Below are 253,356 nucleotides of genomic sequence, written 5' to 3'. Positions count from 1 at the left end.
CTCGGACTGCCCTTCTTTCCCTTCTTCGGACCCATTTGCTGCCCGCTGCCGTCCTTATCAGGAAGCGCCTCCTCTTGGGACGCTGCTAGCCTGTCGGGAGGTAGAGAAAAGCAAGCAAAGCTCTCTTTAATAGATGGTTAACTGTAATGTTATACTATAAAACATTAGCTATTTAACACGCAAAGATAAAGTGTAGTTAGAAGAGAAAAGAGAATTTGTTTTATGTTATCTTATTAAAGAATTTATTGTTTAATGTGTGCATTGCATGCTTCTTGCCGAAACTCTATGCAGAGCTTTAATGGCATTGACTTAACGGAAGATTGACAGTTCATCGCAAAGAGCTATGCTACCAAATAGTAAAAGGAAACGATTCTTCCTCGAGGCACTTTCTTGCACATTCTTATCTCTTCTGCTGTCTCGCAATGTCAATGTTACGCCGTGTTGTAATCGTTATGCGTTACGTCTTGAAATACGATTTGTAAAAACAAATCAAGACGACTTTAGTCTGGATAACGTGATGATGTCTTCCGCAGTGTTTTTTTGTATTGAAAGCCTTGCTCTTGCCTTTCGGGGTTTAAATTAAAGGCTAGCTAGCATAGCATATGATAAAGATATCAATTTCTGATTCGTCCATTAATTACATTAATTGTCACCTTGTATATCACTTTTGGAACATCATTTAAATTCAAACACTTTTCAGTCGCCATATAATTACAATACCAAAGCAGCTGTATAAACTGGAATCTCAAACACCAGCTCAATTTAACATCACTAATTCAAAGCATATAACTGTAAAACTTCAAATATTGAAATTCTCCACATATCCCCGAGGTTAAAACCGTTAGCCATTAAACGAAATGAGGTTATTTGCAAGCGTAGAGAACAATTCAAAAAGCATGTAGAGTAAGCACACACTAGCACAAACACACGCGCTCATTGTAGCCGAAGGACGCATATTGCTCATTCCACTCATGTTCCAGGGAAACGTTGCCAACATTCCGGATGATCTCATCTCATCCAACCGAGGCCAGTTGAGTTTGGCCAGCGTCAAAAGTAAAGCTGAAATCACATCTATCTTCCTAGTGGGCTTTAATCTAGTAAGGGCGCTGCATGACGTTCGCCTTTGACGCACCGAAACGTGAATGAATTATACTGATTGTGAAGAGAACAATAAACTTGGCCGTAGACTTTTTTGTTTGTTTGTTAGAAACAAAGATGATGAGTTATAATATGGATGATGTTGGCAAAAAAACTAGAGTACTCGTGTTACATGCTCTACTTGCCATACTGCGTGTATATCCATAGTTGAGCACTAATAAAAACGGACACAGTTTGTTGTTTTAACCGAAAAACCCAATAATAATTAACCGGCTCTGTCCACTAATCATCGACACCACACAATCACACGTAGCGACACTCTTTGGACGGGAATTAATGAATTCGTTGTTTGATTGGAACGTCCAGTAACGTCCAGTAACGAGCAGCAGCCACTCGTGGCTAGACATCCAAGCTTAACGCCACTGCTTGCACACAACTGTCCTGGCCGATTGCTGGCGGCCGACTTGCCCGACGTTCGCAAAGATACTGTGGATGCTGGATGCTAATATCTAAAATCGTAAACGGTGCTTTCGCTACGCATATCGGTCGTTACCGATTGGGTTACGGCAGGGCGAAAACGGGTAAGGGGCAAAACGGTGTCAAAGGGACATCCTGTGGCGACGGGATTTTGTACCACCCAACAAAAAAAAGCAGAAATATCGCACACAACGGCCAGTGGCACAGCATGCGGTCGGGTCCGGGGGTAATCGGTAGATCCTCAAAGCGTTCACCACCAAGATATGGCCACTGGTTTGCCTTTGGTGACTTTCGCATGGAATGCTTAATGTCTTGAGCTAGCCACGAGATGCCGTGTCCGGAATAGAGTGAGACAGAGAGAAAGAAAGAGAGAGCTCTATAAAATGAAAGAGCGCAATCCTTATTGATCAACGGTTCGAAGAAAATGGTATACGCATTTACGACCGGTGGTATGGGCGACAAGCGGCCGACAAACTGCACATCACGCGTCATTGGCGGAGCGTTATCGGGTTTAGCGGTAGGGCGGAAGTATAAAAGATGTTATATTAATCTTCCGCTTGAAATATATTCTTAACGATTGGCCAATGATAGTGAGCATTCCTGCGGCTGCAGCATGATGCTAATGAGAGCGAGTGTCTGGTTTTATCGAAGGTTGGGCAAAGTAAGCGCACTACTTACTCATAAATCAACGTGGTAAGGATGTTTCGAGCATATCTAGCCTCAGAGTATGGAGAAAAGGAAAAAGAATGAGTGTATGCTTATTAAAGGAATATTGCCGATGGGGGAAATATTTGATAAAGTTGAAGCACATTTTAGTGCTGTTAAAATTACAGGGTTTGCTAGCACCGATATGCAAAGTGCAATGTAATGCTTTTTTACTTTGTTTTTAAAATATCTATAGTAAATCAGTTTAAAAATAATAAATATTGATTATGTGATACATCTACAAAAAAAAAAAGATAAATCTTTCAGCAGAATCATAACCAATATAAGTTTGTCATTAACCAAGCTACAAACAGTTGTTGTACTGCTGTTTACATCACTTTCTCTTTTCGTCATACGTTTCAACCAGTACCATTTTGCTATCATAATTCATTTCGTCACACACTGAACCCAAGTCCCCCTCGACCATATGTATGACCGTCGTCGAACGTTATGGGACATTTAGCTTCCAAAGCATGCGGCCACTCAGCAAAATGCTAAACAAATAGACCGAGATTCGAGTCGAGCGGTCTCGCGAGCTTTCCACAAACTTCCACATCAATTTGCCTCGCTTTCCATCCACCACAGGAAAAAAAAACAAAACTGCCCCTGATTAATGATTCATCAATCTTCTGTCAATTCGTCAATCTGTTGTTCGGCTGAATCAATGCGTCTCGCGCATGTACCGGGTGGGCAGGCCGCTGCCGAGGCAGTGAAACTGGGCCGCACCGAGATGGTGTAAACAAACCGAAAAACCAGTCGGGCACCATTCATCGGCGACGGCTGCAAAATGATAGTGAGCTGGCAGAACGGTAGAAGCCGTTTGGTAGCCGTTTGGTTTATGAATCGAGCTGGTGGTGCTACGGCACAGTGCCACTTGCTTGCTTCCTTGCTAGGCGTTTTCTATGTTATTTCCATGGTATAGTTTTGTCTTTTGGTGTGTATGTGTGTGTGTGTATGTATTGTTTTCACTTGTTATTTCTATAGGCGACACAGTGCAGACTAGATAAAGATAGTGTTCCAAGGGTAGGAACGAGAAAGACGGTGCCAACGGAGGCAAGATCAATAATGAAATGCGAGAGGCGCTGGCACGATGTGTAAACAGGTTTTGTTTGATTGTCTAGAGCCCGACTGATTGTTTAGTTTAGGAGTTTCAATTGTCGAGCGATCCCAATGCATGGGATGGTTGAATGTCTGAGAATAGGCGAATTGATTTAAATTTCAAGGATTTGTTTAAGAAATGTCCTATTAACAATAATTTCAAGGCAGTGAAACGCAAGTTTACTGTAGCGAAATGTTATTTCTTTTCGGAGCTGACGAGCAAAACACTTTGCAAAAGGTCATTTTCATGTTCGCCATACCGCTATTGTCCGAAAAATTAGGCACAGCGAGCGAGCGAGCGAGCGAGCGAACGGTCCCATGGGATGACCCACTTCACCCGGGCCCTATTCATTCGGTTCGCGTATTAAAAATTCATTTTACATTGCATCATTCCAATCGCATGCTGAAGAGCCGTACTGTATCACCGGCGGGACCAGTTACAGAACACTTGCCACACGGCGTAAGCATTCCAACAAGACTCGGGGTAGCAGGTGGGAGGGGTGGTCTTGGGGTGAGAGAAGGTACAAGCGTGTTTTTCTTTTTTCGGTTCAGGCACTCATGAAAGGACTCTCTTTCAACCGTTTCAAGGACAGGATGCTTCGGGCAGACAAGGGTTGTACTGCTGCGGCGGCTATGGTGGGGTTCCTTTTTGTAATTTAACAGGAGCACACACACACACAGAGTGTGCCACTACCTCGGGTCATGACGTCAGTGATGACGAAAGGGCAATACGGCATCATGTTGCTTCTGTTGGGTGGATTTGTTTTTGCTGTTGTCGTTGCGTCCCACTTTAGCATCGCTTCCCATGAGAAGCGTGCGACAGTGAGCGAATGAAATGGTAAATAGATCGAACAACGGAACAGAACAAGGAAAGATTCACACGGTACACTCACGCCGTACCGAGAGCTGCTGGAACTGTGCTCGTGGTCGAAGATGCCGTAGCTCTTCCGCTCATCGGATCCGCACCGCGGAGCAGCGGTTAAACGCGGCGGTCTGTCAGATGGTTGGCAAAGGGTGGAAGGACCGGAGACATAAAGTCGCCAACTAGAAAAGCGAAGAGAAACACATCGCCCGTGTCACCCACACCGGATGGCAGTGCGAGGCAGCTTCGCGGAGATGAAATCGACCCGCCGATGGGTGAAAAGTTCGTCCCAGCCCCGTCCATCTGAAAGCGGGGTCGGCGTGGCTGAGGGCAGAGCTTTTACAAATTACAAACCACACGTTCGGCACGTTTTCCTTCGTTGCCCGCGGGGTGTTTCAGCGTGCGAAGCATTTTCGGGGCCTGCTGTAAGCTGTGAGAGCTGTGCTGTTAACTTGCCAGCGCGAAACGCGCCCAACAAAATCAACAGCGGGAGCAATTTCACGCATCGTGCGAGCAGGCATAACAAACCGTGTTATTAACACACACAGATACAAACGCCCAAACCGTACTACCGCACGTTCGCGGGGCTCTCTTTTCGCTCACGGTCGCGTTGCGGTCGCTTTGATGTGAAGGCTTGCCGCCGCTCACCACCACCACCACGCTGCTGGTTTTACTGTGAATATTTGTGTATCGATCGGTCGTGACTTTTGCTGCTGGCATTTGACATGTTTTCGCGCACGGCGGAGGTGGAGGGGCTCGGCAGCCGAAAACAAATAGGCGAGCGTAAATAAAATTAGTTTCCGAAAGTCCATAGACCCGTCGGTGGATGTAAAGGAAACACATTCACATACATAGAAACATTATATTAAACAGACACAAACACATACACTCTTAAGATGGACAGATATTGGAAAATGGATAAAGTTTGCTGCCCGTAATGACCATGGGCAAGAATCCCTTAAGGAGCCAACTTGACCCCTCGAATCGAGGGCAAATGTGAGTGGTTTGTAGCTCCCCCGAGACGCGAGTGTAAGCTGCCTGGCACTATGAGCCGCCAGTGTAGCAGCCAAAGAAAGTAAGTTTTAAAAGTGAATCATCATTCGGGTAATTTCAGCAATGGAGGCGCCTAGTGATGGAGACGCCTGGTGACGCATGGGATTTTTTACTTTTTCTTTCTTTTGCTGACAGGAAACGTTGATGCCCGAGAGAAAAAGCAGCCAAATGGGAGGGGGGAAACTATTAACATTCGATGACAGTCACTTTTCTGTATGCGAGATGCGTCAGTTTTACACCCCTTAAGCGATGGCCACGTTTACATAGAATCGTTTCGCTTATACTCACGCACTGTACATCGTTGGGCCGTTGTGTGTCTGATGGGAGATCAGTGTCTCCCTGCACGTTTCACCCCGAGTAAAGCATCAGCCAAAGCAAGCCAACAATGAGTCAGTAGCACAACACAATACGGCCACGGTTTTCAGCACGGTTTCAGCGGACGGCCACCAAACACTGTGGGGAATATGGGGAGCACGCACCACGAGAACGCGAACGACGCTTCGGACGACTGACACTGGTTCGCTTTGGGGCAGGCGTTTCGGTGTAAGTTTTCGGTCACTCAGGACACTGTGTGTGGCTGCTCAATGTTTCGCCATGTTTTTTTTGTTTTTTGTTTTTTGCAGTCAATCTTCCTCCGCCCGCAGGGATCTCACGAAAGTTTTGTGGGACACCAGGCGTCTCCATATCAAAACAACAGCGCTTCCTGCAGGAATAATTCTACCCAGAATCGAACCACGCATCGTTTGCATGCGTGTGTGTATGTGTTGGTGAGTGGCCGATAAAAACAAGAGCGCGAGAGAGGCAACTCGGGTGGAATTGTAAACGATGACGTGTATTTACAACTGCTCTCTGAGTGGCACGTCGCGGTGAGTGACCCGTACAGGCACGCGGTAAGCGAACGTGTTGTCAAACGGGGAAAAACGGGGCAAAACAACTCCAAGGGCTGAGGGTCTGGTAAGATGGATACAATAAATAAAACAGGCAAAGCGAACCCGTTTTGCAGGCCCACGGTACGGCGGCACGTTCGGTGGCTGTACGATAAAGCGTTTCCATTTCGTCACTTGCAAGACGTTCGAAGCGAGAGCGAGGCTAGAAGGAGCGAAAGACATCGGCATGGGCCAGCATCCCGAGCAAAAAGGTGACCGATTACAGCAAGCACTTTTCAAGGCTCTCGAGCCCAGTGTGTACCGTCGGGGTAAAGGTGGAAGGAATACATTAACATTCATTATGCTTGATACGATGGTAAATGACGTGAGTGGTAGGGCGCTAGCTGAGCTTAAAGGTGTTCGGTGCGCTTCCAGCACGGTTCGGGGTTGAGCGATTGTTTATTTAAGAAAGTTTCAGCATGGGCAAGAAAAGTTTGTAATTTTAAATACAAAATTCATTGACCATGGTTTTGCAAGGTAATTTAAAACCCCCGGTCGGATGGCAAATCACACTAAACTATCGATTCTTTTGGATCTGCCTTCACAGGTTTGCTGCACAGCCCTCAGTGGTTGCTGTCGCGTGACGGCAGCAAAAAAAGGCAATCGTATTACATTGCAGTTCCGGGAAATTTTGTTAACAGTTTCAGCGAAGAGTGAAACATTATTCCGACGCGTCACGTGGTAGCATGAACATGCAAATAAGCATGCAAATTGATTGCGGGAAGCCACTGTTTCGAGTGTATTTTCACACAGCTGCAGCTCGTGCACTTTCTGCAGTGGCCTTCACTGTTATTTTGCTGCTATTTGCTGTGACTTTACAGGTTTTTGGATAAACGGAATTAATTACAATGCCTTATACATTGTTTTAGTATCGCAATACAAACTCAACAGAATTCAAATGCTCATGTATCTCTTGTAACGTTCAAAAAGCCTCTTTAGACGTTCATTTTATGTTTCGTTATATATACTGTACTTGGCAGGGAATGCATACATATATGCACTGTTTTCCGGGTCAGTTAGTAATGTGAATGGCATTCAACAATTGCACGAGTTTCGTTAAACAACACAGCTGTCACAAACTGTTGACAGCTGTTGAAAAACATCTTGCAAGTTTCTAATAATGCTGTTCACATATAATACTGAACCGCAAAAACAATGAAAGTTACGCTAATCGCTGACCCAGTAACATCTATTCAGCCAGCCAGACTCTTCCATACAAATAGGGACCAGAATTGACACACACTCACATAACTTTGTGTAAGTCCAAAAGAATATGTAATTCGAAATATGAACCTTTCCTGCTCACTTTTTTCTACCAAATGACGTTAATAATAGTGTTGTTAAACCCTTTTCCATTTAAACTCATCGTCCGATGTACGACTTGTAAACAAATCACAATTCCTGCTACTAATACTATGCAGCTATCGGTGAGTGTGTGGCAAAAGTATTCCCCCATAGCTAGCCGACAGCCATGGCTGTGTATGCGTGCGATAGAAGAATGTTTAGAATTGCTCCTTTTTTCCATCCGTTCTCACGAAACGCGAAACAAACGAGCCTTTTCTCACGCACAGACATACACACAGATACATTTGAATGGAAGAAGGGAAGTAACGCTGTTTTTATCCGCAGAGTTTGGCTCGGTTTGCTGGTAAAATAAGGAGCAACTTTTCCGCAAAGTGTCACCAATACATTAACAACACAAGGGATTCGCTTTTGTGGCTGGGCTTTTGTTCCCGCCGGGGGTTCGGCTGTGTTTATAAAAAGTTAATTAGGGTTCGCTGCCTTGCGGTTGTTCTTTTTTGGTAGTTTTTTCTTTTGTTTCTTGTTAAAATTAGTTCTTTATATTAAAAAAAGAGGAAATTAAACAAGAAGGTTGAGAGAAAAGGTACTCTAAAATGTTCTTTATTTTCCTTTGGTGACAAGATAAGATTCGGATGTCCCAAGCGGTCCCATCTCGACAGTACAAACGCGGATGACGAACGTATCGATCAAACGCGGGTGTGTCATAATGTATCACCGGCGTTCACGCTCGCCACCGTTTTTTGGGTGGCGTGAAAAGGCACAAACCCCTGCAAGGACATACACTCTGGACTGGAGCGTCGAGCAGCACCGAGAAAGATGGTAAATGCATTAAAGCAAGCGACTAACCTCAACCAGTTTAGATACATGGAAATGCCCATGCGTATGTAGTGATGCAGCACTTAAAAAAGGAGATAGCAACGAGTGACTGTCAGCTTGGCACAGGAGGATTGCAATCATTTGCAAACCTCATTCACCCCTTGCCGTGTCGTAAAAAGGTACCAGCAGAGCAAAATATAATAAAGCCGAACTTTCACTCTCTTCTTCACTTCTTTTCTTTCCCCTCCCGGTCCCGGTCTTATGCTGGTTACCACTACTACCAACCGCACTGGCTGTGCATGTGCATCACCGTGCAGAGAACGGCAGCGAGATAGAGACGATCGCACTGCTTACACCGTTGTCATGTGGTTGCCACTAAAGCGCTGCCACAGACACACAGACAAAACGGCAGTCTCGTGACGCGACTGCATTGAGCTGCAATGGGTCGCTATTTTCGTTTCTTGGAACGCTTCCAAACGGGAACGGTGTCAGTCTGGTGCGTTGACCAGAGGATTCTGCCACAACGGCAACAAAATGGCAACAAAAGGTGACAGATTTATTCGCTTGCCGTGCGCGCAGGACTACATGGAGCGATGGTGAGGTACAGCTACTGCTGCTGGTACGGCATTACGTGGCAGCTGTAAAATGTCAAAACAACAGCCACAGCAACGGAAAAACACAAAAAAAACAACGATGAATGCAAGGTGACAGTTGTTCTTTCACCTAGATTCAGGACGGACGCGTTTGGGTCAGTGCTGGGAAATGCAGGCCACAACATGCAATCGGGTGGCTTTCTTCGGCTTTGTCCCCGAAGCGCTTCGAAGCTTCATGGTTCGTAGAGCAAGCGGTGCAACTGCACGACAACACTGCCACTACGAGCCAGCGTTCTTTTCTTCGGCGTCCACACCTGTGACACTGTTTGTCCTGCTCGCCCTTTCAGGGAGTTTGGTTGTTGGTTGTTTGCTTTGTTTCGGGTTTCTCTTTTGTGTGTTTTAAGAAGGAAGAAAGAAGGAAATTTTCGTCCCCAGAAACACGTTGGGGCTAAAATGTGTCGCCCAGTTTCACTTACCTTACAGTTTATATACATCCACACAGCGGCACATTATCCACTTCGCACTAGCGATAAAACGCTTGACCGTGGAACCATTGGCATCGTCACACTTGTTACTTGTTATCGTTGCAAGGCCTCAAAGACGCTGGAGAATAGTGCTAGCCTTTCGATCCTAATCTCAAATTCACTTGGCGCAATATTTTCCGTGCCCGTTTTCTGTAGCAGATTCCACTTGCTTGCATGAACGGAGGCAACGGATCCGTGCCTATGTTGTTAGCGTATTATTATTTGTAGCTGAAATTAACGCTCACCCTTAGCTTGGCCTACTTTTCTGTACTCTTTGCACTTCACAACACTACAGCACAACCGGAATGATCATCACTTGTATCGCTTTTCGAGTGGACATGTATTTTTGCACATATTTTTTCACCTTTCTGCTTTGCCTGCAATCACTGAAAATTGCGAAGAAGTGGAGGAATTCGAGAATAAAAAAGAAGAAAAAAAACACACAAACACACAAATTAGAAAGCAACATTTGATCAGCAATCCTACTTGTCGTGGATTGAATCAATGCGCTTTACACATAATTAAATCCAATCGTTCGCTTCCACTTGAGCTTAACTCACACACACACACACACACACACAAATACTTGCATGCCCACACTTATTGCACTGGCATCGTTCCAGCGGAAATTAATTTTTAATCCTTCGCTATCCCTTCCCTGCCAATGGCGATTGGAACTGGTCCGAAACGCTCTACCAGGCGTCTCCATCTGCCATTTTCACACCAGAACAGCTCACGTGGCCAGCAGGATGAGCAAACCAATAAAGAAAAGAAAAACAGGGCGCACAATTTTCTGTGACCCAAAACCGGGATTCTATTAGCTGTCACTGTATGTGTGAGTGTGTGAGTAGTTGAAAAAGCGTAAGAATTTCCCAGGATAGACACACAAATACAGGAGAAGAGTCCCTTAAACGGTCACCAGAACGATAAACATTATCCTTTTTAACGCTCGGTCGATCAACACTTTAACGAAGAAAGAGAGCGCGAGAGAGAGAGAGAGAGAGAGAGAAAAAAAGCGAGTGAGAAAGAGAGGAAGGAGCCTGAGAGGGTGGAGGAGATGAAAGATTGGGGATCAGTTCGATTGGTTCTATTTTTATCCTTATCTTCATTCCGGGGGTTTCTCTTTCCTCCACCCAACCCGTCTGCATGTGTGTCGTGTGCCACTGTGTCATCTGTGTGGTGCGCATTTCCGCTTACACTTGCTGATTGTCACACACACACACACACGTACACCGCCGAACGCTTTCCCAGCTTCGTTCGCTAGTGTCTCAGTGGAGCGCATCCGTTTACAGCGTCGGTTTGGAGGATTCCTCCGAACGCTGGTGCTGTAGAACCTTTTGTTCTGTGCCTTGTTAGGGAGGGCAACCGTGTTTTACCCCCTTTCTTTCAGGCTTCTAATACGTCCACCCCGCACCACCACTAGCTCGTTTATTTTCTCTCTTTCTCTCACACTTACTTACGTTATCTCCGCATGACGTGTGTCCGTTTGTATCTCGTTCCATGCTCACTGCCTCTCTCTCTCTCTCTCTCTCTCTCTCTCTCTCTCTCTCTCTTTTTCTTTTTTATTCTCGCTCTCTTTCTCTTTCGATTGTTTTTTTTGTGTTGGTCTTGGGGTCAGATTTTCGTGCCCCGGTTCGGAAAGATGTACGGTCGGGGGTAAATGTGGTGGGAAAATCCCATCCCAAAGGAATGGCTGAGCAGTGAGAGAGGGAGCGCAAGCAGGGTAGAAGTTTGTGCTGGATTGCAGTTGCGGAGGTTTTCTTTGCGCTCCCTGCTTCCTCGCTTGTTGCCGAACGAAACCGAAGCACTTTCTTCAACGATGTTCAAAGGATATGAGCAAACACTCACGCACACATACCCATACATATAAACGAACGAACACATACACACACACACACACACGCTTATAAAATTATTAGGGCAAACGAACCGTTGCCGTACTTGGGAAAGGATATTTTCGGCCCAAAGCAAACGAATGGGTCTATTTTTCTTCGCATCCAACCTTTTCGCCCCTCCCGTTTCCTTACGTTTTCTTGCTTCCAAGACTGCACCAACACATACACACACACAGACTCTTTAACAGAAACAGGAAGAGCAAACGATGGTCTTTGCTGGCAGGTTTGATGAACACTTGCTTCACGAAAAGAATCCTCGGTGGAATATATTTTTCGAATCACTGACGCACACTATTTTAACGCATGCCAACACACACACATACGCATGCAGAACAGTGCGTCACCGTGTAACCATTGGCTCGGAACGACCCCGGAGCTGCAGGTAAGGAAAAATTCTCCTGCGCTTATCTGCCCTCGCGCGAGGAGTGCGAGGACAATTGCACAACGTACCCCGTGCTCCTTGGCGAGCGGATTTTTCACCCTTCCGGTTGGAGCGATTCTGGATTGTCGCACTGTATACACCACGCAAGATTAAAGCAAAACCCTGCAACGGGGCAGACTTTCGAGTTTAGCACAGTTTAGCACATCATCCCCATTTACTCCCCAGCCTCACCTTATCACACAGCACACCGCCGCTCGAACCACCCAGCATTACCCGCCGTTCACTTGCTTTTGCACCACCACGCTTACACACGTACATACAGACATACATATACGCAAACACACACGACACACACACACAAGGAGCAGTGGAGCAAACCGAACAGAAAAAAACCCCACGCGACTGGGCCGGGACAACACCGTGGACGAGGTCTCGGCACGATGCCTGCCTGCACTGTTCTGCGCTCGGTCGCGAGCGAACGGTTTACCTTAACCTGCAGCGTGCGAAAGGTGACCGAGAGCGCACGGTTGTTCGGGTGGGCTTTTGGGTCGTCTTTCGGTACGCCCTCCCACCGTCCCTGCTTGGCGGGCTCGTTGCTTGCGTACGGTGAGAGTGAGAATGCGCCAGTGGTGGGAAAATGCCGGTAGCCCTGCCGCTCGGCACAGTGAGCTGCGAGACAGTGCGATCCGTTTGTGTGTGTGTGTGTGTGTGTGTGTGTGTGTGTGTTCGAGTGAGCGGACGATATACCACCCGCATCCTTGCTAGTGCTGCTGCTGGAGGTTGTGTTCGGATTCACCTGCTCATCGTTTGCCCGTGTGAGGTCCGGAACAGTCACACTATGGGCTGGGGGTTATTTGCTTTTGCGATGGCGACGAAAGAATAGTAAAAGTTCGTACAAAAACAAACTGTTTCACGGCAAATATTTTCACGCCATGTGTGGGCGCGCAAGAAATTTGGCTTTTCATCGAATGTCATCGCACCATACAGTCTGACATGTTCCAGCCGTGATGACTTTGGCAACTTTTCCACGCTTCGCGGCGTGCAATTTTCTCGGTATTTCTAAACGCACGGTAAGATATTGTGGGCAAAATTGAAATACATAACCCAAATGCTTCTTCACGACAAAAAGGTACTCCTCATCACTATCATCTATCCAGTGGCTAATAAAGAAGGCTGAAACAAACATTGAAGCACCCTATGAAACGAGCCCCAATCCTTTATCTCCAAGCTGTCACTTAGCAAGTGGTGAGAACGGAAAATGAGTTCACTGATAGAGCAAAACACATACATCTAAAAGCTCTGAAAATAAACACAGAAACGAAAGGAAAGGCTTTAGACAGCAGAATGAAAGCTCCTTGCGTGAAATGTTTCATTTTGAAATTCGCTGAAGTCGATTTTGCCCACAGAGAAAGCGAAAGTAGGGTTTCGAATCACATAATAGAATTGTTTAATCATTATGTACTGTGGAGCGGTTATTAGACTTTGGGTGCCGCTGTAAACATCATTTTTTTCCGCGGCAGGATTTATTTAGTTTTTCTAACATGCAGATAGATGCTACAGAAAAGCAGGATGGACTCAAAACATAGCATCGGTATCACTGAAAAGCTGTTTATACCGGCTGCCAAAGTCTAATGACTGGTCCATTGATTGTATTGTATGATTGCAAATTTCCACAGTATGTTTGCAGTATTCCACAGCCAATTTGCTACATTATTCCAAGTCAGAGGTCTTTAAACTACGGCTTGCGAGCTGCATGCGGGCCTCAGTAGCGCAATATTTGCTCCTCAAGAGCGTGTCTTAGTAAAGGTTAAAGAAATAATTTATTTGTGAATAAATAATCCAAATCAAAATATTTACTTTTTTAAGGACCGAAATTAAGATTCAATGAAAGAAAGCTGTAGAATTTTGATGTATTTAGTTATTAAAACCACATTTAGAAAGCAACCTGCAAGACCATTCTCGGTTTGTTGTGCTCATTGCATACCTGTAGGCGAAAAATCAACAGAAAAGACGTTACGTACATAGTGGAGAAACATTTTGCAATTTCAGCTGATAAAAAAAACAATCACGAAATACACTACAGAAAAAACACTCTATTTTGATTCATTTGAAATGTTATGCTATCGGTTTTTGTTCATTTATTTCCATTCTCGTTTTTCTGGGTGTTTTTTTTTGCTATTCGGTTCATCTATAATTTTTTTTGGTATAGCGTTTGTAACATGTATCGCAAATTGTACATATACAACGAAAACAAAAAACAACCTCGAATGAGAGCCAAGAAATACAAACAGAGTATAAGACCGCGGGCGTTACAACGGTGCATAGGTGTTGTCTTATTTACCCTTCCCCATTGCGATTCATTTGGTCTCGACACCAAATACCCACCACTCAGCGTGCCGATACTAGAGTACCAACGTTTTGGCCGCTGCCCACCAAATAGTAAAATCGGATCAGTAGATACTTTAGGCTAGTACTACTAACAACCATGTTCGGTACAAGCACATGGGTTTGGTAAAGAAAACAAGAAAGAAAGAAAGAAAAAAACACGACAAAGCGAACACAAAAGCACAAACGTACCGGGTTTCGTACTAAGCGCGGCACTGTCTGTCACCATCTGGGTCAGGCGGCACAAAGATAGCACGGTACAGAGTGGTTAAAGGGTGTATCCGTACAGCCGCGGAGCTGCGGCCGGGTACGGCCATCCACCCGTACAGCTAGACACACACGCACACAGACACGCGAGCGAACGAACACAAGCACTGCACTGCAGCATCATCGCGTATGCGGCCATCGGTTTCGAGTTTGTAATTTGGGGCCAATCGCATTTAATATAGGCTGTGTGGGTGGTAGTTAAGTAGTCGCGTTGAATAGATACCTTCGTATGAATTTTCTACATAATTGGTCGCAGCCATCGGCGCACGAGCTGCTTGTGGCCGACGCGTCCGGTTTGAATGCGTAAACAACATAAAGGAAGCGGTAGAAGGACTGCAGAAAAGTCATCACACGCACGTGTGGCGTCTGTTTACGTCATCGGTGTTACGTGTTCCGTTCATTTTGGTTGCTAGTTTCTTCTTCTTTCTTCTTTGTTTCTTCTTCTTCGTTCTCTGCCTCTTTTTGGGTTAGCTTCTGTCTCTTCTGTCTTATCCTTTTTTTATGGGTTTCCATTACTACACGGCTTTAAACGTTGGCGTATCACAGAAAAAATGTATGTACAACATTGGATTCAAAGTTGCTTCCCTTCACTGGCGCTTGCGGAACATTATTTGTATCGATGCGTTCATAAACTTGCATTAAGGAAAACGGGAAGGGAAGGGGAACAGGGGATCGGGAGAATTTGTTTGAATTACGATTCCATTCGACTAACGACAGCTATTGTAAGTGGTATCCGAAAGGGAAGATGAATAAACACACACACATACATACACGTGTTGCTATTGCACTTGAGTTCGGCTTGTTGGAAATGAATGTGTCCCTTAAATATTTGCTACCTTCCACTAGTCATTCTCTCTCTTTCTTATTCCGCATTTTTTTCTATTCGCTGAGCTATGCTGTCGAGTTGGTTAATGCAGCAGATGATGCTTGGCTTGGTTGGTACATGCGGAATACAACTTTTTTTTTACATACAACGATCAAGAAAACTGGTATGTGTCGCTCGATATCGATACCTTTGTTGCCATCACTCAACCGCCATGCCGTAATAGTACTCACGATGCACGATCGCTTTTTTTCTCGCGTCTATTTCCTTTCCTTTGTCTTTTTGTTTCTCCCTGTTTTTTTAAGTTATCTCTTTTTTTTACAGTGGCATCGTACCAGAACCAGCTATCGGGATCGGGGCAGCAGCAAACATTAAACTTGGTTAGATTCATTCAATACACTAATATCTCAACAGGCATTTGTCGTTCAACGAAACTGCTACAACAACGCTATGGCGAAAGAGCAAAAAACGGAGAATAAAAGCTTTGGTAAGAGAAAACGAGAACGAGAAAAAGTACGCATATTCCTATATGTATATATGTATATGCTTGATCGCTAGCTAGCGCGGAGATAAAAAACAAACCCCTATCCATTCTGCGATAAAGGTAACATGGCTTTGTTCGCTTTAAGTTAGTGGTCGTAGATATTGGCAATCGTATTATGGTTTTGTTTGTTTTGTGTTGGTTTTGCTATGTTACGCACTCGCAAACATCGGCCATTTAGAAATGGGCCATAAGAAGATGAAGAAAATGGCAGTTTAACATGCACGTACTTGCGCCGCTGCACACCACACAAAGTATTGCAGCAGTGATTTTTGGTTTCGTTTTGTTTTTACATAACATTCCGGGGTTTCGTACTTACTGCCAGATCGGCAGATCTTGTTTGCTAATGTTTACTATGTACAAGCCAGTACGGCCAGTTTCGCGGGTGGCTAGAGATCAACGTTTGGCAACATCTGGTATCTGGACTGGTTGAATGGCGTGGAAACGCTTGAAAAAAAAAAGCAAACACTCGTTTTACTGCTTACCGCCTACCGTACCGAAAGGTTTGAAGTAGTATTTAGTGTTAAAGCTAAGTGTAATCAATGTACGGTATATTTTCGAGTGCTTCCCCGTCCGCTTGGACGTTCGCAGCCTTGCACTCTATTGTGGGCCCATTTTTATGATAATTCTTTTTGTTTTTGCCTTTTACTGCTGCTTCAATCACGCTAAAGGCCGAACCGTCAGGATGTTCAAGATTTGCAGACGCACTGCCTATATCGACGCTCAGTTTTGGGCGAGCTTGAATCGATTTTGGTTTTGCACAGTGTCTACTTACATCTATGCAAAAGGGGATGGGAGATGGGATGGTTAGGGGACATTTTGTTACGATTGAAAATTCGGTGACACAAGGTGACACATTGTTCGGGGCGATCACAATCAAAAGAAGATGAACTAGTAGAACCTGCATCTGCATTGTGCAATCCCTGTATATCACTAGATACAGCACTACCTAATTTGGTGATTTATCTCTCTATATATCTCTCTCTTTTCACTTCTTTTTCTCTTTTTTGCAAATCTCGAAAATGTCTTTACCTTCTTGGCAGCAAACTAGTTCGCTAGTCTTGGTTGGTGACTATCTAAACCTTTTGCATAAAAAACGATCTCTTTGCACGATCACGAGTCTTGGTTTCGATGATGGTTGCAGCAATGCTAATGCTGCTAAAACTACGCGACTGTTGGGTCGAAAGCCGCGTCCTTCTACGCACGATCACTACTCATTCTACACTGCTGGTACGCTGCTCTATCTGCCCCCTCACCGTACCACTGGATATGAATTTCCGCGTTCTGGTCGAGGTAAAACTGATGAAAAAAAACAAAAACGGATACTAGGTGGGTTATTAGTGCCTTTTGCTAAATATTTGCTTTCGCTTCACTGATCTACGTCACGTTCGCCCGCTCGTGCTACGTAAAAATTCCCTGCATTATATTTTTTTCCGCTCGCTTGTGACTGGTTGCGTGTGACTGTGTGTGTGGTATCACCTCACGATAGCCGAACGCGGGGGCCATCAAAAACCTTTTACCCAACTGGTGGTCAATTTCATCCTAACTAGTGGTTTCTAGCCGTATACAACGCACTACCGCACTACCAGACCGAACGCTATTTTCCGCTTGTGATCCGTCGTTATCCGTCTTAATGTTTGTGTTCAGTTTACTGTAAAAGTTATACACCTTGCACAGGTTTGTGTGTGGCGCTCGTTTAGCGCGCTTGGTTTTCACTGTCACTGTCTCAGTCTTTTACTTTTTTTGTTGTTTTGTTTCTTATGTTTTGCTCCGTATCAGTTTGTTTGAGTGCAACTACTAATCCACCATCGGCAGCAGTTTCGTGCCGGACGAGCTAATCTGTTTGATATCTATCATCGTTTGCGCCTAAAGGTAGGCAAGGTTGGCAGCAAAAAGAGAGTTTGGTGTGTACTATTGATGCTATCAAATCAAAACAACATTTAAATCATATTGTGATTTTTTTAAAATAAATTTAGGTCATTTTGCTTGTAGAATCAAATTGCAATGTTAAGTTACTTTATAAGGAGCTTTGATTTCTATTTTTGAGAATAGCCATACGATCAATTTGCCTACCTTTAGGCGCAAATAGTACATATGATGAACACTTGTTTACTGTTTGCCGAATGATTTTTTTTCTAGACAACGAAAGAAAATCGATCGATCATATGAAAAGCCCACAGTAGGATGGTCACCTTGTGCCGACAAGTTGGGAACGTTTCTCTCTAAAAAAAAACCCATAGAAAAACGCTAGGGAAAGGGTTTGTCAAGGATTGAGGGGAGGAAACCTAGTACTGGTCAGTTTTTACCGCGTCTCCGGCTAAATGGAGTAAGAGTATTTTGCTACCATGTATTAGCTACACACGTTTATAATTCTATACGGCCCTAGTTTCGTAGATGTGATCGTGCACGCACTAAAGACTCCCCTCGGTTGAGGGTTCTATCGATCACTTAAAGCCATCGATCAAACATCGACGCTCACCGCGAGCGCAAGTGGCACGTTGAATGCTGTTTGCTGAGAGCTGCAACATCACGTGTCAGCGCGGCTTGAGTTCCGGTTGGCAGGGATGGCCTTGCCTTGGCCTAGACCCAAATCTGTTCGCGCCGCTTGCGTTCGCCCTGCCGCCTTCGCACCCTATGCTAGCACCAGTCCTCGTCGTCCGAATCGGAGTGTCTCGAGTGAAGGGCGCCCTTTGGTTTGTAGCCGTTTAAAATGGGCGACGGCAGTACGCGGCCACCGGTGCGGCCCATCGCCAGTGCCTGCTCGTACGACAGCGGGACGGAGTGTTCCATCCTGTTTTGGAAGGGAAAGAGCAAAAAGGAAAACCAATCATTCATCATGCAGGAGAGTCTTAGGATAGGGGAATCCATCCGCGTACCTTTCGAACTCGCGCTCAAACTCGCGCTCGATCTCACGCTCGCGCTCGTACAGCTCCCGCTCGCGATCCCGGAACTCGTACCGGACGCTGTAGTCTTCGTGGCTGCGTTCGCGGCTGTTCCGGAAGCGTTCCCGGTCCCGCTCGCGGTCCCGTTCGCGATAGTACAGATCCCGGTCATGGTCGCGCTCCCTCGGCTCGCGGAGAAACTCGCGCGACTGGGGCAGCGAATGCACGCTGTGCGGTGTGTTGTGAGAGGAATGGCCAGTCTGAAAAGTTGGAATGTGCGGTTAGTAAGTGGCCGTGCGCTGCCGTGACCGAAGCCGCGTCTTACGTGGGTCGGGCTAGCGTTCAGCTTGGGGAAGTTGATGTTCGTTTGCTTCAGCTGTAGCGTCGACGGCTTGCACGGTGTGGGCGGCAACCGACGTCCATGGCCTTGGCGACGGGTCACCAACACCGGATAGCTGTGCTGCACATGAGACCCTGAGGAACCTTTTCCATCGGTACATCAGTATTATGTGTGAACAACCAGAAAAAACCATCGGAAGAGAGAGAAAGAGAGAGAATGGCGAAGTGTCTTATGCATGATGGTTCTCGAAACAGTGAGTCACAGTAACAGATAAGCGACAAACACAGGTATGGTGACAGTACAAATAAATACACGATCAGCGAAAGATGTATGTATGATGACGATGAGAAATAGAAACACGTGATACAGGGAGGAAAACGATACAAAGGAAGACATGAAACCCTCTTTCCTTCACGACTTGTGCTTTCTCCACCAAGTGGTACTAATGCCCGGAAGCAGGAAAACGATCCCAACCAAAGGTAACCTCATGCTGGTAGGAAAGTTGCGAAACAGAGAAATGGAGAACACAAGATGACCGTTTGGTGCGTTTGATTACATTGGGTGTGCAAGGGATTCTACTACACTGAAGACAACTTGACAGCTGACATTGAAAACAGATGGGAAGACAGGACGAATGAAGGACGAGGCGCATCACATATACTAGCATGATTGGGCTGGATTTTGGGAAGAAACGATTAACGAACGGGAACGAACAGGTTGCTAAGCATGACAGACAAAGAGAAAGAGAGGCGATACGGGGATACAGAGAGTTAAAGAGAGAGAGAAAGATACAAAGGCGAAGGAACACAGTATGATGGAAGGTAGGGTGAGTAAGCATTTGGTTTCCTGTACCCATTCCGTTGCGGTACTTCCGCCGGGCTTGGTCCCGGTCGCGCAGCTCTTGCAGCAGCTGGGCCGGGCTGGGCGAACGCGACCGTTCGCAGAGGATCGTCGTATCGTACGGTTGATGGACAAGGTGGTTTTTGGAACGGTCTTTACTACTGCGATGCTGGGCACTACTATGTACACCGAAACGACTGGGCGACGGCGAACGGGCGGGGCTGGTTGAGGCCGACCAGGAACCTGGAATCGAATCGGAGTAGAAACAACAACCGAAAAGAAAGAAAGAAGGGGTATAACATTGGAACAAAACCGTTCAAACAGGGCGAGGGTGGGGGAGGAGAAACCAACTGTTTGGTCGTAGGGACGGGCGGGAGGTGTGGCCTAATGCATTGAGCTAATTGGAAAATGCCAACATCTCCGTCCCGCGAGAGTTAGAACGAGGTACTACCATTGCTAGTGAGGCTAAGAGCGCGTTAAGAAAGGGTAACTCCGAAGGTTGGCAACTCAACTAGAACGGTGGCTAGGTGACGAACAGATAGACCACTAAGCTAAAACACGCACAGAAGAAGGGAAGGATGATGGTTGGACGCGGTTCGAATGATCCGGTCTGATGGTGGCTTTGTACAATATCATCTATCTTAGGGCTACTAATGTGCAGCTACACCGGTACGAGTACGAGTAGTTATATATATACAGACGAAGTTACACCAAGCTGAAACGTTGTACCAAACTATACTACACTAATACACGATAGTGAGAACGAGGTGTAGAAGAAATGAACAACGAAGTAGGATGCGTTTAACTACTGCGATTTACAGTTTAAAATGCTCATTTGCTCAAAATGCTCATTTAGCTTGATGAGGTGACGGGAGTGTGACTGAACGTATGCAAAAATAAATAAATCGCTCTAAAAAGACTAGACTAGAAATGCTCTGCTGTTATGTGGATTGCATGTATTGAGGCTGATTCAAAAATGCGCCGTAAGGTATGCAGTACGCCTATCAAACGATTCTTCTGTGACACTGTTAACTGCTTGCATGGTGTTTGCGATACGTATGCTAGCTGGAATAATGATGAATGATATTTAATTTTTTCAAAATAAAAAAGGAGAACTAATCATTTACTTCCAACCTAAGCATTCGTTAGGCAAAAGATGTGTTTTTCCTATTTCTGTTATAATCTAGACTAGCCGGGCCGGAATTGCGCGCACTTTGCTCTATGTGTGTGACGAGCTATTCTATGAACGTAGCGGTGTTACCCGTTCTCGCTAAGTTTTCGCTATAAGGCTGGTGAAAGTATACTCATAAAAATTCATAAACAGTTTGCTTCCCCGCACGCACGCAGGTGTCCGGTTGATGTTGAGTTGGATGTGTGTCGGTTGACTTTCGGGAGCAAAATTTTGATTCAGTAAAAATCTGTTAGAACAAATCAACGCTACGAATTGCGAAAAAAAGCAACAACTAAAGAGCTTAAAACCAGTTTTTCAAAATCAGTGCTAATTTTTGTTCATGTTGCAAAATAAAAGTCCAAATTAAGCAGAATGCAAATCATCGCCAAAAAGCAGCTTTTTTTGCAAACAAAACCCTTCGATTGGCCTATGCGCCATTTTGTAACGCCGTTTGTTCAGTACGAATTTTACTTCACTTAATGTAATTTAAAATAGAAAGCAAAAACTAATCATATTCAGCCTGTACGGCTGTAGAAAGAGAGAAAGAAAGATACAGATATAGGCAGGACAGCTGTACGACACCCAACATCAATATAAGGGAAGTGTTATGAGTTTTTATGTTACCTCGGTTGTGCCTGTGCGCATAGCCGAAATGATGCCTACCACGTCTGTGTTCCTCCTTTTGTATTTCCACCACGTTCGACACGGTGTCGGAGAAACCGATCTCGTGCTGTTGATGTCGCTTCCGCGGGCTCGGCGTACGCACCAGCGGAGACTCCCGTCTTGCCGGTGGATGTAGAAAGGGATAAAAGATATTACATTAGAGTTGTTCAACTGGCATCGAACAGGTAAGGTCGACCGCAGTACCTACCTCAAGCTCGGTGATCGACGATGCCCGTTGTGGTAAGCGTGTCCCGGATGCAGATGCCCATCTGCCGGAGTCAGCGACTCGAGGGACGGTTGTCTCGAAACATCCTGCAGCTCCTGTGTGTGTGTCCCGAAGAGGCGATCCGATGAGCAAGCAATAGAAAGAATAGTTGCCATTAACACTCCACAATCGGACCGAACGTTTTTGTACGCGGTCGACTTCTGGTTGGATGTGGGCGATAACGTTCGCTCACTCTGTTGAGCTACATTTCCCCAAATGCCACGGCGAAGCCGGGCCTCAGGGCAACGTCTCGAGTGGGTTGCAAAGTTGGTTCGTACAAATACCATTACGCATTACGCTGTGGGTTGCTGTTCAAACGCTAGTTTCACTACAGATAAACGCATCGCTAGTTATGAAAGAATCGGCTAAAGTATTGTTTCATAAGTCTGGGGGTTTTTTTGGCAACAGGGTACACAAAGATAACACCACGCTAGACACCACTAGGTGTTGCTGTTGTTGACAATACTGCATGTGTGTGTGTGTGTGTGTGGGTTTGTGAGTGCGAGGATGAGGAAAGGTATGCACGTTTTGGAAGCTTGATAACTTTAATGCTAATTCCATTACGGATCGATTCTACCAGCTAACTCAAAAACAGTTTGCAATAAATTCGGGACAACATGGTTGCATTGGTTGTGTACGGTTCGTTGCTGTACAAAATCAATCAGCTACACAATCTCCCAGCAACGAACCTTTGGAGCACATGGAAACACCCACACACACACACACACGCGCGCGCTCGCGCACAGATTTGCACACCAAACAGGAAACAAATCTTAATCGAATGGAGCAGGTGTGAGCAGCAAATAATTGAAATTCGATTAAGGTCCTCTCTCTCTCTCATTTTTTTTATCTGCTTACAAGTGAAATTAACAGTGCGAAAAGGATGAGACAATGGAAGCACCTGAAATAGTTCTAACACACCTGTACACAGTCGAGGCACACTCCATCGAAAGCCAACTCAAGGAACAGTGCCGCCTGTGCACAGTGTAAATTGTGTGTGTGTGCGTGTTTGGTGTTGTAATGTGTGTAGAGATGTATTTGTTTCAGATTGTTTCTATTGCTACAGCTACGAATTGCTACAGATCCCTTACTAATGTGTGAAAGAGAGAAAAGTTCATGCATTGGCAAGCATACCCTAAACTAAAACGAAAACATCAAGAACAACAGCGATAAATTGTGAAAATATTTAGCAAACGCTTCTCTACTACCTCTACGATTGAAAGTGGCTTGCTAGTGTGTGCGATAAATAATGCAACACAGGCTTACTTACCTCTACCCGATTTTACACAACATCAATGCTAATGGAACCACTTTAAACTAAGGCCTAAAAACAACCAAGTGCCATTACAGCACACTTGTATGTGGAGGATAGCGTCGAAGGAATTGTATATTGTTACTTAAACATTTGTATGATGATAGAATGAATCGCGTGAATGACAATGGGAAAACACTAACTCTAGCTCAAGTATCAGCGATTAGAAGGTAAAGGACGGTTTCGAGGGAACATTTATATTGTTATGCTTTCGTACCGTTATCATATCTAGTTCTAATTATTTTGCGAAAAGTACTAAAAGAACGCTAATACCCATCACCGACTGTGATGGCTTCAACAAGAGATCGCAATCGAACCACCAGAGAGAGGGTAACGGTCACACCAAAAACATGGAACTCGATAGAACACACACACACACACAGAGGTACACACTTACACACTCAGACAAACCTAGAAACCTAGTTACTGGTGAAACGAAACAACACATAGACAAACGGCTTAGAAATAGATAGAGAAGGAAACAAAGTACCAGAGTACAGAGCTAGAAAGGTGCAATAGGAAGTCGTATTCTTTGGAAAAGTTATAAAAGATGAACTAAGTAAAGGGGATAGACGAAACTAGTAAAAGGATTGGAGTGATAAACCGAATACTCATTAGAACAGGCAAGCTAAATGAGACAAATAAACCAATTGGACACGAATTTAAGACAAAGCTTGTAGATATGCAGATTGCATACTGTGAGGCGTTTTTGGTTGTGATTATTTTATTTAAAACTGTAATTAAGAATCGAATTTATTTGTCACATTTAAAACAACTGTCCATGAGAAGAGAAGAAGAGGAGGTACGTAGTATAGAAAGAATCGGAGAGATAGAGAACAGTGGAAGGAAATAGAACAAATGAAAACAGTGCATTAAAACAGTACAGAAATGGAAGGTACGAGTACAGGGTTAGTTACGGACATAGAAAAAACGCAAGAAACTTTTTGTTTTGTTTTCACATGTTACCATCGCTAGGGGAGGGCTTTTGTGGGCATTTTGTGTTTGTAAGACAGAGCGAAACAAGACATCACCTTTCTGTTCCTAGAAATGGAGAATGGAAACAGATGTCAGTGATCATTGCGTTCGATCCATTCGCGTTCAGCGACTTGAATGATGGGGTAGCGGCGAGCAGGGCGCAGGGACGGTGAACAGTATGAAGGGGCAATGAAAGGGTGAGCGGAAGGTGATCGTGATGGTTCGCGGCAACGGGTGTGTTTGAAAATCTCGAACCTACCTGAAGGACCGCTTGCGCATCGTGGTGCGGCGTGCCAGACTGGCCAAACTACTGCCATGCAGGTCCAGTGTGCTGTCGTGACCGCTTCCCAGGCCGGCACCAAGCCCGCCGACACCAGCAACGCCGCCAACACCGGCACCGCCAGCACCGCCACCACTGCCATCGCCGGCCGTACCGTTCCCGTTGGCACCGTGGCCGTAGAGCAGGTGGGTCTGCGAGCTGACCCCCTCGCCGTTCTCTAGGCTCAGCGAGCCGGTGCGCGAACCGCCCGTCTTTTCCATTACGGCCATATCGAGGATCGCGCTGAACAGGGACGGTTTCTGCAACACCGTAACCGTGCCGGCGAGCGTGGATGGCGCGTGCGGTGGTGTCAGGTGGAAGTGGTCAGGTGTGCAGCGTGTGAAGCGGCAATCAATGCATGTGAACGGCATTCGATGCAGTGGTGATGATATTTGCAGTCGTAGTTGTGGTAGTAGTAGTAGAAGTAGTAGTAGTAGTAGCAGTGGTAGAAGTAGTAGCAGAGGTAGCAGAGGTAGTAGTAGAAGATGTGATTCGAAGGAATGCGGTTGCATAGGGTGATGAGGTTGTATGATTTTTTTAATCATTCGGTTCGTTTTGTTTGGACGATGTGATGAATGTTACAATACAAGGTGATGCACACGTGCAAGTGCGAGTTAAAATTCAGCCAGTACAATGGAGTTTGAAGAAATTGTTCAAAAATGCAATTGTAAGTTAAATGGAATTCGTAAAAGTTTGGAAAGATTTTTTTTACAATTTTAACAAAGCAATGTTAAAGTAAAGGGGTAAAAAGGTAAAGCGTTAAGTGGTCATTTTTGTTATCAATTTTTGTTTGTTTTTAAATATTTACACGTACCACCCACATCCCCCGTGCGTATGGAGATGGGAGGTTTAGCATAAACATACGTTGTTTTAATTGTTCCGTTGCATTAAATGTTTTTCGGTACGGGTTTACGCGTTATCATGGACGGATTTAATTGATTTATCGTGGAGTTTAGCGGGAGCAGTTTGTTGAAGGGGAAGAACGGTTTGAAGCGAAAGAAAACAAACAAAAACAGATAGAATTTATTTAATAGAACTGTTAATGCTTCAATATTGTTTGGTGTTAATAGAAATGGAAAATTTCATTGAAATACACATTTGAATTCGGAAGCTAACGCTTGAAGAACAGTTTGATTGAATTTAAAAAGAGCAAACGCAAACGCAAAGTGTATAGCAATGCAATCGTGTGCCTAAAGTGTCTGAGCCTATAGTTATGAACGGAAAAGCGTTGAACAAACGAAATGTGCACCATTTTTTTTCTGCGAACGATTTTTGTTGTTTCTCACTGTACAAACATTCGACAAGAATCGTTTCCAGAATCGACAAGCACGTTGTGAGTGTTGTTCCTTCTATTTGAAGAATAACCTCAAACATGATCATTTCATTCGGTGCAAAATAATATTTACATTTTGCGTGTGTAAAAAAAATTTTGTACAGAAAAGATGAGAAAAACTGTATCAACCTAAACCGAAACCACAAACGTGTGCGTTTCTTTGCATAAGAGAAACAGAAAAAATCAAACAAATGGAAAACAACACAAAACCGGAACCGATAACAAAGAGTATCGGTAAAAACGAAACAAAACCGAAAACTGCAAAAAAAACTGAATCGTAAACACAATCACACACACACACTCAGAGATCGTTCCCATGCAAATGAAAATAAGACTTCACTTCATCTATTCTAGTACAGTAGAGCTAGTGGAAAACTACGGCAAGATTCGAAAAAGAGTGTAGTAGAAAAAAATGTAACAGCTTGAGCATTAAACTCTTTAAGTCAAAAAGGGTAAATCTTACGCATTCTCATTACTCATAGAAGCAATCAAAACGACATGCTACAAAAGCAATAGAATAGTTTTTGTGTTTTCTTTTTTTTTTTTTTTTTGCTACAACCTGTGCAGGGGATGTGGCAAAAGGGGTTCGAAAAAATGTACAAATAGAAAAGGTTGATTTACATTGTTGTCTGATTGTTTGTTTGCTAGCGCAGGTGCGCGTGATTAAGTGTGCTTCAGTGTTTTGGTTTGTGTAGATGCGCCGCATAGTTTGCGTGTGTTTTGTGTGTTAATGTTTTGTTACGCTAATAAAACAAATTACGCCGGAATAATGTTACCTACTGTGGTGTATGGTAAATGCGCACTAAAAAAATGATGCGTACTAGTGTGAAAAGTTCTAGATCTACGCCTGCGAGAGAGGATCTAGATGAGATGGTTTGGATTTTTTTGTCGCTATTTGTGATTTGTATCCTAAGGAATGGAAATCGCTCAACACCAAGTTTATCAGCGAATTAGCTTATCTATAGTGAAATCGTCTTCTTGTATCAAGACCAACAACAGCTAACCCAGCCAACAGAATCGCGCAACGTTACGCACCGTTACGAACAGACGCGCGCGGATGAGTACGCGCAGTACGTGTGCAGGTGGAACTGTGTGCATAAAGAGTAAGAGATCAAGTCAACGCACCAAAAATAAGAAAAAACGGAAACAAAATACTTCAAAGATCGAGAATAGATATTCAACCACAAATACAACACGACACACTGTACAGTATGGCACACAAGTGTGGCAAGTAGTGGTAGTAGTAGTAGTAGTAGTAGTAGTAGTAGTAGTACACCAGTCACAGAGACTGGTCATCAAACCGACGTAATGGTCGATGTTCTACGCTACGGAAAGCCAATGTACAGGGTTTGCTTGCTTTGCGTTACATGGCGAGCTGCACGCGGTTTTGCTGTACAGGTACGATTTTGGTACAATCATAACACAACTATACGCGTGACAGTGTGTTTTTGTATGTGTATGAGTGTGTGTGTGTGTATTTTGAAGAATGTGTTATTGTGAGTTTGAGTAAACACACCTATGGTAATAGGCGAAGGTGTATCGGTACAGAAGAAGACGTGGTGGTGGAAGTGCGCTATATGTATAAATGGTTGCCGATATCAACAACATTCTACTGAGCCGACGGACGTATGGTAAGTACAACGGGTGAGCTTCAAATATAGTATGTTCAGGTGACATCAACTCTACTAGATCAAACATTGTTGTAGTTGGTTGCACAAATACATATGAGTTGCTTGTTTGCGCTTCAAATACGATTTGAGCAGCGAATTGTAAAGTATAAACGGTGAATGATTCCATTCGGTACTGTTGTTTTTTTGTTGTTGTTTGTTTGCAGTTACATTCGCCTAGTAGCTGGTTAGTATTTGTATTGGTATAAGGGTATGAGTTGATTGAGAGCAAACTAAAACTTGCGTACAAGTACAAGAATGAAAGAAGTACAGGAAGGAAAAAAATAACAATAGAATACGACCGGAACGCTTGTTGCGAACCTGTTCGAGGTACTTATCTTGCATTTACCTAGAACTCTTCCTATGCCAACTTCTTCTCTCCCACTCTCTTTCTCTTTCGCTTTCGCTTTACGCTTCCAGAGCCTCCGAGCCGAACGGATGCTGTTTCCAAAAGGGCGAAGGGAACGCCTATCACAACGTCCCAGCCAACCACCACGGCAATCGGGTTGGGGTTTAGTTTTCGTGATAAAAATCGCTCAAATGCCACCTTCGTTCCGCTCGTGCTATTGGCCATAAACAGATGCACTGAACATACTTTCCGAGCAATGATCGCTCCGCTCCGCCCTCAGGTGTTGTGGTTTCATGTGTCATGATTGTCGACTTTCTACAACATATTGCTTGTCATTATAAATCTTTCTCACATACATACACACGCACACACCATTTCATTCCACGCACTCTCTGTATGGTTCACTTCTGTTTGGGCTTTGGCTTGTTTCATTTTTCTTGTTTTTTTGTTTGTTTTGTTTTGTTCGTAATGGATTACTGCACAAGCCCCCAAACGTGGGGCAACTGATAAGGTGCTCAGTACTTTTCGTCGGGGCAACAGGGTTTAACATTCACGAAACGTATCGAAAGTGTTTTCTGCAAAATAATTGTTCAAAAGGTCATTAGGATGATAGGTGGTTTCAAGGTGCGATTAGGTTTGGGAGAGAGGCGAGGGGAAATTGGATAGACGGGGAAGGGCGTGGTGTGGTGATGAACAGGGAAAGGGCAATACATCGCTTTAGTAAGAATTACTCTGAAACGTTCACGATCCACCTTACTGTCCATATTGTGTTTTCTTTTTTGGTTTAGCTGTAGCTATGATAGATCAATCTAATGATCGATTACTGAAATGATCTGGGACAGGATATGGTATTTGCTACTGGTATTTACTGATGCATTTTACATACTTTGCTAGTGATTTTGCTTTAAAAGTTTCCTAAAAGAATGCAACAAGCAAATGAAAACGCCGTAATGTATGCAATCCAAATGACATTATTGGCTTTAGATGAATAGGCTATCAAAAAATACAACTATCTAATGGTTTTACAATCCTACCAAGACAAAATTACTTTTGGTATGGCTTATTGCATCTGGATGATACGCTACATGATACCATGTTTAAAATCGGATCAACGAGCACCACTAAGTACAATCTACGATTATATCCAAATGCTCTGGAATGGTAAATTCATCCAAGACGGGACATGAAAACAAAAAGTAATGTTTAAATGTTTCATTTAACTACATACAAACATGATGGCGTTACAATTTATGTTGAGCAATAGTAAATTGTTGTTGTCTATATTATGAAAATGTACTATTGTTCGGCCTCTAGTGCTGCGGGCATTTGTTTTATTTTTTTTATTTTGTTGTAGTGTAGAAGTGTGCTGAATTAAGTAAGTCTGAGAGATACCAAGGTACCGTGTGGCTTACTGAAGTGTTTGTTATAAAATCTATCAGTTTCAGTACGTGTGCAGTTACGATGTCTAGTCTATTACCAAAAGTTCCAAACAAAACCAACTCCAAACAAAATCAATCGCTTTCGAGTAGAAAGCCTTGTCGAACAGCTAGTTTCTTGCAAGCAATTTGTACGCTTTGCAGCGAGCATCACATATTTCTTGGGTTAGTTTTTAATGTTATTTACAGACCTCTACACTGACAAAAGAGCTGCAAACGTGCTACAACTGGAGCAATCAACACGCTCAATCTCAGGCTAGTGGATCGCATCAAACTTTAAAAATAAAACCATAGGGCTAGAGAAAGGAAAAGAAAAACCAAAAGCAAAACGGAACAGTGGCTCGAAAACGAAACCAACACGGCCCTAACTATGAAAAGAGCACAAAGGAAAGCAAAACAATGTAAGGAAAGATAACACGAGTTTGGTAGAGAAAAATGGTTGAATAATACCGGCTGTCGGGCCGTTGGGCTATTAATGCTTGCTTCAATTCCCTGAAAAATAATAGCCAGGACAATAGTATAGGTTCGTTTAATTAATTGCTCATCTGCGTATGTTGTTGCATCGTTGTTCATTGATATGCATAGGATGGTGCAATGTAGTTATTTTGTATTCGATTTGTTTTGTTGTCTATTGCTACTTGGCCACAATGATACTCTACTGCCTATAGTTGTACACTATTGGACAAGAGGTGCGGATAGGGCAGTAGATAATCGTAATCAAAACTGTATCCATCGTACTAACGCAAAAAGATGAACTACTTGAAACTCTTCTGCAAGAAGAAAACCAAAATGTGGGAAACTGAACGTCGGTTCAAGTAGTGCTGAGGGAGAAAAAAACACTACAGATTTGGAAGGGTTTGGTATACATTTCAAACAATTCGAAGGCAAAAAATATGCGCTATTGAGATATAGTAGAAAGGGAACAGAACAAAAAAACTCTTTCATGGCATTGATTTTGCTACATCGAACGGGGTTTTGGGGTACATTAGTGACAACAAAGAATTATATATAAGATTTTGAGACAAAAAAAAAGCCTGAATTTGACAGGTGACCTAAAGCCTTAACGCGGCCGTATTGCCAAATAAGAAGGAACAACGAAAGGAGAAACCAAACGAAAAACCATACGCAACATCAAAACCAATATCTACAACTCAGGATACACACACAAACATTGTACGCGGTGGACGAGTGGTTTCACGATACAATATTCACTGACGACACAAAACGATAAGTGTGACAAACAGCGAGGGAAAGTAAAACCGAAACAAATGGAAACCAACAAAGTAGCAAAACAAAACGCCAAAGTACGTTGAAAACGAAAACAGTACACGTGAGAAAACAAAACAACAACACAAAAACGGCAAGATAGTTTCTGCGGTCTCACTACTTGAAACCGGTTTAGTAAATAACGAGGAGTTTAAGTAAACGTACTCTTCTGCTTAAGTAAGTTAAGCTTAACAATTGACTTTGAAGAGATGGCATGATAGACAGAAAGAGAGTACTATAACGTGTTTATAATACCGCCTATGAATTACTTTACAATAATTTTAACCAAATAGGCAACCGAAGGAAAAGAATCGATAACAAAATGTAAAATAAGGTATTCATACGTATGCAAAATTTTAAACAAAATAACAGAAAAAACAAGATAGTCAAACGATTTGAATTAAAATTCCTTGATCTGTTTTAAATGTAAGGAATGTGCAGAATAAAGATATAATAAGAATTTGGTTTTCCAATTGACAAACAAAAACTAAGACCCAAATCGCGCAAACAAAAATTTTGTTTCCCAATGAACGCGATTGGTATGTGTGCTAATAGAAACACACCGCTTGTTAGTAAAACTCGTAAAAAGCCAATAGATTATCTATAAAAGTTTCCGCCGCCAATAGTATCTCGACTGAAATAGGATCGTTGTGGAGCGTTCCAAATGCAAACAAAAGACTTTCGTTGAAAACGATAAGCACAAACTCAGTGTCTGAGTAATGGTAATTCTTTCGTGCAAGTACCTCGCAACAGTACTTGGGGCTTGCACGAGGCGTACAGTAAAATAAAAAGAAAACATATACAAAAAGGAAAGGACACCATGTGTGGGTGTGGGTGTGAGCAGTAGTTGGTCACTATTCAAAACGTGATGGAGAGAGTTTTGCTTTTACTGCTGCTGGCACCACTCGAACCATTGAACACTTACCGGCAGATCTGATTCGACCTGGCCAAACTTGGTGTTGCGCCAGGACTCTAAAATCAGCAATCCGGCATAGATCTTCCCGACGGTAAGCTTGCCCGCGTTCAGCTCCTCGTTTAGGGGGACGAGCAGGTCGAGCATCTTCTTCGCCTGCAAGGGCCAAATGTGGCTAATAGTGTGCCGCAATTCCGCGTCGGCTTGATCCATCTCCTCCGCTGCGGATGATAAAATGGGGGCATATGAGCAAAGCAAGCTGTTGTATGTCAGTAGGACGCCTCTTACCAGTTCGCATTTTGATGTTGAGGTTTTCGCGTATCAACGCAAACAGTGTCGTCGTGAAGGCGACCTTTCCCTCTGCATCGAGCGGCATGTTCATGCGGATGAGCTTTTTGTAGGCGAGTCGGTTGGGACATTTGTTACCAAATCCCAAGGGAGGATCCATGTTTTTCAACATATCATACATTTCAGTGTAGTGAATTTTACCCCTGAAAGAAAGAAGTTATAAAAAAACATAAACACACTGCACACACATTTCAGACGTAATGTTGCCCACATATGCGCCTGCAAGTTTGCAACTTGCAGTGCAAAGGCATGAAATATGCTCCTATCAACAGCTTCCTGTTGCCTTTAGCCTACATCTGTCTATACTTACGTAGCATTAGGATCATATTCCGCCCATATCCGAACGAACTCGTCCAGATGATGTGCGCCAAGAATACTGGAATCACGCGTTAGATAGTCAAAGTTGTCCATAATGACGGCAACGAACAGATTCAACATCTGGAAGGGAAAGTCAAAAAGGGTAAACGATGTTTTTCAGGCAGCACCAGTGGCTGCTGTGAGCCGCCAATACTACACTTACAAGAAACGAACAGAAAAAGATAAACGACACGAAATATGCGTAGGCCAGTGTTGAGCCGCACGTTTCGTTCGGCTTGTTAGCTCTCGGGTCACACGGTCTCCCTTTGAGACATGCCAGCATAATGTTCGGCCACGACTCGCCCGTAGCACATCTGAGCATGCAATGTTCACATATGCAGCAGGGAAATTGCGTCCAGACAGGGTCCAGATGTCCGAAAAAAACACAGACAGAGGATACGAAGAGAAAAAAGAGTACCGTTAGTGTTATCGGGGGTGCGAATGCGACGCACGGCCGGATGGAGGGAAAGGCTTCTAGCGAATATGTATATTTATAATATAGTATGCCTAAAGACTAGAAGAATTGTTAAGGGCATATCTAGCAGGATGTAAAAATATTAGCTTGAACAAGAAAATGTGGCAATCTGTTCATGGAAATGTTTAGTTGTTTCTTTTTCATGTTGGGCTGTGTGTGTTTTTTAAGGTGAGTGTTTGGTGGAGTGATGGTTTGAGCAAAAGATGGCGTATAGGGTATTATAAACAGTATTATCAGGCATTAAACGAAAAGCGGGAATGGTTGGCAGTTAGTTAAAATTTGTTACAGCTGCAGGTTAATTAGTGGATCGCATTTCAGAAGCGTTTTCTTTTATGTGTCGGATATTATGAGAGTAGAAGTAACAGTCTTTGCAAAGCGGAAGCAAACGTTGCACTCGTAACTGCAGCATTCAAGTACAACGCAGTCTTCCAAATTACGTTAAATCATTAAGTCAATGGGAGCGAATTATTCTTGTTTAACAATGTTTTCAATTATAGTACAAGTAAAAAGGGACACAAGAATGCGTGAAATCACGCCGAATAATTGTTGCATTCTCATGTGAGGAAGTAACACAACTCGTAACGATTCTACAGCACTATCAGCAAAGCATTCCAGAAAAAAAATATGTCAAAGACTCTATATCCTATGGTTAAATCTAAAGTTAGAAAAAACGCTATCTAAAATGTAGCAAGTTAAATGTAGCTACGTAAACGTACTAAAGCAATCAGCTAGTTTCTGAGAAAAAAACGAAGGTGCTCTAGCAGTAATATGCAGCAACAAGGAGAACGGATGTGAAACTATGAAAACAAATAGCTGTCGAAAGAGTTAAACAATAAGCTAGGGAAAGTAACAGGAATTCGAAACTAAGAAACAAGAGCTAACGAAACTAATGTATGTAGTAACTTTGCTATGCAGACTGTACATGGATTTTGCACACGAATCCTTCACGCTGAGGGCAGAAGTACACTAGCGGTAAACAATTCCTATACATTCTGAATCGTGTTACGGTGACACTTCTTTGCGTACTACAGAGCGCCTAGTACTAGAAACAAATAAATACGATTAATAGTGTGAACGTAAGTGGTAGAGTAGGTATAAGAAATGAACGATTTGCTAGATGCTGTCTGTCCTACGGAAGTACAACGATGTTGTAAACATACTTTAATAAGAAGACCATATTCTAGCTATAGCTTTCTCAAATAAGACTAGTTTTTTGATGCTCCGAAATATTTTAACCGTTTTTGTACTCTCTTGTGATATTTCATGTACTAAAGAAGATTAGAAAACGGACATCTAGCTAGTCGAGTTTTGATGAGGAAGGCTTCTCTGTCGATACACCTCAAAGAACTGAACTGTGATGATGAAGATGTCTACTAGTGCATTTTGGTGTTTTAAACCATTTCACGGTCATAACTGTTGTTTACTATTTTTTCGGTACTAAACTAATAACGAATGTGTTCCCTATTTTCGGTTTTGTAAACGTATATCCTAGAATACAGTTGAAATGCTAGTACTATTGACATTCAGTAATAGTTTTGGCGACAGTGTTAGTAGTAGTAGTAGTAGTAGAAACAGTTTTAGTAGTTATAATAGTAGAAGGTAGTTGATAGTTCGTTGTATATTGTTTTAGATAGGGTAACAGTAGTAGAGATGGTATACGTCTGGGAAGAAACTGTAGTAAATGAAGTCTTATTCTAGTTGTGAGCGTGATATGCAGCAGCAACGGACACCTACCTGAACAGTAGCATCAGCCCTTGGACAAATGAGCGGAAGTTGTTGTGTCTAGTGATAGATGATTCAGGATCTAGCTCAATATTCCCAAATACCTAAGTTCAGGCGGAAATTGTTGTATAGTTTTTGGTTTTTTTTTTTTTTTGGAACGCGGTTTGAACACGCATTTGTGCGCATTCACGAGATGAAGTCACAAAACAATATTTACAGCAATAAAAAAAATATAGAACGTTCAACAGAAAAGACTTTATACTGTACATAATAACCAAATGCAATGTTTTCAAACATATAAAAAAAATAAAACAAACTGGTTAAAATCAGGACATTAACAGGGTCGCTCTAGCACTAGTAACCTTTTTTGCTATTGAAATATGGCCATATTTGAATGGTAGTGTGCAATATGGCCGAAACTGCAAAATGCTATAAACTACACGCTAACATAACGCTAAGTTTGCACTTGAACTTGACTACCAGAAAGGTTTGCAATGTAAACAAAAACAACGAAACTAAACATATGTACAACATGCCCAGTAACGTGAGTTGTCGAAACTTTAGAAAAGTATTGAAATTTATCAACGTTTTTTAAGTGTTTTTTGAAACAAATCAAAGCAATCTTGTCAGGCATGTCGTACATCAATTTCGGTACCAAAACTTCAATACTTTTGTTTAATGCATGGTTGTGGTAAGTTGCTAGTGGCGTAGCTTTAATGGATGAAGATTTTTCAAAAATATCAACTGTAACTTGGAACTTATTGGGAACTAGGAACTCACTTACTGCTGCGGCGCACTTAGTGCCATGATTGTTACGGAAACATTACTGAACCACAGACCGTATTCAAACTGTACACGAACGAACTTTATACGAGCTATATATGGTTTAGCAGTCGCCAGCATCTAAACGACTACCGGAATACACTCACACACACATATACAGGTACGTTAAAAAAGAAACATTTACAAACGGGAAGATGGAGGATGTACAACCAACGTGTGTTCAACAAGTGTGTAGCAGCCATCTTGCCCTGATTGTGTTAGCATTTGCAACTATATCAAGGAAGTTTGGTAAGGGAGTTGTTTAGATCGTCTTCTTGTTTGTGTGTGTGTGTGTGTGTGTCTATTTTTTGTATCATTCGCTATATTGTAACTGAATGTATGTGTGAAGGGTGGTATCTCTAAGAGCTAAACATTTTGCCAATGCACTGCTTAAGGTTAAGAAGCGGTTGGAACATGACGTAATACGCCACATTTATACCAACCGGTCGCTAGAGTGTATCATCACTACAGGCTACAGGTATGTGTGTGGGTGTGTCTGTCTGATCGATCAGTAGTAAAGTAGGCTGGGGTTGTGGGTATGTGGATTATTACCGAAAAAGCAGCAGTAGAGCTCCGAAAAACGTTTGAAAATTATTGTGACGATTCAGAGCTGTGTCAGGATCAAACTTCATATTGCCAAAAACCTGCAGCAGACCCGTGATGGGGTTGGAGATACGTTACGTTACGTTTTCGGCCGACGGGTGAGAATATGGCATGTATGGATGGTGGTTCATTTGATGTGTCGGCCGATCATCCGTCGCATAAAGCATGGCAGTCAGACGGTGTCGGTGATGCATTTCGGGATGGTAGTTGATTCATAAGTATAAACGTGTTCGCAATGGGCATGGGTTCCGGGGTTTGGGAATGCAGGAGTAAAATAAAACAAAAACGTCCTACCCGCTAAGCCCTTGAAGCAGATTTTTCACAGTCACTGAAGAACATAGAAAAATGGCTTTACGCTTTCATTGTTTGAATTCCAGAATTTTTAAAGTGTGAGCCGATGACAACGCTTACCAAACTGATCTATTTGCAACAGTCAAAGGCGCTACTAATCTCAACGTGTGTACGGTGGTAATGCGTGTGTGACTAGTTTAAACGTTTCTGCTATGAAGAAATAGTTAAAATTGTGAAAGCACTAAGTGCCTTTCATGGACTATTTTTTCAACGATATTGCGAATGAAGTCGTTTAAAAGAGTATGTTTAAACCTATTTTTTCTATTCTAAAGAAACTGGAAAGAACAAAAACCCAGAGAACAAACATTCTAACCACTAAACGGACCCATTCTGTTCGCAGCTGATATTTGATTGAAAATTTGGATTTCATTTTGATAAACGAAAGGATAATAACACAGACTGATAAAATCATATACTGGTCAATGGCCTGGTTGCGAATCAAATTCTGGCGAAGAAAAGGAAACACAAAACTCTGGCACTAAACATTGGTTTTGTTTTTTGCCATTATGCAATAAAATTAAAACATAAAACAGGAAACAAAACTGAACTAAAGAGAAATAGTTGAGGTTATTTGAGCGGTAATTAAATGCATTTAAAACTGGAAAAATACCTGCATGCCAATAATTGCGTAGATAAAAAATAGCATGGCAATCAGCAAACAGACATATGGCAGTGCTTTGAATGATTGAACAAATGTCCAAAGTAATATACGTATTGTATAACCTTGTCGCAGTAGTTTGATTAATCGTGCAGCACGAAACAGTCTTAGGAATCCAACGTTGAAGGAATTTTCCTACAGTGTCGATGGAAGTGTTGGAAGGTGTGGAAAAGAGAGAAAGAGAACACGTGTTGAAAGGGAAGAAAGAAGAGAAGAGTTGATTATTCGTTTAGTGGAGAACGATTGCTTAGGGCGTTTGCGGTTACATCTACCACACTACCAGAATGGTAAATGAGATACACCAAAGACAGAAATGCATACGTCAAGATGTACATTACTTACCCCTAATTCTAGAACTAAAGCGTCGATAATACTTCCAATTACTGTTATAAAATCGAATATGTTCCAAGGGTCCTTGAAAAAATTCTGCTCAACAGGGTAAAAAATTTAGCATGTGCATATGGGAATTGTTTGTTTTAAAAAATTTGGAGAAAGGAAGAAGAAAAAAAACATACAAGAAAGTCAGTATTCGAGAAGATGTTTAGAATAAATACAATTTAATCTGCGACTATGAGCTTGATGAATGATATTTTTGTTGTTGTTAGTTTATGATTGATGGAAGTGATGTTTGATGAAATAGAAATCAATATTAAAAAAACATATTCAATTGTCTAGTGATAGCTTTCACGATATCTAAATCAGTCTACTGAAACGTAAAGGTGATGTACACGGTTCGACATAGTAGAAAGTAAATGTGAAAATAGAAACAAGCAAAGTATGCTAATAAAACTCAAAAACAAACAGAGAGTTGATATTAATTTTAAGGAAATTAAACGAGCAGCGTCTGTATACATCACGAAGAAAGAAAACAAAATCGAACAAGGCTTCGTTTGATGAGCTTTGCGTCTAAACTAAAACCTAAACCGCCCGTTATTGGCGGATCTAGCCGACGAGCTAACATATCAGAAAACGGTAGGAAAATGTACAAAGAAATGAAAACACAACTCATAGGAAACGAAATTGAAAGATATTAGATGTAAAACGAACGGCTCGAGAGAAGTTTCGTTGATAAATCTATGAACATCAATTGATAATTTCATCGCTTACACTACCGAGAAATGCTAACGTTACATGAGGGTGAGAATAAAAAGACAAAGCGAATGAAACAAAAATACCAAAAATAAAATGCTATACTGTATGCCATGAAAGGGGTACCATGAGCAAATGGATGAACTACGAGCAACAGCGTTCCGAGGGGAGGTGGAGAAAACTAAAACATAAACCAAAGCCTTCGCAGGTCTGCTCTGCGGGGTTAGTAAAAGTTGTTGAAAAAATATCCATTACTAGCTTGTTTACACATTACTTGTTAAAAAACTTAACCGAAACATGATATTGGCAAACCAAGATTTATATGTTTTCCAAGCAAAACCAAAACAAAACGAAACATCAAAACATGTCTTTACCATCTGTTGTAATACGTTATCGTTACGCTTAAGGAAATGTTTGTTACGTACAGTGTGTGAGAAAAAATAAGTTTGACAGATTAAGCAAAAGACAACCAAAGATCAAACGCAAATGGTACGATGGTGCAAATTGTCCATCTTTTTTCTGAGACGATTTTGGGGTTTTTCTTTTCTGTATCGGCTCGGTTCGGTTTTAAGCGTTTTGTTTGTTAGATGATGCACGGAAACGGCGACACGAACGAACGATGAACGGCCAGTACCAACCTTACATCCATAAGCGATTAGTTTCATAATAGTTTCCAGCAAAAAGAAGAAGGTGAATACCAAATTCATGAAGCTCAGAATATCAATCAGTGTCGTTGGCGCGTCGTGAAACTGCAGAAAGGAACAGGGGTGGCAAATCAGCACATCTTGTAGTTACGGTTGAATTGTATTGCAGTTGTAGAGATTTTTGGAGCAAAATTTTCGCTGGCTACAATTACCGAGAGCCGGAGAGGTACGAGAGCCGAAGAACTTTTTAACCAAACTTTTGATTTGCGTTGCAAACACACGCTTGGGACGAGTACTGCTGAGTGCTTCTTTTCTGTTTTTAACTTTAGCTTCTCATTCTCAAGAAATCATCCGTTGAGTACCCATAATTTTAGAATGAAATAAAGCGAAAAGGGGAAAACAAAAGCAATACAATCACTTACAACATGCAGCATTTGCATCATCATGTTTACTCACAGTGAAACGAACGAAAAAGCAAGAGTTAACAAAAAAATGTAAAACAAACATAAACAGTTTAAATGTGACATAGAAAAGTTAACGGACTCAAGGCTGATTCGAACATAAGTGCATTTTTCGGGCAGACTTTAAGACAGTGAAGCTAGAAATTGACCAAATCAAAAGACTTCAATGCCGTTACATGCGGGAACATGCCAAGATGCTGGAGGTTTGTTTTTGCAGATGAATATTTCATATGAAACATGCACAAACAATCAAGCAAGGAGTGTATGGAATGAAATATTTCACAGCCAGGAAAGGAATCGGGCTTGTTGTATCATATTTGATATTTTAATCTTTTCCATTGCCGTATCGATTTTGTTTATAAAATCGCTTTATAATGAATACAAAACTGCTTATAATATTGAAGCCACCAGAATCCTTTCTCAGCGTTAATTGAACATGCAAGATACGGAGCAATGGGTGAATCATGCAACGGTACAGTGACTTCTATGCCGAATGGAATAAGCGACAAACGTAACATTGTTTTTAGAAGTAATCATTACATGCTTAAGTCATATGTCAAGCATGTTCATGCGAATCTATCGATATTTTAAAAGCAGACATGCAATGAAACTATGATAATGAGTTGTGAAGAAAACAAACAACTGAACAGTGAGTAAAAACAAAATCTGGAGCAACGAAATAATGGAAATAATATCGAGAATAGCCACGAAAAAAGCAACGCAAAGTACACTAAATCAGATAATAATCTAGTATCTTAAAATGTTTAAAGTAGAAAGACTTGATATCATAATTTTGAAGTGAAATATTTTAGTGTAGCCTTAAATAACACAAAAGGTACATGAAATCTTTCACTTGCTTTTGTTAACTGAACCATAAAATTGGCATTTTAATAATAAAACTTAACACAACTAAACTCAAAATTAAACAGATAAAATAGAACACAATTGCAAAGATTTGATAAGCTTCGTCATGGCTTGAAACGATATCATAAATGCAACAAACAACTAAATTAAATTGGCTGAAGCTGACACTTACCTGACATATTGTATGGTCATCGTGGAACATATGCTATTTAAATTGATTTAAGTAGAAATATATGTTCAATCCACATACCTGAGGTGAGATGAGTTCCTGGATATTAGCTCTAGCCCCATTTGATTTGCTTTCCTGTGCGTTAGGTTACGAAGCAAAATGCATGCATTACCTACCTTCCTCTATGGGGCGGTTCAAGCAAATCCGAAGCTTATCAAACCTTTGCTGTGCAAATGAACGTTTGCTGTTCAAGAGTTAAAAATGGTACGAACTTGCAGCAACAAAAACATGAGCGATGAATGGTGAGTTATAATGAAACGAAACATAAATGAAGTTTGGCTGAATGCAGATTACTTATTTTTTTCTTTTCACGATATCATCATTATGAGCTCATTCACATTTGCAGCCAACTATGTATCGCAGTTATCACAGCAGTGATTGTGCAGTGATCATCCGTTGCCGAATATACCCACCTTTACGCCAAATCCTATTATTTTCAGTATAGTTTCAACACTAAACATCCCGGTAAATCCCATGTTGAGATATTTTAACGATTTCTCAAACTCTTTTCCTTGATTGTGATACTGCGCAAATAAGGTAAGTCGTATATAAGGGATGTGTGTTAATTGAGAAAAATAAATAAGAGAAAGAGAGAGAAAAAAAACATTCAAGTAGACACAAAAATAGGACAAACAATTGATGTAGTTTCGACGGGACAAGAAGGAAGATCGGGGTCGAGCATTATTTTGTGAAGTAGTGGGTTGTGAAAAAGCTGGCGCTCTAAATAAAACCCCACAATGGATATGGTTCAAAGGTAGTTCACTTAAAACAGGCCACATCACAGGAAACATAGGTCCCGCGAAATACGATACGATCTTATGTTATGTTTTCACTCAGACTTACATACAATTTAACTGACGCTTCAGTGACACGTAAGGGTAAGGGTGCGCTTTCGAAATGAAGTTTAGCATTCTGAATACTTTCTGTAACAATTAGAGCAACGTCAGGCACATCGGGTGAACCGCGCATTCCCAAACAGGGTAGGATAAAAAACGGTTTAAACATGTTCATTATGCAGATCGAAGGATCGTATTATTTTTGTGTATGACGCACGTGAATGGAGTGACGCGGAATGACGCAAAATGAAATGGATGGTCGTGTAAAATAGTATGTTACATGTTGGAACCAAACACAATGACGCACGCTTACAACAGCAGTACAGCAGTAACATTTAACAGTACACAAAGGTGATGAAGGGATTGATCACGAGATACCAATGTCTCGTTGAAAGCATTCGTAGCTGTGCCATTCTTTGCGTGCAGGTCAAATGCAGATGTGTTTGTGATGGTTGTGTCGATGTGTGTCTGTATGTGTATATATGGGTTCATATGGGGTTCATGCTTGTGCAAGTGAATGACGCAGGTGCACGGATGCAAATGATGTGATGAGCTCTGTGTGACGAACTGGTGGATGCAAAGATTCATCACAACGGCAATTGCGCATTCGGACAAACACATACCGGTAGGAAACAGCGGTGCAACAGTGTGTATCTGTGTGTGTATGTGTGTGTGTGTGTTCGTTAGGGAGATGAAGACAGAAGTGCAGCTTACAGTTATCATGCCAATAAGGAAAGACAGTTTGTGAAACCATAAAGCAACAGCAAACGAGCCGGAGCTATAACCGTTGACCCGTTCGGTGCATTCAAACACGGCAAACGGACACCATAAACAATAAGGGAATAACGCATACATACATACTCATGCGACGCACATTCACGGCACAAAACATTCAACAGTCACTACACGGGCACTAGCAGGCATGCTCTTTATGGTGAGGATGTTTTGGGGGTATAGGAATAGATTAATCGAGCATAGACACCTCACACCAAACAATAACCAAAAATTAAAAAGTGCATCGGATTGTATCGAACTTAAAAATCATCAGTCACAAGACATGCTGAAACAAAAGGAAAACAAAACCATACAATCGGAACAATCAACAATGCATCAAGAGTTATCTTTGGATGATATTTCAATATTTGTTCAATATTTGATGATATATTATATCAATATTTGTCTTTTAACAGCTGTTTTGTTATATTGCTGATGTTAGATTAAATGTTTAATGCATGCATTAATTTATTTTGATAGGCGGTTTCCTCATCTTTTCAATCTTGTTTCTGCATTGTTCCGGTTAAAACGGTCAGATTTTATTGTTGATGTTTAGTGTGTTATTGATTGTTTGAGATGCAAAAAAATAACGCAAAAACGTAGTGTAACAACACACAGATAAGCATGTTTTTTTAGTTAGTAAAAGTGAAAAATGCAAAAAAATAATAAGAAAAACACCAAACAACGTGCAAAAAAACATCATGCAAGACAAAACATCATGCCAGACAAAACCAAGAACAGTAAACGTACAAAAAAAAAAAAAAACTACACAAAAGACGTGCACCAACGAAGAAACAGTTCAACTATGGTTAAAAACTAGTAAACTGAGATTGAAACTGAAACTGAATGATTGAACGTAACAAAACAAAAAACCATAGCTACACTTCAACGGAGATATCAAACTGTGAAACTTGTTTTCCCTACCATCACAATACTCTGACTCTGACTTCACTCAGATCGGGGAGAGGGAAAATGCAGGACAGTTCCTATTATTTACATTTATATATCATGTGTGTATATGTTTGTTTGGTCCTTTTTTTTGCATTGAGCAGTGTGTGTCTTTTTCTCTTCGTTTTTGTTCAGCTGACTTTGAGAAATTGTTAAACATTGCTGCATTCAAGCTAGGCGTCTTGATCGAGGGTGTGAACCTGCCTGGATGTAGCTTACACACACGCACTGACATCTCCAAGATGTGTTGCGTACATCCGCAAACAACATGTGCACGGTATGACGATAAGAGATTAAGCTGTTTGTCAGATTGTTACTGTTTTTGACTGCATTAAACTGTGATTAGTTGCACCGTAGGTGGAATACATCGGAAGAGCTCCGTAAGACAAACGAGGGGTGGGGGTAGGGTAGGTTCATTAAATGTTAGAGAGGAGGTAACGAAAATCAACATCAGGGAAGCAACATGCAACCATACGCACCTTCATCATCAGCAGTAACGTGTTGAACACGATCAGCATCATTATGAAGTACTCGAACGGTGTCGAGACGACGATGCGCCACACCTTGTACTTAAAACTATTCCGCTTGTTTGGCATGTAACGCTCCAGAGGCCTAGCACCTATCGTAAAGTCTATGCACGATTTCTGAAAAGAAAGAAGCGCAAAAGGATGGACGTGTGTGGATAGGGTTGATATTCGGGTTTGATTGTACCAGCATTACAACCCAGTAATGCTCTCGCTTGAGTACGCCTGGGCTTCCGCTCGTTTTTTTTACCTGATTTTTATCTATCTCACCGTCCTGCAGTTCCGCTTCACCTTGCTCTTGGAATGTAATGATAATCAAGGCCACGAATATGTTAACAAAGAAGAATGGAAACACGATGAAGTACACTATGTAGAATATGGACATCTCTATGCGAAAGTTTTGGATTGGACCCTTGTCTTCGTAGGTAGCGGCCATCGAGTTCTGGAGCACTCTACAAGCAAAAGAGAAGGAACCCGTTAACGACACGGTGCCTCAAAGTGGTGCATTCAGGTGGCATAGTCATAAAGTGGTAAAAGTGGGAGAGCATACTGAGGCCAGCCTTCGCCGGTTTGCACGGCGAACAGTGTTAGCATGGCAGTCGCCACGTTGTCATAGTGGAAACTTTGCGTCTTCCACTCTCTCGGCTCTCTTCGTGGCAGTTGATCGGCACCGTCGTACACGAAAAAGTGTCCCCTGCAGGTAGAAAGATACGCAAAAGCGTTAGCTCAACGGTTTTGGGTTCAAGCCCATCCACGGAACACTTACTTGCATTCCTCGCTCGTGTGCTTGCTGTCGTCGGTGCAGTAGAAAAACTTCCCGTTGAACAGCTGCACCGCAATGACGGCAAAGATGAACTGGAACAGTATGTACACGATCAGGATGTTGATCACGTTCTTGAGCGAGTTGACGACACAATCAAACACCGCCTTCAGCTTCGGCACCCGTTTGATTGTTTTCAGCGGGCGCAGCACGCGCAGCACCCGGAGCGATTTGATTGTGGAAAGGTTCTGGCCGGCACTGCTGCCGGTCATGTCGAAGCCGAAGCTGACGGCCGCACAGATCACGACCACCGCGTCCATGACGTTCCAGAACTCGCGCAGATAGCTGCCCGGGTGCAGTATCACGCCGAGATCGACGATCTTCAGCAGCATCTCGATCGTGAACACGCCAGTGAAGGCGTAATCGAAAAAGTTAAGAATTTTATTCCGCGGCGAGTCCTCCTCGACCGGGTCCTCCGCGGCGAGCGCGATCGAGGACAGCGAGATGACGACCATGATGAAGAAGTCAAAGTACCGCAGGTTCACCACCCAATGTGCGCCACAGCGTATCCTAAAATGGGAATTTATTTTGAAGATAAGTTACAAACAACTTTGTAGGAGAAGCTGACACTGGCACTTACGGATTCGTTGGTGACAGTACAAACATCGACGAGTACGGCAGCATCGGCTTCGGCCCGTCCGGTATCTCGTCGTCGTCCTCCTCCTTCTCTTCGTCCTTTTTCTTGCTCTTTGTGCTGCCACTGCTCCCGTTGCCTCGCGTCGGCGACGGGCTGGACACTTCGACGCGAGGCGGCGAACCATCGTTCTGCATGTGCAGCGCCTCCATCTCCTTGTCCAGCTCCATCTGCTGCTTCTCCTTGTTCTCCTCGAGCTGCTCCTCCTCGGCGGCGGTGAGCTCCTGTGCGTTGGCCAAATTGTCGACCGCGATAGCCAAGAACACGTTCAGCAGCGTGTAGTTACCGAACAGCACCAGAATGATGAAGTACAGCGAGTAGATCATGCCCTTCTTGTGGCCTCCCTGCGACTCGATGCCCTGGTACATGACCTCGTTCCAATCCTCGCCGGTCAGGATCTGGAACACGGTCAGCAGCGCGATCGGGAACGTGTTGAAGTTGGTCGGCGGGGTGCCGTCGGGCAGATTGAACTGACCGCCGAACAGCTGCATGCCGAGCAGGGCGAAGATCAGTATGAACAGGAAGAGCAAGAACAGCAGCGAAATGATGGAGCGCATCGAGTTGAGCAGCGAGATGACGAGATTGCGCAGCGAGGACCAGTACTTGGTGACCTACAAGGAGACGTATGGCGTAACGTTGGTTCAACTACTGCTGGCAATGAATGCTTCACCGATAGCTACCTTAAATATCCTCAGCAATCGCAACGCACGCAGCACGGACAACCCGAACGATCCGCCCTTCACCTCGGACCAGACGACCTCGAAAATGGAACCGCTAATAACGACACAATCGAACCGGTTGAACGATGACTCAAAGTAGATCCGAGGCCCCAGGGCGTACATCTTGATCCACATCTCCATCATGAACAGCCCGAGAAACACGTACTCGGCGTAGTCTACAAAAACCCAAAAAAAAAAAAAGAATATTAGTAAAACAGCTCAACTGCGCCTCGTAGCGAATACTTACACAAAAACTGTGTCAGCCAGTTCGGTTGTCCATAGTGTTCAACCGCAACGCAGACGGTGTTGAAGAACACCAGCACTATGACGAACCAGTAGAACCATTGCGTCTTGACCGTGTGTCTTATCCAGAAGCGGAATCGCTTCTCCGCTCGCCAGAAGCCTTTACACTTTCCTTGCGTTTTCACTTTGGCTTTTAGGTAACCTGCAAAGGAACAGGGGAAACCGGGTCCAATTAGATTGCTGTAGATGCACCGCCAGCTCTACTCGACTACTCGGCAGAGGTAAGGTCTACAAATCACTACTTTCGCTAACGTTTTAGCGTGATCAAATCGGAACAGTATGAATGCAAATGAAATGTTATGGTTCACAATCTATACAAAATGAATGGATTGAAGCTTGTTGGTCACAACTCTAGCGTGTTGTTTCAATTTATTATACTATTTATAAAAGAAGCACCTGTTGCAATGCGCTTTCTCGCACATGTTCTTTACTTTACTACTTTATTTTACATTCAATTTACCTGCTTTGTTGCATAGCCTAATTGTAACTTCTACAAACATTAGCCTACGTTACGAACTTCCTTATCCGATCACCTTTCAGTGAGTGAAATTTTAACCTTTTAAGCCCTTCACCAACATTACCGTACTGGCTAGATTGCCGTTTGAAGTTACTTCAATAATACAAGATACAGCCCAAAATACAACCCTCTAGCGCCTACAGAGAAGCTTGCTAATCGTGTAAAAAAAAAACAATAGATAAATAATTGACTTATGCCGTACCTTTACCTTTCTTGCGCTTCGGAACAAAGACTGTCACGCGCGTCACGGAGATTGGGTTTGTTTGTTTGTTCAAAAATATGTTTTGTTTTTCATTTAAGTTTTTTTTTTCGACATTCAAAAAAAATTAATGCACATCGTTGTGAGGACAGATCGCGGTGGCGATGTATGGGAAGATACAGTGCATGCAACATGAAATAGAAAATAGACAGATGAAGAAAACCCAACAAACGAACAAACACGGACGGGAAATGTTCAAACGGATATGGCCAAACACAAACATAAAGACAGAGAAACACAGAGCAGTAGTGGAAGTATTAGTGGTGGTAGTAGTAGTAGTAGTGGTAGTGGTAGTAGTAGTAGTAATAGTAGTAGTAGTAGTAGTAGTTGTTGTTGTAGAGGTAAGGTAAGGTATCAACTTAACGTATTTAAACAAAAAATAACACTTCAAAACGTTTAAACGCAACACCATCACAGATAGATCACGGATAGAACACGTTTGCAGTTCGGTCGCTGTGGGTGTGTTTGTATGTGTGCATGTGTTTCTATGTTTGTTTACGTTTTGTATTTTTCGTATCTGTGTAAATGTGTATGTGTGTGTTGGAGTAGAAGCCGTAGCAAAACTGTGAATAGGGTTACAAACAACACCACAACTTGTTCCCCGATTGCATACTTTAAGGCGCTTCGAACGACGCGCCTTAAATCGTGTAATCTGTATGACACAAGACTCATGTTATGCGTTTGTTAGTCGTTCTTAAGAAGACTTCAACTGGTAGAGGCTAGTGTGTGATGTTGATTTTGATTTTTTTTTTGAGTTTTAAGATTGTGTTGGTCGTGTTTGGTACTTGTTTCGGTCTAAAGAGAAGAGATAAAAATCAAAAGCTCAATTTACCGTCATCACCACAATCTTCGTCCGGGTCGTCCTCCTCGGTGTCGGTGGATTTGGATTTGCCGAGATTTTTCAGCTTTTTCCGCTTGGCCGCTGCACGCCGGCGAGCTGTTGTCGTTGCAGCATGAAAAGAGTACGCACAAAAAAAAGTTTGAATAAAAACCGAATCGCACGGCAGCGAGAAAACATAAACAGACGTCATGGGCAGAACAACAGTTGATGTAACTTTGCCATGTGAAATGCTCTCGCTCTCTCTCTCTCTTTCGAAGCGTCATACTCTCACTCTCTGGGAGTTTTTCCCGCGCACTAAATAACAACACGCACACACGCGCGCACCCGGAACCGTCACCTGGGTTCCACGAGCACACGCTCACGTGATAAGCGTGAACCCTCCGGTCGGTTCGCGCGTGTTCACCCGACAGCCTGCGTTCATTTCGTGCGGTGTAGTTCATCGGTAGTCGTGCTGGTGTTTGAGGGTTGGTGTTGCACTCGTGGGAAGTAAACCGTCTCGCCCTTACACCACTCGCCCTACGTGGCGGTGTGTTGGTTCTCGGCTCGAAGCACTGCGGCCGGCGCATGCGAAGTATGCTGGGAAATGGTTGGTGTATGTTGTTTGTGCAATAGCGAGCGAGCATACGGCACACGTGTCGTCCCCGGTGGCAGGTGTCCAATTTCCCCGATTGAGACAGAGAGAAGATGGGAACGTTCGGAGAGCGAGGGGTCGGGTGTACAGGGTGAGAGATCCGTGGTGCGGTTTGCAGGGCAAGGAAACCCTGGGAAGGGGGCATAGGGTTTGTTCTATTTATTCCTTGCATTGTTCCATGTGTGTCGCTGCGGTGAACCAAGTATGTAACGCGATGTCATAATTTATGGCGTTCCAATTTCCTACCGCACGGGAGGCACCGGGGGTGTTGGTGCGCATTCAATATACACACACACACACTCACACAGAGAGCATGTATCGGATGGGGATTGTTGTGCGGTGCATAGAGAGCAGGAGGATGATATTAAATCTGCATTTCCGTTCGATACACTACCACCAACTGCCATGACACAACGGTTACAACAAATGCTGTACTACGAACCTTCCATAATGTGCAACCGTTCCTCCTCGGTAGTGCGCTCCTCGGCCAGGATCACTTCCTCTGTGGGTGCGTTTGTGTGTTTTTGGGGGTGTGTGTGCGTGCAAATGTCACCGTATAGGTGTAGAAGGTGCGAGTTGACGCGGTTCCGGTTCCAATTTCCAGATGGTAGCCGTCCAGTTCGATGGGGATGGGCAGCACACAACAGCACAGGGAGTACGTACGTGTGGTTGTGTGTTTGTTGTATGGGTGTGTGTGTATATGTTTGTGTATCGAGAGTTGCGATGGGTGGTTTCGGTTGAAATGGGAGAATAAAATGACGAGAGTAATTAGTAAGCCAATTAGTAGGCGCGCTCCGCAGTCGCTCAGCGCATGGGGACGTGAGGATTGTGGTTTGCTGAGGGATGAAGGGTACGGGCCGAGCCAAAATGGTACGGGAATTCGTGCAAGATTTGCCGTAGCCGGATGATAGCGTGCAGATAGGGATCATTGGAGCATCCAGAAATCCCCCCGGGTTGGCAATAGCTCCGCCGCCCTCGGGCGTGTTTTGTGCCCCCAAACAGGGCCTGCCTTCCCGGAGGGAGGGGTTCAGAAGAGCGGAGGTAGGTGTCGTGTGCAGTGTGGGGGATGCCGAAAACGGAATGTGTTGGTTCGTACACAGGCAGGGGAGGGGGGGGGGTATGCACATGCACAAGCCAAAACAATAGCAATACTCTACCCGCTTTACAAATCCACTCGACGTAGCCGTTTAGCTCTTTTTCTAGCTGCTGTTGCCTACGTAGCTTCAGAAACTCTTGGCGGTTTTCTACCTTTTCCCTCTCCTTCGCAAACTCTCTACGGGGAGGAAAGGGAAAATAGGGTGATAAATGGTTTTTGAAGAGAATCGTAGGTTAAAACCAAAAACAATGGGAGCCATACAACAAGCGAAACGGAAAAGAAAAACAGAAAAACAAACAGAAAGTTCGACCGTACGTAGCGCGTTTGCCTAGCGCGAGGGTTGCTTATCTTTGCTGCTTTGCGTTTGCTGATTTTTTTTTTTGTCTGAAAGCTCGGCGCACAAAAGAACGGAAGTGGTTACAGAACGAAATAGATACATTGTTTTGCGTGTAAATGCTTGCCGCTGTAAGAGCTGGCTGAATAGTACGGGGCAGGGCAGGGCAGGGTTGGGAAAAACTAGGTCGGGGAGGAGGGGGATTGAGCTGAAAAGAAAATCGTTCAAAAAGGGAACTAAAACCGGGAATGGCCTGGCGAGCATTGCGGCAGTAAGAGCATAAAGGGGAAGTTTATTACAAAGGTTGTGTGGGTGGGACGGGGTGGACCTATGGGAGCAGATCGTTCGAGCGTGCTAGGCGAAGCCGATCGGATCTGGTTTAATGGGGGCTTTTTTTTTAAATCTGTTACGGAGGGTTCGGAAGAGAGCAAAACAAATCAATTTTAAAACCTGCTTGAGTAATCCAGTCGAGATAGGATGTCATTGCTTCGACAAACATTTGCCTGGAGCGACACTTGTGAAATTGAGCCTGTCGCTCAACGCGTCCCCTTTCGTTGGAAAACTCTCTGCGCGACGTGGCGGGACGTGAAGGAAGGATGTAGGTGTGTGTGTGTGTGTGGCACAGACACGGACACAGTTTTTTTTTTGGTTTGGTTTTTTGGGCACAAATTACATATCAAAACAAACACAAGAGGTACGTTAATTGTTGTGTGAGTTAATATCGGACGAAAACAAAAATCCTTGAAGAACGAAACGCAATGAGTGGCAGCCTGCTAAAAGGCAGCATTAAGTGCTGCCTCTTGGCCAACAAATAAATCAGTTTTGTTTTTGGTACGTGTGACGAAAAATCATCGATGGCCGGTCCGGCCGGTCCAGTGTGAAACCACGTATACCTACCCGCTGAGCACACCGAGAACTAGATTAAGCATGAAAAAGGATCCCAGCACGATGAGCGGCACGAAGTAGATCCAATTAAACGTTGACCCGAGCGCATCGTTGGTCTGGAAGTACAGCGCAAAGAAGCATGCAGAATGAAGTATGTGTGAACGCAGGGTGCCCACCCAAAGCGGTGGCCAAACCTACCCAGTACAGGATTGCCGTCCAGCCCTCCATCGTGATGCACTGAAAGACGGTCAGCATGGCGAACCCAATATTATCGAAGCTGGTAATACCGAAGTTGGGCCCTTCCCACTGCTCGATGCACGTGCTGTCACTGCTGTTGCAGACGTACGCACCGGTCGGTGCTATCGTGTCGTTATCTGCATTGCAAGGCGTCGGGAATTCGCCCTCCTTCACGATTTGAGCTGCACGGAGCGGAGTGGAGTGCGAAAATCGGTTACTGGAGCTGGTGCAAACGCTTTGCGCGCCATTGCAGCGCTATCGCGCGCGTACTTACAGATATCCTCTAAGCTATAACAGCTCCTGTGTAGCGCACCGGAGTAAAACTCTAAGCCTATGATTGCAAAGATAACAATTGCAAACAAGACCAACAATCCTATCTGCAGCAAGGGCGCCATGGCTTTGATGATTGATTTTAAGACTACTTGTAAACCTGGACAAAGTTGGCAAGTTAGTCCGCACGAGTGACAAAAGAAAGGAATGGTCGGAGAGCGTGTGTTAGTGGGTCATGAACAAATCATAAATTAACTTCAGCTTCATTCAACTACAGGTGTAAGCAGTACTAGAAACGACAAAAAAGCTGCTTACGAAGTAAAACGAGTTGTGCACGCTGCATAAAATCGGGCGTTTTGCTATGAAAATTGCATACATTTAGGAGAGTGTTAGATTGAATGGATGCATTTTTGCATGAAATAATGCTCTTAGAAGCTTGTTCGTCGTTTCAGTATAATTACAGGTGCTAAACAAGTGTACAACAATGATACTATGAAAACGATAACACAAATACTTTTACTGCAACCTTAAATTATTTAGTGGAGATCTAAAACATTGTTTTTTTCTTAGTCTACAAAACAACTTGAATTAAATTTTAAAAATGAAATAAACAACTAGAACCTTACATAATTAAGAAAAAAGTGAAATTTTGAAATTATTACTTTATAACTAATTAATATTAATTATTACTACGAAAAATATAAATAAATAAATAAATACGCTACATGTACTACTGCTAGTTTTGCCAGTCGGCGTCTAGGATTGACTACTCACTAGGAATTCCAGAAACTAATTTTAAGGGCCTTAACACACGGATCGCCCTTAGTGTTCTCAGATCTACTTCCGGTCCCTTTTGGGGGAACAATGTGATGAATCTAGCAAACAGAGGAGTGATTCCGAGGGTAAAAAAGTGTTCAGTTTAGACGTTGTTAGTAATAAAAAAACTAAAATTACTTAGCACTAGCACTAGGGGCATGGGAAGGACAAAAATAAAGCGACTCAAATTGGGCTGTCAGCGGTCGAAGATTTATGCGAAACGTCGTATTATAAATTGCTGCCTAGATTTAGTCCATTACGATGCAACCTTCGGGGTGCCCACTTCACGCGGTCATCAGCGACTTGATGCTGGTGACAATGGACGATGGTATGGAAATTTTTACGACACTCAGAACTACAGAACCGAATCAGAACAGTCAAGCTTTCTCCTCATTTATACCACACTTGACCTCGTGACGAGTCGGGTTGATCCTATTAAGGTCAATTTCACCAGCAGGTACCCTGCCGCGTCCCGCTGGGACCGTAAGTAACCTTGTCCTGGCTTACGGTTTACGATGGATTTTGCATATCACTCTCACCCAGGGTCTTGACATACTTAGGCCACGAAGTTTGGAAACACGGTGGACGAATCGTTAGCGTTGAGTGGACCGTTAAGTAACTAAAGAAGAAGACAAACCCCTCTACATCCTAGATACTATTCCTAGCGTATAACGAAACGACAAATCGCTGTGTAACAGTAAGGTAGGAACGAAAAAGAAAAGAATACAACTAGTAGCAATTAACTGCTGGCAGCAGTTCCCATTCAACCAAAGCCGGCCGACGGGAAGCCACCGCCACCGAACACACGCGCAAACGGTTAGTAGAACGATCGGTCGAAACACCGTACTTGTCTAGCACTAGCAACTGGCCACTATGGAGGAAAAAAAAACACGCTATGGTTTCGCTAGCATTAATTGACAGTGACGAACGCTGCCGACACCGGCATCTTCGCTTACTTGGAATCCTTGAAACAAGCTTAAGCGGCCGCAAAACACGAAATGATCGAAGCATTCGCAAATCAACGTCAACGTTGGCCTCAGCGAAAATAGTCATTGAACTGTGCGCGAATGAATAAAGGGGTACGGTTAGTGGTTGGGGCTGTATTTGCAGGTGGATAGATTGTTAACTTCACGGCGCGATGCCGTTAGAAGTGTTTATGTTGCAGAAGAATAGCAAAACAACAACAAAAAAACAATGAAACCGTGCTGTAGGCTGCTTAAAAGTCCGAAAGGTTTCCGCTGTAAAATAGAGTGAAATATTCCTCTTCCGCCGCACAAAAAAGGGACGCTTTCACCTGTGACCTTACACTGTGGCCTACGACTTACCCCGTAACTACGACGAAAAAATCCATTATGTTCCATATGTTCCTGAGGTAGGAGTGTTTGTGCATAACAAACCCTAAGGCGAGGATCTTCAGTGATGCTTCGACGCAGAAGATGCCCAAAAAATATGCTTCCGTTTTTTCCAGCTTCTGAGCAAGTATCGTCTTGTCTCCATGAGGTAAGTGCTCCTCCAGAGCCAATACCACGCAATTGGCAATGATTGTCAGCAGCACAGCGTACTCGAACGGAGGCCATTCAATGATGAACCGTGTGTATCTACACAGTGGGAGAGAGGGGGAAGAGGGGGTGGACGGGGCAAGAGGAGATTTTGTTAATGCTTGGAACTTTTCGGCAAGAACTTTTGGCGTGTGATGGCAGGATCCACCACCTACGTACTTCCTAATGATGTTGTCCTCTGATAAAATAAAGAGCGAGGTGGGTCCGCCTCCAGCCAGAGACTGACCCCCTTGACTGCTGGGGCCACCCATTCTATCAGCTAAATAGTGGCCTCCTTTGCGTCCGAACTGAGTCCCGTTCGAGGTCTGACCTGCGAGCGCCGCTTCTTGAGCTGCAGCCAACCTGGAAAAAAATGAATCGTTAGAGGGTGTTAGTTTACGAATGAAATAGTGTTTAAAATATTATATTATAACTTTTTAACATACAAAAGATACATTTAGTTTAGTTGTCCCATAAGTTAGGATGAGATGAGTTTCTTTACAATCAGTGCTTATAGTTTTTCTTCCACGTCGATTAATCCCATAAGCTACCAATCAGCCAAAAGTTATGCAATCTACCGAACAAAGCTAGCTATCCAACCGAATGTGGCTGATTTATTCGTTCAGATAAGAATATTGGATTTTTTGTTGCGTAATATGACTTAACATTGGCTCACATACTTTACAAATCACAAGAGACGTATTATGTGTCAACGTTGAAAAAAGGAATCAAAACTTAATTCTATCGACGTTACTGCAGTCCACCATCTCTGCTCAACGTTGCAGACCTTCAGAGCTACGCTCTTCTGCGGCATATCATCTCCTGCGTTCAAGCCCACAGTGACTGATTACTATTTTTTCACCCTCCGTCACTACCAGCACCAAGAGCTCGTTCACAATTGCGCAACTACCATCAAATCAGGTCGAACGCTCCCAGCACTGGTCCTGCAGGTATGCATGCACGCCCATCGCTCGAATGATGATGTTGGCGATGGACTACAGTCAGCCGCCCCTTGATAAAAGGATGAGGAACTCCCTCATCAGCATTAGCAAAAGCACCGAGGGGAAGAGCGAAAGCACCATAATCAGACTGTTACGCTGTTGCTGATGCGACGTCCGTACTTCGTTAGTCGATGGCACAGTATTCTACGGTGTGCTACCGGATCGACCTGTGCATAGATAAATTTAGACCTGGATGCAGCTTCGTGAACAATGCTGCCATGATATGTTGCATGCATGCTGCTTTCGGTGAGTGGCAGCAGGATCTTCATCCTGGGATGAAAAGAATGCTTGCGCTATACATTTCTGGCCTCCCTTCCTCGGTTGCAGCTTATCGTCCCATAATAAAGTTCATCAACCGCCAGCTGGGCAGACGGAAACGGAACTGGGTCACAGATGGCCCCTGGGATGCAGAAAAGTTACACGTTCAATTCCTATTGCTGCGACGGTGCAGCGTTCTAGAGTGCGAGAGACGCCTGATGTGCTACCGTTTAGCTTACGTGCTCTGCTTTTAATCGACTCGTAACGCGCTTCGCCTATTAAACTCACGCGAGTTTCACGCCCGAGGCTACGCCGCGTCATTTGTTTCGGATTCAAACAAGTAGCAAATTGTGAATCGTGCTCTGCCAAACAACTTTTACTACCAATGCCTTCATTCGCTGTACAAATCACAACACTTATTGCTCGCTGGCCTCATACTAGTGGGAAGTAAGGTGACGCGAGGCAAACAAGTAGGGTAAGAGATGTAGCACAAGCCGAGAGATATGGCTTTCAGTCACGAAATCGGAACTGTACCGTGCCTACGGTCTGCGGTTATGATAGAACCGATTTGTTGTACGAGGTTATGGCATGCAGAGTCGACGCTGCGAGTGGAGCAAGTGACGCTGTGGTTAGATAGATATCGCACTTGAAGCTCGGCAATGATTTATGATTAATTTTTATCGATTTTTGTACACCGTCTATATGCGAGTGTGAGTTTCCAAAATAAGATTAATGGAAAACGTAACTAAAAAGTCTTTCTAGTGCTTTTTAAACACATTCAATGATACATTTCAGAAGTACTTTAGATCGGTATGAGCGCCTAAATGTATGCAGAAAAAAAGCCAATAATTATTCTACTCGTTCCACTTTCATGAATTCCTTCTTGCAATACATATGGTATACACCGAACATAAATTTGTCATAATTATTAAGCAATTGTAGCACTCTCCTCTCAATGTTTGCACTCTGACATCGGAGCAATATTTGGTCCTTCGAACCGGATAGCCGCTTCGATCTGCTCTGTTTATTCTCCTGTCAGCCCATATTTCTTCACATTGCTCGTTATTTTATTGCACATAGTTCAATTTAACAGCAGTGGCATCCGGGTGCTCACTTTCGCGGAATGAAGCTATGGAATATCTAATTGGCTGTTTCCTGTCCCCATTGAATGGCCTTTTGCCGTTCGTTACCATTGCTTCCGCTGTTCGAAAGCTCTTTTTTTCTACCGAGCGACAGTGCACGGGGCCGTCTGCTAATCGCAGACCGTTTATGCTGCGTGACATCGTTCGCCCTCGAACGATGATTGATGTCGGTGGATGGATTCTACATCGCTGCCCCGCGTATCAACTGTTGCGCGCCCAAAACCGTCGGGAAATGGGCTCGGATCGAAACAGCGGGCCAGAAAGCCGTATTGCGTGACACTGTTCGAGTCGCAAGTTGACTGTCGCTAAAAATTACGATTGGCGACGAGAAAGTGAGTAAATTATATCCTCCACGATGAGTCCCGCGAGAACGGGCATGGGGGACAACGCCAACGCACCGCTCGGAAGGGCAGAGGCATGCTTGTTTATCATTTCCGGCATCGTTTAGGGAACGGCTCGGGGCGGCGTAACGATCGCATATCATGAAATCACCATAAATTCAGCTGAACACACCATTCCAAACCTGCTTCTTTATCGGCAACTCTGTCTCGGTGTGTTTGTACCGACCAATCCGAATCTTGCCATAAATTGTTATGTCCTTCAGGTTTACTGCTTTCGTTTATGACACCACGCAGCACGTGCCAGCCAGCTCCCCCGCTTGCCCTCGACGTCTGTCAAAATGCTTAGCTTTGGCGAGCACTTAATACACCTGCAGATTTGGCCCTACGTTTGTTGGCTCTGGACACCGGCACATGTCTTTGCTTCTGCTTTTATTTGGTATCGTTTACCACCACCCTGCCCGAAAGGATAATACCACACGCGGAGAACACGCGCCCAACCGTCGCTGTATCTCGTAGCGCATAAAACATTCAAACGGTAATGCATTCCCGGCCCCGGCCCCGGCTATCTTGGCACCTAGCACACCCCGTCGCCTATCGCCTATCAATAAAAACGGATACGAAATCATGTAAAGCGACATAAAACCGTCAAGCGTGACATAAACTTCGAACCACAGGATACTACGGCCGCCACATGTCACACACATGCGGCTGCTAGTAAAACAATCGAACACTCAGCCCACAACCGGAACGTTCCGACCGGACCCGGAATGAAACACGAACAGCAACGGGGGTTAGACAAAGCTGTCTCTCTAAATTATGTATACACACGATTACGTCACACTCAACGATACACACACACACACACACAAACAAACACACGTACAAAGCACGATACCAGGACGGTACAGAACAACAGTTGCACCCGCAACGGGCGAGACCTTCACGCGAGTTGCTCGAGTGTTGGGCGCTCGAAAGGCGAAGTGCACACGGTATGGTTGGCTTACTAAAAGCGCCAAGGATCAATCCAGTGGGCCTGTGTGGGCAGGAATCGAAGTGGAAATATTAATGTGAACTCTATGGGGATGGGGGAGAGGGGAAGGAAAAAAACGAAGGTGCACCCTGCCCCCAACCAACCAACCAACCAAACGTAAATATAGAATGCACGGCGATGATAATGGTGAGCTAACCAAACCTTTCCTACACGAACATGGCTCTAACCTCCCATACCCCTGCGCACCCCCACACACCCGCACCATGTGCAATAATCGATAAGTCAACACATAAACAAGTCTGACGCTGTACCGCTCGCTCGGCTCAAGTGTGCCAGACCGTATTAACCGTCCGCTCGGCAAATGGCGATGGCGATGGCTGAAGCGCGAGACACGACCGATCGGGCGAACCCGCTGAAGCAACATGCGCTACACACCCGTCCGTCCGTCCGTGGTGGTTGTTCCGACACGTGGTGGTTTTTGGAAAATAATTTCCCTCGCACACATAAGAAAAAAGCGAGTGCTACCCAACCGCCCCCGAAGGAGTTCCCTATGCCAACCGTCTGCGTCATTGTGATGGAACGGAAACTCTGCCGTGGGGCCGTTCTATTTTTAGCCTGCCGGGTGAGGCATCCCTATGATGCTACGACGTGTGTGTGTGACGAGTGCGCTTCCTGCTCCCCGGAATGGATCGACTCTTTCGATGTGCAGTGATCATCATTAGAGCGAATACGATTGATGGACGCCCATTCGTTATTACTGCCCGCCGCGCGTAATGATTACGATGAGCCCGCGTTTTATGTTACGCTGGGCACAATTTGTGCGAACCTGTGTGTCCTTTTGCCCGAGGAATCGTGGCTGCTTGTACGGAGCAAGTATCGTGGCGGAATTATCAAATTACCGCACCCAAGACCGCACCGGCTGGTGGGGGTTTAGGCGGCCGGATAATGCTCCACCGCGCACCACTAGATTGAAAGATATCGGCCACACATCGGGTTCATTACGTCGTGCTGGACCGCCCTGCTGGTGGTATGGAACACTCCAACCACGCTTAAAACCCCGGTGGCGACCATCCTCGAGACTACGTGGGACATCAGGAAAATGCGACCAAGATCAATAGAGCGCGTGTCCTTGAACGTGCTCTAACAATGTTACCACGTAGCGGTTGCCGCCACGATGCATAGGCTTGCCCTCGCTTGCTCTCTCTCTCCGCACGGCAAAACCACGAGCCGTATCGATTTTGCACTGGAAGCTGGATGAGTTATTGTGTGCGTTTTTGTGTATGTGTGTGTGTGTGTGTGGTGTGTTTATTGTTTCATTTTTTCCTTTCTGTTCACCTGCCACTTTGCTCCATTGCTTTCAAGTAGTTTCAGGCACGGGTAGAGAATGATGAGCGACCCCGGAGCTTCCACACCCTTGCAAGGTCAGCCGTCGTAAGCGTCCGCCCGATTCTCGGCCCAGCCAGGCAATGGCATAACCCCCGGTGAGCAGCAAAACCGGTATGTCTTTTCGCTTCGACCCTTGAAGCAGCGGAATGGATTTTGGATTTTTTCTGTCCCTAAGCCCCGGGACGGGAATGTCCGAAGCCCACCGAAGCCACCCCCCAAAAACCCGCTGCCTGATTGACGTCGTGGGTCTGACAATGACAGTGAATTGGTAAGCCCCATTTTGAAATGGGGGAAGAGTTTTCAAGCCTCATCGATGCTAATGGAGGCCGAGAGTAGCCCGACACACAAATTTGCAACTCGACCAGCCTTTTCACACGATTGAATAAAGTGGCGTTAGGCGGGGAAGGACTGTGATGTTCCGTACCGAACGGTTGCTCAAGCGTAGTAAATGGTTTTTTTGCTCAGCTGAACGCCAATCGCTTGAATCGTTTGACCTTTGGGCCGGAAAACGACCGATGGCACAACAAAGGGTGGATCACGTAATTGTCAGTATGTACGGTGTTGTACTTCGTGTGATTAATGCAGCTTTTCCTTTTATTTGTTTGCCGGGGAACGGAATGTGGGTAGGATTAGCAGGCGGATCGCATATATCATAGTTGGCTTATTAGTTTGACCCAGTTTTTAGAGAAAAATGGCAGGCCAGTGGCAGTGCTTTATGTAGGTCACACAGTTTCGTGTTTCATCCCGCATATATGTATCATTATTCTAGCACCAGGCTGCTCCTGTTTAAGCAATGCCATGAAGCTTTCAGCAGTTATGGGATCATGTTCAGTTGTTAATGATTATCGGTACGGTAGTAGATGTGTCACTGTTGTAAACTTCTTTTAAGTAAGCAAAATACCCAAAAGAGCAGTATTGTCGCAAAAATTGCATACCTTTAGGCGTTTAGAGTAAAGCTCACAGCTGGTGAAGCAAAAACAAATCAATTGATTAATCCTCTAGCCATGAAAGCTGATGCTGTTCAAACACATATGCTCACACAAAAAAACCTCCCCTGCTCCTAAGAAGTTGCTTACAGTGGCACCGTAATTAACTCAAGCTGGTTTGAAATTCGATCGATGCTTGTTTTTTTTTCGTGCCTAATTCCATCTCATCGGTTCATTAGAGTGTGTCAGCAGAAAAGAACAAAGAAAAATCCCTCCCGGCTGTCGGGGCCCGAAAGAAGCTGCCAAAATTCGCAACACATGCACCAGTGGAGCAGATCAAAGCGAACTCATCACCAGCGGCATCTCGGTCGGATAAGTTTGGACGGAAACGGGAAACGCTAATTCATACAATTTTCCAACCGATCAGTCATGGTTTGTGGGACACCACGAGACGCACAATGTGCGTAGTGCCTAGTTACAACATTTGTTGCCTGAAAGCGAGAAGCACTCTGATCTTTTGTAGCTTTTTTATCAACAGAAAACATCACTTTCATTTCGCATGTTGTGTACGATCAATATCAGTATACGATTTTATCATTATTTTGGTGTTGCTGATGTGCCCTGCCCACAGTGATGAATGGGCCAACCATTCTCGACTCGAACGCCTCCACATTGAAACCGGCGACATTGGACGGGGAGTAAGCAAAGCACCGATACCTTCAAGGCAAGGTGACAAACAGGTTCGATAAATAGAACGAAATGCATTGATTTTCCTTGCCCTCCAAAGGTTTCTTTCCGCTTCCCTCGTATCCACCGGTTTCTGCTTCCCGCACTGTCGGGCGCTGCACAATGCTATGCGAGCACTTTGCGTTTGCATTCGACGCCGCGACAAGAAAGCAGGCGAAGCACAGAGTGCGCCCGTCGAAGGACACCAGTGCTCGGAACGGCAAAGCTTGTGTAGAACATAGAGGGGAGGCCTGCTTATTATTATTATCAGTATTATTTTTTGCTATGCCTTTGTACTTTCATCTGCTTGATTAATGCTTTCGTGTTTTTCTACCCTACCGTCTCCAATCAGTAACACCTCACCAGTACACCCACCGTCAGTTTTTCCCAGTGTGCAGTACCAGCGCTGGACGACCACAGGGCCATATTGGGTTACACCGAGCCACCGACGTAATACATTTGTGCAGCCGCTGGGTTTGCTTAGCGTGGATCCAGACAGGCGGCCAAACACACAATACCCTTTGGGCGAGCGGAGAGCCCTTCCAGCAGACGCAGCCGATCCGAAAACGATCAGCTTCCAGCTGCCGTTTGCTTTGTTTCACCGATTTGCACCGTACCACTTCACCAAAACATACACACACATACACTTCCTTAGGATGCTGTGTCACACGTGATTTTGTGAACGATTTTAAATGATTTTGTTAGCAGCTTGCTCTGCCTTCGGTATTATTCACCCGAAAAGAGGGAAGAAAAAAAGAAAGAAACACACACGCACACACGCGGATTGTAGCGATTTAGTAGCGCCGCAACACGAAGGAAAACACTCCACCAGACTAGGCGAGCTTCCGGGCGAACGGCACCAGATGGCGCCCCATGCACGAAACACGCTGCTCCGACACCTAGCTACTCGCTTTCTCTCTGTGGCTGTGTCATCTCACGTGCTGCGTTAGGTTGCGGGTTGGAGAGGGTTTTTTCAAACCCTCTCGTAAGCTACTTCGCTCGCCACGCACACACACACACACACACAACACTCTCTTCTTTTGCTCTTTTTCTCTCGCTTTAGCACTCCCCAATCAAGTCCCCTATCAAGCACATACGTGAAACGTGCGAAGCAGGCTTTGCTGCTGAACGGTGACCGAGCGTCAAAGCCTTTTCCAGTAAACACACACACACATACACACAAACAGACATAAACGAGCAGAGACACAACAGGGAACTTGTTTTCCACCCCCGCACGAAGGCATAATTTTGCTGCCCCTGAGCTCGCTTTGTTGGCGCACGCACACACACAAAAACAGGACACATTTATTCTACGCGAAAGGGAGAGGGAAATCAAGCGCGCTCGCTTGCTCGTTCACAGTTTGCTTCCTTCTCGTCGCACCACCACCACCACCACGGCGAGCGTACCATGGCGGTTGCTCCGTTTCCGCTGCTCGAAAGGATCGCACGAACACATTAAAACATACGGGAGAGCTTCCGATACGAGGGCGAATAGAAGGGCCTTTCTTTGCCTTGGACAATGCCACCACCGCCACCAACACCATCACGTACAAACCCAATTGGGTGCTCCCGTTTTCTCAGCTTTTTCCTGCTGCTGCTGCTGTTTCTACTTCTTTTTTACCACCACCTTCACGGTTACATTGGTGGGAGGGGGGGAGGGGGGAAGAGCGTAGGGGTTGAATGATGGGAGAGAGTCACTTGTGCTAAAGGAAAAATGGGCCATTTGGGGGTTGTGTGTTTTTTTTTGTCGTTTGAAAGTGAACATAAAACAAAGAAGAGATAAAAGTGGAGGACGATTTGTGTGAGAGTTCGTTTTTTTCGGGAGCATTAATTAGAGAAAGAATAAAAGTCAGGAAGAGAACCAGTGTGTGCGTGTGTGTGTGTGGGGAAAGATTATTTGATGGCACCACAGTGAGGTGTTGGTTTTACCAACTTCAATTAGTTTCAACTTTCCCGGCGGACACTCCCCATTATTGTTTCACTGTGAATGCTATCAGTAGCCACTTGCATTAACCAATTGAGGGGTAGGGATAGGAGGCGGTTTGTAGGTAGCAGCAAGGTGGAGCCTTGCATCACTCAAATCGAATTAAGGTAATTAAATTTTAAAAAGCACTCCGGCAGCAGCCCCGCATTCAGCGCAGATGGCAGGTCCTGATACGAACGAATGAGGCAGGAAAATCCCTGGGCTTGGTGATAACTCTCCCCCATTTTTCAGTGGTGCTGGCGGACGGACGGTTCACGGGCTTGAGTGGGTGGGGCGTTGTGCGATTCGCTTTGGAGCCCGTATTTTTTTTTTCTTTTCACTTTCCCTGCTGACGATGCAACTCCACATTTCCATTGTTGCGCAAACGGAACGCAACGTCACAAGGGGGGGTTTCTTTTTCACATTCAACTATTGCCACATCCCATGCGGGCTGTACGTTTTTTCACCTCCCAGTATACACACATACGCACGCACGCACACACACACACAAACACTGATTTCAAGAGGGCAGCTTTTCGGTTCGGTATTTCGATCTACCGTTCGAGCACACAAAACCATTATTCCAAACCTTTTGGTGCCGCGCTGGCAAGAATGAGAATGCACCGAATGACACCACCTTCCTGCCGCGCCACCTCCTGTACGACCCTTTTGCGGGGTGGAATTTTCTTCACTGTGTTACTTTTTTTCCTCTATCAAACGCGAGCACAAACACGTTCGAACGGCTTGGCTTCTGGAAAACGAATGAATGCACCGTTCCGTTTTTCGGATGGAAATGACTTTTCCATCCGAGCTATTTTACCACGCACACACACACACACATATATCCGGGGGGTTCATTCGTCACCCGTCTGGAAAGCTACACGTAAACACACAAATTTGAATTGCCTATCGAACACGCGCGCACACACACACACCCACCCAGCACTGCACTGATAGCACGTGTAGCGACTCGCACTGGTCTGAGCCGCCCCCACCTGAAGGGCTTTTTGTTTGGGTCGTGTGACGGCGCTGCGGGAAAACTCAACCGGCCACTGTAAACGCACGCTGTCAAACCGGGAGCTACATGGGCCGGGGATGAGAGGGGCGCATGCGGTCAATGGGTCGGGCGAGGCCACTGGTACGCAGGACGGTCGGTTTGTAAACAGTGCACACTCACCAGCGCGGGAAAATGAGTGACGGTCGGTGAGCAACTGCCGGGCGAGCTTTGAAACATTAGGCGTCTCCATTGAAATATTTCATGGATCTGTTGTTTTCCTTATTTTAATCATATTTCCCCAATATTGGTTTTGTAACAAATCAAACCGTCTTAAACGAAGCAGATACTTCTCAAACCCCCGATGGAGATTCAAAAGCGTCGTTAAACATGTATTTGGTGTACATAGAAACTAATTCTTCTCATTGAAATATTTCAACCAAGCTTTCGAAAGCTCTTTCTTTCTCGTTTAGCGTTTTGAAAACGCTTTCCTTTAGAATTTCCACCCGCTGTCCGTTTGGTGTACTTACATGATGTCTCCTAGTTTCAGTCTTGTTTGAATTAATGCACAGCTTTTGTGGTCACTGGTCGTAACGGCTCGCCTTCGCCTCGGCGAGACACGCGGTGTGTTCGGCCCATCGGGTGGCTCGAGCTGCAGGTTGAGATTGTTCCCTAGGCGCACCATCGGGGACGAGCCCCGGCGGCGCGTCGACATGTGTCGACCTCCGACGCTTCCAATCATCTGTGGAAAGGGAAGAAACGAAGCCAAGTTTAAACAATTATTTGATTTTATCTTATTTAATTTTATTTTAATTATTTATTTATTTATTTTTTGTCGAATTACTCAACAAGAATGATGAGGCACTCGAAATTATGAAATTAAAATTCAACATAAAAAGGTAAACATTGCACCACGCAACTGGTATTGCTATAATTAATTGAGTTAGCTACGAACACCAACCGATGCTGAGGTGAGGGAGCGTTACGTCTTTTTTAATGAGGTTGCAAAAATTGCAGAACGATCGTTTTCTCGGTGCCAGCAATGCTGCATGCGACGCTTGCATACACGCTGAAGTGGATGGTGGAATAAAAGTGTAATGCAAAACTTTCAACACTTCCTTCCCACCAATTCTATGGTTTTCTATGGGCGTTGATGGCGGTATGCTGTAAAGAAAACGCACCGCCAAGAATGGAGCAACGAACTTTCTATAAAGTACAAGACTGGTAGCCGTCACGGCGTCAACGAAAAAAAAGGAACCTATTGAGCGATGGCAAGAAACATTCGCCGGCAAGCAACGATGATACACACTTTAGAACGTTTCTGGTGCGCTCCTTTGCTTTGTCCATACCATCTTCTACCTGTACTACGGTATCGGTGGGCGAAAAAGGATAGGAAACTAAAAGCCAGTTGATCCCTTGCAGCATTTTTCATCAACGCTCGCGATGTACACGAGCGACGTGCTAAAGGGAAAGCGAATCCTTCTACCGGCTCGGTATGATTTTTATGATAAGGGAGTAAGAGAGGCACAGTGGGATGCATGGGTCGTAAATGGTACAAAAGCATTCAGCTACCAGCAGGTACGCTTCGCTACGGGAAAGCCACCTGCCGGGTGCATTTTATTTTTTGTGGAAACGGAGGAAGAGTGTATCTTTTCTTTCGGCGTGAAAAATAGTTCATTTCACCCATCACTGGGGCCCGGAGAAAACCGTCTGTGTAGCGCCATTCTTTCCTAGCATTCACCGGCAGCGATACGCCTTTCCTTCCGCTTTCCGCTGTGCTTTTGCTTCCTTTGCCCCTCTACCTTGCACGGTAGCAAACACATTATGCGCTTCGGAAATGGGAAACAACGCGTTCGAGCACCGTTGCGGGAGGAAACCGCGCTCCATAAGCGGCGGAAAAACTTGATCCAATAAGTTGGGGCAAAAACCTGTTGGATGGTACTGCCTTGCCCGAATACTGTCGTATCGCACGTCATCGCATTGCTTCATAAATCTATCAACGGGTGCATTTTCCCGCCCTGTTATACAGTTTGCTTGATGCACTTGGCACTCCATCCTGCAGGGGAGCCGGAAAACCTCTTCCTTTTGATGGAGAAATGTATTTTTTTGCAAAAAGAAAAGACCATAGCATCGGCTACAAACCATCGCACTAAAACACCCGGATGTAACACTAATTGTCGGTAATGGGAAAGTTTTACGACCTTCCGTCGCTAGTCCCCGAACCAGTTCGCCGTTCCATTGCGTTGCTTCTTTGCCCCGGGTCAACACGGAAGCGATCCACGGGCACACGGGAACGCTGTTACTGTAACGTCTCGTGCAGCTCGTAAAAATGGTAATCGATGATCGGCACCAAACGCGAGCTGAATCGCTGAAAGCGCAACCGTTTGCGAACCCGATGCGGGAATGCAATCGAGTGCAGTTTGATAGCATTTTACACCACCTTCCTCAATTTCCCACCAATTGCATTGTGCATGTTTGTGTGTGTGTGAGTGTATGCACTTGTGGTTTGGTGTGAATAAAGCTGTCGCGCTTGGGATGGGATTACGTGAGCAGCACGCTTGGCGATGTTCGATTGGATGGTAAGCATCATTGAGAATCAATTGAGCAAAATTTCGGATTTGAAAGCAGTAACAGCTGTTTTACCTTTCTCTTTAACAATGCTTTTATAATAATAATTCATACAAAGGCATCAGTTTTGTGTCGAATGGAGCATTAGGAGAGATTTAAAAAAAACGCCTGAATGTAGGCTTTTTGTGATCGTGAACTTCCCTTTTTATTTCCTAACAATAAAAAAAAATATACAGCTACATGATTTCTTATTGTTGTTAATATTGTTTTTCGAATTTTTAGATTCGTCTAACAATGTATTGATACTTTCTCGCATATTTTTGTATCGTTCTCATGATTTATTGGCATTTATTGGCAACACATTGTGGGAAACACACAATAATTAAAATTTATTATTATTATTAAATTTACGTATAGAAAAAAATAAAATACCCAGCAATGTTGATAATATTGAATAACTGTGGACTGTTAACTCGAATATCAACAAATTAAAGCATTACATACTACTAAAGCAAAACAACTTTTTGTGTTGTTAATGACAAATGTTTATGAATTATGTTTCTGTTTTCACTGTGCTGACATGTTGCAGTACTCTAAACAGTGGTTCAATGAACATTCAAAGAAAAAATTAAAGCGTTTCATGTAAAAAATAGTCGCGAGCGGCAACAGCACCGTTCAGAGCGAACGGGAATCCTGCTCGTAGGACCTTTGCTATTTGTCGAGAACGAACGGAAAAGCGTTTCCAAAAAAAAAACGGTTCGTTAAAAAACGTTCCTATCAGTTGCATGCATAAAAGTGCCAACAAATAATTAAAAAAGCACCACACGAACATACTCATCAAGCTTTACATGCAAACACAATGCTTCAAAATTCTCCGCTAACCATTTTAATAAATCACTAGCAGCAGGCGACTTCGTCAACGCTTCAATCACAGCGCCTCGTTCGGTCCCTCGCATCCGCGCCACATTCGCCCCACACAAGCTTGCTCTTATCTCTAAATCCAAACCCCTAACAGGCACTTCAAACACCCTACACCACCAGCGAAGGTCGAGAGGGCTATTACGCTGTCTTAACCATAATACAATAACAGCGAAAGAAAAGAAAAGAGAAAAAAACTGTTAATCCTTTTCCAGGAAACTGGGCGAATTTGGCGAAAACATCAACACTCTTTATACCTTTTCCCGTCAAGCAAAGGAGAAGTTGCGTTGCGCTGCCAAAGCACGATGGCTGGGCAGCCGCTTCATGCATTCGATGCTTTTAAATTCGCACAACACGCTCCCGCACCACAAGCGCGGCAGTAGTCAAGCATGGTTTTTGTTGTTGTAAAGTACTTCGATAAGCATCAAAAGAATTCTCCTTCCATTACGGGACAATATTGGAACAGACTCACAAACACACACACACACATAACTCGTCATGGTTGAAACTTCTTACTCTATTCCGGTGCTGGTGCTGCACTGGTACGTTATGAATGGTACCGGTACGAGTGGTACGATGTTTTCCCATCGCTGGCAACAGTCTCAATGTGCGCCATACGGCATTTTCCCCGAACTAATATTCCATTCGCAGCCTGGGTGTGCAGCCCTTGTGTCAGCGTGACGGTGAATGACAGGTGTTTACGGGTAAGCAGCACGGGCTGTCGTTTATTTCTGCCACTCTCTCCCTCTTGTCCCACTCTCGAAGGATGAAATGCGCTTTTGCATCCGTCGAGTCTCCACCGAGACTCGCCTTGGGAAATGCACCGATGCGATGGAAATGTTGTGTACGCTCGGGCGTAAGTTCTCGAACTTGCCGCTGCACCGCCGACCGAAGCATACAATGTCGCACATGCATTCTTGGAATGCAATTGCGCAACTTGCATGCGAAGAAAGGGAGAGAGAAAACTTTCCCATCATCATCAACAGCGTCCCGTAATAAGCTGCGTCCTGGGGGCTGTATGGGTATCAAATGTACAGCCATCAACGCCACGCGGCGAATAGGAAAAAAAAAACATGCAAAATACTTTCTGCCACGGCACCAAATATCAATTAAAAGCGAGGGATTGAAGTTTTTCTCCTCTTATTGCGAAGCCTTCCTTCCCTGCAGCGATGCTGACTGTCGCGAGAAAACAGTCATTCCCTGTTTGATGTTATCGCAGGGCATAAAGCATCACCCTTTTCATCTCACCCATTTCAGGCACTCATTTTAGTGTGTGCTTGGCCCTTGGTGCGGTACGTTGTTATGTTTCATCTCCCTCTCTCTCTCTCCACTTTGTCCACATTTCCACACTTTCCCATCAGTGTCATTCCTTCTTTAATCTACTCCATGTATAATTTAACAAGCACACGGTCAGCGAACCAAGCCGAAAAAACACTAACTGCCACAGCCACACACACGCGCGGCACCCTTTTGGACGCGGATACAGTTTCCCCAAAGCTGTAGAAATTCAATTGTCTACGGCCAGGGGAGTTAAAATAAACGAGCTCTGGGACGGGCACAAAGTGTGGCAAACCGCTGACAGGACAGGTTCGAGGCTCACCTTAAGGGGGCGAGGAAAGCCTCTTTTAATGCACGGTAAAGAGAGGGGGCAGAAGAGAAACAACCTGAAAAGGGGAAGCAAGAAAACCGGACCGAAGCCGGCGCTGTACTCACCTTTACCTAGTGCCGTGCGTGCTTCGTAAGTTGCTCAAACAGTGTCAACTGATCCCCTGGTAGTCGAACATAATTTCAGTCTGAAAAGGAAAAACGTCACGTAACAGAGATTAATGGGCAGGAATACATTTTGGTTCTATTCGTTTTGTAAAGGAAACGGCAACGGATTCACGGCGAAACGGGACGATGAGATACGGCGCTCTCTCTCCGGCAGGCACGTTCCTTAGGAACAGCTTTGCCCCATTATAATAGTGGAGCGTTTTATGTTGACGAACGGTGGAACGTTCTTTCGTAGAATCATATTCAACCAACAAGAAAAATGCACCGCACAGAATCATATTTTACTACACCTTCAAAGTTCACCGTACATTTCTGCTTTATTTTTACCAGACGTTCGCGTAATGTCTCATTACCAGACGTTATTTTGTTATTTTTACCAGACGTTCGCTGGGAAGGTAAAACGCTCGCTTCCGTTGCTACCTCGCGTTTTTTTCCCCGATTGTGTCCTTTAATTGTATCGCACAGAACAAACGCAACAACAACAAAAACACAACAACTTTGCTAAAACTCTACCCAGATGGAAAACAACGCACCGCACAGACAGAAAATGGGAAATGGAAAAGCAGACACAACAAAAGGCTTCATTTTTGCATCTGTTCTTATCGCTTTATCAGCACGTCTGGACGAATTTATTCTAGCTTTCTTTTTTAACATCATGTTGAGCTGTTTGAGGAAACTGTTTGAGAAAATTAAAATCTCATTTAAATGATAATTTTCCTGTTTAGAAATAACACTGGATTTAAAACATTTTTGTTTACTGAAACCCATTTGATGATTTGTATTAAACTTTTAAATGAGTTTAAAAACTCTCTTTATAATGTAGTGCAGCTATTATTGCATAGATGGCGCCACAGATACAAGTATGCTCGCCGTAAACTAAGGGCGCTTTGTTCCCGTTTTTATATGCCGGTCAATAATTAAAGGTGCTTTGAGGCATGTAATCAAACTTGTAATTGTAACTTTTCAAAAACAAACCATTTTTCCCCGTACGGCTGATGAGCAAAGTATTGCAAACGTGTATTACACTGTGCGATGAAAAACACCTCGAGCGAAATGCCAATTTCAATTTTAAAGTTGCAGCTTTATTGCTCTTGCAATTGCCTGTGTCTGCTGAACTGCTCTTTCCAATTGCAAACAATTATGGTTCCTGCCTTTCTTCCACCATCCGGCACCCATTTCCAGTTCTAGCTACGTATACACACTCAATCTACCCGTATACTTGAGCGGTGCTGCTCCCTCCGCGCATGATACAACTGTAGCACGATCGAGCATCCTTTACTGCAGCACTGTGTGCGTGCGTAGCTACATGTTGTACCGTTTTTCGGAAACCCCCATAACAACGGGCATACGCATCCCGCAACCATACCGGGACGATGCAGATGCACAGGAAAGCCAAGGTAGCTAAACACGTCGGTGTCATATATCGATGGTTGCTGTTGCCCGACTGCACCGTGGCTCGCAAGCTAGCCTCTCCAGAGCATTGCGAGCACAGGCTAGGGGCCGGTGTGGTTGCCAGGGTGATACCGACCCGCGCCAACTACGTGTTGCAGGTTGCAATTACAGCACACTAGGATGCACACGAAGGACGAGGAGGGTGTTCAGGGCAGGGATTATCCAGGTTACAGGACTTTTGCACAGCTCAATCCCTTGGAGATAAATTAACCGGCCAGAGGATGGATGGATGGTGCACGAAAAGGGTGGCAAAGAACTTTATTACGGTGTAATTGAAATGTTATAGACGAAACGCCAAACTCAAACCACCTCCCCTTGTTGGTAGCAAACTGCACCCAACCCAACGCCCCTCACGTCCCAGTGTAATCAGTTGCACCAAACCGGTGTCGGTGTAATTCAAAATTGTGCACCGAAGCGCACTGTGTTGGTTGCGGGTAAAGGGGTTTAAGCTTTGCAGTCCTGTTGCAGTGTACGGTGTGGTTGCGCATTTGTTTATGCGTTACCTAAGGGAGGGCAGAAAGGTTTGAGCGACCGCAAATGAAAATCTGTGCTAATTTGTCGATTGTAATTATGCCCGCCACATTTCAGGCGGAAGTGAATGTATGCAAAGCGCTGTGGCTGTGAAATGGTTGGAAAAAGCATCCATGGGTTTAAGCTTTTAAATTGAGCGTTCTGTGGAAAACAGTCATGAAATAAATAATTTTAAAGTGTTTTTGGATCATTTTTAATCAATCACACAAATGGTAGAATACATTTTTTTTCTTCTTATCAAAAGACGTCCGACACTACGGCTGGTCTATATGGTTCGTTGGCTTCATTTTTTTGCACAAAATTCTGCCCGAAGCAAAGAAAACCGAAAACCCCGTTTCGCAAGCATTCACCGTTCGCAAATTCAATTAGGCAAGAATTAAAAGCACCGGCTCCCATTCCCCGGAGCACACTTTATCTTGCCGTGCACGAAATCGATTGACCACTTCCGTCTATTTCTTTTGCCGTTTTCGTCCCAAACATTTATTCCCTTTTTGGTGTTTTTGTTTTGCTTTCAGGAAGAAGAAAGGGTTCGTTTTCATCCCTTCTTTCGAGCGCTCTTGCAATTCTTCAGTATTCTTCAGTACCAGAGACGCAACACAAAGTGATACACAGTCAACGCAATGGCATTCCAAAGTCGACCACGCGCCACAAACCCCGCTGGGGTGGAAGAATCCGTCCCGACATAAGGTTCATCTTCGCACGTTCGCCATCTGCCATACACAAGGGGTTGAGATTGATTGAGGGAAGAAGGGAGACGGGATGAATCTTCCTTACAGTGCCCTGCCTTCCGGGCACGTTTGTCTATCCCGGAAGGTCCCGGTAGGAAAATGTTGCCCCTAAGCTGGGCGATTAATTTCCGTACAGCGTGTAGTAAATAAAATGTCACATAAAACAAAGGGCAAAGAGTAAAGCGTGCTGCAGGCAAAGTGGAGCAGGGTTGAGAAACACGTTAAAGTATGGTAGCTTTTTTGGGAAAATCTTGAATTTGTGTTCCAATGATAAGTAAGGAAAAACACGTTTAGATTCAAAATAAAATGTTTCTCAAGAAAGAATAAGAAAATAACATTGTTAAACGGCATAGCACCGTCCAGCTATCTAAAACACATATTTCAAAGCATTCATGTTGATTGAAGTCTCTCTCTCTCTCTTTCTCTCTCTCTCTCTCTCTCTCTCTCTCTGCAAAATTATAAAATTTGTTTCTTGAAAGTTCTCAAGCAAAATATTTCGACACTGTGGCTCTTGCTATCTTTAACACATAATTTACAACTCTCCCTGTACGGGAAGCATCCCACAAACCACAGGTGATGGTGGTTTTTACAACGCCCCCACACGCACAAAGTTTTACAATCACCAAATAAATAATTCCAGCCGACAGACAACCGCTTCACCACTTTCGATTTTTGAACCGAACGAGCGCGCACGTCTGAAGCTTGCTAACTGGGAAAGGCAACGAGCTTCACACGACATATGTTTCGAGCGGGCGGGAGATCCCTGGTCTCCGTTTCCGCTTTCGTTTGGTCGTCCCCTTTAAAACCGTTGCGGCAACCAAGTAATGGTGAGTAATGACATAAATTACTGTTTACCGCATGCAAACAACATTATTATTATTTTCCTCGCCGGATTGATTTAAACATGTCATCATGAAACGATTGATGACGTTCGGTGTCGTTACTAGCGTGGGACACACAAACACACAGGCGCGCGCGGCGCTTTCTCGCCATTTTCTCTTGGATGTCAATATACATCCGGGCACCGGAAGATGACACCGGACCGGCCTGGGAGCGTGTAATATATATTCAACCCGATCCCGAACGGTGTCGGAACGTGTGCGCCGCAACGTGTTCGTCGTTAGCGAGATGTTGACGTGAAATGACAGAATCAATTCCCGCTCACTTCATTTGCTGATGCTGATGGCCACGCCATTGTTTAACTTGCCGAAGAACCGATAAAACGAAGATAAATTGCGATACCTTTCCTAGCGCCTTACCTTTGAGAACGGTAACGCATTCCGTTCCGGAGCTTATTTTGAACCCTGCCTGTCCACAAATTCGTCCCGTCCAGGCGCGCGCGAAACAAACGCGACCGAAATCCTAAAGCCTTCAGGAACTTCCAACAAATCACAAAAGATCACAATACACACAGCCCGAAGACGCACGGAACGACGGCGATAAATTATGCCAATCTAAGCATTCTCCACTGCCCAGTGTCTGTCGGCCTCTGTCCCCAAGCAAACGAAAGCATACGAGCAACAATCTAACAGCATATCCGGTTGGTCTTTGCAAAGCGAAGGAAATAGTTTTCCCTCTCCACTCGGAAGGATACGCACGTCACTCGTCCGCCAACCCACCCGTGAAAGATTTTAATTAGTGTGCGTGTGTAGCGTACACTATCCGTGTGTCTGAAAGGGACAATATCTTAAGACGATTCCCCACTCAATTAGGATCCGTTCCGTCTTGGTGTTGAAATCCATCCCAAAACTACGAGAGTCGCTTCTTTTTGAAGCGCCGGAACGGTAGGACGTGTTTATGGGGAAGGAGAGATAAGTCATTCCGGTTGGATGGACCGATGCATGCAAAGCGAGCGTTTGGCACCGTTCGTCCCCTTTTAAGAGACTTTTGAGACTTGTTCGGGTGTGTGTTGAAATGAAGGAGGGACAGTTGTGGCATCAAGTGTTAATAGCATTTAGCAAAAGTTTGGACTTGTTGTCAGCTAACACGCCACACCACCAGGGTTTGGGGGTTGTGTGGCTAAAACCGGAACTAATTACCGAACCCTGACAGATCGAAGCGGATGCCCGACGCTGGAGTTAGGATTTAATTTAGATTTTTCTGTTCTTTTTTCGCTTGTAAAAAACTACCATCACATCCGTTACGAGGTTTGGGACGATGTCCATGGTGGATAGTAGTCTAATGAGATGCCAGTTAGTTGAGGGCGAGCTGGTGAGTAAGCTTTTAGTGGGAACTACTCATGCGATTGAAAAATGGGATTGCGACTCATTGCGATGCAAGACAGTACCACGAATCGGTGGTCCACATCCATTACAGTTCACATAAAAGCAACGGGTAATTATGTTAACTTCACCGATTCCTAGTACCAACTCCCCCCGTGTCAGTGTGTCAGCTCCATCGTAAGAAGCAGCTCCATTCAGCAGCCGAAGTGGCTAAGTGCATTCCATGTATTACCATAATCCGATGATCCGTCCATCCATCTGGGGCACGGGTCTGCCCATCCAACACGTTGGCTTAACATTTCAAGAAAAGAAAATAATCAAAAATGGACCCACAATACGGCACGCTGATGGCCATTGCATTGCAAAATGCTTGCTCAGTAACACTTGTACCGGTGGTATTGTGACCGTTTCTGACAGCGAGTTTCTAGAATTGAGTGACGGTTTGCCAATTCCAGGTATCCAATATGTGTGGACGTAAAATTGAAATGCAGTCACGTCACGTTCGGGAAGCCACCGGAGAGTCGATACAGCATTGGAGAGACACACGGCGGATACAAAGCAAATGCAGGCACAGCTAGTGTGTGAGGAGGGATTAATGTTTTCAGATTGGCAATGTGTATGCTTCACGGACCGTCCGGGTAGAACACGAAGCACCCTTCTATACTTTGGGGCATTCGTTTTGGGTTCCTCTGTCTGTCGAGGTGGTGAAATGATTGAATGAAATGGCTTTCAGCCTGTAACTGGTTAGAGCTCTGCACTGTTATACTGTTATATTCTCTCCTGCCCTGCATTTGCAACCGGCAGAAGCTTTAGCAGGTGTTAAACACAGATAGTGTGGGCTTCCACTGCGAAAAGGATTAAACGGATCGATTCGCAAACTCCAATCGGCAAAAGAAGCGAACCGGTTACTCCGGTCCTCTTCGGTTTTGCAACTTTACCATACACGATAAAGTGACTAAATCCTTTACAACGAAGCTTACTTTTGCTGCTGAAAATGGTTCTGGTCAAGCAACGGCACACTGACCCTGCCCGCCCGTTCACCTTTGGTGGCTCCCGTGCGAAACTCTACACTTCCGTACGATACAAAGAAATCGGATTGTTGACTTGGCCGCACTGAAAAGAGGGTTTAATTAGTGTAACTTTTGCATTAGCATGCTAACCACCGTCGAGTTATACGGGAATTCAACTGCACGAGAAGGGAAGGCAAAAACAGCAACAAAGTCAGCCCCAGAACATGCCACTTGCATTGGCAAGTTTTCAATTAGCTTTAGTAAGCGCAAAGCTGTTTAATGTGCTCTCTTTAGCTCGCTCTCTGCACGCTACACACCCGGATGCGGTTTGATGCTGCTGCAACTGGGCAAACATTGAACTTTCTTCTTTTTCATCCCCGCTTTCGAAGCCAATGAAACAATTCAATTGGAAGTGAAACAAAATACTCTCACGACACATTAGCATGGTGGCGTAGCGTTAGTTTGGCTCTTTTGGGTTCACTTGTTTTGCCTTACTTTGTCCTGCCACAGTTCCATTTTGCTACGAGCACAAACAAATGCAGCAATTTATTCCGTCAATGTTGGCACAAATACCTTGCCACAAAACGGCAAAGTACTTCAAGTACCATACGCTCTGCTGCTTACCCGCACGAGCGAGATTCACGACGGATGGGTCGGGACCGAGCGAGTGGAAACTTTTCATATTAAACTTATTCAATTTCGGCTATCAAAATCTCTCCGGCAATCACCGATCTGTGTGATTCCGCAAATCGGGCCCGGCAAGCCGCAGAACTCAGGAGAAGTCTGGAGCACTCCGGAACTCAAAAGGGGTTGTTTCGCATTGGCTCTCCGTGCGCCGTACGCAATAAGTCGAGCCAGAAGTCTCGTGCCGTATGGTTTGAAATACTTTTATCCGGTCGTTTTCCTTTCATTTTTTAACCCGCGCCGCTAGTTGTGATGTTTACCGTTTGTGTTTGTAGTGAAAATCAATAAAAGAGATTCTCCTACCCCAACCAAGGCATTTCGATAGCAGAGCTGTTTTCGTGTTACATAAAATGAATTCATTAAAAGAAACACACAACACGTCTCGTTCGATCCATTCCACCTAGTAGCTGTTCCGATTACATTTTATTTTCGTACACACTGTAATCACCGTTCCCTTTTTTCCCATCTGCGCACCAATGCTGTGTGCTGTCAAACAGTGAACGGTTTCTTCTTTCCTGGCTTCCCGCCACTTACCAGCGGTTGCCATGGCACTGATAAAATTAAACACGCTACCCAAACACGTTTAATTAAAGGCCCTCCGTTCGCGCGCCAAATGTTTGTCATTCGAGACATCGAGGCTTTCGACGCGGGAAAACGAGGGCAGAGTGCAGCGTTCATAGATCAAATGATTTCCAAATGCTAGCCGATCCTTTGAGTGTGTGGCTCTGTGTGTGTGTGTGATACTAAAAAAAATAACATTTTCACACCTTCTCCTACCACCATTTACATCGCACTAAAACGAATTCCTGCTAAATTTGCCTATAACGGTCTTGCATGTCCAGCGAGGCAAAATAAATTGAGGCAGCATCTACTGCCAAGCGATCATGGTGTGTGTGTGCGCAATTTGTTACACAAAACAGATGCCCGCTGAGTGATGGCTTGATGAGCTCAGCATGTTTTTCTTCCCGCCCCGGCGAAGCTGATGTATTTTCTTTTGCCAAAGCGACACAAGGGACGGCTTACAGCCGACTAAAAATACACCTACACGGTCGATCAAATTTGCACAGCGCCATCAGTAGAGAGAGAGAGCTTTAAGATGTCGAACATGTCCAGTCCCGGCTCGGCAGTGCATGAAATATTTAGTGCCGAGCAGATTTAGTGGACCGAAACAAAGGAAGAAGCATAGTAAAAGTATGAACGTTGTGTACGCTTAAGTAGCATAAGCTGATGATTTTCCCACCAGAGGGAGCTACTAGCGGGAGCTACTGAGGAGAGAAATATAGTAACAATTTGACAGATGTCAATTGGATTTTATGTTTTCGACAGATTATTTAAGTATTTTTTGTTGTCAATTGAATGAATAATAAAAAAAAATACAATAATCTAATCTGATACTCTGTAAAAGTGTCTCACTTTTTTAGATGTTGTATTTTACACTGATGTATTTTAGAATCTTTTCTACGTATTTTTACGTATGAAAAACTATTAACACAAATTCAACAAAATCACATTATAAGGGGTAAAGTCAGCAAACACTCCATAATAATTTATTTGTCTAATGTCTACGTGATATTCATGCGAATAGGGCCATGGTTCATAAACAGTCTTTCCGTAGGCTTCATTTTAGGGACGTTAATTATTCATCCTTGAAATATTAATCGTACGCTTTATTCTCGATAAAACAAATTTTGTAAGGCTTCATTTCAATAAAAGCCTATCTACTTTTATTGTTCTGTCTTGTAAATCTCAATTCATTTGAAAGCGCTTCTCCACATGGATACCCATTTACCTGCAAATTGTTATCCATCATTTATCAACACCCCCATCCGCAGCTGCGAAGCGACCGACCACAATGGCAGTGGCAAAAATCGAGTAGCACATAAGTGAACGAATAAATCAAAGCTTCTTAATTTTCAGCACCCAGATGCCAACACAACAGTGCTCACCAACCGTGCTCGCTCGTTTGTTGCCGTGTAGCAGCAGTGTTGAAGTCCTCCGCCAAACTTCACACCGTACACAATTTTCTGTCGAGCCCCATCACAGGTACAAAGGGAGAAAAAGGGGAGAGCTAGTGCTGCGGAGGAGTTCTCCAAAGCACGGGAATAAAAAATTGGGGCGCCATTTTGTCGCCCCACTGTGCTGGAGTTGGCCAGGGGAATGTTGAGCCCGGCTGATGCTCTCCATCTCCAACTTCTTCGTTCACAACCAAACAGCTCGCACCACACAGGCAGCTGGCAGGAGAGTTCAGGAACGCGAACAGGTGGTTCATTTGCCACCCACTGAGCTGGAAAAGTGCTGCGGATTATGATGACAAATAAATATTATATGGAACCTTCGACAACCTCAACGGCACGGAACGGACCCCGTAGCAAAGGAGGGGAGTGGTTGGTGGAGGGCTTGGAGTGGAAATCGGGTTTCATCGGGGTATCGGCGTTTTGTCGCCATTAGCCTTCGTTATCGCTTTCAAAAAATGATTCCCCGTTCGTACGCTTTCTCGCCCACTTCAGACTGTGCCTTGCCTTCGCCCCTTCGGCAGCACCAAAATACCCCTTTGGCGATACTTAAATAGGATAGGATAACAAGGAAATGATAAAAACAGCAACAGAGACGAGGGGCTTTGGATTGGAGGTGGATGGACTACAAAAAATGTACATTCGCCCCATCATAAAGCCATCCTCTCCTGTCATATTGACGGGCTAAATGTGATTTTCGTGTTTCGTCACCCCGTCAGCGGCCACAGCCCGCCTAACGCCCTCCTCGCTCGATGAAACCTTAAATCAATTCCAGCACCACTGTGCGCTGTGGATCAGTGTGGCAGTGGATTTGTCGGAGGAGATTGGTACCCCCCCCTCCCCCCCACCCCTGACGGCAATGATCTTTTGATAAATTAACCTCACCGGGCGCTCACCGGGGATGACATCCTTTTTCTGACGAATCATCATCAGCCACCCGCCCGTCGTCGTGGTCGTCGTCGATGGCAGACCGCGCGATAACACGCCAACGGTGCAGTTGAAAGTTGAGGTGAAAACTTTTTAATAGCAATCTCGCTTCGAAAGTTTTCTTAATTTGTTGACTTTATCGAGCGGTGGAGGGAGCGGATGCATGAGCGGTTGCGCTGTTTGTTTGGGTGGATTTTACGCCCACTGCTTTCCTACGCCCTGAGAAGGCAGCGGAATGAAAAGCTTCGCAGAAAGGTTTATTAAAAATATTGATTTTTCATTTGCCTGTGACTTTCCCCCCGCCTTTTCTCGGCACTCTAATCGTGCTGTTGCCATTGCGCTGAGCACATTTGCAACTGTCGCTGCTGCAACTTTCGATTGCATAGCGACGGGCGACTTGGACAGATGGGACCGATCTAGTGGGGGGTGGGGCAAAAATGATGATAACGATAACGATGGTTTAATTACGTGACCACCGAGGTGAGAGCGTTGGGTGAGTGTTGCCGTGCAGTTTCGCCACCCAGACACTTTGCCTCGCTGCACCTGTGGGTATGTTGTATGTGTGTGTGTGCGCGCTTATAACACGAGAGGTCAGGTCAATTACTGTGGAGCTAATTGTTTCCTTCAGTGTGGAGCGATTATTACATTTTGCTCCACAAATACGCAATTCAGTGGTTTTATCGTTTTAACTGCTTCGTTTTGTCTTTGCAACATTGAAAAAAAAACCACTGCAAATTAACTCATTTCAAACAGTAGAACATATCTACATAAAAAAACGACACATTAACCTTATTTGCAACACTCCCGCCGGGTTGCGACTAATTGTTTACGCTCAATGCCACGCGCAATATCACTTAACCCATCGCTTATCGTTCGTCCTCTGCGGGGTTCACCGCTCACCGGTGAAATGTTAATCGAGATTGCTCGTGACAGTTACACATATTTTATTTCGTCCCCATTCACCCCCAGGTGGAGGCGGAAAGTAAAATGAAGAGAAACGAAACGAATGTCGCTGTGTCATAACGCTGCCCGGACGATTAAATCACTGCCCCTGGTGCCGTCTCGGGGTTTCGCTGTGATAAAGCATGCCAAATGATGGTAACGTTTGACATTTAAGCGAAGATTTACTGTAAAGTATACGCATGCACTAGTACAGACACACACCTGCAGCCGTTTGGTTGAGCATGCTAATTTAAAGGTGCACTCACTGCGGTGCATTATGCAAATGCGTTTTTAGCTATCAGATGGCGTTGTTTGCCTATAAGGAATATGCGATACAGTAAGCTAAACATTACAGTGGTTTCCCAAGTTTGACAGATATTGGCACTGTGTGTACCGAATCGGCACATGCAGTGTGAAAAGCAAATTAAATTGTTTTTTTGGTGAATGTTTTAAATTAGTAAATTGAAAAAGAGTTTGATGATTTTCGAATGATGTTAAAAAATTCAAATCAAAATTCAAAAATTCAGTTTAAATTACAACATTTGACACCTTTATCAATTTGACGGAACTGTTACGCGCGATCAAAAAACTGCATCCCGTATCGTGGGACAGTCTATGGTCGTCGTATAAGCCTGTTGCAGCATCTACAACATATTGACATTATTAGACAAAGTAGCGAAAAAAGGTCCGGTATCGCATTGGCGACGACCCTGAGCGACTTGAGGTTCCAAAGGAAGCTGAAAATGAAGACAGAGATAGCGTAGTGGCTACATTGCTGCGTTAGCTTGGCCGGGAGCTCGTTAGCTGCAATCAATGACGGCAAAACTCAGTTCGACCATTCCGATATAACCGAATTTCGACCGAATTTCGATATAACATCCTAGTACGCGACCTGGTCCAACAGCCCCCAGCTGCGTCCCAACATTTCTAGGCCTGGAATTTTCTGGAGCAACAAAACCTCTACTCCAACCATTTTGTCGCGAAAACTATCCTCTTCAGTTAACTGTTAAAAATCGAGAAATATCTTCAAAACATGCCTTCGTCCACCAAGGTGAAAATTCCGGAAAACAGACGATAGGCAGCTCGTATGGTCGTAGATTTATTTTTGCAAGAAAGCTTAAATAACCTTGCAAAGGATGTCCATGGAAAGAAATTGTCTATCTTAGTTTTTCTTTCTATATCCAGCTTAAAAAAGCCCATTTTTTATGCAAACGTTCAACAAAATTGATGAAAATCTTCTATATTGATATGCTGTAAATATTCGAGTAACGTTCATATTTTCAGAACGCATGAACCGAAAAGCTCGGGAGCAGACTATAAACATCGACTGGTAAATTAATTACAATGCAGTTCATTTCACATGCCGCAACCGCTTCATTGATCTTGATAAAATGGATTAATAATTTATTCATGTATCATACAAATGTGTTCATAATTAATACCCATGTCCAACTCCATTGAATTTATTCAAATCAAAATCCATAATCAATCAGGTTATGATTTCCACAACGACCAACACACTAAAACGCAGCAAATGTAACTGGGTGAGGATTATATTCAAATGAAACGACATTGCTCAAAATATAACATAAAATGTACGCTTTTCACTGTGTCGGTAGCTTTCCCCGCGTGAAAAATGTGTGCAAAACTGGTGTACAGCTTGTGCACACTTTCTACATCGGGCGAATTTGCAGCAGTTCCCGTTTGATGCTCCACCATTTCAATAATAAATGCAAAACGCAAAATAGGAAATTTAAAAATACCCTTCCATTAATAATGATGATTGAAAAAGCAGCCATGCCAGCCCGGGCGATAAGCCCGCCTGCAATGATAAACGAACGAAAAACAACAATGCTGCATCCAGCCATCCGCGCGTTCGCCGCGTAATTGCCAAGCCAAGCAAACCCCGTGCACACCGCACTTGGAATGGTGCGAAGCAGCATGGAAATCAAAATAATAGAAAAGTAATTCAATTATCGATGGCGGGTGATGGCGTTCCGGACTACTATTCAAACACACACACACGCGCGTGCATGTGCGCGCCTGGACTTGCATCAAACAAATCTGTTGGCCATCGGGGTCGATTTTTCACGCTCGCTCACGCAATCGCCCCGGTACACACGCGCGTACGATTGAGCGCGACGGTGAAATTAAGCGTTCGCTCGCTTCCGTTCAGAGCAGTACAGCGGGTAGTACTGGGTGCATCACGATGCTTTTACCTTTGCATGCCGCAAAACAGCAGGCGCCTCAACCGCAGCACAGCGGCATAGTGTGGCGCGTGCTTCTTCGCTAAGGGCACGGGAGACAATATTAAATTGAATTTCCAACTTATTTAATAGCATCAATTTGGCTGGATCGTGGGCCGATGCCGCTCTAGATGCAGGGCTCTATTTTTCGCTCCTGTTTTTTTGCTTTATTTTTCTTCATACCCATACATCCCATGTTCAAACCGCGAATTCATCAAACGCCCCACACGCTTGGAGCACAATCGCGGCGAACCTTTGGCATGCTATTTTCTGCTCAATTTCCATCCATAAATCAATTGTGAACGCGTGGTGCAGCGTCACTATTAGCAGCGGGTTTTGGTAAAGATAGGGTAAACTATTTTTCTTTGGTGGCTTTTGGTTTGCCCTGCGCAAAATAATGCGCACAACTAGAGTGCTGTAGCCACATGAAGGAGCCCACAGGATGTGCAACGTTCCATTTAAAGGCAGATAATTATTAGCTTCCACTAATATTTAAACATAGCTCTCGTTTAATAATAATTATTCTTCCCCTTCCAAGGTCGGTTTGGCTTGCCTGCAACAGTTTGCACAACCATAAACTTACGCACAATTAAAGGAACGCTTCTCTCCCCCGGAGTTAAGCCCATGTCCAATTTGATTGCCGTCATTAGGAATTAACAACTTCCAATGATTAACACTCATTATGCTTGCACCACTTGACGCCACTCATCACACTGGGCGGGAAGGCAAACGGGCTGGGCAAATCCTCCACCATGCAAACCATAACATTCAGCTAAAAACAGTCAACCGTTTGCCTTAAATTGGGTTCACTTCATCATTATCACGACCGACCAACCGGCCGGCCGGCCGGGTCGACCTTCCTGCTCGCTGCGCTGCGAGCTTGTGAGGATTAAAAAGCGGATAAACTTTTCTCATTTCATAAACACGACGACACCGATGTGTCCGGCCGTACCAACCTCCTTCCCCGGTTTGGACCTTCCTGTCCCACTGGGTGCGTGGGTGTGTGTGTGTGTTTTTACTCGCCACCCGTGGTGGACCCTCCACCGAACGGGTACAAACGATGCCGCCGCCTCTCCGCCTTGGGATTTGCTTAATTACAATTTTATTACATTTTCCGTTTCCATTTATTTGCTCTCCACTCGACTGACCTCGTGCAGTAGCACACACCGAAGCTGACAAACACCAACAGCTCCAATTGCACCAATGCAACCAGCAGGCTAACGAACCTGCACAGTGTGCAACACTGGTGCAAGCCGTTTAATTAGTTGCGTTTTGCTAAAACAAGCAGAAAGAATATAATTATGGTTTTAATAATCATTTAAAGCCACTTTAATTAAAGTGTTTGGCGATTTACGTCGAAACTGATGCTTGCTTGCCTCCAGGCACCGAATGTGTAAGCTGAGAACGTTGTGTTCCTTAACATTCCAACTCTCCACCCACTTTTCCTCGAGATGTTTATGTTCCATTGGGTTTCCCTCTGTACCGAAGCCGATACGCAGCCAAGCGTCACACTTCTGTCACTTGACGTGTAAAACCACTTGCGTCAAACGACGTAAAGCACCATCGCTATGGTTACAATATGCGTGTGTGTGTGTGCGATCGCAAAGCTCTCGATTTGTAGTGAACGGTGTCACCTAATCCTTCGCCTGCCACCGTAAACGCGCGTCATGTTCGCACCCGCACGTTCGGGAAATAAACAGCGTAATCCTCTTGTCGGCAAGGGAAAACAATTCAACATTCTCCCACTCTCCCCAGCTGTGCGTTCGAGCACTCTTGGACATGCTCAATTTGAAGTGTGTTTGAAGTTTAGAAGACACACTACCCCACCCGTCACAGTAGTACGGCATTGTGTTCGATTTAATATTAAGGACAAATGAAGCACCCCACTGTGAAACATAATTCTAGGGCTAATAAATACTAATCACAGTGCACCCGCTTCACGGCACCCCCCCTGGGCGCACTGACGCTGACGCATTCCACTTTTCCGTAAGTGAAATGAATGTGCCTCTAATTGGTGGAATTATGCAGCACCGAGGGCAGCCACTACCATCACCCACCAACAAGCTTTCAGGCAAGCACGCTATGCCACTATGCCTCATATCTTCATTCATTGAAATTCCGCGCACGATAATATCCCTCTCTCCCAGGCAAGGAAAGAAGGAAAGTAGTGGGAGGAGAAAGCAAATGGAGAGAGAAAAAAAATCCGCAACCGAAACGAAGTCACCGAACGCAAGCGAATGAAAATTAGACCAACGGACTTTGGGTATGGTACCATGAAGGGGATGATAGGATGGGTTTTGCATTCCCTTAAAACTCCCCTCCCGTACGCCCGCAGGGTACCATGGGAGCTAATTAATAATGGAGCAAAGCCATGAACCTTTGCCCGCATCCTGTAAAGTTTACACTCACAAAACTACCGTCGTCAGCATCGTACGCTGCGCGTCAAGATGATTTTTTTATTCTTTCTTCTTTTGCTCATCCCATCCTTCCAATGTCGACTTTATGATGTGCTGGATGAGCTTGCTTGGTGGCAGTTTCTTGTACCTTCATGGGTACAGTGTTCGGAAAAGATTGGAAAGACAAACACGCAGCATTTCTGAGCGGAGTTTTCCAATTACATTGGCTAGGCGGTCAAACGAAGTACGACATGATCAGATGCCATGGTTAAATTTTTGGCGTGCATAAACTTTAATAGAGTTGTTTGATTTATTTCCCCATCACTCCTTGACTTCTTGGTGAACTCGTTTGACTTCGTAGTGTAGTGAACTTATCAGAATTTATCACTGCTTAGATTAATTTTCTTTTCGCCAGCAACCGAATTTAAGTGTCTAAACAAAGCTAATGAAGTCATACCGGTTGCCTAGATACAGGCGGAGCAAAAATGTTAAAAAGGAAACCATTGAATTAGCATTACCGTGAATTTATTCTGAATATTCAAAGTGTGAGAAAGGCACCTAAATATGAGCTATTTCAAATGCAATCCTAATAAGTAGTGTAATGCGATGATCTCGAGTACCGTCGCGGTAGGTCAGTGTTTCGCTGACATGTACCGATGTAGAATCATACTTTGTTCGAAGCGGACTTTTCAACACTTGATCGTCCAGGCGATCATAGAAACCCAGAAGGGTTGTTTCACCTGACAGAAACTTGCCACGGTTGGAATTGGTTTTATTTATACTTGAATGAAGTAAGGGTTTTCATTTTTAGTTACGTTTGTCTTGTGTTGCCATATGGTATGATCTGATTTACTGAATGTGTTCTAATGAATGTGTTACAATGTGTATTACATTATGTTCTGTATAGCAGATATGCTACAGTAGTTTCAATTGCAATCGTCATCGACAGGCTTGGGATAGTTCTAATTCGTAATTTGTATTATTTTTGCGTCGAATCGACTAATTTTCCAATACTAAACATGATTTAAATGTGTCTCATTGTTGTAATTGATACCCTGAGGGAAAGCGAATCATTTGCAGTATTAATTCACACCAGCTGAATTGTAAACTGAAAGCGCCTAAATGTTTGCAACTCGCATTGCAATTTGTCCCTTCCATTTCTTTATTTAAATTCGCTTCCGTCTATGTGTAATTTCAAAGAGTGCAATTTTGTTCAATTCATTATTCAATGCTTTGATTTAAGGATTGATTTCCGCTGCACCACTTAATATTTTATTATTTCGCGTCACAATCGAAATCCTTTTTCCAAAAGCTTTAAAGTCATTACTCAATGTGTGTCACCCTGAGAAGCTAATAAAAGCTACTTGATCATGCTCGGCAACATTGTAGTCCATCAATCAAATTTCCCGCAAACCACTATTCAACCCCCCCCCCCCCCACGAGTAGTACGTACGAACTACTGCACTGCCGTGTGCATTATCAATTCACGAGCCAACCCCGTGTCAACCAGCGCGAAACATTAATTTACCAAATATATTTCCCATATCATCATCCCGGTGCCCGGCAAGTACGTTCTCGCGATTCAGTACTCCTTAACATATTCAAACCGCTCAACACCAATCGATTCTGGCGGCAGCAGCAGCAGCAGCAGTAGCTCACATCAGCCAAAACATTCGGCAAACGTCAGCAGAACAGCAAATTTCGTGTCAGCATGCTGACTAGACACGGTGCAAAACATGACACCAGCAATAGCCGGTGGCATTCTCATCATCATCATCATCCGCAGCAGCAGCACCATCAGTGCCATCATATACTCTCGGTACGCTTGTCGCATGTCAACAAACGCTGGTTGGCACCTCCTTCTAACACCCAAAATGGAAACACCCCTCGGAGCGGTGAACATGGTTGCTTCGCGTAGAGAGTAGTGCCACTACCAACCATTCGCCATTCGCTTTCCGCAAGCCCCTCCGTGTTCCCGTTCCGATGATGCACGCGTTCGACTTTGTACGGTTAAGTACCCGCGCGCTCGCTCGGCAAACTACCGGCGAGAGAATGGATGATTTTCTTTCTTTTTCGGTGCTACTGCTGCTACCATTAGTTATACGAACTGGACTACCGAACAGATCGTGGACATCGCATGATGCTGACGAGCACTGACGCCGACCGTCACGACTGGGCTGCTGGGCTTTGTGCCCAGCCAAGCGCGCCACGGTTTACAGTTGAAGTTGTCACTACGGTGACAGGGATTTCGCGTGCCCGTAGCCTGTCAGATGCTAGTGCCAGCTTTGTGACCGAAAACATCCGCATCGTTACCGTCCTCGCTGCGCTTCCCTCACTGCCTTTCTAAAGGTGTACGTACCGCACTAAATACACCCTCCGAAGGCAGACACATGCAAATGGACTTTCATTCGATTTGCCGCCAGCGACCGTCCTGCACCCAACGGTTCACAGCGGGAAACAAACATCCTCCCCGAGCAAATGCTCCTTGTCCTACAAAATATGTGTAAAGTTGCTTCCTTTCATGTTTACGCCTGTATTCATCCGGAAATGCTTGCACTAAAGACTCTGACCTTCGCCACCGTTAAGCGCACCATTATCCGCTCCACAAAATCAACATGATTCGGGGCGGATTACGAAGCTGCCGAGATAGGGAGAGCGATTTTCGTGGCCATCGGTTTGAATGGTACCATTTAAGGAGATTATTTGTGTTCCATTGTGAACGGGCAGTCAGTGCTTTATCGGCTGCTCTGGTGGTTGTGGGACTGTTCGCAGCGCCGTTGCATTAATTTTTCATTCCATCCAGCTGGACCATGCTGACTTGTTAAGCTGCTGATACAAAAAAAAAATGCTCTCTATGCCGACCGTTTCCCCCCAGCCCATGGCACAAATGGTAGGAGTTTCCAACTGTACTGACAGGCGCCCCCACGTGAAAGCAATATGCAAACACAATATTGCTGGAATAAATTAAACCTCATTATCAGTCACGAAGCTCACCCCTCCAACCCCGAATGCCGACTGGTCAAACATTGGCTCGAAAGTCAGCTCTGTGCGAAAGTTTTCCGCAATCGATTACTGACGAACGTAATCGGCTACGGTGAAGCTTATGTTTCAATGAATTTCGATCCAGTCTTTCCAACGCGCATTTGAAAACGTTTCGGTGGAAGAGTTATTAGAATTTTACCAAATCTCATTATGCATTCGCCGTTTGGGGAGGGCATTGGGTGGGCAAAAGTTTCAAGCCGTACCGTAACGGGTGCTCCGTTTTATGGTAATAGCATTAAACTTTGCACAATGCTACAGAGTAATTCTTTTGTAGGCTTTTTTCCCCGAGCCAGCACGCCACTCTCTGTCGATTGTGAATGAAATGGTGGTTTGCATGTTTCCGCACCAAGCGGTTGAAAAGTTGTTTTGTACAGCCGTATAAATTACGCGGCGAAACTGAAAGCCACCACGAAATTCTGCGTGCTGAGCAAAAGGCTTCCGCGCACACAGGACAGGTGTTTGCGTTGCCTACGTACGCACTGTTGTTAACCACTTGTGACAACACAATACATCCTTTCGTGACTGTGTATTGTAATTGTATGTATTGGCCCTTCTTGTAGCCATCCCACCAGTAACGAAGCACTTCAACTCCGACAGCCGACATCGATGACTACTTCCACTTCACTTGTAGCGTTGTAGCGATAATATAAAACACTCACACTCACTCTCCAGTATACGCACTCACCTAGCCCAGTTCCAGGTGCCGAACGCCGATAAAAGGAGGGATAAATTGATTCTAATTTCAGACACATACACTCTCTGACACACACACACAATGTCAGCTGTATCGAGGTGCCGTGGGTTTCCGCACACCTCCGTGTAACCATCGGTCGCACATTCCCGGACACCCGGAACAGCCGAGGAAAATTTACGACGGTAATTTATGTCTCCGGTGCTTCCTTTTTTCCTTGTGTTACATTTTGAGGCAGCTCTGTCGCCTGCCGCCGACGAACGGACGGATGCTGCCCCCGGGAGGTTCACCTTTTACGCTTCCGTGCGAGCGGAAACTAATTGCGACCACTTCGGCATTGCCTAATGTAACGCATCTTCGATCGTTTGGGCCGCCGTCGTGTGGCAAGGTTTCCAAAACAGGTCGGATGTTAAAGGGCAAAAAGGGAGGTTAGCGAGCGAGTGAGCAACTGAACTTGTTGCTGAAAGTACGATCAGCAACACCCTGAGGTTGCGGGAGACGCTGCTACGTTGGGTACCGGTCGGGGCTGCTCGGCGTTTGGAACGAGGCTAATGAAAAATGCTGTCAATTAATGGTCACTTATCATGGTGCACATATAATCATTCGAGCGAAATCTTAAGCCATCTATTTGCTGCCGTTGTGAAGGGAGCGTCCGTTGTTGTTAGCTTTAAAAGCGGGATTAACTCTGCTTTCGCTGTTCGAAGATTTCATATGCTAAAACGCCTAAAGGTATGCACAGTTATGGTATTTTCGTATATCTGCGATCTGTTTATGTAAAGCTCTCACGTATTGTATGCCTTTTAGTACCATTTGTACAAATTTATTGACGGTTATAGGAAATTCAAATAATAATAGCTAGCTGTAATAAGACGGATTTCAACTAAATGAAGGACTAGTTATGCTCCCGTGGGTAACTATAAGCAGCTACTTGGATGCAGGTCGAATTAGAGTTGATAAGCGTTGATAAAAAATATGTGAAGAAAATAGTATTTAAATACAAATTAAATCAAAACGCTTAAAGAAAGTATTTCACATGCCATTTTGATTCCAATTTCAAGTAATTTTACAAAAAAAAATTAATTATAACAAGTTGAGTGCTATTGAAATTTATTAACGTGATAAGTCAAAAGCAAAATTAGTTAACATTTTGCTACCTTTTCTTTGTAACAATAATTATACTTCTTTACGCTCCGAACTCGTCCGCTATAGTTTCCTGCATAACATAACCTTTACTGCAACATTTCTCCAAACATCCCCAATACGTGCTAATCAATGTTTGTGCACATTACTTCACCGCTGGGAGCAACATTGATTACCAGTCGCTCTCCTATCCAAGCTGGTTGTCGATAGCTCGGAGACTCGATACATCCAAATCCCACAGCAAAGCAGCAATTTTGTGTTCGAAAAAAAAACACACACACACACACTCACACCAATCACTTCCACCGCGTCGTGAACGAAACGAACAGAATCGGAAACGGAAGCTCCGCCAGCGAGGTACCTACCGCCCATTTCTTGCGCTGAAATCCAAATTTTCTTCATCATTCAAGCCACATTCCTTTGTACAAACAGAGATCGCATTCCTAGTGACGTGCCAGTACCGGAAAACGGTCGGTGGAAGCGAACGGTCGGAATCGGTACGCCCGACAATACGATCTAGTTAGCTATACGATGGCGGCGCCCTTTTGTGTTCATTTGCCCGCGTGCGTGCGCTATAATAAGCTTGCAATTTTCCCCACATTAGGAGACTGCTCAGTTCTCTGTGTTTGAAAGTGTGTATGTGTGTGTGTGTGCTTACATATATTGTCCATTATTCACAAAAATGTAAACCACTTACGGTGCCTTCTAGGAAAAATTGCCAAACATTTGCTGCAGCCTGCTGGCGGTATTTATTGTGCCGAACCGAATAAAACATTTGCGTCAACCAAATCAAACGTACCACTGCATGAAAAGGAATTTCGAACCTCGCTGTTGAGTGGAGAGGAATTGCAAAGTGACTGAAAACAAAACATCACAACCACAACAAAAAGGCACATCCCGTCGTCCACTGCGACAACAACATCGTGACAAGCAAACAAATCCATCTGATTAAACGTCACCCGGGAACGATGCCGAAGGCGAACGATACGGTGGGTACGAGAACGAGAAATTTAATCCCCCACATTGAATTTAGTGCTTTGATGGTGAAATCGATGCACTGAGTGTTTTTTTCAATGAACTGAATAGAGCAAACTCTCGGCGGTTTCTTCGTCCATGTTTTGACTCGATTGAATTGCCCTGAAAGGGACGGTAACAAAACACACACTGCAAACCAAAAATTAAGTAATTAAATACATAGCAACATCCTGGCAGCATGTCAGCATGCGCTCTTGATTTGCTGATGTTTTTTCATTCACTTTTTTGTTGAGAAGAAAGGGAAGGAGAGATTTTTTTTTTATTATAATCTTGTCAATCATGTTTTGCTGTGGTTGAAACCCAATTTATCTGGTCGTTTGTCTAAAAAGTTAATTTTGATGTGGTATTGCATACCTTTCAGGGAGTTTTTTTTCGATCAGATTTAATAAATTGCTTACTTGGCAATGTGTGTTGATGTACAAGCTTTTTGTTTTTTTGTTTTTGGTTGTGAATATTTATCAAAATAATAGTTAAATTATATTTAGTGTAACATAATTCCTTCTACTGCGCCAAAGTTTTTCTTTCCCTTGTGAGATTCAGCTCCGAAGCAACTGAAAGTTTTCGCTTTACAGTGCCTTTACAGTGCCATCACATTCCGGTTCCGGCATTCTGTACCGAAACCTGTCATTTCAGTTTTGTCCCAGCTCGTTCCTTATACCATTGGGAATGCTTTGACAACAACCAGACTCCATCACTTTAAAACCGTTTGCACGGAATCGATTGCCAGCGCGATTGGTCCCGATAAAACCACAGGGATTGCGAATGCTTCATTGGACAGGATTATGGTTTTATAAATGGCACTTTTTCCCATTAGCAGCGAAGCAATAAGCTGCATTAAGCTTAATCATTTACCATGCTAAACAATGGGCGATTAGGCAAGCAGGTGAGGGATGATTGATTTGTACTTTAATCAGGAGAGTAGTTTTAATGGCAAATAATAGTGGGCAAATACGAACAAACAAAACGGGCGATTCAAAATGCCGGCGGTTATCGGCACATTTAGGTGGTCAATTGAGCGATTGCAGCCAGTATTAATCAACCGGAGGGTAAGCTTTTGTCTGTGGATGATTGTTTTCCCATTGGAGCTAATATTTAAATTCTTTGCTCTTATTTTCTCTTGCCCATATTCCATTGTACCATTTTTCCAACACAGCTTATAGATTGTTTTTTTTTTTGGTATTTGCCTTTTCCTATCAATGACTGTTTTTGCATACCCCTTTGAATCTTGATGCAGAACCCAATGTCCGATACTGCACAACCTCAGCACAAATCCCACAGCTTCAACCGAAACCGTGTTTCAGTAATTGAAGTCTAGCCAGAAACGCAACTCCATGTTGATTGCGGCTCACTGGAAATTGGAAATGAAAGGTTCAAAGGAAACGTTTTTTTTTTACGCGCAATTTTTTGTCCGTTTCCATAAGTCACACACAAAGACATACGTTCGTATTGGAGAAACCGGGTGCGTTTTGCAATGGTGCGCAATGTGCACTTTCCACACTGCGCGTTTCGGTATCGATAGGAACGGCACCAATCTGTGGCGATGGAAACGCATACAGTACGAGGGATAAGTTATTAGCCTCACTACCATCGTCATCGATAGATATTGCGTCAATCTGCCGCAATCCAGGGCGCAGTATTAGCCGAGGGATACTTCCGATTCCGACCGTTAGTAACCCGTGTGCGTGAATCGTTACGAAATGATCGAACCAGCAGTAAATGTAATTGTCAGCGCACTGAGGTGAAGCAAACCCGGTGGGCTATTCATTGCTTTTAATGAATCAGGTTCATGTCGCGTACGTTCGACACCGTTCCAGGGTGCACAGCTCGTTATCGCTATCGATCGATTCTCTTGCACGCGTGTTATGATAATGAAATATTACTTGCTGATGGGTGCGCGACACGTACTTAATGGATGGGTCCGCCTGAATGTATGATGAAATGTGGCAACATGATACGGCACTGCTTGATAGTTTTTCTTATGTAGAATCGATGTTGACAGATTGCGGATGGAAATGTTTTGAGCTGTCACGATTTTTTTTTTATGTTTGTATAGTTACAGTTACAAGTTGCAAGTTACAGAAGTACTCAAAATATCGCATATTAAGATTTGTTTTTATTTGCATTTGCAAATGACGTAACTCCAATCGTTAGAGTCTCGTCAGTCTCGCCACTCACATTTAATGAAACGCCTAAAAGTATGCACTAGTTGTAGCACTCTATTCATATTCATCAACAAAATACGTCATGCGCATCTTTACTTTTATCTAGAAAGGCCGTTAACGATGCAATTTCAATACTCGTATGAGATAGACAACGCTTCATAGAATATCGCAAAAAGTAATTCCCAGAAATTAAAAGCACTATAGAAATAAATAAAGATTACTTCTTTTCGCATTAAAAGTTCAGGCGATTTTCCACGCAGTGAAAACTCTACATTGTTTGTTTGCTCTGGTAGTATTGTCTAAGCGGATACAAATTCGCATACATCCACTGCCATGTCGAGAGACCATGAAACAAAGCCCAAATCAAAATATAAACTCACAACTTTTCATAGAAAATCATCGTTGTTAGGTGAAAAACTAAAAACCTACACAGTGCAGCAATGCATTTACAGAAAAAAAAACACATGAAAAAAACATTCGGACTCCATGTACGGGCAAATCCTACGTTTTGTTCTCTCCCTGAACATGTTCGGTACACTACGGTATGAAACAAAAACCAATCATTGCTAACTCGCATCGGAATGGACGCTGTTATAGCCCCACAGACAAGATAAATGATCACAAATCTGAACCAATTTTTACATTACATTGCCGTGCAACCCGACGGTACACCGGCAGCTGCTTTGTTCTCTTTCACTCTCTACCGCTGTTCTGATGAAATTGCATATCGAGACACGGGCGAGTGCAACCCAAAAAAAAAAACAGTGCACCGTATACTATCCAATCAGAAACCTGATATTTACTGTGCGATGGTTCACTCTTTGCACTGCACTTTTCATCAAAGCTAACAGACGCGGTTGGGGTTTCGGTGCCACACTACTCGTACCCGACGAAAGCACTTTTTTTTCTTGGTATAATTCTTCTGTAACATAAAACTAAACCATCGTCGTGCTTTCCCATCTGTTTCGATTGCTGTTACGCGTCCGAAAGCGCTGTTTGATTTTGAGAAGAAATTTAATTACGTTCACGCAGGCCATGCGCCAAAGCTCTGCGGGCGACCATTTTTTGTCGCACATTTTTTTACCTCGCCCATAATCTCGTTCAATACCACAGACACATCACAGCGCACACCGTGCTTGGCTCGTGCTACTGCTCGTCATACAAAGTACAGCCGGAATGATGGGTAGAAATAATCATCCCGGCGTGCCAGCGTCCCGTCCATCGGTCGCAGCGTCGAGCCAGCGACGGCTGAAGTTCTTTTCCGTTTCCGGTGCTTGAGGCAATTGCCTGAGACTGACTGCCATCGTTTCGATGCTCCCGCATCCCTGCGCACTCTGCACGAGCTCCGCATTCACGCTGAATGCATTCGATGAATACTTAAGGAAGGGTTAGAAACAAAGCACAAAACACACATGTGTATCCAACACACGACCGCACTGTGCAAACTGAAGAGCCATTCGCTGTGGCCATTAGATTCTGTTTGCACACGGTCGGCTTCTTCGACCGTACAGCTGGCTGAGCTTCATCCTTCCCTACCTGCCATGGAAAACCAGCAGCAGCAGCAGCAGCCTTAAAATTCCTACCATCTACCGGGATGGGGATTAACCGGCACAATCTTACCAGCCTTTCTTACTGCTGCTGCCTGCTCGGGAAAACTTTTCGATCAACTTTAATAATCACACTGCGAACCCTTCAAGCAGGCGAGCGATGCCCTTCCCTCACACTCCAGCGATGGGAAACTGCTTCGCACCGCTCGAAAAGTGTGCTAAATAATAAAGCGACTTTACAATCAATAACAGCATTGTGACTGAGCCGGCGTTTCATACACCGAACGCCATATGTCAAAGCGAGGGCGCTTTCCATCCGGGCGGTGTCGCGTGAATTGAGATGAATAGACATAGGCAGGGAGTAGGGGCGTGCGAGGGAGCGAAGATCGACGGAGAAGTAGAAAGAACTACTACTCGCTTTACGATCCCAGCGGTGAAAAAAACTTGCGCTTTACCCGCCCGCCATTCGTTTGATATTTCTTCGTGTCTACGGTTGAGGAGGTCAACACAGTATGGCTGCACGGAGCGAAGGATTTAGCCCGGGTGGATGGTCACAAAGCGCAAACAGGAATCCGTCTAACGCAGTCCTAGCCGACTAGTTTCCGGTTCAGTGAAAATTTAATATCCTTTCACCCCGTTTTTGCCTTCGGATCGGGGTGAAGCTTGGGCATGGAGGGGATGCATTTTTTTTTTTACTTCTTGTTTTGCCCATGATACGATCGTTCTTTGAAAAGTGATTAAAGGTATATGAGAGATCATAGGGGACAAAAGGAGTGGCGAATACGGGACGTGATGCAATTGAAGCAAGTTGATGCTTATGGCGAGAATTTCCCACAATAAACAGGCTAGAAAATGGACACGACTTTAGGAAATGTAAATAAAATAAATTGCTTACCCTTAATGTGGCTTTTTGCCTTAAAGTATGCAATATGAACAAATACGCCGAAATGTATGCTATTGGTTTGACACAAGCTCTTATTTAATCCTATTTTATTTGTATTCTCGAAAACAAGAACATATAGCTTAAAGGTTGTTTCAGGCCTATAAAACGTATTTAAAAATAGAGTTTCCTGTAAATCTGCTCATTTCTTTTCAAGAATCCTACAAATTCAACCATTCCTTTACAATTCCAAAAGTTATACTGAACCTTTCCTCTTAAATTTCCTTTTCTCAAGCAACAAAAGCAACGAAAAACATTTAACTGGAATGACACAACTTCATTCCAAATACGCCTTACCGCGTAAAAACACTCGAAATGCTCAAAACAAAATTCTCCTCGAAATGTGTCAAAACCGTAACAGCGCAATCGCCCGGCAACCGTCGTGCTATTCGTGATTCCGTCCCGAAATCTGGCCCTAGAATTGTTAATTCGTAATTGTATTACCTACAGCATTCATTGAGCCATAAAGCAGCAAAACAATTCCTGCTAATCACAGCGCCATCCTTCGGTTAAGCAGTTTGCTTCACCAAATCGCGAAAAATCAGTCAAATCAACTCAACCGAACCCTTTTTTTTTGTTCTCTCCCGAACGACTTCTCGGAGTCGGAAAACCGTTCGCGTCTGTCCGTATCCGTCCGTCCTGTCCTATTTGTCTTTTTTATGCTTCACCGCCACACAGTCAAAAATGGCAGCAACTGTGGTGCTATTTTCCCCCATTTCCCTAAATTTTGTACCGTTTCCATAACGACGCTAAAGATCTGCTGATAGCTCGATAGCTCGAAATCGAGCGTCTTTTTATTGTGTATTTTACTTCCTCGCTGTGCTACTTTGTCCATGTTTTATCTCGAACGCACGATGGTGCTTTTCTGCTCCCTGTCTACCATCAATTCACCTTTTTGATTGGCTGCGGGATAGGAAGGATCATATTTCCGGTTAGACGGGAAAACATAAAAGCCTCACCGTACAGCACTCAGAACAAAACCGGCGTAAGCTTCAAAACTCACCACACTCGTCGTCGCAGCGAGCAACGAGCAGAAACATTTCATTAGTTTAAAAGCTAATTTTGAAGGCACGCGACTGAAAAACTGCGTGTAAGACGCATCCCACCCGACCCACTGAAGAGCGGGGATTGACATTGTTACTTCGAAATTATTTGGCGGGCGAGTTTTGAGCATCGAAACCCCTCACTGACTGATTGTCCATCAATCAAACCGGATTCGGCGGTACCATTTGCTCGTATTTCACCCACACAACTCCGTCCCGAAATGCTCAACAGATGTATAAATAATTTGAGATTCTCTTCAGTGGTAAATGCAACCCCACTGCTACCTACCCGCTAGCAACAATCCATGTCCGGGTCGGTGCGTCGGTACACCGGCAGCCCGGTAATCCATCTGCGCCGGGGCCAACTTCCTTCCAGCCACGAGCGGGCCCGCCGTTTGCGAAGATACGTTTGCTCACGTGTCGACGTGTGAGTGTGTGCTAAAAATGAACGTGGCTTTACGTGGTGCAAAAAGGTTAAATTTGCGAATCCTTTCACTCTTCGCTTTTATTTTTCTTCCGGGGCACGGTTCGCTTCTTCACACCTTTCACGCAGGATTTACTACAGAGGGGGAAACAGGGTAGCGTTCGTGATTGCTCCTTTGCACCTGGACTCTTTCTGAAGTGTTTGGCGTGTGGTGCTTACAATCCTATCCACTCACTGACGGCGTTCGAATATTCGACCAGATTCTAGGCTCTTTCGATTTTACACTTTTTTTTCTTTCGTCTATCTATCACTTCCACGTTTCCCACTTTCCATCTCGAACGCCTTTCCACATGGAGCCAGGCGGGCCTTTCCAATTATGGCAACGCAAGACCCGCAAGAGGGTGGGATTGGGGTTGTGCCAAAACTTGGTCCCCCTTTCTAGATCGAAGAATTACCCGCACGGGACCGGCACGCACGACCCGGGATAAATCACGGCACTGATAATATTTTCCACCCGGCCCGGTTTGCATCCATAATGTTCGAATAATCCGCCCTCGATCCGATCGTGCACGCTTCACTGGCAATCACCGGATGAAGAAAAAACTCTTTCTCACACACACACACACACAAGCTCGGACCAGTGAAAGCCAAAACCCCGTGGAATAGAGTTTTGCCGAAAAATTCTTCCACCTCCAATGTCCAAAAAATGTAAATTATCAAACGGTTCCCCTAAGTTCCGTGAGCTCACTTTCCTTTCTCTCTCTTTTTTCCCTTGAACACGGTACACGATCTAGGTTTTGTAATTTGTCAATCGAAAAGGGATCCTTTCTTTTAGAGTTTTTTTCACTTCTTTCTCAACACGAGTTTGTGGTTCAACCGTCATCAAACGGACGGCGGCAGCAACAGCAGCAGTAGTAGCAACATTCAATTTCTGTTGGCGTTGTTGGAGGGAAAAGCTCATAAGAAAACCCGTTCTTTGATTGGCGTTACGTTTTTGGGCGCACACACTTGCATACTTTATTTATAGTTCGTGTCACGTACGACGAGTTGATTTATGGGGCGTAGGGACAGGAAGGCGTACTCGTAGCAAAGGTAGCGCAGCACACGCCTTCAATTACTCGATAATCTAGACATTCAACAGGAGGATAGAAGACGATCCCTTAATGCCACCTGTACTCCCTCCTTAAAGACGAGCGTTAGTTTGTGTATATTTGTTACAAAAAAGGGAACCAGTAGCGCATAAGCTTTTTATACGCGGATGTAGCAATGCTCTCCTTCACATAAACACACACACATTTACACATGAATGTAGAAATAAAAGAAGATTTATCACAGACATCCAGAGTTCCACCAAGTGCGAAATTCGAGGCTCGCACACAAGGTTGAAGAAGTAGGATTCGAACCCTCACTGAAACACTTTTCATAAACACGCAAAAGCTTCCTTTATCACATTGAGATACAATCACACATTTACATCAAGCACACACACACACACAATTTACTAATAGAACACAAGTATGCTTATTTTAGACGACGAACCGCACAGATGCAACGATGCCACAGCAAATATTGCATCGGAAAACTTCTTGCCTAACACACAGCACCATTAGCACAAGCACACGCACACATACACCAATCACTACTGGCACGTTATCAAACTTCAATCATGGCCCACTTTGAATGCACTTGCACATCATCTTCGACAGCGAGCAACTGAATGCACACTGCCCCTGCGATGCCGGAGCTCTCGGAGTAAGCGTTTCGACTAAAAAAGTGGACCCCTGCAGCTCGATAGAAAAATAATTCCCGCTTTTCCCGAACAACCAGCGTACGAAAGTGTCGTTTGCCACACTGCTCCACCACGAGTACGGCCTTCAGGCATTCGGCCCAGCACCCACAGGTCGCCGGGGAAACCGTTGGTCCGGGAGCGTTTACGTTTCGCTAACAAACTATTTTTGGACCCCTACCGACCTGACCCTGTGTCGCGGGAAACGTCGCCGATCGATGGCTTCCAGCGCGCGCCGTACTACCAGCCACGACCACCGGTTGCAACACGCGGAACTAGGATGCAACAGCCCCCTTCCGGAAGGACGCCGTAACGGTTGCAGATCTGTAACGGTGCTGCTGCTGCTTTTGCCCACCTGCAACTTTGGTCTGTACACGGCGCACGCAACACACGACTATCACGCGCGCTTCCGGCACGACGGTAAACGCACGACTGGCACGCTGAATGCAGCGTGCCTCGGTGAGCCTTCGGTCCATCTGCGAGCTGCCCGAAGCGGGCGAGACCGAGCCCGCACCCGATGGCCTGATAAGACGCCGAACTGGGTCCGGAGCTTCGGCTGTGGGGATTCAACAACAACGAAGGGGAAAAAACCCCAGCCTGTTGCATCCAGGCGAAAGCTTCCGCCGGTGGGGGAAAGCTTTTTGGCGTAACCATGAAAACGATACGCTACAAAATGGATGGATTTAAAAACAGGGCGAATGAGAGAGGCAGAGCGATACAGCGTGCGAGCGCGAGGGAAGATGCACACCGTTGGTCGATTCGCACGCAATCGATGAATCCGGATTTATAGGGCACGCGTATCCTTAAAGCCCGAAATTAAACAGGAAGCGAGCGAGAGAGAGAGAGGCAGCACAGGTTCGTCCCATTTCGGCATCAGGCATACTGGCACGCCGGGTTGGCATTGCGTGTGAGATTTAATATTGCGAACGAGCCCCCTCGGGCAGTACGAGCAAGCAATGGCCGGTTGATGAGGTTCCCGGCTCCCGGCGGGTGGATGGGTGCACCCCGGTGTATTAGATTCGTTTGTTGAATCAACCGACCCAACACCGACTGGCCCGGTTTGCCCGCTGCGTAGAGCAATTGCGAGCGGGCCGTGCCGATGTCGATAAGGTATGGCTAAAAATAGACACCATGTCGGCTGCAGCCTTTGCTGAACGGGAGTGGCGTCTGCCAAACGTTCGAGGGACGCTTCGCACCGTACATGTTTTGGAAAATTAAATCGACTTGATTTTGTACGAGATTTCCGAGCACGCACGCCCCTCCGTTCTTGTAGCAAAGAATCGATAATGTGCGTCCTGGACCTGTGAAGACCTGTGTACTGTTTCAAGGAGGCCTCCCTAAATGCTCTCGCACCTTGAACAGCATCATAAGCTACTTGCCAGGAGCACACACTTGCCTTTGCACACTTCATTTCTATTGTTGTAAACGCGTGCGATATGTGCAAAATTGGGAAGTGTTCATTCCGCTGTGCATTTGCGCGTTCATGTGATTTGTTGCCAAATTGGCTTCAAATGTCAGAATGCTGCTTCGTTACCGGCCCTGTCGCTTCGAATCACACGCACAAGCTATCAATTATGACAGTCTGCTTTTGGCTGCGCTGTTCCGTGTTGCGATGGCGTTCGTTTGACACGCCTGGCAATTGGGTTGCTTCCCACCGAATAAAAAAAAAACGCTACAACACACCTGAAACACACCTTTACCACATACGCCAGCAACGTCGACCACACGTACGGTCCGTGCCCGGGGGCCAGGGCAATTTGTCATCCGTTTTGCTACGTTTAACCCGCTGCGTTTGGTCGTATCAACCGTACGCCAGATGCTGAGGATGCGTAACACGTATAAGCACACACACACACACACACACACACACACACATACGATTTCTTTTCCCCATGGAGACAATGGTGTGGCACGTTTGTTTTCCACCAAGCACTAAGCCGGCTCAACAGGTTGCTGCGATACAATCGCGCGCGCCGGGGCCCCCGTTCGTCGCTTTTCTTCCACCCTGGTAAGCTTTCCAACTGGTGGCGGTGGCACACGCTCGAGACAGTAGATCCGTGCTGGTTGGAGGGGGTAAAAATATATAGAAAATTCCCTCATCGGTTGCTTTTTTTTGCTCGTTTTTGTTTTCTTTTTCTTCTCATTTTCCCTTGAGGACATTCAGAAGAAGATTACTCCGGTGCCCGAAATTGTACCAGCAGGACGGCCGTCTACACTAAGCGCATGGAGCTGTGTTTGTGTGTGTGTCTGTTCCCTGAAAGCATCACCAGATCTTATGCTTTCCTTTTCGGCGGAAGATAAGGCAAGATGAAGAGTAAATACTCTTAACAGCCTGCACCGTTTACCCGCACCACCCAGCTTGCTTAATCGCGGACCGAAGCGCGACGTGAGTTATGCCTCTACCGAAAGCAAACACCAAAGCACGACGTAGTAAATTTACTTCCTCTGCTGTGCGTTTTTTTCCTTTCACCGTATGACTAAACGTACTGCTGGGTTCAATGTTGCAGAATCTGGCTGAGGTAAATCATCATAGCCGGAGCTTGTAGGCAACCACAAATGCCTCGTAAACGGTTTCCCACCTTTTATTCGGCAATCGACGGGCAGACGAGCTTTTTGCATAAGCACACGGATATGGGAGAACGTGAGATTTGCAACAGGTTGTATTTACCGTTGGAAATGGGTATGAAATTCCAAGAAATGAGTCAGCCCGGACAACATCGAAACATGACGCGTGCAAGGATTGTGCAAGGATCGATTTGCAAGATGCCATACAGGCATGTTTCGCATTGTTTGATGGCGTGCTTTGCAGATGTGATTTGAAATTGCCTTCAACGTAATGAGCTGCAGCTGGACGGGCTGTCATGACTTGTGGAAGGGTTGTATTTAATGTTACCTTAACATGAGTCAATCTGCTTACAGATGGATCTATTCAAATGAAACCACGTCAAATACGAATGCATGGTAATTTACTCGAAGAATTCGAAAATAACAAGGAGAAACTATTGCGCAATGTAGTATGGGTATGGGTGAACAATACCGTTGATGAGCTTTTGGAAAGGTTTTATTCCACTTAGCTGCACATGTTAAACTCTACGAACTCTATTTTCCGCCTAAAGGTAGGCAATTTAATGCTTCAATGTACACTATACTCGCTTTTTTCCAGTTTCCCAATGGCTTTAGTTTTTTTTATTAGTTCCTTTTAGACACACATAGGGATGATTTTTGGGTACCATAAAGTTTGTTAAAACTTAAATTTAAACACTTTAAGGCACTATGCATTAACTCAATGATTCAACGTATGAGAGAAAACTACTGTTTAACAAGCTAATCCTTTTGGTACGATTGCATACCTTTAGGCGACGTAATAAATACAGTGGGCAAGGAAAAAATGCAATCAAACTGCTCAGAAATGCAATATCTTTATGCTCTAAAACCAATTTACACTTTATGAAATGTGTTTGGATAGCACAGGTGTAAAGTTACCAGTCCTAGCCTACATCTGTCGTCGGTGTTGCAATCATAGCCCCCGGTATAACGGTATAACCCCCTCTCCAATATCACACTCTACCACCGACACTCAAACATGCAGAGTTTTGCCTTTGACAATTGTTTACCAATGGATATGGGTCTTACAGGCAAAAGATAGAGTACAAACCTTTATTCCACCTCCTACACGCACCTCACACGGAAGCGATTTCCTGCAGGGGAGGTTACAACACATTTGCCGTCCCATATTTTTCTTCCACTTTTCAAGATGAATCGTGACGCATTTATTTGTCCCTCGGGTGAGGTTCTGTTTGTGTTTGTTGTTGTTTTTTTTTCTGCAAACCATGCACACCACCCCCCTGAGAACGACCCGAGTACGGCAGCTGTACAATGCGTTTATTGGAAAAGTTTTCTCCAGTGTATGCCCAAAGGTCAGCACGGTGAAGTGAAACGTTACGTGGTTGCACTTTCTTGCCACGGAGCAAACAGCCAAGAGGCGCAAGGGAGGTTAGCTTCAAGTGAAGGTGGTATTAACTCTGTCCCGTGGGCAATTTCACGGACGGTGGATGAACTTTAACAACTTCTTGCGTCCCTCATCAAAGGATCGGTTCAGTCATCAACTGTCGTTCGTGACAGTTAGCCCGGGAAGTGAATGGAATTTTTTTTTTTGAACGCACTTTGAATGATCCGGTTGCGTAGATTGAGGCGCTGGCGGGAAACATGTCTGAAAATGCTTTGTGAATCTATATTACACTTCCAGAATAAGATAAAACAATTTCTTATGCAGATCCTTTAGGCTATGAAATGTATAAGTGGAACACATTTCTCCCTTTCTCTGGTACTTTCAGATGCTGATTCACAAACACTGGCGTACTTCGTATTTTGAAACAGCAGTTTTACCTCTTCTGACAAACAACAGTGACCTGCTATCAGGAAAATATTTTTCTACGGAACACACCATGGTTACATTACCCATTAGAGCCAATCCAGCACCGATGCACGAGAAGCAGCGCTGGGAAGAGTGGTTCTGATTCTTGCTATTCATTCAACCCTATTGTTAAGCCAGCATCATATGCAGCCGCTTCTTGCTACCGAAGATATCGCAACACCCACCCACGTATCGCCATCATGCACCCACGTGTCCACGGCGATGCTTGTGCTTTAAGGAAATGAGATACCTCCCCTTTTCTACAGCCCCCGTTCGGGAAGCGTGCGAATGGGCGAAGAGTTTAAGCTTAAGTGCGTTACCAAACAAAAGGAAAGCTTCTTTGTTCGATACTGTTTCGCTGGAACACCAAGTGGGCGAATGCCATCGGGTTTGGCGTTTGCATTTGCATACAGTGCATCTAGCAGGAACCAGAAAGCGCCCATGTCAGACGCAACGACTGTGGGGGCTGCAAGTGCATTCGCTGTACTGTATTCGCAACATTCGAGCGGACAATGGGAGCGATGTTTCTGAGAAGTGTTTATATAGCGCAGGGAGCATGTTTTTGTTGTCTTGTTTCTTGAGCATAATTATCTCGAACATACTATTGGTGCTGGTAGCTTATTACACTAGCTAGAATTGTTTTTTTTACTGTTGTGAATAAATGGAATCCTTATCGAAACCAACATGCGCATTCACAACACAACATTAGATTCCAAATGAAGTTTACAATCCTCTCAGAAGCGAATTAAGCAATCCCATCCAGACTTGTACAGGTTTCGCTTGCTAATGAAGGTCCACAAATCATGATGGACTTTTATGAATAGCAAGATTACCTTCAAATAATTACTCCAAAGAAGCTTCAAACACCCCAACAGTCGGTATTGAAACTAAACAAAATTGCCTGCCTGAGTACGACCGAATTTCGAATGCGCTTTCTACCCTGATACCAAGATAATTAGGAGCATTTATTGTGTTGTTAGATACAAAACCACAACGGCAGACGTATCCTACATTCATCTCCTAATTAATATCACCTATATGGCGCATTGTTCATACACATCGCCTCAATCACTGTCCATTTCCTAACAACCCACGACACCACTCATTGGTTCCGCCATTCATTTCGCCAGTCTTGCCTGCCTACTCCTGCCTTCAGTCCACCCAGCAGCGGTGCTGACAAAAGGGTTATTATGTTACACTTATTAGCCGGCTAATAACCGTCCAACACGTCAATGTTGCGATCTTGCACGATGCCCAGCGGTGGCGTATTGTTTGAGATAACCCAAACACACAAAACCCATCCAACATGATCCCTTACGGATCCCCGTCTTTGTGCGGTCGTTCTCGTGAGCAGCAGACGATGCATGTCGGACAGCTGACGCACTGGGACCTGTGTAGGGCTGTACCGGAACGAGTGAAAGCTTCACCCCGTCGCGGACGACGTTCTTACGTGCGCTCATGTACGTTCCAGGGCGCGCTACTAACAGCTAGGCGTTGATGTAACAAAAACCTCCCGCGCTAACTTTTGCGCAACCGTCCCACCACGCTGTGGTAGAGGCTGGTAGGAAAGCAAAATGCAATTTATTAAATCTTAAGTGGCTTCTCTTTCCGGCCTGTAGTACGACTGAAGCAACGCTGGCCGTTGTAACACACATGCTGCCGGGTGTTTTTGACTTTTTTTCTACTTTTTAGTCTCTGTTTACTTCAACTTGTAACACCAACAGGCTGCTGTACCATCTCGGAAAAGGATATTAAAGGCCGGTACATGTGCAGTACAAGGGACGACACCACACAAACATACTCCAACATTTCTCTTTCGTTTTTTTTTTTTTTTTGTACAGAAAAACCACCGCAAGCCTTTCTAACAGGCAGTGGGGAGAGCAAATAATTCTTGCTCAAACTTTGTACCATACATTGCACCGATGCACACCACAAACCGGCTGGTGGTCGTTGCTGGCACGAGCGACGGGAAGGGCACAACTTTAACCAAAGTGGTAACTCAACCACTCCAAACAGGCTGTCGGTTAAAGGCGTACACAAGGCGCCACAACCCGGTCATGACGCCCGGTTCGGAGTTGGCGGGCCGATTATAAACCGCAGCTCAGGCGCCTTCCGGTCCGGGCCTCGGCGAGGAAGTTAATTTGTTACGGAAAAGCTCGTGAAAGTTACCTGGCGGCAACAAATTAGCCACAACTTGCACCATAGCTTACGATGCCGGTGTCGGTTGGAGAGGGAATGTAACAAACACATTAACGCTTTTTCATGAAGTAAAAGGTAATTGTTTTGATGTTGAAGCAACGAATGGACTAGTAGGTTGATGGTTGCTGTAAATAGTTCACTTCATTGTTTTTTTTCAGCAGTAGAGGGGGTAGAATCATACAGGTGGAGCAAAACATTACTCTTTTATTCCATCTATTCCAGAACGAAAGCTGGGCACCGGCTGCATTAAAGTAATTTAATTGCATGCAACTATGCAACGTCACAAGAAGTATAAAAAAAGGTAAAAAAATATAGTCTTTAAAATTATTGCTAAGCAAAGCAAGTGCAAATGGTTGCTGTGAAGCTCAGAAAGAATATAAAGTAGAATTGTAATCTTCCACCATTTATTACAAACTGAAGTCTGACTTTCGTTCGGAAACGCCTAAATATACGCAATATGCGTGACTGTCCTGGAAAACAGCTTGCATACATTCAGGCGACACATTCCTTTGTAGCAATTTGTTTGCCATACAGCAGCATTTTGAATCTCCGTTACCACCAAAGTCCATACAGGATACAGGTCGATGTATATCTAATGTATTGCCAAATGAAGGTTGAAGTAGAAGAATTCGAGGTTTCACAGTTACCTCGTCCAGATCCAATTGGTGCGTGGATCAGTGAGTTTGGTGTGAATTTTCACTGGGAGAACACATTTGACACAATTTAATTTAATTTAAAAAAACCTAGAAAAGTACCGAAATAACTAAAAATGATAGCTTAATTAACAACCCATTCACATTGCGCTTGTATGCGAAATAATGCAAAAAAGAGCTATGCATCGACTGGTTACCACCTAACAGTAACTTGTACACTTGTCAAAGTACTTTGCCCCTAAATGTATGCCATTAATATACTTTTTTACGATTTTGAAGTACAGAATTTCGCATGCCACAATGATACAGGGTTTACCAAGTCACTTTGCGATGTGAGCTGCACAATTCATCTCAGTTGAGACGTATTTCTATTCTGACGTGCTACTTCAGTTGGCCCGAAATAATTTTCTATTCCGCCGCATTCATTTTCATTCATTATATGGAGTCTTTTCACAGCCGTCCGCGATGTATACATTTTTTCAAAACTTAATTTTAGCACTTGTAGTGCTGATTTGTGATACAATTATGTATCACTGTATTCCGCGGCGGAATAGAAAATTATTTCGGGCCAACGGAAGTAGCACGTCAGAATAGAAATACGTCTCAACTGAGATGAATTGTGCAGCTCACATCGCAAAGTGACTTGGTAAACCCTGTATCTTGTGCTCACTATTGTGAAATCTTGTGTTTTAGTTCGTAAGAAGAAATTAAGAATGTTGTTGTGAAGGTTTGCAATTATATAAAATAAATCGTGTCTTAAAATTTGTTAAAAACAGTTATGGATTTATGTAACCAGCTATGAAACGGTCACATAGAGCGCCGCAACAAATTGAGATTAAAATATAAAGAACCTACTTTCCGACTTGCTGGTCAACCATCAAAGCAACGTTACAAATTCTATATTCTAAAGCAATAAACATGTTACTTTAATATTGTCACGCACTGTTGTTAGAAATTTTCTCCATCGACCGACAGCGCCATCTATGAGATTTGACGGAACTATCACGCCCAAAGCTTTGTTTTATGCTCGCACTCTCAGCGTACGATGCAACAGGTCCCACATGCTGCAATGTGCAACATATTTATGCTCTTTTTTTCTTACCCTCTCTATACACTCTATTTCGCTTTCTGTCCGCTCTCTTTCTCCCTCTTTCTCGCTACGGTTTCATTCCCTTCCGCCATACATCCCATCCCGCAAATAATAGCCCATCATTGCCCGTCTCGTTCGCACCACGCCAAATGGAATCAAAACCGGTTCCGGCACGAGCCACCCCACCCGCACCGCACCAGCAATTTGACGCAACAACACAACAACCCCCGTCACACGCATTAAACGCGAACCGCTTGAAGCGTTTTGGGACCGTGTGGCCGCCGCCGCCGCGGTGGAAAAAGCTCGCCAGATGAGATTTGATCGCCGTTCGCGTCGGACGTGTGACGATCGTTGCGCGCGTACCTCGTGCTATTTAAGCCGTCCCGTGTGCGTTAGAGACGATCTGTGTGTGATTTCTTTTTCTTCTTTCTTCTGTTGAATACTGTCGCTAATTGGTGCTTCGTGTCTCTCTGTCTAGCTTACAATAAAGAGAGAGAGAGTGTGTGTGTGTGCGTGAGTCACTGAGTGTCTGGGTGTGTGTGTGTTTGTGCGTGTGCTCAGTGTAGATCCTTAACTGAACCGTCTGCAATTTTCTGCCCCAATGCACCACGTGTCTTAAGGGGTGGATGTTTCCTCCCTACTGCTCCTTCTTCCGTATGCTGCCGCTACCCTTCGTGCCACGACGAAAGAAAGAGAAACCAGAAAGAAAGCATTAGAACGGAGCGAAAGCGGCCACACGACACACGCCAGTTAAGCGATCCGGCCCAGCATCGGTGGAAAAAAAAGGAAAGAAACAAAAAAGGTAAGGACCGACTGTTGCCACACCAAGCTTTTGTGTGCGAAGAAAGCGCCAATGCCTTTACCGGTTCGGTTTGGAGCTTGCGTGTGTAAGTCTGTGTGTGTTGTGTGTATGTGTGTATGTGTTTCAGTTAAAAAATGGCACGGGGATTAAAGCCAAAGCCGTTCAAACGTTACGAGCTTTTCGCATCCCCAGCGTCGATTTGTTGTAACCTTTTCGAAGGTAAACACAGTGGGGCGAGTCTTAAGATCGGAACGGTTTACAGCCTGCCGGTGCTTTCTTTGGGAGCGATTGCTCGTGCTCGTGGTACGTGTTTTGTGCATAGATAGTCTTCCTCTTGGTGCTTGGAGGCAAGCGTCAACCAGCAGCATGAAAAAGCCAGTGAATGAGTGTGAGAAATTGGACATTAAATCATCGTCTTGTTAAGCCAGGGAAGGTCGCAAACCTGCACTCTGAGGTGGCTGGCATAGCGAAATAAAAAAAACACTCCAAAAGCACCATCGATGTGGTGAGTGCTGGTGGTGAATGGTGGTGGTGGTGACGCGTCTATTCACTTTCTTCCACCCGGCCGATCAACCGCGGTACAGTGTTCAATTTCACCTGAAACCCCCGACAGCGACAAGCCATTTTGAAAACGTTTTTTCCACCTATCTCCTCCTCTCTCCCACTCGTTGTCCGTTTTCTCGCTGTCCGGGCTGAGTGTTTTCCCTCCCAAACGGGGCAGCGGGTTTCACTTGCTTGACCATTAGACCGATCGGTTTTCTCATTGGCAGCGCGTTTTCTCTTATCACGATCACGACCAAGAGCGGTACCAGTTTAACACCCTTCTTCCCGTTTTGTTTGCCCATGCCAACAGTCTGTGTGTGTGTGTGTGTGTGAAGATGAGCTTAAGCTCCGTGGTTGAGAGAGGAAAAAAAGCCAATGTAAGAAAAACACCTGGGAGCGGTTTTCCCTTCGGCACGCTTGACAAGGCCACGGGGCGACGGTAGCGATCACTTTTCTCCACCCCTCATAAACTGGTCACACGGGCTGCCGACCAGTGGAGCGCATATTTATTGATGGTTTTAATGTTTTCATCGCCGCCCAATAGCCCCCCCGGCCTCCGGCACCGAGCAACAGTGTGCCACTTAATGAGACGCGCACAGCACGACACTTTCCCCCATCGGTTTTCACCACTGCGAAGTCTGTTTTTTGAAAACTGAACATTTTAATTCGAAACCATTTTTCCCTCAAACAGACTGCTTATCTAATATTGTTTAACACAAAGCTTATCCCGCTACACACTAACAAAGGAAAACTGCATTTTTTGTTGCACTAAAAGGAACCATTTTGCCCCACTCCGCCCAACACGTGCCAGCAAATCGAAAGCAAAGACGGGGCCGGTAATGGTTGCCGGCTAATGAACGGCGCAATTCATGTAACCGGGCCGGCCGTTGTCGTGTTGTCGGGGGCAGTTACGCGCCTACTACTAATTTGCTGCTTTTGGCACGGCGTTTGGTACGCATGAGTTACGCCGACGAGCGGCTTGGCTGTGGCTTGGATTTGTTTGGCGGTCCCGCAAATGTTTGGTAGACCAATTGATTAGCCGTTTTGCGGGCCTCGACCCCCCTCCTGCCAGCCGGGGGGGCACAGACGGTCAGACAGTGTTTGCCGAGCTGAAGCACTCTCTCGGCCGTGCTGCAACGGTCATGATAATACGGTCCTATTGAAGCACAAAATCCACTCCACTTCTAAACGACGATTGAGATGATCCAACGCGCTTCTTAGCACTGCCCGGATGTGAGTCAGACCGAGCCAGTACCGGAGTGGAGCCGGTCACAAGCACGCTAATAATAATAAAAAAATACACACACACACACACACACACACACTCACAGAACGCGACAAATCAACGCCGGAAACGCGTCAACGGGAATGCTGGAAATGCCCGACCCGACTGGACAGCGACAGCGAATACAAAATCCGCGTCACGTCAGCTTCGCGTCACGGGCCGGGGCATCAAATTGAATAAAATTATTTAAGACTGCGCGCCACCACAGAACAAAACGTGTGACATTTCTCTCTCTCTCCCATACTACCTCTCTTTAGCTCTTCATTCGTTGAGCGGCGGACGTTTTGTTTAAAGTGGTCAAATGATGCGGATGCTGAAGATCGGAGCAGATGGGCGATAAACAATTGCCTAAATTAATTAATTGATGCGCTTTTCGCGTTCGGGCTGCTTCGGAAGTGATGGAAAATGGCGGTTCCGCTTTGGTCACCGTGCTTTGTGTGCCGGCACTTCCGCATTTGCTGATTTGTTAGTGTGCGCGCGTGTGCAAGGGACAAAGGGCGCGATCATGGACGCAACCCGGTCAGTCAGGCTTTCTTATGGGGGTCAGGGTTTAGTTTCGGTGGATGATGACGCACCATCGGCTTTGTGACCTCAGCTCGCAAAAGATTCGAATGAAACATGCCAACTGAGCCTGAGAGAAACTAAAACTCCGTCCCGAGAAGATTGAATGGATTTTGTTTTTTTGGTGAGGTGAAATTCTAGACCTGCTCCTCACAGAGCTGGTGGAAAGGGCAACTCATCATCAACATTCCATCGTTCCCATGTAGAGGCGTTTGTTAACACAACTCCGTGCATCATTTGTTACCCCACGCTGCTTAATAATGCTTTGCCACGGAGATAATCATATGATAGATAAAGTTTTGGAAAACAACACAGATATGGTCAGAAAATATATGATTCAGCTCGTTCACCAACGGAGGAATGAGCAACGGGGCGAGCAAACAAAACAAACATGCAGCCAATCCTGCCAGCCACAGACACCTTGGCCAGCGAGCGATGAAAACGTGCAGCTAGAAAAAGGGCCTTCCCTTTTCGTGGCCTGCCGCACGCTCAAGTCTCTCGCACGGAGCAACGCGGCGGCTGCGCTTAGAACCACCCGAACCAACCCCTGACCCGGCTGTGTTGACCGATTTCCTTCGGCCCTCAAGAAGCCTCAAGATCGCTCCAGCGCTCGGTCATAAAATGCCCATGCCCAAAGGCTCAGATGCCCGGACCTTTTGCCCGGTTTCAAAACCGGTTTTGCGCGTCGCGAGCAAGGAAAAGGGGAAGCAAAAAGGGATGCTGCGGCAGAAGCAGGGGAAGGGGAGCGGCATTTCGCTTTAATTTCCAGCGTGTGCTGTGCTGTTTGTTTGTCAGAGACCGGAGACCAGAATCTGTGCTTTCTTTCCTTCTTTTAGTGCGCTTTCTATCCTCCTCTTATTCGATTGCGTGATGTGTTTTTTTTACGTGTTCCTTTTGCGTTCGGTTCATCCCTTTTGAGCAAGTGACCCTGCTGTTGCTGCTGTTGCTTCATTCTCGTGCTTTCCTGCTCTTTCTGACGCATGACGTTCGCGTGCTTTCGGCTCGTCTGGCGGCCATTCAGCGTCCCAGTGGTGGAAGAATCCGGGGCGCGGGCAGCGAGGAGGGTGAGATTTTCTTGGTGCCTTCACCTGCCTGGGTGCGAGAATGTAAACCCCAGGGCCAAGGGCCGATTCGGTGCTGGGTGTTGATGAGACGACGGGAAGGTGCGAACGTTAAATTTTCAAAAAGAAACACCCCAATCGGCACGGGATGGAATGTGTGTGTGTATGTTTGAGTGACCATCCCGCCAGGGCAGGGGTACCTTCCATCTCATCCCCATTTGTCACGGGCACAGGGTGGACGCACACACACACACACACCGGCGACCGTGATGCATTATGCATCATCTTCGTTCGAGTTAAGAATGCGCCCGCGTGGAGTACAATGTGGAAGTGATGTCACTGTTGGCCACTCTACGTTAAGAAGGGGGAAAATCCCAACACACCGCACTTGAGTCGAGTGTTTGTGTGCGTCTGCGTAGGAATGTGTAGGAATGTTAATGAAATTTGCACCTCCCAGCGTGGCAGCCCCAAGCGAAAGACATCTGTTTGCGAAAGCATAAATCAAATCTGTTGCGCCGGCTAGTTTTTTTTGTGTAAGATGAAACGATAATGTCATTCGTTTGCTCACCCAGACCGGAACTTTCGATGAGAAAAAGAGACATGGTGAGAGAAAGCGAGAGAGAGGAAGGGCAACAGACACAGAGGTAATACAATCATTTTTATACCCGCCGGAGTGTACACCGGAGGGAGAAATTCCAAAAGGCCTAACCCCTGGCACCGGAAACGGAAGGCAAACGCACACACACACACACACAGTGACAGAGAAGACTCACTTTCTCTTTCGTCACCAAGCGAGCAGGCTGCGTCAGCCCAAACATTTGACCAACTGTCCAACAGTACCCTGTTGTCTGTGGTGAAGCAATACAGGCTGAGTAAGATTGTGTGCGATGTTAATTTGCATACAAACAAGCAATAGCCGCAGAAGCAGCTCAAGGCTGGCAGCACATTTGAAGTGATTTGTTCACTCACACACACACACAGACACAGAACTCGTCCCGGACAAATACGGATGTTGAGGCAAACGGCCCTCGGGAGCTGGATTTGGGTGCTCGCGCGGGCCAAATAAAGCGAACCGCATTGATGATTCAACCTTTTCCGGCGGGGATGGGCGCATGAAGGTTTAGTCCGAGGCCAGTCATAACCATTCCGTCATATGTAGAGCTTGGATGTGGATAATTGCACGGGCAGGATATATAGATAGGTACGTGAGCGTGCGGCTGGCCATAAATCAATTACGTTCGTCCGTTGTGATTGATGCAGATTAGGTGGGCAATGAAAAAATAGGATGTTATAAAGCGATCAAAAAGAGACTGTAATGTCTGGAATATATTAATGTCTACAGCTTTGAATTATGTAGAATATTCACTAATTAAGAGAAGAGATGATGGTACAAGAAACGAACCCCTAGTGAGCTTTCAATTAAGAATAATTTGCTCAAAAATACACTCTTTTTTTGAACCAGCTTTAAAGCGAGTTAAAGAAGACTTCAAAGCCCATTTCGGTACGTAACAATGTTACCCATTAGCACGCCATTAGCAGCGCACGCCAAAACGTTCTCCTATTACACCATTGGCCGGTCGAGTTGGTTAAAAATCTACATCCCACCTCAATTGACCAAAAAACGAAACAAAAAATAACACATAATGCCCTCTGCAACACACTGCCGCCACACATTACATGCGACTTACATGAACCGGATCGGACCATGAGCCACAAGACTGTCCGTGCAACCGGTGCAACCGTTGCGGTGTTGCGTTAGATAACGACATGCATCGCCATCGGCCCGGCATCGGCTCCATTCGATGCAAAGTATACCTGGGGGTGGCTGGAAAAACCATTCTTCCCTTTCCTCGACCCTTCCCACCAACAGGCGGAAAAGTCGGCGGAACATTTGCTGCCACCGAAAAAAAAAACAACAAACGTCCAGCACACGCAAGTCACAAGGCTGGAACATGGTTCACTTTTCACTTTTCTTTTTCTCGCCTCTCTCACTCTCGGTGTACGTACGTGTGAGTGTCGGAGAGTGTCCAATTCCGGGGGCAGCTTTCGTAACGACTCGCCAACCCCGTTCGGGTGGGTTTTGTGGACCAATTTTTGCCTGCCTGCCTGCCCCGCCGTCGTTAATCCACTTTCCATTGCTGTGTGGTAATATGTTCGCCTTTCCTTTTGCCGGCAATCGCACTGCGCTCGCATTGATACCGCAGTACCGGGAGCCCGAGATCAAGTTTCTAACCCTCAAGAGTGCGTGGTTGCATTTGGAGAAAACACCAGATCACTCTCACAATCACGGCACAAAATCGTTTTTATTGTGATCGATTTCAATCACGGCAGGCAAATGGGAGCTAAATTTCATTCCAGCTGCACCTTTCAATTGGTTTGCGCGGACATTTTGCTTTCCCCCGAACCGAAAGGGAAGCGCACAGTTGATAAATGTGTAATGCTTTTTTCCACACTCCTTTAATGAACGGTTACGGGTTTTTTCTGATCCCTCCCCAATGCTGACACCACGGGCTGAAAAGTGCACTAATTATAGCGGAAACACTTGGAAGGAAACGATCATTTCCCCGGGCTCGAAATTCCCCCGAAAACAATAATGCCTAGCGGACAAACCGAAAAGCAATCGCACGATGCTGTTTACGCTTTTGTGCCATCGTTAACAACGTCCCTGTGAAACGATCGCGACCGACGCTGATCGTGAGTTTTCCCATCGACGCTCGGCTGCGTTTTGGAAAATCGACATCCATAATAGTGAAGCGGGCTTGGTAATTTATGATTCTAACGGTCCTGGCTAACCTTCAGCGACGCTAATGCCCGTCACTGCATGCTTGTCATCGAAAGCAGGAAAAAACCCGTTCCAGCACAACCACCACGTAATGATGGCCGACCAGAGACACTAATTTCCCTGTCCGGTTTTGCTCATCCCCGGGGCCCGGGACGACAATCTATCGCTCGGTGTGCAGTACCGATGATGCCAGTGCAAGTGTATGGATGGCTTTTGTCGACATTTGCAACCGCGCTAAATGTCAGCATCGAGCACCTGAGACTGGACTGAACACAAAACCCCGCGCGATGCACTTTCCGCCGTTTGTGCGCTGTTATGCTTCAAGGGTAGAAATACTTTCGAGGCATATCGATCGTTCTGATGCTGGAGCCTTCACGTGCCGTCGTGGGTTTCTACAATTCTATGCACGAGTTATTGGGTCATTGTCAGCCGATTGAGGATTGCCTTTATAATGTCAACGAGAGTGCGATAATGAGTGTGTGTGTGTGTTTCTGTCGAGGGTGGCCAACAAATAGCAAACAAAAAAGGTCCCAACTAGATGAATTTTCTTTCTTGTGCAGTTGTTTTGCCCCCAAATGGCCACATTATCTCTTTGCAAATTGCGATAAAACGGTGCGCGGTGAAAATGATATGGAAATGGAACCAAATTAAACCAAACACAGCAAAACACTTCGCCCGACCTTCGGCACCGTAACAAAAGACTTCAATGCGCAAGAATGAGACGAACCTGGCCCCGTCTGGTAAAAGGCATTGCCAGTGCATAGCTAAACATGATTTCTTCACCACTTACCGCAGTCTTCTGTATTCTTGTCTATTCCCCACCCCTCCCCCCCCCTGTCCACTGTACCGGTTCTTCTTCTTGCCCAGGCACAAGAGTAAAGGGGTATTATGTGCAAATGAGCGATAAATCAATGACGCTTCAATCAGCCCCCGCGCAAGCGGGGGGATAGGATTGCTTTGCCGTTTTGCTATTTCCTTTTGCTCTCCGGCTAGGCGCATCATCCATCCGCCTGACCTGAATACATTGTTTACCGTATTGCGTGGGCGTCCAGCTCCCCTCACACTCCCCTTCCCTTTCCCTTTGTAGACGAAGAAGAGAAGGGTAAAAAAACACCCGAAACGCCACCCAGCCAAGTAGCGCGCAAATGGCATGCAAATAATTGCAACCGAACACCGATTGCGCAACCACCGATCGCGGCTAGGCGCCGTCTACCGCGTAACCGATCGCATACAAACACACAGAAACACGTACACACATGAGCACAGTGATTGATAGTGCATTACTCATCGAATTCTCTCATAAATCTCGCATTTCGCACTATTGGAGCTTCGTCGTCCAAGCAAGATTGGCCCCAACAGTTGCCTCATCGGCGGTGTGTTTTTATTTCCGCACTGTACCTCACCCGGGGTTTCCCAAACCTTGCCGTGCCGTGTGACGCGTGCGTGTTGACGATGATGACCCTGGCGCAGGAGCAGGCCCCAGTGACGCATCGACACTTATATCCTGCGTTACACCGTTAAGGGGGAGGGATGAGCTATTGCTTTTAATTTTTACACCTCTCCACGCTGTGTCAGTTATGGTTCATCGACGAGACGCACAACACAACTCGAGACTCGGTTCGGTTCGAGCCCAAAAGGTAGGCTCGAGGTTTGGTTTTTTGTTGTGCCGTGCAAATTGTAGTGTGACGTGGCAAACGGCTTTTTGGTTGTTTTTTTTTACCTTTTTGCTTGCAATGCTCCTTCCGGAATCGTGCAAAATCATCTTACCTTGGGCGTGAAAGTGAAACTGCGAACTTTATGACGCTGCGTTGAGTCAGTGGGGGATTTGAGGTTTAAGTTTACTTCCGTTTTCCCGTGCTCCAATGTTTATCGCCTCGAGCCAGAGCGAGCCTTTCGATCACGTAAATCTCTGACAAGCTTGTCAACCGAACGGATTTGAAGGCAATTTGAAACCAAAAATTTAAATTGGCATTCACCAAAAAAAAAAAGCATAAAAATGAAAACAATCAACTCATGAGACAGCTTTGAAAGGGAAAACAATATCCCAGCAGCAGCAGTAGCAGCAGTAGAAGAATAATGGCCCGCAAGTCATTACGACAGCATTCATTACGCGCCGGTTTTTTTTTTCCTATTCCGAAGCAAAGTGTGCTTTTATGTTTCATGAAGCTGTCGGGGAAAAATACTTTTCTTAATTTAAAATGTTTCTTTCTTTCTTTCTTTTTATGATCACCCACAGGACCACAAAAGCTGACGAACACTGCAGCAGTTGAAAGTGTGTTTAACCCGAAGGGCGACTCATCCAGTGAGCTCATCCACAATGGAAGAAATGACAATCGTGTGTCCCAACGGTAGCCTGTGAAAAATTAATCAGTGTGAGTGGCGGTGGAGGTGTGAGAAAATCTGGTGCGTCGAGTGGCCGGCGAGTGCGTGAGAAAAGGGAAATTAGTGGCCCAGGTGTGTGGCCTGAATGTGTCTGACCGCTCAAGGCGCCGTCCAGTCGGGTCCAGTGCAATCGATCGAATGATCGAACCCGTGAACCAGTGATTCGTTATCGTGGATCGTTACAACAGTGTTTGAAGTGTGTGTGCCCAGTGAACTAGAAATATTCTCCCCTTCCCCCTCTCGTTCCCTTCAATGCTAGTGCGAAGAAGCCTCAATAGCAGTGATTATTCAAACCGTGTAAAGTCGTGACAAAGTGTGCATTGGTTAGTGGTGCAAGGCGCCGAGCTTAAAATGGTTCGAAAGAAGACGTCCAAAATGGACACAGCCAAGGGTCGACTGGTGCTACTAGCAGCAGCAGCAGTATGCTTGATGTTCTGCTGGCCAGCCCTGGCACAGGACGCGGAAGGTAGGTGTTGATGGAGGATAGTAAGGAAGTTCTACGTCCCCGCAAAGCATTCATCAGGAAACGCACATTAAACAACGAACAAACTTCAAAACTCAATCAAACAGGGGATGGAACGCAAATAAACCGACACATTCAAATCATTAACACTGCGGGAAATTAACGAACAGAAGAAACAAAACAACAACAGCAAACCCAGGGCCCCTTCCCTTTCCCTTTAACGGTTTCGGGGAGGCAGGGTACGGTTCAATCTAATGATCAATCAAATCAAATTACATCCCTCATCGATGTGTTTGTGCGTTTGTTTTTTTCTCTTCATCTTCTTTAATACACATCCTACCCTGTTACTCCTTTGCCTCTTTACGCGCTCCATCGTTCACGCATGGGGCAACAAACCCCACCAAGAATCCCTTGCCACGCGGCCAAACATTTTCGTTTGTCTTGATTTGTGTTTGTGTGTGATCCAAATTTAAACTGAATTGCGGCATTGCAGGGCACACACACAGCGGGCAGTCACAGTACCCAGGTAACCCTGGGAAATGATGTCTCTTTTCCTTTTTACCCTTTTGTTGCCTATAAAGCAGTAGAAGAAGAAGCAGCTAATTACCATTCCAGTTCGTGATTCGAGGGGCAAAATTGGTATGAAACGATTGAAGATCGCTGTTGACTCATGTGGACGGATGGATGGTTGTGTAAATATGTTGCCCTTTTTTATTGGTGATTTTTGTAAATAAGTTTCTTGTTGTTTGCTTCCAAGCCACCACAAACGTCCTTCAATCTTTTGGCTGGTAAACAAGTGAAGCAGCTCAAGATCAAGCACGCGAAGTAAACAAACGCTTAGGTTGGTGTTGTTGGTTAGGCTTGCAATCCTAAATTGGAAGCCAATTCCAATAGTTGTTGCACGGTTTAATGAAGCCATCATGCACCGACAGCCACTAGAAAGCGGGCCAATATCAAAGGGAAAGTCCAGCCTGTATCGAATATGGTTTGGGCTGCAGGTTAGGGAGAGGCGCTGGTGACGTACCATCATAGCGCATTCTTCGCGCACGACGACTTAGCGTTAGTGTTGGCGATACCGCCTTTACCCTTGCTGCACCGGACGCATAGCCTGCAATGACAGATTAGGTAAACTGTATCGAAACCTGCCACCAGCGTGTGTGTGCAAACGGGAATGTAGGACAGCACACCAGCACATCTTCCGTGCCGATCATTCCCGTGTCTAATGAAGGGTTTTGTGTGTTTCGCTTTCCACAGCTCCAACCACGACGTCAGCAGGCAGTGACGAGCTCGCCCCGGCTGCTACCAGCACGATCGCCAACACGATAGAGCCCTCCGAACCGACGACGGCCGGATCGCCGCTCGAGGTACTGCCACTAGCGACGAACCCGCCGACTGCCGATAGTGGCGAATCCATCGCGACCGATCAACCGGCACAAGCGGATGGCACAACAACCACGCAGCAAGCGCCCATCGACACGTCAGCCCCGTCTACCGAAGGTACAACGGCGCAGCCGGACACGAGCACATCGCCCGAGGTCAAGACCGAGCAACAAAACCCGGATAGGACCACCACAACAACAACAACAACAATCGCACCCACGACGGTGTCAGATGTTTCCACCGCACCACCGACAGCGGCCGCCCCGAAACCGGTTATTCTGCACGTGAAATCGCCCGAGGAGGAGGCGAACGATCGGGCGGGCGACCGGCCGCCCTCGATTCTGAACCACTTCCTGCCGAGCGGCGAAAGCTCGTCCGAGGAGCTGCTCAAGATGAGCGATGTCCGCGCGTCGGCGGAGGTGCGCGGCCGGGCGATCAGCTTCGGGCCGGCCGAACCGATCAATTTCGTTACCGCACCGAATCTGGTCACCACGGTGCCGCCGCCGGGACGGGCACCGGCAGCCGACCAGAGCACGAAACCGCCCGCGTTCGATGACCTCAGCGATGTGAGCATGGAGTCGACGGATGGGACGGAACCGGGGCTGGAGCCGGCCGACGGAAAGTCGATGGAAATGGCGATGATGACACCGGGAGAGTGTATATTCAATGGCATCGAGTACAAGGTAGGCGGGAAAGGGAAGTGCTAGATGGAGGCGATCACGGCTGGGTGGCTTTCTAATGGCCAGCCAGTTTGATCGTTTGTTTGCTCGGGTGGAGGTGTAATGCCCCGATGCTTAACTAAGCGTTGAAAGTGGCTCACCGGGGAGGGGCTGGTGATCGTTGTTTGGATAGAACCAAACACACACACACGCACAACCAGCAGTGACGCAGTGCAGAGGACGGATGTTATGAAAGTTCGGCACGACAGACAGCAACAGCAAGATTTAATGAGTTCCTTTCTGGCAATGCGCGTGACATTTCAAATCGATTGCTTAACACGCCGATTTAAATAAAGTGCTCAGACACGCATTGCAACACTGCAGCGCACTCCAATGCACCCTTTGACCTCAAATAAAACGGGAGCACCTTGAAGCACTGCTGCAGCTGCGTACGTAGGTGCGCGAAACCTTCACCCATTCGCGCGGTGACACATATTTGAAGGAATGCACGCAATCAGTGTCAGCCCTATCCGGCCTGCTCGGCTAAGCTGCACCAACATGAGCTGCCAGCATAGTTACGGTGTTGTGGCGTGCGTGCTTGCCGTGCTTTAGTTTAATGCTTCGCCACGCATACGCTTGCCATTGCATCTGAAGCTGCACAGTAGGCGCTACCTTACGCAACGCTAGAGACGATGGTTTGAGGGTGCGCACATCCGCGAACAATCTTGCGAATAAATGGAACGCAAACGCGGCGATCCCAAGGCGGGGGTACATTGGAGCAATTGTGCGCTTACACACACAAAGTGGGTCACATTAGCGCCGGGGCATAATCTGTGGCCTACTGGTGCGCGTACCTTCGCCGCCACAAACCAGAGCACCAAAGGGCGCGATGAGTACGCGATGAATGTGTGCGCAGGTGGCTGTCCTTGAACTCGTCTAATCGTAGTGTGCGCCGTAGAGGCGTCTGTCGCTGTCTTGAACTTAGTGTGCGGGACCCGCAAGAGTCGTAGTTCAGCAACGGTTTGTAGAAGGTAGACCCGAGGGTTTTGGTTTTTAGTTAATACCGCTTCGGACGTCAACTTTCGTCATGGAACGGTGCGCCGAAACAATCGAAATTCGAAACACAACCTGATTTAGCAGCCAGGTGTTGGGTAGATTAGTTGCCTGTTCTAACCTCGGGCCAGGGAGCTATCAATTTCAACGTAGCTTCATTCCCCAACGAGGGCATTAAAAGGCTTAGCACAGCTAGGAACAAAACCAGCTAGAGAAGTTCAGGGTGTTATGTAAAGCAAATGAGTTGGTAGTTCGCAATGCCTATAGGAATTACAGGAAATAACGCTTGAACATCGTGCACACAAAGTCCCAACGGATGAGTCTTTGCTACGAAAATCTTGCTTTCAAAACATCACTTTTAACCTTAGACCATGCCCTGGAGAGCCTGGAATTTCGTGCGCTTCTCCAAGAGTCTGCAAATGTTGCTCAATTTCGTCATGCTTCGTCTGGCTGGCTGTACCCTTAACCTTACGCTGTCCACCACCGCCACGCTGAGGTACATACCGTGAGAATGCAAACGGATCGATTTTTCATTACCTTTTTGACTGGTGGACTTACCTCTCCGTCATTAGATTAGTATTGCACCACGTTCCCATGCCGAGTGGACTTTAAACGGGTTTGATGTCATCATTCCAGCTCGAGTTTGAGGGCAATGGGAACTCCAGAGACCGCAAGATCGCAGAACAAATATTCAAAGTTGGCCCCCCGAGGCAACCATTAGATGCGCCGTGGTTTTTTCCAAAAAAAACCCCAACCAATTGGTTGCCGTTCTATACACTGGCACTGGTTCGTTCAGTTCAGTGCGGCTGCTCACAAACGCTCACCTGCAAACCACGGCACGACCAAGCATGAAGAAGCACTTAACCTACATTCGATCGCTTTTCGTCGTCGCTTTTTTTGTTTGTCGATCGCACTGAATGGTGATCGCTTTTTGTCAACGCGTGGGACTACTTGGCTTTCGGTGTGCCCCCTTTTGCCGATCGCTCCCAGCAGAAACGTCCTCCCCATCTTTGTTTGTCCCAACTGTCCCAACGTTGTCCAATCCGCTCTCATGCAGCGGGCGATCTCGCTCTCTTCTCGCCTAAAGACTCTAAATGTTCGAAAACTCCACAAACAACTATCACTTTCTGGTCGGCGATCGAACGCGATCGCTCCGTGGTTTGGTGGGTTTTTACTCGAGAGCGGTTGTAAGATCTTGCTACGTTTCTTTCACTTCACAGACGAACGCCACCGTGGACAAGGATTGTGACGAGCGGTGCCACTGCGAGGAGGACGGCAAATGGCGATGCGAGCCGCGCTGCGGCCGGCCATTCATCAAGCGGGGCAAGACGGCACTCGGCGCCGGCTGCTACGAGAATCCGTCCAAGACGGACGACTGCTGCGCCACGCTGATCTGCCCGTCCGAGCGGCTCACCGATGGACGTGTCGGTAAGTTATCGTTGGGCGCATCGATGTAATTACATCGGCTTGAATTGTAGTTCATGTAGCAAGGGAGAGAGAGAGCGAAAGAAGCCACCCCAGGTACGATGGCGCAACCGGTCTCAAAGGTGTTGGCCACGTACACGGAAATCGAAGATCAGATGCGATCCGATCGAGTCGCAAGTCGCGCGTGCTGCACCACGAACGCGATTATGCGACCGACGGAGATGGTGGTTTTGCAGCACGCAAAAAGCGAAATGCGAGCTTACGTCACTCGGGCGCCGGTGTGGCTTTCCCGCACTTCCTGGTCAAGCAAGCTGGACGAGAAACTGGGTCTTCACTGGCGAACGTTTTGCATATTGCGCGATTGCGCGATTCCACACGCACGTTGGTTCGGACTCCCATTCGGACTGAAGTTGGACAAAATTGATAGCAAAGCGAAACTGGGTCCGAAGGGTTCCTGTACATTTTGGAACTTGTTCCAGTGGGTTGGATCAACCAGAATCGTCCGGAATCGTCCAGACCCCGAAATCATCGAGTAGAAATTAAAAAAAAACACAGAATGTATCTAAACATTGCGACTTGGTACAATCCAGAATTTCCAGATGATTCCGGAAGATTCGGATGGTTCTCGACCATCGACGACTTTGGACGGTTCCGGACGATTCCAGACGATTCCTACGGTTTCAGATGACACCCACGGTTGCGGATGATTCTGTAAGATTCCGAGCAATACGAATAATTCCCACGGTTCCAGACAGTTCCAGATGGTTCCGGACGATTGCAGACGATTTCGAACGGTTCCAACGGTTTCGAATGATTCCAGACGATTTCCACTGTTCCGGACGATTCCAGACGGTTCCGCCGGTCCCGACGATTCCGAACGATTTTCACTAATACTAAAAATACCGTTGGTTTCGGATGATTCCGAACGGTTTTAAGCGGTTTTGGACGATTCCGACGATACCGACGGTTCCGAACGAACTCATCTCTAATGTCAAACTCACCTCGTAACTTACATCTTCTCTTTTTTCCTCTTTTCCTCACCACACGCACAAAGAACCAACGCCCGTATCGGAGGAACCGACCACAACCATCCCCACCACCACCACGGCTCGGGCGATCGTGACGAGCTGCATCTACAAGAACCGTTCGTACGGCATCAACGAGCGGATGGAGGTGGGCTGCGAGCAGATCTGCACCTGCACCAGCGACGGCGAGATGGAATGTGCGCCACGGTGCGCCCCGCTCAATGCGACCCGCTCGGAACAGTGCGTGGTGCTGCCGGATCCGCACGATCCGTGCTGCAAGCGCGAGTTCTGCGACGTCACGCTGGACGATCACGAGCAGAACAGTGGCGTCATGATGATGATGGCACCGGCCTCCTCCTCCTCCTCGCCGTCCACGACGGCCGCCGGTCCGGCGGAGCAGGCCGACAACTCGGCCCAACCGGCGGGCTGCGAGTTCAAGGGACGCCCGTACCGGCTGCACGACCAGTTCCACGACGAATGTAACGCGCTCTGCCTGTGCACCGAGGCCGGCGTCCACTGTGCCAAGATCGAGTGCCCGTCCGAGTTCGGGCTGGACGTGCTCGATCCGCACTGCCTCAAGTGGGGCCCGGAACCGGCCACCTTCCGCGCGATCGCACCCCGCTGCTGCCCGGAGCGGATGCGCTGCATCGACAACGGGACGTGCGAGTACAAGGGCCAGTTCTTCGACAACTGGTCGGACATACCGAGCAATCTGACGGGGTGCGAGCAGCACTGCTACTGCGACACGGGTATCGTCGAGTGCCGGCCGGCCTGCCCGCCCGTACCGGCCGCCCCACCCTCCCATCTGCCCTGTGGCTCGCGGAACGCCCGGCTGATGCCGATCCCGGGCGAAGAGTGCTGCAAGCACTGGGCCTGCACCCCGCACGCGGACAATAATGGCATCGCAAGCGGTAAGTTAAACACGACAACAGGGTCAAGCGGTTTGTTTGTGGAGTGCTTCTATCCTCTATTCCACTGTCTTTACACCCCGGAATGTGTGTACGTGTGTCTGTGTGTGTGTTTGTGTCCTCTCTACACACTTTCACTCCCTCCCGACACGATTGTGATCATGCCACACACCGCACCATTGCGCTCATTGTACCACTGCACCCTTTGCGCTGCATTCATTCGCCAACCCATCAACCAACACCATCGTTTGCATTTGCAGGGAACGACGTGCTGAAGCCATTGCTGATGCCGGGAACGATCATCAATCAGTTCCTGCCGACGAAACCGCCCAAGGACAAGGAGCAGCCGGCGGCCGCACCGTTCTACCCGACGCTCGACGGCAAACCGCCCAAGGTGCCGCAGGAGAAACCGCACAAAAAGTACACCAAAGAGGACGGTCCCGCCACCACCACGCCCAGCAAGAAGGACCACTTTAACAACATCTTTGCCGGCACGCGCCCGGTCGACGAGCCGGCGGACGACGGGAAGTACGATTACGGCAGCTACGAGGAAGGCATGAAGCCGGCCACGCTCGGCGTACAGCGGCCCGGGCCGCCCGGTTACTACGGCCCCGAGCTAAAGCCCCACTACGGCGGTGAGTTTAACCCGTACCTGCACCCTGCACTGGCCGGCGCTAGTGGCAACGTACCGCAGCCGGGCGGACAACCACCCCAGGGCCCGCAGCTCGATAAGCAGCTGCTAAGCGTGCTCGGCCCGAACGGTCCCGGCAGCCTTCCGCCGAACATACGCATCGAGCAGCTGCTGCAGCACATACACTCGCAAGATCCGAACCAGCTGGCGGCACCCGCCGGGCATGGTCTACTGCACGGCCAGAACGTGCCACCGTACCAGCCACAGCTTCCGGCACCGCCCGCCACCACCGGCAATGGCATCAACTACAACCAGTACGGTACGGATCCGCACGCACCACCGCACGTGGAGCTTGGTATTGCACCGCACGAACACTCACCACCATTACTACCACCATCCGCACCGGCACCAGGTTCATACGCATATTTACTTTACCCATCCAACGCACCCGTTCTGTCGCTAACCCGCCCGTTTTATCACTTCCTTCTACTAACTGCGCTTTTTCGGGTTTTTGGGACGCTCTTCTTCCCAACTCTCTTGTTCCTACTCCAGACACTCCTTTTCCGTGGCACACTAACTCACACCAACCGATTCGTTTCCTTCTCATGCAGGTCCAGGTGGACACGCCGGTGGGTTAGCTTTCTCCGGGCTGCAGGTTGACCTGAAGGTGCTCGCGCTGGACGCGATCGATCCCAACACGGTGCGCGTCATCTTTCTCGTGCCGCAGGTGTACGTCGGGCTGCACGGGCGGGTCGAGCTGCGGTACACGCGCACCCGCAACAACGACACCAGCACCTGGCAGTCACAGGTGTTCGCCCCGCCGGACGATCTTATTGCGACGCCCCAGCTCGAGTTCGAGCTGCCCGGCCTGAACGCCAACACGGAGTATCGCGTCAAGATCACGCTCATCCTGCGCGACGTCAACTCGCAACCGTCTAGTCAGGTGTACACGGTCCGCACACCGTCGGATCGTGTCATTACGCCACCGTCGATCGGTATCGGTACCGGCCACTTCCCGCACATGAGCCATCCGACCAACTTCCTGAAGGAGATCATACAGGATCCGGAGCTGCGGGCGGCGGAGGTGAACTCGACCTGGGCGAAGATCGCCTGGCGCAAGCTGGACGACGAAGAGCTGGACTACGTGGACGGGATACAGCTGCGGTACCGGGAGATCGACAGTATCGTGTACCACGCGACGCCGCTCATCCATCGGGCGCTGAGCGAGTACACGGTGGAGGGTTTGCAGCCGCAGACGCGCTACGAGGTGGGCATCTTCTTCATTCCCTTCCCGGGGCATGGGGAGGAGGTGCGGGCCGGAGAGATGCTGCCGATCACGACGGCCGAGCGGGTGGACGTGTACGGGTTCGAGGTGGTGGTGAACGCGAGCAAGATAAAGGCGACCAGCGTGGAGGTTAGCTGGTCCGGTGTGCCCTACCCGGAGGACAAGTACATCAACATCTACCGGGCGATCTACCAGAGTGACAGTGGGAAGGAAGATTCAAGGTATGGAGGGAGAGGGGGCAGAGAGGTTGAACTTTGACTTTTGGGAACTGGCGGAGTTGCTCACTCTTCTTTCCCCGTTCCATTTTGCAGTGTATTTAAGGTCGCCAAACACGACTCCACGACGGGGACGCTCATTGCGGACCTGAAGCCGGGCACCCGGTATCGGCTGTGGCTTGAGATGTACCTCACGAACGGTAGCATTAAGAAGAGCAACGTAGTCAATTTCATCACCAAACCCGGCGGTCCTGCCGTGCCCGGAAAGACAGGTTCGTAGGTTCGCACAGTGAAGTTTTTTTCGGAATCGATTGGAGCTAGCTCCAAAGTTTTCTAGAATCGATTCCGGCATCAGTTTTCGAAATCGGCTGCGGAATCGGCCTCGAAATTGGCTTCGGAATCGGATCCGAAATAGATTCTGGAATAGGCTCCGCAATTGGTTTCGGAATCAGTTCCGGATTCAAAATCGCTTACTGAAACGAATTCTTCTCGTATTTCGCAGATAAACTGGCAGCTGCCGGTGCGGCCGGTGCCGTGAATGGAGACTACTACGGGCCACTGGTGGTCGTCGCCGTCATTGCAGCGCTGGCCGTAATGTCCACGCTAATACTGCTGCTGATACTGACGAGGCGTCGGGTGCAGAGTGCTACGATAACGCCACCGAGGAAGAACGATGCGGCGTACGACAATCCCAGCTACAAGGTCGAAATTCAACAGGAAACGATGAGTAAGTGCACCTTGCCGGGATGAGGTCGAATTTTCAATCGATCTAATGGGCTTTCTCTCCCCCTCTCTCTCTCTCTCTCTCATGCAGATCTATGATTCGAACGTGTCTTGCTTTGATGGTCACTCTAGCAGCCGGCTGCCATCCCGGAAGAGGCTGTTCGTTAAACCACATCCGTACCAGCGAACTGCTGCCAAGCGCTATCGCGAATCGGGTTTCTTTATTTATTACACTGTCCATCGATGTGAGACAAACGACGAAATTATCCGCTTTCCCGCTTCCGCAGCCCCGATCGTCCCGTGTGTACATAGTAGAAAGATAATCCGTCCCTCAAGCTCAGCTGCGGGAACAACAACTGTCTCACGAAACGCCTTCCGCCTTTAGCACAATTACGATCCCATCGTCTTCACCTTCCTCCTACTATGTGTAGCCATAGCCTGTATAGAGATAAGTATCGTGTAGTGTGTATTGAAATCGATGAAAACGAATCCCGCAATGAAGAAGAATCGTTCGAACGCGAAAGATTGTAAATAGAGATGTTAATCGAACCGGGTCCATCTGTAGCCCCCTCGAATCGATCACACCTACGACTGTTTGAGGAACAATCAACTATGCTCTCCAAGCGCAACTGGGGGGGAGTGTACTCTGTACAGAAATAAAGTTTACTCGTCATTTTAACAAAAGCACTGGTTGCTCCTCATTCGATGATAAACTTGTAACAATCGCGTCCCTTCTTTAGTAGAAAGCCCTGAATGTTCATCGTGTCGATCAGCTCGTTACAGTTGGCCACAATGCCACCGGCCGCCATCGCTTGCCGCAGCTCGGCCATCGTGTACAGCGTCGTGCCGGTCACGGCCGAGCGGGACGCAAGCACACGGGCAAACTTGCGCACCATCGACGTTTTGCTGGTGCCGCTACCGTTCGTCAGGCGGGTAAACTGTAGATCACCCTCGTCCGTGCTGAACACGTCCAGCATGCTCTGCCGCAGGATGGCCAACACATCGCGCACGTGGGCCACCGTTGCTTCCGGCGAGAGGTCAATCTTTGCGCGGGCCTGCGTTAGCCGTATCAAACCCTCCAGCTGCCGGGTGGTGACCGGTATCATGTCCATATGGTTGTGGGCCCGCCGCAGCTCGACGAAGAACTCGCGCAGTTCCTCGGCCGCCTTAGCCGTCAGCTTTGGTTGCACGTTTTTGCGGGCGTATCCTGTGCAAAAAGGGGGCAGAAGGTCATTATTTCTCTCACAGATATTTACCTTATACAGTAATTCAGCTCACCGATGTACTTTTGAACGATTTCCGGTGGCAACAGGTCCATCTGTTCGCCCGGCGCTAACCGTAACCGCTCTTCCAGCGGCGGCTCCCCTTCCTCCTCGTACGAGCAGTGGCCCGACGCGTCAAAGAACGGATGGGACGGCTGCGGTTGCAGGTGGGACGAGCCGGCCTTGGCCAAACCGTGCACCTTCTGGATGTGGGCGGTAAGCAGATTGTCCGTCCGCTCGTTCGACCGATCGAGCAGAATGAACACCAGATCGAACCGCGAAAGCAGGGCCGGATGTAGCTTCAAGTTTTCCGACACCGTTTTCGCCTTGTTGTAGTGGCCACCGGCTGGGTTGGCCGCGGCCAGTACCGTCGTCCGGGCCGGCACGGTGCAGATGACGCCCGCCTTGGCCACGCTGACCGACCGCTGCTCCATCACCTCCAGCAGCCCGCTGTGGCCGGACATCTTGTCGAACTCGTCGATGCAGCAGACGCCCTGGTCGGCCAGCACCAGCGCACCCGCCTCGAGCGACGCCCCGACACCCTTCTCCGTGCGCACCGTCACGGTGAGGCCCACGTTGGAGGAGTTCGTGCCGCACACGAAAATCCCGCGCGGTGACACATTGGCACAGCTTTGCAGTATTTGACTTTTCCCAATGCCCGGATCGCCCACCACGAGCACGTGTATCTCGGCACGGGTACGCGCGGTATTGGCCATCCCACCGAACAGCCCGAGCAGCAGACCCGCCTTCACGATCTCATGCCCATAGATCGTGGGACAGAGCGATTGGACCAGCAGCCGGAAGGGCGACGGTTCCGCCTTGATCAGCCGTATCGCTTCCATGTCCAGCTCGGTAAACTCCGCCAGCCGGTTCCAGTTGGCCAGCACGTTCTTGTTGCTGCGCACGTACACCGCCTGCAGGTACGCTTTGAACATACTGGCCTTTCCCGCGCCGTCCGATCCGTCCTGCGACCGGGCCTTCAGTATGCCGGTCACGGTGACATCGTCCCCCGGGCACACACTGTCCACCAGTTCGTGCGTGAGCTCGATCTCGATGTTCTTGGCCGCACTGCCCGCCACGGTCCGCGAGCCCTGGGTTGTTTCCTGTAGCCGTAGCGTCTGGTACGCCTCCATGCGGGTGAAGGCGGACTGCTGCAGCAGCACGAAATGGCCGCGCGCTTTGCACCCACTGTGGCACGAGGTGGGCGTGGTGTAGATTCCATCCTTCTGCTGAACCGCCTGCTCGCTGCCACACTGCGCACAGCGGAAGGCACACCAGGTGTTCATGATTTGGGTCGCGCCGGCACGAATGATCGTACCGCGGACGGATACCAGCTTGCCCATGCTGCTCACTTTGATCGACGAAATGGATACCTCCGGGCCGTAACCGACGATCCGGGGCCGAATCGTTTGCAGACACAGCTTTGCGTCGCTCTGCGTACTGCCGGTTGGCTGCTGGCTCATTAGCGTGTGGTGCATTGCCAGCCCGATGCAGGCAAGCGTGTGCTCCGGGCTGTCCGTCAGATCCTGTCGCAGCGTGGACCATTGCGTGCGGAGCTGCTGATCGTTGTCGCATGCATCTAGCTTTAGCTCGAACCAGCAGGTTGCTTTCACCTGCGGAAGATCGTACAGGTCGGCAAAGTCGCCGTAATGCTTCTGCATGGCGCGCACACGATGGACCGTCTTCGAACTGGATGAATAATCTGTAACAAAAACGGGAAAAGGAAGGTGAGCACCGTACGTTGCCGGGAAAGGAACCCATAACCATTCCCCCTCCCACGTACCTTCATTGGGAAAGTATATCTTCCATGCAACGTATTCACAGCCGCTGTTTCGTAAGCTCGTCGAAAAGCAGGTGGCTTGGGTGGGTGGTCCCGATCCGGAAGAACTATCGGCCGACGACGATGGCAGTGCAAAACCTACCGGCTTTTCTCTGGGCACATAGGCCTGGTGCCGGTAGCCACGATAGTTGCCTCTCCAATTGCCACGCCAGCCTCCTCGAGCACCGCGAGAAGAGCCACCGCGACGATTCGATGAGCCTGCATTGTTCGTTGTATTTTGTGTCGGATTACCACCGGTCGGATTTTCCGCCATCGGAGAGCGCGCGATTTGTTTCAAATGCGACCAAACAACAACAACAACAAACGGCCGTCAACACGTATCCAGTGTGGCCAGATTTTTCTGGCGGTTTTCGGTAGGAGCGTCAATATTTTATCGGTAGTTTTCGGTAGGAGTTTCAATTTGTATCGAAAGTTTTCGGTATACAACAATTATCCGCAGTACGCGATACTCGATATACGCGAATTTGCAGTACGCGATTCCTCTAAATTTTACAGCTCCATGTGTTTTTTGCAAATATTTTAATTTTTTTAAATATTTTTGCTCTTTTTGAATTTCCTTAATGTTCTTAATGCATTTTGCATCAAAATTGTGCAAAAGATACCTATTTTATAACAAAAAACTTTAATGCAAAACTCTGTGGCGATATTTTTCAACCCTCGAACCGGTAGTGTAAACTATTTTTCCATAGGAATCCGCTATACGCGAAAACTCGAGATACGCTATTGCGCTCGGTCCCGTACGATAGCGTATATCGGATAATGACTGTATTTGATGTGTTAAGCGGAGGAGGAGGGGGGGGGGGAATAGCTTATCTGCGCTAGAAAATACACCATTTTTTATTTAAAGAAGATGCATCAGATGAGGTCCATATCGGTCACACGAATGAAGCTTTAGGGGCGCCACAAAAGTGGTCCCTAATTTTTTAAAGAGATACGCAACACGCTTTGCGAACTACGTTTTGGTAGAATTCGATTTATTTTTTTCTTTTAAGCCGCGGAACGGTGAGTTCGGGAGAGACGCAAAAATTAGTGTTGTTTGTTCGAGAGTTGCCGGAGAAGAATTGTTGGGTAAGCCGGACGGATATGCGCGTGTCGGTGTGGAAACGTTTAGGACGAGAGAGCGTGTATGGAGCAAGCCACCGTTTTTATAGCTGCGGTGCAGCATGCTACCACTGTTTGTCCTGCTCTAGCTTTGTGTGCAGTCCCTGCCTAACTAGCCCGTTAAACATTTTCTGTCGGTAGTTCTAGGTGTGCGCACCAGATGGCGTTCTGGTCGCTACAAAGCATTTCTGAATTGTCGATCTGAAAACTGTACTAGGGATTCTCAGCCAACGAAGGATTGAGATGCACATTTCCTTTGGAGCGGTGGTGATTCCCTTTTCTCGGGGTTCCACGCGACCTTTCCGGACCTGCCGCAGTGGCAGTTCTTGTTCCTCTGGTTCTTGTCTCTAGTAATTTCCACATTTCATATGGAGTTCACTGCATTAAATCATTTAGGAAATGGCTTTTAGACTTTTCGGTCAGTATTCTGAAAAAATCTGTGATTTTCGGTAGGATAAATGAAGAATCGATAGTTTTAGGTGTCGTAATCGTCACACATTTTAATTATTTATTCGGCTTTTTTTATTCAATTTCTTTTTTTTTTTATTGTATCACGCTCAATCGATCTCTTTGCGATCAACCACAAGACTGACCCAAGGCTCCTTTATTTCTCCCTGTCGCCTGACTTGTCTTCTCTCCCTGATCTCACGATCTGTCCCTCTCTCACACTGTTGTGTTCGGATGTCCGTTCACTTATTTGAATAAACCACTGAACTAAGCACAACTAAAAGGTTACAAACAAAACATGCAAACTTTATTCCTAACACATTAAATATTTGTTGGAACGTAAAAACCTCGGCGCAGCCACGTAACGGTTACCGCACTCGTTGATCACCCGAGACCCGAATGCCCCGGGTGAACGGCCGTCGTGCCCTAGCCGCGATGGCGCGGCCCTTTCGCTCCGTCACACGGTCGCCCTCGACGGACAGCTCGGGTGACGTCCAGGGCTGTCGCACTCTGCGAACAACCCAGAGCCACAATGTTGCGCGACGCTGTCCGTCTCCACAACACACACTCTCTCTCTCGATTCACTCTCGGAGTTCACTCTCTCTTGATCCCAGCTACCGCTAGCTACCGGTAGACGTCCGTCTCCTTTTCCGCGCGCCTTCTCCATCTCTATCTCTCGTCTATCGTCCAATCTCTCCTCTCTCATCCTCATTTTTGCATGTTTCAATTTTTCGCTCTCTCTGATTTCACTAAACTTCTCTCTCTCTCACTCTTGATCCCTACATTAGGGTGGTCATCTGCTAATCGGTAGGCTTATCAAAAATCGGTAGGAATACAGATAAATCGGTATTTCTGGTCACTCTGCACGTATCTGTCAATTTCAGCGTCAGCGCCACCTGTTGGGAAAATGATGCTTTGACAGCTGAATTTGAATTGCAACATTGCGACCGTTGGAGTTTAGAATTCATAACAAAAAAAAAAGTTCTTTATTTGGGTTATTGTTTTGTGAGATTGTCAGAGTGAGAGTCAGTTTAGCCTAAATGGCTAAAAACATTAGAACAGTCAAATCAACCATTTTCAAACGAGCAATCGGTAGCATCCTGCACTTTTCTTCAACAAATAACCCTGAATGTTAAGCTTTTCGATAATTTCATCTTCAAAGCCCGGCATTCCCTCTTCTTCAATCAATGCGCGAAGCTCTTTCAGGCTAAATGATTTTGTTTTGTGCTCCACCGATCGGGCTCTTAACACTTCCAAAATCTGGCGAATACTGGCTGCCTTCACTCCTCCCTTTTTAGCGGGCAATTGCACCGTTGGGGCACGATCGTCCGTATCGTACCTATCGTACCAGCTGCGACTTACAATCCTGACGGTGTCCATCACATGCTCTGTTGTAATAGCCGGTGAAAGATCGATCCGTGCCCTGGCGAGAGCCATGTTCTTGATTTGAGCCATTTTCACCCCATTCGCTATGTTTAGCCAGTGGGGCATGGAATACATTTCTGAGAAGAAGCGCTCCAGCAATGCCATTGACTCCTCAGTAAACTCGGGATTACAGTGCGAACGTGCATAATCTACAAAAAGGGAGAAACATACATTACAATTTGATGTACATGCACAAAACCAAATTCAAATTAGCCCACCTATGTACTTCTGCAACAACTCAATCGGCAAACGATCGCAATGTTCGCCAGGCTTTAGCCTAAGCTGTCGTACTAAAGGTATTTCAACGCTACATTTACTTGCGGAAGGGGTTTCGGGATGCGTCCGAACGCCGTCGGAGCAAACGAGTTCCTCTGGCGGAATGATTACATCTTCCATTAGAAATACCAACGCAAACTTTTCCATCAAATTCCTTGGTAGAATGAAATTATCCAAGAACGGTTTCCTGGTATCCAGAACGCCCCTGTTGGGCATTACGGTTACCAGCAAGGTAGTCTGAGGTGGTGTGTCGGTCAGCATCTTTTCCAACATTTCTAGCTTATCCATTTTATCGATTCGTTCGATACAACAAACTCCCTGCCCGGGTGGTGCTGGTGATTTAGCCATCAAATATTGCACACGAACCTCATCTCGGTATGGATCGTTTTCCACAAATCCTTTCGGCGATGCTGCCATACAGCTGTCCAGTAGCTTTTGCGATTTACCGCTATCTATGTCAGCCAGCAGGACGTGCACATCGCCTGTAGTACTGAATAAAGCAAGCAGTAAACCAGCTTTGACCGTTTCCAATCCAACAACTGCTGGGCAGAGAGATTGTACCAGCAGCTTAAATAGGCACGCCTCAGATCGAATTGCATTGATCACTTCTACGTCCGTGGAATTTACATTCCTTTCAATCGTACCATTGTCGAGATCCTTTCTTATGCAGATTGCTGCAACGAACTTGCTCGAATCGATTTTCAACACACCAGTTATGGTGACATTATCTCCTGCTTGCAAACCATCTACCAGAGCGCAACGCACCTTCACTTCAATGGTTTGGCAACGGGTTTTAGATACTCTAGCATCTTGAACGATAATGAGTTGATGTGCTTCATCCCGATTCAACACGGACGCACTACAATACTCAATTCCTCCGCCAGCATTGCATTGCTCACAGATCCACTGGCGCGTAGTGTGACGGTTATGGTGCCGCTCTAAAACGATCGTATCGTGGCAGTATCTGCATTTGTACGCCCTCAAGGTGCTGGTAACAATCGGTTCGCTAACATGTACGATCGTCCCACCAATCGTTACCAATTTGTCTGTGTAGCTAGCATCAATTGTACTGATCGATTGTTCGGGTCCAAATAGGTGCAAGCGTGCAGTGATCTTTGGTATTTCGAGTGTTTCTGGTGAAAAGGGATCAGCTTGATGGGTTGCTGCAACGGTGCGATACATGGCCAGTCCCATACAGGCTATAGTGTACTCAGGGAATGCTTCAATATCAGCTTGCAAAGTTGGCCATGCATCTTTAAGGCAAATATCAGTGCGGGCAAGATTCAGCTTGAATTCAAAGCTGCCGGAACTTTCCGCTTCTAATGGTGAATATTCACACCGATAATCGTGGTAGTGTTTCACCAAACAGCGAATGTGTTTGTTTGTTGTTCGGCAAGTTTGTACATCTAGGAGGAAGAGAACAGTATGAGTGACTTCAATTATCCTTCGTTTATAGTTCACTTACCTTTGTTCGGAAAGTAAAGCTGCCAACCGATGCGATCCAATGCGTCCGAACAACTTCGACTATCGATGCCGAATTCGTCAAACAGTGCACTAGCTTGTGATGGGTATTGTTCATCCTGAAAGTTGCTGGCAAATTCTGCACCATCACCAAACTCCCAATCACACGGTGTTGTTCCAAACAGATCCCATTCGTCCATGGTAACGAGTCGTTACAAACGCCATCTACAACGACCGAAGTATGCCAACAACTGGCAAATTCTGCACCATCACCAAACTCCCAATCACACGGTGTTGTTCCAAACAGATCCCATTCGTCCATGGTAACGAGTCGTTACAAACGCCATCTACAACGACCGAAGTATGCCAACAACTACAAAAACACACTGCCTGCTTTGTGAGCGATGAGAGCAAATGTGAAGAGAGTCGCCTCAATCACACACTCAAACACACACACACATAAACGTGCATTGTGCACGCAAAGGAATAATCCGTATTATTGGTATTGGTATTGATGTGCTATTTTAAAAATCGACCGTTGATAAGATAACGCGACTTTGGACAAAGCGGAGTATCACCCAAAATCTGCGCTGTTTAATCCACTTCAACAATCAATTTATTTCCCCCAGGGTTAAGGTCTGATGCCTTTTACGACTACGGAACGGTAAGATGGAGTTAAAATGTAAAGTGTTTCTACGATACTGTACCTGTTTCGCCGTGATAGGAGCGCTTCTCGTTTGGCCGGCTCCCGTTCACAGTGCCGTAGTTGGTAAGCTGTTTAAAAATAATCCCTAATGTGCCCATATGTGTCTCTTATCGACCGTACGAATTTACTGCTCTCTATGCTATGATAGTGATTGGTGCACGTCCGTACCTAGAACGAGTTGCAAAACGCGTGGTGGAAATATTGGAAGGGAGATACATTTCTGGAAACTCGCTGCCAATTGCGGACTACGTAGCTCCTATACAGTAAGTGTACCGGTAGTATCAGCTTGCCAAACGCGCTCTAATAGTGATGACAGAGCAAGGTTAGCCGATGAATCACTCCCTGTTTATCACTATTGGTAGCTATTGGGGTGATAACACTAATTAGTGTACCGTAAAACTACTTCCCCTATGGTGGCTGTTAACACTATCAAGGTTTATTGGATGGAGCTGTTTACAAAAAAATCTGTTCAGATTCTGCAGACGTTTTGCTTTCTCTCATTACTCCACAGACTAACCGACAAGGGCCTTTCCATTACTGGCAATGTATCGTTTCATTCGGCCTTTCTCGCCAAGATCGATTCGATCGAGTTCGACGCACAGAAGTTTACGGAAATCTTTCTCAACACGGAGGTAACCGTACAAGGAGCACTGAAGTGGCACGGCATTGGCGTGGTGCTGGACTTTGCCGCCAATCTGGAAGAGTACAACGGGACGGGCACACTGTACGTCACGTACAATCAGTTCGATTTCCCGTTAAAGGTGACGAAACCTTTCAATTCCACCGAACCGACCGGCTCGCTCCAGTTCATGTCGATAGACAATTCGAACAAGATCGTCACGGTGGGCTATCCAAACAACAAGTACGTGCAGCTAATTTCACGTGCGGTAAGAATATCTTAGCATTAGTCTTCATTTTTAAGCTGTACTCATACTGCTTGTGCAACCTTCCTGTCCTTGCAGATAATGACAAACTTCGATTTTCGCGATTACATGATAGCTTCGTTCCGGAATTGGAACTTTCAAAACTTGCTGAAAGCGGTCATCGACGAAGTACCGTTCCCAGAAGTTTGCTACAATTGCTGATTGTCGTTCGGAGAAGGTTTAGCTTTATCTGCTGCCTACCGTTAGAAAGACGTTGAATAAAGTGTTTGGATAATGTTTTGCGACATCATGCGTCCGATATCTTTTTTTATTTTTTTTATTCTGACATGTTTTCACCGATAAACGGCTTAAGCTTAAGCCAACGCAGTATCCTAAAACGCAGTGGCTAGACGTAAGTAGTGGACCTAATCCGCCGAACTGGAACTTTACCTTGACAAGCGCAACTACACACAAGCAAAACACTATACTGATAGCAAGGGATCCATGTGACAATTACTGAAAAAATATCTCTGAACAATCAATTCGTCGTTGACTGAGGTTGAAACTCTTTGGCAGAAAAAAATAAACAAAACAAAAATCTATTCTTATAGCATCACATTCTGCTAAATATGTGCTGGGCTAAAGCATAAGAAAGACTGACACCGAAGCCATGCGGAAAATTTGCCAAATTTTGCTGCTGTACACGTATCAGCTAGCTCGCAAGATAAAGAAACGATATCTTCTAGTATAAGTCTGCCCCTCGTCCACCCTGCCAAGCCGAAAACCGATAACAACAATCTAACCAGCGCGGAGCTGTTACCCATTATTGAGGTAGAAGTCAGTTCTCCACCAGACGTGTATCATCTCGTAGGTCCACCGCAGGTTGGCTCCTATGTTGGTCACCTGTTGATAAACTTCTCAAAGGTAGGTAGGGCTGTTATAACTGTAGCTGCTCTATATGTTTTCAGATACATAAATTCACAATGGCTCAACAGACAACAGATCTAGTCTATTCAGAATGTGTCCTATTAGCTTAGAAAGCTTTTTAGTTCCACCTGTCCAGCAAAAGTTGGGCATCACCGTTCTCTGCAGACGCCCGTTTGCTTAGAAAGATAAGAAAGTGCGAAAGACCATCGTTAGTGATATCAGTAAGGTGACATTTTTGACCGGTGAATAGACGCGTGTGTCAAAGCCATATGATGTATTGACTGCCGGTAATCGGCAACCATGGCGTAATTGATCGCACGAGACTGAATGATTAATTGTGATTGAAAAATTGAATTCAAACTAATAGGCGGCAAAGAAAACTGACACTGTTTCCCACACCGCATGTGGATTGTCTCATCAACTTGTTTTTCCGTTGTATTTTCCTTTCATTGCAGATGAATCTTATAGCAATAGTGGCAGTGTTGGCATGTCTAGCAAGCTGCTTGCACGCTGCACCCACGCCGTGCGAAACCTCAACCCTGGAGGATACCGTGTGTGAACAAACCGAATATGAAGCCTATCGTGACTGCGTCGAAGAGCTAAAGGCAGCTCGTCAGAAGCGGCAGACGCTACCCTGTCCACCGGTGGTCGTGGAGCCCGTGATTCAAACGGCGAAACCATTCGTAGCATTCGTGCCCGTCAAACCGCTGCCCGTTCTCCAGCGGCCGGTGTTGAAGAGCCTAGATCGCACGGTGATCGTACGTCCCGACACGAACCAGATCGACGATGGCGGTGCAGCAGACGATGAGGACGGCGAGAACAGTGTGCACTATCGCGTACCGGTCAATGTGACCACCGTTATACGGCTCACGAACATAGTGAACAACACCAACCACATCCACATGCCGACCACGCTGAACAACACCAACGTGAACAATATCCACGTGTACACGAATCTAACGGAGCTGGCCCCGGACGATGGTAGCAGCGGGTCGGAACCGGAGCGCTGCTGTACGGCGGTGCGCCCCAAGAGTTGCCACACGTCGACGCAGGGAGTGCGCTGCAAGCATCACAAGTACCAAACCTGCGGCCCACAGTGTACGGCCGACGTAATACACGTTCAGCAGCGCAAGCGCTGCAACCGAACCACGGGCGAATGTAAGGAAAAGATCGCTTACGTGCCGCAGCCGGAAAAGCCAACCTGCGTGTACGTCGACGAGTGGCCGTACGTGGTGTGCGGCAAGCCGGCCAACATGAGTGTGATATGTGCGGGCTGCTACGACCATTACGGGCACGGGTACGAGGCGTTCAATGGGCACGCGCGGGTACAGGACCACTGCCGTGGCTGCTATGACGATGCGTTTGACGTTGGTCCACGGTATAGGCGCGGTCCGGTGCTTCGTCCGTTCTACTACCATCAGGCACCCTGCTTCCTCACCGGCAACTGTCCGGAGGGGTACGGCGACTGTGGCTACGGTTGCTACGGGCATGATCGTATTGATCCGGCCTGGGGTGCAGCACCGTCGGCGGTCGAAACGTTCGATCCCGCCCTGGATCAATCGAACGTGATCTACTACGATGGGGACGATTTCGCGGTGTCGAACGAGGTGTCGGATGATTGGGGCGTACCGACGGCCAAGTGTGCCGTCGTCACGGATGGTTCAACCATCACGGTTAAGAACTGTACGCAGGGTGTGGATAATCCTTACATGGCCGCACCGGCTACCCATCCGCAGTACGGGCAGAAGTGGCAGGAAAAGAAAGGAGAAGAAACGACCAAACTCCCTGCCAGTGGGCCCGGTGTGGACGAGGAGGACCAGGACGAGGAGGACGGTTCGGGTGCTGGTGCCATGAACAATGAGGTGTACTTCGTGGAGGAGTACGATGAGGAGGAAAATCTTTAAACGCCTCCTGTGCAGTGTAGCGAGCGTAAAGCCTGCAAGAAATGTTGTTCAAAATAGGAAGTAAATGGCAATAAAAGTCACGCACGCGAGAAGAAGCTCGACCAGTTTATTGTGCGTCCATAGTTTAACCTACTTCTAGTATGTGCTAGTTTATTTGGGTGGTAGCATATCTTTAACGAAATATTATTTAATAGGTAGCATGTAAGGTTGGGGTCTCACCCAACTAGAGTTCGATTTGCTTCGGGTTGCTCCAGTAGGTCTATAATTTTTTCCTCGGTCATCACGCACACCTGTCCAGGGGAATCCTTGCAGAACGCGTCCTGATCGACAAAGTGACAGCTCGCATTCTTCGCACAGTCGTACGTGTAGCACATCGGGTGGCATCGGCTTCTTCCCCGGAGGCACCCAGAACAATCTGGAACGATAGACACTACACTGCTGGACAACTGTCTCCTCAACGCAACCGCTAGCTTATACCTGGTCTTGGGCACTGTCCCATACGACAGTGAGCATTGTACGACGGGTAGGTCGTCATCGGTGGCATAATCAACCATGGATGCTGATAGCGAGGCTTTCTCGGTCGCAGGTACATCACCTTTGCCGTGCACACTCGGGCACACACGTACTGCTTCCGATGGAAGCAAACCCATTCGTCCTCCTGCTTTCGGCACACCCTTGGCGACACGATCATACAGCAGGGAGGATCCGAGTCCGGTGCTTTCGTTGTCGCAGGTTTGTCCGTGCTGTCGGCTGGCGGCGGAGGTTCCGTTTTACTCGGCGGCTTGGTCTCGTTTGGGCCTTCCTCGTGCACGGTGGTTTCGTTGTTTCTTATCACGACCATTCGCAAAGCTCCGTTCGCTTTCCGGCGCATGATCTGCACTATGACGTTGTTGACCGTGTTCGTGTTGAATGTGGTTTCGTTATTGATCACATTATGGTTGTTAACGATCTTCTCGTAGCTTACGGTGAGATGGTGATCACGCGTCGGCACCATACCGACCTGTTCCGCGTCGTCATCATCCTCATCCTCCGCCTGCTCTTCCTCCACATTGTTCGGATCGAGCGGATCCGGCACCGGGAGCTTGATATGCAACGGTGGCACAACTATGAAGCTTTCCTTCGCTGGAACAACCTCCAGTATCGGGGGCAAGACCTGTGGGTGGCAACTTCCATTCCACAGCACGGATCCCGCTGGGCAGCCGGCCGGTACCTGGGTAAGGTAACAGTTGCCTTTGTACTCACTGTAGCCGGGATTGCACACACACTTGCCTGCCACCTTCGCTCCGTTTAGGCAGATAGGCGGAATTGATACACTCTTCGGCACAGTTTCGGCCGGGAAGGCTAACGGGAGCAGGGCCAGCACGGTGGCAAAGCACCACAGTCTACAGGATCCGCGAAACATTCCCCTCCTATGGCTTAAACGTCTGCCCGAAAGTCAGTCTTAGTTGGAACTGAAAATATCATTTCCCGGATTCCAGCTAACGACCCACCGTGGTTGATAACCTCATTGGGTTAACCTTCACATTCCGAGTTTCGGCTTAGAGCATAGAACATGCAAAACAATTCTTTGGCGCTCTTGGTTGATTCTACGAATTAAATATACGGGCCGGTGCTGGAATTAGAATTCCACCGAAATTGATTAAAACAGAACCCAAACATGAATGGAGAGGTTGGGCCAACATTGTTGGCGTACACAAAAAATGACCTCCTCCTCTCGATGTTCTAGAGGGAGCAGGGAGCCACTTGCGGTTACCTCACTGATAAGAAGTTGTCAAATTGTTGCAATGAACTCCCATGTGGGAAGAATTTAGCTGGAAATGCTGACGCGATTGGGGAGCACAAACTTCTTCTTACAATCTGGGTTTGACCTTCGAGGTGAGATAATTGGGCGGATGGTAGAATAATATTTAAATCAACAGCAAGGCCACACCACACATCCAGTGTTAATCCGATTGCCATACGGCGAGTATCGCCGGATTGGAGTGAAGTTACAAGTGTACGCGATGGAATTACGTGAAACAAAGGTAATCCGGTGCTGTGGGGCAACTGTGCAAAGTGGTTAACATATAAGTCTGTACTATTTCTCTACGGTCTCTTAAGTCTAACGTGCTTACAGTGTGTCCAAGTATATTTGGAATCGATTATATAGTTTTTCCGCTTGAGCTAAAGTGCAACAATTATAACAAATATAACTGTGAAGTAGATTCGGAATGAGTTCATGCTAGAATAATGGGATAAGTGCCAGGAAACAAGTGGAGATCATTGAATCCTTTCACTCGTTGAAATGAGATAAATCGCTCCAATAAGTTCGTATCGGTGGTCTACTCATTGGAAGTGCCAGTAAATGATCACGACGTACATTACTACTGTACAAACGAAGTAGACCATGTGAAATGAGAAGAGATCAGAACGAAGGAGGTCTAATCACTAGACAGGTACCGTGAAAGTGAAAATGAAATTGAGAGTTTTTGACACACACTGAAATCTCGCTGTGTTGTAGTCACTTGAAGATGCATTTCGTCTTACGGATACGTCTCTCAGCTGTATTAGTACATATAAATGTTTTATTTAGCGGTGAAATGAGGTCAAATTTCAACGGTTCAATATTTTGGATGCTCCGGATACTTGATACCTTGTAAATCTTTCTAAGCTTTAGATGCCTTGAAGATTTAGCTTCACGAGTCTTGACTGTATCTACTAAAAACAAGCTAAAATATGATGTTTGATGTATTGAAGATGGAGTATTCGAACTCTCGAACGAATACAAATGATTTCTAGTCAAAGTAAACTATTTCATCATTTTTCTGACATTTTTCTAAAGTTGTTTGAGTGCAATTATTAAGATATTTCATTGACGAAGGCATTCAAAATGTAAAAAATTGATAACCATCAGTCGGGAAATTCGGGTTTGTTTAACTTGGTATAGAATTCGTAATGTCTTCGCATGTTTTCGATAACTGAACATCTAAATCTTTATTTTCACGTTCCGGTTATCCTGGCTCACAATTAAAATTATCTTATGAAACTTAATGTAATTGTAGCTGAAGGCCTTAATATGAATCTTTTTATACTGGAGCTTAGAACATCCTGTGAACGATTTGTGTAAAGTCGTCAGAAGGAACAATTTTAAAAGCGATTTTTCACAGATAATCTTCCGAAATTTTTATCTTTAATACAAGTGTCCCTACACAAAAATTGGTTTAGCTAAATTTTTTCTAAGCATTGAGGGCTAACATTTTGACAGCAACTGTTTACTCTATCATCGGTTTTCGGGTGTTTTTTTTTGTCGAAAAATTTGCAACGCCTAATCTCACTCAGATTTCCATTGCATTATCAGTCGATTCCCGATGTGTGGCTATTCCTCTGTCGAAATACACTGATAATGACGAAAAAGCATGTTCGCTCACCGACCGCTCTTCTCGGCGTTCTTTGCTCCTTCTTTGCAGAGTGTAATATGCTGCCTGCTGCTAGCCGGGCTGCTTCACGCAGCGTTCGTCGCTAGCGCGGCCACAAACAGTACCGTTCCGGCTGTCGGGAACGTCACGGTTACGAATGAAACATACCCGGTGCCGCACGTCCGCAACGGGACGGTTGGAAATCGAACGCGAACAAACCGCCAAATCATGTACCCGTACGGTGGTGGCGGCCTGCTGCAAACCGGTGGCATAATGCCGATCGGCGGCATCATGACGGCTGGTGTCGGCTCCACCATCAACTGTCCCGCCGGCACCCAGCTACAGAATGGGCAGTGCGTGCAGCGCGTATCGTACTGCGGCGCGGGCTACAATCTGGTCGGCAACACGTGCGTCGGCCAAGCAACCTGCCAGGCCGGCTACACGCTCCTCAATGGCCAGTGCCATCTGCAGGCCCCTTGCGCTACGGCAACCTGCGGACAGGTGGCGGTTGCACCGCCTGTCATTGTCCATCAGCCACCGCCGACAGTGGTACAACCTCCGCTACCGCCACCACCGCCCCCGGTCGTGACGTGTACGTGCGAGTCCGGCTACACGCAGGTGGGCGACCAGTGCGTCAAGTACGAGACGAAACAGGTCGACATGCAGACGGAGGAAGGCAGCCAGCTGGAGGCACTGACCTGCCCGGCCGGGTACGAGCTGAACTACGAGGAGTGCATCCAGCACAGCAACCAGGAGGCACGCTGTACGCGGGGAATGCGGCGCGACGACGTGTGCGTCGTGCCGGCCGAATGCCGCTACCCGTACGCGATCGACGAGTACGGGCGGTGCGTGCGGAACATGAGTGCGCCGGCCAGCTGCCCGCCCGACACCCGGCTCGTCGGCGGCGTCTGCCTGTACAGTACGCCCCAGTGTCCGGCCGGCTACCGGCAGGAGGGCGGCATCTGCGTCCAGCGCGAACAGGTCCCGATCAGCTGCGAGGAGGGCGGCTCGCTCCAGGGCGGGCTGTGCGTCGTGTCCAGCCCGGAATGTCCGCCCGAGTACCGGCTGTCCGGGGGCCAGTGTGTGCTGGAGCGCCGCACAACGCCCCGCTGTCCGCCGGGCACGCGGCCCCAGAACGGCGTGTGCGTGGTGCAGGAGCTGAACTGTCCGCCCGGCTTCCAGAGCCGCCCCGGGGGCGTTTGCGTGAAGAAGGAGAACCGTCCGGCGACCTGCCCGTCCGGTGCCCGGCTGGTGGGGGACGTGTGCGAGTCCGAGCAGGACGTGTGCCCCCGCGACTACAAGCTCGAGTACATGCAGTGCGTCCGGTACAGCCAGCGGCCCGCCACCTGCCCGCGGGAGATGCGCATGCAGGCGGGCGAGTGCATCTCCTCGTCGGTCAGCTGCGAGACGGGCTTTACGCTGCGCAATGGTGAGTGCGTGCGGGAGCTGACCGCCCGCCGGACCTGCCCGCCGGGCAGCGTGATGCGCGACGACCAGTGTGTGGTGGGGGAGCCGCGCTGCGAGACCGGATTCACGCTGCGCGATGGCGTCTGCGTGCAGCACCTCCGGGAGGAGCCACGCTGCCCGGCCGGCGCGCAGTACCGCAACGGGAAGTGTGTGCTGCGCGTGGACGACTGTCCGGCTGGGGCAACGCGCCGCGACGGGGACTGTGTGCGGGGCGAGCAGGTGTCGCCGAGCTGCGAGGCCGGGTTTGCGTACGTGCGCGAGCGCTGCCTGGCGAAGGTGCAGTGCGAGTACGGCTACAACTACAACGCGAAGGAGGCGATGTGCGTGCGCATGTCGCGCACGACTATGACCTGCCCGGCCGGTACCGTGCTGGAGGGCGAGCGGTGCGTTACGCGCGACATGATCTGCATGGACGGGTACACGCTGCAGGAGGGACAGTGCGTGATGCGCATGACGACGGCGCCGGTCTGTCCGCCCGGCACGACGCTCAGGGGGAGCCGGTGCCAGAGCAGCGTCGCGGCCCAGTGCCGCGTCGGCACGGTGCCAGTGAACGGGGCGTGCGAGACGCAGGAGACGGCCTACCCGAGCTGCCCGGCCGGCTACCAGTACTCGGCGGGCCAGTGCCACGGCACGACCGTCACTGCCGTCGCCAGCCCGGCCGTGGCCCCGAGCCCGTGCGCGTACGGCATATGCGCCAATCCGTGCATGACGGGCGCGTGCGGCATCCCGTGCGCTACCGGCTGTGCGGCGGCGGCCCAGACCCAAACGCAAACGCAAATGACGGCCTCGGTCCAGGCGGCGGCCTGCCCGGCCGGCTTCACCATGCAGAATGGTGTCTGCTCGCGCCGGTCGCTCCTCGCGATGGAGTGTCCGCCCGGCTACACGATGGACGGCGGACAGTGCATCGTCTACCACACGATGACGTGCGCGGCGGGCAGCTTCCTGCAAGGGGACCGGTGCGTGCGGCTGCAGACCCGGCCGGCCGTGTGCCGGGACGGCTACCAGCAGGCGGGCGACCGGTGCATCCACACGCGGCCTACCTGCCCGCCCGGCTACCGCAACATGGAGGGCGCGTGCGTGACGCTGACCGAGCGGCCGGCAACCTGCCCGCCCGGCAGCACCAAGCGCAACGGGTTCTGCGTCGGCACGCTCAGCTGCCCGCCCGGGTACTACCTGCACCGTGGGACGTGCCAGCGCGAGGAGCATACGGCCATCACCTGCCCGCCCGGGTTCGTGTACGCGGACGGGGAGTGCATTGCGCACTTCAGCTGCTCGGCGGGCTTCCGCCTCGAGGGCAACATGTGCGTGCGGACGGAGCAGCGCACCGTTTCGTGCCCGATGGCGGCCCGGCTCGTGCGCGACATGTGCGTGGTGGGCATACCGAGCTGCGAGCACGGCTACGACTACGTGGGCGACCGGTGCGTGAAGGTGGAGTACCGCAGCCCGATCTGTCCGCCCGGCACGCGGCTAAGCAATGGGGTGTGCGTGCTGGTGCGGCCACCGCAGTGTGAGACGGGCTACACGTTCTCGGCCGGCCAGTGCACGATGCTGGACCGGCGGCCGATCAACTGCCCGTACGAGTTCCAGATCGTGGGCAACCGGTGCGTCTCCCAGCGGCTGCTCTGCCCGGCCGGGTTCGAGCTGAAGGGGCGCGAGTGTGTGCGCGAGGTGCGCGAAACGGTCCGCTGCCCGCACGGCAGCATGCTGCGGGACAATCTGTGCATCGGCGATGGGCCGGCCTGCGAGCCGGACTACAGCATGGTGCGGGGCGAGTGCGTCCGCACGAGCTACGGGTCGCCCGAGTGCCCGCCCGGCACGGTCATTACCGAGGGGCGGTGCGTGCGCAGTGCTACGTGCGCGCCGGGCTACCAGCTCCGCGGCGGACAGTGCGTGAAGCAGCGCGTGGTGAAGCTGGCGTGCGCGAGAGGTTCGATGATGGATGGGCGGTGCGTGGCGCCCGGACCGAACTGTCCGCCCGAGTACGAGCTGCGCCGGGAGGGCTGTGTGCGGCGCGAAACGCGGGAACCGACCTGTCCGTCCGGTGCGACCCTGCAGCAGAACTACTGCGTCATCGATCGGCCCCAGTGCCCGGAGGGGTACCGGTACGCGCACGGCACCTGCACGAAGCTGGTCAAGATGGCGGCCGAGTGTCGCAATGGCGCTGTGCTGCGGGACGGTATGTGCGTGACGAAGGTGACCAGCTCGAAGGCGACCTGTTCGGCGGGCTACATGCTGCAGGGTTCGTCGTGCGTGCGAACGCTCTATGCGCAGCGCACCTGCACGACCTCGGCGCCGGCCGTACCGTACACGCCGAGCGTCAGCGTCGGCAGCAGCAGCAGCATCATCAGCAGCGGTAGCATCCTGTCCAGCGCACCGACCATCATCCAGCAAGCGTCCTACCCGTCGTACGTCTCGGTCGGTTCCCTGGTGGTCCCGGAAGTGCAGAGCAACTACACTACCGACTTTGGGTCGGCACGGCCCAGTGACAGCAGCAGCTTCGATGACTACTTCACCGGGGAGCAGGCTGGAGGCGGCTTCGAGGACTTCCCGAGCTACTCGAGCGGCAGTACACTGGAGGACACGAGGGAGCCCGGCCTGGCGTCGAGCGTCGCTGGAGGAAGCTTCGATGACTTCCCGAGCTACTCGAGTGGGGACACGTACGTGCCGCCGGGCTCGGACTACGAGATGAGGGAGTCCGGGCCGGCGTCGAGCGTCGCGGTCGAGGCCGAAGCGACCGATGCGAGCGTGGCGCGTGTGAAGCGCTGCACCGTGATTGGGCCGCGGGTTTGCGTGCGGGACGAGGAGGAACAGTGGTCGTGCGAGCAGACGCACTATCGCAACATTGCGTCCAGCTTCTGTGAAAGCGAAAGCACGACGGTGCAGCTGACCGTGGGACAGCATTTGTCGTACAACGAGACGTTCATCGTGATGGCACCGCCGGAACAGGAGGAGGAAGGATACGGCTACGAGGAGGAGGACGCGGATGATGAAGAAGGTAGTGGTCGAAGCTGGAAAATGGGAGTGTGTATGAAACTTATAATTTTTTCTCTCTTTATCTCTCGCTCTTTCTCTTCGATACAGCTGCCATGGATTGTGGTGATTGTGCCGATCAGAGCTACAGCTGTGTGAAGAAGTGCTACACGTATGAGGAGTGCACCGGTTGCAGCACGGTCGAGCTGAGTAGCTTCTGCGAAACCCTATCGTACAGAGCGGCTGGTAGCGAACAAGCACTGTCGCGGGTGTGTGAATACTTAAAAATTGATGCTTGAGCCACACACACACCACCACCACCTCATCTGCATCCGATGTTATTCATAATAGCAAAACTAACCTAATCCATGTTATACACTAGCCGGGTAGGCAAATAAAATTATACATGTAATCAAATGTAGATGGCAATAGTTATTTTTTTGTTTGTTATGTACTTTCTGGAAGAATGTCTAGAATAGTGTCCACTAAAACTAAGGGTATATTGCGGCATCTGACGACTCCTCCGTCCACAGCAACATCCATTAGTCTCTCCAAGCAGTGTTGAGAAAACCGAATTCTACTTCCGATTAAAACGTCTGAGCGAGTATAGAGGTTAACTTCCAGAAGCAGTCAGAATTCACTATCATTTCCAGGATGAGTGTGAGTTCGGGATCAGTTTAAGGATCGGTATGTGTTGAGGATCAGCTCCCGGGCAAGTGTGAGTAAGTCCCTGAAAAGGTTTGGATCTGTGTGAGATTCAATTCCAACAACGGTGTGACTTCAGCGGTAGTTTTAGGATGCGTATGGAGTCTGGATCAGTCACAAGACTGATATACGTTCAGAAATAATTTCAGGACCGGTATGGGTTCAATATCAGTACCAAGGTATGGGTTGGGGCATCAGTTCCAGCAATGGTATAGATCAAAGATAAAAATCAGATATCCGAGGCATTCGGAAACAGGACAGGTATGGGTTTAGGATCATTTCCAGGGACAAGAGATGAGATCTAAGAACCAATATTGGTACAAGATCAGGTTCAAGAATCAATTTGGGGTAAGGATAAGTTCCAGGATCGTTGTGGATTAGGGTTCAGTTTCGTGATCACGACCAAAATAGGTATGAGTTTAGGATCAGTTTCATTTCCGATCAGTCTCTATTGATGTTCAGAATCATTCTCTTGATGGAATCGATGTATGACACAACAGCCTCAGCTAAGTTCCCCATATCCCGAGCAAAACTGTTTTAGTGTTACTTGAACGTGCATAGGTCTGCTTGGTATTGCTTGTAATAAGATGTACGGTACTGGATGTAGGATTCAACAAAGCATCAACTAAGTTAGCGGAACATTTCGTACAGGGGGTGGTTTTATTGCTAAAAGTGCAAACACGTTTGCAACACAACGGTTCCGCTGGATGTTTCCTTTCTTAAATACAGCTTAGGACTTAGGGGAGTAAGTGAGTGAACACAATCTCTTGTTTGGCTAGTGCAGCCGACGCGGTACGTAGTACGTAGTGCTGAGTTACCCGAGGACAACAAATACACACTCATACAGAAACACTGAAACGACAGGCAGGCAAGACTGGACAGCGAATATTTCCAGTAGAATCTTTCTGGTCAACATCGGATAAAATATCATCCTTCTAGTAAGTGATGCAGCTTGCAAGAGTCCCGCACGCTCTCTTTCTCTTCTCTCTCCCGCTCTATTAATCTACAGGATCCTGCTTCAGGGGATTAGGAGGATTGGTTAGCTGGCCCAGTTTGTGCGATCTAATGGTGTGAGTTTAGCTCCTGTAGCTCCTCCTCAGAGTCGACGGAATCCTGCTCATCGTCTGAACCGTGCAGGGACGGTGCCGGCGTTGTATGTCCTACGAGAAGTTTGAGCAGAGAGTTAGTGGTTGGGGAAGAAAGACTTTATAATGAAGCATTATTTGCACTTACTGGACGAACTAGGACTTGGTGGGGCACTGATCGGGCGTGGATATGTGAAGTCTGTCGCTCGCTTCAGGTATTCCGTAGACTCGTCCACATAATCCGGATACACACGCTGCAGTGCCTTAACCCTCGCCTGGCGGTAATACTGTCGGGCGAAACAAATCAATATTACCAGTAAGATTGATGTCAACAAGTACGCTCCGAGCCGCTCCGAACTTACAATTCCCAGATTTCTCCAGTCGAGCAGATCGCTCAACCGCTCCGTTCGATTACGCTGAATGATGCGCTGGCGGCGGTTGAGCTTCGAAAACTCGAACATATACTTGGACAGCTGCTGGACGCTCTCCTCCACCGCAACGTGCCGCCGGTCGACGATGTAGATACCGTACGACTTCGGATCGGCCACGTGCTCGTGCATGAAGCACCCGAACCCGGACAGGTTCGTCGTGATGCTCGGTATACCCATCACCGTACACTCGGCCGGCGTGTAGCCCCACGGTTCGTAGTACGACGGGAACACACCGAGATGGCAGCCGCGCACAAACTCCTCGTAGTCCAGCCCGAACAGCGGATTGGTAGAGTTCAGGAACTCCGGATGAAACACCACCTTCACGCGATCGTACTTCGTGTTGAAGAGATGGCACCGGCGGATCGACTCTAGCACCGGATCGTTCCAATCGTCTACCACGTTGTGCGTCGTTACGGGCGGATTGCCATCGCGCTGCAGCGCGTACAGACAGCGCTTAATCTTCACAATGTCCTCCTTCGTCAGTATCTCCGCGCCCTCGGGCAGCTGGCCCTGCAGGCACGTCTCGTACATCCGCTTCCCGATGTCCTGCTGGATGCTGTTGATCGTATCGCGCAGCTGCTTGGTGACGGCATGGCCCCGCAGCGACTCCACGTTGAAGTTGTTCGTCTTGGCCGGGAAGATCAAAAATGCCACCACCGTCACGTCCGAGTTGCTCGACTTCAGCATGTGGTTGAGGCGGGCCAGTGCCTCGATAAAGATGTCCGCCCCCTTGTTGCTGAACTCGTACCGCCCGGCAATGAACATGTACAGCGTCTTCTCGATGTTAAAGTTAAAGTGACCGTAAAAGTGGCCGCGCGTAAACTCGTGTATCTTCTCCTTCGCCATCGCGTGCATGTTCTGGAACTCGTGGATCGCCGCGAACTTCTTCACGTTCAGCCCGTTCGGGGTGATAATGTCCGGCTTGCGCTTCAGCAGATGCTCCGCCTCGTACCCGGTAATCTCGGACACGGTGGTAAACACGTGCGACAGGTGGGTGGCCGCCCGCTCCAAGCAGTACCGGTGGTAGATTTGCCGCTTGCCCGCCTCCTCGTCCACCGGGAACTTGTCGAGGTTGTTGTAGAAATCGGTGTTGCCCGCGCACAGGTACCGCCCGAGCAGGGTGGCGTGCGTGGTGAAGACGGTCGCCACATCGACCTGGCGCGTCCGGAGCGCAATCAGCCCGACGCCCGCCTGCCACTCGTGAAAGTGGGCCACAATCCGTGGCGGACCGTATTCGTTCTCGTGCGAGTACACCTCAGCGCAGCGCTTGAACTGGAAACGATTGGGTAGTTGCAAAATGGTACCTTAAATCGAGTCTGCGCGACAACTGTTGACAACCCCGTTTTGGGGGGGAGCTTACCTCATCGATGAAGGTCGCCACCGTGTAGCCGAGAATGATGGCATCGTTACACTCAATGTCCAGGTGCGGAATGCCAACGTTGGACGAGTCCCAGAGCTCCTGTTTGTAGCCGTCCATCTTCCACGCCGCCGACCCGATGTCGAACAGTATGATCTGTGGATTGCCATCGACCAGCCAGCGGCCACAGTGCACCTTGAAGCCCTGGTTGCGCATGGCCGTGACCGCGCGGTAGAACGGCCCATTGCTGGGAAACTCGCACGCCTCAACCTCGGTACGGGCGGACGCTTCCTTGTACGGGCCGATCAGACAGTACTGGTCGCCCAGCTCCTCGGTCGACACGAACGCTTTCGATCGGATCACCGTGTATATGCCACCGACTGTAAGTAACGAAGTAACCGGAACAGGATTAATAAAACTGAGAAAGTGTACCGGAGGTTTTGCTCCACTTCCATTACCTTTGTTGGCCACCTCCCACGCTATCTCGAACGTCCATCGGTTTTCCGTGTTTGCCGAGTGGCCACGGTCCAGGAACTGCATCAGGTCCGAGCTGGACTCGACGCGCGAATATCGGCGGCTCATGTTGTATTAAGTGTTGCTGCAAGGATAGCAAATACAAGACGAACCAAAATCAACATCATGCAACACTCTACAGCGAAACAGACGCCGTCTCTTTTTGCGTCATGAGGCGGCCATAACATCTAGCAAGTAGTACACAAACACACACATAAACCGTCTATTAATAGTGGCGACAGAGACATTGGCGAATTTCGCCGCTCATTCTAACCAGGGCTGTCGGGGCGAATCTAACATGCGTTCGCGCCAACGCCAAGCGCGTCTTGAGGCCACCAACGGCTTCAAGGTTATCAAACGACCTTGACCACTGCGCGTTTGACATCGGCACAATGTCAACGCTGGAAAGGATGCCTGCCTGCTCTTCCATCATTATTACTGCATCGTTCGTACGGACGGCGCCACATTGCTCATCGGTACGGTCGCCACGGTTATGTAAACACGCCCTGGCCGTCCCTATCAACTGCACTGGTTCGATGATCAGCATAATATAAACTAAAAAAAGGGGTTTTTGTTATTCTTGCTTTTCAAAAACAACAAAACTAAGTGGCTCTGTTATTGTTGTTCTTTACTCCCGAAGGCTTCATTTCATTGTTGATGCGATCACACACACGCACACGATCATCTCACAACAGCGCCAAGTAGAGGTCACTCCCATAGCCATAGTCCTTATGCAATGCATCACGGGGGGAGAAAGAGTGGCAATGGCTGGAGCGATGCATTCCACTCCAGAAAAACCAGTTCTACCACTTCAGTGTGTAAGCGGGATTTTTAACCGGCAGGCCGGTTCTAGAAACTTTTTCAACCGATCCGTCCAATTCGTTTTCGTGGGTTCCGTTGGTACATGTTGTGTGTATGTGTGTTGGTGTGGTAACAAGCGCAATACCGGGGCCGGGGCACCTTATTTCGGCGTGCCGATAAGGCACAACGCTGTATCTTATCGGCGTCGCTGACCTCGATGCTGCCCGGCGGTCAGGGTTAGGGCTGTTTTTGGGGCTGCGTTTTTCACTCCAACGTCATTAGGCGACACGGCAGCCACGGCACATTAGAGCTCGCGATCGGTCTGTACAGGTGGTACAGGATGCGGAAGGGAATAAGAGGGAAGCAGGCAGTTTGGGTCCGCAGGTAATTAAGAAACAGCTGAGGCTGAGGGCAACATCACGCCGTTTGGGTAAATAGATCCGAAATAGAGCACCGCGCGAAGGAGCGGAGAGCGAGCGAGCGAGCGAGAGAGCAAACTAGACCGCTCCCGAGCGTACGCGCCCGATTGGATTGTATCGACGGCGGGACGGATTTGGCCGTCGGAAAGCACCGCCAGCGGAGAGCCGTGCCGTTTAAATGTCAAATAAAGGTCAATGGCTAGGGCACCGGTACCGCAGCAGACAGCAGCGAGATGGCAGCAGCGGGATGATTTGTCCCGAAGAACGCAGGTTCGGGAGATTGGTATGGTGTGTGGGGACGGGGATGGAACAAAGATGGTCACGCACTGGACACCGGGCTCGGGTTTCCGATTATCCGGCGACTGGTTACGGTGTCCAATTACTTACACACGGGACACGCAGAAATCTATCTATGCTCACTGGCCGGGTTCAGCCAATTGATGGGACGACAGAAAGGTAATCAATCCACGGCACTGATCTGCCGAGCACACATGCATGGACACAGACACACAGAGACGCACACACACACTCTGACACAGAGACACACGTACACGGTTCACACGCGCGCGAACACTCCCGGTGGTGGCGGCAATAATAGGTTATGGGTGATCAGCGTGGCCCGACCCGCGAGATTGCGTCCGACTCCGGCAATCGACTCGAAGGAACTGTTTTGTTGTCTCTCACATTGCTTTACCGATGCTCGTTGAGTGCGGGTGATTCTAGAAACAGGGAGATTACAGGGGTGGACAGATTGCATTACGATTCGCCGGTCTTTTACCTAGTGCTGGGAATAGTGCGTGCTCTCGATTATAAGGGACAATTGAATTACGAATTAGTTGATAAGTCAATTTAAATAACATAGGAAAATCTAATATGAAAAATGTGACCTATAGAGAGCATGATAATAGATAAATGGGAAGTTTTAAGAATATTTTTACCAATAAATTCTTATTTTATTAATATAAATCAATCTACTCAATTCCAGTAGTGTTAATAAAAGATATATGTATTGTACATTCAAGCAATATTATTCAGTAAATAATGAACTTTTGAACTTTTCATTGCAACGTAAACTAGTTATTTCAAAATCCCGTTCGGTATCCCTGTACTTGCTTTTCGTTGGTTCGATGGCGGAGAAATGGGAACCACCTAAAACGCATGCCTGCTCGCGAGAAAGAAAGTGTGTGCATCTCACGCGTCGGCTACGCGGAGCGTGGCAGCACCGGAGAGAAGTGCCGGGCGGACCACACAGTTTGGTCGCGCAGTGTCACCTTTAAAAGCCGGCATGCCCGAGGAGAGCCCCCTACTAGCAATGAGAATGTAATAGTGTGCGTTTTTCAGGCGAGGGGTATGTAGAAGCAGGGGGAGGCGGTTGGAAATACGCGGAATTACGCGTCGGCGAGAGCGTGTTTTGCTTTCTACACAGTTTTCGCACTCACACAATCACACATGTGTGAATGTGTGCGTTCACTTTCAGCCAGCGCGCTCAGTTTGGTTTTCTCGCAGCGACTTGCTGGTGTCGGTGTCTCGCTCGCACTAGTGCAGCGAGTGTTCCTCGTGCGTTCCCTTTCTTGCTACCACACAAAATCGTCAGTACAGTTCAAGCCTTCGCAGTGTGAGGCCGCGCGCGTTTTAGCCTAAGTCCCGGGCGCTCGATGTAATTTGAAGTGAAGTGTTGAAGTGTTGTTTATTTCAATTCACATTATTACGGCCTCGGTCGTATTTTCTATTGATAAAGTGTTGTGCGCATTGAAATAAAGCAGCGTTAATCTTTCGTAATTCAACATGAATATGTAAATTATGCTGCTTTATTTCAATGCTTTTTTTACAGTATTCAACATACACAACATACAGGCAGTAAGGTGGGTGCTTGAAGTGACGATTTTTTTAATTATTTATAATAAAAAATATGTGTGGTTTTGTGGCAAGATTGTGGTTAGCGATGTGTGGAACTGTGCCTTAAGTTTCAATAAAGTGTAAAAATATCAAACGAGTTTGATGTGTTTAAGTTTTATTTCGATGCATGCGATTTTATTACGCTGCAAATCAAAGTGAACGAAAGCGCACAGCGCACAACGCGCAACGAAAGAAACGAGGGGGAGGGGGTGTCCAGCGCTACGCGCAAAGTGCGGCAACAGCGCAGCGCAAACCGAAAAGAACGCGCGGGAGGGGATGTTCAGCGCAGCGCGCAAGTGCGGCAACAGCGCAGCGCAAACCGAAAGAAACGCGAGAGAGCAAGAACAGCTGATCCGCGCATCCAGCGCAGCGCGAGATGAAAAAATCGGGAGGGAGGGGTATCAGCTGATCAGCTGTTTTGTATCGCGAGAGCGCCCCGTGTAATTTGAAGGCAAGCGAGAGAGCGCTGCCCGCACTCACTCTCAATTCAGAAAAAAATCACTGCGGCTCGACTATGGCGGCCAATACAAAATCGACCGAGCCCCTTCCGCCTGTTTCTACATGCCCCTCGCCTGTAAATTTCGCTCTCTTTGTCTGTAGGGCCAAGAACTGGCTGAAAACATAACAACAAATCTGTTTGAAGAGAGCGCAAGAGAGGGCTGAGAAAATAAAAGAGAATGTGGAATCATAGCGAGGCATACACTGAAGTTGTAGGTATGCGGGCCGATGGTAAGCTCAGGTGGTTGCAATACGCGTACATAACGTGCGTAGGAGTAAGGTTTTAGAGGAACAAAATTGTGTTAAATAATAATAACTTGTGTTATAATAGGTCCACCGAATTGGTGATTGTGGAACTTTAGTGAAATGATATCTAAACTGTTATATTAACAATTCCGAGGCAGCAATTTCTAGAATGGTTCTAGTATTAAATCAATGTAAAAAGATTATTTTAAGAGCTACGTAGTCTATGGAAACTCTTGACAGTTCGAGTTATCAATTTAAAAGCGTATAAAGTAAAATCGTGCAAGTGTAGGTACTTTTATACCATTTTTTATTTTCAATATTAAAAATTACAAATACAAAAAGTGTTTGTATTGAAATAGTGAAAACTTTTCATAACAGTATTGTCACTCCATAATTTATCTCTTAATCGGCTGGTTTGGCATTCATAGTTTAGCACTGCCAGCTACAAAAAAATACAAATTTTGACTACCAGCTGCCTAAGTAACTTGGAATTTTGAACATTTGAGGAATGCATGCATTGCACGAAAACCATTCTAAATCTTTACCATTGTGCACCCCAGGCATACAATCTTGCATGCAGTCGAAAACCCAGACGACAAAGCATGCAAGATAGCACCTTGATTAACTTCTTCAGCTTTTTCTAGCCAGTACAGTAGGTGACCCAGCCCGTAAAGTCTTTTAGGCCGTCCACAAGGACAGAGGAGGCGTGGTAGGCCCAAACTGAGGTGGCAAGATGGCGTGGAGGCGTCCGCCATTAAGGCCGGGATAACGGGGACTGGCAGACGAAGGCGCGAGACCGTGAGCGGTTTCGGACACTCCTGAGGCAGGCCAAGACCGCAAAGCGGTTGAAGCGCCGGATAAGTAAGTAAAGTACAGTAGGTGACCGCTAACTCGGAGTTTAAATTTGTGGAAAAAAATGCACATTTGCAACATAGACATAGACTGAATTTCCCTTCGTGAGATTGCGGATGTTTCATATTTTGACCTTTATGTGTTTTCTAACTGAGAATCAATCCAGTTAACGAATTTACACTTAAAAAAACTCCAGTAAAACACATCCAGTGAGCGGTCACCTACTGTATTAAGCCATGTTTGCGTGCAATTCTGCTAACGAGATAAACAAAAACTTGCATACAAACCATTGTCAGTGAAACATTTCACCGTTTCAAATTCACCCAAAGACGTGGGAATTAATTTTTAAAAAGGATGTTAATGTGATATTTTTCAACACATTTCATACAAAAACATGGAAAAAACAAACATGGAATGGGTTCAACGTACGATTATATCTTATGTCCTAAAAAGACGTATTAAAGTACAATGTAATATCACTAAATCGTTGTGAGTGACCATTCGCACGACTAGAACACATGTACATTTTGCATCACAACCGAGAAGACCTTTACCCAGTACAGTAAGAAAGAAAGCCAAGCCACTACTGCTCCCCTACGCCTTCGTTTCCTGTATCATCGGTATCGTCACGTGGCCGAGCTCCGGTGTGCGTGCCTTGCGCTTCAGCCGAATGTAGCAGATTTCGAAGAACCACGGTATCACGCACAGTGCCATCACGAGCGTTAGTACGTGGAACGACACGTTGTAGCTTCCGGTGACGTCACGGATGTAGCCCACTATCGGGCCGATCGCAAACGTAATGTTTCCCTGCAGAAACATAAACAAACCGTAGCCGGAAGGAAACCTGCTCGTGCGGGAAACGGGAGAGGAAGAAAAGAGACCGGAAAGAAACCAGCAACGATAAAGTGTGAACTTGCAGCAAATCGAACCTTCCCGACCCGGCTGCTTACCTTTCTTGGGGCAGATACTCGGAAAACACCAGCGGAAGCGGCACGTGGATCCAGGTCCGTAGAAAGCCCATAATGGCCGTTACGATGGCCATGCCGTAGAAATCGAACACGCACAAAAATGCTGCAAAATCGATTCGGAAAGAGCGATTGCGATTAGCGTTGGTGTTGGCTGAATTGGAAGATGCTCAGGCTGCACCATAGCCTACGGGGGGTAAGGTCAGGCCAATTTCCCGGACATGTTTGCCTCCAGGATGGATTACGGTGGATTTTGTGATGCAGCACCCTCCCCGGATGGTGGATGGATTTTAAATAATTACCGAAACGTGCCACAATGGTAAAGAGCGCCCCGGCCAGATAGACGTAGCGGGCCTTAATGTTCAGACATGTGCTCGAAATGGCCAGGAAGATGCGCGATATTAGATCCGCTCCGGCACCGATGGCGATGATTAGCGAAACGTCCGTCTGCAGGAGGAGAATAAGAGCGGCAAGAGTAAGATGACCCAATAGAAAAGCAACCCAGAAACAGGCCATAGATTAGGCACGAGATGCAAAACACACACTCTCTCACACACACACACAAACACCCAAATGAATGTCCGATCAGCGGCCAATTCGGAATACTGGAAGGACAACAGTGATGGTAGAGGTGCGAGTGAACGAATGAACGCCATTAGTATTCACGGCCATGCGTCAACCACCGGCTGCGGTTCGGGTAGGAAATTTAAATTGCATTCTGCCACGCCACGGCACACGCCAGCGAAGGGGCAGCGTGCGCTTGCAATATGCCGACGTGACCTACCTTGCTAAATGCCAGCATGAAGAGGTACATCGGCTGCAAGGTGAAGAAGGCCAGATCGGAGTAGAGAGCGAACGAGATGCCGAGTACGATGTTGACGTAAATTGGATCCTTCAGCAGCGTCAGGTCAAGGAAGTCGACCAGAATTTGCCACTTGGTCGCCGGCTTGGTGTCACGTTCCGTGCTGTCACTAACGACCACCGGGCCGGACCAGTTGCCCAGCCCGGGTATTGATGACGCCCGCCGGGAGGCGCGCAGTTTGGCGTTCCGCTGGCTCAGGCCCTGGCCGGCCGGCAGCTCCTGGAAGTCGTCCTCCGTCTTGGGCGACTTTTCGTCCGCCACCGCCACCGCCACGGGTGCGCTGGTGGGAACGGGATCGTACTCCAGGGGCACCCGCCGCATATGCCACTGGACCGGGTGCATCACGAGCATCGCCAGCAGGGTGTGGCTGTTGATTGCCGCCAGTACCGCCATGCAGCCCCGGAAGCCGAACGCGTCCATCGAGCGCTGGATGAAGATGGGATAGAACATCGTGCCGAGCCCGATGAGGGTCTGGGCGACGCTCATCATCACCACCCGCTTCTCCACGAAGTACGCGTTGAACGTCGTGTACGACACCGGAATCATCAGCCCGAACCCGGCGCCTATCGAAAGACAACAAACAACAAACCGGAACCGGAATAATTGAACCTGGCGGGCTACCGTTCCGCTCCACCGCTGCCCACCTACCTTGAAAGACGGCGAACGAAATCAGCAGCTCGTTGGTGCTGCGCACAAAGATCGTCATCATGCTGCCAATGATGTAGGACACCGCACCGATCAGCCCGACCGTCCGGCAGGACGTTTTCTTCATCAGCGTGTTCGTGAACAGACCGGCGAAGCTGAGCGCACTGAAGAAGCAGCTCGTGATGAGCGCAATCGCGCTCGTTTCCTCGCCCAGGTCCGTCAGGAAGTCGCCAAACATCAGCCCAAACGAGGGCAGCGAACCGAGCGTCACCACGAACATCATGGCCATGCCGACACCGACCAGCAGGCCCCAGCCACCCTCGGGCGGTACCCGCCGGTACCGCCCAGTATGCACTTCACCAGCGGCCATCGTTTCCGGGTTTCCGTTTCGCCGTTTGCTTGCTATACGTCACCAACTCACCGTAACGGATGACACTATGCGTCTCGGACACGAGTGCACCATAGCGCTCGCTTTTTAACAACTCACCGACGGGACGCGGGGCGATGACGATCGGTGCAATCAGCCGCACTCTGGCGTCTCGCGATTGTCGTCAACCTCCAGATGATCCTAAAAATAACACAGGTGTTGCCGGATGCCTTGCAGCTTGGTGGACACGCGGGCAAACAGTAGCGTTTGTCGGGTGGATTAGCCACCGTAGGCGTAGTTGCGGGACGGTATGTACGACCTTCCCGGGCCGTGGGGGAGTCTATTTTCAACAACACTACTATTTTCCCTTGAACTAGCGAAGAACTCAAACGCAGTAGCAAGCGGAGTGAAGAATAGAAAGTTGCTGCAGTTGATGATAAGATGATAAGAAGGCTTTCGATTTGTTGTCAAAGATATGCATTGCGACAAAGGTGCGATATGTTCGTCGATTGTTGGGACGGCTGAATGCACAGGCTGGTTGCTACGCAATGAAGATAACAGACATTGAGCTAATTTGACTAAAATGTTGGAGTTAAAAGGCATCCAATCAGCTTTTTATCGAGGGTTAATCCTTTTATTCGTAATTACGTCATTACTGCATAGACTCAACAGCGCCGCCATCTGACGGCAATACGATGTAACTAGTCTTCCTAGTCTTTATTTCTGCTGTATTGTATAACTACTCCCGCTGGATGGTTATGCGTTAGAAGTAGATAAAATCATACTCAAACAACCCAGGCTGAACAACTCGTGGCCTTTGCTTGGCACTACGAAACCGTGGCCTAGCGATGGGCCGCTGCCTGATTGTCGGTTTGGTACGGGCCATGTTACGGAACCGACGCTGCTTCGTTGGTCGCCGCCGACGAGTCGTCCGTGTGCGGCGCAACTGCCGGAACTGCTTACGGCTCGGCGTTACTACCTTCGAACGGAAGCCTTTCTTCGCTGTAGTTGAACTGCTGCGAACGCGAGACGCCGTCCCAATTGGACGCCGCTGTACTGCCGCCCGGAACCGCTTCGTACCGCTCGCGGTGGTGGTGCTTCTAGTGGCCGTTGTCAGCCTTCCACGCCGTGTAGTCAACGTTCTTTTCTCAGTGGAGCTTGACGACTTCTTGGTAGCTTTCGGTTTCGTGGTCGTTCGCTTTGTAGACACTGTTGTAGTGCTCTCCGTGTTTGGTACGGCCATGAGTGGTGGACTGCGCATTCTAGGCTGTATGCCGTTGGCCACACCCGATAACGTTGAGTAGGGTCGATTTATGCTTGTGTTTGTTGAATTTCCCTCTTCTGTTCGAACACTACTCGCAGGAGATCGATTGGACAGTGGTATTACGGGGAAGTTGTGGTTTACTGGACTGTATGCAAAAGGCTGTGCTCCTTGCATTAACGAAAAATTGACGGGAGCGATGTGATCCGTAATGGGTGGAATGCGTGGGTTGGATGCTGAAACGCAAGGTAAACAGAGCAGTTCAAAAAGTTACTGCAGCACATCATTATGCTTACCAGTGCTGTTTTTTGCTGCAGCTATCAGCTGCTCATAATAGTCATCGGTGGGAGGAGAGGGCTTTGGATAGTCAAGCTCATTGAATGAGTAATAGTCAGCGGGGATAGAAGGGTCTGGGCCCGGTTTGATGCGCAATCTGGGTGTGTCATTAAACGCACTAAACTCGGGAAAAGTAGTAGTAGTAGTAGTAGTGTTGACATGCCCAAAGCTATTCGTAGATGAGCTGGAATTTAGCTCCTGCGTGACGTTTAAGTCAATTCCCAGATCGATTGAATTATGGTACGGTACCGGTAGTTCGTAAAGAGACATGCTACTGTTGGTCTCCTTTTCATGACCAACTGATTCATTTCCAACGTTCATAGGCTCCGTAACATTGAACGGTTCAGATTGGGCCTACAAATAGTGAAAGGAAAGAAATGTTCAATAATATCCAGCAGATGTTAACATTTCAGCACCAACACTAACGGTTATGAATGACAGCAGCCATCCAAGCACTATTGCACAAAAACATACGTATTTACACGAACGCATCACTTCACCATCTAACCTCGTTACAATTCAATGGACATGTTTAATATCGTTACAGTGTTGGGATTTACCCGATCCATACGGCTAATGAGTCTTTAACAAGGGGAAAATTAAATAATTGACCTAAATTGGATCATTTTGTTTCGTCTGTCAAGCACTTGTTTGGTTCAAACGTGTTTTTCAGCACACTTTTCGTTTAAAAACGAGTAAAATATAACATGGGCTGGATCGAAACATTTACTCGGAACAAAACGTGCCTCCTGTGGGATGGCTTTAATGACAAAAATAAAGAAACTTGATTTTATAAATAAGCTTTTCTATCCAAAATGCTCTTAAAATGTACAACACACATTTATCTGTGGTTATAGAGATGCTGTTGACTCCCTTGGTTTTCAGCAGTAATCCAAATACTTTTTTTCGGAAGTCTTTTTGAAAGTATGATGTTTTTTAGTTGAAACGATTTTTCATTAGACGGATTGTAAAGTTTTTAGAATAATCTATAATTTAAATTTTCTTGTTTCTCAACAGATGGTAATATTTCATTTTTTAAACATTTCAGCAGATTTAATGTTTAATTTTACCATATAATTTTAGTCATTTGACCATCCAATCATTAAAATCATCAATGTATTGCCTAACTGAAGCAAAACTAGATTTGAAATGAGTAAATTTCTAACAAATCGAAAAGCAAATCAGAGAATCTGATTGGATCAATTTGACACCTCTGAGCAAAAAGGCCTTTTCATCGAAAGCGCCGAATGTATGCAATGCGCATTGCACGAGTCTTGTGCAAACGAATCGTAAAACGATTTTCGCGAATGCAACGAAGCCACCAGCAAACATTGCTTTATTACGGTGCATGCGGGAAGTTTTGGCAATAATGAATGCGCCCGTACATTAATCCCACACTTCACCGTTAATATCTTACCAATGCAAATAAAAGCAACAGATTAATCGGTTCATGTCAAGCCAAAAGCCTGTGCCGGGCAACAAGAGCGGCACTGCAATATCGCTTCTCCGTATCGCCTGTTTCGCATTTTCGCGATCAATTTTCACGGTTGGTGGTGGTATTTTTATTGCATTTGGTGTAAAAGCAGCGCTCCAAGATTGTGTTTGAGTTTTATTCCATTCTGCAGTCTTGCGCTGCACTGTGCGGTATTTAAAACCGTACACCGTACAACAGTGGACTCGGAAGCGAGGAGAAAAATGATGTAGTGTAACACAGCGAGGGCAAGTCGAAAAGTATCCCACCGTTCATTCCCATCCGCGAGCGCATAATTATTTTTCGGAAGAAGTACGCGTTGCATACTCTTGCCACAATCGAATGCTGTATTTACACGAACAAATTGGTACAAGGCACCATAAATATTCCGTTCGCCATACCCAACACCCGGGGTAACTGTTCGCACCGCACAGGTTCTTTACCAGACCAAGCCCATCCGAGCGACACGGGGAAACCAGTCGCCGCGAACAGTCGTCCCGGCCCAGGGAGCTCATTATCAGGCGTAATCCGACTTTAATTTACTCTGAGCTCATTCATGATGACCTAGGAAAAAGGATGACCGCGGTAGCCCGACCGACCACGCCGTATCACCCGGCCACGGGCGCTCGATGCAAACACTTGGTGCCCGGGCCGTAGCGAAAGCGGAGCGTGGGCACGCGGCGCAGTGTTTATGACAAATAAAGTTACAGTTTTCGCGAGCAGTGCCGGGTCGATGCGCACCGGTTCGAGATTGGCAAAACGGCTTGCGGGGGTTGTTTGCATACAGGAAAGGGGGTGCGAAAAAAAAAAACAAAAATATATACGAGCAAAAGGAAGCTATCGCAAGTCTCGCACGAGACGACCGAACAAAATGAGCAAATAAAGCTGGACCGCGAAGCTGCACCACCAAACCGACTGCTTTTTGCATGCCGCAGCGATGCAACGATTGCTGCACGCTGTTTGTGGTGCTTCTTTTCGGTGGGGGAGCTGAAGGAGTCAGCAAGGACCGAGGGCGAACGAAGGGATGGTTTATAAATTTTGTTCGGTACGCGTGGGATTAATTTAAATAAACCGAAAATTGGTCAGCTAAAAGATGGTGCTGCTGGTGCCTGCAGTGTGCAGCGATTTACCATAGCAAACAGTGATCGGATCTTGGTTGAGAAGTTGTAAAAGAAATTATATTAAAACATTCAAAACTAGTGTTCCAGTTTATTAAAAATACATATTTAACATTATTTAAACACTCAATAATAAAGCATAATTTATCTCACGCTGTACAGACAAACAAGTGAATGCGCAATTCTTCCTCCTTATGCCAGCTTATGTTTTGATAACCCATAAAACAAAATGTGTTGCTTTTGCCCCCATCGTTTAGCCCCGTATCATATTAAGCTGTCAAAACTTATCAGCAAACGCTACAATATTGCGTTGAAAGAGTTCCTCCATGGAGACTGGGTGATTTTTTTTCTTCTTCCCCCACTCCTTAGGACCGAAACCCAATCCAGACAAATGGCTTGATCAGCCAGGAGTGTCCCTGCCGTGTGCGATGGCTTCATGATCATTAAAGCACCAGTTGCAGCAAGGGCTTGGAATTGGAGAAACCAAACGCTGCTTGCGGGGAGGGAAACAAAAATATAGCATTGATGAAATTATTTGACACTGCCAACCGAACACGCCACGATGTAGCTGGTGTTGGAGGTGGTTTGGGTGACTACAAGAAGAAAATATGATATCTCACACACAGACACAAAATAAGCCCGAACGGATCCAACGTGTGAATGCCACATAACGAAACGCTGGGCTGGAAGGGAAACCAAAACAGCAACAACAAAAAAACACTACGACAGGAGTAACAAATGATTCCAGTGGGCAGAATAAATTAACCAGAAGCGATGTAATCGATAGGCCGGAAGGATGGAAGCGGTTCGTAGTCCGGTTTTTTTTTGGTTGGTAGCCTGCGGAAAAGGTAAACACGCGGATTCGGTTTTCCTCCACCTCGAGCTCTCTCACGGACGGTACGAGCCCATCGGCTGGTTGCACCACTGATTGCCGTGGTACGGGTACGGCAGGACCGGCATGCTGGGATAGGGCATCGGCCACTGGCCCACCATCGGTGGCTGCTGCAGCGGTGCGACGGGAACGTATCGAACGTACGGTTCCATCACGTGAGGCTTCGGAACGGTCCCGGCAGGGTTGTAGCTCACCGGTGGCATCGTCACCGTGATCCAGGTCGGTTCGACCACGTGCGCTCGGGGCTGCTGGAGCGGTGGTGTCTGCGTGCCGGATGGAACCGTGTCGTATCCCGGCGTGGTAGCTGCCTCGGGGTAGTAGTCCTGCAGGTGCTGAACGGGAATGGGGACACGAAAAAAATGGATGACAAATGCATCGGTACGATGGTTGATGCGCATTCGCGCATGGTGCTGCCTTACCACAGTTGGGGCGGCGAGTGTCGCGATGGGTAGCAACACACCGACAAGCAGCACTTGCAGACGGGACATTTTCTAAGATTCAACCTCTCCCGGGCAGCGATCGATTAGAACTGAGTGGCAAATTATGTCGACCGTGTGCATCGGTTGCATATAAATACATATGCAATTGGTGTCGGCGGAGTCCGTGCGAGAGCGTAGATCGATCGCGGTCGAGGTTGGCGAGCTTATCGCGAGCAGTGCGAAACTAGAACGATGCGCACGTGATGGACAAAGTTGCGGCTGATAGCACAATCGGGTGTGATTGACTGGAATGCGGCAATAGTTTTGACGGGCCTGTTGTGCCAGACGGAATACATGCACTCAGTAGGGCAGACGGCAGCATGTTTTGAATGGTGTTGTGATGACTTATGATTGTGACTTTAAGATGTCTTGCCATAATGGGGTTTGCTTGGGAATACGCCTAAAGATAGGCAATTTGCAATACACAGCGTTCTTTTTTAATACATGTTTGGAATGCTTTAGTCAACATTTAGCATCGTTTACATTTTTGCTTTTTTTAGCTTTCGGTTCTTCGATTGGGCAAAGTTTTGCTCGCCAAACATCATAACAATTGCAATTTTGATTTCACAGGAAATAAAAAACAGCAACACACATAAACACACAGTGCCGAGTGGCCTCGGTGGACCGTCAGCCCGAAATCCTATTTTGTCTAATCCTGTTTGGATTGTAAATCACCCGCAGCGCACCGAGACCGAACCTACTCCCACCGCTCATTACTCAATCATTCCCAAGGCCCAAGGCCGCCGAGACTCCAAATCGAATGTGTGTGTGTGCTCAAAACATATTAAACTGTGTGGCTCATGTCCCCCCTGGAGACTGCCGGTATGGCTGCCAAATGTGTGTATATATATGTACACGTTTGTGCGAGTTTGTCAGCTTCAAACGTTATTTCGTGACAGCGGGTACAAACAGCGGATTCGTCTCTATTCGTCTCAGGCGGCATGCTCACGTACGGTACGGTACGACATAAAATCATGTTTTCATGCATCGGAAGTCGCTTCGGGAGTTCCGGGCCCAGGCCACGAAGTTCTCGTTTGTTGCCAGAGTTTACGAGCCTTCCGTTTCCCGCGGTTCCTGTAGACTACTTTATTTTTTTCCTCTCCGGCCGATGGCAGCCCTAGTGCTGGCTTCGCCGAGCGCCCCGAGTGCCGAAAAGGGGTATGAGGAGTATTCTTGAGACGTTTCGAACGCCGCCGCCGAAAAGTTAAGTGCAGAGGAAATACAAAATTCAAGAAAAAGACCATACAAATGTTTTCCAATCTTCCACCTTCCCGTGGGGGTGCCGGACGAAGCTGGAATGAGTGTGTGAATATGCGCGCGTGTGTGTGTGTGTGTGATCGTGTCCTGGGAACCCTGGAATATCACCCTATGCCAGACGGTGCCGGAGCTTTGCTTTCCGGATAACTTATACCCACAAATTTGGAAACTGCTTTGCAAAACCATACACGGGTATGATATTTGCATATTTGGTGTTACCAGGCTCGGGCGACTTCTTTTGGCTTTTCTAGCAGGGACGATGAGAATTGGTTGATCTCACGGGGTTTTATAAAAATGCATCACGATTGCAGTGCTTTCACTACTTTTTTAGCAGTTGCTAGTTTATTATAAAAAAATCAAATTAAATAACGATACACTGCTATCGACACCCTTTGCTGGTAGCGCCATCTGTGAATAATAAGCCTAAAAGGCCTATTATGCACTGCGGTTATTCAAGAGAACACTTTCATTACAGTACTAACACCATAATCAATTTGTCGAACAATGCCACATTATCGATAAATACCGCTTGAGAACATTTGATTACGAACATATAGCTGTTCAATTATAATCTGGCGATGAAAAGCCTGCCTGCGGTTGACCGGTTCACTGTTCATTTTATTGCAAATCAGACAAGCTTAAGCCGGTGTACAGAAACCCAAATGAAAGGCAAAAAAAAACTAGAATTATTACATATGTAAATGACACGCAAGCAATCACCGGCGGGTACTCGCCCAATACGCTCTATTGCCCACCATCGGCATTCGATTGAATTTTACAATCCACAACCTTCCGCACCGTTTATCGCCTCTCCGCTTCACTCTTTGAGCTTGTTTCGTGTTTTTTTTAACCAAACTACCGAAACAAGAATTCAATCACAAACTGCGCTCTGCGATCGAACTCATGTTCGTGCAGCGCCTGGAACGAGGCAGAAATAAACCAACGAGAAAATAAAAATAAATGACGCTAACCATAAACAGATTTACGGCTCAACCCGCCAGACCTGTACAAGCCGTCGACGGACGCTGGCTACAGTCGGAACCGAAGATTCCTCAAACCGATTGGCACGTGAAGGAATCGTTAACAACCCAAACCCCCAATCCAAGCAGTTCGCAGTGGTCGTCGAGCCGGCCGAGCAACAGACCTCGGACAGTACAATTAAAAAAGCGTAAGGCAGAGCCTAGCGAAACGGTTCGATTGGACGAAAGTTTTGGGAAGTTTGGGAAGAGTTTTCCTGGTTGTTTTTTGTCCTGGAGGTCCCTTAGGCCAATTCCTGCCGAGAGTGCGCGGGCTGGGAAGGTATCGCATCGCGCGAATTACGCGCGAATCACGGAAAAGTTTGCCCTTTTTTTTTGCTTTGTTTTTAAAGGAAGAAAGGAATGTTTCTCTGATTGCGCAACAAGTTCCCCGCGGGCGTGGGGGCTGTTTGCTTTTATTGCTTTTATTGCTTGCCGATTTTTTATTTACTCGCCCATAATACCTCCTCAACGGGCACTTTCATTATGCGCGAGCGGAATTTATAAATTGTTGACTGAAAGCAAATATTTCTCCCCATCCCCCCCCCCCCAGACCCGAAGCACCCCGTGGCACACCGTTGGCCGAAAAGCATCATAAAACATAACGACTGTGAAATTGGTCGATAATTAACGACTCGATCGTGCCCGGCCCTCGGTACGCGGGAGGAGTTCGACGAACGTGGATCCACGATGGGGGAGCGTTTCGTACGCAGCGTGAAAAGAAGTCATTTAAAACCGACACTGCCGCAGGATCTGGCGATCCGCGGTGGTGGTGGCGTCTTGGTGACACACTCGGGACAAATTGGGAGAGGTGCTTACCCGGTTCGCCCTGCTGGGTGATTAAAACCGAACAAGCAAGGAGGGAGCGCACTAGCGTTGGTATGGTTGCACTTTTGCAGCCTGCCAGCCGAAAATTAGCTGACCGCAGCGCAGCGGGACTGCAACAAAATGAGCTTTGCTCCATGGGGCTCCTGAGAGTCGACTGAGAGTGATGTTGAGTACGAAGGCTCGAACATCGGAACATTGTGGTTGAGAGGTTCTTTCTTTCCATCCGCACTGCCAACCGAACAAACAGGAAGCGATACTTTGGTGTTGGCTCGAAACCGTCCAGTCATTGGTGTCCTTCCAATTGGGGCTTCGAGAATAAAGTTCACAGACTCCCAGCTTCTCAGCGTCCCGATTCTCCCGTCGACCGTTCATTACGGCCAATTAGTGAAACACATGTCAGCGATAAATTTCACGCCATTTTTACAGTCTACACAATTGCAGCACCAGTTCGCGGGTACACCGGCCTCCAGGAAACTGAACGATCTCCAGCGTGCCGGGTGGATACATTCGGAATGTCCAATCCGTGATGGGATCTTCGATCGGGCACACGCACGCACCCGCACGCACCCGCTGAGTGACAAGGCTGTCCCTTTTTTTTAATCGCGCCACACAACCTAAACCGAATAATTAAACGCCGGTTCGATGCTCGTGGAAATTAGGACGGCGCTATAAAACACGAACAACAAGCAGTGCGCTGAGAAGCGTCACGATCGTGCAGCGGTGATCAGTTTCTGCTGGAGCAAACTTATACGGCCCCGGTTTGTCGTCGCCTGGAGTGAAGGTCACCTCCATAAATCATGCCCTGCTCGGGGGACGTTTCGTGACGAATTTCTAGACGGACGAGTGCCTGTCCGGGATCGATACGTTACCGGTCGGCTTTACCGGCCTAGCTCGATCGTCTTCGTGGGAGCGAGGGAGTGTATGCTCCGTTCGTAATGGCAGTAAACAAACGACCGGGAAAACAATAGGGTCCATGTCGATCGATTCCTGCTCGTCGTCGTTTTATTGCTGCTGCTCGCGTGGAGCATGGGTTTTCGGAGCCAATTTGGTTTTATGATGCACCGCACTATAAATAACAAAAATCAACCATTGATAGCACACAGCGGAGGACAGCGGAGGACATCTCTCGGTGTGTGTGTGCGTGTCGTGGCAACGTCGCGAAGATGTCGTTAAAGATGATTAATTGCACTGTGCGATGGGGGGACATGGCTGATCGCAGATGCGGCTCGCTGGACGATCGGGGACTACATCGGGATCTTGCCCTTTTGCGTGTGCCGTATGCAGGCCTATACAATTGGTACGCACTCAAAATAAGTTAAACTTTGACTAACGCTGCTGATGAACAGCAAAACTGCCTACAAACAAACAATAAAGCACGGTGCACGGGGATGGAAGCAATTTCACGTTTTCACTCCACTCCGCTGCAAGCGTGTTACACATCGGGCAGAATTGTTTCACGATCACCTTTAACCTGCTCCATCTCTCCCGCCCGATCGACGGCGCGCATGAATGAACGCAGTCTGGTTTGAGGTTAAATGTGAAATTTGCATCCATTTTCATTATCTCTGCCTGTCTGACTGCCTGCCTGGTGGCTGTGGTGTCTGTGTGTGCTTGTGTCCTGGTGTAAGGAAGGAAGGAGGGCTGAAATACCCTCCGGGCTACCGGGCTGTTGGTGTAGCGGGGTAATGAAATGTGTGTAATTAAATTTAATAATCCATTCCCGCCCGACCACAAACCGATCGTCATATTTGTACGTTTGTTTTCGATTGGCTGCATCCTCCCGCCATGTGCACCGGAGTTTGCAACGCACTTTAATGCTTCCGAACCCCGGGTTGTTGTTTGGAGGGAAGAGGCGGCCTTGTGCGAAACACTCAATGCGAAACACTAGTGGTGTTGATAGTTGTGCAGACCTCCCTTGCACCGGTTGGCACCGGCCGCGGAAGCCTCAAAACATTGGTCAACTTTTCTAGCACTATCATCGTGCGGTTAGGCGTCCCCGGGTTTGAGGTCGATTTAAGCCCGACCCCAGCAATGGACCCGCGCGGCCGCCCGGTGGATTGTGGCCCGCGAATTAACACACTCAGATGCACACCAAAACACACACGCACACGCACACCTCAAAACCCGAAATTAATAGTCGGTACCCCGCTCCGGGCATCATTTGTAGCTCCAGTCGGTGCATCCACTTGAAGATGGATAGCACCGCGAGTGGCTACTACTGTAGAGCGTCAGCGGCCGAACCGCGAACCGTAATGAATGGTTTCGCCGTTGGAGAGATATCCAATCGGGCACAGAAATGGGGAATTCTTTTAGTTTCGTTGGGCTTTTGTTTGGCACCGGGCAGTTGCTATCGAGTGGCCGGTAGGTGAATGCAGTCCACTAGTGGGTTAGGTATATATTTACATATTCCTCTTTGTATGGGAGGAATGTGGTGCGTAGTTAATGTGAAGCTTAATTAATGAGTCCACATCAGTTGGGATGCTAGTGATTGAATTAGCCGAGTGGGTTCTGTAATGCATTGCTGCTGCTGTTGATGATAATTAAACTCCAACAGGAATAGGGAACAATGGTACTAGATAAATTATTAAACATTTCTATCGGTTGAATAGCCTTACCCGACTGATGGTTCTATAGATTCAATTGATGTGATGCATTCTTGAACAAGGATTTCGTAAAGGATTCCTATGACTTCGGAACAAAGGTGTTGTCAACAATAGGATCTACTCGTGTTTGAACTTCTACTCCGTCCTTCAACAATAATTTGACAAACAAAGACAGTCAGTTTCTACTTGCATCCTACCGCAAGTACGCCTCATAAATGTTAACTTCCTAAACCAAACATTGTCCTAGTGACAAGCATAAGGCGGGCCAGAGTTTTTAAGCATACGAATAGGGAGCTTGTGTCCTATTACTGTGACTAAAGAGCGGAACTGAGCATGGGAGGAAACAATGGTACAAACTTCCAAACATGTCGTACGGATATTTATTACCATCAACAGGAATTTAACCGTAGCCAGAAATAAACTTTCAGAGAGTTCTTCAAAGCAAATGTTTGTATTTGTATGCACTGTTTCTCCTCCAACAAAAGCATATGGTTTGCACTTTATTTGTTTGTAGTAGGTTAATGAGAAGCTAGCTGCAACGTTAGGTGTTGCCCACATTTGGCGCATTGAAAACCAAACCCAAACGATTGGCTATTGACATTCCTATGTTCTTGCTTCTTGAAAAAGTTTTCCATCTAATTCCATGAAATTAACTTGCACAAAACAGAAAAAAGGTCTCACTCCGCGAAGAAACGTCCCACCAACACCCCGGCAGCAAGAAATTGGTTCGTGATTTGTGGTGGTAATTAATCTTTGTTCCGAAGAAGGTCTCTTGCACACTTGGGATTTTGAACGAGATTTCCTACCATCCAGACTAGGGGCTTTAGGTTGGAGTTGCTGACGGGACTCGTTTCTGTGGCGTCTCGTTTCATTTCTGGCACTTCTTGCTCATTCTGGCCGTGGCCGTTCCCCTTCCCAGAACGTCCCGACTGCTTATCCGGAGCAAATGCTTATCCGGGTGTTGAAACGATGATATTTTATGGTAATTTTTCTGTCCGCTCACCGATGACAGGGAAGGCGTGAAGCTGGCTCAAATTACAAAACTCTGCTATTCGCGTTAGGCAGGCCCGTGGCCCATCGCCTGCCGAACTGGCGGCTGACCCGTGATCGAGCGGAAGGAACATTGCGGTGGTGGTGACTTCGACGACCGCGCAAACGACGCACAGCACACATGTGAGCCACGCTTTGCTTCCGTCCGGGGCGTTCGGGATGTTGGTTGTGTTGGTGCCTGTTTGGCCCTTGTTTGCTGCATCTGAGAAAGAAAGAACCCGACACCATACGATCCTAATGATGACATGTTGGAATTTTTGGAACTCGGCCGCATTGCCCCAGCAAACACGACTGCCTTCTCCAGGAAGATGCAGATGTCTCACAAGTTCAGCGCGGGCAGCACTTGTGTGAGTGAGCTGCTTGAGTTTTGAGAGTAGGTTTTGATTTCCATTTCCAAACGCACTACTGCTGCTACTATTTGGAAATGATTTATTACGGTTTGAAGGACCACATCGCGCCGCTACAATATCAAACACAGTGACATTGTCGGCTTCTTAAATTGATATGTCATCGTTTGTGTAGCGCGGGCTATCAAACTACTGAAACACATTTATCGTGCAATCCTTTTGCGGAAAAACAGAAAACAAACACAACATTCACAACATGTGGATGGTTAATGTTTTTTTTTCTTCGATTTGGCTGCTACCATGCACCGCTGCCCGGCGTGAATGATGGCCGCGATTAAGCAAAATACCGTTCAAAAACAGTGGACACGGTGGGGGACCTAATGACTTTTTGTCACCGTGTCATTGTGCCGAAAATGGCCAGAGCGCATTAAATTATGAATATTTAACGTAGGAAATAAAAACGGCGGACATACGGCGGTGTGTGTGTATCACACCGCGACGGTACAACTTCATTCGATAGCGATGCTGATGTATCGCTGGCTCTATCATGTCGTTCCATTAACATGGCCAGGCCTATCGAGAGCGACTGTGGATGCCAAGGGCAGGTGCCCACGGAACCTGCCAATGCCCGCCCACACCCGCCACAAGCACGGTACGGTGTGTGGGACGGTACGATAAATTGTCGACAACATTTTTAAAATAAGCTGATCAAAGCGAACGATTGCCTCTGCCGGATCGGATCACACGAGAACATGCGAACAATCCTTTAGCGCGGTGGAAGTACAAGTTCCACCGCCCGCATGTTGACGCCACGGCAAACGTTGTGCTGCGGCGGCTCACCGGCCAATTTCAGCCGCGCGCCTTATCGTTATTCGGTGTCGGGTGCCATTCGGACGGGTTGTGCCACGGGAAAATTAGCGGAAGATCAAAGGAACGGTTCCTCGTGGAACCGTTTGTTGTCGTCATCGTCGTCGTTGCCGTCTGGTGAGATTCACCTGCCCGCTGCTCCACTGCCCGCTGCCCGAAGGGTAGTTTTTCTGTGTGTATGTCCTTTCTGCGGGCGGCAGATGAAACGATGGCCAATAGAGGAGCGCATAGAGAGCTGTGGCAAAGGAAGTAGAGGAAAAAAAATAAAGGCAAGCAAAAAGAGCAAAAAGTACGCCAGGATCATGTGCAACACGGGAAATGGCAGGGAGAATGGGGTATGCTGTCGGGCTGGGATCACTTTCGAAGCGGCCCCTCACTTCAACCACCGTAATTCGATTCGAAGCGTGTGTACGTCGATCATGTACAACTGTGAGCGAAAGCGCACACGTGAAGTTTGCAGGATATCAGTTTCCCAGGGCCGTGTGTGTGGCGCAAAACTTTGCCATCAAGCGATGATGCGACAAATGCGGAGGTTTGTTTATTTTCTTTCTTTTTTATTCTTGGGTTGGAAATTTCCGTTTGAATCCTTTTCGAGAAGCAGCTTTGGATGAGATGCTGTGGCTGGAAAAGGGAAGTCGTATTGTTGGATTGTTGATTTTTCCAGGAAATTGATGAAACTATTCACGTGGAAGAAAGATTATGTCATTGTGAAGCGTTGGTGGAAGCTATGTGGTATAAACATCGAAACAGGGTGTATATTTGTCCAGAATTTTGCTAAAAATATGAAACATTTATAACTCTAAGAGGTATTTTAAACATCCTTTGCCAGACTTTGGTCTATTTTCTATTGCCCAACTTAAACTTCCGCTGAACAAATCAGACCTAAAGGAAAAATTGTGTTTAAAAGCAGGAGCGAAAGAGAGAGAGAGAGAGAGAGAGACAGGACGAAAGCATCCACTCTGGATGCTTCGAGCAGCGTGGCAAGGATGTGCTCAGCCGGCCGGCTTCCGGTTTCGATTATCTTCTTAGCGACGGTACGTGATTCGGTGCAGCTTCGAGCATCGGAAATGCGCCTTCAAAGAGCAGCAGCAGCAGCAGCAGCAGCAGCAGGAGCAATAGTTTCGAGACGACACAAGAAACTGTCACGGTGTTGTTTGCTGATTGGCAAAAGGTGCCGATCTTTCAAGTGAAATAAAATAGAGAAGGTACAGTACCACGTACACGAAAAAAATAGAGAGCATATATTCACGAGCAGCAAACTATACGCCCTGATGCAATGGATGGAACCCTCGGGGTAGGTGGCGCAAAAGCACAAGAAAGCAACGAAAAAAAAAAGTTCTTCAGCTTGATGTTGCTTTTGCTCGACGATTTTCGAATTTTGTGTGAAGTGCTCCGTTCCGATGGGAATAAAATGTTCGTACAAAGGAGATAGTTTTTATGTATTTTTCCTCTCTCTCTGTCTCCACCACGCTTCTAAGCGCACAGGTGCTGTTCATTTCGGTAAATCAGAAGCACACTTTTCTGGGGGGGATTAGGGAGAAAATTGTTTCTTTCATCCCGGGTGCTTTTTTTTCATCTTCTTTTTGGTTGTTTGCACCGGCAAACAAAGACTTTGATTGGTGAATTTAATGAAAAGTGTGTCCACACGGGCATTTGATTGTTTTCCTTCTACCAGCTAGTGAAACATTCAGTCCGCACAATGGTGAAATGTTCACTTAAAGAACGCTAGGATCGTGCGGTACTTAAACAGCCAATTGGCGTTTTGGGAGATGGAACAGATATTATTGTTTGTTTGCTTTTGCCTAAGTAATTAGTAAACCAATAGTGAAAAAATTTGTCTTTTTCAGATACCAGCAGGAAACTTATTAGAAAATTACACTCATTGAGCATTATTAGCAGCATGATTCTATCTGGAAGATAATCACTATCACAATTACGGCTGCATATGTATGCACAATAATTGATAAACCATGTAGTTATTGAAAGACTTGAATAGTTATTATTACAGCCGTGTTGTATTTATGATTTATTGCCTACCAAATTATCTCCTCTTTGCCAATATTTAAACCGATAGCTTGTAAAATATGTGTGAACTTTAAAACTTGTCTGCTGAAAGAGAATCCACCAAAAATCTAAGATAAATAAAGCATTTTCTGATGTGGTTTGATTTACGGCGCGGTTGGTGAGATCAACAAGAGAAAATCCTTTTACAGGGAAAAAAACACCTTCACTTCTACGTTAGCGTCACAAGCTTGTTGGAGGTGTTTGGCGAGCAAGATTTACTGCGATCGATAGCAAGCGATTAGATATCGCAAAAAGGATTTTATGGACAGTTTTTTTTATTGTTGCCTTGTTGCCTTTGCTTTTGTGCGTGCGTTCGTTGCTTCTTACAGTTGAACATATTGTCTCGTGCAGGTTCCAGTTGGAAAATAAACCGTATTAAGAAGCAACCATCCACCTACCTGCTATCGTTACAAACTTTTACCATTTGCACGTGATTGTGCGCGATTGGGTACGAGCCGCACAAAGCCCTCGGTCGAAAGAAAGTCATTTTGAAGTTGGATTACTTTTCTAGTATGACCAGAGCCGACCCGCGCCCGAGCATAGTGGGATAGTTTTGGCCAAATCGTTCGTTACGTTATTATCGCGCAATTCGTATTTGCTGCGAAAGTTTTGGTGTCGCCAGCCAGAACCCCACAGTGCACACGGTACAGAAGCACACACACACACTGAGCTATCTTTTCCGCAGCAAAACTAAGACAAAATTCTTTTCTTCATCTGTTGTACTCAAGTGCACAGGCAAAGCAAAAAAAAATGGAAGCCTTTTTTCCCTGGCTTAAACCGGCACATAATAAAAGTTCCCGCGCACACAGGTAAGGTAAGGAGCAAAAAATATGTATAAAAAGAACAGCACGAAAAAGGAAGAGTGAACTATCATAAAAAGAAATAAAAACGAAGTGTAAACACTGGCTTAAAACATGAAAAAACTGACATCAAAAGGTAAAGGAATGGGGCAGCCCAAGTGGCAGGTGTGAAAGGGTGCGGTTGATAACATAACGTTACATCAACGTAACGGCCGACGATGGCTTTTTTCCTTGTGTGTGTCTGTGTAAAGTTTTCAACAACAGTGATTTGTACTTTAACGAACTGATTTCTTGTGTCGCTCGTTGGGAATGGTTTTTCAATTCTCAAGAAAGAGAGAGGAAAACGTTGCTCAAATCGAACCAAAACTCGACAGTGTGGCATGAGTTATGATAATTGGCGTACAAACCGAGGGTGTCTCTGCCTTTTTGCTTGATTTTTTTTGTTACTTTTTATTGTAATAAATCTTTTAATATTAAAATTATTCAGCTGTTACCGATGGGCTAAATGTTTGAAGAAAGCCTAGTGTCTTAAAAATGGCAAAAAAATCCCCAAAGAGAACCCACACATCTTACCTCGTCAAAAGTGAAGGTGAGTGAGTGACATGTTTTTTTTAAGAATCATTTTTTGCTTCTTCTCCACACGAACTGTGGAGACTCATGTCGGGCCTGGTTTTGAAGGAAACTTTCCTTGCAAACTAATCTAATTTGGAATTTTCCATTCATTCATGAATTATTCAACCAACCGCCGCAACTACTTGTTTCGTCTTAAGGAAAGCCCGACACTGACCAGTCGCGTTGACGGGTTGCAACTTTTTAACTTTTTTTTCCTTCCCAAGATCTCGCCCCCGGCTCTTCTGCCAGTTTTGCTTTCTCGCCGTGTTCATCCAAAGCTACCCGTGTCCAGTTTTATTTTTGTCAAACCCCTTGGCCTGAGCGGAACATGCGAACTTATTTGTTCTGTTGCCACGTTAAACACACGCGCGCCGCTGTGAGTGTCCGGTCAGTTCCACCTGTCAGAGCCACGAATCGGCAACAAATTCAGGTGGTGGTGGTGGTGAACGTTGTCCCCAAAAAAGGGAACGCTGCTGTAGACGGCGCAGAACGTCGGCGAGGGTCGTAAATTGAAAGCAGCTCTCGTACGTTTGACCGTTTCCCGCCGACCTAATTGACTAGCGGCTTCAAGCCAAACTCCAGCACGTTTCCGCAGGGAAGCCCAATCCAAACGGTCGTCCAAAAAACCCATCAATTGCTTCGAAGTGCAACAAATCGTAACATTTGTTCGGCAGGAAAGCTGTTTCATTAGGCTGAATAATGCAGCATGGCAGGGGCATTATTAAATATTTTATGACTCATTTAAGTAGAAAATCATCCTAAATCGAGCAAAGCATACAGGATGAGCGTACCAGGCGCGAGAACGAGCAAAAGGGGGAAAACCCCGGTGCAAAGAAGGCAGGCTAGAAAGCAAAATGGTTGACGAGCGTAGCTGAGATGCTCTATCGAGGAAGGGTCCCTTCTTCTTTTCGGCACCGGGAGCGAAAGTTCATTGATAACTATTTCCGTGCGGCTGGAAAAAGGAAGCTGGAAAAGGAGCAAGAGCTCCCGAGAGGATTCGTTACTCGTATTGTACGTCAAGCAAGCAAGTAAGCAATCCAGTCCCGCTTGCTTTTCCCCCCGGCAAAGTGCCGAGAATGATCGAAGCACGAAACATGCCAGCCACCCCGAGGTGGTTGATAAATGGCACCGGTACCGGGCGGCAACAATCGTAACGGCCAAGTTTCTGCCGACTTTTTTAATATTTGATGAAACACGCCCGGCCCTGCGTCCGTCTTTTCTTCTCGTCCATGCGCTCACCAGAAAGAGGGAGCAAAGATTTACGAGATTTTTGGCACCTCTCGGGATGGCAGCACCATCCTTGGCAGGCGGTAAGACAAAATACTCTTGTGAGTAATTTGGGATAAATTGAAGCAAGAAAATGGGGTGTGGGTGTGTTTGTTTGTAGACTCTTTGGCTCTTTGGCTCAAGACCTTTGATTTCGCAATCGCAAGAGCGCAAGTGTGTAAGGGAATGGGGGGATGGAAAAGGGATAACGCAATAGAAATATGTTCCTGGTGGCATCAGGGAGAAAACAAGCAAGCAACACACCGTTACCGGGAAGGAAGTATTACACAACGCATGCACGCATGAGACGCACCACCGGACGCCGTTGGAAGATGGCCGATGGTTCACTTTTGAAATAATTCAATTTCTGTCTCGAAAGTGCTACGCTTAATCTTTTTGGGGCGCAATGGGTTGTTGTCCAAACAAATTACATTGTTTAGCTACGGCGGGTGCCATTGCCGGATGGCACTTTGCCGATGCCCCTAGCGGGTGGCATCAGTCACGGACATCTGGGCACTGGGTTCTACTGCTACGGTTTCGCCATGGTTCCGGTAAGCGTTGCGTTCATATCTTGCAATTTTAATGAAGTTTTGCTTTTTACGTCTATCGGTGTACGTTTTTGTTTCATTTTTGGAGGAGCTGCATAGGGTTGCTGGTTGTTCAAACAACCTGGCGGAGGTAGCTATGACAAAGTGCTACAATATGCAAATCAAATGAAACAGGATCAAACCCGTTACTGTAACGATAATGTAGTCTAATGCGCGGAGACAGAGAGACAGAAGGCGAGCGAATGAAATGAAAAGTTAATAAAAAAGAATAGAAAGAATGAGCTACAAACACAACCAACGACCAGAGATAAGTGAAGGAGAAAACTGAACATAAAAAAAGTCCCACAACACACACTCGTCCCGTCTAGACGCAGTGCATGCTAAATGATGTTTTGGTCTTCCGAGTTTTGGTACGAGCGCTCTCGTACAATAAATCAACCTTCTTCGAGTTGTCCGTCCGAGGTTGAGCGTCGACCACTCTGCATCCGTCCCATGTACTGTCGCTGTGTTGTGTGTGTGTGTGTTTAGCTGCGTATCATTTAAAAGTGACGGACGCAGATGATGTTGATGATGACGATGGTGACCTCCGGACGGCCCTTGTGGTAGCACACAAACAGACTGCCGGGCGTAAACATGGTCCCGTGCATGTGCGGGACACAATAAATTACCAGATATTTTTGCATTATTAGTCCAAACAATATGTGCCCCGGCTCTCAAGCTCAAGCGCTGGCAATGGTCGCTCGTTGGGACGGGGACTGCAACCGTTTCCCCATGGAAAAAGGGAAATCCTACAACAACATAAAAATAAACTAATGATGCACATGAAAAGATAAAGACACGATGGAAATGTAAGAAAATAAGGACGTTTCGGGACGTTTGAGTGTCCTATACAGTGTGTGAGAGAGAGAAGGAGAAAGAGTGAGCGCTGGTGACCAATGTGATTTGTCCCTACCTTAGTGTGAGTGGGGTCTTACAGGAATAGATGACAGAGAGACATAAAAAAGAGACAGGACAGGGACAGAGCGAATCCAAGTAGAAAAAGGTCCTACCGGGTCAATTTTAATCCTGTTTTGGGAAATATTTATCGATTTTCCAGGTTTGTGTCCCGCACAGTGACCCCTTCGCAAGTGGACAATAGACCCTCCAGCTTGTGCCACTTGTGTGTGTCACCGCTGGATATGGCATTAATGGTTGCAACAACACACAACGAGCGCATCGCTTGACATCGGTTTGACGAAGGACAACAAACACACACACACACACGGACGCACAAACTCTTCCCGCCGGGCCACAACAGCTTCTGGTGCCTTCGGTGGTGACGGATGCTGGTCAATAAATAAGCGGACTGCAGCAGTATACTAGCACGGCATACGGTGCCGGCAGCATAATTCCTACCATATGGCAGCGCATAATCGAAGAGATTAACACCGATCGACACGAGCGATTGGGCGTTGGAGAGGGACGACTGCGACAACGGCGACGTTAGTGTGCCGCGGCAGCAGAATCTATTAGCCATCATTAATGCTCGCCGCGGCAGGAATCGGCACGGAAGGAACGTTTGTGGCGTTCGATTTATTAACACCCGGCACGCTGGAAGGTCGCCGGCAGGATGACACTCGGGGCCGGGTGCTAATAATAATATTTTTGCACCTAATTGATCCTAATTGCAAGTTGAGGGGACGGGGGCGCTGAACGGCAGGATGAGACGGACGGGGAGTTGCATCAGCGATAGATTAGATATGCAAAGCAGTAGCAGTAAGCTATCCGTTTAGGGATGTTTGCGTGAATGGGATTAATATGTTTTGCTTGAGCGCTAATGAACAATTATTTCAATTTAGTGCGCATTTCTTAGCAACTGCGCAAAAACTATGCAAGCGCCTAAATGTATGCAATCGTCTAAACAAACCCGGGATAAAAATAATTTAAAAAAGGGATAACAGACCTACCACAGACAAGATGCAGCAAAAACACGTGTTTGATCAATGTATTCGACAGCTCTTGAGCAACAATGTTATCTCGCTGGCTTTCCACTGCTCTAATCATCCGTTTCGTCTATGTCTTCTTGGGCAAGACACATTTCACCTATACTTTACAAACCTGGGGATTTTCATGACAACCGAATCCGTGTAATCCGTATCAGAAATCATCAATGTTTTTGACATGTTTTCGAGTACACCGGTATAAATCCAAAAATAAAAGAAAACCAAATGCGACCCTTTCTAGCCAGTCCATTCTCACTGTCCCGCTGGATGATTGATCTGGGGAATAAGGTATTAAGATGAAGCAGTTAAAAAAAACTGTCCGGCGCCATACTAGAACATTGTCATCATACCTTAGTGTTGTTTCTTCTTTTTGCTTCCTAAACCGAGTGGACCTTCTTTTTTCCAACATTTTACAAACAAACTCCCCGTCCCTTAACCCGAAGGCTAAGAATACCCAAAACGGAATTTCTCAAACACAAACCGCTCGCGCGCCGTCACTCGCATTTAATCGATCATCCATCCCTTCACGGCCTGTCGAATGTTCTTAAACCACGCAGCAGACGGGACGGGGCAGGCAAGGGTCCCTTTAAATCCTCTTAAACACGACGACGTTGTGCGACGTGCAGTCAGCATGTGAAGCCTTTGGTCACAACACGTAAGCAGAGAGAAGAAAGCACGAAAAAACAAGGATAATGCGTAAATGACGGCTCCAGCAAAAACGGGCACGTTCGGTCATGTGCGTAGACGGTTGGTTTGGTTTTCGAGAGGCAGAATTCGTAATTTTTACGCTTCGCCAAGCCTGTCTAAGCCTAACCGGAAGTCAGGAATCGGAATGCAAAACAAATAACACTGTGGACGGAAATGAAACTGAGCCCGGGCGGCTTAGTGGAGGTTCTTTTTTTTTGACAGAGAGAGTTTTATTTTAAGGGGTGATTTTTTTTTTGGCAGTTACAGCTTATTGCAAATTGCGTGCTAAATAGCTGTGCTAGAGTTGTGTGCAATGAGGAGATTTTAAGACGCTTCTAAAAATTGCAGACATGCAAGGCTCTAGGAATGTTATAATATTTCTATTTGCTACTTCATACAGCGTTAGATCCTCACGCGATGAACTCCGTTGTGAAAGCAATTTTTAAATTTGTAGCAAATTATGAACTCCCCAAGAAAGGCTCCCTATTCATCACCGCGATTCAAAACGCGACGTACGGCTTGTCGGGAGGCTTGCCGGGAAAGTAGGTTTGCCAATAAATGGCAATAAGGTAGCGACTGGAAGTGATTTTCATTTTTCCCCCGCTCGACCTCACGTCACTCCCCAAAATTCACTTAGCTCACATCCAATTTGGCGTACACAGAGAAGTTCTATACAGAGCGTCGCAACAGGGCTCTATAACCAGGCTGCCAAGCAACGGCGCTTTTGAATGTATGAAGACCTCGCCAAATTTATGAAGAGAGCCCGCGCGCAAGCAAATTATTGCCTCATGCAGAGTACTTAACCGTTTTGACGGTAAATTGAAAAAAGTGAACCGAATTCATCGCGAAAAAGCTTTGCTTCAAATAGATGAAGAAAGGCCCGTCCTTTCTCTTCCTGTGTCTCCCCAAGCCCTGTACGGAAAAGCACTATTCGATCAAACTCATTCGAGCAAAGCCTAGACACATTCGCTTGATGCGTAGGCACCCGGGCCTTTGTCAAGTGTCCCCAATGACGAGACAGAGAGAAAGAGGGAGCGAGCATCCTTGAAGTATGAAAGGCTCAAACCAGGAGAAATGCCGCACGAACACACACACTAGGCAAGATTGGCATTATAATATTGTGTACGCCAAACGGGGACACACAAAAACATCACTCATGCATACCGCACAGTACGCCAGGAGAGGTTCAATTTTCATAGCATTTGCCGTGTGTGAGTCGGTGTATGCTGCTTTATTTGTCGTACTATCTGGCCGGCTTCCCATTTGCCCAGTTTTCCCCCACTCTCTACGGTGGCACGTGTCTAGTGGAGTGTAAATTTCGTAAATTGCGTACACAGGAAAATTGAACCTTTTTTCCCCGGTGGTTTTTATGCCATATTTTTTTACACTTGATACGTCTTTCAAATTCAACCGTAAGAAAATCACGACCGCTCTTTGGGCTGCGTGTGTGTGGTTTTTGCGTCCTTCCCCTCCTTGACCCTCTGCAAAAGGTATACAATCAATATTGGGATAATGTATTGGCACGGTATATTTCCTCCGAGTATGGCAAGCTTGTTGATTGTGCGGTGTGCAGGAAGGGAAGAAATGGTTCTGATTTGAAGTACGTTTATTGATAAGAAGGTAAATTTTGATTCTCACTGTGAATACAGATTCATCTTTTCAACACAGTTGCGTGATTTAAGGTCTGCTGCTGCTTTTTCCACGAACAAAAGCGTGTCCGCCTGTGACTGTTGGCTTTGCATTAAATGCGAACAATTTAAGCACAATATTTACCAACGAGAACAATCGCTTTCCATCACCGGTACACGCTGCTGCTAGCTGTTTGAGTTGAGAGTCTCTGGAGAAATTGTATAATTTAACTGCTACACGCGTGTTGCCCTAAAAAACACTCGGCAGGGCAAAGTTTTTAATCAAAATCGCACCGCCCTACCGTCCCATGGGGACCAGGCGCACGGCAGCCTCACACCGAACGCTCGGCAAAAGCAAACAAATCGAGCTGTAAATCCGATGATGGGAACTCAACCAACTATCAGATGCCGGTGGCGGCGTCGTCGTCGTACTGTCGTGCTCCCTTGATTGACACAAATGTGTGCTCAATTATTTGCAGTAGGATTCCGATTTCTGTTGCAACCGCTGCAACCGCTGCAATCGCTGCACTTGGTTAGGGTTCCCGCTTCCCGGGACCTTCGAGCCTTCGCTTACAAGGATCACGGCGAAGAGATTCGGAAGCTCATTAAAAGCGTACCACCGCGTACGAAGGGGATGGCACGACCGTGTCTCGTTGTTTTGCCTGTTTGCTATTTAGTGGAGTGCAAATATTTGAACAGATGCTGAAAATATCTCGCCTCTCCCGTACCGGAAATCGATGCGGGAACCGGGGCCACTTGCGAGCAGCTTGCTTGCTGGCTCAACGATTTGCTTACGAGTGAGTCGATGTAGCGATGCGTGTTTGCCGCCGGTTTGTTGACACCGGGATGTCCTTTGGGTGTCTTGCTGATTTTTCATCGTGAGCGCCGTTTTCCGAAAACTCAAACAGAGACGAGCAGCAGCAGCAGTCGGGTGTTTTCTTTTCGGGGTTGGAGAAAAATCGGATGTTCGAAATTGGTTTCGCGTTCACGATGGGGTTAAATGTGTATTGTGTTGATGATGATCGTTGCGAAAACGTCGATGGCACAGATCGATCGAGGGTGGCGTGATTTGGGCTGAGCCACACGACGACAGCGATTCGTTACGTGACACCCCGTGCGATACTCATTTGAGTCGTTCCGTGCCAGCGTGTGGCAGATTGCCAGCCATCCCGGCGAGCGGTGTAGCTTGAGCAGCGTGAAATGACATTCGAAATAGGAAATAGCTTAAGCGGTGTTGCAGCACGTTTGCGCGGGGGTACGGGGCACCGTTTGCTGTTTGATTAGCGAAATGAGCTCCCGATTGGATGTGTGTTTGGTACATCACAAAAGGCTTGGAAGCTTGTCTCTTATCGGGGTTTGTGCAATGGTGTATACAGTTACAAGGATGCATAGTAAAATTGTAATAAGAAAGCGATTTGTGTGCAGGTTATTGATTAGTTTCTCTAAAATTTAAATATAATTAAGTCTATAAGCAAGTTTTCGTCTTAAATTTGCTTGAGTCTGTTTACATACCAGCTTACTAACGTATTTTTAACTAAAAATTAAATTTATGATATCGCTCCCTCCTATTGTTACAGAATGTAGTGGACAAAAGACTAACTACTTTACTACCAATATCCTCAATTCGATTTAAACAGACCAAATTTGAAAGGAAAAGGAATAACTGGTGTAAAGGATTACTGCAACGATGTATTTCAAATCTTTCATCAATAGTCATCAAGATATTCATTCCCATTTAGAGCGTGACGCAATTCTTGGATGAATCCTTAGTAGATAATAATAGGAGAATCGATGGACACATATCAAGGGAATTATTACTTAAGATATGCGAAAGAATAACTACTATGATTTAACTCATTATATTTGAAGATAAATATAAGTTTGCTAAGAACCCATAACAGAAAATGCCTTACAATAGGAAATATTAAATATCATATCTTAAATAACACGCCATCCTAAAACGACACACAACAAATCACACAATCAAACCACCGGAAGACCAATATTATCGACGCAATAAATCGTCCTTTTTCCGCAGCACACCTTGGACGGTAAACCATATCCGAGCGAAGCGAAAAAACAAAACTCTTAACAGCTCTATTGACCACCGTTGCTTTCCACGCCTTTAAGACTTTCTCTGGTTCTACTGATGAATGAGTTCATGCGAACGCGTTGCGTGGAACGGTGCGTATCATTTCCCGCTTGCCACAAGAAACGGTGCAACTATTAGTGGCCAAGCCCAAAACGACGGCAAACGAAACGAAAATGAAGACATCAACCCGATTCCGGTGTTTCACTGGTGAACTTTTCTCTGGGATTTCACTCTGTAGCAAAAAACAACAAAAAAGAGCGGCGTTGCCGACAATACAAACAGGTCACAGGAAGGGATATCTTAGCGTTGTAATCCGGGTGACTTGGCACCTTTTCGGCACCTTTCCCATAAATTGTGCCGTTTTCCACGAAGGCAGCAAGGAAGGGGAACGGTGGTCAAAGAACGGAAAAATAAATTAACTCAATCGCCCGGGTCCTGGACCTGGTGCGCGAGCAAAGCGCCCACTGCACAAATGGCGTGCACCAAACAGGTAAGAGACAGACACACACACATATACACTGGTCAGTATCTTCCGAGTCAGTAGTGCCTGGGCCAGGAGTTGAAGGATCACAAACGGTTTGTAACCCCCTGTACCAATGTCACTTAGGGGCTCGTTATGTTAACAACCTTACAACTTAATAGAACCTTCTCACACCAGCATGACAGTCCACGGTGCAGACATTAAAGCGAACCGGCCAGCGCTCGTCGTTGGTTGGTGCGTATTTTTGGCCAGGGATTATACCAAACTTCGATCAACACTCGTTCTCTCGCTCCTGCCAAAGAGGTTCACCGATGGGCCGAAAGTACCTTTTGCTGGGGGTTAGGTTTGCATGTTTGCTAGGTGTTTGGCACCTTTGACGGCACCACTCGTAAAGGCCCGAGCTAAAATATGGGCTCACATCAATGGCAAGATGTATGGCATTATTTTATTGCCCCGGTTCAGGAAACGCACCAACGATCCCTGTCGCTTGGAACCCTGCTACCTGCCTGCGCTACTACATCCTTCGGTTGCCGTTCCCCATTAATTCTAGCTGCCACCATTATCTAAACGCAAAACGGGGCCAGAGTTTCGGAAGAATTCAGCCGAGTGGGAGCGGCGACGTCTCGCGGGATATCTTTTGAAGCACAGCACTTCCACACATTGCGTATGTCCGTGTTGGGCCCGATGGTGTGTTACCTGTATGCTGGGCGTTTGATGTACCAAGTAGTCTGATCCCGTGGCACAGTGGGATGGTGGGTGTGAAAAATGTCGGCTTTTGCGTTATCTCTGACACCGGTCGACGGGCAACACTGCTCTTGTAACACCATTGACAGGGACGTTGGATTGAGCTGGGGCGTGTTAGATCCTTCAATCGTTAATTAGTGGAAATAGATCGAGGTGTTGGTGCAACGCAGGATCCTTTTTCGGTCCAAGAAGAGATTCGGGAGCTACCAAGAAGTTTCTCTTGTATACAGCGGGAAGGTAGGGATAGAAATAAATAAACTGAAGCTATCAACAGGTTAAATTTGCTTTAATGTGCCTAAGAATAGATAGCAACGCGTGAGAGCCGGAAGACATTAGCATATCTTAGCGATTAATATCAAACACTAATTGACACTTGGAGTTTTGTGAACAACAGGGTACACCCGGTATCATTACAGAGCCATCTCAATTGCCTATTTCACCTCGAGTGAACTCCTCCAGAAAAGGCTTATACAATAGCATTTTGCTCCTCCTTATCCGGCTAAAACACTAAAACCTTAGAATTGCCTCTTGTTGAACTGAGGGGCTGTTCTGAGAAAAAGGGCGTTTACTTGATTCCCCAAAAAATACCGAAACGCCACAGCTTTAACTCAATTGTACTCGCACTGGCACAAACAAAAGCAAAAGGGTGGGGAGAAATATAATTTTCTGCCCCGTTGTGTTCCGCTTCCCGGCCCAGTCTTGGCTGCAGTCTTGGCCCGGACCCGGGTTTTCGTTTTCCAGAGAGACATTAAAACAGCAGTCTAATTATATGTTGCTGGAATTCGAATCACATGGTAGCGGGCTGGTATCCTTTCCACAAAGCACACACAAGTCACGGGAAGCAACAGGCCAGAGCAGGCAGTGGACTTAATGGTTCGGCCCGAGAGGTAATTATTCAATTTAACGCAATAGCCTTTTGGCGAATGATGTCTTAATTAGGGAAACGGGTCAGCAGACAATTCCGCAGTGGGCACTGGCGATGCGTGCTGTCAGTGGATTAGCTCATAAAACAATGACTCCTAGTGGGGAGTGACTTCTACAAAACGCGCGTGTGTGTATGTGCCCATAATGCGTTAAATGCATGCAGTCACGGAAGCGAAATGAAGACATTAGTTTGCGCGTGGAGTCGTTAGCTTCAGACCCCTTTTGCTGTGTGTGTTTTTTTTGTCTTGTTTGCGTCTGAGAGTTTGTGAGCGCCAACGATGATGGATATCTTGTTTGCGACGGGATCAAATCTAATGTGTCTTTATTTTGGCCCAACTGTCCAGCTCCTCCATAACGTCGTCTGCGTCACAGAAGGTCATGAAAAATGTATCAACTCCAAGGGATGATCTGTGTCAATGTCACTCAACTAGACGCATCTATTATGCAAACGATCTATGTGTATGTGTGTATTCAGTAACGTGCTTGCTATCTCTCTCACTCTATCTTTCGAATTGTCGGTGCCAAAATCGGTGTTTGTCGGAATGTGTTCCTTACACAAAAATGCATACAACTAAACCCAGAAAAAGTGTATCATCCATCTCTTCCACTTGCCCACGCTATCGTTTCCCAGCTATGAAGGCAACCGTATGAATAATTTAAACTGATGACACTCCAACGCAACGCACAGACGCAGATGGTTCCCGCGAATGGATCAGGATCGGGATCGGTAGAGAGCGAAAGCATCTTTGTCCTGTCGGGTCGGACGACGCAACGGTTGACCGAGTGGGAGGCCAACGCCCATCGAGAAAATCTCGCGAGAACGCCACCGTATACTATGGCAGTTCCTGGATGAATGCATATAAAAAACCAGAACGGTTCCCGGTAGCGCCGTCGGCCTGGTTGACACGGGTTCTGGGACATAAATTTTATGATTGACAGGTTGATTTAGTTAGCCCATTTCAGGGGGGGAGGGCTGGTACGCTATGCCTAACCTTTGCCTTTTCTCTGTCTCGGGAAACGTTTTTGCTTGCTCCCTCCTCCGGACGTGTCGAAAAGTTTGATAAATATTTATAAACGGGACGGTTTCTCGGGAGTTTTATTTCGAATACTTTTCCGTTCGATGATGCCTTTGCTTTGTTGGAAATTGATCCTACACTGAAATGGTCTTTTTGAAGCCATATTTGAGAAATGTATGGGATTGGCATTGTAGAGATTTGACGTTTAAATGGATTCTTCACACTAAAACCTTGAAATAGAACTTTCAGCAAAGTAAACTTCCAGCAAATCTTAACTTTATTCTTAACTTTTCTGCAACGAAAAAGAAACAAAACCTTCTCCCTTTGAGAGAAACTCAAAACCAACCCACAAAAGGACGACACTGACGATGATCTTGACGATGATAGTGATGATGATGATGGGCACCTTCTGGCAGTGAACGCTACTGTCTCCGGTGCGTTCCGGTGTTTCAACTCTTCGGATGTGAACGGGAGCGTGTAATTAAGATGTGCAGTTGCGGGCAGCCCACAAAACTTATGCCGGAAAAGGTCGTCCCAAGGAATCGTCTCCCCATGCACAAACTGCCAGATGATAGTTCAATTTCATTTTGACAGATTATTTAATTACTTTGCGGTTGACGTGCTCGGCTCCCGATGGCTGAGGGCATTCGAGTTTTCCTTACCGACAGGGCGAGAAGAAGAGGCCAAGGTAAAGTCCTGCCGCTCTCTAAGTCACTAGGAATGGCACCTTAAATTGCTTCAGGTCATTAATTTTAATCTTCAACTCCCCTCGTGTTCGCCAACTGGACAGATCCTGCAACGGGGGGGATATGATAGTATTGTCGAATGTTTGTTTCCTCCACCCCGCACTCGTCCACCGAGGACAAAACGAAGGTACGATACTTATTGAACCGGAACCGGAACACTTTGAAGCATCGATAGCTATCGTAGCCCTCTCCCTGTCCCCTGCCGGTGATGGGGGATGCCTTGGACAGGAAATGTCATCTTGACCATCTCGTCGTCCGGCAGCTCGTCGGGATACGCACTCTGAAGGGGCTACTTAAGACTTTGGCCTGGTCAGCCATCTTGCAAACTAATTTACATTCCACTCGTTCATCGCTCTCTATCGCTTCTCCGCTATTCTATTCCAAGATTCGTTGTGTAACATTCGTTACATACACTTCATTTGTGCCTGTGTGGCACCGGTTGGTGGGACGAAGATGCAATCTCAGCCGCTGGATGCTGCACGATGCAATCAACGCACTTCATTACTGGAAGGGTTAATTGAATAATAAGAGCTCAGGAAGCGCATCAGCACCACCGGCGAGCACACGTGCCGGTGCGTGTCTTACAAGATGGTCCGTTATGGTTTCGGTCCAAGAGTACGTCCAGCATCTTTTGAGTTAGTTTGATCCAAATTTTGCTTTGATCTTTTGTGCATGTCTGGCTTTTTGATGTATGCTTTATCGCTCGAGATTTAATTATGTTTCAGCTCTTTCACCAGGGTAGAAGAAGTGGCTCCTTTATTAATAATTGCATTAAGGGATACGAATGGAAAAAGGCGTCTGGTGGGTTCGCTTCGAGACGATTGAATGGGTATTACTGGTGTAAGTGTAATTAAGAGAGATTTTATTGCATTCTTTGTAAAAGTGTGCCACCTTCTTGGGAAATGTAAATACCGGGCAAACTCTCACTCCGAATCATCTCCTAGAGAGGTAGCTTTCTCCAGCTTATTTACATCTTCCTCCGGGGGACGTCCGGACAAACGCACATTATCGCAGCTGGGCAGCCATAAATACATCGTTCTCGTGATACACCAATCCCAGCGTGATACATCCCGTTCACAACGCATAAACGCACCTGGAGGGACAAAATCCAGAGGAGATCACGCATGCATTGTGTGTGTGCATGTGCAGTAAGCAACTCCCTTGTTTGCCCTCACCACCCGGGACACGATATCGCTTGTCCGGCGCTCTAATAATGGTAGTAATAATGATAATAATATAACTCACAACCAGCAACGCAACCCTGGCTGTTTCTCTGCATAGCGTGGCCGCCCCGAAAGGGGGAGAAAAGCGCTGGTTGCTCGCTGGGCTCGTTATAGGCTCGTCGGTTGCACACCATGCATCCGTTAGTTTGGCCGTGCTGCGGGCCGAGGGTGCAATACTGACCGTGCCAGAAATGAAACGGTGCATAAACATTCTAATAAAGTCATTATTATTTATTATGAACGATCACCGATTTCACTCCCTCTGTGTATGTATGTGTGTTTGTGTGGCAACGGGCAGAAAGGTTGGTCGCTCTCGGTGCAACATTTGCATACCGATTGGATTTGCGCCATCCGCCCTCCAGCAGGCAGGGGGACAGGGAATGGATTTCAATAACGACTGTACCAGCTCGGTTTTGGGGTTTTGGTTTAGGGCTGGTGTATGGTGCCCAAGCCCCGGTGTGTGCAATGTACAGAACCAAACACACACACACAGAGAGAAATATGCAACCAACACGGGTGTCGACAGTTGACACCGACGGAACGAGCCCCGGCGGGTGAAAGCATCGAGCATCCATTCCTTCCCAAACCCGAACACTCATTATGTGTCGATATTTTGCGTGACAAAATGAATTTTCCGGTAATTTGGTCAGCGGGAGAAAATTCCGCCCGTCCCAGTACGTGTAAATTGGACGCGTGCCCCCCCACCCGTGATCGAGCCGACCGGATCGGATTAGCGACAATTGCACCAGTTGCCAGGCCCGGTCATGCAATAGCTAACGATGTTTGCGTGGGTGATGGAATTTATTATTTTTATACACCATTTACACGCTATGGCACTTTTTGTTTTTTGCTAGTTCAGTCAGAACTAAAGCATAACAAAATGGTGTGCAGTCGGTCGCTCGAAAACGGTTATTCAATTTTGTCCGCTCATTGTTTTGCTGAGATGGGAGAGCATTTTATTTTTGTAGTTATTTTTCACCCCGTTTCCTCCGTTTTCTGTCCCACAGCCACACCGCCACCCCACAAATACGATCAATTTCCGCGCAGTTTGCTTACAACTGCAGTTTTTAGCGGGTGGCAAAAACGGGCGCGGCGGGTACGGTGCAATCAAATCAACACAAAAATGGCATTTGTCCGCATGGATGCTGTTGGAGCAGTATCGCGGCAGCATAGAGAAGGCGGTATGGGGAGGGGGGGAGGGGTGGTGGGCTAAAAACTGAAGCGTTTAGAATTGTTATTTGAATACGGATCGTTCGGGACCCGCGCGTCCCCGGGGCTGAGGGCTGCAGTAAATGGGCAAATAATTGAATTCCCGGTACGGTGGTGTTCATCAATCGGGCTGGGATAAACAGATCGTCGCATTACTATAATGGCGTGTGTGTGTGTCTGTGTGTGGAGATCCATTTTGCGCTTGAGTGCTGTTTTTACAGCTTATTTGCATATGAATAGATTCTTCACCCAACCACTCTCGCATAAACAACATAATGTGCTTATGAAGCACAGCGCGATTTGAGCGCTTTAACGCAGCACTGAGAGCTGGTTTTGTGCTGCATCACTCTGCGTAATTAGTGCGAGGTTCGAACTGTTCAAATAAATAGCCGTGGTGGAAATAATGAGCTTAGATGCTTCAGATAAAACCCATTACTTTCGATAATGAAACAATTGACAGGTTTTGAAATACACTTTATTACATAAAATTCTTTGCCACTGCGATTTTAAAATTCCTCTTCAAGATCATCAACCATAAAATGCTTCACTCATCATAAAATCCTTACAAACACTCGATGTGCCGTATTAATGTGCATTGATTAACCGAACACTTCTCCCACTCCAGCCAACGCACTTCCATCGCGATCGATACGGTACGGTTACCGTATTCAACCTGGTAAAAATCTTCATTAAGCCGCCGCCGGCCAATCGGTAGGCCTTAAAATGCAGCTCATCTTCGTGCGGGATGCGCCCGCCCTATGCCGTGGTGCTAATGAACATGTGTACGGAGCACGCGGACAAGGCGAAGGAATGCGAACCCACCGCATGCAAACATGATAAACGGCCCACGAGGTAATCGTAACTTTGCAATCAACGAAAACGGCCGCCAAGCACAAACGCTGCAGCAACTGCAGGCCTGTTTCGAGTGAAGATTCCTCTTGCTCCTCTGGAAGATGATTGGTGCACTTGCGGGCAATTTGTGCACACGCTTGATAATCGTTGGATTATTTATTTTATGGACATAAGAATTTAGCTGAGGTTTGATTGCCATTGGTTGGAACAAACTAATCAAACACTTTTCAGCATATCATTTGTGGTGGATGTTAAATTGCTGTCCTTTAAAAAAAATACAAAAAATACAAGCTCTCTACAGAAAGAAAGGGAAGGGGCTCATAACCACATAAGTGGCGGTGAGAGCCCGGTACACTAATCAACATCGCACCGTTGCAATTGTTGCACTCATTGTACGGCAATCATCACGGTACATAAATTTTGATGCTTCAGCACCGCGTGCCGCGCTCCTGCGGCGAACGGTGAAGACGACGACCGCGCTGGAACGATGCCAACGTTCTGATGTCGTTTCCAGTTTCCAACGTTCCACGCGACCGTCTTCGGACGCACACACACACACGCAGGCACACAGTACGCAAATGCCGGCTAGTTAAAGGTAAGTAGTATCACATTCCACAAAGCGACGACGGCGACGGCAGCCTTTTGGCGTGATCTCGTTAGCCATCGTGCCATCCAATGCCCCCGGGTGTCGCTCTAATCGGACCAGAATTCTATCCGAGGCCCCCGGAAGCGCCGGTCCCGGACACGTGGGCGTTTGAACCGATCGCAAAGCCGTTCGCCAAAGGGCCGCAAAGGGTGGGTGTAGCTGTAGTTGAAGCAAAGGCAAGGCCCGATTATTCGAGAAGGTTGTTTCAATTTAACGAAGCAAATCACCGCCCGGGTGCGTTGGCAGTGGAGGAAAAAAAAAACGGTGGCATGGTTACTGGCTGGTGGACGGTTTGAAGGAGTTGACCCACATTTACGCCTTCCGTTAACCAAATAAATAATGATTAGGACTGGGCGGTAAAGAATCAGAATACCTCCAATCGGGGTTTAAGCTTGCGGGAAGTATGTGTGGTAGTGGGATAGAGTTTCACGACTCGATATTTTCCGTTGTTGGTAGACAATTTATATTTTTGGAAGGTTAAAACCATTAACCCTCTTTTCAACAGTATTTCTTTATTGCAGTTAATGATATGATTCTTCGAACCAACGGATTCTCTACAAACATACAATACATTGTATGCACATTTTATATGTGTCAGCTACAAAGTTTCGATATAAAAATCTTTCGCCCGGAAAGCAAATAAAAACCTTAATCGAACGCCACAATTTCAGGGAAAAATCCCCAAAACGACCATTGACCAGCGCAGAAACCAGGCGCACAGCGTGGATGGGAAAATTAATGTGCGAAATAATCATTCCACGATACAACGACCATCAATCTCCGTGCCCGGGCCGATGCGTGTGTTGCGGAATGTGGGTGGAATGTTCCGCACTGGTCCAATCGTTGCACTCCACCAGCACTGCAACATGCGAATTTCCACACAAGGACGGGTACGCTGCGTTCAGGAAGGAAGGGAAAGTAAAAACAACCACTCCAACATGCGGAACCTGGCCGAACCGATATTGGTTCCTGTGTGCCGGGGACATTGTTTTGCAGGCTTCCAATGGAGTTGCAAAAAACGCCCATGCACATCCGCACGCACAGACAAATGGCTCCCAATGTGCTGCGGAACATTAATGGAAAAAGGATATGAAATTTTCGAAGCGCTGCAAGTACAATGGGCAGCAAACAGTAGCAAAAAAAACTAGTACTGCAGCAACAATGCAAAAAAAAAAAACAGAAGGAAAAAAACAACGCCAGTAAACGATAAGGCCGCTCCAAACGCTACTACAAAACGTCTCAGTTACGGCGTGCCCGGTACGACACGAGCAACAAAACCCGGACGCAATGGTAAACCAAAAAATAGCATTAGTCCTCGTTTATTATTCACCGCTGTGTTGCAGTGGAACCGTGTAGCCGTTTCCACCCACCACCATTGCACCATTTTCCAGTGGTATGAGTGCGTGTGTGTGTATCTCCTTCATTAGTTCTGCAGGTGCAGGTGGTTCGCTTCCCAGCACAGCGCAGCCATAATGTGACTCCATCCTCCCGTTGGCCCCGGAAAAACGCATCCAAATCCAGAACAGTGGCCCAACATCACGCGGCGGAATGGGGCAGGAAATTGGCGCGGTTGCACGGTGTAGGCTTAATTTAAAAATTCAGTAAACGTGACCCAGGATCACGGACTTCCGGTCATTCGGGGCTGGTGTGGGCAAAGTCCCCGGACCATCATTCATCGATGCAGGCGATGAGAACTGACTGAATTCGGGAGAATTGGGGGCAATGGATGCTGGGGTCAATTTTTTTCACGCGTAACGGTGGCATTTATTTATGGGCAAGAGAGTGAGAAAGAGCATGAAGCTTAATAATGCAGTTTCGGTGGACTATTTTTTCAAGAAAAGTTATATTAATCATGTACAACGTTGAGACAACATGCAAAAAGCTGATGTTGTGTTCTCATCCATTTTTCATATAGATCTGTGGGGAATTGATGATGAGGAGCAGTAGCTTTTATTGAATGTGCATAATAATGCTTATATACTTACTAAGAATTATAATTACATACTGCTTAAGTGTTTCTCAATTTCACGGTCGAGTTGAGAACATTGTACTCAACCCGCATAGTAGAAATCTATACACTTACTCATGACACTGTTTGACGCATTAGACAATTGATACATTTTTGGAGGTACAGCTTATGATTTAGCAAGCAGTACTGATCAAAAGCACAAGATAATTAAAGAAAGGGTGTAAACATTTCATCTTTTCACTAAATTTTAGATTGAATAATAACATACACATTATTACTAAAACATAAACTTGATTGTTTTTATCTTTGGGACGTTTATGTCGTTCCCTTAAATTGAGCTGTCACTTGCTAGTGCTCATTTAGGAAGTGGCTACACTTCTGATTTATTAATGAAGCTTGAAGAGGTCCAATAATTCTCTCTCGGAGCAAAGCCACCATCAAAGTCATCAGAGCAAGACAAATCGGTCCCATAATGCGTTTTCTTCCTCGCACCGTAAATCCAGTGCGCGCACGAGAGTGACCAGACCGAACAGCGCGGCTCGTGATGGACAACGCTGCACTACACTGCACTAATGGTACTGAGATGAACTCACAACCGTCCGCAAACGGATCTCCACGCGCACAAACACATGCACACATTAGAGCTGTAGCTGTACGATTTGTCATAGCCGCTAGTGGAGCTGGCCGAGTGGCTGGGCAAAATCTGGACACTTTGTAGTGTACCGCCGTGGATGAGATTTTTCGGTCGCGAGACAAATAAATCATTTCGTTAAATATTGTGTTGCTCTCGGTTTTGTTGTTGTTTTTTTTTGTTGCCACCACTCCACTTTTGCTACCGTTTCTGATCGTGCACCGTCGTGCAGTGCGTCGTCTTGCCCTGCATGGACACATAAAGCACTTGACTGCTCTGTAACTGCGACGAAATGGATCATTCCAATCTCTGTTTGTACCTTTTTTGCTCGTTCCTCGTTGCTGTCCCTGAGTTTGCCATTTTCCCAATCTCAGTATAAACACAGCAAACGAAAGCGAAAACGCCAAACGCCGGCCTCCCCGAAGGTTTTGGAAAGAGTAATGACTTCGTTTGACAGGAGTAATTGAATAAATTATGATTGAAAGATTTTTATCACGGTGATAGATTACCTAGGAGTCGGTCTCCCTTTGCCCCGGCTGCCTCCCACTCTGGCGACATTTTGGACGAGACTTCTCTGCGTGTCATTCGAGCCAGCGAAAAAAAGGGGTTTCGGATATCAGAAAAGTTTTTGGATGTTTCCGCGTTTTGGCTGTTTTTCTATTGCTTCTTTTTTCATCTTATTTCTTTAGTGTGGTGCAGTCTTTTTTTTGGAGGGATCAGGATTTGGTGATCTTTTTTCACATTAAGTTTCGGTGGCACTGGAGCTCTTTAAATGGGCCTGCTCCAATATCGAATGACTCTTTCTACTGCGTTGAATTTAGTATTTTTTTCGGGCATTTGACTCTTAAGAAATCCAACCCCCAACGACAGACGAAGCCTCACGCCAAAAACTAGCTTTGGTGCGGTTGTTTGCGGCGCCATTTTAGGAAGCAGCCGGGAGCCCCCGACCATCGTTCCTACAGGGTAGGGGAGCTGCAGCCAAAACGGTTGAAATATAAAGATTGATTATCGTGTACCGCGTGCGGCGGGGCGAACAAACTGCCGGACAGGTGATGCTGTTATCGATAATCATAAATTTAGATCAAGATCAATAAAACAATAAAACGCTTTCAATGCCGTTGACCGATGCCCCATCGCGGCGGTGGTGGTGGGAGAGCATTTCAACGCGTTTGCTCGCGCGCTAGCTTTATTTCATTGTTTGCAGGAGAAGTAAAAATCATAAATTTTCATCCCGGCAGGCAAGCTTTTGAAGCTGTGATTTAACAAGCGATCGAAACGAAATGCCACTTGCTAGGGGGTGTATTAATGGTTTGATTGACTGATTCAATAAATAAAATTTTTCCTACGAAGAAAGGGACTCCGTCGGCCTGCACACGGTCAGCGCTTTAATGGGTCAATCGGAAGATAAAAATGAAGAGATTTTTTATCTACATGTTGGATGTTTTGACACACACAAAAAACCCTTATAAAAGTAGAACATGTGTCAACGTGGATAGGGAGGTACGGGTGGAGCAATAAATTTCCAAAACATTCTTGCTACATCGATAAACAAACACCTTTGCCACAGGGAGAAAACACTGTACGTGGGTCGATAGAAACACAATATTTATAAAATAACGTTTGACTTTAGGTCTCCATCGAAAGTGCTTTCCGTAACGTTTTTGTGTATGATTTGTATTGTATCACAAGTTTTTTTCCACTCTATTTTCACTTCTAATTCACTTTCTACTCCAATTTGTGTGGTAGAGTTTTGGCTACCAATAGAATTTGAAACCTATTTACTTTGCCATTTGATTCACGATGAAATGATTAGATTATTGATACAGTATCGTCCATCGGTCCATTAGGCCTTTCCCGCACACTGTCATTGGACACTTCAGGGATAGAGCGTTGCTGGATAGAATGATTCGTTCCATCGTTCGTTTGGAAGGTTCCCCCTAATGTTCGATTATAGCACAGGACCAGCATTTTGCAGCAAACGCCCATGTATTGACCACAACGGGAAAAACCCCGTGTAATATGAACCGTGGAAAATCCAATTTCAACTGCTGCAAAGACCGTTTAGTAAACGGTGAAACATTTATCAGCATGTAAGCTGCAGGGTCGAACGTCGAATAATAATGAGCTCACATTATCCGTCAATCTGTTGTAATGGGTGTATTGAAGGACACATTTAGTGCAGCGCCTCTTTTGATGTATCTGTAAGTATGTATGCAAGTTTGTTGCTTGTAGTAACATCACAAAATGGAATTAATAAACGTTGATAATGTTTCAACGATGAAATATGCGTTATTGATGCGTTATCATCTTTGGAATTTTTGAGCTGAAATTGAACAAGCCCAAAAACTGTCACATGATAGTTTTATTGCTATTGCTACTAGCCACATTAAGTAGATCCGTCCATCATAAGCGGCTATTTTCACATCATAAAACAACAATAAATGTTTACCTTTCCTTGCCAGAGACCCGAACAGTTGACGAACGGTTCACTGCGTAAGGTACTTTAGGCAAGCCGTCTCCGTAGCCTACAGCTAGTTTGGTACAGCTGGTACAAACATTCCGATCGCCTTATCAGTTACCAACATCAGACCACCGATCGTACACGATCATTTTAACGCAACTAGAAGATGTAAAGTAGCACCTTTTGCGGGCCAACCACCATCATCTTCATTGCTATCACTTGCCTGTTTGACGCCAAAATTTATGTCAAATTTCCTTCCTGTCTAGTGGCTGACGGAATGCGGGTCGAACCCATAATCAAATGCCCTGCCATACTCGACGCGCTGGGGTTGTTATGTCCGTTCTGTAGTTAAACAACAAAAAATGTTTATTAGAAGTTAAACAACGTCCGACGAGGATGATGGTTGCGATAAAATAATAAAACAACAGATCCCTGTTCCCTTCGCTAAACCGCGAATGAGGTGCTGCCCGTACAGCTAAGAACGTTCAAACGCTCACCCCGTTTTGACTGATGATTATAATCATTATAATAGGACAACTACCCTCCCCTCTAACACGAAGATAAGACGAACCTTACGGACCCGTTCCGAAACCACTACCCGTCCCACATCATCCCAGAACGTGAAAAAAGACAACGGACAGTTAATGGTCAACACCTGCTCCGGACGAAGCCGGAGAACCCGCGGGGGAAACCCGAACCAACCGGCAGAAGGCAGAAGAAAATGACTCAATTTCAATGCAGCTCCCTTGGCTGATGTTGTTTGAGCTTGAGGTTGCAACTGCACCGAGCCAGCCGTGCCAGCATGATTTGTTTCGCCGCCGTGTGCCACTGGTGGTGGTGTATAATTATCTCTCCAGCAGGATGGCCGTTCCCGGCTTTGAGCCATTTTTCGGCCTGTCTCGGGATTTTTTTGTTTTGTTTTCGAACTGTAGCACCATTTCCTTCCTTTTGTTCAAAACGCCCCAAGAACACCATTAACCTTTCGTTTGTTTTTCTTTCCCAAAAGGTGCGAAAGGGCCAAGCGACGATGGTTTGGCCGTTCGGTTTTCGCATCAGCACCGGTGCAGCGCAGCGCCGGTGAAAAGCTGACGAGTCACTCATCGTCATCAGCAGAAGCATCCTCCGCATCCACCCCGGTTGTGAGGATCGTTAACGTCCTTCGGAAGGTGGGTTTCCTTGTTTCCGCTTCCGAGTTTTTGGCCTCACTGGTAAGGCTGCATGTTTGCTCAAGTGGAAAATAATCCCATCCGAGGGGCCGTACACGCGTTTTTGCTCCCTTCACAATCAAAACCGAGGAACAATCAAACGGTTGAAAAGTGTTTGTCATTTTTGTCCCAGAAAAAAAACGAGGATATTGCACATGAAGCTTGAGAGTTCGTTTAGTGAACGTGCACCGAACGTGTCTTCCCCTGAGTTTGATTCGCCCAGTCCAGAAAGGTATTTGCATTTTAAACAACTCTTCGCAAAGACACACCCTTGTCCAATGAGGGACACTGGGAAACAGTTTACAACTTCGAGCACAGCGCAAACAACAGAACAGACAGCGTAATGTAAGCAAACCGACTAACCGGCGGCTGTACAGTAGCTAAATCCAACTTTTTAATGCCGGATCAAACGATTATCGTTTCGCTGACAGTAGCGTGATTGTAGAGGGATTCTAAGGCAGTCCTTTCGAATCGTGACATCCCCTTGATTGTAATGATCTTTAACGAGGATTTATGACTTTAAGTTACAGGAGAAAATGGATTTAATTCTCTTTTGAGGCGCACAAGAGCATACCGATTCTGAAGCTGGACTCAGAAACGATTAGTGACTTTGTTTCTCTTTTTTCCGTGTGATTTCAAGCTTAGAATTTCAAAGATCTGGTCTTGGTAGCAGTGCTGTTTTCCGTGTTAACTATAATTTTATATAAGACTACGGTTGTGGACTGTCGATAATACCTAACCTTTCCTAAGCATGGTTCAATTTGCTTAATCAATGTATTCGATTTGAGTATTCAATGTTATTTTAGTACAAGTCGATCGAAAAGGATCGCTTTACACAGCTGAATTCCTGTGCTTTCTGCTTGTTTGAGATCCGGACCTGGCGAAGGCATCAGTTTCCCGAGTATTTATCTTCGTGTGGGATTTTGATAAGGGTTGATATAAATAATCCCACACAAGATTTAGACAATGATAAATATCCCTGTTCCTATTATATTCAAATCCTTACTTGTTCCTGTCGCAGTCACAGTTACTACTCTGATTAGTCCTGCTGATTTTAAGTTCTATTCTTCTTCGATCGCATCTCTTTTCAGAACTACGATTTAGTGTCAACTAGTGTTAGTGTCATCTTTGAGTCACGGCCTATGTCTGACCTCAACTTTCCAATTATCAACTCTACTTTAAATTCTAGTTCCAATTATCTAGAAATTGTATTCTGTGATGAAAACATCAGGAAGAGATTCAAATGTTTTGATTGTGAAAAGGCAAGGAGCTGCGTCTAACGTATAATATATAAAAAAGCTCTAATCACCAATAATTCTAGATGCATGTACGCATTACAGAGCTACAAAATTAATGTTATGTTAAAAATGCAGAACTAAACTTATCACAAAACTGTATATTTTAATTTTTTTAATAACGTCAGACACGATTCTACGCCATAAGAAATAAAACAAACTATTGCCATCAATTTTATTAACGAAACACTAAGTTGAATCAGCGTTCAAATCGAAGCCAACAATCCACCGTCCTGCTGGCGAACTCGATTGAATGGATGCATTTTTCGAATGTTTCATCGACAGAGCTTGACAAACCGGCACTTTATTATGCCTCGTAGCTCTCCTTCGGATCAACCTCTCTGATATTACCTACCAAACTCACCTTTCCTGCCAGGAAAAGCGAACGCGCTAAACAAGCGCAAGAAGATTCGGTTCTGCAACACTAGTCCGCGTCCGTGTCCTACATCGTTAACGATCCATTCGCGTTTCGTCGTTTACATTTCAGCGCACCCAGCGCAACCAAACGCCCGTCTTCGATTAGATGGGCGCCCTCTACCTGCACCACACAAAACACACACACACAGAATCGACAGAACAATAAATACAAATAAATTACATTAATTCCGCTTAAATAGCGCAATATACATATCATTTGACTGTGGCTTCGGCTCGGAAACGGCCAGCCCGCGCTGGCGTTTGAGTTTTTGGTGTTTGGCAGCGCTTTTGCAGCCTTGTCGGTGCCTCGACTCTGGTCGACGGTGTGTGCGCCCAACGTGTTCGAGCACCGACGAGTCCAGAGTGACAGGAAGTGTACCATCACCACCACCATCACCACCTTCCCCCTCAGCTTTGTTTCCGCGCGTTCCGGTCTCTCGGATGCCACGATCCAACCAGACACAGATTCTCATGCAAAACATTCTCATGCTCGCGTCTTTGCTCTGTCAGTTCGCGCGTTTCGCGAACCCTTGATGTGTGTGTGTGTGTGTGCAACAGTTTTACATGCACCACCGCAGTTTGGCGGCGGCAAAACCCCAAACCCAGGCAGGGCAGACGATAGCACAGGCTGGCACCGACAGGGAACAACCGCTCGTAAACATAAATAAAAATACGAACGTTTTCAGCAAGTCAGCAACTCAATTTAGCGAGCACAAGAATGAGAGTGATTTAACATAACGACATAAATATTCTGGCGGCCCGAATGTGTGACGATCGGCGCTGCACTCACGCTGCAGGCCCGCCGTCCGCCGGCCGAGCCGAGGGCGCACCGTGTCGACGGATGTGTCAGAATCGGATTCAGATTCGCTGACGGTTTCTCGGACAGCGAGACAGGAGGCGGTTAGGTTGGGTTGCGGTGCGGTTTTGGCGTTTGCCAGTGGAACGACCAAATCCTGCCCCAGCTCGGTCAGGGGTTGGGAGTATCGGCTCCAATGGTTGATGCTGCAGAATGCGTTTAATTTTTACGATAATGTCAATGTGGTTTGTTTTGCAGCGGATACACTTTTCAAAATGTCCCAATGACATTTGAGGTTCAAGTTTTTGGATAACGCATTGGAATAAAGCATTTTATTTCAACAAATTGTAATTTAACTGTATCGCACATTTCATGAATATTCAACATTAAAAATAGTCGGAAATACAACAGCCCAATTTTCGAAGAATACTATATTTAAAATGTGTTACAGAATCGAATTTCAAGGAATGTTTCGCAAGTTTCAAGGAAATTAATAAACTGTAATATTAAATGTAACAGGAATAAAACATATCAATAAAAAATATTTACGAGCACACCTTGATAGTGCTTTCGAATGCAAATAAAACGTTACACGGAAGCATTAAACATGATCCATTGAATCAACCCAACCTGCAATTGATTGCTATTAATCGTTATTTTCAAATGTATTCACAGAATACCCTTTACCCTTTTGTGACTTGCTGATGCTAATTAAACTATATAGTCAAATAAAGGTATTTGTTATCATACCAAGTATTGCGGCAGAGTAATATTGAATTCGTTCAAACATCATGCTTTGTTACGGCTCAGTGGGTCTGGCAAACACGATTATTATTATTTGAAGAATATTGAATTCCAAACAAAAAATGCTATATGTATCCATTTCTCTATATTTAAAAAATGTACAAACTGAACTAGTGTATCAAACAAACCATGCTAGCAAATAGTGTTTGCTTGCCAATTGTTTTTTCAGCAATAGTTTTGACGCAATTATTGATGCCGTTGGTATACATTTCTCGAAACTTACACCGCTGCACACTGATTGAAATACAGTTTTTATTTATCCAATTTAAAACCTTCAGCATTACCGCTTCTGTGGAAAACATTCGTTCCATTTTTAAAGCCCAAACCAGCAGCACTGCACGAACGTTCGCTTTTGCGGGTGAGTAATTTATTACTATTTGCTACACAAAAATAGATCCATCCCACGCTTCTGCAAGCAGCCAATTTTATTTATGGACCTTCTTATCGATACCAAACCAGCTGTCTTCGGGTTGGGTCGATCTTCACCACCTCCTCGCACACGCACACACAAGCCTCTCAAGCAAAAGCAACTCCAACGTCGTCCTCGCCGAAGTCCGCTGATAACGCAACATAATTAATAACGTTTATCATACGCCTCGGTGCGTACGGAGCACGGTGCAGCTGGTCTGGAAACACGCCACCGACGCCGGCAAGTGTAAAGCCGAACAAAAAAAAAAGGACGAAGGAATAAATCGCTATCGGAAATGTGACAGATTTCACTCCGCACCATATGGGAAAGGAACAAGGCAGGCCACCGCACGCACGCAAGGGCTGGCAAACGAGGCATATTGTTGGCAGGTTTGTTACGATCTTCTTTTTTTTTGTGTTTCGTGCGACGGTCGTGCGTTTTTTGTTATCGTAACTTCTTTTGCCAAGTGCCAAATGTCACGAAGTGGGAAAGAGGGAACGACCGGGACGAGGGCGCCTCGTTCGCTTGGGATACAAAATGGATACTAAACGGTTTTCGCTGCGGTGACTGGCACACAATGGTGGAAATTGGCATTCGTAATGGACTTTCATTTTTCACCATCGATTTTCCAGCGCGCATAGGGTTTACCGGGCGGTGGCGGCAAACCGGTTCGAATGTCCTTAGCCAAAATCCATCATGCTCGGTTTTCGGGGGTGCTGCCGTCCTCTATCAACACAGGCACAAAGACACACCAACCGTCCCCTGAAATCCTTTCTGCCGAGGGATTTTCCCTACAGCAAAAAGGGGTAACCGAACGGGGCTGCGAACAAAACTAAAATTAAAGTGTCAAACATAATTCTCAATCATTGCATCATTTCATTTCACCGTCATCCCCGCGTGATGCTGAACCCTCTCCGTTTTGGTTGGGGTGAGCACAGGATTTGCCGTGTGTGTGCGTGCGTTTTCGGGTAGAAGATAAACAGCGCAGTGGTTTCCCGATCGGAAGTCAATGTGGCCCAGTCGGTGAGTGTCTGTGTGTGTGTGTGCGTGTTGTTTTGGAGTTGGAAAAATTCATTTCCCTTTCTGTATCGTGCTCACTTTCCCAATCATCATCATCATCATCATAAGGATTGACGGTAGAGGGATTGGTGTTGATCATGAAGCTTCGGTTAACGCAACCCGACCGAGCGCGCACATGCCAGTGTGTGAGCTAATCAAAAAATCAAGAAATAATAAATTACTATTTTCACCCTTCGTTTGCGAGAGTTCGTTTCCCCTTTTCCGCACTCACCGCGCAGAATGGTCTGTTTGTTTCCCTGTGCGTGCTACCATTTCGTTAACTTGTACCATCATCCTTTGGCTTAGCTTCCTTTTTTTGGTGCGCATTTGGTCCCTTCGTCCAAAACGAACCCAACGCACGAGAGTTCCTTAGTTTGTATCGCTGGCATACCGGATACAACGCCAGTGAAATGAAATTATTCTTTCACTCCATTTGCTGCGTGAAAGTATGTCTACAACCGCGCGCGAAAGAATCCTCCGCTTTTGAAGGGGCGCAAAGAAGGGAGCAGAGAGCAGCGAAATCGTTTCAAAATTCAAATCTAGCTCGGGCGAATGAAACAATAACATTATTACTAGTATCAGTGAGATATGCCCTTCCGCCGGCACCGTTGCAGCCTCCGTACCCGGTCTAGCGAGTCGCGCGGAAAGCAATTGCTGGAGGGATGCCGTAATGTTTAGGGTGTTAGGTTTTAGGCGCCCCGCCTCATCTATCGTGCAACACTCGACCTGCTAACGCCACCTCGGGCCTTGCTACACTCAAGCACATCCGGTTCGACACCTAGTCAATTCCGCCCCGGCAAGGACATTTGTTGAATGAGCCTCCTGAGGGTGAGCGGCGAGTGTAATTTTGAACCTTTGTTGGGCACGGGCAATAATGGGTGAGGGTTTGTGTTTTTTTTTTTTTTTATGTACACTTTGTCTCCCTTGCTCGCTCTATCTCTCTTTCTGCTGCGCTATTTTTCCATCTAGTTTTTGACAAACACACGACATACACACACTCACTTACTGAAGAAGAGAGCTCTTCGTATCGTCGAGCCAGGCCGGAGCATTGATTGTGGCAGGGGTGAGCAATTTTTTGCTCGTCTGTTTTTTTTTTCTTACACTCTTTTTTAAGCTGGCCCTTTCTCCCTGCACGTTGCTGTTGATGTGATGGTTTGGTTTTTCAATCTTCCTTAGTCGGTTTATGAGGTTGTAGTTGTTTTTTTGCGTCCGACCCTTTGTGTTTTTTCGGGTGTTCGTTTTTTTTGGGTTTTGTTTCTACCGTAGTCGTTAATATTGTGCCATAGTGGAAATGTAGCATTAGCTGTACCCCCGTACTACTTGGTTTCGGCGAACATTCCCTGTTTCGTTGTTTTATCTCTTGCACCTTGACGCACGGGAACTGAACAACAAAGGCGGGGGAGCATTTTAGGGCAGCAGAAGAAAATGTTGTAATGCGATTTTCTGCCGTGCCTTTTTCCAATGGGCTTGCAGGTGTAGTGTTTTGGGTGCAGATCAATTTACGTTTTATTTTACTTGTGGTGCTCGAAAAGAAGCTCGGAGCTCGTTTTCACTAGCAGAAGCAATCGGAAACAGGTTAGCCAAAGGGGTTGGATCGAATTGAATTTTATTAATCTGTGAATGTATTCGGTTGAACATCCTCGATATTGCCCAGTAAGTGCAAGGAAAAGTTTTATGATCATTGTTTACAGTGTAATTGCACATAAATAGAGAAGCTCATTTTATTTTTTTTAAAGAATTATTTCAAAAAAATGTTTTTAATAAAAAATATTACTTGAATATCTCAATGTTTATTCAAACTCAATTATAGCGGAGCAAGTTAAACTTCAACCATCATATTGTATTATCATTAGTAGATTCTTCGTATTATAGATAGTAGATATAGATTTTATTATCATTTTGTAGATTTGTAATTATCGTATTATGAGCTCATTTAATTTACTTTTTTATTAAATTTTTTAATTTATTGTTTCGTATAAAGGTTAATGGATATAAGATTGGCTAAAAGAAATTAATGAACCTGAAAATGTGTTTGGTATGAAGAAATTGATATATTCTACCGTATTGTGACTGTATATTGACAAAATAATTTTTGACATTTGATATTATCTATATTACACATATTTTCACTCAACTAGTTCTGCTCTTGTGTACCATAAAGATGATTTGCTACAAATAACTTCATATTAAAGTCTTTGTTAACTGATGCCTCAATCGCCCATAGTCGTGGTTTTATTGATGGATAACCAAAAAAATATACTAAAATTAATTGACTGACTAAATAACTACAGTTAAACTCTATGCTGTAACTGTATAGATCCCTACAGTTCCCTTTCGCACAATTTTCCAACAACGGCACTTCAAAGCAACTTCTTTGCAAACATCATTACCTTTTACTGCTTACCAATAAGCTCAAAACGCACCAAGGCACCGGCACTTCTCAATAAGATTCTGCCCAAAAAATAAAACGATAACGACGCATCGGTTGCGGACGAAATTGGACCGTATCTTAAAACAGAGCGGTAAAAAAGGAGAAAAAATCAACCACACTAAAATACACGGAGCCAGCCACCAGTCAATTTGTACCTTTTGCCCAAACAATTGTGTAAATGATGCGTTCATCCAGAAGAACCGCAAACCCCGCAGGCTTTACATTCCACCCCGATACTTGTGCCTTCTCCAGTGGAAGTGTGTCACCTTCGGGGCGTAATGCATAATAATTCGGCTACATGTGACCAAAGCCAATTTCAAAGCCGTGCAATTGTGTGTCTCTTCCCTCGGGGCTGCATCAGTTCGCAACCGTTTCTACCGATTGAAGTGCAAATCTCTTGCCAGCGGGCTTTTTATTTGTGTGCTGTTCGTTGAGCAGGATGCAGCAGAGGAGTGAAACAGTTCCTCTCTTTGATTCGGTTCTTTTTTTAACTACATACACAAGAGGAAGGGGGAGAGGGAAGAAAAAAAGAAGCTGACACAAGTCGTCAGTTTCTCATCCGGCAAACAACTGATTACTTCCTTGCGTATTGATTCCTGCCCGAAGGCCAATCCTTACCGTTGAGTTGCTTGGAGAGTTTATCAGTATGCGAAAAATAGAACCACAGGGCATAGAGGCTGAAGGGCTTCTTTTAGAGAGTAGCAAACCGCTTGCCAAATCATGGATCACGGTACACACCAAGCACCATGCACCATTAGCCCCGAAGCACTCTATTTCTGGTGCGCCTCGGTGCGGGCAGAGGATCTTGCGAGAAATTACCATTCACCACAACGGCACTGTCTGCGGGAGTCTGGCGTGGGGAAGCTAGTATTGCCCATTGTTTTGCTGTGCTGACGAACCGGACGGCGACTTTGATGGGGATGCATCGGGCAAGATTGATTTCTTTGACCATATACGCGCGCGTCGGCTAGCGCAAACCCCAACGGTCACAAGACAGACCGTTCCAAAGACGACGACGACGACGACGACAGGCACTGTTTTAATATTCATCCATTCGATTCAAAACGAATCGAACACATTATTCATAAGACTTCCACGGGCTCACAATCCGGTCTCCGGCTCCAGCTAAAGTCAGCTATGAAACGGAAAATCATTCCTCGAGCCACAGCCTTCAAAACTTGCTTCCCAAACTCCCGCGAGGATCGGCCGCTCAACGAACAAGCTGCCATAGTTTATAATCCGTTCCGCAAAACTCTCCGGGTAGAGCCGTTCGTGGCACACACAAAACAAAAAAAGAAGAAGTGCAGGCTATGCAACTACAAGAAAAAGATGTATTTATGATGAAAGCACTGATAAATGCAAATTTCGTCCGCCTGCATCCAGCATTCTTCAAAGGAACTTTGAAAACGAACTTCTGCCACGCGGGAGCATTGCTTGTCTTTCGCTCGTTTATGCCATCTTAACCGCGGCAATATTGTGTGTGTGTGTGTGTGTGTGTGTGTGTGGGATTGAAGCGAAACTCCCCTGAGAAGAAGCAACCTAGGCAACGGTGGTCACTGAACCTGGGAAAAAGCGGACTTCGGGACTTGGGATGGATGGACCGCTGACATCTTGAGCGGCCGATCGATTTTGCATTTTCCCAGCAAACCCGCTCGAATTCATGAGCTCTCGACTTTTCATCATCGTCATCATCATCGCAGCAGAAGGCATTGTATGCAATATGAGGGTTGTGGAGTTTTGCCTCGCAGAATATACATTTCTCTGCTTTCGTGTTGCTGCCACACTCTTTCCAAGCCCGCCAAGCCGTGTGCATTCCTTCCAAGGATGTTTGCGATTGCACGGCGATGCTAGGCAAACAAGTTAATAAACAGGGAGAACGAAAATTCCTTCCCTTGCTCCCAAAGGTACAACACCGTTGGTTGCTTTTGTTTGTGAAAAAGTGGGAAACACACACAAAACATGCTTCCTTGCAGTCCTTATTTTTTGCCAGTGTGCCAGAACAGAGCCTAGAAAGATTCCCTCGTTTGCTTGCCACATTCCACCAAGCTACGCAAATCACTCTATAGCCTGCTGCCATAAGGAATGAACCTCTTGGGGTTGAATCTAATTGAATTTAAGGTTCGGCGCATTTTTATCACCCTCACTCACCACCGCCCTCGTCCTTCGCCGTGCGCCCAACTGCGGCGCACTGCACATCGCGCAGCAGAGCAAACCTGACTAGTCCGTAAGGAATCGAGGTCTGTTAATATTATGTTTATGCAATCCTCTTGAGGAATTTGAATAATTTATGAAAACAATAGCCGAGAAAGAGATGAGATGAGAAAGATGCTTTTCCTGCACCGCTGTACCGCTGCTTCCCGCGGTTGCCAGCCCTGGTTCCGGTTGCTGCGTGGCGACGTTTTATTGCGTTGCTGGTTGCTCCTGATAGTTTCAAATTAAATAATAATATTTAGCTCTGCCTTGGGAGTGTGCGGCCTGCGACTTTCATCTCGACGAAAAACAATAGTAGAGAGGATCAGCACTGCAAAAAAAACGAAAAAAAAGATAAAATTGAGAGCAAGGATTAAATTTGCCTCAAAGTATGCAACCAGCATGACAAAATTGTCACAATTGGGTTTAATGCTAGCGACATTCAGTTGTAGGCTTGAGTTACTCTTTATTCTAGGAAAAGCAAATTGGTAACTATCATTGTAAATGGAGTTATCGACCCATGTCTTGAGGTTTTTTAGTTCAAATACATGTTTACACGTTGCTTTTACTGGACACACCTCTAGGCGATGCGATAAGTTCAGAAATAAAGTTGATCTGGGAGGCGCCATTCTGCGATTCCATTCTATTCGCCTAAACCACACCACCATTACGGGAGAGTGAATTGACTTCTGCTCTAATAATCCTCCCCCCTTCGCCCGTGTAATTTCCACTCCCCGAGATCTGTCCGCATCTAGCACACCGACACTCGCCAAAAACCCTATCATTAAAACCATCCCCCCGAATAACCATCCAACCAGAAACCATTCATCATAGCAAATGGTTTTCCGGACCCTGGGCCGCTGGAACTATTGTGGCGTTCGCGTGCCCCACCCACTCGCGGCCGTGCTACAAGCTCACGAACAGCGATCCCATCGCCTTCCGACAAACAAGATCGCTTGTAGTAATTACAACCGGAAGTGATCATATCGCAAGATCAACGCGATGCCTCGGAAATCGTTGAATTCAAAAAAGTCCCGCTCCGAAAGGTTCAGGCCGGGGAACCGCAAACAAACTCCATGGGTAAAAGGAGGTTGCGGCACCGCAAAAGGGCAAACTCATCGCGACCCATTCACGGCGATTATATTCCGTTCTTGCACGGCCCAGACGCCACCGGACGAAATGGCTCAATTCGGGTGCGCGTGAGAGTGAGTGTGTCTCAACCTGTGCCCGAAAAAAAAACAAAAGAATCAACCTCAATTTCATTCGCGTTCGGGTTCGTCGCTGCACCATCTTTTGGGTGATGTCTCGAGCCGTTTTTCGACCACTTCGGTTGTGCAACCGAGCACATAAATTATCCGGTAGTGGGAACCTTGTTGCGGGAAAGCAATAACATGATGAGCATTAAGCAGACGCTGGCGTATTGGACACCTTCTCCCAGCGACACACACACACTCGCCGCACCCGGCGCGCCCAGCAGATGAGTAAGCAACATATAGAGCGACAGTTTAATGTGGGAAATAAGCGGATCGTCGGAAGGAGCGGTTAGGACGAACATGGCTGCCTTTGCGCCTCCGTCGGGTGTATCCGCGCCAAATCTCTGGCCAAGCACAACCGCCCACAACGTCCCACAGAAGCAACAATTATGCTTACCGTGGGCTGTCGTCGCGTAACGCCAACGATGACGCTCGTCGGTGAGTTGATGGAAAACAAATTTGTTTGTTTTTGACCGTCATGCTTTTAAAAGAGAGTGTAAGCGCGACTTGGAGTGTGTGTGTGTTTGTGTGTCTGTGCGAAGGTGTTTTCACTGTAACCGGAGCCAGAGCCGCATGTTTTCGGTGGTGAAATGGAAAATAACAATCGCCACAAGCACGCCGGGAGAGTTTTAATGGTGGTCGGGTGACGTGACGTCTGCGGGATGTAAGAAAATGGACTAAAATTTCGTCTTTCCGCGGTTGAAGCGATGGAATGTGTTCGAATTGTTGCTGTATAATAATGGCAAGCAACGTGGAGAGCAAGTGTGGGATGCTTTTTGTGCGGTGTATTTTTAGCATTTTTGCGTCAGTTGCATGTTTTGTTACGTTCATATATGATTCCGTATTGTTACTCAAATTATTGGATGATGAACCGTCACGGTAGATCAATCAAGTATTAACATATAAATGTTTTTATTAAAAAAATCTCTCCCATTTTTCTGTTTCAATTGTTGCATTTGTATTAAATTTCATATTTAAACTGAATCAGATGCTCGCTAGAGACTAATTAGAATCTAATTTGACAAATTGTAACATTAATAATTTCTTTTAATTTAAAACAAACGTTGAGAAGAAATAGCAAATGTTGAAATTATGAGTTGCTAAGATAACAAACAAAAAACAAAATAATAAGATTGTATTGTTTTTCAACCCGCTCCTCCTCCCTGTATGCATCCTTAACCCCAGCTCAACGAACTATCGTTTTCCTTCAAACATGTTTATTGTTATGCAAATCGTGTACCATCCATGATTACACTTCTTCAAACATCATAATCCAGTTTGCAATGGCCGCCTCGAGATGGGCCGCCGTTTGCTTATCCTTACGCGCGGAAAAGTGGGAAATAAAACAAAAACACATCCCTTCACACCAACACTTGGATTCATTTTGCAGTTTTCTGCGCGCACACACACACACCCACACCAACAGTCCAGCAGCCGACGTGCTATCTCCGTTTACCTGATCCAAAGCAAAGCCGACCGTACGGAAGGAAAAGTGAAACTGTACGCTAGACATTTCCCACACCCAAATGCACACCATAAAAACAGGACTAATAAGTTCACCGTGTACCGACCGTGCCATGGGTTCACGGTGAAAAAGGGAAAGTTGATTCATGTTTCGCTTGCGCTAACCTTTCCAGCCACCCAGCCCGATTGTCCTTTCCAGCCGGGTCAAACTAGGTAAACTGTGTGAGCTCCTTTCGTCAGTCCCGTTGTTTCTACTTAGTTCCTTCCTAGTTTTGTAGACTACCACTTTGCAGACCGGTAGTCCCCCTGGATGTCTCACGTAGTCAGTGGCCCTTTTGTCCCGCTGCAGTCCCTGCCTGGTCGGGGGCATTTGCATAACAATTCGCAATCGTTATGCAGCGCGGCAGGACGTCTTTGTGTTATCTTGCCGTGCCGTGGCGGTGTGTGTGTGTGTGGGGCTTTACAGGCCGGGTTTTGTTTGTACACAAAACACTAACCTATTCCCCAAGGGATCGGAAGGAAAATGGGGAAATTTTGCCGGCTTTGAAAGCGAGTTTGTGACTTTGACGGTAAGTTAGGACGCAAGCCTCTGTACGATGCCATTTCCACCAGGGAGTTGGTAAAAATTGGGGTCGACAATTTATGTTTTCTCACATCCCATTGTATGCCGGGTGATTGCGCAGACGATTGTGCACTTTTGTGCGGTGATGCGCATTTATGACGTCCCCATTCCCCCAAGTCGCAATAGAAGAGAATCGCATTTGCGAGGATATTTTAAACGGCAACCAGCATCGTTAGTTAAAGCACAATTTAAACACTCATTTCAACACACCAACGGAACCGATGCTGGTTTAGATTAATTTCATAGCTCCGCTGATTGTGCAGTTAAGACGCATCACGTCGATTTACAGAATCACCTCCAGTGTCCTCGCGGCCAAAGCTCTCGCTACCTTTAAATGCCACTGCGGGCCACTGCGAAAGGAAACACGATAATGATCTTTTCTTACCTTTTCGGTCACCTTTCGGGCCTGATAGCTCCATCATTACCGTCCATCGCTGGGAGATCGCTGGGTCCAGGTGCGCGCCGTTGACTCTCTGTCTGTCTTCGGTCGTATCGCTTAATCTTGTCGCCGAACGGAGGGATAGAGCCCGGTCGCGCGTCGGGACCCGCGGAACCAAAAACGCGGAACCCAGTGAGCCGCGAACCAGATTGGCAGAATAATCACGTCACCAACTTCTGGACAGTTTTTGGGGACAGAAAAATCCAGCTACAATCTTGCCGGTTCAATGCCGGTTCCGTTCGTTATCGCTGATCGTTCGGGAGCTCTTTTTCAGACCAGTCAAACTAAATTAGCCTCTTACTGCTAGCTGATCGCAAGCGAGTAGCAACAACTACACACCGAACAAATGCTCCCGAGCGACGTGAGATCATCCAACTGTCATCCCTGTGATCCTTGCCAGCTCTGTTGCTTCCGATTTTGTGCTGGTGAGTCTCCCCACGCTCAAACGAGGCGTTGGGCTTGGAACCTGTTCAACTAACGATCACCATCCAAAGAAATGGCTTCGGAAAGCGAATACAAATAGCCTCATTACACCAGCCACACACACACACACAAATGCTCTTGGCGGAGGAGAAGCGCGGGAGAATAAATTACACCCGATTCGATCGAGACCGATCGATACGATCGGTTTCGGTGCCCAGGCCTGCTTCGCCATCTCGCCACATCCAGATCCAGTCGTCCGATAATCAAACCGATCACCAAAGGCACCAAGGCCTTGTTTTTGCTGCGCGGGAATGGCCCGAACGCTACTACGCAGCTATCGCCGATCCCGATCACGTCCTAACATCTTCTTTCACACACTATTCAAGATTCGCAACGATCGCAACCATCCGATGGGAGTGTGTAGTAGGGGCCAATACGGGGAATCGTTCGACCGAGTACTTAACAAGTTAATTAGTCAAACTCGGGCTGGTGCGCGCGGTGTATCGTGAGCTCATAAAATTGTACCCTCTTTCCCAAAAACAACAAAAAAAAAAAAAGCGGCACGATCGGAACCTGTTCAAAACGTTGCTGATGGCTGATGGCATCCAAAACTGGCAAGCGAGCGAGAAAATTAAGAAATAAAATTAAAATAAATTTGAGCACCTCGTTCTGACTTGCACCACTCCGCTAATGGGTTCGGCAGGATGGAATTTGATGAGGTTCAGCTTCCATCAGAACTTCCCCCCCCAGAATGGGGAAAAGGATGGAAATGAGGCTCATTAGGCAGCCGTTTGGCAGCTCGTTTTGTTGATGCGTTAGTAAAACGGCCCGGTTTCGTTCGGTTTTGTTTTATTGCTCTTTTTGCTTCTTCAATTGGCGATTGCGCACACCAGCAGCAGCACGATGTGTTCGGATGTACGACAGATTTTAAAACAAGCTTGCCTCATCCAGCAAAGTTCTAACTCATTTTCTCACAAAGGAAACAAGCGTCCGGCTGTCAGATTTAACTTTATTAGATATTAGCCAAAACGTTTTCAAACGGGCATTAGGTTGAGTGCAGCTTTCATGCTTTATCGTTTCTTGTGCATGCAAATGTGCTTAAGATGTTCGCAAGGCGATAGTTACACCCTCCACTGCCCAGCTCCAGCGACCTCCAACGCGCCACATGTTACTTCGCGATGCTAATTACCCTTGAGGGCGTTTCCAAGAGTGAAATCCTTTCAAGCCTTCACTTGCAACAGCTCCCCACTCAAGCTTGAACCTTCCGCTTGTAATCGGATTACCTTTTAATACCTGTCATCAACCCGGCGCTGGAGCGCACCACGTCAGTGGTTCTTCGACGCTGTGGCGGTGAGCAAAACCTGCGGTAGGCAGTACATTAAAAATGTTAAACACGCCGCTAAGGTTTTCCACTGCTGCTGCCGTTCGCCGCTTTCTTTCTTTCAAATCGTTTATTACTACTCCCACTAACCCATCAGCGCCTTGCCATCAACCCACAGCGCATTCTATCTGAGAAACGTACCCCCGGAACGCATCAACTCGGAACGGCGCAACGGAAAATTCGTTCCACAAGCTGACGCTGTAAGCGAACGAGAAACCCGACGTGGATGCACTTGGCGGGGCGAACAATACGTTTCAGTGCCCTGCCAAAACCACTACCACCCAGACCAACCTGTCAGGGCAGGGAGGTACACTCCCTCGCCGTAGCACGCCGTAGGTGTGTGTGTGTGTGTGAAATTAAATACCCGGCGCTCATTGCCAGGGCTAGGGCTGGCAGCAGAAACGCCATTGAAATGTGATATTGCAGTGGTGTATCACATTTCCCCACAGCGGGTCCCCTTCCTACGGTTTTATACGGAGAAGGAAAAACTATCTTGAGAATCGTTTGCGGAGAGCTGCTCTTTGGAGAAGCGATATTTTTATTATTTAAAAAAGGGAGCATCATAACGTCACAAGACACTGGAGACACACGCCCTGAAGCACGTGTGAGCACACACACACACAATCCTTTCGGGCTAGGGTCCCTTACGGCAGGTGTGTTTAATTTCTCTGATAATTAAGAACGTACATAACGCCTTTTTAATGGTGGATTTTTGAGCACCAACACACACACACACAAAGCGAGTACGAGAAAAGTGCATCCGGTTTGGTGTGTGCACACTGTGTCTTGTCGGTACGTTTCCCGCTTGCTGCTGGGAGAAATTTGTTCGCAGCTGGTATGCTTACTGCAAGTATGGTTTTCGGCAAGTGAACAGTTTTGTGTTGCGATATGAAACGTCACTGAAGACAACGGTACTGAAACTCTGTGTTTAATGTCCGTCTCCGTTTGTCTGTAGCAAAGACAGTGTGTGGAATCGGTTCAGTGTGTGCATATAATTTGGAGAGAGTAGAAATTCATTAAAAAATCCTTATTTTCAGCTGCAACAGCTTGTTAAGTTTAATTTCTTTTTAGGGCGCAAGAATTCTGAAGCAAAGGTTTGGAAGGAAATGAGCAAGAACACAAGAAACTTCTATAGTATTTCAGTCGCTAGAGGCAAGAATTTCACCATGTTCAAGAATTTGGGGGAACTGCCAGGCAAATATTGTTGAAGTTTTTTTTATAGCGCTTAATTTTCATTTCCCGATGAATTAAATTTAATTTCTAGCAAAAATGTTTGTTGCTAGAACTGTAGTTATGAACCTTCAAGGCACAAACGTGTGGCCATTAATTCAAAGATTTGCAAGTTAACATCAGAATTTGTAAAAATATTTTTTTTCACATTTGTGAATTGTATGCCTCGTGTGTAACGTTCAGTAGGAAAATCTAACAACCTCCACATCAACCAAATTACTATTTACTATTCTAATAACTCTCTTCCTTCGTCAAGTATCCCGGCTGTGTTCACTCTACCGGATAATTCTTCCAGTTTCATACTTTACCATTTAAAAAAAAAAACGCTGTCCCTTCCAATTTCATTCGTCATCAAGACATCAAAACTTTGTGAGATTGATCGAAAACGAACAGCAGTCGGCGGCACGTCACAATCCGAACGCCAGCTGTTAAGCACAACCTCATTCCCTTGGCCATCGTACGATCTCCTAAATGAAGACAAACACAGAACAAACAACAACGACAACAACAACACCCTCCCCAAATGAGAATGAAAACATTGTTTTTAATAATTTAGTTTTATCTATTTTCCATGTCCGTTTGGAAAGTGCGCGGGACCGGAAACGGGGGACCAGCGCATTAATGACGAAGCTAGCTCTCGCGCGCACGCGGGACTGAACAACTGTCGCGCCATTTATGATGGATCGGGCACGGACGGACCACACCGATCGAGAGCAGTCGCTACACCTAGGGAAGCGCAGACCCTCCTGGAAGCATTGGAACGGGGCAGCATGTATGTGTATGTGTGTGTGTGTGTAAATCAACCCGCGCGCAGACAACCGGAGACAAGCGGGAAACCCGGGAATATTTTCGACCTCACGACGTCGCGTTGCTGCTGCTGCTGCTTCGTGCTTCGTTGATAAACCCACGGCCCAAAAGAGTGACATGTGTCATATTTCATTTACGTAACGTATTGTTTCAGGAACTTCTGGATGGAGCGGTGGAGTCGTCTAATGAACACGGGCGCACGCACGCACGCACGCACGGGTGACGGATCTTCCCGAGTCAAGTCTTCTTCCGCAACCACGCGAAGCAAGATGACGAGATCCGCACATTTGTCATAGTGTCACACCGGGGTTTGGAATTTCGGAAATTCAACAGCGAAGTACGGCACACACATTCGCACAACCGCAGCAAATGTGCAAATGTCGCCGGTGGAGGTCGAGGGTGTTGTGCGGCCAAACCGTTCTCGTACCGCGTCCGGTAATGAAATCTTGCATTGCAAATCGGGCGCGCACGGTTGCGCAATGTACCATCCAGCTTTCTCGCTTTCTCTCCCACAACGCGAAAACGGGCACCCCGAATCTACACATATTTGTTGCCATTTGTTCGCATCGTCTCGGGCGAGACAAATGAAGAATTTATTATGCTGGAAATATTTGACATTTTTGCCGCCATCTTAGGGGTTTCGCAAGGGGTGTAGTAGAGGGTCGGGAAGGCAAGGTTAAATATTTCACTTACTTATTTGGAAACAGTGTTCGGTGTGTTCCCGTTTTTTTTATTTTCAACATGTTTCGCGCAACGTCGTAGGGGACTGCCGGCTACACCTTCGCGTACAGCTGGAATTCGTGGAATACAAAAAAAAAGGTACCCTTGGACCCTCACATCATACATCGTTCTGGGTGGTTCACAATCAGGCAAACGAGAGTGACAGGATGCGAGAGCGCGAACGCTCGCTTATCGGTTCGCATCCTTACGGTCATTTAATCAAAGCCATAAATTACGCGAGGGCCGCTTCCTCCCGAACTGAACTGGGCGTCCCGGGAGTTTGTCCTCGCGTCAGGGACCGTGTGATGGGCAAAGTATAGCAAATAGGACGCGCGGAGGGGCAGGTTGAATGTGCTTTATTAAAAACTCAATTAAATAAACAGACGACCGAGCAACCGTGGCGAGGGTGAAAAAATGCTGTTCCGTTCCATTTATGCTTATGACGTTTTTTTTTTTTGTTGGTACGGGTGTATGCATGCGTATGTGTGGAGATATTTCGCCTATCCTCGTGATCCGTAGGTGGCAGGGTTGTTCGGCGCAATAAATTTTGGCACCGGTCATCCGGATCCTTATCGGCATACTAGGAATTGGGAGTGGCAAAGGGATGGCACATGGTTGTTGCATCCTTCCGCCCACCCCAAGCGTGGGCAGAGTAGGAAGCAGTGAAGCGTTGCAATCGAAGGCCGGACACGTTGAACACGTGCGCGAGGTTGGTTGAATTAGATTGGCTGCGTTTAGGAAAGGATATAATTAGCTAGCCCAACTGACACTTCATTTTGGGTGGGGTCCTTTTTCATGGGTGAGGTAGCTTGGGCTGTCGGACAATATGCTTTTGTCATTTGGGATCATTTGGCGAGGGTTGGTTGATTGAATAAATAAAAAATTTAAATAATTTCTATTAAAAGCTTTAAAAATTGGTTTAAAACGTTCGAAGAGTACTCAGCACCATATTGTAAACGGTCTAAGTGTACTAAGTGTAAGTGTTATCTAAAGTTCTTCAGCGCCATCTGCTGGAAAACTCACAAATACTTGACTGTTCAAAGGAAAAACAACTACACAAAATGCAGTAATAAAGTTATTTGACACAACAAACGAATCTAATGGTGAAATGGTAATTCTTCTCCACCTTGACAAATGTTTCTCGCACGCACCGTCGCCGTTTGACACTTCTGTTGTGCGGGCAATTTAGTTCCACAATAGCTTTGGCAGCACAGTTTTCCTCCGTCTTTTGGGAGGTGAAAAGAAACCGTGCGCATTACGGTTGTTCGCGGTACAATGTAAGTGCGACAAAGCGAACATAACAATTCCCACCGCCATGTTGCCTCGGAATGTGGTGGCGTGGCGTATGCCCGCCACACGTGTGAGTTATTACTTTTTCGCGAAACCACTTCACCCGGCTGCCACCCTACCCTGCTGGTGGAGTGTCTTCCCCTCGGGTGTGGCAGCCCGTCACAAGGTAATGCCAATTGTCACCCACGGCAGGATACAGCCCGATATTGTGTGTGTGTGTGTGTGTGTGAAAGCAAAAGCCACCGACGCGTTCCGTCACAAGCTAACCGATTGAACGGTGCGCGCGTCTGTCAAGTGAAGTTTCAAGCTGTTTTGTCCCTATTGTGTAGTAGCGTACAGAAAGATCGTCGGGTTCATTTATCTTGCCGCTGCCTTATTAGTGCGGGAGTTGAACCGTTCCAAGCGCTGCCGAACCGAACCACCGATGCGGAGCTACTAAATGGGTAATTTGTTTAGCAACAAAGCTGCTTGTACGACAATGTTATTTCGCCGTGCATTTTGTAGCTTTTGTGCGGGATGGGATTCGTTCTAACAAATTGATTGGTTATTCATGAGTGTTGTGGCTTATCTGCACCACCGAGGCCGAGTTGTTTACTGTCGACATTTTCCTATCAAAACGCACATGTTGATTCAAATCACCATCAGTTCGCGCGAAAATACACTCCTCCCGTTCTGCAGACTGACCCCGCGGGGAGTAGCTTTTCCATCCGATCAGGGTTCGGTATGTCCGAACCAGCCGTTCGGTTTTTGGTGCAATATACAACCGAGGTACAACCGCAAGCGACCGAACAATTTCGAAATACTGGTTCACCTTTCTATTTCCTAAAAAAACCACGCTCGGACATGTGTCCACTTCCCTGCACGATGCACAAATATTCAAATTTCATTAGCATTCTGCCACGACCAGCGAGAACAAATTTGCGGAATGTGACGGCACGGAAAATAAAAACAGGCGCGTTCGCGTAGTGCCAACCCAACCGCACCGAACCAAACAAACCCTTTTCGGGTTGGGCCAAGCTAAACCATCGCGCCATCGGAACCCATTCCGAGGGTCCTTTATTTGCCACGGGTCGCCTTTTTGCCCGCACCACGTACCAACTTTACCAACAAGCATGTCCACAGAACTTTCCATTTTCCACGCGTCACCACGCGTCTCGGTCGTAGCACCGGTCCGGTCGCAATCCGGCCGACAAAAGTTTAAAGCTGAATTTGGGCAAATCTAATTTTCTATTCCCGCCCGCCAAACAATTGCCGCGCGCGTGGGTGCGCGAGTGCATGTGAGTTGTTGTCGGCGATGCCCCGGTCCGAGCTTTGTTTGAGCCGCAGCGCCTCTAAACTACCCCCAATAGCGCACTGGGCACAGGTGCGCACAGGACGACGAGGTCTGTGCGACGAAGTAGGTCGCCTCAGCCCGGCAAATATGGCCAACTGACCAGAGGTTCGCGGATTGTAAGCAAATATTTGATTAGAGTACAATTTATTTGTCCATAAATAATAAACTTCAGGCTACGGCTGGTACGAGGTCCGTTCGCTACAAACGCGTCTGTTTGCTGTGAGATTGGGGGAGGGGGGTGGCGGAAGAGGTACAAAACACGAAAGCACGGTGCACAACACACGGTGAATTGTCCCTCACTAACGAAGGTAATTTGATTTCTGCAGTGCAAAACAAGAGTCGGCTATGCGCGGAATGTAAGGACAATCGCTTGAGAGCATTGTTATCTAGCTTCTATTGTTTATGTTTTGGGTTGTTTTCTAAACTCTTGGTCGGGTTTATTGGCAGTTGGCTGTTTTTCTCTCTTTTTGTACAATATTTCTAGTTAACAATCAAGCAAGGCAAGGTTGAAACAAGTGCTACCATATTTCTGGTTGTTGTTCGTTCCCTCATTTGACTAACTCTTACTGCCCATGTCTTGAACTTGATATTTAACACTGCATTCGTCAACAAACATCAACACTGCCTAGTATCTTAGTAATTTTTTATACACTTTTCCACTTATCAATGAACATAAGTCAAATTATTCCTAATTATTGTATTAAATCGGACACAAGCGCACTTAAAAACTATTAAGAAGAAGATGAAAATAAGAAGAAGAAAGATACGAAGTAGTCTCGCATTCATTAAACACTATCAGAGGTTTGTTAACCTTCCGGTGATTATTTGATAGTTTCCTACGCCCTCTGTTGGGAAACAACATAACGAATCTACCTCAAGTAAATAGCAATCATTAATGAAAATTTGTAAATTAGTAAAATGGATGTGTTGAAACAAATCCCTGCCGATTTGTACTCATTTATCGCCACACGAAATATTCGTTAATAGCATTTTCATGAAAAATACCAACTCAGCTACTTTGGAGTTTGCCTACTAAGCTCTTAAATTTACACCGGGATTATTCTGTTAACGTAACGTAGCATTGATTTCAAGCTCTTATTTCAGTTTTAACAATTTAATAAGCAATTAAAACGTATTATTACCATCCAGCAGAATAATGTATTTTAAACATTAAGCAAACTACTCCATCCTCTTGATTATGAGCAATGGCTGCAAGCTACACGAGCCAAAGCAACAACACTCCACCAAACAAATACAAAAAAATAAAGTTCATCGGAAGCCATATTTTCCATCACGCCGTACACGCTCACAAAATGACTCTCGCTGCACAGATATTAATGTAGCCACAGCAAAATCCTGGCAGGAATGGAGGCACGAATGGAAGCGGTCTGGATTGTGTTTGTAATCATCCCGCGGTTACTAATGCCCTGACCTAATGCAGTAGCACAACAAAACCCCCTCGCGATCCGACAGCGATGGAAAGTTATCCCGTTTTTGCAGGCAGCAGGAACGCTGTGGTGCACTATAGTTTGCACTTGAAAATCATGCTTCAAATCGTCCCGACCTCGCCTTACCCAGGGCCCACGCCTTTCGCACTCCAGTGTGCAAACAAAGCAATCTGCCCTGATGATACCCGCCCCGCTCGTACACGAACCACCGCGTTCCCACCGCTGATGAGCCGAGATGAGAATTCGCTGCCAAGAAAAGCGTCAAGAAAAGCGTCAAAAGCATTCCTCGGCCCCGGCTAGCGCCCCGGCTAGTCAACAATCAAAAGTCCCCCGGGTTTGTGCTTTCAATTGGCCCAATGTTCCGTGCCACGCCGCGCACTGCCGGAGATACGGGGGGTGCGAGGGCAGTTTGCAAAACTTTTCACCACGCTCTGCTCCGCTCTGGAGAAGCTGTCAGCGGGAAATGTCGGGCACGTGGGCACACGAAAGAAACGGGCACGCGGGTTGAAGAACGGGTTGAAGTTTCTATTTCGAAGTTGTAAAAGAAATGAAGAACGAGATGGCTCGGAAAAGATACTGTGTGCGGAAAGTTTTGTAAATAATTCCCAACAAATTGCTGAATAATAATTCAAAAAAGATGTTTTACACCGGCAGGAGCAGGAGGTGCCTCCGTGGTGGTAGGAAGTGGTTGCGGGTGTTGTGGTTGTTTCCTTTTCCCGCAACTCGACACTCGATGCCGGAGCCGGTGGCTGGCAATTACACTGCTGGACGATATTTTACATCCATTTGCTGGTGGTCGAGCAGAACATCACGCCGTTTCATTTCATTTCAATCGAAAGCCATGATTAAACTTTGCAATGAAACAAGGGCAATAAAATACTAAAAACAATACTCTTAAAGTTGTAATTAATTTAGTGAAGCAAACTGCCCAAGGAACATTTTAAATCTTATCATAGTTTTAACGATGTTGCTACGGAAATTCATTAAGCCTTCTTTTTTCATTTGAAAATCGTGTATGACCTTATACGACTAAAATAAAACTAACTTAAGACTGAAAGGGCCCATCTACAGAACTCTGTTAAGACTAATAGTTAAAACCATTTCTAGACCTTTAAAACGTGAGGCGCAAATAAACTATCAAAATAACAACATATTGCTATGGATATGTTCTTGAGATGGAAATGAAGCACTGAATATGAAGTCATAATAATGGTTGAGAGATATTTCAGCATTATTATGTTGTCTTGATATTTTTTCTGATGAATTCGCTCGCGTATGTGCAGAAATCCATGCCAAGAAAATTTCACTGTTGAAATACATTATAATAATTTGAAAAATATGAAAGCGCTTTAATAATATGAATGTATTTTTAGTTCAAAAAAATTAATTAAAAAATAAAAATTTGTTTATAACACCCACAATTTACACCAAAAGCTTTGTCAAAATAAACATGACGTGAAAAGCGTTTCAAAAATTGCCATTTTTCTATTTGTCATGTAAACTATGAATTTGTTTATCAAAATATTAACATGGCTGACACATATTGCACACACAAATGAACAATCATATTAATAAACATGGATTCCATTGGCTTAAGATCAGAAGGTCTTTCCTGATCACAAGTTCAGTTGATTTGTAGTGCAATATGTGTGGCTAAGATCTTTTTAAACAGCACATAGCTATAGGAACCGCTTGTGCAGACTAATAAGTTTTGAGAATCTCCTCGTACAGGCAGTGTCAGAGATACGCGGAATCTGGTATACGCATATTTACATAATCGTGATTTTCCCAGTTTTATCCATTTTTTTATTAATAAAATTAGAAATACATCGAATTGTCTTTGCAGGGGATAAAACCACCCACTACAAGCAAAACGAAAATAAAATTAAATATTGTTTAGCTGAAAATCCCAGAATACAATTTACGAAGAAGTTAGAAATACTCGGCTTATCAACATTTTTCGTTAATAGCGTATTTCAAGTACAACCTGTATAGCCTGTTTCAAGTTCCCTTTGTCCAAGACTTAATAGGCATTTAATAAGATCAATTGATATTGATACCTTAGTCTTAAATAACAAGTTTTGAAACGTGCTTAAGAATACATTTACAGGTTGATTAAAGCCTGCCATCAAAACTCCAATTTTAGTTTGAACAGACAGTCTTATAAGCGTCATAGTCTCAAGTAACAAGTCTTTAAACGTGCTTAAGAATACATTTACAGGTTGATTAAAGCCTGCCATCAAAACTCCAATTTTAGTTTGAACAGACAGTCTTATAAGCGTCATAGTCTCAAGTAACAAGTCTTTAAACGTGCTTAAGAATGCGTTTACAGGTTGATTAAAGCCAGCCATCAAAACTCCAATTTTAGTTTTAACAGACAGTCTTATAAGCGACTTCAGAACGTTTTAAAGGTTTAACAACTTTAAATACGGTTAAGCATCTTCAAAACACATGTTAAAACTATGTGGCTCAGTATACTCATAGTAAAGAATGCTTTAAGACATGTTTAAGTGTAAAAGGTATGGGAAATGTTTCTTGGGTGTACATTGCTGATGCAGTGCGCACATGCACACAAGCTCAGCAAAGCCGTGGAAAATGAACGACATTACTTGCACTCCGAAAAACGAAGCCACACACGTTGCGCATCTCGTTGCACACCCGGGAAACTTTCCGGCTCGCAACTGCCACGAGCTACTTTCCTGCTGCTTATTGTTACGGTGCGTTTTGCTGGCTGGCTCACTCGACGGCAGCGAAATTGCACGGGAATGCTGCTTGGCACAACAAACTTGCATTTGAAGCAATTTGTCTTCGGTTTTTGAGATCGTTCATTTGGCAAACCACAAGCGTAGTGCTTGACATTTCCTTCAGGAAGTGCGTGTGTCTGTGTGTGTGTTGTGAAAATAGCAAATGCCATTCAAAGGAGTGTTAAAAGAATTAAAACAACAGCAGAATACAAACCAAAGGATACAATTCATTAGAAAACAATCCTTCTCAAGAAATCATGATGATCAATTCCTATTGCTGCGAATCAATTCCAGCAACGCTCATTATCGACAGCTTTGAACCTGCAGCTTCTTCAAATTAACATCATTATCGACAACTTAACAACGGTTGTCCGAAGGCATGGAAAACAAGCCCCTACATTTCATCGCGAACGATGAAGCAACCCGCAATATTGTTAAGCGGGCAACTTTCATCTCATTTAAATATCTCCCGCAAAGGTTTGTCCGTCTTCTAGTTTTTCTCACCCTATTCCCCATGAACCTGTAAACAGTAACAACCGTAAACAAAATCGAAGCATGGATCGTTAAATGTTGCCCCTTTCGAAATCATAGCATTACGCTCCGAAATGGGTGGGCCACCCCAGGGAAAGCTAGACACTACAGTGCGTTTCTGTGTGCGAAGCTTACAAAGCTCCGCCGGAAGGATGCGGGTCTGCCAAAAATCGGAAAATAATCGACAGCCGGTGAAAATCCGGGCAACCGAGCGGTAAAAAGGGTCCACTAGGGCTGGGCGTTCAGTACGTTCAACGCGCCGAACCCGAAATGCTCGTTCAGGTGAAAATCGAAAGATAAATCATACGCTTCGGCGTTGGGGTGGGGACGGAACAGTTGCAAACCCCAATTTTCCGGAGTGAGAAAGAGAGAGCGGTGGAGAGGCTTGCGAAATCGATTGGATGGTTCGGCTGAAAGCTTCTAGAAAAAGGTTCGCTTTCCACACAGGAGGAAAGGTTCCAGGTGAGTGCTGTTTGCATTGGTGTGCGTGTGTGTGTGTTTAACGCACAAAAGCGAACAATGTATCATCAACTGAAACAAAATTCCTTCTTTCCACTGAGTAAATGTTATACGAACAGAGCTAGTTCTTTGGAACAGAATTTTGCATAGAATTTTCAACCCCAAAAGGAAAGCCCTTCCATTCACAAGAAGTACACACATTCAAAAGCGAGACTCTTCCTAGCATTAACAGTTGCAGCATGCGAGCTAAGCTTCTTTCGTCTGTGCAGGGAAGCGTTCCTTCTTTTTTTTTGCATTTTATGCCTGACAAAACTCACAATAAACACGCTACTCGATGTTGCATTACGCCCGGGTGGAAATGCACTCGCGTACAGCAATGCAGTTTGTTTTCGGCCTTTTTTTGTTGTTGCTGTTATGCTGTTTCTTCAAGAACCCGTGTGCACATCACGCAAATACTCAGCTTCCCGAATGCTGGCCACACGTTCTCGTTTGCCACTCGCTTGCCGCGTAGAGTCATGTTTACTGAAAACTCACTGACTCGTATCAAAGCCAGATTCCTTCAGAATTCGTCGTCGTCTTGGTCGATGCGATGTTTGGTTCTTCGTTAGCAAGTCAGCAAGTGCTGCTACATCGTTGCGATTTCATGGTACATTGCTGATCCGGCTCGTGTAAACATTTTTCTCAAACGGCATGTAGCTGTTGTTCTTGTGGCATAGCGAAGTACTCCATTTTCTGAAGATAGTTTTAAAGTTCTGTAGCATCCTTACCCCGTTATTTAAGATACATTTTAGGTAGAAATCATATAAGTGCCATTTTACACTAAAATAATGAAACATTCTTCCGATTGTTCCCTCCAAACCAGCATGACTAATCATCACGTTGAAAGAACCATTTCCAAGCCCTTGTTTCGATTAGATTCAAATTCTTAGAACAATAATAAGCCCGCTTCCGAAGAACAGCATCAAAATGCCAAACGCATACCCAAACACACACACACACACACACGCCCATTCAATGGCAATGCTGTTTTTCGATAGAAAATATTTCAAGACTCTCAAGCGCCCCCTCGAGGGACGACCAATTCCTTTTGCGGAGACAGGACAGGGGCACCGAAAAAAAGAAAAAAAACGATGACAGTAATAAAAGTAAGAGCAGCGATAAAGCAAAGGCAAAACTTAACCTCATCCCGTAACCATGCGTCGTTTGAGTCTTCATAAAAAAAGCACTGCCCAACTCAGACAACAGACCCAAGGACCCCTATGGCACGGTATGATGTAGGTGAAGACGGGCAGGGCAGCAGGAACACCAAACATAACCTTCCACGGAGCGGCCCGCAAACGAAGCAACAGCCCGGACGGACCTCGACTTTGATCGAGTGTGTTGTTGTCTACTTATGCTTTTGTCGAGTGTTGTTTATGCTGATTTGATGTGTGTATTCTTATGCTTTTCGTGAATACGCGCGCCCGCGCGCTCGAGTGACCGAAACAATCGGAACGAGGGCCCTTGTCATGCGTCGAGGATGTGTTTCCGACACACACAAACACACACACACACACTGAGAGAAGGAAGACAAGCAAAAAATTCAGCAGACTAAACATAAGGCATCGGTTCGAACCCGAAAGGACCGAAGGGCGGGGTTCGGTGTGTATGCATTCTTTGACGCCATCAAGGAACGGAGAACGGTTTGTTTGGTCCTGCCGGAGACAATGTATCCGAAGCGGTTCTCGGCCTCCAGCTCAGTACCCTATTGTGTGTACTGTTGTTGTGGTGGTGTCTGTCCAGTAGTTTCTCTTCGCATGTTTGCAGGCGACGAACCTCGTTGCCTCTGTCTAATTTGAAAATTCCCACTTAAGAACGCGCGTTTTGATGATAGCCTTCTTTTTTTGTTCTTTCTTTCGGTGGGTTTCATGGTGGGTCTCGTGACCTTGTCCAGTAGTTCCAAGACACCAGTGCGGTGCTTCAGTTCAACAAAAGAAGAGAGAGAGAGAGAAAACGATGGGAAAATGCATTCCACTGGCTGGTTGTGGTCTTGTTTTGCTTTTTAAATATATTTACATGTTATAAACGACCACCACTCCAAAACAAGCCCTTCCCCAACTACCCCAACTCGCTGTTAGAATGTAGTCAGTTTTTTTCTCCCTTTCAAGACCATAGGAAGGGAACAAAAATGCCACTCTGTACGTTGGGTGTTTGTGCTTGACTGAGTGACTGGAAAATGCTGCTTGCTAAATACACGGATCCACGGACGGGATGTTTCAGCGTTTGTGTGTTTGGGGGGGAACCGGTCAAGTTATGCACTGAATTTATCACCTCGCCGCTAACAACCAACAACAAAAGGGCATTAAATTTCATGCCAAGTGTGACCGCTGAAGAAGACGCTGAGACCAACGTCCGAAAGCTTCGCTCGTCTAGCACGGTGTTATGAATAATCGGTCGGAGAAGAGTGGAGAGAAACTCCCCCTCGACCTGGGGGTGTTCTTTTGTAGCATTTTCACGACCCTGCCAAGATTCCTGCCGGCATGACTAATGAATGCACAAAGTGCCAACGACATCCAGAACGCCCCGAAAGTGAGCTCGGCTCGAGAAAAATGGCCCAACTAATCGGATGTGTTTATACATTTTTCATACTCTCGCATACTCGTATATTCATGTGCGAGCTGTTTGTTTATTAAGATATGTAAAGCGTGCGAGGCACGGTTGGCATGAGCCCACCAAAGGGTAAGGTATGTGAGATAATTAAATTTATGTTTTAAATATTCGATTTACTGGGCCGCGGTGTTACAAGCGCTTCCCGAACGAGTTATTCCATTTAAATGCCACAGTTTTTTTCCCCGGCTCCAGCTACAACCAGTGCTTCCCTCGTAACTATGACATCATGACACTTTTTTTCGTACAACGCTCATCCCATGTCACACAATCTGCACGCGCTAGTGATGGAGAAAATTGTTTGAAAAAATGAGAAAATGCCACTTAAAACATTCCTGCTCCGCCCCCCCCTGCGAGAGTGACACTGCTTCCGAAAGCCAAAGCGAGGTCAAAGCATGAATTTAATATCCTTTACCACAACAGGTGACTATTGTTGTAATTGAAGAATTCCAATTCCGGCACAGCCCAAGGTACGTCACGCAGGGAAGCGTTTAATTTACGACCGACTTCATTATTCAACTTTGGCGAAAAAGGCATCCAACGGTGTGCCCCCGGTGAACGTTCAGGATGTGAAGGTGATTCATCAAAATTCTTGCTTTAGTCTGGCCAGGGAAGCAAAAAAAAAAGCCCCAGCCATCTTCCCCGAAAACTCCTTAAACTGAGAACTCGCAAATTCCCTCGAGTGTCGTAACGGTAGCGTACCAGGCGCAAGATCGGAGTACCAAACGCATCCCAGCCCAGTACCTTCAGCAGTGTCCCGCGAGACACCTTCTTGCAGAACGCACAGCACGCCAACCTCAGCCCAGCCCTCGGCTCAGTTTTTATTTCTCCCAGCGCAACGTCCATTTCTTCGAGCGTACTGCCCGACCCCGGCAGTAGTGACGCTCTTGAAAACGTCCCCGGACGGAATAATAACCTGTAATACCCGGGCCAAAGGTTGCCATGGATTTGGTTCCCTTTTCCCGGGCCGCTCGGCAGACATTAGACATCACGTCCTTCGGAGACCCATTTCGGCCAGATGGCGTCTCGGGCGGATGCGACATTCGGCGGCTCGCCGTACAACCACTGCCGGAGCAGCAACAACAACAACAACAAGTCGCCCTGAGTGCTACAAAAGAAGATTTAAACTGTTCGCAACCATTGATGGGGCAAAAAGCAGGGCCAAGCACCGGAACACCCCAGGTAGCGAAATGTTGAGTTCAAAAATAGAAAACGCAACTGCGTACGAAAGAGAGCTCGCTAAGCCCCGTTCCATGGGGTGGAAGCGCGGCCAAACTCCCACCGTCGGGCTGGTCGGAGTTTTTGTTTGCGAGGGGGAAAATCTTATTAAGTTTTTCGCTAGGATTGTAATAAAGTTGGTTGTTGCGCATTTTCCGTGCGACGAAATGGTCAGAAGGGGGGGGGGGGGGGGTTTGAGCTGGGCGCAACAAGGATACAAAAAAAACCCTCAGTCACCCCGACGTACACTTCGGTGCAGTCGAAGGGAAATTTGGTAGCAAAGTTTTCCAAAACCGTCTGAAGAATGTCTCTACCTCGCTCCCCCTATACCTCGTCTGCAAAATTCGCGAACAGTTGCGTGCAAGGGAAGGTAAGAAACCATTGCTCAAATGTACCGCCAGTAAATACTGCCGAGCTGCCGAGTGTGGTGAGTTTATTTCCCCCAAGAACCGTGACAAACATTCGGCCATTTTGGCTCGCTCGCACTCCTTGGCTCGCTGATGGAGTCATTCGGGTGGAAATTATGTTTCCACTTTTACTTTCCCCGGGTGTGGTTGGCGTGCGCGGATTGGAATGATAGGGCTTGTTTGGTGCGATGGTGGGTTTCTCGCTGATAAACAGCAACCTGGTTGACGTTGTTTTGGTGGCGGTGTTGGTTAAATTGGTCAAAACAATTCCAGATAATAAGGGCCATAATACGATAATATCGGGGAAGTTTTCCAAGTGCAGGAGAACTGAATGCAGTACTGTTTTGTGAAATGCTTTAAAACGCTGTAAGTTAGTGTTAAAATGATAAACATGTGAAACAATGTTTGAGAATTGCATTAATAATTGTTCAAACATTCACATATTAGGAAGAACAAATACGGTAGAACGTCGCTTTTCGGACGGATGGTCCAAGAAACGTTAAATTCATAGAAAAATTATGAAATACACTGGTCATACTAAAATTTCACTTTCAACTAATCAATTAATCAATAGTACAAAATTGTTGCATTCAATAATTATAGGTTTAACAATTATTAATTCTGGAATAAAAATCTTTGAAAAGTATCACTAGACACTAGGAAGCTGCACAAAAAATTGTTATCTATTTAACCATCACAGCAAATGTTCACTACGGTTTAGCCGATCGCCGGTTCATCCATCCCCGGATAATTGACGTTATACTGTTATACAAGCTGACAAAGAATTATACTTCAATAAAAACGTCTATGCTTATGGGCGACTAAACAAAATTTATCTTTTTATTTACTACATAACATTTGGACTACAGGAATTCCCCGACCTTCGCTATTAATGCGGAGCAGCAATATCCTATTTCGAATATTAGCATAAGTCGAATTTAGATGTTTTCAGTTAAAATATAGCTAATTTTCGTATGATTTTGGCTTTTATTCACTAATTTAGTTATTCAATCTGATTTCAACTGAAGATTACAATTTTGTATCTTTGAAAATGGTTTTTAAAATTCGACAAAAAGGGAATTAATTTTACATTTGATATTTGATTTGTCAAATCAGTACAATTTGCTCGAAGAACTGTCAAATTTGGAAAGTAGAGTAATCGCGTATATTGAGTATAGCGCATATCGGGGAATACCTGTAATTATAACACTATTTTTGCACAATTTTTTCATGTTTCATGTCTCATGTAGTTTCTGTAATAATATTTTATCTGCTTTAATGTTTTTTTTTTTTTTGCTAGTCATGTCATTTATTGTCAGTGGTTTTTTTTTTGGAAATTTAAGATTAATGTTTTTTGTTTTGATTTTTTTTCTGCTGTGGCAAATATTGAAAAGATTATTACATTTCCATGTTTTGTCGTTGTTAATTATTCTTTATTGTTCATCAATGTTGTTCCTTATTCTGTTTTTTTGTCTTCTCTTTTCTATATTTTTTTATGATTGCACAATGTTTGATTCATGCCTAAAATATTTTACAATGATTCTTTCCTAAAACCGCACAGCTTTATTCCAATTGTTCAACACACAGCTCCACAGCTGCAATCTGAGCGGGTACGGCAAACGGTTCCCAACACGTAGCACCGTAACACACAATCTCTAACAAGTGCAACAGAAAAGACGTACAATGCCCCAATGCAGTTCGTACAAAGAACACACTAATGCAGCATAATGAGCAAAGGCGCGGCACGGCGGCAACAGCACCGACGGCCGCCCGAATAAAAACGCCTCCCGTTCTACGCTCCACTAAAATTTGCTTTTGTTTCCCCCAATTTGGTTGCTATGTTCTCTCACGACAAAGCCCATACGAAGAGCCCTCTCGCCAGCGTTTGGAGACGGACGGGCATCGCGAAGCAAAAGGTAAAGTATTGCAGTATATTACAAAACCTCAAACCGTCGCTTCTGGCGCGACACGATTCACGGAAACCGAGCGCGCGCCCGATTTGTGCCCTCTGCCAAGTCGGAAAGGAATGGAGCGCATAAATGCGGGAAAATCCATTCCGCCGTTCGTCGTTTCGCTCTTTTCGGACTGCGGGTAAAAATAGCAAATGAAGGGGTTTTGCAATATCTCAGGTAGAAGGGTGCAAGGAAAATCACTGGGGGTAGGGGATAGGGTGACCCGAAACGTCGGCACAAAAAACGGAAAGACGGAACACAAAGCAGATACAAATTAATGTTCGTTTTTGATGTCTTAATTATGAAGTTTAAGTGACTGACTTCGGCTGCGAGGGGTTAAGTCTGACGGACTTGGCTTGGAACTGGTGAACTGACAACGGGTGAGATCCTGCACGTACCAGTTTAGGCGATGGGACGGTTTGTTGTTGTTGCTCATCTTCTCACCACCATTTACTGCCCCAAGGAGGTTGTTACATGTTTTAAAAAAAAATAAAAATAAAAAGAAAATAGTTATTTGTTAGGAAGTTCTCCCTTTGTTGTTGTAGCCAGCCCGCTTTTTGCACACTATAATTGATTGTGATGAAACAAAAACAAAAGAAAGTACAGCACCCATTTTTTGCTGAGTTGCAATGATCTTTAACAATTTGCCATGTAAAAACTCACGTACAAAATGAACTTTTTTTTGGATTTTAATGCAATGTTAATTACATTTTCTGTTACTGAGTTCCTCGTAAAAGATTACAAAAGTTGTACATCGTTGTACGGGGCTGTCTGGAGATGGATGCACTCGAGTGTACTGCGACAAAAGTGCTGCAGGGCTGCAACACTCAAAACCGCGATGTATCCCCCTTCACTTTCCCCCCATTGCATCCATCCATCCATCCACCAAACTGAGCGAAGAGGATTTCGGTCTGAAGGAAAAACTCTCATTCCCTCGCCGTGGATGCAGTTCGTTTACTTTGTACCTTATTTTGTGAGCTAGTGTGTGTGTGTGCATATTTCTACCGCGCTCTTCTACCCTGCCAGCTGCCCGGCCTAATGATGCTGCAAACGTGATGCGGCGGAAGTGCAATGAGTCGTGCACAGCTCACTCCCTCACCCGCTATCCCCACGCCACATCGAGCTGGAAAATCGAGTTGATGAATCGTTACGATTCGTGAAATGACGGTTTACGGATTCACAACTTTTCGGCACCGCGCGGCAACGACGAAAACAACGCCGACGACGCGAACGACAGCACCGTACCGCGCACACACACTGTCGTCGCCCATGATGATGATCCGCAACGCCGCTACGAAGCGGTTGTTAGCGAATCCGAGATCTTAACGATTCGGACAATTGTTTTACAGTTTTCATTTCGAGTGATTTCGCATCATTTAACTAGCGCACCCCGCGCACCGAGTTGTGCCGAGTCGTGCCAGTTCGTGGACTCCAGGAGGGTGGAGGAGATGGATTTTACACCGCATCCCTAGCTGCCGGCAACATTATAGAATCTGGAATCGTGAAGAAGTTGATGGTATTTTTTTTGTTGGTATTGCTTGTTTTCTTACTTTTCGGGAAAGATGGTGCTTAGGGCAAGAAGTGGTGCTTTTCACGTTTTGCTGCAACTGATTGCAGTTTAATTTGGTATCGGTAAAGGGTGGCACTTGAGCGTTGCTAATAATGTTACAGCGGCGTGGTTTGGTCGATGAATGAACGAAATGGGTTTAAAGTCATATTAATGTTTCCATGCCACAGTGTCTGCCAGTGCTATAGTCAAATGTTCAATCAACTTAACAAACGGTATTTAAATTAAGAGTATTTGTAATTTAATGTGTTTGTTTTTTGTTTTCAATTTCATTATTGTTTATGTTTATGTAAAGCTTCATTTTAAATTATTGTTATTTAATATTTAATTGTTATTCTACTGTTTTTGTTCATTTATTAGGTGTAATGTTTTGATACAGTATTGTATTACACTTTCTTACATTACATCAAATTTTCTTAATATTCTAAGCATGAATGCTTTAGTTTCTTAACCAATAAGTTTTATTTGTTTTTGATTTTACCGTTCTTATCGTACTATTGTTTTTAATTTCGTTATGTTTGTATTTTTTTAAATCTAGCTTAGTCGCCTTCCTTGTCATTTTGAATAAATTCAAGATTTACGTTTATTTTGAGAGAAATAGTAAGCTCCCTTAATTCTTTGCGACACGCCGATCAACCATTATCCCTTGTTTCTATCTTATTTGTCGATGTTCTGATCTTTGATTGATGTATTATGAAAATATTTTGAAAATTTTGATTGACAGATCAATTCAAATCACACCGATGCATTCAGGATGCATTAAATCTATATCACGAGAACAAAATGTAAATAAAAACCACCAAAATAAACAACAAGAACAGATTATCAAGAGATATGGAAAAAAGAGCGAACGATTGAAAAAATTGGCGATAAACACTGTTTTCACCTCGCGCCTATACACTCTCCCAGTGCACGGCTGAAGCGACGCACCTTTTTTTCCTGGCAAAGTTGAGTCATTGTCGGAGGGTTTTGTTGGTGCACAGCACTGTTCATGTGCATTAATCCTTCCGACTCCGTTCCGCAAACATGTAATCAACCAAAATGGTCGTAAATATTCATAAGATGAGATTTTCGCCCTCGGAAAGAAACCCGCCAATGTGTTAAGGGCAGAAATACTCACACACACACACATTTGCCAACGTTACCCCCGTCGGGGAGATTATGCCAAAAGTTGATCCTTTCCAATCATCGCGCAAGAGCGAGTAAGGACGCGAGCGACAGGGCAAACGGGCAACTACACCTTCATACACCCCGTATCGCCGGCAAGGTGTAATATCATACCCCGAAACGGTGTTGTCGGCCAGCGGTTGACAACGTTTTGGGGCATCATCAAGTGGTCGAAATATGTCTCACACTCTCCCTAAAAAAAGACACACACACACCCATTTCGGCGGCCATGGATGCCACGGCCCAGGGCCAGACCTCAACCAACGGAAGTTGGCCACGATGGGAAGCAATTTAAAATGCAAATTTTTGCACCACACAACAATTAAGTGTGATTATTCACATTTAACTCCAAAATGCTCTGTGCTACGATCCCGGGCAACCGATCCGACGGTGCCCTCACGCTCTTTCTCTTTCTGTCTGGCTGGGTCTCTTTCTGTCTTCCGCTGTCGGGCAACGGCACCGGTATCCCTTGGCCCAAAATGACAGTCGCGGCGTAATGACAGCACAGCCGTGCTCTCGGTGTGAGAAACGACCCCTCTCTCATGCTTCATGGGAGGTTAGGGGAGTAATTTTCTTGTCAGAAACACTTGGGTGCGAGACAAACGGGCCCGATTGCCCGACCCTTGACGTCTCAATCGAACGGCGCGCGTGTACCATCGTGCGTATGTAATGGCGGTATGGATGACGTTCGCGCCAAGATGAACCGTTCACCGTTCGCCCAATTGCAAGGTGCGATCGGTTCAGAGTGTCGCCGTTTGCGTGATTGTAACATTTTTTGCTAGAAATGCCAATCCATCAAAAATGTGCTTCATAAATACATGTCGAAACTGATGCTGTAGGAAGGAACGTCTCGTACGTGCAAAAGCTGTCGTCTCGTGTGAATCTTCTGATTCATCGGCCCATTACTACACACCATCAGCCGAGGCTTTTACATGCATAAACGCTCACGGAACCACTCTGCATGCTTTCGGCCTGCTTCGACATAATAATAATGGTGTATGACAAAAAAAAAATCACTGCCACCCTTTGCCCTGTTCCGCCAAGGCCCAAACGAGATGTGTATAACCAACGTGGAACCACTCGCGGAACAAACGGATCGGCGAGCACACGTGCGTGATTTGTGTATGAATGCAACACACACCACACTTTCGCGCTCTCATTTACAACCCGCAACGTGCCGACAAGTGGTACGAACACGAGTAGCGGTCCGGATGTCCTGCCGACCAGGGCCACACGACGACGACGACAGCGAAACCCCGGACGCCGGTCGACGGCATTCGCGTCGAGTGGGTGTCGGTATTTGAATAATAAAAGATAATCATCGGCGATTAGTGGATCGCACTCGCATACGAAATTATGCGCCGTCCACGCGCACGATTTCTGCGTCCATCAGCGGCACTGTCTGGCACAGAGGGGACCACTGGAAGAAGGGTACTTGTAAAAGTGATTAAAACGAGCGAGCCCCAGTACAATTTTCGGCCGCACCATCCGGGCGCGGATATTTGAATGGCCGCCCGGGGACCACCGGGGGTGATGCGTGGTCCACCCAAATCCCAGCGACGTTTTTGCCAGGGACAGGGGAGGAAGCGCAAAAAAAACGACACCACCTCTTTCCAAAAATCTCAAGCCTCCAAATAGCCGCGGGTAGTTTCAGAGGCTTAGCCGGGGCTTTAGCGGCCACCACGGATCAGCACGGTGCGATGGTTGCTGCCGCCGCTACAGCGACGGCAAATTATGAGCGGGGTAAGCTGCCAGCAGGCCGGCAGGACCCAGCCAGACATACGGGGACCGCGGTATGAATAGACAGTATTTATGTTGCCGAAACAGCCCCCAAAATGTGTACACTTTCGAAATGATCCGATTAATGTTGATAGGATTTTGCTGACAATGGGATTCCCATCGCCTAGGTTTGTAACATCATTTGCTGGGCGCGGAAGTTGGTTTTTGTGCGGAGAATGTATGGAAATAGTCACGCGCAGGATGGAGGACAGAACCTCCAAAGCGAGACGATGTTGCTTGTGTCCTTCCGTTCTGAAGGATAAGCTAAACTGAAGCCCGCGTCTCGTATGTATGAGGCAATGTTGTGCCAATGTTCCGGATTAGCAGAGCTGGCAGAACATGGTTGGTGGTTGTTTGCGGCGAGGGTAGACGGGTAGAAAGTTTTCGCACTTTTTAGTGATTGCATTTAATGTAAGCTTGCTGTAACGGTTCAGAGTGTCGATGCCAAAAATGGTATCGTTTTATTAGGCATTAAATTGCGGTGGTTAGATTTAAGCAATTTGAATTTGAGTTCGATTGTTGCATTTTATAGCATTTCCTATAGTTGAGTTGAATATTCCTAGAACAATTCTTAAATTAAAATAATCCCAAAGAATAGTCCTGCTCTTGAGTCCAACTACAATTGATTGATTATTTCAAAATCTTGTTGAAAAAATTATTTAAACAATATAGTAAAACTGCGGAACACCCTGTTGGTAATATTATACATTTAGTCTTTAGTTATCTTCAGACATACTATTTATCTTGATTTTTATCTTTCAAAATGGGTATTGACGTGAAGACGTCTAACAATAATGAATAATTGCCTCCAAATACCAAAAATTGTCTTATAAACTGTCTCTGATTTGGTGCTTCATACCAGAATTTGGGAGTAAGTTTTTATTTAAAAATAAATAATAAATAATAATAATAATAATAATAATTCTCTCATGGAAATATAGACAAAAGGAACAGAGTTTGTTATACCTGCATACGTCGCATTTCTCCGTTATACTTACAATGTGCTTTGTTTCCTAATCATCCTCCACGTGTAACCAGTTTTGGTCCTTCGAGCCGGATTTCGATCATCAAATGTAAGGCATATTAAAATATTGTATAAATAAGTTTCCAACAGCTGTGAAATATGCGTTTTCTTATAAAAACCTCTACGCACTAAAATGAATGTTTTATTAGCACTGGCCACAGCAAAAGCGTTGCCCGTGCCTCCCTAATGCAATGCGCCACAAGTTAAGCAATAAACTCTATCCGCCAAAGCTAATGAAGCTGCTTTGCCACTTCGCTTGCAAAAGGTTTTGCTCTCCACCATCCACCAGATCAATTACAATTTTATCGTCTTTTTTAGCCTCTAATGAGCTGAAACTGCACTGGATCATAACAATCAAATATTACTTAAACTGGCTTCGCTTTCGTGCCGTCCGCTGTCCTCCACCCTTATCGATCCGGTCGTAATCGATTTCCAGCTGTTGATACACTTACACTACCAATAGCCAGGCGGGACCGTTTAGGAACCTCGGCGTATAAAACGAGATCGATTTTAACGGAGGAAGATTGAATGATTTTATTTGCACCAAAGCGTCATCGGCACCATGAAGACAGGAAGATGGCTCGTCTCGAAAGTGTAAGTACCCAGTGTGGTATCTGCCACACTTTAAACGAGTGGGGGAGGATCGTTCGTTCGCTCCAGCCAAGACTCGTCGCGACCAGACGAACAAAATGGGAAGGGATAAAAACAACCAAAAACAAAGAATAAAAAAAACAACCGTGCAATGTTCGATTTTTTAATGCTGCTCCATCAAGCTTTTTATTTGCTCATCAATCTTAATTCACCCTCCTAATCGATGGACCATCTAGGGCTACGGGTCGCGCTGTACTTCGCGTAGCCGCATTTTCACCGCGAACGCTACGAAATGCATTATCTATGTTTTTGCCTTCGCTCTAATTTTTATGTGATCTGCACTTAGAGGGACGCTTTCCACTTCCTCCCATTTTTAGCTAACGGACAGGACACTCAGATGGCACAATTCCCAGCCACGTCCGAGGAGATCGGCCCCTTCGAACCCCGGGGGAAAATAAGGAAAGTGCTCCCGTTTCCTACGCGTGCCCGGACAGGACGCTTCGTGTGGGGGAGAAAGTGTGAGTTTTAGGACACTTGTTTTCCATTTGATTAACTTCAAACCTTCCGAGATTTGGTGCGGGGTGGGGTGAAACGCACTCATTCCTTGCCGCCCAAACGCACGCTTCGTTTCCTTTCTATTAACTCTGAACTTCCTCTGGCGCGGACGGTGATACAGTCGAGTGGCACGACGTTGTTGAACGAGATGCTTTGACCTGGCACTGTACGGGAGAAGATGTTTTCTGCCCTCGATTTTCTGTGATAGGAGACTTGCAACCCTCCATAGCTTTAGTGCGTAATGCTTATCTTATTCACTTGGAGAGCCCTGAGCATGATGTAATGCGGAGTTCATTGCCACTCAACTCGTCCGGTTGGATTTGTAATCTAGTTTAAGGATATTATGTTGTGTTGCTTACGATCGGAGTCGGAGATGGTTAGCAAACTATACAGATTAAAATTGAATTAATCTTACATTAGGATTCAGTTTTTATATGGTAAAACGGTTGCTGAAATGTTAGGTAAAGTTTTCAGATACAAGACTAATATTTAAGACTCCCAAATTAAATTTCTCTAATATTGAATGTCTGCAGTCCAGAAATCGTATTTGCGCTTACATTTCAAGCCATCTTACACCAGAAACCTTAAAGATTGTCAAAATGATAGATGTAGAGCTTGCTTCAACCTTAACACCACACTTGCACACCTTCGAACCATCATTAAACGGTGTCTGGAAGTCCCGGTTCATTTGGCGTTAACCTGGATTCAGATCCCAAAAATCAGCCCTGTAAGCAGCATGGGCGAAACACCCCAATTCTTGTCCGGGCGTGCGGTTTGAATAGAGATCAATTTTCACCACCACCCTTGCCCGTGTGCCTTGTATCATTGTTCACGTTCAGAATTTTGACAGTTGATCTTTTGCCGAAAATAACTAGCCATGTGATCATCATTCGTCTTCGAGGCCACGGAATGCGCCTGACGTGCGCCGCTTCGCACCAACGGCGAACCACCGGGTTTCGGGACTCCGCGGGCTGGAGACGAGGTAAACTGAAACCGCCAAAAAAGTACCAACCAATCAAACGAGCCACAACCCCAAAGGTGCCGAGCGAAGGTTGGAAAGGTGCCGTGTGCACGGATCGGATAATGTCTAGGACGCGTCCGAACGCGCGGAAAACGGACGCGCTTGAACCCAAAGAATGGGTCCATTTGATCACCGGAGGTACCAATTGTACCCGGGACCGTGGTTGTCTAGGCAGTGTTTTTTCCATTCTTTGTTTCCGCAAACCCCCTCACCCTTTTGTAGGTGATTCGTTTCTATCACTACACAATGTGTGAGCGCGCGCGCGTGTGGATGGATGGTGAAAAATGGTAATGATTGCCTTCCCGGCGTCATTAATCTTATTCTCATTCGAACTGTAATAATGGAGTGAAAAATGTCTTTATTAAGCGATCGAACGGTGTGCCGCTGGTGTGGTGCCTCCACGCGTCCCAATGTGTGTTAGGATTGAGTGCACAATAGGGAATTGGAATCATCGGGACGGGAAAATATTGATCAATTCTCTCGTATATGGAAAGACGCGAGTGGCGCAGCTGAAATACAAGCTACGAATTAGGGAGTTTTGTCGGCAGATACACCCTAGCGCACACCTGGGGACGCCCAAAGTACCTGCGAAGGTGTCTTCTTTGGTTCAGTTGCTTTACTGTGCTGTTCGGATTCTTGGGAAGAAGTTAATGAGCAAAGCTTTCAGTGTTGGAGTTGCTAGAAATTGCTTTTTGCGTAGATCAATTCTTTACCGAAAAATGTGTTACCAGATGGGGTTGTAGTCCATCACCCTGCTGGGACGTTGTACCACCAAGCTCTACAAATCCCATAAATCCCACCACACCCACCGTCCATTAGCCAGAACCCTGTCCGAACACATCCCTACCTCGGTCCGGCTTTCCGGCGTCTTAGATAAATTTCGCCAAGAAGGCATGAAAACCCACGCGAGGTCGGGAGATAAATTAAAGTTTACAACCCTATCTTATCTCATCGATTAAATTTTATCGCCCATTTTCATCGAACCGCAACCATTCGAAATGCTGCCGCAGCAACAGCAGCAGCATCAGCAGCAGCGAATGCAGCGCGGCCATCGCGGAGAAATGACTCAACCGACGTCACGCAAACGACAGCACCACGTTCACGCCAATCACGTACGCGCCAGTACGGAGAGCTGGCACACAGCACCGAGCGCTCTACCGAGGTTGATGGATTATCTGTCGAGTTGTTTTCGAAGTAGTAGACCCGGAGTTTCTTGGAGTTGAGCGGCGGCGTTGGGCTGGGTGCGCTCGAGAAGGTTATGATATTAGACAACTGCTAAACTGGTGGCGGGTTGGTTGGTTGGTTTGGGGGTTGGATGGTGAAACGAGTCATAAAATTTGCGTTACCCGTTACACACCGAGGTGGGGGAGTCCGACGGCCTAGACGGGTAATGTCCAGCGAAACACCTTCGCCGGAGTCCGGTTCAATAAATCCATGAAAAACGGGTCTTGCACAGTTGTGTGCGACTCGCAGAGCGGTCGATCAGACCGGAGACCGCAAGTACGCAGGCACTGCTGCAGCCTGCATGCTGACGATGTCATTAAGTTTAATAGATCTCGAATGCTAATATATACCAACAGCGTGCGCAATCACATGTGTTTGCTCGGCCAACAGGTCCACCGATGTCTGCTGACTTGGTCTAGTCTGGTATTGTTTTTTCAGTCATTCAGCTGAATAAACGTTTAGTTTGTATTCATAGCGTGGATTAAGATAAAAGTAAATAGTTTGAAACAAAACGAATAGGGCAATAAAATAGACACCTTGGAAAGGCTGAGTCCAATTGCAGCAATCATTTCCTTGGTTTGAGTATATTAAATGTCATTTTAAATAGGCAATTTTAGATAATAACTATGGATATTCAAATAATATAGGCCTTGGCTTGCTTTCAAACTTGTTCTGAAGAAGAGCAAATAAAAAAGAATCGGAATTAGCAATTGTTAAACCACAACTCTTAATGAACATCATAGAAACACACATCCACAGCACCAACAAATCGAACGCCAAGTAAATGTCGATCTTAATCTTGCCTCACAAACATTCAACTATTCATTCTCACCATCATCTTCCAATGTCAGCTCTTCCAATTGGTTCGCTGCTATGATAGCCAATGTTATTGGACTGGGATTATGATCACCGACAACATCAATTCAAGAACGATTCGATTGTTGCATTGTTTGCCGATTATTACCACAGCAGAGCCCAAACAGCGAGCTCAAATTAAAGTCATCCACTGATGTTTCTTACAGTTGTTTCTCTCCGTCTCTCTCTCTCTCATCTCTCATCTTTTACACCCATGTTCCGAGCATCCCCCCAAAGAAAAAAAGAGCTACGTAACGTTATCCTCCATAAACATTGGCTTCCTGCCGCGTGCTATCATCAATCAACAATCTAATTACAATGTCTAACATTCGGGGCCCCGGATGGCCAGCCCCCTAGCATATGTTGATAAGGGCCAGCTGCCTTACCGAACGGGAACGCTAGCCAGCTGGACAAAGTCAATCACCACCCGAGCCCGATATCTCACCGGGGATCATCGGTCGGGATGGGTTTGCGGGGAAAATGGGAAAATTCATCCCAATCGACTCTAAACGATACCTTACGTGTGGAGGCTCAATTTAGGTTTCCCTGTTGTTTCCAGACCCCTCAATCTTAACCGTGAGATTGCAACATTGTAACCTTCCTTCCCTTCTATGTCTCTCTTTTGCTCTTGGCTTTCGGCACAGTAAAAAGGGTTAGTGTTGGTTAGTTTAACTAATGCACTGTGTCCTCCCATCAGGGTGTCCGAAAAAGCCAGCTCAATCTTCTAGGACAGGGTGCCGTGGTGTCCCTCTTTTCCGTATCGCGATCTGAAGCGCTTGTTCCGTGGAGCGTTGATCTGATTTTCATTTCGAAGGAACAAAACTTCCCGAACTGTAGGGAAAGGTGAGCCAGAACGCTCGCTGCAAGACGGCATGTTGTTCGCATCGTGCTTCGTGCTGATGGTGTTGATAGAAGCGATTACAAAAATAGATCCGTCCGTGCCTTCTGCCAGCAGAGCCACCCACAGTGGTTTGGTAGATGGTTTGCAGCCCGCCGGACGGGGGTTGCACGGTGCAACGGATGGCGGGGACGTGACATTATGAGAGTTTGATCGATTCCGATTCCGGGCATCACGCGCCCTTGAACGTGATGCTAGCAATCCATCGGTGGGGTACTTGTACGCTAGTTGACACAAAAGTTTTCGATCGATTGAGATGACAGTAACGGCCCACATGCTGCTGGAACACGACACACGTCCCCATGTCGACACTTGAAGCCGTGCATGCAGTGCATCGAGGGGATGAAGTAGTGAACACTCTTAGTGATCCTCGCCAACGGGATCTGCGTGGGTAGTACACCCCACGAACGTTGCCCGTACCGTGCAAGAAGCGTCCTCGTTGGTGAGACTTCATAATTCGCTTGCCCATTTTGCGCCGCGTTCGGTTCAGCGCCGTGGCACGCCGCCGTTTGACAAGCCGGCCAGTTCTCTCAACACTGTACCCTCTTTCCACCCGTTCGCTCCGATCCGATACGATCTTCTTGAACTTCAGCTGCTCGTGCGCTTGGCCGAGAGTGCATGCAGATCCACGCCACGCTTGATCGGCATCGCAAAGGCTTCCCCGTTGGAGAGCCTTCGGCTCGACCCTCGACTCGAGTTGATGCCGTCAAAAGCTTAATAATCGTCTGTTGTGATGAGAAACGATTATCGGCCATTGAAAAAGTCACACCATTTCAACGAGAAGTGGGGAGGAAGTTGAGCTACGGATGAATGGGGCCCCCAAGCGCAACAACGGCGCAATAAGATTGTGATTATGATGTTAGCTGGAGAAGAATATGCCGATGAAGTCCCCGATTAAGGGTGAATGTCTTACGATGCTCGTTCGAGAGGGTTTGCATACGGTTCGTTTGGATTGTATTTCGCGAACCTTCAAAGAGGGAGAGAAAAAGAATGGGAAAGAAAACTGAAGGTGAATAGGTGATTAGAACGCGTTTCTTCTGTGTGTGGTTTGGTTTTTTCCTTCCTGCATCCTCTATAATTGTTGTTCTGCTATGCAAATTTCTATCCCAGTCAAATTTAAGCACGAACAGCACAACACCGAAGCGATGAATGATCGCCAACAAACTGCGGCCGCCCCAAGATTCCATCCATCGGAAACTACACCCTAGCTACACAGTTGATTAGTCAATTTATTGCACCCAAAACCTAGCCTTTATGTCAGTCTCTATCTCGCTCTCGCCTTTCCTCTTGTGCAATAAAACTCAAGTTTCTTCCCCTGCTCCGCCATGGCTTTTAGCCGAGCCAGCTGTGGACAATAAAGTGCAAATCATATTAACATATTTTGTTGTCCACCATGTCCACCATCGCGGTACAAAACATTTGATTTATGATGCACAGGACCGAGAACCACGAGACGAATTCCACCTTCGCGGTCGCCGCGAGTGCTCAGGGAGTTGCTGCACATTCCACTCACATGTCGCCCAGCTAGCATACGCACGAGTTGCGCGTCGAGACGGTTGGACAAGCGTACGTTTTGGGGCCAGCCAACATTTGCTAGCTTCAGGGAAGGGGTCGAAGGAGTTAAATTTCGATGTCCAGAAAAATGCTGGTAATTTGACTATGTGGGAGAGCTCTATCACACAACGGGGCCCTGTAGGACACCCGCTGCTCATGCCGGGACCGGGTCCCCCCAAAAACGCTAGAAACTTGAGCCTGCCTTCGCTGGTTCATTCGCAAAGTCATCGCGCGGGCATCGATTCTAGCTGTAATGAGAAGCAGAAACACACATAAATGTCGACTGAATGTGATGAGGCACACGCTGTCCAATCAATGGCAATGGAGATGAAATGATTGTGTGTCAGAGCGGTTGTGTGATAAAATAAAAGATGAAGCTGTTGATTTCAGGGATGCTGATTGAACTGTTTTGGAAATGGGGTTGTTGGATTCCAGATATAGAATAATAGATATAATAGATTATGAGGTAAAAAGATAAGTTTGCTTTAAAAATGATCATTTAGAATAGCTATTATAGCTTATTACATTATTGTTGAGTATACAGTCAAGATGTCAAACCCACTTTACTGTCAGGCTAGTGAACACATTTTTGCCTCCTTGTCATTGATTTTACTGCCAGTTTAGTAAGACAATATTATTATTCAGAAGATTTTTCTAAAATTCTGGAGCTGTGAGTCCCACACTTTGCTTATTAAAGTTGTATTGTATAGTAATTAGGTTCATGGTAATTATTTCATTGAACAGAGCATTGAACAGAGTTTTCTAAGTTGAAATGCATTTTCACGTACATTCTTCTTCTTCTTTTGGCTCAACAACCGTTGTAGGTCAAGGCCTGCCTGTACCACTTCTGGGGTTGCTTTACAGTGGCTTATGGATTACCCCTCATAGCAGAATAGTCAGTCCTATGTATGACGGCATGGTCCGTTTGGGGCTTGAACCCAAATATATTCGAGAATATAGATATATTAGAGACAAAAATTGATACGCACGATCAAACCATGATACCTTAGAAGGAATGCATGATAAAAACTGAACAAAACTCGTACAGTAATTTGAGACCGCTTATTGCAACGCTTATTTCCAAGCAAATTTGTCCTAAAAGTACAGTATCGAATCTGATTTATACACTTTTTTACTCTACTTTCCGTAACAAAACAACTTGGTTGATAAATCGCATCTCTCAAACAACCATCCAAAACGGGCATTGAAAGGATTGACTCGATCGGGAAGCTGCTCAATCAACAACAAGCACTAGCGCTAGCAAATTCAAAAGAATAGCACAGCAGCGCCATGTTTCAAAAACTTACCATAAAGTATCATCATCTATCGATAGCGCAGCATAACCGAATCACCCAAACACCTCACCCGTCCTCCCGTCCATGTGAGCGGCACCCGAAAGGGAAACCATTAAACACAAAAAATATCCCTACAATAATGGCCCATCCAGTGATTTAATGATCTGACCTGCAGCTGCAAATGGTTGTGTTTGGCGAATGTACGCTTTCCCGTGCCTGTCTGCCTACTTGCACGCTTTTTTCCAACCCCAGAGATAGGCTCGGTTGGGGTACTACAGGGTGCATTGGGTGGTCAGACACACACACGCACACACAAACACACCATGCTCGCCCCGCTCGGCCGGTATGATTTTGCATCCCATATCGCTGATTTATTAATAGGCATAAATATTTTAAACACAGTAAATCATCCGATAGCCTCCAGTGTCGGTGTGCGTGTGTGTGAGTATCGGTCTCGTCTTGTCTGGGGTTCGATTTTTAAAATAATATATACATTTTTATAAAGCCGATAGCCGAGCGTTTGAAGCTTGTTTTCCCATTTTTTTACGCGTCCCCTTGAAACGGTGTTGATGCACTGCATGCTTCACTTTCAAACGAGCCAGCAGCGAATGAGCTGTGCAGCGCACACAGCAGATAATATGCTGTTCTCGTTTTAATGAATTATTTTTTTTCGTCCTCCCTTCGCTTGCAGCCTGGCATGCACCGCATGTAGAGTTTGTCACAATTTCATCAATTCGGTTGGTGTGCGCGCAAAAACAGTTCGATTTCATTGAAAATAAACACACACACACACACACGAACGGAGTGAACGGAAGGACATAATACTGGGTAGCCGTGAAAGGTCGCTAAGGAGACCGAATGCGAAAAACAATTTCCATCAAGGATCATCTTATAACGAGCGGACAGCTTTTAAATAAATCACACATCGCCAGATTCCGCCAGCCGTCGCTGGTTGCGCCGATAGCCGAGCCAGCCGAGGCCCGTGCTGCGCAGGTACTTAATTAAACTCAATAAATGTATTGAAACGATTCACAGTCACTAATGAATAAACCTCTCCGGCGGACGCTTCCAGGCTTTATTTTTTCTACGCTATTTTGATGATAAATAAAAACACACACAATAACGACGAGTTGCATCGATTGCACGTGGCTGAATACAATTCTCCCCGTGCCCAATCGCTTGGTTTTGTATGCCCGTGCGCGTGGAAGCTGAACATTATAATGGTTGGAATAAAATTTGCATTTTCGATCCTCGGGGGGGAAAAAACGAAAGATCCCCGGGGTAAATATTTTAGGGCGCTTCTGTTAAAAATTCATTCCACTTGCGCCCGTTCCAACAAGTGCAAGTGCTGCTGGAGAAGGTTTGGACGGAGTGTGTGTGTGCGTGTGAAGTGTTGAAATTGAACAAAATTACATATCGCTGGTTCAGGTGGCATGAAGGGACAGGTAGCGCGGATATGCTATTGAAATTGGCGACACATACGCAAATCATGAAACACAAATTGTTTGATTGCATTGCATGAATTTAATGAGCGCTCTGAGGCCGGAAATGAAAGCATCGATCTGCTGCAGCATGCCATCGTTAGGGAGTGACGAAAGTGTTCCGATTTTGTGTTGATGGTGATCATATTCTCGTCGTTGTTTTTATTAACGATTTTTTTTTTATGTTTTGAAGAGATTTTGCTTGAAAATCTAATTATTTCTCAGCTACAACTGCCACATTTCCACTCCTGTATTATTCTGCCTTTCGTTTTTTACAATCGTTTATTTTGGGACAATCTATGCTTGTTTTTGATCGATCGATTGCTATCATTCGGCACGATTTTCTTTCGAGACGGGCAAAACATGCTTCTCATTGTTTGATCTAAAAGATCTTCAACAAGTTCCAAGAAATTGGAGAAACATTTTATACACATTCCTTGGTCGCAACAGAATCTTCATCGTTTGTTATCACATACAATAGAAAGGAGATCTTGACGCCCAAAAAACGTCCAACGTACGAATGATGAATTATTGATCAATTATGCTTTGCTAATTGATGTGCGGTGGAATGTAGTTTAGAGCTTCCCGCTCACTATATAAAGCTTTCTTTCGCTCTTGAGCAAGAAAACGGATCAATCACACGCACCTAAAAGGCATACGGCGCAAGGCATCCTCATTCCGGGCACGTCGCAGCACAACGAGCAAAAGGGGTTTGCATTCCTCTAGTGCCGTTTGGAAAATAGATGACCCCGGCACAAATGTGAGACAAGGCATTTTAAAACAATCAAAAACACAATATTTTTCCCTTCCCCCCTCCTTGCCGTAGCGCCACGCTAGCTCGTAGTTAGCGTGCGTGACAGCAAGGCAGCAAGCGAGGCAGGCTGCCGAAAAAGGCGCTGGATATTAAGCTATTTAAGCGTTATTCAACCGCCGTTTGTTTTATCTCCACCTCCTGCGGTGGTTGTTGGTTGGCGTTGACGAGCTACGATTAAAACGCTGATGGATGCCATCAGCACACCGGGCCGGGATTTAAGGCCGCCTAAAAACGTTGCCGACCGGCCTCTTTTTTCCCCCCCCGAGAAGGGGAAACTGACAACGACATCGCTGGCATGTTTGATAGATTTTAGAAATCCCGTACCGGCAGGCATGTTTGGCGGCATTGCTCTATCGGTGCCGCGGCTGCGCTTATTAAAATGATTTCCGAACATCGTAAATATCGGATTAGTGAATGTTAATTCCTGCCTATAAAGTGAAGCACCCTGAAGCCCGGATGAGAGGTGGTGGAGGTGGGCGTGCTTCATTCATCGGTCGCACGTCGCAGGGAAAATATTTGTTTCCAAACGCTCTTCCTTTTTTCCTATCTCGCTGGCATGCTATATGGTTTCACCAGAGTCATCCGACAAACAACGATTGGAACTAATTTTTTAGCGGATTCATTAATTAATGGCACACACTCACAAGTACTACGCTGGTTTGATGCGTTTCTGCTTTACGGTGCTGGGGGAGGGGGAGTTGTCACAGGCTTCGTATTTCAGACCAACCACCCATTTGCATGTTTATCGTGACATATTAAATGAAACTTTGTCTTCGCAGAGTGTCCTCGCAGCCTGGGGCGCATGGGTGCCGCATTTTGGGGCGCGCAGACAAACCCCTTCGAAGGAGGGATATAAATTTGGGCAAGTTTATTATAATGACGCTGAAACCGCTTTATTTTAATAGCTTCAAACCGCCCGCTTTGCTGATGAGTTCGGTCGAGGGCGGCAGGAGCCTGGGATAAGAGGGAATAGCAGCTTTTCACCCATAGAGCACATGGGCGAAAGGTGTATTGATGAGTTGGGTTGAAATTGATTTTTCCAATACCTATACCGTTAACACATTAATGTGTCATAAAGAGTTTGTGTTTGTGTGTGTGTTGGCGAGGTCTAGTGTGTGTATTTTTTTGAGGATTTATTTTAACGACGTGTTGACTCATCGACCAACAGAAAGCTTATGCATTGCGATGCCTACGCGAAGGCTTGGGGAAGTTTGTTAATGATGTTTCGACGAGAGAGAGAGAGGATGTAATGGTTAATAAATTACGCTTCATTCTGCAAATTGAGCTCAAGGATGAAAGGTAGACTCAGTTTTGAGCTTGTTATATGATGTAAATTTTTTAGTCTTATTATGAGTCAGTAAAGCTGTGAAGACATTTATTTTGAAGATCTGGGATTTCTGCCTTTTGATACTCCTGGAGAATACAGACAGATCCCAAAATCCCGATTTATACATTCTTCTTCAGATTCGAGACTTTCGTTTGAATCAAAAAGGCAAATATTACCATTCAATTAAAAATATTCCAAAACACTCACTAACTTATCAGGAACTACGAATGATTCGCAGAACGATCCACTTCAGGTGTATCTTAGACTTTTCGCGAATTAGCGTTGACTTTCACCAATCCATTATCGCTGCATTTGGAGTAGATGAGTTCATTTCAACTAACAACTAAAACTTGATAGTCTGAAATCTTTTTCACTGCCTGATATAATTGTACGAGGCAAGTCATCCGATTTCTTGGGAATGAAATTGGAAATTCCACATGTTCTGGTAAATAACACAATCTTCAATACGACGAGATCACCATTGTAACGACTTTTTCGCTATCCTTTTGAATGGATATCCAGGTATCTTATTTTCAAACGATTGACCACGACGTAAGAGTTTGAATAATCAATGTTAGATTTTTGAATTGTTAATACTTTTACAAAAAAGTATTAATGATCTTTTCTAGCCAACTTTAGATTCAGATCAATCAATCGAGATGATCAGTCGGCTCGGAGCAACAGAAGATTCCAAAAAAGTCAAAAACTAATCATGTTTAGAAAAGTGAAAGCTCTTGATTTCATTCTTTTATTACCTTGAAATTTAAAATATAATTACCCCATATCGGTACATAAACATACAGCAAACCTTGTAACTCGTCAGCCACGACAGCGTCAGACACGGGCAGAAAAATTAGCTTCTACCCTAATGCATCGATAAATGATTAATGTACCTTCAGTATCAATGTAAACATAAATGTCCCACCCACCTACCAGCTCTCTTTTCATGCCACCATGCACCGGCAAAACGTTTACAACCTCTGCCTCACCTTCAGTCCTTTGCGCAATGATCTGCGCCGAACCGCCGTGATCGTACACCACCGGGCGGTCGGGCACCCGGCACACCGGCATCACAGCGCTGTTACAGCTCCATTAAATGGGGGTTCAGGTGTCAAATTAGATCAGTGCAGAATTATTTCAATTATGCAGCAGCCGAATGCACCCTCGATAGGAACAGGATCACGCGGTGATCGTGGCGCAGCTCGTTATTTCTTCATGTTTAGCCAGCGCTTCGCCCCAACTTTAACTTCACAGGCATGCCGGAGCCTCCGAAATGCAGTCCAAAAGGGAGCAACTGCATGCACAGCTCGTTCGTGTGGCATATTGCCGTCATTGCGTTTCGCCCTCCCTTCATCGCGGTGCATAATGCAATCGCTCACCCAAGCCACACGATCGATACTGATCAACTTGAAGTGCCACGAGTTTTTTTGCATTACTTTTCCCTTCCTTTTTTTTGCTTTGCTGCTGCTGCTGCTCCGAACCACCGATCAGCTCAATTGAGACATTAATATGTGAGTGGTTAATAGAGTGCTCGATGCCGGCGGGTGTCGGTAATAGCCGGCCGAACTGCTCGCAACCACCCCGGTACCTAGACTGCGGTACCTTTCCTCCTCCTCCTTCTTTTCTTTCCCCAAGCTTTTCGTTTTTGCTCAATTTATAAATGCCTTTGCCCATGTTTACGATCACGAACGCCCTCCACGAACGACCGATCGTCCAATGATCAAGCGTGCACGACGCGCTTGACGGAGGTCCATTGGTCGGGGCCGGGGGTCTTGCTTTTGATCGGAAAATCGCATCGTGAAGCACTCCAAAGGCACGGAGATAGACCTACCTTCCCTGCATCTTCCCATCACCCACCCCGCACACCTTTCAATGGTGTGCACGTGATGCTCGTACACCTCGGTGCAGCAGGCACCAGCAAGCACCAGGGAAACGTATTAATCTATCTGGAAATGTGTAAATGCATAATATCTTTTATTACACATGCACATGCTTTGGGTGTGCGCATATACGGGTGCCGGGTGTTGCTTCGCCTTCCCATGGCGAGCGTTCGTTCCCACCGAAAGGCTTCGCGTGCTTTCGATTCCGTTTCCGTACGTGTGAATGGTTTTGTTTTCTGTTCGGGGCATTTTAGGCTTCGTTCGATTTTTGCTATTGCTGGTCGGAAACCGGTGCCTGCTCAGCTCGCAATCAGCTAAATCGAACGGAGCAGCGTGCCGGCGTAGACACAATTTAATCTCCATAAGTGCATCAAGAGTTTCCAGAGTAGGCAGTTTCATCAACAGGGTTTTAGGGGTGGACTGTGAAGATCCTGGTCGCTTTATAACACATTCCCGAGCACGTGTTTCGATACGAACTTTGCATTTAAATTATTTTTCCTAAATATTTGTTTTGTATTTTTACATCTTTTTGCACAACATTGAAGTAACTCATGGACATTTTCCACCGTTTCCAGAGTTATCCCTTTCGCAAAAAGCATAATTCTACCTCGTTATCTTCCATCGCTAAATAAGTTGTCCAATCTTGAAATGCACTCCACCCGGCAATGTACCATCCCTGTACCGTGTCCTGGAACCCTTCCCCCATCGACCCGTCCCCTCGTCCGCAGCATCACCGAGCAGTAAACAGCTGCCAAGCTTACTTTGAATTGCAAATTGCATGCATGTTTGGATTGCGCCTGGCACACGGGGGTAAACCTATCTTCGCCCAAGGGCGGGAAAAGGGACCGGGAACGACCAATCGGCAATCGGTGCAAATATTCAACTTTTGCCAGCCCGTGGATACACCCCGATCGGGTGGGGCGTGTAAAGCGCGGTGTGGTAAGCATCCATTCTATGGCTATGCTGCTTTTGCTGCCATCCCATACGCCCGCCGATGATACGCTTTGGTGCAGCAGCGCTTTGGTACTCTCTCTCACTGCAATCGGCGCAGCTCGCCGTCGTACTTCTTGGCGGACCGAACTGCTAAACAGGAACGTTCAATATTTGCCACACTGGTGCACGTGATGCAACACTTGAAAGGTGGCAGCAGCAAAAATGGGCTACCAAGGTTGAGCAGCAGCGGCTTCCCCAACTCCAACCAGACATGTTTCTGTGTAGATGAGTGTAAAATGCGTAAAAATGGAAATCAAGCACTATCAAAGCAGCAGAAAGTGCGTTTTCGTGTTGTTTCGCAGTGATGCTAGGGACGGTAGGGGGAAAGTTTGGAACCGGGGGTGCATGTAAAGAAGCATGCCATACCTACCAACAGCATTCTTATCGAGCGAAGCGCCTATACGGTGGTCAATTTGTTTGGTTGAGCTTGAGCTTATCGGACAGCATTGGTGGAATTTGTTTACGGCCGCAGATTAACGAAAAAAGCAGTTTAAACGGCTAGTCCGGCCATTAATTGCAAAGCCTCGGCCTGATAGCGGTGTGAAACTGTGGCACATTTCGGCTGCTCGGCGGCGAATAGGCTTGGCGGCGAAGTTGTGAAGGGAATTGTGAAGCTGTAAGGAAGAAAGTTGGTATGAATAATACCTAAAACGGTCGATAGTATAATGAAGTAGATTTAAGGTTTGACACGTGCTGCTCTTAAGCTTGAGATGTCTAATGAATTTTGATAATTTTTGCGACACACAGAATAGGTTTCCGTCTTATCAAAAACCTTAAAATTTCCCAAATTTTTGAGAGCAGAAACATTCAAATTCAAAGAAGGAAATTCAAGTAGGTTCTGTAAAGCTTTTTCCTCAAGAAGTGTGCCTGGATGAGTCAAATACGATACGAAGTGCTCTTACTAGTCTGTTTCAAGGATCAGAGTGCTTTTAAAAAGTCAAAATTAGTGATGGGGCAAATAAAGTTTTCGTCGGAATCGACTTCGGCTAGCTCCGAAGTTTTCTGCAATCAATTTTGGATAGTAGGTCTGGAATCAGTTTTCGGAATCGACTCCGGAATCCAATCCGGAATTGGCCCCGCAATCTGCTCCGGAATCAGAATCGATTTAGAAAACGGAATCAGGCCCGGAATTGAAATCTGCTCTGGAATCGGAATCAGCTCCGAAATCAGATTCAGCTTCAGTTACGGAATCTCCATAAGAATAGGCGTTTGGGTTCAATTATGCTATTTATTGATAGCCACAAACAATCCAAATTTACTTGAAAACGATCCTTTCTAATGGAGATTTCCGGATTGATTTCGCTACTAAAACTTTTTATTCCGATTCAAGAACTGATTCTCATTCCGGAGCAAATTCCAATTCTGGAGTCAATTCTGATTCCCTTTCCGAGTCAAATAGCGATTCCCCGGTCGATTTCGATTCCAGAATCGAGTTCAGAATTGGAGTCTACTCCAGAATCGGCTTCGAAATCGACTCCGGAAGCGGTTCTGGTAGTGATTCCGAATACGGTCCGATTCTGAGCTCCCAGCACTAGTCAAAATCGCAAATGAGCATAACATGAACTGCTTACGAGCAAAGCATTCCCAATACGCATAAAAGATAGAAATACACCAACACAAAAACACAAACCCAGTGCCGGTCTGTCGCTAATCGCAAACATTTCTGACACATTTGTACTCAATCCCTCGGCACCCTTCCCCACCCCGGGGGTTAACTTTGCCACTGATAATGGTAGGCTAAGCGACGAACCCACTTCGAACCATCGGACCGAGACGCAAACTTTCGTCAGCTGTGTGACAAAATATGCTACAGCCACAGCCCAGTTATCGTTGAACTGGGGTTTCACACCCCATCCTTCCTTGCCACATACCCCAACACCAACCAACCAGCTTAGGGAAGCTATGCGGTGCAATGGTTAGTTTGCCCTTTCAAATCTCGCAATAAAGAATGGCAACATCCTACAAAAATCCTTCCAAATGTTCGCCCCTAAACTACCGGCCCAGATGCATATGGGGAAGATATCCCCCCCCTTCCCCCAAAAAAAAAAGAATGAAAATAAAAGCTCTCGAAGCTCGATTTCGGAAAATCGGGTTCGCTTGCACGAAAACGCACCAACACCAAGTGCAGCCGGCATGTGCGCGCGGCAAACGCGGCACAAAATGGGAAATGGGCAGGCGAAATGAATAAAATAGAAACATAAATTTTAAAGCACACTTGCAGACACACACACACACACACACACATTCACAAGGGTTTTGCGCAAAACTCCCTCCCGGGGGGAATGCCGGAACGTCCGAAAGGGCTTGTCGCAGAATATCTCTGGTTGCATAAATTGCTTTTAAGCAAGCCACAAGATGGCAGCATTCGGGTAATCGGGTGAAAGAAAGCGGCAGCATTTCCATTTCTGTATTTCTGTGTGCACTCCAGAGCGAGCGCTGGTACCGTTTCAATGTCTATGTGTGTGGCTCAGTATAGCGCTCAGTATCTGCTGGTAGCTCACGTGCCAGCGGTGGAAAAGTGCATCCTTTTACACCAGACAAACGAGTCGCCTCTTGCTCTTCCCTCACCGTCCTTCAATCTCCCATCGCAAACGAAATGTGTTACATTCCGTGTTTGGTTTCCGTGCGACAAATACACACTTTGTTATCACAGTAACATATTTTATTGAACCTGCTCGTGGACCCCGGCTTCCCCCATAAGCCAAACGCAGGGATGGCTTCCCTGCTCTGCGCGATGAAACAAAACAAAACAAAGTTCGTTTAAAGCAAGCACCATTTCAATAGATCTCCTCCACTCAGCGTTCAATTCTGACCGTTTGGCCATCAAAATCGGGTTCCCTTTAGCTGTACCAGCAGCAGCAGCAGCAGCCTTCCGAGCCGGGCTGAACCGAGAGGGCCCGGCCGATAATTTATGCGTTTAATGCGGACGATTGGGCTCCCGCTTGGTCGGCCCATTTGTGGCCCATCTCGTTCGCATTCCCGCGCGAACCTATTCCGGCGAGCATCGGGTTGTGTAACGGTAAGTTTGCCTATGTCCTATTGTCTTGTCAACTCTTGTTGTGCCCGTGAATGGGCAGGGCACACGCGGACGGCTGGCTGGCTGCCGGTGGGTTTTTGGATTGCGTACCGCGAAAGCGATTATTTTTAATCATGTCCAGCAATCTGCCAGGGGATGGGGGTTGGGCTGTAACAAGGTAGGCAGCAAGGAAACAGCTGGAATACGTGTGTGTGTCGGAAAAGGAACTGTCGTCAAACAACAGCACTTAGGAGTTGTGTCTAGAAAGGAGATACTTAAAATAGGGATCGCAGCCGGGGTGGGGATACTCCTTGCAGCAATGGTGAAGCAACAAACGAAAGCAATTTGCTTGCTGTGTTTGTTCTTGTGACGAATACAACTTATTGTTTCATTTGTTCAGTTTTTTTACTATTTATTTTGTTTGTTTTTATTATAATTTGCCTTTTATTTAGAGCCGGTCTCGTAGTACAGTCGTCAACTCGTACGACTTAACAACATGCCCGTCATGGGTTCAATCCCCAAATAGACCGCGCCGCCATACGTAGGACTGACTATCCTGCTATGGGGGGGAATCAATTAGTCACTGAAAGCCAAGGCCACTAGTGGGTACAGGCAGGCCTTGACCGACATCGGTTGTTGAGCCAAAGAAGAAGAAGAAGCAGCCTTTATTTAGATGACTTCTTCATTTTCAAAATATTTATCAGTTTTCTTTTACCGTTTTGGTGAAACCGAAAAGGTGTTTAAGTTCTGTTTTCAAACTAAACGTTGTAGACTATTTAATACAGTGGGACGCCGTTTGTTTGGATACCTTTTATCCGGCTGTTCGTTTATCCGTGCTGTTCAGAAATGACAGTTCAATATAATGTTGCGAGCAGAGAAGGATATTTGAAAAAACTATATCAGAGCACATTGTCATAACAAAAAAAAAGAAATCGTTAAAATGCATGGCAAAATTCCAACATTCTCATTGAAAAAGCATGAAGATAATAAAAAAACTGACTAGGTTTTATCAAAACATAATATAAATTTCAAAAAATTCTTAATAATTTGTGATAAAATATATACTCTGACTTGTTTTCAGTGTTATTCGAGTATTCGAGCGAATGCAGTTTGAGTCAATAAAAAGACATTGTAAATGTCAAATTTAAACAGTACTAGAAACAGGAGTTTCATATTTTTCGAGCATTTGGTTTAGAAAAGCTGATGAGTATAGACGTATTTCGCCTGTTTTGTCCTTTTTTGTACTTTTAAAATTCCTTTCTTTATGTAATCTTTTGAATTAAGTTTATGAGTAATTTATTTAACACTGCTTCTGAATAAAAAATAAACACAAATATTTATGTATTTTTGTTTACCACTAAAAGTGGAAAAGAACAAAATAAGTCTGACATATTTATGTCATGTAAAAGTTCTGAATAAATATCAGAATTATACTCGCTTGATACTTGGAAGACATAAACAGGTAAAGTATAATACCGGTTTAATAAGAATACAACTCATCGATGTGAAATCACCGTACACCATCACCATAAGATAAAAGAGAAATCCAAAACAGAAAAACGCTAAACATCATCATACCTTTCGCTTACATTTCTGCAATGTATGAAATTCAACATAGATAGAGACAACATAGAGCCACCTTATCTTGCCCTTTCGAGCAAAGGGCAGCAAGGAATTATTTTACTATACACAACCTCAGGTACAGCCACATTAAACAACAATGCCTTCATCCCACGCGCTGCCCACTGCGGCGCAGGACAGAATGTCTATTTTTCTATGCACATTGCATAAATCACACTGCACCTACGATTCAGCCGCAAACAAAACACAATTGGCCACCCGAGCTGCATCGAACCTGGCCACCCGTGCCTTCCACTCGATGGGGATCTCTACCTATCATTACACGAATATCTTGTGCAGTGTTTACACCGAGCCGGTTCGGGATAAAGATCTCCCCGCCCGGTCACACCACAACAGACGACCACAGATGGTGAAAGTGAGGAGGGGAGGTGATTTTTCCAATTAAATGCAACAAAGATGATTGCCGCCACGCGCATCCTTTTGGAATGGACCCTTTGGAAAACCCTTTGCGGAAGCCGGACATACACATCGACCTGAGGGGACACACACACACACGCATACTTTACCTAATTGTTCTCGTTTTCGATGCTCCAGAACGGCTTCAGAAAGGGTGTGCATTTATTCGGTGCATTATTTCACTTCGCCCAAAAGATAGAAATCCCCGTTAGTGGACAGAATGCATACCCGCAGGATGCGCTCGGCACCGTTCCGATTGTGTTGCCGTGGAATCCATGCATACCAGAAGAAGTCAGCAGAGTTGCCCGGACCTTCGCATCTACCCGTTTGGTATTGATATTGAATTGAATGGAATTATTTGTCTAATATAATAAATTATAGATCCCGATGGTTGTTGCCGAAGGCTTTGCCTTTCAGTCGACTACCGAAGAACGCAAGGGCCGTGGGTGCATGGAAATGCATTTTCCCCAGATCCCCGGGCGCGGGAATGTTTGTACGCCTGCACTCGTGCGGAGTCGAGCGTAACGATGCTGGCAAATCTATGATAATGCATCGGCACATTCTTGCAAATCGTCCTGGTACTACTACTGCCACCGACCGTGTACAAACAAGGTTTTCCATTTTCCCTCCGGACCCGGGTTACAGCGCGAGCTGCTGTCGCCAATCAATGACATTCCAAACCCGTTACACACACGAGCACGGCACTATTTTGTGATGAGATTTCCAGGCCTCATCCTACTCTTTCGTCTACTCCTTCACACCTCAGCTCTCAGTGTTGTTGTGTCGCACGCGCTCGGTTAGATACTCGCCTGCCGGTGGTAGCTTTCGGTAGGTTAGTAGGGCTTGCAGCAAAAGCGTTCCCGTCTCTGTGTGCGCTCCGGCCCCGAGCCTGCATTCACAATAACCTGCATTCATAACTGGGCAGAGAGGCGGGAAAATTGCAC

The 253,356-nt window shown here is 46.3% G+C and overlaps 13 protein-coding genes across 47 annotated transcripts in view; 4 read left to right on the top strand and 9 right to left on the bottom strand.

The window, feature by feature from the left end:
* LOC120908564 (voltage-dependent calcium channel type A subunit alpha-1-like) overlaps positions 1-12,232 on the bottom strand; it is a 29,707-nt gene extending 17,475 nt beyond the window's left edge. For 5 of the 10 annotated variants that reach the window (XM_040319715.1, XM_040319717.1, XM_040319718.1 and 2 more), the window contains exons 1-2: positions 5,582-5,772; positions 1-90 (exon numbers count right to left, since the gene is read on the bottom strand). The exon at positions 1-90 is cut by the window's left edge and continues 72 nt beyond it. In XM_040319715.1, the coding sequence (XP_040175649.1) occupies positions 1-90; positions 5,582-5,592 (101 nt within the window). In that variant the 5' untranslated portion in view covers positions 5,593-5,772. Of the gene's footprint in view, positions 91-5,581; positions 5,774-9,406; positions 9,841-11,481; positions 11,805-11,962 lie in introns of those variants that run through there. The other 5 variants (XM_040319723.1, XM_040319716.1, XM_040319720.1 and 2 more) reach the window with 3 other exon arrangements.
* Positions 12,233-16,383: 4,151 nt separating this feature from the next.
* Positions 16,384-97,443, bottom strand: LOC120896627 (voltage-dependent calcium channel type A subunit alpha-1). Of its 20 annotated transcripts, none has more exons than XM_040300902.1 (37): positions 95,110-97,443; positions 68,011-68,090; positions 63,342-63,553; positions 53,264-53,446; positions 52,871-53,143; positions 52,502-52,602; positions 50,734-50,889; positions 50,421-50,641; positions 50,235-50,338; positions 49,065-49,180; positions 48,350-48,409; positions 47,268-47,372; positions 46,379-46,408; positions 45,604-45,801; positions 45,318-45,532; positions 44,584-45,248; positions 43,950-44,513; positions 43,734-43,877; positions 43,434-43,635; positions 43,139-43,303; positions 40,515-40,625; positions 37,157-37,240; positions 36,767-36,949; positions 34,393-34,484; positions 32,347-32,497; positions 32,137-32,264; positions 31,767-31,969; positions 31,491-31,699; positions 29,750-29,791; positions 24,455-24,774; positions 24,252-24,261; positions 21,852-21,964; positions 21,605-21,762; positions 19,822-20,052; positions 18,955-19,112; positions 18,624-18,889; positions 16,384-18,538 (listed from the first exon to the last, which is right to left on the bottom strand). In XM_040300902.1, the coding sequence occupies exons 3-37, from the start codon at positions 63,551-63,553 to the stop codon at positions 18,385-18,387; spliced, it is 6,327 nt and encodes a 2,108-aa protein (XP_040156836.1). In that variant the 5' UTR covers positions 68,011-68,090; positions 95,110-97,443; the 3' UTR covers positions 16,384-18,384. The 20 variants fall into 20 exon arrangements, with proteins under 20 accessions (XP_040156836.1, XP_040156855.1, XP_040156827.1 ...); XM_040300921.1 differs by lacking the exons at positions 49,065-49,180; positions 52,502-52,602 and adding exons at positions 49,788-49,903; positions 51,504-51,604; XM_040300893.1 differs by lacking the exons at positions 34,393-34,484; positions 52,502-52,602 and adding exons at positions 35,755-35,846; positions 51,504-51,604.
* Positions 97,444-105,700: 8,257 nt separating this feature from the next.
* LOC120893975 (putative epidermal cell surface receptor) lies at positions 105,701-125,253 on the top strand. 4 transcript variants are annotated; one of them, XM_040296241.1, is made up of 10 exons: positions 105,701-106,188; positions 114,657-115,268; positions 116,520-117,328; positions 119,578-119,785; positions 120,837-121,718; positions 121,976-122,665; positions 122,958-123,852; positions 123,943-124,118; positions 124,349-124,573; positions 124,661-125,253. In XM_040296241.1, exons 2-10 carry the CDS (start codon positions 115,154-115,156, stop codon positions 124,666-124,668), a joined length of 4,008 nt encoding a protein of 1,335 aa, XP_040152175.1. In that variant the 5' UTR covers positions 105,701-106,188; positions 114,657-115,153; the 3' UTR covers positions 124,669-125,253. The 4 variants fall into 4 exon arrangements, with proteins under 4 accessions (XP_040152175.1, XP_040152172.1, XP_040152176.1 ...); XM_040296238.1 differs by having other exon boundaries at positions 121,976-122,758; XM_040296239.1 differs by lacking the exon at positions 105,701-106,188 and adding an exon at positions 114,000-114,057 and having other exon boundaries at positions 121,976-122,758.
* Positions 124,679-127,966, bottom strand: LOC120893976 (DNA helicase MCM8-like). The gene is made up of 3 exons (XM_040296243.1): positions 127,615-127,966; positions 125,848-127,533; positions 124,679-125,776 (listed from the first exon to the last, which is right to left on the bottom strand). Exons 1-3 carry the CDS (start codon positions 127,922-127,924, stop codon positions 125,268-125,270), a joined length of 2,505 nt encoding a protein of 834 aa, XP_040152177.1. The 5' UTR covers positions 127,925-127,966; the 3' UTR covers positions 124,679-125,267.
* Positions 127,967-130,209: 2,243 nt separating this feature from the next.
* Positions 130,210-132,779, bottom strand: LOC120897190 (DNA helicase MCM8-like). The gene is made up of 3 exons (XM_040301863.1): positions 132,386-132,779; positions 130,863-132,326; positions 130,210-130,793 (listed from the first exon to the last, which is right to left on the bottom strand). The coding sequence occupies exons 1-3, from the start codon at positions 132,579-132,581 to the stop codon at positions 130,297-130,299; spliced, it is 2,157 nt and encodes a 718-aa protein (XP_040157797.1). The 5' UTR covers positions 132,582-132,779; the 3' UTR covers positions 130,210-130,296.
* A 44-nt stretch (positions 132,780-132,823) lies between these two features.
* Positions 132,824-134,255, top strand: LOC120897191. Of its 2 annotated transcripts, none has more exons than XM_040301864.1 (4): positions 132,824-133,150; positions 133,236-133,350; positions 133,599-133,974; positions 134,050-134,255. In XM_040301864.1, exons 1-4 carry the CDS (start codon positions 133,051-133,053, stop codon positions 134,170-134,172), a joined length of 714 nt encoding a protein of 237 aa, XP_040157798.1. In that variant the 5' UTR covers positions 132,824-133,050; the 3' UTR covers positions 134,173-134,255. The 2 variants fall into 2 exon arrangements, with proteins under 2 accessions (XP_040157798.1, XP_040157799.1); XM_040301865.1 differs by having other exon boundaries at positions 133,599-133,949; positions 134,050-134,155.
* A 413-nt stretch (positions 134,256-134,668) lies between these two features.
* Positions 134,669-136,905, top strand: LOC120894770. Its single transcript, XM_040297575.1, has 2 exons — positions 134,669-134,874; positions 135,333-136,905. Exon 2 carries the CDS (start codon positions 135,333-135,335, stop codon positions 136,779-136,781), a length of 1,449 nt encoding a protein of 482 aa, XP_040153509.1. The 5' UTR covers positions 134,669-134,874; the 3' UTR covers positions 136,782-136,905.
* Positions 136,857-138,213, bottom strand: LOC120894771. Its single transcript, XM_040297576.1, has 2 exons — positions 137,259-138,213; positions 136,857-137,196 (listed from the first exon to the last, which is right to left on the bottom strand). Exons 1-2 carry the CDS (start codon positions 138,181-138,183, stop codon positions 136,997-136,999), a joined length of 1,125 nt encoding a protein of 374 aa, XP_040153510.1. The 5' UTR covers positions 138,184-138,213; the 3' UTR covers positions 136,857-136,996.
* A 521-nt stretch (positions 138,214-138,734) lies between these two features.
* On the top strand, positions 138,735-145,030 carry LOC120894264 (zonadhesin-like). Its single transcript, XM_040296750.1, has 3 exons — positions 138,735-138,805; positions 140,228-144,638; positions 144,725-145,030. The coding sequence occupies exons 1-3, from the start codon at positions 138,785-138,787 to the stop codon at positions 144,910-144,912; spliced, it is 4,620 nt and encodes a 1,539-aa protein (XP_040152684.1). The 5' UTR covers positions 138,735-138,784; the 3' UTR covers positions 144,913-145,030.
* Positions 145,031-145,946: 916 nt separating this feature from the next.
* LOC120894265 (glycogen [starch] synthase) lies at positions 145,947-150,606 on the bottom strand. 2 transcript variants are annotated; one of them, XM_040296752.1, is made up of 6 exons: positions 150,476-150,606; positions 148,650-148,789; positions 148,195-148,571; positions 146,766-148,106; positions 146,552-146,690; positions 145,947-146,478 (listed from the first exon to the last, which is right to left on the bottom strand). In XM_040296752.1, exons 2-6 carry the CDS (start codon positions 148,771-148,773, stop codon positions 146,381-146,383), a joined length of 2,079 nt encoding a protein of 692 aa, XP_040152686.1. In that variant the 5' UTR covers positions 148,774-148,789; positions 150,476-150,606; the 3' UTR covers positions 145,947-146,380. The 2 variants fall into 2 exon arrangements, with proteins under 2 accessions (XP_040152686.1, XP_040152685.1); XM_040296751.1 differs by having other exon boundaries at positions 150,312-150,598.
* A 3,222-nt stretch (positions 150,607-153,828) lies between these two features.
* LOC120896953 (monocarboxylate transporter 7) lies at positions 153,829-156,417 on the bottom strand. Its single transcript, XM_040301493.1, has 5 exons — positions 155,892-156,417; positions 155,166-155,806; positions 154,684-154,828; positions 154,367-154,487; positions 153,829-154,260 (listed from the first exon to the last, which is right to left on the bottom strand). The coding sequence occupies exons 1-5, from the start codon at positions 156,256-156,258 to the stop codon at positions 154,011-154,013; spliced, it is 1,524 nt and encodes a 507-aa protein (XP_040157427.1). The 5' UTR covers positions 156,259-156,417; the 3' UTR covers positions 153,829-154,010.
* Positions 156,418-156,919: 502 nt separating this feature from the next.
* LOC120894860 (endochitinase A-like) lies at positions 156,920-158,358 on the bottom strand. Its single transcript, XM_040297709.1, has 3 exons — positions 158,279-158,358; positions 157,813-158,206; positions 156,920-157,752 (listed from the first exon to the last, which is right to left on the bottom strand). The coding sequence occupies exons 1-3, from the start codon at positions 158,342-158,344 to the stop codon at positions 157,019-157,021; spliced, it is 1,194 nt and encodes a 397-aa protein (XP_040153643.1). The 5' UTR covers positions 158,345-158,358; the 3' UTR covers positions 156,920-157,018.
* A 2,146-nt stretch (positions 158,359-160,504) lies between these two features.
* On the bottom strand, positions 160,505-161,933 carry LOC120896552 (classical arabinogalactan protein 9-like). 2 transcript variants are annotated; one of them, XM_040300745.1, is made up of 2 exons: positions 161,753-161,933; positions 160,505-161,656 (listed from the first exon to the last, which is right to left on the bottom strand). In XM_040300745.1, the coding sequence occupies exons 1-2, from the start codon at positions 161,819-161,821 to the stop codon at positions 161,330-161,332; spliced, it is 396 nt and encodes a 131-aa protein (XP_040156679.1). In that variant the 5' UTR covers positions 161,822-161,933; the 3' UTR covers positions 160,505-161,329. The 2 variants fall into 2 exon arrangements, with proteins under 2 accessions (XP_040156679.1, XP_040156677.1); XM_040300743.1 differs by having other exon boundaries at positions 160,513-161,665; positions 161,753-161,890.
* Between the last annotated feature and the right edge of the window lie 91,423 nt (positions 161,934-253,356).

Source organism: Anopheles arabiensis, chromosome 2 (genome assembly GCF_016920715.1).
Source record: "Anopheles arabiensis isolate DONGOLA chromosome 2, AaraD3, whole genome shotgun sequence".
Lineage (NCBI taxonomy): Eukaryota > Metazoa > Arthropoda > Insecta > Diptera > Culicidae > Anopheles > Anopheles arabiensis.
The sequence above is the reverse complement of the archived record's forward strand: the minus strand, read 5'-3'. Positions and strand labels throughout refer to the sequence as shown.

Bases quoted from the DNA above. Each gene is read 5' to 3' on its own strand.
- LOC120896627 (XM_040300902.1), bottom strand. From the start codon at position 63,553: ATGATTGGAAGCGTCGGAGGTCGACACATGTCGACGCGCCGCCGGGGC. The intron at 32,498-34,392 runs GTAGGTGTCCGT...TTGCATGCTCAG, and splicing joins GGGCTGATGCTACTGTTCAG to ATGTGCTACGGGCGAGTCGT. The intron at 18,539-18,623 runs GTACGCGGATGG...CTTCCAAAACAG, and splicing joins TTTGAGCGCGAGTTCGAAAG to GATGGAACACTCCGTCCCGC.
- LOC120893975 (XM_040296238.1), top strand. From the start codon at position 115,154: ATGGTTCGAAAGAAGACGTCCAAAATGGACACAGCCAAGGGTCGACTG. The intron at 123,853-123,942 runs GTATGGAGGGAG...TCCATTTTGCAG, and splicing joins AGTGGGAAGGAAGATTCAAG to TGTATTTAAGGTCGCCAAAC. The intron at 124,119-124,348 runs GTTCGTAGGTTC...CGTATTTCGCAG, and splicing joins TGCCGTGCCCGGAAAGACAG to ATAAACTGGCAGCTGCCGGT.
- LOC120893976 (XM_040296243.1), bottom strand. From the start codon at position 127,924: ATGGCGGAAAATCCGACCGGTGGTAATCCGACACAAAATACAACGAAC. The intron at 127,534-127,614 runs GTACGTGGGAGG...TTTTTGTTACAG, and splicing joins GATATACTTTCCCAATGAAG to ATTATTCATCCAGTTCGAAG. The intron at 125,777-125,847 runs GTGAGCTGAATT...CTTTTTGCACAG, and splicing joins AATCGTTCAAAAGTACATCG to GATACGCCCGCAAAAACGTG.
- LOC120897190 (XM_040301863.1), bottom strand. From the start codon at position 132,581: ATGGACGAATGGGATCTGTTTGGAACAACACCGTGTGATTGGGAGTTT. The intron at 132,327-132,385 runs GTAAGTGAACTA...TCTTCCTCCTAG, and splicing joins GCTTTACTTTCCGAACAAAG to ATGTACAAACTTGCCGAACA. The intron at 130,794-130,862 runs GTGGGCTAATTT...CCCTTTTTGTAG, and splicing joins GTTGTTGCAGAAGTACATAG to ATTATGCACGTTCGCACTGT.
- LOC120897191 (XM_040301864.1), top strand. From the start codon at position 133,051: ATGGAGTTAAAATGTAAAGTGTTTCTACGATACTGTACCTGTTTCGCC. The intron at 133,151-133,235 runs GTAAGCTGTTTA...ATGCTATGATAG, and splicing joins CGTTCACAGTGCCGTAGTTG to TGATTGGTGCACGTCCGTAC. The intron at 133,351-133,598 runs GTAAGTGTACCG...ATTACTCCACAG, and splicing joins GACTACGTAGCTCCTATACA to ACTAACCGACAAGGGCCTTT.
- LOC120894770 (XM_040297575.1), top strand. From the start codon at position 135,333: ATGAATCTTATAGCAATAGTGGCAGTGTTGGCATGTCTAGCAAGCTGC.
- LOC120894771 (XM_040297576.1), bottom strand. From the start codon at position 138,183: ATGTTTCGCGGATCCTGTAGACTGTGGTGCTTTGCCACCGTGCTGGCC. The intron at 137,197-137,258 runs GTATAAGCTAGC...CTATCGTTCCAG, and splicing joins GGGACAGTGCCCAAGACCAG to ATTGTTCTGGGTGCCTCCGG.
- LOC120894264 (XM_040296750.1), top strand. From the start codon at position 138,785: ATGGAATTACGTGAAACAAAG. The intron at 138,806-140,227 runs GTAATCCGGTGC...CCTTCTTTGCAG, and splicing joins TGGAATTACGTGAAACAAAG to AGTGTAATATGCTGCCTGCT. The intron at 144,639-144,724 runs GTAGTGGTCGAA...TCTTCGATACAG, and splicing joins GGACGCGGATGATGAAGAAG to CTGCCATGGATTGTGGTGAT.
- LOC120894265 (XM_040296752.1), bottom strand. From the start codon at position 148,773: ATGAGCCGCCGATATTCGCGCGTCGAGTCCAGCTCGGACCTGATGCAG. The intron at 148,572-148,649 runs GTAATGGAAGTG...CGTTACTTACAG, and splicing joins GTGGGAGGTGGCCAACAAAG to TCGGTGGCATATACACGGTG. The intron at 148,107-148,194 runs GTAAGCTCCCCC...AATCGTTTCCAG, and splicing joins TGGCGACCTTCATCGATGAG to TTCAAGCGCTGCGCTGAGGT.
- LOC120896953 (XM_040301493.1), bottom strand. From the start codon at position 156,258: ATGGCCGCTGGTGAAGTGCATACTGGGCGGTACCGGCGGGTACCGCCC. The intron at 154,829-155,165 runs GTAGGTCACGTC...CTCCTCCTGCAG, and splicing joins TCATGCTGGCATTTAGCAAG to ACGGACGTTTCGCTAATCAT. The intron at 154,488-154,683 runs GTAATTATTTAA...TCGATTTTGCAG, and splicing joins TACCATTGTGGCACGTTTCG to CATTTTTGTGCGTGTTCGAT.
- LOC120894860 (XM_040297709.1), bottom strand. From the start codon at position 158,344: ATGCGTTCGTGTAAATACGTATGTTTTTGTGCAATAGTGCTTGGATGG. The intron at 158,207-158,278 runs GTTAGTGTTGGT...CACTATTTGTAG, and splicing joins GGCTGCTGTCATTCATAACC to GCCCAATCTGAACCGTTCAA. The intron at 157,753-157,812 runs GTAAGCATAATG...CTTGCGTTTCAG, and splicing joins TGCAGCAAAAAACAGCACTG to CATCCAACCCACGCATTCCA.
- LOC120896552 (XM_040300743.1), bottom strand. From the start codon at position 161,821: ATGTCCCGTCTGCAAGTGCTGCTTGTCGGTGTGTTGCTACCCATCGCG. The intron at 161,666-161,752 runs GTAAGGCAGCAC...ATTCCCGTTCAG, and splicing joins CACTCGCCGCCCCAACTGTG to CACCTGCAGGACTACTACCC.